Raw genomic sequence first — 288,358 nt, 5'->3', positions numbered from 1 at the left:
TATAAACCCCAAAACCAAAGTCTCAAGTTGCTGCACTTTTCTGTCTCCAACTCTTTTTGTTAGATGTCACTTCATGGTGCTGTCAGTTTGCCTTCCCCTCAAAGACTTGCTCCTAATTTGCTGCCTCAGATCTTCTGTTTGATTGATTCTGATTGATTGATTTTGCGAGTTTGAATAAAACAGCTAAGTTCTTATGAATTTTTTGTAAAGTAGGAGCAAATAATTCTGAGTAAGAACTGAAAGGTTTTGGGGTTTTTAAAAATAAAGTACATGAATATATGTACTTTGTTACATGTATTTTAACTCGGTTCTTAGTGGTGGTTTGCACAGTGAGATTGTTAGGTGAGATGTTACTGTTATTATGAAATATTTACATTTTGAAATAGATTTGGCTTGATAAAATATAGAATCATAGAATGTTAGGACAGGAAGAGGCCTAAGTCCATATAACAATCAATCAATCAATCTCTCTTTCTCTCTCTCTCTCTCTCTTGTCTCTCTGTCTCTCTCTTCCCCTCTTCTTACATTTCTTTCTCAACTGATGATTTTTTAAATATTGCTGTTACTCCCCAATGACTCCATACCCCACTCCCCACCCCCTGAAACCTTCCCTTGTAATGAAGTATAGTATTGGCTATGTATGACAAGATATGACGTATTCCATTACTCCACCACTTCTCTGTTGAAATGAGGGAGGCACCTTCCTCAGACCTCATTCTCATTCTGATTGTGCTATTTTGATGATCTCCTAATTGGTCTCCCTGCCTCCAGTCTGTCTCTTCCAATCTGTCCTCTACACAGCTGTCAAAGTGATATTCCTAAAGCACATGTGTGTTCATGTAACTCCCAAACTCAAGAAGCTTCCAGAGGCTTCCTCTCACTTTTTGTTTGTTTGTTTGTTTGTTTTTTTGGTGAGGCAATTGGGGTTAAGTGATTTGCCCAGGGTCACACAGCTAGTAAGTGTCAAGTGTCTGAGGCTGGATTTGAACTCAGGTCCTCCTGAATCCAGGGCCAATGCTCTATCCACTGCACCACCTAGCTTCCCCACTTCCTCTCACTTTTTTTTTTTTTAGTAAGGCAATTGGGGTTAAGTGACTTGCCCAGGGTCACACAGCTAGTAAGTGTTAAGTGTCTGAGGCCGGATTTGAACTCAGGTACTCCTGAATCCAGGGCCGGTGCTCTATCCACTGCGCCATCTAGCTGCCCACTTCCTCTCACTTTTAAGGATAAACTACAAATGACTTTGTATGGCATTAAAAACCCTTCACAAAAGTTGAGAACTATCTTTACATGTAATGGAAAAAATAAAATACCTCATACATAAAAAAATAAAAACAAACAAAAAAAAACAAAAAAAAGAAATTAATGATAATAAAATAGCATGCATGTAAAAAAAACAAGAAAAAAAAAAGAAAAAAAACCCTTCACAATCTAGTTCAATCTAACTTTCTAGACTGATTGCATACTTTTCTACCTCCATGAATTCTACATACACTCAAACTGGTCTACTTTTGTGTTCCTGCCATGTAATATTTCCTTTCCTGTACCTTGCTGTCCCCTCTGCCTGAAATATTTTCTTTCCTCCACTCCACTGCTTGGAATCCTTAGCTCCCTTTAAGACTCAGCCTTTTCTTGATACCTACTTATTAGCATTCTCTTGATCCCCCAGAAATGATTTTATATTTATTTTGTACTATGGAAAAGGTAGACTGTGAGTCTGGGGAAAAAACCACTACAGATCAAAAAAATGTAGCTACAGGTTTGTATATAGAGACAGATCCTTAATCTGCATATCATTCAACAATAGAGATAAGCCCACAGATTCTATCTTGATGTAGGTCTCTACTCTCTTAGAAATCCCCAGTCCAACTAGAACATTCTGATAAGATTTACTCCAGGGAAAACATGCCCACTGGAACAAACCTGATCTTTGGCAACAACTGATATTTCAAGGTTAACAAATTCTAATTCCAAGGTTAAGACATTTTTCCCTAAATCATTGGGCTTCCTATCCCCATTAATAAATTTCACCAATAGGGAAAGGGGCTAAGCAATGTCACCTGATAGGCTCCTTTGTGTGTGTGTGTGTGGGGGGGAATGGGGGTTAAGTGACTTCCCCAGGGTCACACAGCTAGGATAGGTTCCTTTTGCCACCAGTAATGCCACCATAATGCTGTATAAAACCTTATATGTGACGGGGCAGCTAGGTGGCGCAGTGGATAGAGCACCGGCCCTGGAGTCAGGAGTACCTGAGTTCAAATCCAGCCTCAGACACTTAACACTTACTAGCTGTGTGACCCTGGGCAAGTCACTTAACCCCAATTGCCTCACTAAAAAAAAAAAACAAACACCTTATATGTGGACATATCTCCCTTTGTTCCTTGGAAGTTGATGCTAATAAACTTTTTATTTCCTAGCACTGGCTCCAGATTTATTTATGTCTGGTCAAAAGGATCAAGGTGGGAGGAATAACTTTCTGATAGAGAGAACACTGAACAAGCAATAAATAGAACTGTCATAGATAAATAGAACAGATAAATAAAACAGTAATTTTTTTTAAAGCCTCTGTTTTCAATGAGCCTCCAACTTAGTTAGGAAGATAAGACACAAGCACATAAAAAAACCTAATACCTCATGACTTCAATATAACTATGTTCTGGTGGTAAATATCACAACCCATTTCACTTGACTTTTCATTTTTCAGGGATTTGGGCAGCCATGGAATGGTGCCCATGGATCTTGAAGGACCTAGAAGAACTTTACTAAATCAGTTAGAATAAATCCTCTAGAGAAGCATATATATGCTTGGAAGGATATGAACAAAAGTAGCAAGCTGTGTAGCTCCTTCTTTCCTTCTTTCCTTTATCTTGAAAACAGATCCCTCAAGACTTTCAAAATGGTGTTGCCACTAGTACAGTTTGGTTTTGTTTTGGTTTTGTTTTTCCTGTATGTCCTGGGTTTGATCTAGTTGCTCTTCCTGACTTTATTTTCCTAAGTAATTTTACCATTTTTTCATATAGCACATCCAGGACTGAAATGTTAGACTCAAAATATGGGCATTCTATTATCAGAAATGATAAAAAAAATAACTAAAAGATCTGGTCCCTTTTTTGTCTATGTTTTGCTCTCTTCCCCGTTTGAAGTGCAGTTTTCCGGTCTTGGGATTATCTGGTTTAGTTGGTTCAGAACCAAATCTTCTCCAGACTTATTTTCCTCTTCACTACCCTTCATTGTTTAATAAGTCAGGGCTGCTTGTAATCTTTCATTTCCTGTTCTGTAATGTCTTACAAATGAGATTATATTTCAAACCAACACTGCCTTCAGCTATCATGTCTCTCTACTTGGTATTAGCTATAAATAATTAACCAATAACACGATGCAAAATGTAAAAAGTGCTGTAAGAGAGGAATGAACAAAGTACTGTGACAGTAAACTTTAGATTAAAGGAATTAGAGATGGCTACATTAAGGAGGTGGCATTTGAGCTGCTAAGATGGTAGGAAGAGCATTTTAGTCAAAGGAAATGGCACGAGGGTAGCTAGGTAGCTCAATGGATAAAGCACAGGCCCTGAATCCAGGAGGACCTGAGTTCAAATCCAGCCTCAGACACTTGACACTTACTAGCTGTGTGACCCTGGGCAAGTCACTAAACCCTCATTGCCCCCCCCCAAAAAAAGGAAAACAAAGGAAATGGCATGATCAAAGATGTGGAGGCAGGAAATTGTTGGCAGTTCTAGGGAACAATGAGTAGTCATATATTTTGGTTGGAGTATAGAATACATGGAGAATTAATGGGAAAGGGGGTTCAAAAGGTAAGTGGGAATCCTTAAATTCCAGGCCAAGGAGTTTGAACTATTTTTAGAAATAAATTTTTTTTGCAACACAATCCATTCTAAAACTGGAAACTGCTTATATTGTGATCCTATAAGCTTATTTAGGAAAACATGCATTTTGGGTGTTATAATCTGTATCCTTTAGTCAACAAGCTATCGATGGTTCATTATGTGCTCAACCCACCATTAGGCACTGTGGGGAATACAGAAGGAAAATAACATGTAGTCTTTGCCATCAAAAATGTTTACAATCAGTCCATTTCAAAGTCATCTTTCATTGAACAAACCCATACTAGGTGCCTGCTGTGTGTGCTCCAAGAAATATGTCTTTTAGATAAGACTTGCACTCATGCAAATAACATGGGGCAGAAGATACAAACACAAAAAAGTATAGTATGCAATATGGTGTAAATTCATTAGACAGTTCCTTTCCATATTTAACACAATAAAAACAATAGCCTTCTTGATTGAAATTAAATGTGGAAATAACCCAACAATAGTCAATCCATCTACTTTCATTGATATCCTCAATAGGACAGTATTTCCTAGACTCTAACTTGATAAGAGTTTTCCATCATCCTTCCTTCCTCTCTCCTCCTTCCTCAATTTAAGAATTAGGAACCTATTTCAAGACTTCCAGGTGATGTGATCAATAAGACTTCAACTCTCAAACTTTGCTAAAATAGAAATTGCATGCCAAAGATAAAGTAGCCTCTGCTGTCTCTATGAGCTAGGCCACCAGTAATCTGAAAGAAGGTTAAAAAAAACCCAAATACCGGGCAGCTAGGTGGCACAGTGGATAAAGTGCCGGCCCTGGATTCAGGAGGACCTGAGTTCAAATCCAGCCTCAGACACTTGACACTTACTAGTTGTGTGACCCTGGGCAAGTCACTTAACCCTCATTGCCCAACAACAACAAAACAAACAAACAAAAAACAAAACCCAAATACCTCTTGAACTGATGCTTACCCTGAACTCACTTAGCATCCCCTCCCCCACTGCCTATCAACCACACTACTGGAAATGAAGCTAGGCTAGCTGACCAGAGACCTCTACACACAGGCTTACAACAAAACCTAACGACACACCCTGGTACTTCCTCTCTTTTTCCAATGCCCTGAAGATCCAAGGCTACAGAATTTTACTTGGGCTGTCACCTCAGCAGTGATTCAGGCTATGGAAACTTGCTGGGTCCATTATAAACACCTTAGAAAAGGCAGCATTCTGTAGGAGAGAAGAGAAACAGAGGAGCAGGACAGGTGCAGGGTGAGGAGAGTGGAGAAAGGGGGCTGTATAGCACTCCTCTATGTTTAAACAAAAGAGCTCAGCTTCCATGTGGGGTTACTTCTGTACCCACAAAAGCCATTTGGGGAAGACACCCAGGCTGGTGAACTGTGAATTACCAATTACCTACTATGGGAGGAGGCTGAGATGTTTTGAGATAGAGAAACATCCATGAGAGGGACTGAGTAGGGAAATGAGCCATAGGGGAAAATAACTGGGTGGGGGTGGGGGGGCCTGAAATTACCAAAGATCTTGGGAAGAAGAAAACTCAAAGACCTTGAATACAAATAAATTCATTAGTAGGGACAACGTCAATAGCAGGAGGAAATATAGTTTTCAGATCAAGTAAATGTTCCAATAAATGATCTGGTAAATGATACCTCAGATCAGGCATCTATAAATAAATACTGAAAATCAAAGGAAAATGATCTGACTTGATGAGACAGAGGAACTGGCAGAATCTGAGAACATGGAATCAGAACATTCTGTTCCTGAGAATTTTATAAGAGAAATAAGAGTTATGACAGCAGAAATTATGGTTTTTACAGCAAAAATAATGGGAAGAACAGAAAAAAACTTGAATCTTTGATGACAAGCCTTGTTATGGGGAAATTGGTCGGGGGTTTGGGGTAGGGGTTCTTAAGAATTCCTCTTTAAAGAATTACACCCTTTTGCACACAAATCCAATTGGAATAAAATAATATTTTATTTAGGCACTAGGGAAAGGAAACCAAGAGAGAATTCCTTTGACTTCTCTTGGAGAGAAGGCATGGCACAGAGGCGTGGTTCTCTGAGATACCTATCTCCTCAAACTAGAGACAGACAAATACTTTTATAGAGGACCAATGATGGTCCAATAGGGTGATCATCTAACTGTGGAAAGTTCCCTTATTGGGGGAGGATCATCCCCCACTGGTGGTGGCTGAGGGAAGTTGGGTGAGAGGGGGCTCTAATCTCTCAAGCCATCTCTGTCCCCCTCATGGCACAAAGGCAGCAACCACACCCAATCTTATCTCTCTGAGGGGTGGGGGAGACTGGAGCTAACTCAGTTGAGATCTGGTGCTGCTTATCTTTTGCTGTATCTGTCCTTTGGTTTAGTTTCTCAAGGAGAAGATTCCTTGATTTCCCGCAGAAAACTTCTGAGGTACCCCAGGCCCATAACAACCCTCACCAAAGAAACAAAAGAGAGAACAATAGATTGGGAAGGAAAATATACAGATGTAACAGACAACCTGGAAAAAAGAAGAAAAAAAAGCAATAAAAAATAGGCACTATTCAAAAGAAATATACTGATCTTGAAGATAAGATATGCAGAAACAACATAAGGATCAAAGGTCTCCCAGAACATGGCAAGACAAAAAACCTGAACACCATAATGCGGGAAATAATATAAGAGAACTGCCCCAAACTTTTGGACACAGAAAAGGAAATGCCAATGGAATTAATAGATCACCTCCAGAAAAATATCAAGGCCAAGATTCTAGAACACATAACGGTTAAATTTAACAATTCATCTCAGAAATAAGCAATCAGGAGAAAGAACTTCAACTACAAAGGAAAGGAAATTTAAATAGCACAAGACTATTTTGACCCCACCAGAATATACCGGAGGGAATGGAATAATGTATTCTAAAGAACAATGGAGCTCAATATACAGCTCAGGATGATGTACACTGTAAATCTGAGCTTAATGATAAATAAAAATAGGTGGAAAAAAATGAAAAATGAAAAATGAAAAAAGGTTAATAATAAAGAGATATTTGAAATGGTTTTAGAAGGAAAACCAGACCTGAAGCTATTTGTTTCTTGAACATCCTAGACAATAGAAATGTAGGAGAGGTGAATGAATTCAGCAGTCAAGGACAGTAATGTCAAAAGAATGACAGAAGAGGAACCATTAAAAGACTTCTTTCTAAATGTACCCAAGGAGACAGCGGGGAAAGTGGAAATTCTGTTGACATAACAGTGAAGAGTTGGGCCTGGGGCCATTATGGAAAGAATCTGGAGACAACCTACTACTGATGAATCAAATTTATGTTGGGGGTGGGGGGGGGGGGTGAATACATTCGAGGAGAGTGTGATATGCTTGAATAAAATCTAGTTCTAGCAGTGAGGTGAAGGTGACTCCTGTAATCTCAGAAAGACAAGAACCTATAGGAGTGGAGGAAAATATAAACCTCTCATAACTTTAAATGAGAGTGGAATAAGCAATCCAATAAAATGGAAAAAGGAGTGACATAGGAAAAGAAGATAAAACTTTACAATCTGTTGTTTACAAGTAACATATTTTAGGGGGCAGTTAGGTGGGTGCAGTGGATAAAGCACTGGCCCTGGATTCAGGAGGACTAGAGTTCAAATCCAGCCTCAGACACTTGACACTTACTAGCTGTGTGACCTTGGGCAAGTCACTTAACCCTCATTGCCCCACAAAAAAAAAAAAAGTAACATATTTTTAAAAACAGATATACTCAAAATAAAACTGATGGGATGGAAAAAATATATTATGCATTAAGTGAATACAAAAAAGCAGATATTGAAATCGTTATCTGACAAAACAAAAACAAACATTCAAAAAATAAGGGACAAATAAGAAAACTACATTATACTGAAAGGAACCATAAACGACAAAGCAATATCAACAATAAACATATGGTCCAAATGCCTTTGCATTCAAATTCATAAAGCAAACATTATCTGAGCTACAGGAAGACATAAACAATAACACAGTAGTGACAGGAGACTTTTATATATCTCTCACACAGTTTTAGATAAGTCTAACAGAAAAATTAAAAAGGAAACTATGGAACTGAACAAATGCTAGAGAAATTAGAGTTAAAAGATTTACAGTGTTTTTTAAATGGGACTGCAAAAGAATATGATATTTCTCATATCACACAGCACTTTTACAAAAACTGACCATGTGTTAGGTCACAGAGATATTGCAAAGAAATGTAAAAAGGCAAAATAACAAATACATCCATGAGACCATAATAGAATAAAAAATAGTAACTGGTTCAGAAGCCACAAAGAAAGACACAAACCCAAACAAGAAATCTAATAATGAAATTCTAAATAATAAGTGGGTCAAAGAACAAATTGTAGAAACAGTAACTCTGTAAAAGAAGATGATAATGAAACAGCATATCAAAATTTCTGGAATATAGCTAAAGCAGTTTTCAGAGGAAAAATTATATCTCCATAAACATACATGAACAAAATAGAGAGTTAATGAAATGAATATGCATTTTTAAAAATTAGAAGGCCAACAAGTAATCAAACCTAAAATAAGAAATAAAATAAAAAACTTAAATAGCTGGAAGAATATTTAATGCTTATGGCTAGGCCTTGACAAATAAAATGACAACAGTACCAAAGATAATTTACAATTTAAATTCTACCCTGTTAAAAATATCAAGGGTGTATTTCTGCCATTTCATAGTTCCACCAACAATGTACTAGTGTGCCTATCATTCCACAATTCCTCCTACATTGACTCTATTGACATTTTTTGTCATCTTTGCCAATTTGTAGAGTAAAAGGTAAAACCTCAGGGTTGTTCTGATTTGCATTTCATTTATTATTAGTGAGTTAGCACATTTTTTCATGTGGTTGATAATACTTTGCAATTCTTTTGAAAACTTTATATCTTTTGACTACTTATCTCTTAAGGAATTGCTATTATTTATATTTATTAATTATTTAATATATCTTGACTACCAAACCCTTATCAGAGAACTATGAAATGGTATAACCATTTTGGAAAGCAATTTAGAATTATGTAAATAAGGTAACTAAGAGACTCCATTACTTATACTCTAAGGGATCCAATGATAAGAAGAAAGTCCCAAAATTTACAGCATTTTTTATAATAGCAAGGAATTGGAAACAAAATAAATGCCCTTCTATTGGGAAAGAGCTAAATAAACTGTGGTAGACAAATATAATGGGGGTATTACTATGCTGTGAGAAATTATATATGTGATGAATACAGAGAAGCATGGAATGATCTACATGAACTGATACATAGTGAAGTAAGCAGAGTCAAGAAAATATACATCATAATTATAACAATGTTAATGGGAAGAACAACCATACATTTAAAAAATCATGCTATGGGGATACAGTGGGATCCCAAGAAACCTAAAGATCTCAATCCCAAAGACCAAAGGAAAAACAGCTCTCTCTCCTACCTCAGGTATGAGGTGTGGCAGGACATGACCCCAGAATGCTTATAAGCAATATCAAGGTCTTCAAGACCTTGATGGATGGGTGCTGCATATGTTACTGATGCCACATTATTCCAAAATACTGCATTTCCATCCTAGTTCTTTGTAATGCCCTTCCCTCCCTTTGTTTTGTAAAGATACAAAAGACAGGTCTTCTTTGACTCCAGGGGCACAGTCATCAAGGTGATCTGTTCCCTGCTCATTATTCCTTTGTGGAGGTGGAAAGCCCACAGGCATGACACATTGAACCTGGTTTTGGACTTTTTCAATGTATTCATCAGTTGTATGGATTTTCCCCCCCTCTTTAAAAAACACTTTTATACGAGATGGCTGTCAAAGAGATGGAAGAGGATAGTTTAACCTAAGAAACAGAAGTTTATTAGTTTTTTTCTTAATCCTTTATCCCTTATCAATTGGTAAATGATGTAGGGTATTCCCTGTTTAATAGATGAATAGTTTTATGCATAAAAGGAATAGAACTTTAATAAAAAAAACTTAAAATCTATATAAATAAATACAGTTGTCAGTTGGAATTTGAGAGAAAAAAAATAACCTATTCCTTTACATTTACCTTTGAAAACTGATAAGCTAATGATGAAAATTATTATTATTATCATTATCATTACTACTATTAACCTCTGGGAGAAATCAAAATAAATGTAGGAACAATACAAAGTACATATCATTCTGTCTCCAAAGTGCTACTGGAATTGCCCCCTAAAATGCTATCACGGAACCCACAGAAGTCAGTTTATCCATCTGATCAATAGATTGCAGAACTTTAAGGTAGTAGTAGTAGTAGTAGTAGTAGTAGTAGTAGTAGCAGTAGTAATAGTAATAGTAGTAGTAGTGGTGGTAGTAGTGGTAGTAGTGGTAGTAGTGGTAGTAGTGGTAGCAGCAGTAATAGTAGTATATTGACTAGTTCAAGGGTAATCTTCAACTCCATTGAAAATAATACGAGAGGGGCAGCTAGGTGGTACAGTGGATAGAGCACCGGCCCTGGATACAGGAGGACCTGAGTTCAAATCCGACCTCAGAAACTTGATACTTACTAACTGTGTGACTCTGGGCAAGTCACTTAACCCTCATTGCCTTGCAAAAAAAGAAAGAAAGAAAGAAAGAAAATAATATGAGAGCATGCTGTCTTCCTTTTGGCTATAGGAGCATCCCACTTTGTGTTGAAATAGGCAAGCTCATGAAACCTGGAAAGGTGGTGCTGGTCATGGCCTGGTGGTACTTGGGGAGCAAAGTTGTCATTGTCAAGAACACTGATGATGGGACATCCTACAGGCCCTACAGCCATGTTTTGGTGGCAGGCAGGGACCGCTACCCTCAAAAGGTATATCAATTCTATTTTTTTTCCTTTTTTTTTGAGGGGCAATGAGGGTTAAGTGACTTACCCAGGGTCACACAGCTAGTGTCAAGTGTCTGAAGCTGGATTTGAACTCAGATACTCCTGAATCCAGTGCCAGTACTTTATCCACTGCGCCACCTAGCTGCCCCCTGGAAAGGTGACCACAGCAATGGGCAAAGAGAAGATTGCCAAGAAATTGAAAATCAAGTCCTTCATGAAAGTTTATAACTACAACCAACTCATGCCCACCAGATCCTCTGTGGCTATCCCATTGGATAAAACTGTTGTCAACAAGGATGTATTCAGTGACCCTGTGAGAAGGGAGGCCAAAGTAAAAACAAGTGGTTCTTCCAGAAGCTATGGTTTTAGAACTATTCTGTTGGTCAGTAAATAAAGTGTTTATTAAAAATGAAAAAAAGGGGCAGCTAGGTGGCGCAGTGGATAGAGCACTGGCCCTGGATTCAGGAATACCTGAGTTCAAATCCGGCCTCAGACACTTGACACTTACTAGCTGTGTGACCCTGGGCAAGTCACTTAACCCCAATTGCCTCACATTAAAAAAAAAAGAAAGAAAAGAAAAATGAGAGGAGGCAACTAGGTGACACAGTGGATAAAGCACCAGCCCTGGATTCAGAAGGACCTGAGTTCAAATCTGGCCTCAGACACTTGACACTTAGTGTGACCCTAGGCAAGTCACTTAACCTTCATTGCCCCACCAAAAAAAAGAAAGAAGGAAAGAAAGGAAGGAAGGAAGGAAGGAAGGAAGGAAGGAAGGAAGGAAGGAAGGAAGGAAGGAAGGAAGGAAGGAAGGAAGGAAGGAAGGAAGGAAGGGAGAGAGAGAGAGAGAAAGAAAGAAAGAAAGAAAGAAAGAAAGAAAGAAAGAAAGAAAGAAAGAAAGAAAGAAAGAAAGAAAGAAAGAAAGAAAATAATATGAGAATGCGAGCATAATGATAAAATAGTATTTGGAATAGCATTCAAAGGTTTGCAAAATGCTTAAACACTCACAACAACCCTTTGAAGTTGGTTCTATTATCTCCTTTTTACAGATAAGGAAACTGGGGCACAGAGATGTTGTGATTTGACCAGAGTTACACAGGTAATAAACATTAGAGATAGAGAGGATTGAAACCCAGTTCTTCCTCACTTAAGTTTGGTACTCTCTAAGCTTTGTAGAAAGTGTCTAGGAAAATAGATAATTTCCTTATATATTTATGTTGTTTTATGATTTTTTTAAAAATAAGCACTGAAATCAGTGGTCAAAATAAAAGTGGTCTGAAGGTGGCTATGTAAGGAGGGGGCTCACAGTTTAATGTTTGGCGGAGGAATATTTAGTGAAAAAAGATGTCAGAGGACAAAGGAAAGATATGAGTCATTCTGACTGACTCTTTGGGATCAAGAATCATAGGTTTAGATTTGGAAGAGGCCGTAAGGGCTATTGAGTTTATCTCCCCTATTTTACAGTTAAAGAACTGAGGTGGGGGCAGCTAGGTGGCACAGTGGATAGAGCACTGGTCCTGGAGTCAGGAGGACCTGAGTTCAAATTTGACCTCAGACACTTGACACTTACTAGCTGTGTGACTCTGGGCAAGTCACTTAACCCTCATTGCCCCACCAAAAAAAAAAAAAAGAACTGAGGTAAAATGATATGAAGTTATTTATCAGGGTCACATGTGGAATAAACAGCAGAACTAGGGTTTAAATCCAGGCCGTCTCACTCCAAAGCCAGCCTTCTTTCCACTGTATCACTCTGCTTTCCAAATTCTAGATAATTCTCTCAACCCTATTTGGTCTATCTTCTTTCCTCATTCCCTTTTTATTACACATCTCCAGAGATTCACTCACATTTGTCCTTCCCTTTATTTGTCCTTTCCTTACTTTCCTTTGTGCCTGGCTGGAACTACAATTATAGAATGGAAAAAGTAGTTGGGAATTCATGAGGTTGGATATATCATGTGTCCTATGAGAGGCTTTCTTAAAACACTGTTTATCTGCTGTTGATTATGCTTGTACTGTGTTACGGGAAAAGCTTTGTGCTAGAAATGCAGGGCCTGGAGTCAGGAAGACCTGAGTTCAAATCTAGCCTCAGACATTTACTAGCTATGTGACCCTTGGTAAGTCACTTAACCTTGTTTGCCTCAGTTTCCTTGTCTGAGATAAAGAAGGAAATGGCAAATCACTCCAGTATTCTTGCCAAGAAAACCCTAAATGGGGTCTAAAAGAGTTGGACACAACTAAAAAATTACTAAACAACAACTGAAGGAGTCAGGAGACCGTGGGTTCTATCTACTCCTGGTTCTGCTACAGTTGGGCGAGTTATTTCATCTCCCTGTACCCCAGTTTCATCTTAAGTAAAAAAGGAGAGTGGAGACTATCTCTAAGCTCTCTTTCATCTGTAAATTTATAGAGATGGGGATAGGGACTACACCTGTGATTTTATTGATTTGAGAGACTCCCAGATGAAAAAACTCTACCCATGGAGATGAACACTTGCTCTGCAAGTTACAGTCTTAGAAAGTCTAAGACCATAAATTGAAAAGCAGATGCCAATCTGCCCTGATAGAGACTTTCTTCATCAGAATTTTTTGTGAAAATAAAATGACCCTGCTCAATAATCCTCCAGAACTCAACAGGGAAGTGTCAGAGGCTCTTTTATTTTTATGCTCGTGAGAATGGGCACTCGCAAACAAGTGCTACAGCCAGCAAGTGCAAAGCATTAGGGGTTCACAGGCTCCTTTTATCCCCAGTCCCTAGGGCGGAATGGACTCTCCTTGTTCATCATTGGCTGACTATTTAAGGGTTACAAGCTAAGCACAAAAGCTAGCTAACTGGAATGCTGTATTTTTAACCCTAATTTCCATTATTATTCTTTGAGTTCTTAACTAATAGGGAGGTGACACAGGGACATTCTTTCAATCCTCCCTTTTATGGATACAGCCCGTGAGAGAACCTAGTTGAGACCAGTTCAGGGCTACTTGAACCACATGATCTGTCTGCTGAAGGGGAGGGGCACTGAGACCCAAGTCCTCAAACATGTCCAAAGGAGTACAATTTGAACAGTACTGATGTGGCAGTTGTGTCCTACTGAAAGGAGACCATTACTCCTTTCCTTACACTTTATATCAATGAAATTATAAAGTGTAATTAAAACAAATACAAACAATAACAAAAACCTTTATAAACCCAACAATTAACAGTTACAAGCATTTATCCATTAATGTAGCTTAGCCTTATTAATTGTAAGGTGTATTTTACTGTCTAAAATGAAATATGGAATATACTGTCTACAGAGACTTACTATCGTTATAACCTGTACTTTGAGTTGTTTCCCCAGTTGTGATGATAGATTTACAGAGATACAGTCATATTCTCTTGTTGAGTACCTTTTGTAATCAAATATTCTGTGTATGATTGGTTTATGATATGGTCTGTGCCCATAGACAGAGCAAAGTTTACTAAGAAAGGGATACTGGACATTTGGAAACTACTGAGGGAACCAAAAACATCTACTCCCCCATTTGGAAAGCTTGTCCATGCTCTAGATTCTTAACTTGTGGCCCATAAATTAAAATAAATAAATAAATAAATGTATAAACAAATATATAGACAGATAGATATAGATATGTATATATATGTGTGTATGTGTATATATATATGATAACTATTTCAACATAATCGACCTTTTTAACCTATATATTTGTTTTATGCATTTAAAAATATTATTCTGAGAAGGTGTTCATAGATTTCCAAAGGGGTTCATGACACACAAAAAGTTAAGAATCCCTATGGAGTCAGCCATGATGTTTCAGAGGCTGATGGAAATATTCAACTTATGATTCCTCTCCTAGTCCCACACCATAATGGTACTACTATAATGACGATCATGGAAGGCGATTTCTAAGGACCAGAAAGGAACACTGTAGGTTCCCTAGCAATCACTGTTTATGTCTGTATATAGGACCATAGAATTTAGAGCATAAAGATACATCCTAGAATATCTAGCCTAATCATTAATTTCTAGTGAACCACAAATTTGAAGTCCCTAAACCAGGTTATCAAAGTATAAAATATAATGTTACAATGTCTCACAATTTACCGAAACCTTATAAATTTTTGCACAATCTTTTTATTTCCATATGACAATAACTTGCTTCGTATTATAAGGTGATAATTAAAAATAATATTGTATCCAAATGGTGCTATGAACATTAGGGTAATTCCCCACCAGTGCCAGCAAATACTTACTCCACATAAAAACTCTTTTCTGAAAGAACTGTTATGTCCTCTAGAGCACTGCTTTCTCCTTGTTACAGGGTTTGTTCTTTTCCCCACCACAGGCCCATTATTGACCCTTAACATAGCTAGCTTTTCTAGTAGACTTGCCCACCATGTGGGTGGTATTCCCTAAAAAGCATCACAAGTGACATTTTACAGTGAGACATTGATTACCTTTCATCTGAGAATATTAGAATTGCTAATTAGCCCCTGCCCTTTTGTTCTAACACCCTTGCTTTGAGATAAGTGGCAATAATGTTTTCTCTCATTTTTCCAACTGCCTAGAGGCACTCCAATGATTTATTTCCTACTGATTATGGACTCTGATTGCTCTGCTTGCCTTCTCAGTCTCTCCCCTTCTTCATCTGCAAAATGTGAAAGTGTTAGTAGGTATTTTCTGAGGTCCCTTCCAGCTCTAAATCAAGGATTCTTTGTTGACTTGACTGAAAGGGCTGTTTGGGTTCTCACTCCTCATTTCAGGAAATAATGACAAATTAGGCTAATTATCAGTAATCTTTGCATCTAGTTCCATCGGGAAGCCCAAATGAAAATTCCAGGGGCTGACAACCATCACAATTGAATAGGGGGTGGGAAAGGAAAGGAAGAACTGGGTAATTACATTATCATTCCTATCTACTATGTTGCCCATACCACCTGTTCAATTTCTTTTTGTTGTTTTTTTTGTTTGTTTTTTTCAGTGCAACAAACATTTATTTTATTTCATCCAGTTACATGTAAGGATAGTTTTGAACATTCATTTTCATAAGAGTTCCAAATTTTTTTCCCTCCCTCCCTTTCCTCCCCGCTCCACATCAACCAATCTGATATAGGTTATATATGTACAATCCACAAGTGCTCTTTTTATCAGTTCTTTCTATGTGAGTGGGTAGTATACTTCATCATTAGTCCCTTGGAATTGTCTTGGATCATTGTATTGCTGAGAGTAAAGTCATTCACAATTGCTGATAGAACAATACTGCTGTCACAATGCACAATATCCTCCCAGTGCTGCTCACTTCACTATACATCTGTTCATATGAGTCTTTTCAGGTTTTTCTGGGATCATCCTGTTTGTCATTTCCTATAGCACAAAACCATTCCACTATAATCATTTACCACCACAGCTTCTTCAGTCATTCCTCAACTAATGGACATTCTCTCTTTTTTTTTTTTTTTTTTTTTTTTTAGTGAGGCAATTGGGGTTAAGTGACTTGCCTAGGGTCACACAGCTAGTAAGTATTAAGTGTCTGAGGCCGGATTTGAACTCAGGTACTCCTGACTCCAGGGCCGGTGCCCTATCCACTGCGCCATCTAGCTGCCCCATGGACATTCTCTTGATTCCCGATTCTTAGCCACCACAAAGAGTTGCTATAAATATTTTTTGTACAATTTTCCCCCTTTTCTCTTTTTCATGATTATGATTGTTAACTGTTTCCCACCATCCTATTCCCTTCCCCATGATATTTACTCTATTATCTATCTTCTTTCATCCTATCCCTCTTCAAAAGGGATTTGCTTCTGTCTGTCCCCTCCCCCAGTCTCTGCCCTCCCTTCTTTTGCCCCTCTCTCTTTATCCCCTTCCCCTCCTATTTTCCTGCAGGATTAGATAGATTACTCCACCCAATTGAATGTGTATGTTATTTCCTCCTTGAGCCAATTCTGATGAGATTGAGGTCTTTGAGCCAATTCTGATGGGTGTTAGGTTCATTTACTGCCCAGATTAAATAGATTACTCCACCCAATTGTGTGTATATTAATCCCTCCTTCAGGCAACTAGGATGAGATTAAGATCTTTGAGCCTATTCTGATGAGTGTAAAGTTCATTTACTGCCCTGCTCCTCCCCCATCTCTTCCCCCACTCTATAAACCCTTTCCTGTTTCTTTCATGTGGGATTTTACCCCATGCTACCACTGCCCTTCCCCCTCCCCCAGTGCATTCCTCTCACCCCTCAATTTTACCCTAAAGATGTCATCATGAGGCAGTTAGGTGACACAGTGGACAAAGCATCACCCCTGGATCCAGGGGGATCCCAGCCAAAACCTGGCTTCAGACACAAGACAGTCACCCACTGCACGACCCCAGGTATGTCCCCTAACTCCAATTTTTTTATGGTTCTCTAGGGTCTTGTATCTGAAAGTCAAATTTGCCATTCAGTTCAAGTCCCTTTATCATGAATAACTGAAAGTCCTCTTTTTCATTGAAGTCCCATTTTTTCCTCTGAAAGATTATAAACAGTTTTGCTGGATACGTGATTCTTGGTTGTAATCCCAATTCCTTTGCCCTCTGAAATATCATATTCCATGCCCTCCGGTCCTTTAATGTAGAAGCTGCTAGATCTTGTGCTATCCTGACTTGGGCTCCACAGTACTTGAATACTTTCTTTTTGACAGCCTGCAATATTTCCTCCTTGACCTGAGAGCTCTGGAATTTGGCTATAATATTCCTAGGAGTTTTCCTTTTGGGATCTCTTTCAGGAGGTGATTGGTGGATTCTTTCAATTTCTATTTTTTTTTCCAATTTCTATTTTACCTTCTGCTTCTAGAATATCAGGGCAATTTTCTCTGCAGATATGTTGGAAGATGATGTCTAAGCTCTTTCCTTGATCATGGTTTTCAGGTAGACCAATAATTTTCAAATTATCTCTCCTGGACCTATTTTCCATGTCAGCAGTTTTTCCAAGAAGATGTTTCACATTGCTCTCTATTTTTTTATTCATTTGGATTTGCTTCATTGTGTCTTGGTTTCTCACAAAGTCACTAGCTTCCATTTGTTCAATCCTAATTCTTAGGCAATTATTTTCATCAGAGAGCTTTTCCATTTGGCTTTTCAAGCTGTTGACTCTTTTCTCATGTCTTTCCTGCATCACTCTCATTTCTCTTTCCATTTTTTCCTCTACCTCTCTAATTTCATCTTCAAAGTCCTTTTTGAGCACCTCTATGACCTGAAACCAATTTGTATTTTTCTTGGAAGCTTTAGATATAGGGGCCCTGATGTTGACATCTTCCTCTTAGGGTGCACCTTGTTCTTCCTTGTCACTAAAGAAACTTTATATGGTCCTCACCTTTCTCTGTCTGCTCATCTTGCCTTTCTTTTACTTGACTTTTAGCTCCTTAAAGTGGGGCACTATTTCCAGGCTGCACTATCCCAAGCTTCAGGAGGTCCCAGGTGGCTTTTATTTAAGGAAGAGAAGGTTCTTCACTCACCTGGCCTTTTCCCTGGTCTGTAGATGACCCCAGACCAACTTGCTAATCAACCAGATTTGTGTGTTGTGGTTGTCAGGTCTGACGAGCCTGTGCCCCTTCCCTACCTGGGCCACTGCTACTCAAGCCTACTTCCTGGTTCCCAGCAGGGGTGAAAAACCCAAGTTCTGCCTCAGCACCAGCATAGACCCCTGTAGTCTCCCCCCTGCCCAGGGCTCAGCCCTCTCACCACACTGTGAGCTTAGTTCCAGACGACACTGGAGCTTCAGCTAATTCAGAAGCTCTGGGGGGGGGTCTCTTTCTCTGGTGAGGCCTTCCCGGGACTGGATCTGTGTCAGGATGACTGTGGAGTTGGGCTCCACTGCTGTCTCAGCACAGCAGCTCCCTCCTTCTGACCTTCCAAGCTATCCTTGGTTTGAAGATGATTTCAGCACATTCTTCTGTGGATTGCTGCTCCAGAATTATCCTATGGCATTATTTGGATGTTTTTTTGGAGCAATCATGGCATGAGTTTGAGAGCTCACTGCCTTTTCTCCACCATCTTGGCTCTGCCCCAGAAGTCCCCTCCCACCTGTTCAATTTCAAAGGACATTTCTATCCACCTCTGTCTTATGAAGCAGCTTCCTTCACTTGGATTATATGTGCACATGATATGTGAAGGGGGAACACTTAAGAACACAATTTGGGAAGCTTTTGCAATAAGCAAATAAAAAAGTCCTGTGAAAATTAGTTCTTGCTCTATTCCTCTGCAAAGATAATGTCTGGAAATTCCCATTTACAGAATGATAAAGCTTGGAGTGATCCTAGAAATCCAGTCGGCAGTCTTACAGATGAGGAAACCGACTGGTTTTTTTATTCAACCTTTCCTTCTCACACTCCTGAGTCAGTGAAGCCCAGCTCCTCCCTGTTCCTCCTCCATGGCACATTCCTGACCACCTTACCATTATTGGATGTACTTTTTCTCAAATCTGTTCCTCCACAGACAGAGCTGGTGGAAGAAATTCAACTCTAAGCAACCTTTCTTTGAGGTTCACTTTATATCGATCTATCTCACTCTATCTACATTTTGTTGTCAATGATCTATCAGCCCTTGTGTCATTTTCTCTTCTTTCTCACAGTCTTTCTCTTCACCCCAAACCCTTCCCTTACACTTGGGAACTTCAACATACATATTCACACACTCAGGGATGTTCATATCTTTGATCTCATCAGCCCCAAACCTTCCCATCAATCAATCAATGAACAAGCAATGATTAAGCATTTACTATGTGTTAGGCATTGTGCCAAGAATTGTAGTTACAAAGAAAAAGAAAAAATGGTCCTTGCCCTTAAGGAATTTACATTCTAATACAGGAAGGAGTTCTTAACCTCTTTTTTGTGTCTTGGACCCCTTTGTTAATCTAGTAAAGTGGATAGGCCTTTTCTCAGAATAATGTTTTGAAATACATAAAGTAGGTAGGATTACAAAGGATTCTAATTGTATTGAAATATACAAATACTGGGGGCAGCTAGATGGCGCAGTGGATAGAGCACCGGCCCTGGAGTCAGGAGGACCTGAGTTCAAATCTGGCCTCAGACACTTAAACACTTACTAGCTGTGTGACCCTGGGCAAGTCACTTAACCCCAATTGCCTCACTAAAAATTAAAAAAAAAAAGAAATATACAAATACATATATGTATATATGTATTTTTTTCATGGACCTTAGGTTAAGAATGCCTATTCAAATGGGATTATAATTTCATCATTTTACCTCTATGATCCAGAAATATGAAATTCCTTTGACCATAACCTCTTGTCCTTCCATCTCTCTCAATACCTCTCTGCTCCTAAATCTATTCATCTTCACTTAAAGTCCTAGTCACTTCCTACCTCCCTGGTTATCTAGGCCATTAATCTTTCTCTTACTTTATTTTCTTTCTTCCGAATCTTGACAAGTCAACTTTACATTATCTTTTGCCCCTTGAGTCCCTTATCTTCCTGATCATTCCTTTCCAAGCCTCACTTCTGGATTAACACCAAATATGAACTGCATTTCTCAGCAAAAGATACATTTTACCGAACAGATTGAGTCCATTCGTAGAATACTGAGTTCTATACAATAAATAACATTAACACTCTCCCCCCTCTTCCCCATTCTCTCCTTTGTGACAATCTTTTTTTGTTTGTTTTTTTTGTGGGGCAATGGGGGTTAAGTGACTTGCCCAGGGTCACACAGCTAGTAAGTGTCAAGTGTCTGAGGCCAGATTTGAACTCAGGTATTCCTGAATCCAGGGCCAGTGCTCTATCCACTGCACCACCTAGCTGCCCCTTTGTGACAATCTTTAAGGAAGACATGGTCCTTCTATTTACCAAGGGCAGCCTCTCTACTTGTGCCTTTGATCCTCCCCCCTTTAATTTTCTCTAAGATTCTGCCGCTTGTAATCATCTTTCCTCTAATTTTCAGTGCCTCTTTATCTACTGAGTCTTCCTCTGTTGCCTACAAACATGCCAAGATCTCCCTGAGCATTAAAAAAAAGTTATCAGTTGATGCAGCCACCTCCTAAAATTCTATTCCTATATCCCTATTTCCTTTTGCAGCTAACTCCTAGAAAAAATAAGTCTACACTGGTTCCCTCCACACCTTCCCTTCCCACTCCTCAACCATTTGTAGACTGACTTCCATCTATACCACTTGACTGAAATTGCTTTCTCTCAAGTCATCAAACATCTCTTAAACAATAAGTCCAGTCCTTATCTTTCTTGACTTCTGTAGTTGTCAACACCATGACCACCTCTACCTCAAGAATTTTTTCTTTTCCCTGTTTTTTAGAGGTATTTCTCTCTCTCAGTTTTCTGTTTTGAATGACTGTCTTTTCTATGCCTAGGTATTCCAAGGGCTCTAGCTTGGGAAGTAATAAGCATTGATTAAGCATTTACCTTGAGTCAAGGACTATGCCAAGCATTAAGGATACAAATACAAGCTAAAAGAAGGACAATCTCTGGCCTCAAGGAACTTACATTCTAATAGGGAAAGGCAACACACAGAAGGGAGTTAAAAACCTGGGGGGTAGGGGCAGCTAGGTGGCACAGTGGATAAAGCGCCAGCCTTGGATTCAGGAGGACCTGAGTTCAAATCTGGCCTCGGACACTTGACATTTACTAGCTGTGTGACCTTGGGCAAGTCACTTAATCCTCATTGCCCCACCAAAAACAAACAAACAAAAAAAAACCAAAAAAAAAAAAAACCTGGGGGGTAAGGAAGGGAGGGAGTGTCAGTGTCAAAGGTATTGATGTAGGAGGCCACAAGGGGTTAACAGAAAAACCTAAGACCCAATCTCTAATTCAGATATGAGCTCTAAGAGGTATTCGGACCCCAGTTAATGGATAACTTACAAGTCAGGATGCTAGGTTCTCTTACCCACATAAATCAGTACCCATAACAGGAATTTAGGGAGCTAGGCCATGAAGACCTCAGACTATAACAATGATACATTGACAGGCTATAGAAACTCAAACTAGGAATAAATGAAAAATGAAGATGGGGGTTTTTTTTGTTTTTTTTTTTAGTGAGGCAATTGGGGTTAAGTGACTTGCCCAGGGTCACACAGCTAGTAAGTGTTAAGTGTCTGAGGCTGGATTTGAACTCAGGTACTCCTGACTCCAGGGCCAGTGCTCTATCCACTGCGCCATCTAGCTGCCCCAATGAAGATGTTTTGAAACTAGCCATGGGAACCAGAAAGAGACATGCACAGAAAAGGCCAGATTTGTCCCCAGATTCACTTTATGACGAGTAAACCCCCAAAACACACCTCCACAGAAAAAGGTACCCACCTCGGGGGTTGGCTTAGGATCCCAGGAACTCTAAATTAGAATAGGCCCTCCTCTGTACCTCCCTAAAGTGGAGATTATTATAATGAGGACAGGCCCTCCCCTGTATCTCCCTAAGGTGGAGATTATTATAATAAGACTGATAATCAATATATCCATACTATAAATATAACTTTCTATCTTTCTTTATTTGAGAAATCCCTTTCCATTATTCTGGTTCTCTCCCTGTGTTCACTCACAGTATTGCAATAAAATTTGGGAAACTGAGTCACTGAGTTTTGTAATTCTTTTGGGATGACTCATGATCAATTTGACCCCTAATTCCATCCCACATCAGTATCAGGTGGAGGGGGACCTGAAAATAGGCCCAGGAGAGGAAGCAAAACAAGCTAACATTAGCCCTTTACAAAAAGGCAGGCTCTAGGAGGAACTAGAATTGTGTATTTTAAAATTCTAAATGTGGGTTCTAATCTGTACGCCCAGTTTTGGGGGGAAACTGGCTAAAATCACTGATAAATGAGTTTAGGTTTTTTAAGGGTTTATTAAAAGATATAAGATTTCTCATAGCATGGAAATCCTAGCCTTCCTAAACCTCCCACTTGAAGTCCTGCCACCATGATGATGTCTCGAACCCAAAGAGGAAGAAGTTCCCTGCCAGAGTCAACTTCCTCCTTCATGTTCTCCTCCCAGAAATGGGAGGTTCTTCAAGCTGATTGGTTAGCGTCATTCAAATACATTGGTTCACTGGACCCAAAGGTGGTCTTGAGTTAAGTTCAAAGTTTTTAGCTTCTGAGAACAAATACCCTTTTAACGGCCAGCCAGATGTGCTTTCAATCTAGTTAACTGGAAGTAGGCTAATCAGGAGTCAATCACTTTCACTTAATTCAATCAGTTTAGATTAATCTCCAGGTGGGCCTTTGAGTATCTGCTCAGTCCCCTTATCTACCACATTCCATTATCTTGACACAGAAGAGAGGAAAATTTTATGGTGAGAAGGCCATAGACATAGACACAAAGGCCAGAAGACAACACAGAAAAAGTTTGGAAACTCATAAATTTATAAAATATAGGTATAGTATTGTATAATATCAACATGTATCATTTAATACCATAATAATTCAAACTTCTCTGAAGGAGGACCAAAAAATTTTACATAGATTTTTTAGATCATGGGGGCACTGTGCCCCTAAGCCCCTGAAATGTGGATAACTGTACTACCTATTTCATAGGGTTGTTGTAAGTAAAATGCTTTCTAAAACTTAAAAACAATAAATTAATATAAGTCAATGTTGTTATTGAGATGACAGTGTAAGGAATTAATTGTGATTTGGGGTTTCCATGACCACATCATCACAATTAATTCCTTACAGCAGCCAAAAAATGAATGGGAAGGTGAGAAAATGGATGAGTTTTGAAGATATGCAGCCCTTTATGAAATTGTCTGAAGTCCTATATGGGGCTATCATTCAATTTTCAATCTGAATTTTGTTGAGGTTGGTATAATCAGCCACTAGTTTATTTTCTTGTGAATATTAGTTCTTCTAGTTAGAAATATCAAGCCTCTTCTTCAGATGTATAGAATGTTTTGTTTTGTTTTTCTGGGAGTTCAGCAGAAAGGCTGGGTGCTTTCTCTACTTAGATCAAGTCTGACAATTTTTCTAGACCTTGCCATATGTGACAACTAATGGAATCACTCACCAACCATTCCCACTGTATGATCCTGACAATGAGCACTGAAAGTTCAAGAAGTATAGTAGACATGTTGTAGCAGGGAAAACAAAACTTTAACTGATGCGATGCTTTCCATATTATCTGACTGTAGCTCCGTACCATTTTTTATTATAAGCTTAAGTAAATGGTCTTGCTTCTTGGAGATTTTGTAGCTGCAAGTGCTATCTTTCCCCTCTCCAAGTAATGTAAATGAATCAATATTGCTTGCTACTAAACATACCATGGATAAATCATTTATACAGTTAAATTAATAAATAAAGTCTCATTAGCATCTTCATGTATTGAAAGTTTATTCCTCCTCTGCTATGGAATTTGAGCTAGAATTTTATATAAAGAATGCCAAGGGAAAAGAAATCATCCAAGCATCTTAGTAGATTCCTGGGGGGGGGGGGGGAATAAAAGATTAGCATCCTTGCATTTGCCATGTTGATTATGGTGCATTTTGTACTGATTATCCCTTGATTTTTTTTCTTCCAACCCTAAAACCAATCAAGAAGTTCTCTGAATACTGGAATTATTATCTATCCAAAGACCTCTATCCTTCCCCATCCACCATGATGCCATTGTGTCTTTTCCTCCAAGTGAATTTGTCTTTAAAAGATGATTTGGGGGGTAGCTAGGTGGCGCAGTGGATAGAGCACTGGCCCTGGAGTCAGGAATACCTGAGTTCAAAGCTGGCCTCAGACACTTAACACTTACTAGCTGTGTGACCCTGGGCAAGTCACTTAACCCCAATTGCCTCACTAAAAAAAAAAAAAAAGGTGATTTGAAGGTAAATTCCATGCTGCTTGCTTCAGGCACACGTTATGAAGGTTATCCTATGTGCTGATATTGACGGTATATGCTTATACCATATTTTCATTAGAGGCAAGAACCCAAGTCAGATCTGGGTTAGAAACCCATCGCTGACACTTAAGCTACATGGCCACAAATAAGTAAAAACTTCTCTGAACCTCAGATTCCTCATCTCTAAAAAATAATAATAACACACACAGAATTTGAGAGTTGGAATGAACCTTGGTGGCCATCCAGGCCAAACCCAAAGGAATTCCCATTATAACATACCCAAGAAGTGGCCATTCAGCCCCGCTAGAAAATTGCCCAAACTCTCTGGAGGCCACCCACTCCACTTTTGGACAGTTCTAACTGTGAGGGAGTTTTTCCTAGCATCGAGCTTAAACTGGCCTTTTCCCAGTTTCTACCCATCACTATTGATCTTTCCTTCCAACCAGTCCTCATATGACATGAACTACTCTGGCTTGCCTTCCACCTGATGCTCTCTGGTTTTTCAATGTCCTTCCGATATTCTGCTACACATCACACAGAAAAGGGCATGGGATAGAACTGGAGTTCGAAACCTTTGTCTATGTGTCACAGAACCCTTTGGCAATGTGGTAAAGCCTATGGATTCCTCAGAATAATAGGCTTTTTAAAAAATTACAATAAAAGGAAATGTGAAATTTCACTTGGAGGTTAGTGAGAATAAAGATGCAATTTTTCCCCCATACAAGTTCAAGGACCTCCCTCCCCACCTCTAAAACCAAACTACAGATTGAATGGGGATTGATGGACCTCCTCGGTTATACCTCCTGGTATAGAGGGACAACCACTTCCTTCTTCCTTGGCAGCTGGTGATGCATTGGAAAGAGCACCAGGCCTAGAGTCAGGAAGACCTGAGTTCAAATTAGGCCTGAGATAATTATTACTTGATTGACTCTGGGGCAAGTCACTTAACCTCTTTTACCTCAGTTTCCTCAAGTATAAAATAGAGATAATAATGCCTACCTCCAAGGGTTCTTGTGAGGATCAAATCAAATACTCTTTGTAATGCCTTTAGCATAGTGCCTGACATATAGTATGTGCTCTATAAATGCTTCCCCTTTCCTAACCTAAAGTTCTGCTTCTCTCAGTGTAGCCCAAGGTCGAATTGGCTTTTATTGGCTGCCATACCATACAACTGATTCATATGGAGCTTTCAGTCCACTACAAATCCCAGGTCTTTTTAGAACTGTTGACTAACCAGGCTTCCCCAATCCTGTACATATGAAGCCAATTTTTAACCCAAGTCTAAGACTTCACATTTATCCCTATTGAATTTCATCTCCTTAGATTCAGTCCAAATCCTTTAACCTGTCAAGATCTTTTGGGATCCTGACCCTGTCATCCATTGCATTAGCTATCCTTTCTAGTTTAATGAGCATTCCATCTATGCTTTTGTCCAAGTCATAGATTAAAAAAAACAATATCTTACACAGTACAAAGTTAAAGCAGAGGTTTCTGGGACACTCCACTAGAGACCTCCTTCCACAGTGATACTGAACCAGTACTTACAGTGGTGGGGGAGGGTGGTTAGGAGAACCAAAAGAAATAATGTATGTAAAGCATTTTGCAAACAAGTGTCAACTATTATCATAATGTGTGTTTTTTTAAATAGTTTCTTTTGGACTATAATAATCTACAAGTGTGAGAAAATAATGATTAATAATGGATTTCTTGGGTGGATCCAGTTTTAGTTCAGGTTTCTCTTCAGCCCCACTTGAAAGTGTAGTTCTTAGAAACTTTAGCTAATCTCTTTTGGCACCAGCCCAGGAGCCCAAGGGTGGATCTATAGAAATAGAGATTGATGGGATTAGCCACACCTGGACTTCACCTGTCTTGCCCTTCAGAGATGGTCTTTTTGCACCCTTCCCCATTAGGTCATTACATCATTAGGTCATAGGTAAAACTCATTTTAATATGGATCACCCTCAGTTCATGTTAACAAATGGAATTGAATGATGCTAGCCAATTAGCTTTGATCAGTGTGTAAGAGCCACCTCTATTGGAAGAGGAAAAAGACCACGAGGCAAATGCCATTCTGGGCTCGCACTGTAGTGGAGGAAGGCTGTTGGTTGATGAGGCTCTCTCCTCATTAGGTAATGTAGGGCTTGGGACCATGTACTCTGTCTCTCTTAGAAATATGGCACTGGGGTGTTTTCAGTTTGTGTTTGGTCAATACTTTACTAATATTTAATATACTTCAATAATAAATGCTTACTACCTAAATTGGTGCAGTGACCATTAATTTATAAGTAGCAATATTTTTAAAAGCCAGTCTGGCCCCCCAACAATTTAGTTAGAAACAGCTAGCTAATAATTTAATAAATACACAAGGCTTTCTAGTGAACTAGGTTCCTTCAACAAAGAGCAGTTAAAAACATCTAAGTTACCATGAGGTCTTTCAAAAATGAGTGTTAAGTATTCGGAAAGGCTTCTAGGTCCCATTTATGTTAGAAAGAAAAATAAATTCTAGTGATAATTAAATTGTCATCAGTGGAATTAGGCAGAAGACTTCCCCACACCCACACCCTTTTCTAAATCCTAACAGATTTATGTCCAGGGCAAGGGAAATTTATCTTACACATGTGTATAGAATTCTTACATCATCCATTTTCCCAAAGGTTTTCTTTTTCTGATGTCTTTGGTATGGTTTTGCTGCTGCATAGTTTTCCATTTTTGTTATGGGATTCAGAGAGTTTAAATAAGACGAATTTAATCTAAATTCTACATATCCCTAAATCAGCGCTTTAAAAAGTGAACCATACACAAATATATATATATATATATATATATATACACATATATACATATCCCTTCTCCCTGTGTGAAGAATTAAGTATCTATATCAATTGATTTTAATGTACAAAGTAATTTTATACTTCCTGCTATGTCAGGACCTGGAATCAAGCTGATTCCAAGGGCTTTGTTGAGAATATTGGTTACCCCAGTTAACTTCTTGATGAGCCAAGGAAATATAGCCTTGGAATGGCTTACTTGAAATGCAGTTTATGCTTTTATCTCAGTCTGAGCAAGTTATTTGTCCTGCTAGGGCCCTCTCACCACCATGAGAAACAAAAGATTTCAAGGATTATTACTCTTGGCATGCACCAGAGAAGGCTGCACTGACAAAGGAAGGTTAGATAACAACTGGTGCCTTTACTGAGGTGCTGATATATTGAAGAACACAGTGAAGCTATCCACAAGCACATCTGGCTAGGAATTGAAACAACAAAACTCTAACCTATATAATTGCATGTTGGGAAGGAAAGAGCCTTGTCAAGCATTTTTTCCCCCTCTCTTTTAGAAGGATGAATCAGGGATTATTTAAGAATAACAAAGGACTTTAACCTGTTGTGTATTAGATTTTAATTTGATGTGTTAAATAGGTAGGACATTTATTAAGTGCTTACTATGTGCCAGGTACTATGCTAAATGCTATTTTATATATATAAATTTATTTATTTAGAATTTTTCCCAAGTTACATGTAAAAACAAATTTTCACATCAATTTTTAAAAACTTTGTGTTCCAAATTCTCTTCCTCCCTCACTCCCCACCCCTCCTTAAGAACACAAGCAATTCAATATGTTATACATGTGCAGTCATGTAAAACATTTCCACATTAGAACTAACAAAAAATTATACTTCAATCTGTATTCAGATACCATCAGTTCTTTCTCTGTACATGGACTGCATTTTTCATAAGTCTTTTTGATAGTGATGTGATGTGGGATGGAATTAGGGTCAAACTGATAGTGAGTTGATCGAAAGAATTATAAGATTCAAGTGGCTCAGTTTCCTAAGTTTTATTGCAATACTGTGGGTGACCACAGGGAGAGAACCAGAATAGTGGAAAGGTATCTCTCAAATTGTGAAAGAAAATAGTTATATTTATAGTATGGATAAATTGATTATCAGTCTCATTATAATAATCTCCACCTTTGGATGGTACACGGGAGGGCCTGTCCTTCTCATTATAATAATCTCCACCTTAGGGAGATACAAGGGAGGGCTTATCCTAATTTGGAGTTCCTGGGGTCCTAAGCCAACCCCCAAAGTGGGTACCTTTTTCTGTAGAGGTATGTTTTGGGGGTTTACTCATCATAAGGTAAATCTGGGGACAAATTTGACCTTTTCTGTGCATGTCTCTTTCTGGTTCCCATGCTCAGTTTTCAAAATATCTTCATTTTTCATTTATTTCTAGTCAATGTATTTCATTTATTTCTGTCAATGTATCATTATTATAGTATAAGGTCTTCATGGCCTAGCTCCCTATGTTCCCGTTATGTATACTGATTTATGTGGGTAAGAGAACCTAGCATCCTGACTTGTAAGTTATCCATTAATTAGGGCTCATATCTGAAATAGAGTTTGGGTCTTAGGTTTTTCTGTTAACCCCTTTTTTGCCTCCTACATCATTCCCCCTTTTCATATACCCTGGGAAAAAAGACAACAATCATATCTTCTGTATCTGCTTCCTGCTGAGTGGGGGTGACGTAGGGGCCCATAGGGGGTTATGAATTGAGGGAGATATAGGAACCAGAGTTACAAATGCAAGGACCACAACACAAAACACAAATAATTAGCAAACAGACCAAGGGACAACAGGGACCCTAATACAGAATAAATCTAAGAGTTCCATGAAAAAAATCTGGATGAAGCAAACAGTTGTGAACAGTTTCAGCCATCCAGGTAACCTCTGTACTGGAACTCAATCTTCAGGAGGTGTTCTGAACCATATAGACTCCATCTCAGCTCAGGACCACATTTGCCAGAGAGTTTGAGCCCTCTTCTAATTCTTGTAACCCTAATGCAATGGAATTAGAAACTTATTCTATTACCAAAGTTAAATTTGTCAACGTTCAAGTTACCCAACAAAAGGAATAGTGAGGGCAGCAGTTTTCCAAACCCACCAAAGAAAATTATCCCAGATTTCTCTTCTGACTCTAGTATGAGAAAAGGCAGTAGCATTCTTACTCTGAGAATCCAAATAGCCCAAAGTAACATATGGGCTTAAGCAGTTGGTAGTTAACACTAAAGACTTAAAATCTCCTCCTTGGTATAGGAAGGGGAGATACCTTGGGGCACAATAGAGTGCAAGGGGACCAGGACTAGAGTTGACCGGTGAATGGATTTAGCAACTAATCTAGCAGCAAGGTCTGCCCTGTGATTCCCTTGTGCTATGGAGTTGATAGCTTGGTGTCCTTGGCAGTACCTAACAGAGATCTGACTGGGCAGATTCTGCATCAATAGCATCCTGCTCATCATTTCTTACAGCACAATAGTGTTAGTGCTATTTAAAAATATATATATATAACCTGGGGGCGGCTGGGTGGTGCAGTGGATAAAGCACCGGCCCTGGATTCAGGAGTACCTGAGTTCAAATCCAGCCTCAGACACTTGACACTTGCTGGCTGTGTGACCCCGGGCAAGTCACTTAACCCCCATTGCCCTGCAAAAAAAACCAAAAACAACAAAAAACCAAAAAAATATATATATAACCCTATTTAATTCTCACTAATACCTGATGAGGTAGGTGCTATTGCCATCCCCATTTATATATTGTTGAGGAACCTGGGACAGTGGTTAAATGACTTGCCCAGGATCATATAGCTAGTTTGGTGTCTGAAATCACTTTTGAACTCAAGTCTTTCTGATCTTTGGCCCAGTGTTCTATCTATTGCACCACCAGCTGCTTCTGTACTGAGCTGAGTCTCAAAGGCCAAAGTAGGATTAAATGTTGACTGGCAGTTATTAGTTTTGTGATGCTGGGCAAATCATTGAACATCCCTCTGTTGAAGTTGCTTTATCTGCATAAGGAAGAAGCTGGTGTAGATGGCTTCTGAGGTAACTTCCCACTTTAGATCTAGGATCTCAGGAATGTATATGTACCTCATTCAATCAATCAAAAAACATTAATTAAGTGCCTATTATGTACTAGGCACTGACAAAGACAAAAAACAAAGTAGTTCCTACCCTCAAGGAGGTTACAGTGTTTATGGCAACCCTCCCCTGAGACAAAGATGGGGAATTCCCCACACTGATGATATCACAGATCTAGATTTGCCTATGTATATGAAGGGATCCTACAGGAGTATCTGAGGAGTGGCTTTTTTTTTTAACCCCACTTTTGTGGTGGAGGAAACTGAAGTAGAATGTAGTTTGCTCAACTATGAGGAGCTAAGTGGGAAGGAAACATCCAAGGACATATTAGGCTATTCTCCTGCATAACTCTCAGAAATGGATAATCAGCTTCAAAACCTCAATCAAAGAAGGGGCAGCTAGGTGGTAAAGTGGATAGAGCACCAGCCCTGGATTCAGGAGGACCTGAGTTCAAATCCAGCCTCAGACACTTGACACTTACTAGCTGTGTGACCTTGGGCAAGTCACTTAACCCCAATTGCCTCACTAAAAGAAAAAAAAATCTCAATCAAAGAGGCCCTGATTCTTCCGGAATCCATTTTGGAAGGAGGGTGGGGGGAGGGCCTAGCAAGCTCTGATAAAGGGAGCTGATGTCAGCACTCAGGACTCAACTTGCAAATCATTTAAGAAAAGGGAGGCATCAATGTATTTACATTCACAAAGGTGGATATTGTTCCTATACTTAGAGTTTAATGATGTCTCTAGGTGTTGGGATTATAGTTCCCAATGACCACTTTGATACTTCTTGGCAACCCTAGGAAAATAAAACAGCCTATTTATAAAGCCATATTGTTCTTTATGTGAAAGATCATCATTCTATCATCATGATGGTGTATTTATTTTAATTGTATCTTTGAATTCAGCTTAATTATAGAAGAGGAGTTCAGCAACAATGATTCTTACCTTGGTGTTAAATGACTAAGGACAGGTTTTATTTCATCCAGTTATCGTGGCTCTGAATGTTTAAGAAGAGTCTGAAAAAAAACATTAGATCTGGGGTACCAGAAAAGTATTACTCATTGAATGAAAGCTTGGTCTAGCTGATTCTTCTCTGGTGTGGGAATTCAAGTGGAAAAAGTCACCATGGTACTATGGAATGCTCACCAAAGACGACTTGTGAAGCAGAGCAAAAGGATACATGATTAGAAGAACTTCAATCTCAGTCACACAGTAACCTTGCTTCCCAAAAATTCCCATCTCTAGGATTAGGATACTTGATAACAAGAAAGCCCAGAACTGCTTGGAACAGGAATCAGAGGGAGGCAAACTACCTAGCCTAGAGTGTCACAAGCCTTTGGACAGTGTGATAAACTATTCCCTCCACAAAAGTCCTATTTCAAGTCTTTTGACTAGATTTTGATACCAGGATTCAGTTGCAGTATCACCCTGGAATTTCCTCTGGCCCCTAGGGCCTTCTCTTTTTTTTGTTTTGTTTTTGTTTTGCAGGGCAATGAGGGTTAAGTGACTTGCCCAGGGTCACACAGCTATTAAGTGTCAAGGACCTGAGGCCGGATTTGAACTCAGGTCCTCCTGAATCCAGGGCCAGTGCTTTATCCACTGTGCCACCTAGCTCCCCCCCCCCCCCCCGGGCCTTCTCACCTGGAACATCCCTCAGCCATGCTAGCCCCCTTCTCAGAAGCAAATAATCAACTTCAAAACTTCCCCTTCTAGAGAGTTTCTCTAAGGGGTTTCCATTTTGGGGAAGGGTCCAAGCTGACCATCCTTCATTCCTCCCAGCTCTATTTCTTTCTTTCTTTCTTTTTTTTTTTGCAGGCAATGGTGGTTAAGTGACTTGCCCAGGGTCACACAGCCAGCTCTATTTCTGACTCTTTTCCCCCTCCCCTAGCTTTCCAGCTACTTTTTGTTCGTGGTCTTCTCACATTACAATGTAAACTCCTTTGAAGGCAGGGGTTGTTTCTTTTACTTGTACTTGACTCTAGTGCTGAGCACTGGGCTTGGAATATAGTAAGCACTTAATAAATTCGAGTTGTCCTGCTTTGCCTTTAGATGTGTCATGGAGCATGGAAGTCATCCTGGTGATATGGGGAAACCGATAGGAGAAAGCACGTGGGTCCTTAGGATTCCTCTGTAAAGAATTACACTCTCGCACAAGACCTAATCAGGAATAAGAGAACAGGTTTATTGGGGTACAAGAGAAACCGGCCGGGAGGAAGGTTTTGCCAGAACAAAATACTTTCCCCCCCAACTGACTTGTGGGGTGCCATTTTATAGGGTTTAGATGGGGGGTGGGTAAGAGTCTCTTATTGGGTGAGGGGCTGGTGGTCTTCCCGCGTTGCGCTGTGGTTGGAAGAATCCCTCGTGAGAGATCTGGTGGTGGGTGTCAACATTGTCCTGATGGGTCTAAGCAGTCTGCTGATGGGTGGTTCCAGGTGGTCTTCTCCTGGATTACCTCATCCAGATGCTTAGGAGGACTGGAATGTGGGGTGATGGTCCTGGAGCATGCTCAGTTCAATCTGTGCCGCTTATCTCTGTTAGGTGGGTGTGTGTGTCCTTGATTGTGTTCAAGGAGAGGCCTACTTGATTTCAAGGGAAAACCCCTGAGGTTTCAAGGAAAAGGTTCCTTGAACACCCCAGAGAATTGTTGGGGTGACCAGGGCCCATAATCCTCCCATGACACTGGGTTCTTGGAGATTATGAGAGCAAAATACAGATTCTAGTCATATCTCTCATTCTGGAAAGGGTTTCAGTGAGGTCCCACTGTCAGAATGTGTCTGCTGTCCAAGGACCAGCCTTGCTAAGGATCAGATCATCAATAGTAATCTAGCCAGTCTCTCGGTGATTAATTCTTTGGTTACAACGACCGACGAAACAAAGAAAAAGTACTAAAAGGCCCTTAGCCTATGTACTCATCTTCTAATTCTGTAGTGAAAGGATCTGAGAGGTAAAAAAAAGGTGCTAAGAATCACAGTTTTTAGACTATCTATAAATAATGATTTAACTAGTGATACTATAAATATGAGCTCATCATCAATCAACAAACATTTATTAAGCATCTGATATATGCTAGGAACTATGCTAAGCATTTGGGATACACAAAGAATAAAAAACCAGTCCCTGCCTTCAAGGAGTTTATAATCTAATAGGAAAGATAGGGGGCAGCTAGGTGGTGCGGTAGATAAAGCACCAGCCCTGAATTCAGGAGGACCTGAGTTCAAATCCAGCCTCAGACACTCCACACTTACTAGCTGTGTGACCCTGGGCAAGTCACTTAACCCTCATTGCCCCACTGGAAAAAAAAAAAAGAAAGATGATATGCAAAAAAATACATTGAAAACAAGATACATACAGGATAAATAATCAATACAAGGAAGGCACAAGAATTAAGAGGCATTGGAGAAAGCTTCTTGAAGATAAGATTTAAGTTGGGATTTAAAGAAAATCAAGGACGTCAAATAATCTGAGTGGAGTAGAGAGAACATTCTGGGCATGGGGGATAGCCAGTGAGAATGTCCCCAGTCAAGATGAGTTGATATATTACTGGAGTAGTGAACCATATTAACAATGACAGAATAATTTTCAGCTAAACCTGCAAGATAGAAGGATGCAGGCAGGAAAGCACACACACTCCACGTGTAACAAGCAAGTAGAGGCCTGGCCACGCTCAGTAACGTGTCACCTTTCAGCCTGATACTTGACCCAATCTCTAGTTTACTTTTATCTTCCTTATCTCTGGAGTGATTCAGAGGTCTGTCCGAACAATTTCCATCTCATTAATAACAATACAGTTTCTTTCTAATTAATTAGTGAGCTCCAGTCCCCCTCCAGTTCATTAAATACTAATTATTTCATAAACTTTAGCAACCACCTTCCCCAAAGCAATTATTTGTGCCTGTCTATAATTAAATAAATATTAAAATTACTGTGTATATACACATAAGCTATTAACAAATCAGAGCTATTATGAGGCAAATTAACATATTTACAATTTTTAGTCATATGAACATTCAAAGCCCGAGTCATCTCAAACTCATAACAAAATAACGATGTAACTTGCCTGGAAACTATTCCACATTATTCACTTCACTCTGGATAACAATTAAAGAATTTTCCTCATATTTCTTCTCAAAATGAGGTAAATTCCATCTCACAGGAAATAAATTTGTTTAGTTGGGGGTTTTTGCCTTTTCTTTAGTAATCAGAGCAAACCGTTTGTCCAGGACACATTGTACTTACCCATACCCAACATATTTTTTATAGTGTAGCCCATATAAAGCTATAGCCCAGCTTTATCCCAATTCCTAATCTCACAGACAAGCTGGCTATATCTCCTCCTCAAGGTTCTATGGGTATCTTTCCAAGGGGAGAAAGGTGATTCTCTAATACCCTTGGTTTGAGTCCCTCACAAATCCCCAAGATTATCAACTGAAAATCAATTTAGTTAGCCAGCTAGGTAGCAAAATGGATAGAGCATCAAGCCTGGAGTAAGGAAGACCTGAGTTCAAATCTAGCCTCAAATATGTACTAGCTGTGTGACCCTGGATAAGTTACTTAACCCTGTTTGCCTCAGTTTCCTCCTACATAAAATGAGCTGGAGAAGGAAATGGCAAACCACTCCAGTATCTTTGCCAAGAAAACCCTAAATGGGATCACAAAGAGCCAGACAGGATTAAAAAAAACCCTGAACATGAAGTAGCTACTAGAAAGAGGTATTTATTAAGGTGAAACATTAAGAATAGCTGATACAAAACAAAACATTCCCTCCAAAAGTCTGTAACATAACCTCTCTGGAGTACAAAGTCCAGGGGAAAGCACACTCAAGCTTAGAGAATGCTTGTGGCAAAGAGGTAATTCACAGCTCTTAGTTTCTTAGTCCTTTTCTCCCATTCTTTGGATACTAAAGAAGTTTCTCTGAGTCATGCTGTGGTCTTTTTGTTGAACCCTATATGGAGCTGTGAGGCCAGTCTGTCCTTGGCATCCAATGATGTAGGAACTCTCACCAGGTGACCCTGTATTCCATTTAGGTCACCAGTGAGAAGATAGGAGCTGCTTTTGGCCCTAGAGGGTGGGAGAAGGTACAATGCTAGGACAGCAATGGGAAAATGGAATGATAAACATCTGAACCTTTCAAAGCTGGAAGATCCTGTTGTGGTCAAAGGGTAGAGAAGACTTGTTTGAAGCCAAAGGTTCTCCTTGCTCCTCCCCAGCCAAGCAATTGCTCTGCAGTAGTGTATTAGAAACTCACATGCTCTATTTTCTAGAAGAACTTTACCTTTTCAACTTGCTAATTTATAGACAATCCATTCTATTAGAACAGATCTACTATCTAGCATAATTTCACTTCATCTAATGGCTTTCAAAGATGTTTCATACTTAGTCTAAAATCTTTTGATTAGTTGATTGTTAAGGAATCAGTTAAAATGGGATCAAGTGGTTTCAATCTTGCCCTTACAATAAAATTTTCTTTATAACACCCTAATTATAACATTTCTGATAAGGAATATTTCTCTCTCCCTCCATAGTAACAACTCCAGTAATAATATTAATAAGAACTATCATTTACATAGTGCATCAAGGTTTGGAACATGCTCTACAGATATTATTTGATTTTATCCTCACAACAATAGGTGATATTATTATTATTACAGATGAGGAAATAGGCAGAAAGAAGTTACGTGACTTTCCCAGGATCATACAGTTATTCTATTTAGTATCTGAGGCCATATTAGAACTAAGATCTTCCTGACTACAGGTCTGACACACTATTTTTTGGACCACCTAGCTGCCTCTGATATCTATCACCTCTGTGAAATATACATTCAAACCAGGGGTTACACAAATGAAGGACTTTGCAAGAAATCCCACTTCATGGGATACCTGGTTGGTCATCTAATATTATAGGTCTCTTGAAAAACACAAGCAATAAGACCACCATGAAGATATGACTGGCTTATGTATCACGATCTATTTCAGAGGACCTAGAGAAATCCTATAAAGAACCTGATAATATCCTCCAAATCAAGTCAAAACATAAATTTGATACTTGGTGACTTCACTGTGCAGGTGGACATAGGAGAAGAGAGTGAAAAAATATGTTAGAAAAATATGGAATCCAAATGAAACTTGGATTTTCTATGGTTAGATTCTCTGTATACTCCTGCTTACAGAGGAAATTAGGATGATTGCATTAAGCCAAGCCCCAGAATACTATAGAACATGCTTATCAAAATTCATGATCACTCTAAAGAGACTGGCTTAACAATCCACATGGGAAAAGCCAAATGGATGAAAAAATGACTGTTGCTTAAACTGTCACTTGCAGTGACATGAGTAATCCATTTAGCAAATCCCTTTTTACATGGTCATACAAATAGACAATACGGGCCCAAAACTGAATGGGAAGAAAAGAATGGACTGGAATGCATTTATAAAACTGTATAGGGTTTTCGTCAATTCTAAACTATGCCCTGATATAGAAATACATTTTTTTTTGTTTTGTTTTTGTTTTTTGTTTTTGTGGGGCAATGAGAGTTAAGTGACTTGTCCAGGGTCACACAGCTAGTAAGTGTCAAGTATCTGAGGCCAAATTTGAACTCAGGTCCTCCTGAGTCCAGGGCCAGTGAGAGGAAGCATGGCATAGAGCTGTGGCCTCTTAGGAAGACTAAGTTCAACTTCTGACCCTGATACATGCTGGCAGTATGGCTGCCCTCACCCCCCATACCAGATAGGAGTACCTTCCCCCTGCCCTCCTCTGGTTACTTTCTATCTATTCCTCAGGTATCTTGATTATGCCTATCTATGCACATCATCTCTATTAGAATGTTAAGTACCTTGGAGGCGGGATAGTTTCTGCTTTTTTGTTTCTTCCCCAGCCATTAGTACAATGCTCAGCACATAGCAAGTGCTTAATAAATGTCTACTGATGGATTGATCTTGGATAAGTCACATAACCTTGTGTTGCCCTAGGTAACACAAAACAACTGCCTATATGTATTAGGATATACCTTCCTAATACAGAGTTCCACATACCAATGAAATCACAAGGCCAGACCCCCCAAAATAGTGAACATTAAATACTCCACAACAAATTATACATACAATAAATAGCAAAAAATATACCATCCAAGAAATATATAGTTGGGAAAGAGATGGGCCAATCATGTACCAAGATTGAAAGGTAAAAGATGGACAATACTGCTACCCATAGAATGTCAAAAGACACAGGGAAGAAATTCTGTTATGTTGGGAAGAATCTCTTTGGAAGACTGATGGGAAAGATAATGGGTGAGAATTACGCATGATAAGACACGGATGAGGTGCAATCTAAATGGTTAGAATAAGTACATACATAAGTGAAATCACTGTTGCACTGAGTTATTCAAAGATAACAAATAATTTACATGGTTCAGGGTACTACATTACAGAAACTTCACAAATAGATCCTGAACATTTATTCACATATTCATTATTCTCCCAATCTACCAATTGTTGGGTTTTCTTTAAAACATGTTCTTCCCTGAAGCCTATTCCTCTTATTTTGACTTGCTTGTGCTAAGACTGTATTGAGGTAATAAGACATTACCAGAATCCTAGGTATGTGTCTAAAGTCATCTGAATCATTTCTTAGCTACTGGGCAACACCAAAGTCCTTTCTGTAAACTTGTTATTACAATTCTTATAATTTTTTGCTATAATATTTTTCTATCTGAAAAAAAATCTCATGATTTTATGGTTTCACTATTATATTTAAAGCAGCAAGGTGGAACAGTGACAGCTGTTGGGAGGACCTGAGTTCAAAACCAGCCTCAGACACCAGCTGGGTGACCCTGGGTCAGTTGCTTAACCTTGTTTGCTTTAGTTCCTCATCTATATAATGAGCAGGAGGAGAAAATGACAAACCATTCCAGTATCTTTGCCAAGAAAACCCCAAATGGGGTTATCTTCCAACCTGGCCTACTATGTGGTTATGAACACCAGGTTGCTTCTGTTTTTTCTGTTCTTGCTATGATCATTCCTTCCTAATTTTGTGAGTTCATAGAGATTCTGCCTTAGCTGCAGCAGCTGATCCAGGTGAGGAGTGATCTTCTTGATGCGGCCCAGCAGTGAATCAACTCAACAGCCCAGATACCAGTTCTGCAAGAATGGGAATGATTCACGTTTTCAGCTATGTCATCACCAGATGTGAACTTGGTGAGGAGAAGTCTTTGTAACAACCACTTTAAGTTTGAGCCCGCTTTCTCAGAGACTGAATGGGTGAATAGAGGACAGAGTGTGCCTGGGTTATTGGGGGGAGACTTCTGTATTTTCTATACTTTCTCAGTATATATCCCTTTGTAAAAGTTAATTGATGTTGTTCAATCATTTCAGCTGTGCCTGACTCTTGCTGATTCCATTTGGAGTCTTGAAGAGTTGGACAACAACAGTAGAAACTGGGAATAAATGCCAATGGAAATGATAGACAATAAAGTAAAGAGAGAAAGTGAGAGAGGAAGAGATCTGGGAGGAGAGAGCCAGACAGAGGCAGAAAGAGACAGAGGGAAAGAGAGAGACACACACAGAGAAACAGAAAGAGAAAGATACAGCTTTCTCTGATGCCTCATCATGGTGTGGAGGTGATCCTGGGCTCTAGAAATCTATGCCAGTGGAGTGAAAGTTCTGTCAAGTTCTATTGTTCTGGGAAGGCTTTGAGAACAGACTGAGAGTCCATGTCTGTTACGTGAGAACCAGCCTGGCTATGTTCAAAGAGGCTTTCCACCAGGTTGGCTGCAGGGAAATTAATTTTTCAGCCATGGTAAATTGTGAATATCAATCTCCTAAACCACATTCTGTGTTGGTGGGGAGAGTACCCATGACAACAAAATCAAAGACCTGCAAAGTATTGAAGACGTACAATTAGAGAATGTTTGTTCCAGTTGTATAGGATAATGGAAAGAGCTTCGAGCAGATGACTTGGATTTGAGTTTCACCTCTGCCAGGGCCTCGCTGTGTAACCTGGCATACTTATTATATCCCTTTACATTTCTGAGTCTCAGCTTTTCATCTGGTTCACATATTCTTTAGAGGGACCCCTTACAGCTCTGAACTATATAGATGTTTAAACTATTGCCAGATGAGACAATTCTACAAAATGGAAAATTGACCTGAGTTTCTGTAAGAAGTATAAAATCAAACAATGGAGAATTTGGGGCAAAAAGCAAATTATGAATCAGAAATGGACCCATTGATACAGCCCAGGGAAAGTGAGCTTTGGAAATGGGTGGATCACAACATCAGCCACAACAATCAAGTGGTGATAATCACGATAAAATGCCCTGGGTTAAAGGGCAAGCAGCCATATTCCACCCCCTGCCGTTATCTTCCTGCATGCATCTGCCCTGCATTTGTGGCTTGACAGGAGTGGAAGGAACTAGGGGATGGAGAATAGTTGACCCTTTGGCAAATGATATATTGCCAAAAGAACTATATGTGAAATTCTGAAGAAAAAACATGATCATATAATAGGAAGAGTCTTTCTTTCTAAGACATTTATAAATGTGCCTAATGGAATGTTTTGATATACACAGCATTTAACCTTAACACCTCTAATAAGCAACAGGGAAATCCACTAAGCCCCAAAAATTATATAGGAACCAAAGGAAATGAATACCTTCTTCCTTCTTGTTCCTCCCCAATTCCCTACTATGTTTTTTACTTCTCTCTGTAATTGCATGTATCAAGTTAATTAACCAGGGCCTGGGTAATATCCTCCCTACCCCAAGAATTATTGTATCATTACAGGCTGGCAAGAAGTCCTTGAATATGTACCTCCTTGACCTTGTTCCTAGGGAGGAAAGCACTGGATGAATATAAACTGATACTGAACATTCAAGGCCAGGGCTAGAGATTGATAAAAAACATTCTAAACTGAATAGAGAGTAGATACACTGGCATAATCTAGGTTAGCACCAGAGAGTGGGGAAGAAGAAAGAGAAAAGAGGGAGGTAGCTGAACAGTTTCGAGTATGAAATAAAAACACAAGCATCTGCGAATCTCTCTCTCTCTCTCTCTCTCTCTCTCTCTCTCTCTCTCTCTCTCTCTCTCTCTCTCTCTCTCTCTCTCTCTCTCCTCTTTGTTTTCTCTCTTTTTTCCCTTTACTGTCTGTCTGTCTCTCTCTGTTCTGTCTGCCTCTATCTGTTTGTCTCTCTGAACAAATCATCTCATGACACAGTAGAAAGTACCCTGCATTTGGATTCAGAAACTTTCAATTCAAATCCTGGCTGTGATAACGTAATATTTGTCTGATATGGAAGAGCTATTTTACCTCAAGAGGCAACCCAGAGAAGTAGAAAAAACACTTGGTTTGGATTCAGAGGGCCCAGTCTCACCCCCTGGCCCTGTACTTACTACCTATGTGACCTTGGACAAATTTATTCCACCTTTCTGGGCCTCCTGTTTTTCATCTGTCAAATGAGGAGACTGGACTCAATGATCTCTAAGGTCTCTTTCAAGGTTATTTATGACCATGAAAAGCACAACCAAAGTGGCAGAAACCAGATGCCTTCTTTTTGTACTTCTAAGAAACTTAGCACTGGGGTTTGGGGTTTTATTCATCCATATAGTCTTTGTTTGTTTGTTTGTTTGTTTGGTGAGGCAATTGGGGTTAAGTGACTTGCCCAGGGTCACACAGCTAGTAAGTGTCAAATGTCTGAGGCCGGATTTGAACTCAGGTACTCCTGACTCCAGGACTGGTGCTCTATCCACTGTGTCACCTAGCTGCCCCCATCCATATAGTCTTAGAATAACAGGGATAAAAGGAAACAGAAGTTCATCTATTGTTACCCCTGTTTTTCATAAAAGACACTGCGTCAGAAAGAATCCTACAAGACTAAGAAATGAATAAAAATAATTAGAGAGACCGGACCTGTGATTTCATTGTTGTAGGGAACTCCAAAGGAGAAAATTCCCTCTACCAATGCATATCAGTAACAGTTTCTGCAACTTATAATCTTGGAGACTTGCCTAGAGCACTGAAAAGTTAAGTCACTTTCCTAGAGTCCTACAGCTAAAATATCAGAAGTAGGACTTGAACTCACATCTTGGTGTCTCCAACAACAGCCCTTTATCCAATATGTCATGCTATAACTTGGAAATAATAAAAAATACAAATTAATGGGGAAAACTCCAACTCCTTAATTACCTTTGGGCAGGCCGTTATAAATGGATGTTTGCATATAGCGTTCTGTGTTGTGTGTGTGTGTGTGTGTGTGTGTGTGTATGTAAAATGGGAGCAGGTTATTTAAAAAGGAAGACCCAATTAATCAGATGAGTTCCCCATTCAACCTGCTGCCATTACACAGGGTATTAGCCTTTGTATTAGAGGTATGACCCATGTCACATATTAGGTAGTGATTTTGAGTGCTCTATTTTACTTAAGTTAGTTTAGTTAGCTGATCATGGAATGGGCATTTTATTTGACATTTTTTTTTATCCTCCAAACCAATAGCCCATACCTAGGAATAGTACTGTAGGTCAATGTTTCCCAAATTAGTTTGGCTACCAAAGATGTCTATACTTGAAATATATTGAAAGTGTAAAAGTATTAAGGGTTATCTGGGAAAAATGGGAGAAAAACTGAAGAAATAAAGCCTATTTTCATACACATTACATTTTGATACACAATTTCATATTTAATATTTCAGGGGGAAAATATCTTGCTAATTAACCAGGCAGCAAAACTTTGTATGCTGTGGTTGTTAGCTCCGACAAGCCTATGCCCCTCCCCAACCTGGGTCACCACCAATCAAGCCTACTTTCTGGTTCCTAGCAGGGGTGAAACACCCAAGTTTTGCCTCAGCACCAGCAGAGACCCCTATAATCTCGCTCTGGCCAACAGCTCAACCCTCTTACCATACCATAAGCTTTAGCTCCAGAAGATGCTGGCACTGAAGCTGATTCAGAGGCTCCGGGGGTCTCTTTCTCTGGCAAGGCCTGCTTGGCACTGGATCTGTGTCAGTGTGACCATGGGATTGGGCTCCACTCCTGCCCTGGCACAGAAGCCCCCTCCTTCTGACCTTCTAAGACATCTTTGGCTTGAAAATAATCTCAGCCCATTCTTTTGTGGGTTCTGCTGCTCCAGGAATTGTCTTATGGCATTATTTGGAGGTTTTTTGGAGCGATTGCGTCGTGAGTTCCAAGAGCTTACTGCCTTTTCTCCTCCATCTTCAGGAAAATATCCCTAAGAGAAATTTTCTTATGTAACTCCTATTCCCATTGCCCCAAATTCTGTGGTTCTGTAAATCATGGTTTTGGAAACCACGAATAGTTACTGAGTCTCAGAGAAGTCCACTGGAATGGGAGACAAGACTCAGGAATGCCCCATAAATCAATATGTGCTAAGCAAGAGAAGTAGACTGTTTACTTCTCATTCTATAGTTGCCAAGTCCTGTTGATTCTAATTCTAATTCTCTCATATCCATCCCTTTCTCTACCTCACACAGCAACCATATTCATTCAGGTCTTTCTTGCCTGGACAGTTGCAATAGCCTTGAAATTGATCTTCCTCCATCAAGTCTCTCCTTTCTCCAATCCATCCATAAACATAACTGCAAAGTTGATATTCATAAAGCACAGGTCTGGCCATGTCATTTCCCTGATCAAGAAGATTTTATCTCTAGGATAAAAAATAAATCTCCCTGTTTGGCATGGAAAGCTCTCCACGATCTGTTTCAAACCTATGTTTCCAAACTGGTCTCACATTATTCTCTTTCATGTACTCTCTTCTTCAGTCAAACTAGCACACTTGCTGTTCCTCACACATGATATACTATTTCCTGCTTCCATGACTGCCCAAACTGTGTTCCCCATGCCTAGAAATATCCCCCTCCTCTGTTCTACCTTGTAGAATACTTAGTTTCTTCCAAAGCACCTGTCAGGTACATGCCTCCTATAGAAAGCCTTTCTTTAACTCACTAGTTGTTTTTGCTCTCCCTCCCCAGTCCTAATTATTTCAATCACACACACATAATATAGATATTTCAATGATATAAATAGTTTACATATACATATTATTTATGAAGGGCAACATAGCACAGTGGATAAAGATCTGGTCATGGAGTCAGTAATACCTGGGTTCAAGTCTCACCTCTGACATATATTGGCTGCCTAACTCTCAGTGTCCCAGGCAATATAAGGTGCAACAATAGTTGCTGATATACATGGGTAGAGGGGTTCCCTGTTTCCAACATCAAGGAAATCACAACTAAAAGATATCTTGGATACATACTCATCTCTGCCTGCACTGTTCTCCCCCAGTATAAAGTAAGCTTCTAGAGGAGAGGGACTATTTTGTAATGTGACATAAAGGACAATCTCCATTCCCCAAACTCCAAAAGTTGGTTAGTTCAAGTCTATTCCCAGAAGTGTGGCTCTGGATTAGGGGCAGGCCTGAGGTAAATCTAGGAGGATCCCTAATGAATGAGACCCATCAGGCCAATCAACAGGCATTTATCAAGGACTTACTACTTGCTAGGCACTATGAGTCTGGGGATACAAAGACAAAAGGGCAATACATTCTGCCTCAAGTTGCTACTCCAGGGATAAACTCAATTCCATCATCCCAAAGATAGTTCAGAAACTCCTAGTCTTCTAACCTGAGAATGGTCTATAACAGGGAAACTTTCCTGTTTCTCCCTTGTTAAAAGCCATTTGCGGGGCAGCTAGATGGCGCAGTGGATGGAGCACCGGCCCTGGATTCAGGAGTACCTGAGTTCAAATCCAGCCTCAGACACTTAACACTTACTAGCTGTGTGACCCTGGGCAAGTCACTTAACCCCAATTGTCTTACTAAAAAAAAAAAAGCCATTTGCCTGGATGGTTCATAGATGAAATAGCTTCCAGTGGTTGGTTTTCAATCTGATAGTCCACCAGAAAGGTACTCCTTGATCCAAAAGGATTTTTTTTAAAAAACACTTTTTGTGTTGAGTCAGTAGGCTGGATAATGAATATGTGTAACACTAACTAATACCAGGCAGCATTCCATGGAATTGTAACTCTACACTCTTCTGGAACAGACTTTACCCTTATAGTTTTACCATTTGATCTTGTTTGCCATGACCCAAGCTATATAATTACCTTTAAAGTACATTTACCAGGTGTTTTCCTAGGAAGCTGAAATATCAGAATTGGTTCCAGCATAAACTAACTGAGACTTGGAAGTTTTTTGGATTTTTTTTTCTTTTTGAGCCCTGAGCACATTCTAAATTACTATTAGTTACTATGGTTTGGAGGCAGCTAGGTGGCACAGTGGATAGAGCACTGGGCCTAAAGTCAGGAAAACTCATCTGTTTGAGTTCAAATCTGGTCTCAGACACTCACTAGTTGTGTGACCCCTGAGCAAGTAACTTAACCCTGTTTGTCCTAATTTACTCATCTGTAAAATGAACTGGAGAAGGAAATGGCAAACCACTCTACTATTTTTGCCAAGAAAAGTCCCCAAAAGGACAACAACAACAACAGTTTGGGCTAGGTGGGTTGTAGAGAACATACAAAACTTCAAAGTCTTTTTTGTCTTCTCCACTTATCCAGAGGAATGTTAAAGCTTGCTTTGCGCCCAATCACAAAGGCATAACCCTGACCTGAAAGCTTAATAAATTTTGTCTTTTCGCATCTATCTCATTATTACTTTACCTGCAGAAAGCCTACTGCTCTCTACTCAAAATACTTTGGACTAAGGTCACTTCTTTTTTGAGTGTCTAGGAGCTATTAAGTATTCCCAGTTCAGGAGAAAAGAATGAATTGTGGCAGTGTATTCATCCTGAGACAATAGGGCATGGGCTATTGAAGCTTTAAAAAGCCCTAAGTAATAGTGGTCTTCATTGTTAGGAGGCACAGATTGCCATGCAGTTTTTGACTTTTACAGGATGCTGAGCTTAGGTACAATTACAGCTTTCATACTAACTCTCAGATGGGGCAGCTAGGTGGCACAGTGGATAGAGCACCGGCCCTGGAGTCGGGAGTACCTGAGTTCAAATCCGGCCTCAGACACTTAACATTTCCTAGCTGTGTGACCCTGGGCAAGTCACTTAACCCCAATTGCCTCATTAAAAAAAAACAAAAACAAAAAACATACTAACTCTCAGATCAAAAAGTCAATACTCTTGGAATCAGCAATTGTAAACATTTAGTACAAGACTTAGTGTACTTGATAAGCACAACTACCTAGGTCTGTTCCACCCATTTATTTCACCAGGCTGGTGTTGCTACAGTTCCTTTTCACCACCACCACCAGCAATAACACTATCCTCAAGAATTTAAAACACTTTTTTTTGGTTTTAAAACAGTGAATTATTGAGCCCTCTGAAGTACTTTCTGATATCAGGATGTAGCTATATAAATCATGCATTGTTTTCAAGAACCATCTTCCTTTTTTTTTTTTGCTGACATCAAACCAAAGACACACATCTGTGTTTTGGAAAGAGGAAAATGGAAAACAAAATCCTTTCATAATGGAAAATGGAAAAAAAGGAGCTCCTTGCTAAGTGTGTCTCAGTGGAGAGGGAGCACTTTAGGCACACAACAATCAGGCTCAGTTGGAGACTCTACTTCTGCAGGGAACCCACATCATCAATAAGAAGTTCCCTCTAGCAGGGTCTGGTTATGCAACCTATTTCTAAGTACCCCATCTATAGTCTCTCCTTCTCTCTGGCCTTTCTTTTTCTCCATCATTGCTGCTTTGCTTTTTTATTTGATTTCAGTAATTCTGCCTCCAATCTCTCTAGGATAGTGTTGAATAATAACAAAAACTGACATTTATATAGTACTTATAAGAACTATGTAAACAGTATGAAATACTAGACATAAATAGTATAAAAGAATATAAAAGCACTAAATAAGTAAAGTTCTTTACATCCATAATTTCATAATAACCTGTTGAGATAGTTATTACAGGCATAACTATTAATGTTTACAAAGGAAAAGACTGAGTTACAGTAATATTCCTATGGTTTTACAATACTAAGTTTTGGAAGGTAAGATTTGACCTGGGTCCCTCCTGACTCCATATCCTGTGTTCACTGTACTTACCTACATTTGCTCCATTAGCTTGATGAATACTTGCTTTAAAAAGCAAACTCCATTGGATTGTTTGGGTGAACCACACTTGCTTTACTTAATCATTTTTGTTCTGTCAATTTTGGGGGTGAGGGTGGGAGGGCAATGTATAAGTAAACTGGAATCAAGACAAACTATGTCCTGAAGTTTACCAACTGGCCAGATATTTTTTTGTTTTTTCATTGTATCTGTGACTAACTTCATTGACGTAGGTAAGTTTCTTAATGGTCCAAATTAGAATAAATGTCTATGTTTTCTTAAGTGGTATAATTCTTGTCCACAATCATCCTAGTTACAAGTAATGTACATTCTAATGACTCCCTATTATCTCCAAGACCATTGTCCCTCTTCTCCCATTAGAATGTACATTACTTGTAACTGGAGACTTTTTTGCAGCTCAAGTGCTTAGATATATGACTCAGCTCAGCAGAGAGAATAGGGCTGATTATATAGTTCTGAGAATCATCTGCATAGAGACAATAATTAATCTCATAGAAACTGATAAGATGACCAAGTGATAAAGAATAGAGTGAAATTAAATTAAATGGGGTCCAAGGACAGAGTTTTAAAGGAATACTTATGTTTAATAGGTATGACATAGATGAAGAACCATCAAAGAAGACTGGAAGGGGTGGTTGGAGAGATAGGAGGAAAACAAGGTGAGAATAGTGTCATGAAAACCCATCCCTAAATTAGGCCTACTCTTGTTAGAAAGAAAAATAGTTAATCAAAACCAATCGACAGAATCTGTATATGACAGTATATGAAACATTCAGTACCTTTACCCCCTCACCTTCATTTCATCAAGTGCATTGTCAAGTGCATTTCATCATATGTTCTCTGTAACCAATATTGCTTATTACAATTATTCAAAGTTCAACTTTCTTTTTCTTCACATGATTATAGTCTTTGTATATATTGTTCTACTCTTTCTGCTTACTTCACTCTACATTAGTATATACAAGTCTTTCTACATTTCTCTGAATTTCTTGTAGTTGTCATTTCTTATGGTACATTACATTTGTAACATATTGCATTGTCATCTTTCAACACCAACTGATCAAGCAGTGCAATGTTGACATATAACAATGCCAAATGTCTTGCACACTGTAGACATTTAAACATTTGTTAACTACAAAATAGATTGCATTGGAGAAGAAACTCTTTGAATGCAGAAGCTTCCTGAATCACAGAGATGACAGAATCTCATAATTGGAACTGAAGTATAACCTCCCACACAGCTTAAGAATCCCTTTCTTCACCATTCTTGACAGAAAGATGGATATTTGGGGCAGCTAGGTGGCTCAGTGGATAAAAGCACTGGCCCTGGATTCAGGAGGACCTGAGTTCAAATCTGACCTCAGACACTTGACACTTACTAGCTATGTGACCTTGGGCAAGTCACTTAATCCTCACTGCCCCACACACAAAAAAAAGATGGACATCCACCCTCTTCTTTATGTCCCATGATGAAGAATTAGTTACTTCAGGAAACATCCCATTTCATCATGGAATAGCCCTAGGTGTAAACTTTATGTGGAGAAAAAAATAAGCAGCAGAGTCAGTATTTGCATCCAAGTTTTCCAACTAGTCCACTCCAGGTGTCCCTAATCCTGAATATGGACACATGGAAGATATTGCTGATTTTTGCCATCTGTTGTATGTTTTCTTTTCCAGACGTACCACTAACAAATATGATGAGCATATCCCATTGGAGTACATTGAGTATTCATTTAAGACTTTGATAAAGATGTCTGATAAAAATGATAAAGATGTATCAAGGGCAGACCTGGTGTTACCTCTAAAACGAATCCCTCAAGAACCACTAATCAAAAGTTTGGGGATATGACTGTTTGATAAGTTGTGAACGCTACCTTGTAACCCCTCTTAGACTACATATTAGTGCCTGGATGTTTGTTATTGCATTCTGGTAGCAAAAGAACTACTGTTTGAGGAAGTCTTTTTTTACTTTCAAATTTCCATATTTCATCACATTGTTGAAAAACAAAAGCTTGTCAGAAGACATTTCACTTATTATTTCTTTGTTCAGAAATGATTTTCTTAGTGTTTAAAGAAAATCTCTTCTCTTCAGCTATTAAAACGATGTTCTGGGGACTTTTTGTATGCTTCCAAAATTCAAGAGAAGTGTTTGGAATTAAGACTTTCAAACTTGGCATAAAAGTAATTCTCAGGGGGCCAAATACACATTTCTGACTGTGGGAAAGCATTTGGCTTTGAAAGAAAATTATAAGGAATGAAAACATTTTCTTGGTTGTGCTGTGAATTATCCCTCGTTGTCAGGGAATTGGTTGCTAAGTATGATGATTTGGATATGGTTTATGGAGCAATCAACTACCAACTTTTGATTATTCTTGAGGAATTTCGTCCTTCCTGAACTCCTCTCTTTCTTATAGGATAGCAGGATTTGCAACTGGATGAGACCTTGGAAATAATTTAGTTCAACCTCTTCCATTCCCCATTTTATGAAAGGGGAAGTAAGACCAATGAGATTAAGTAACTTGACCAGGGTAACCCAAGTCCAAAGTAAAAAAGCTGGCATTTGTTTTGGGGTTTTCTTTGTTTTTGATTGTTTGTGAGGCAGTTGGGGTTAAGTGACTTGCCCAGGGTCACACAGCTAGTGTTAAGTGTCTGAGGCTGGATTTGAACTCAGGTACTCCTGACTCCAGGGCCAGTGCTTTCTCCACTGCACCACCTAGCTGCCCCAAAAGCTTGCATTTGTACCCACGTACTCTGAATACAAATCTAGAGCTCTCTTTGCCATACCATGCTACCCACAACTGATAGATTTTATAGATCTAGAATTCAAATAAAATTTTCCTCTGAAATATTGCCTTAAATACTACCTTTTTGGATGACATTTCTACAACTTTTAGAAACTTGAATATGCACCTTCTGTAAAGAAACTACATGATGATGTCCTAGTCTTTGGCCCAAACAAGAAATGAGTCACTATCAGTATAGCCATGTTCCTTTCTTCCATCCCCTCCATATCTGCTGCTAACTGGGAAAGAAGTAGGGATGGGCCTGAAGATGGAGAAATGAGAAAGTGATTGATTCTTCCTTGGCTGAAGAAACAACTCTGCCCTTCTCAGGGTACTGATGACTATTTTTTTTTTCTTAACAGCCAGAATAAATTTAATTTTGATGCAGTTATTTCAAATGTAATAATAAGTTCTACTAATTTTTTGGATAAAATCTAAGAAAAGACATGGTAAAAAAAATTTTAATCTGCTTCTTAAGATAAGAGTTAATGACTTTTGTGCATATAAATCCTACCAAAGTTTATATATACATTGAAGGCCTGTCTTGGAGTAGAATAAGTATAGAACAGAGTAATCTATATATAAAAGGTAGGAACTCCTCCTCCCCCTGCAAACACATACACATTTTCTCTTAATAGCAAATGGAAATGAACTGAATTCAGTTCAATAATCATTAAATGCCTTCTATGTATCTAACCTATGTTAGATGCAGGGGATATAAAGATAAAAATTAAAGTCACTGCTTTAAGGAGTTTACCTTTTATTGAGGTGATACCATACATATGTATGTATTTATATGTGCTTATATACACAACATATATGTACAGCATGTATATTTGTGCACACATACATGCCCCCATATATGTATATATGAGGAAGAACAATAACAACTATGGATATCAGGAAAAGCTTCTTTTAGCAAGGAGCACCAGAGCTGAGCCTTGAAGAAGTGAAAGATTTTAAGATAGAGAGGTAAGGATGGGACTGGAATGCACCAAAATATGAAGAGGAATATTTACTCTGGGGTACAGTTGGTAATCTACTTTGGTTGGACATGGTGTATTAAGGAAGATAAAATAAAAATTTGAAGTCTCTTGGGTGATTTAAAAATTTTAGATGTTGACACACTAACTGGAATAATTTCAAGATTATTTTAGATTAAGGAGAAATAATTAGATGCTAAAATGACATATGATGTTTATTCAAGAAAATCTTGTCATGTAGTCCACACTGACAAAAAAATTTTCATGTTCAGATGACTAATTTCCTTTCCAGCTTTAAAATTCCATGATTATGTGCAAGATAGTATCCTTTCAATAAATTTGCTGTGGAATTTACAGAACACAATTTTTTTGATTTCTTTTTAAGTAATAAACATTTTTATTTATAGCTTTGAGTTCCTGATTCCCTCCTTCCCTTAACCCCACCCTTAGGTGGTAAGCAATCAGATATGGGTTATACAGGTATGATTACGTAAAACATTACCATATTAGTAATTTTGTATAAGAAAACTTGAATAAAAGCAAAAAAATGAAAGTCAGTCTATGTTTCATCAATATCAGTTCTTTCTTTGGAGGTGGATAGTATGTTTCATCAATAGTCCTTTAGGATTGTCTTGGATCATTGTATTGCTGAGAATAGTGAAGTCATTCACAGTTCTTCATCAAACAATACTGCTGTCTTTGTGAACAATGTTCTCTTGGTTCTGCTCACTTCACCATACATCAGTTCATACAAGTCTTTCCAGGCCTCTCTGAAATCATCCTGCTTGTCATTTCTTATAGCACAATAATATTCCATCACTATCATATACCACAGATTTTTAGCCATTCCTCAATTGATGGGCATTCCTTTGATTTCCAATTCTTAGCCACCCCAAAAAGAGCTGCTATAAATATTTTTTGTATAAATAGGGATATAAACCTAGCAGTGGTATTGCTGAATCAAAGGGTATGCACAGTTCTATAGCCCATTGGGCATATAGGAACACTCTTTTTATAGAGATAATGCTGCTGAACTCTTAGAAGAAGTGAAAAAAATATTAAAGGAGTATTTTTCAAGTAAATCTGATTTCAGTGTTTTGTTTTTAAAATGTTTTTTGTTTTAAATTACCTATCTTTTGGTGTAGGATGAACTAATAAACTACACATTTTGGCAGTCAGAGTTTAGTTGCTATTAGTGATCATCCTTGCCACAATAATTGGACTAGAGAGGCAGCACAGCACAGTTGATAGAAAGCTGGCATGAGTCAGGAAGATTTGGATTAAAGCGGGTCCTTTAGCATATAATGACTATGGGCCACTGTGGGCAAGTCTCTTAACTTCTCAGTGCCTCAGGTAACTCTAAGACTGTAAGATACAGAAGAGTGGCTGACCTGGTTTGGGAAACTCATCGGGAGTTTCCTATTCCAATAAAATTGTGGGTCCAGTCTATAGTACAATGAAAAAATCATATTTATAGCTAGCATTTATATGGAGCTTTTAAGTTTTGTTATCTCATTTGGCCCTCACAACAATCCTGTAAGGTAGGTGCTGTTATTGACTTCATTTTACAGATGAGGAAACTGAGGCTGAGGAGATTAAGTAACTTGCCCCCTGTCACAGAGCTAATGAGTATCTGAGACAGGAGTCAAACTTCCTGACTCCAAAAAACCTCTATTCACTTGCAGAAAGTTATTATCTTGATGTTAGAGAATAACTATTTGGTTTCTATAGATGGGTCTATTTCCTAATGAGAAGATGAAATTTGCATTAAAATCATTAGGTGATAGTTAAGACAAAATGTTATTGATTATTAATATGTTTTTTAAATCATAATGATGAAAAATTCATGTTTCAAAGAATAACAAAAAGTATATTTTCATACTGGTTAATAAACACAAATACCAAAATAAATAAATAAGCATTTATGAAGCATCTAGTATATATAAAATGTCAAGGACCAGTGTAACCTCCTAACTGTGGGAAACCCCTCCTAAGCAGATCACAACTCATTTAAAACTTGTAGTCAGAGGAGACTGGTCCGAGGCTTGGAAAGGTTGAATTGAGCTTGTCCTCCTGCCTTTAAGTCCAGCACTCTATCTTGTTGTTGATGTTGTTTGTCCTTCATTCTTTTTTTTCCCTTTTTTTTGGTGAGGCAATTGGGGTTAAGTGACTTGCCCAGGGTCACACAGCTAGTAAGTGTTAAGTGTCTGAGGCCGGATTTGAACTCAGGTACTCCTGAATCCAGGGCCAGTGCTTTATCCACTGCACCATCTAGCTGCCCCCTGTCCTTCATTCTTGAAGAGGACCATGACACTGGGGTGAGGGAGGGGCTGTGCAAGGTCACCAACCTCATTCTCTCCTCCAGAGCCATCTGAGTCCAGTGACATGATATATATCAGGATTGGAGATGGCCTCAGATTTTTTTTAAGGCAATTGGTGTTAAGTGACTTGCCCAGGATAACACAGCCAGTAAGTGTCTGAGGTGAGATTTGAACTTGGGTCCTCCCAACTTCAGGGCCAGTGCTCTATCCACTATACCATCTAGCTGCCATAGCACTCTATCAATTATGCCAGTAGGATCATCTTACCTGCCTTGGAGTTAGTCACTCAGTATTAAATATATTTCATATCAAATTACAGATGTGAATATTTTGCCAGATTTCTGAACACTGTCAGAAGTATGCCTTGAGGGAAGGAGAATGGACTTAGGTTCTATCAGGTACTTAATAGCTGAACCTGCACCAAATTGCCAACTGATTCCTTATTAGTGTTCCAAGGGCCAAGACTATAAAAGAGTCTTCACACAAACACAGACACTCAAGATGTATCCTAGGGAACAAACCCTCCAGTACGTCTTTTTGGGTTGGGAGATATACCAGCAAAGGACAAGGATACAGATTGAAGCAAAGGTAGATGCAGAAAGACCACTGTGGCCGCACTGTATCATTGCAACAGGAGTCCTACTCCATTGCATCTGCATATTCTAGTAGCCCTCCTCATTCTGCATTGATTGACCTGGTTGAAAGGGAAATGCCAACAACAAACTATTGCCCCTATATTTACACTGGCTAACTGCAACCTCTATAGGATCTGCACCTGATTCCATTTCAGGAAAATAAAGTTATGATCCATTCATTCAACTAAAAATTACCAATTCTTTCTATATACTAGGCTTTATGTGCATGTTGATAATTCTGCTGGACTTCCTCTCTATAACAGGCCAAGAAATACTGTTAGAATTACCTTTCTCAGTGTAGAACACCAGGAACATAGATTATGTATAACATTTTATTTTGGTTGCAAGTCTACTTTATCTTTAATATAACACATGCTTATTATCTATGCATATAGAATATAGAAAATTGGTTAATAGAATGAAGAAAAATTATCTCTAAAGTTTTCTCCAGCTTGAAAAGTAAATGATTTCTCTAATCAAAGACATAGCTCAGTGAATAAGCAAATGCTAACACATTTATGAAAGATAATTAATAATTCCATCTTGACTCCTAGCTAACTCTATGATCATAGGAATATTCTTTAACTTTGCCATAAAAATAACAATGACCCAAATACCCAGGATGTAAAATTAATTTAATACATGTTGCTTCTCCTACTTCCTTTGGCTTGGCCCATAGGATACTATGGGAAAATCCAATGATTGCATTTTCTTAGCCTAATGCCTTTGGGATAAGTAAGAGAAAGTATTGATGAAAAGGGAGAAAGCTGATTAGACTTTTATGGCTCTAAAATAATTTAAAAGCCTTCCTCAGTATGCCTCTGTCTCCATTTCTCCATATAGGAAATTTAAGACATATTTGGGTATGACATGTGCTATGATGATAAATTCATTCCTGAAATATCTTTTAAAAAGAGTTATTTGGGGGTGGCTAGGTGGTGCAGTGGATAAAACACTGGCCCTGGATTCAGGACTTCCTGAGTTCAAATCCGGCCTCAGACACTTGACACTTACTAGCTGTGTGACCTTGGGCAAGTCACTTAAGCCCCATTGCCCTGCAAAAACAAAACAAAATAAAAAGAGTTATTTGTTGAATTTTTTTTTCCTTACCGACTTACTTCATCTCATATCAAAATGGCCATTTGGCTACAAATAGGATTGGAAAGGAGTACAGTTATATCTTTATTAGTGGAAAAACAAGCTAATTTGTTTCAATTTACTTGACACTATTTTATAATATATGATTTAAAAATAAACTATTCTATCTTAGGAGAAGGAGCAAACATTTGCTGACTTGGCTCTGAGAGCATTTGAAAAAACTTCTCAGAGTTCAGGAACAAATCATGCTTTATTAAAGTGGAATCCATGAGACTAGGTATACTTATCAAGAATGGTCAGACTGAAAATCTCTGAGGCTATGTGTAGGATTTCACATACACCTTAACTGGCAATCAAGATCAGTCAGCATATTGCCTGCCTATTTTGACATTAAAAGCTAATTGCCTTTTAAACGGCCTTTTGAATGTATGTGAGCAATATACAAATAGTTCACAGTATCCAAAGCAGTATTCCTGGTGTAAGGAAGGATTCTTGCCAACATCTCAATTGCTTCATTTACATTCTTGTAACTGTCTGGTTTCTCGTTTCTCTAGTGACCTACTTTCTTCAAAAAGTTCCTTCTTGTGAACATACAACTATAGAATTCCATCACCATTTGACTTTATTAAGTGGAACAAATTAATCAAGTTTCTTTCAAAATAATTATTTTTTAGTTCAATAGTTTTCCTAAACATCCCAAATGACTTTTCTAAATAGAAATACTTCTGGAATAACAGTAGCAACCCTATAACAGTAATTTTTAGAAATTTAAGTTTTTCTAAATTAAATAAAAATTTCTAAATTCTCTAAACATGAACACTATAAATATAATGATTGGTGTACAATGAATTTTAAATGCTTATTAATTTGTTTACATTTAAAAATTTGATAGTTCTAAGTTGGGCAAATTTTGACCCTTTTATTATTATTTTCCTTTTTTTATAATGAACATATTGTAGATTCTCAATATTCTAATAAATAGAAATGGGATGTAAAAGATGATTTCCAAGACATCCTATTATTGATGTAAGAAGGAGGAATATGGAAGTCATTGTGGGAATCATGTAGAGTTCAACATTACTCTTTTGGGATAAATTGTATCATACCATATTTTTTCAGGATAATGATGATGGTTGGGATTATAGAGAGGAGAGGAGTAGAGTTTTGCAGTTTTGCAGAGGAAAGTATCTTGATTTAAATGTTCTCTCACCCACATTGCTGCCTTCTTATTCAGGAACCAGTTGAACACCTCAGTGCCTATTGCATTTGAATTTAAATTTAAATATGGCCTGATTTTTTTTGTCATTTGCCCTACATCTAGTTCTTCACTATGAAGATCTGCTTTTCTTGTTGATGAAGAATACATACAAGTTTATATGGAATAATGTTTCAAATAAAGACTGCATTAGTTTCATTCCTGTTTTATGTCTTTCTTCAGTCAACAAATAGAAGATAAATTCCATATATTGAAAATGGCTAGAATGGGAAAAGAAAGATAATGTATAAAAAAACTGCAATAAAGTATACATGCATTGAGATTTGTATCAAGCTGCATAACAGTTAAACTTAAATAATTTACCGAATTATAGCTATATAACAATATCTCATATATAAAATATATAATGTTATATATATATATAATATATAATGTAATATATGTGGGTAAATATATATATATTATATATATATATAATACCCTTAGGTCATCACGAGATGACCTTTTATCAGTATGAACCAATGTGTAGAAGCTGGTATGTGAAACTTTGAATGATCTGATTTTTTGCTAAATTAGGTGATTCCTAAATTTAATGGCAAAGGCTTTAAAAAAAAAACATAACGTTAAGTACTGCTTTTAAAAATATTAGTGCTATGCCTAACTTTTCACTATCCAATTGGAGAAGATTCTGATGTTTCTTTTTTTGTTTAGAATATGCTTTGTATTCCTTGTTTTTACTACCCTACCCTTTCAAGCAAATAGGACCACTTTTTAAACTAAAGGAGTTTGAAGCAAGGTTGTCAAAGCTGCTATGAAGGGGAAATTTGTGTCTCCAGGTTCTTGGACATTTGGAAGAAGCTAATGGTAAAAACAAACCTCATACTTCCTAGACATCTTTTTTGTTGTTGTTAATTTTTTTTTTGGAGAAGTATCAAAGGCCTTTATTTATACATTAGCGCTCAAATGGGCCAACTCTCTAATAGAAATGGCCTCTACCTAGACATCTTAACTTTTTTTTTTTTTTTTTTTTTTTGCAGGGCAATGGGGGTTAAGTGACTTGCCCAGGGTCACATAGCTAGTAAGTGTCTGAGGCCGGATTTGAACTCAGGTACTCCTGAATCCAGGACCGGTGCTTTATCCACTGCGCCACCTAGCCGCCCCCTCATCTTAACTTTTAATAGGAGAAAGGCCTCATGTCACACCTGAAAAAATTGGAGAACTATCATCACTGTTTCTTGTCATCATCACAGAAGCTGCTTCTTCTCAGTTGCATTGAAGACATATTAGGAATTCCTTATATCCTCTCCAATTGAAACTGCATATTCATTCCCCAAGTGGTAAAAATAAAAAAGTCTAGTGGGATCCCCCTTCATCTTCTCCTAGCCAAAGCTAGTGGATGTGTGAATCCATAGTGACCTCATTAGCCCTAGACACTTACTCAAACTCACATTTTCTCTCTCTAATAAAAGACTAGTTTGGCCCTAAATTAGAATATTAACAATCTTCAGAGAGACAGTTCTACATGGAGGATATTATAATTTTCCTTTCTTTTCTCAATGATCATTAAGGAGACTGACCAATTTAGGAACATAGGCTGAAAACAGAATTTCAAAACGTAAGTAGTAAAATAGATTATTATAAATATCCAAAAGCTTAAGTAAATGAATAATCTTTCTACTATGTCCATGAGTTCCCTCACCAGCCCAAAGTCTATTTATTGAAAAATGCAATCATTTCTTCAGGGGTAGTGGTTTGGCCCTGTTGCAACCTTCCTCTGCTGGCAAACTAAATCTTCCTTCAAATTTTATATTTCTGGTCTATGTGTATTCTAAAAGCTTTCTTCATCAAACATGAATGAATCTTCTGTATAACTTCACTCTCTGTGTCTCTCTCTGTCTTTCTCCTCTAGAAACACTAAGAACCTGGAGGTCTGCCATTAAAAGGTTAGATTAAGCTTAGATTTTACTTTGGAAAAGTTTTTGGATACATCACAGATGGATGCCTGGGGCCTAATGAAAGCTTAGAATCTGGCTTCTCACAACCTTGTAGTAGGTCATGGGACATTATAGCTAGATATATTCCATAGGCTGATAGTCAAGAAAGCCTTTTCGAAGATATGGGTTGATACTTAAGTCAAAAGGTATTTTGTCAATTAAGACTGTCTCATTTAAAAATATCAACTAATTGCTGTTAACATTTTGCAATTAATTTCTTCTTTATCATAAATATCAACCTTTAGTGTTGAAAAACTTTTGATTTATGAATGTTTAAGGCTTATCTTTTTTGGCATAATCATTTTCATTTTACTAGTAAGGAAAATTTAAGGAGTTAGAGAGGATTTTGAAGATTTTGAAGAAAAACCTATTTGAAAATTATTCATTTACTCAAGCAATCAATTTTTTTGAGTTGTCACCCGATGTCTATTGAAAGACTTTTTATTAGAAAAAATGTGAGGGGCAGCTAGGTGGCAGCTAGGTGGCACAGTGGATAGAGCACCGGCCCTGGATTCAGGAGTACCTGAGTTCAAATCTGGCCTCAGACACTTGACACTTACTAGCTGTGTGACCCTGGGCAAGTCACTTAACCCCAATTGCCTCACCAAAAAAAAAAAAAGTGCCACGCCAGTAAAACTTACTATTTCTGTGCATAATATTCCATCTTCCCTCCACATATTTTCACACAAGAAGGTCGCCCTCCTCATCTCCAGCTCTTAAGATTTGTAACTTCCTGGGGCGGCTAGGTGGCACAGTGGATAGAGCACCAGCCCTGGAGTCAGGAGTACCTGAGTTCAAATCCAGCTTCAGACACTTAACACTTACTAGCTGTGTGACCCTGGGCAAGTCACTTAACCCCAATTGCCTCACTAAAAAAAAAAAAAAAAAGATTTGTAACTTCCTTTAATGCTCAGTTTAAGTGCTACAGATTAACCCTAATTCTATATGATCCCCACCTAGCGGATACATTTATCAAATTATTTTATTAACTCAGTATATATTTTCCATTTACTTTTTTGTACATTATGTACTAACAATAAAATGTAAGCCATGAGTATAAATTGGTTTATTTTTTGTCAGGAATATCATAGGACATGCAATCAATTTTAAATGGGAGCCTATATCAACTAATATATGTGATCTTATATGTTAAGGTAGAATGTTAAAATTTGAATCCAGGAAAGTGAAATTTCCTAATAACAAGATTCCATTTTAAATTTATTTCTGAAGTTCTGGTCCCCACTTAAAGTGACTTCTGCACTTACCTACATATTCTGACAATGTTTTCAGATCTGGCAGAGCAGGGTGGACCCACACAGGTGTTTGGCAGAATATGGCTGCAGGAATTTTATCTGAGCATATTATCAGGATTGCATTGTGTGACTGGTTTCATTGCTTGCTACCATGAAGAGTTTATAGTCAGGGTTGCAGTGTGGTAATGAAGTGATGGCAGATTGTCAATGGAAATTATGTTTGCAATAAAAGGAAGGAAATTAATATTTTTAAGAGATTACTACAAATTGTTTTATAAAGCCTAATTCTTAGTTCAAGTTAAGAAAAAACAACTTTATTTTTAATACATCCTACTAATAAAGTCTACTCAACTACTACATAGTTTTAATGGCCTTCAATGTTGGCTCCAATAAAGAACCCTTTGGATGTTTCCAATTATTATTGTGTGAGGCCATTCCACTCTACTTAAGAATGCTGGGGAATGAGATACATTGGTTAGCATAATATTCCAGTTAATTAAGAACTGCCATGAACATGTTATATGGGGCACCAATTTTCAATGGATTAGAATAGAATAAAATATACTTACCCCTAATTCTGTATTGAACAGAATTCAATTTTTTGTTATTAGGAATGTTAAAAATGAAAAACCAGTTCTCCTGTTTTATCTTCCAAGTAGGATGGTGCCATGAAAACAGGAAAAAGCTATTTATACATGTAGTTAACCAGGCAACTTCAAATTCCCCTTCAGATTTATTACCTCCTGATAAAGAAGGATCTGAGTATAGCTGCCTCAATCTAGAGGTTATCTGGCCTGGTACTGATGCCATTGAAAGTGTACAGTGAGCCAGATTCATTATGCAGGCTATAGGTTGTTGGTCCCTGCCTGAATCATACTCATGATTCATTCTAGGAAGCAAGTTGGCTTAAGTTGTGGCTAAAGAAATCAGGTCAAGTCTATTTTCAAGTACTTTATACTTTGAAGAAAGATTCTGAATACTAAAACTCGTAAAATAATCTTGGGCAACTTAAATAGGCAACTGAAAAGAAAAATTTCAAAGACAAGAAAATGGGAAGTAGAAATAAAATAATCATAATCATAATGAATATCACTTTGGAGTAAATCAGTTGGGAATGGCATATTTAGCATCTGTCAAACTATGTGATTCCACATCTCAGCACCAAATATAAACGAGATTAAAAATAATTAATAAATAATATATTAAGGACTTATTATGTGCTGGGCTAAGTAAAAGCAGTATTATTGTAATACTTTATTTACAATGGATTACAAAGTGCTTCTTTTTAAAAGTTAAAATTTAGTTTGACTATATACTAATATAGGGGGCAGGTGGGTGGCACAATAGATAGCATGCCAGGCCTGAAGTCAGGAAGAACCTGAATTTGAATTTGACCTCGAACACTTACTAGCTCTGTGACCCTGGGCAAATCACTTAACCCTGTTTGCCTTAGTTCCCTCATCTGTAAAATGAGCTAGAAAAGGAAATGGCAAACCACTCAAATATCACTGCCAAGAAAACCCCAAATGGGGTCATAAGGAGTCTGATACCAAAAAACAATTGACAACAACAAATACAAAAGTGATTTAACAAACATCTCAGAACTTATCTTCCATAATATCCTACCCTGATGCATTGTATGGATATGGCCTTGAGGTATGGCTCTAATGATTATGCTATATGTGCTTTCTGAGAAGCAGCCTAGGTAAGTACAAAGAGGTTCATTATTAGTATGGTTGACTGTGATGTAAGTGATGAATACTTTCTCCATGGCAACCAAAATTTATATATTCAAATGTATGTTTTCCTCTTCAACATAATCTGCTAAAGTGCTATCATTCAAAACATTTTTTGGAATTCCTTTTTTTAGAACTGTTATTAAAGTCTGAGATAAATTTTTTTGAATCTATTCCCTTTTAAGGCGTCAAATCTCCCTTCTTTGAGGATGGATCTTGGGTTTGCAAATAGCCAAAAGTTACTCTGTTTGGTAATCTACCTTAATTTTCTGTTTTTTTTAAAATAACTAATAATGAGAAATGTAATAGAATATTTGTGTCTCAAACTGGCTGTTCTATAAGAAGAGTTCCAACATTTACCTGAGCAGTGATGGCACTGTTGAAATAAGATTAGAGCTACCCAGATTACAATGAAGTATACATACATTTGTAAACACAAATTCTGGTATGTGTATATTGTATTACCTCATATGTTTGTATCAGTTGGACAAGTTTTGACCAAATTTGCTTAAGCAAATAATTTGGTATCTGGAATAAAGAAAAGAGAAAGAAGAAAATAAAGTCATAAAAAGAACTATTCAAAGTACTCCACTGAATACATAAAAACTATATTGATTCATTACAGTAGACCATCTCTTAAAATAAAAAATACTGTGTTGTAAAAGACCATTGAATGCTGCATTATTTTTTCTTTTGGGAATGGAAAATTAGTTGTGATTTTGAAATGACCATTTTGCCTTTTGTAACAAACAATTACAAATTCAAGTCTTCATTACTAGCTTTAGAATCATATCCATTGCAAACATTAGGGACTTTTTTACAAGTACTTATTTCCACACTTCAAGGAGCCATGATTTCATTAATGTGGGACACTCCCTCCACCTACAGAGATTACAACCCTTTCTCTGTTTAGCAGACAGACAGCCTTTATAAGTTGCTGTGAACAAACATTTTTATCACTTGGTAACCAGCCTCTTCAGACTAAGGTAGTCTGGTCCTCAGAAACAAGTGAGCCAGTACTGTAACCCACTCTCCCTTGGAAGAATCTGCCAAAGCTAATCCTCCACTGGATTGTGAGAATCTGAGGTTACCTCCATGACATGAAGTAGCACCAGAAGGAAATATCAGAGAAGAGTTTTTCATAGTAACTGTAAAACTGCAGTCTCTAACAAGATACAAAAACAAAAGGGATGATTTCTGGGACCTTGTTTTCTATTTCTATGTATTTCTAGTTAAAATGCTTCATAGAAACTGTCAGGGGAAAAAAGGCCATTTCTTGACTGACATTCTATCAACAAAACAATTTTCTCTGGTGCTCTAGTAGCCTATAAAGTAGGAAAAGTAGCATCAAAGAAATATGTAATGGTTTCCAATGCTTAGGACTCTGTGTTCTTCCCAGAGTGAAATTGTCATTAAAGACAACAGGAATTCTTTTCACAAGAAAAATATAGGAAGGGTGGGAGGGGAGTGGAGTAGCTTAATTACTCTGGAATCTCTTTGTAAAGCTGGTTTTAGCATTAACACTTACTTTATAGGGGAGTGGTTTAAAGTAAAAATTTTATATCAGGCTTTTTATTTAGGATTTTACCACTTGTAGTCATGATTCAGGGGACATGATTTGACCTGCAAAATATTCATATCTATGAAATACAAAGAAATGCTATAATCTGATTTGGAAATATGTTTATTTTTCTTTAACATTATATGTTAGTACTTTCAGTTCTACAGTAGCTCAGCTTTTTTCTAGGACAAATTCATTTTAATTGTCACATACTTTAGCTAATTCCTAAGAATGAGTTTACTAAAGTATAAAGTCTCAATTGTTCATAAAAATTATAAGATCCTTCAATGAGAGGTGATGTTTAATCATAAGGAATAATATTATTAAACATATTTGGGATTGCTTTAATGGGCTCTCTATAAAAACATCTCACTTTGTATAGTACAAAGAAAGTTTTGAGAAAGACTCATGGGATCAAATTTTTAAAGCAGGCTTCATAAAAGGAAGTCAGAATAAAATAAATGTCCTTGTTTTCTTTTGGTAAGGTAAGGTCCTTGTATGATGGCTCATTATTGTGATTCATATTTATAAAAGGTAAAGTCAAAAATATAATCAGAAACTTAAGGAGAAAATTCAATATTTAGATTTTTTCCCTAATACTAAAAATCATACATCTGGCATGAATAGAAAATGTCTTACATTTGTTTAGTACTATATAATTTCCAAAGTACTTTCACATCTATTACCTAACTGTGTCCTTAAAGCAAGCATAATGGAAAGAGTGTTGGCATTAATAATTAAGAGACTTGGGTTGGAATTCCACCTCCAGCACTTACTCTCTTTGCCTGTCTACCATATATAAGTCACTTACTCTAATCCTTTATTTCCTCATTTGCAAAACAGAAAATATTAATCAATAAAGGCTAGTGATACCAAGGTTTTTATGAAGTTTAAATGAGATTAATAAAGTACTTTATAAATAATGTCACCTGTTAATAATAATAAAATTAGCATGTGGATATTATTACATATTAAGTATGTACTATTACTATTTTACAAATAAACCATGGCACAGTGAGTTTGTGTGACTTTCTAAATGTCATTCTTTTATTAAATTTTTATTTTTAAAAGTATATTTCTAGAGTAATAAGGATGAAAGTACAATGACTTGCATAAATTGTTTAATAAATGCTGAATTGAAATGAAAGGGTCAGATATTTGCCCAGAAGAAAGAGAAATAGGTCTAAGTTAAGAACAATAGTAAGCTCACAGATTGTCAGCCATACAGATTTCTTAAACTTAACAAATGAGTTAAGTGACTCACCATGAAGTAAGTTTCCACAGCAGTTTCACTGATCTAGGAAGACATGGTACTAATGACCTTAACAGCCAGTAGTTTTGCCCATTAGGACTTCAATCAGGCCTTTGTTAACATATGTTATAATACTATTTGCTACAGGTTGAAATGTGATATAAAGACATTATTGGGATCCTTACATTTATATAAGGCAAAGCCAAAAATATAACCAGAAACATAAGGAGAAAAATCTAGTGTTTTGATTTTTTCTCCTATTATTAGCCATATATTCTTCTACTATTAACCTAGTAACTTAAACCTAGTCCAACATGGTTCATTTACTCAAGTACTAAGAGGACCTGAAGTACTAAGAAGGCCTGATCATGCCAATTGTCAGTAGTTTCCTACTGTTTTTTTCTTTTTTCTTTTTCTGGGCAGGGCAATGAGGGTTAAATGACTTGCCCAGGGTCACACAGCTAGTGTCAAGTGTCTGAGGCTGGATTTGAACTCAGATCCTCCTGAATCCAAGGCCAGTGCTTTATCCACTTCGCCACCTAGCTGCCCCTGTTTTTTTCTTTAATCCCTTGAAATTGGGATTCAATCTCTACCTCTCTGGTATAATAAACTATTCTGCTATAATAAACTATTCTCTCAAAGGTTACCAGTAACTTCTTAATTGACAAACTCATGTTCTTTCAATACTCATTATTCTTTTTTTTTTTTTTTTTTTTTTGGTGAGGCAATTGGGGTTAAGTGACTTGCCTAGGGTCACACAGATAGTATTAAGTGTCTGAGGCCGGATTTGAACTCAGGTCCTCCTGACTCCAGGGCCGGTGCTCTATCCACTGTGCCACCTAGCTGCCCCAATACTCATTATTCTTAAATAATAATTTTTTAAAAAGCAAAGGAAGGAGTTTTAGCAGTAATGGATCTTAAACTATATCATAAGACAGTCATTATCAAAACTATCTGGTACTGGCTAAGAAACAAAATGATGGATCAGTGGAACAAAGTGGATATACAGTACAGAGTAGTAAATGATCATAGTAACTTTGCATTTGACAAATGTAAAGATTTAAGCTTTTGGGATAAGAATTCACAATTTGGTAAAAATTGTTGGGAAAAATGGAAAGCAGTCTGGCAGAAATTGGGTATAGACCAAGATATTGATCATACACCATTTACCAAAATAAGGTCAAAATGATTACATGATCTAGACATAAAGGGAGATATCATAAGAAAATTAGAAGAACATAGAACATATTACCCACCACACTTATGGTTAGGAGGAGAATTTATGAGTAAATAAGAGATAAAAAGCACTGTGAGATGTAAAATGGATAATTCTGATTACATTAAATTAAAAAGGGGTTATACAAATAAAATCAATGTAGCCAAAATTAGTAGGAAAGCAGAAAACTGGGGAAAAAATCTTTAAAGACAGTTTCTCGGATAAAGGTCTCATATCTTTTTTTTTTTTTTTAGTGAGGCAATTGGGGTTAAGTGACTTGCCCAGGGTCACACAGCTAGTAAGTGTTAAGTGTCAGGCCAGATTTGAACTCAGGTACTCCTGACTCCAGGGCCGGTGCTCTATCCACTGCGCCACCTAGCTGCCCCAAGGTCTCATATCTTAAATATATGGAGAACTCTGTCAAATTTATAAGAATATGAGTCATTCTCCAATTGATAAATGGTAAAAGGATATGAACAGGCAGTTTTTCCATTAAGAAATTAAAGTTAAATACAGTCATATGAAAAAAAAAGCTCTAAATCATTATTGATTCAAGAAATGCAAATTAAAACAACCTTGAGGTAACTATCTTATATCTGTTAAATTGGCTAAAATGATAGAAGAAAATGACAAATGTTGGACGGGATGTGGAAGAATAAGCATACTGTTATACTTTTGGTGGAACTGTGAACTGATCCAACCATTTTGGAGAGCAATCTGGAATTATGCCCAAAGAGTTATAAAACTGTATATACCCTTTGACCTAACAAATACCACTATTAGGTCTGTTTCCCAAAGTAATCATGGAAAAAATACAAGAACCTATATGTTCTAAAATATGTATAGCAGCTTTCTTTGTGGTGGCAAGGAACTGGAAATTGAGGGCATGCCCATCAATTGGGGAATGACTGAATAAGTTGTGGTATATGATTGTGATGAAATACTACTGTGCTATAAGAAACAATGAGCTGGTTGAGTTTTAAAAGAAACACGGAAAGACTTGAATGAAATAGAGTGAAATGAACAGAACCAAGAGAACATTGTATGCGATAACAGCAATATTATTCAAAGAACAACTGAACAACCAAGTTATTCTGAGTATTATAGATAACTCAAATCAACTACAAAGGACCTATGAAAGAAGGTGCTATCCAACTCCAAAGAAAGAACTAATAAATAGAAGTATGCATAGTATGGTTTCACATATATTTAAATATCTGTATCAAATGGTGGCCTTCTCTAGTGGGAAGTGGAGAGGAAGTGAGACAGTTTCGAACTTAACATTTAACAAAAAAATTAATTAAAAATACACATTATTTTTTATTTCTCTACAACATCTAAGAATTTGAGTGACGCTTCCTTTTGTTGTTGTTGTTTTTGGTGAGGCAATTGTGGTTAAGTGACTTGCTCAGGGTCACACAACTGGTAAGTGTCAAGTGTCTGAGGCTGGATTTGAACTCAGGGCAGATGCTCTATCCATTGCTCCACCCAGCTGTCCCCAACACTTCCTTTTGAATATAATCTCCCTTGGTTTTTTGGTCAAAAGGGATGGACTATCCATATAAGGAACACAGTATACCTATGGGGCATATAGCATAAGTTAACTATGCACAAGGAGTTCCTGCAGCATTTAAACAAATCAGCATTTTCTTCACAAGCACTGCAACCAATGGATAAAGCTAGTTAGAACAAAGAAAGCTCCTCGTCCTCTGTAACCTACATGTATAAATATCAGATGGGAATGGGAGGGAATTGGGAATCCAAAGAAATTCACAATGTCCATGGCCCCTCTGGACACACTGACTCCCCCGGTTAGTTAGTCTCCTTTAAATAAATTCCATCGGGGCAGCTAGGTGGCGCAGTGGATAGAGCACCGGCCCTGGAGTCAGGAGTACCTGAGTTCAAATCCAGCCTCAGACACTTAACACTTACTAGCTGTGTGACCCTAGGCAAGTCACTTAACTCCAACTGCCTCACTAAAAAACCAAAAAACCCAAAACAAAAAAATAAATTCCATCTCTTTCACCCTGGAGCTGCCAATGACTTTCTTCAGTATCAAGTTTTCATCTGGGTACAGGGGCATTACACACCTGAGCCCCAGCCATACCCCACAAGTTGTGCCTGACTCTTCCTGACTCTGTGGACCGCAACACACCAGTGCTGTTCATTGGGTTTTCATGGCAAAGATACTGGAGTGGCTTCCTTTTTCCTTCTCCAGTGGATTAAGTCAAACAGAGGTTAAATGAGTTGCCCAGGATCACATAGCTAGTAAATGTCTGAGGCTGGATTTGAATTCTGGTCTTCCTGATTCCAGGCCTAGGGCTCCATTGAGCCACTTAGTTACCTTTATTATGTATTTATGTAAAAATACATATTTTATCCTGTATTTTCATTTAAATACATGATAATTTTTTCCCAATTACATTTTAATCTGGTTCAAGCCCTCTTGGGAATTCTGTGGATCAAATGTGGCCCTTGGCCTCCTGTTTGACACCTTTGACCTAGAGTATTGTTGTGAATTGTGTCCTTTAAGTTCTGACTAAAATCCTATGAAATTCTATAGAAAGCCATCCCTAAACCCTTCTTAATTCCAGTGCTTTCCCTCTTTCAATTATTTCCTATTTATTCAGCATATAGCTTCCTTTGCATATATTTGTCTGCATGTTGTCTCCTGTTATTAGATTGTATACTCCTCAGAGACTATCTTTTGTCTCTTTTTGTATCCCCAGTGCTTAGCACAGTGCCTAGTATAGAATAGGCACTAAATAAATGTCTACTGAATTGAATTGCACAGGGTCACAAAGGTAGAATCTATCAGAAGCTTGAATCTGGGGCTTCCTGGTCTGAAGCCAACACTATCCATTACACCAAGTTTTCTCTGATAGGTAAGTAGAGTATATCCAAAAATAAGTATAAAGAAGAGGCAGGTTTCTGTGAATTTTACAAAACTCATCCTTTCAGAAATCTCAAATCAAAGAAGAAAGAAAAATGTATTACAGAATTTTAGATATGAAAAGTCATCGGTAAAGTGAGTCAACATTTACATCTGTAAACTGAAAACTCATCTGTAAAACTGTGGCATGACTGGTTAACTGAGTTGTTGAAATGCAACTTGCTTAACCCTTGGGACAGGTTATAGGATCAAAGGATTTAGACTTGGAAGGACCTTTAAAATTAGCTATTCCAATCCTTACATTTTATTGATATGGAAATTAAGGCCCCCAAAAGGCTAAGTGATTTGCCCAGGGTAAAACAGGTAGCGGGAGAGTCAATGTGGAGAGGGAGCCAGTCTCAAAGTCAAGAAGACCTGGGTTCAAGCATTGTCTCTGACAAATACTGGGCAGCCATTCAAGTCACTTAACCTTGAAGTGTCCCAGGCAAACTCTTTTTTTAAGAAAAAAATAAACATTTTTATTTATAGTTTTGAGTTCCAAATTTTATCCCTCCTTCCCCTCCTTCCTTCCTGAGGTGGTAAGTAATCAGATATGGGTCATACATATACAATTATGTAAAACATTACTATGTTAGTCATTTTGTACAAAAAACTTGAATAAAAGGAAAAAAAAGTGAAAAATAGCATGTTTCAGTCTGTGTTCCATCAATATCAGTTCTTTCTTTGGAGGTGGATAATATGTTTTATCAGTAGTCCTTTGGGATTGTCTTGGATCATTGTATTGCTGAGAATAGCTAAGTAATTCACAATTCTTCATCAAACAATATTGTTGTCAGTGTGCAAAATGTTCTCTTGGCTCTGCTCCCTCACTTCACTCAGTTCATACAAGTCTTTCCAGGACTTTCTGAAATCATCCTGTTTGTCATTTCTTATAGCACAATAATATTCCATCATCATCATATACCACAGCTTGTTTAGCCATTCCCCAATTGATGGGCATTCCTTTGATTTCCAATTCTTAGCCACCCCCAAAAGAGCTGCTATAAATATTTTTGTACAGATAGGTCTTTTTGTTTTCTTTTTGGGGGTGTGGGATATAAACCTAGCAGTGGTATTGCTGTTTCAAAGGGTATGTACCGTTCCAAACCCAGGCAAACTCTTAAGAGAAAGTTGCACAACTTGTGCAAATCTTCTTTGGTAGAAGAGTTTCCTCATCAGTATTTCCAGATACTACTAATAAAATCAAAGGTTCCATCTCCAAACCAGGTATTAGGTAACAGAGGAATCACAGCTAGGACCTCTGACTCAAAAAGTGTTCTTTCTACCATACCACATTGCCTTTGGTATCTAGCTCCAACACTGAGTTGTTCCCCTTTCAAAACTGCATATAATTTTGACTTACAACTTCAATGTTTCCTCTTTGTTAGCATAGTAAAGCACTTATACATGAACTCTTTTTTTTAATTGAATTCTGAATTCAGAGACCATCTGGTGTTCCTAAATCTGGTGTCTTCCCATGTTATTTAACATACATTTGTTATGTGCTTGTTATATTTGAGGAACTGTGCTACACATACATTCATAAGAAGACAGTTCCTGTGATGTGGTGGTGGTGGTGGGGATTTAATTGATCAAATTGATCTTGAGGTGTGTCAAAGAATTACAAGACTCAGTTTCCCAAGCTTTATTAAAATACTGTGCTGACCACAGGGAGAAGCACCCAAAGGTGTCTCAAATAGGGAAAAGAAAATGGTTATATTTATAGTGAGAAAAAGTAAGTTATGTCCTCATTATCTTAATCTCCTTTTTGTGGGAGGTTCATGGGGGGGTCTTATCCTACTTTGGACTTCCTGGGGTCCTAAGACAACCACTGAGGTGGGTACCTTTTTCCCTGGAGGTGTGTTTTGGGGGTTTAGGTTATAAGGTGAACCTAAGGACACATTTGGCTTTCTCTGTGCAAGTTCCTAAAGATATACTTAAACTTGTCAGACCCAGAGGGTCTGTGTTTATGAATGATATCTCTACTTAAGATCTAGTTTCTAGGTGTCCTGTCATCTAGGAATATTAATGGCTATTAACGGTTAATAATCCCTAGTTACTTTCTCTGTTGATGGTGAGGGTCAATAGGGACAAACCCTCTCAGTTACTGTAAGAACACAAACCTTAGTTTCTCTGTTAACCCTTTTTAGCTACTATTGATCAAATATCAGGTTATTTGTTAATAACTTTTTAGCTATAGTTGATAGGTTATCTGTTAATCCTTTTAGCCTCCTCCATACCTGCCCACTAGAAACATGTCTGAAACATCATGTACTAGGTTTAGCTCCCACCTTGTTCCACCAAAAGATGGCTGGCCTTGAAGATGGTTTCATGTCCTTAAGATCCGAGAAAATGCCAGAGATCCTTTGGGAAGAAAGGACCCGAATAACAAGAAACTGAAAGGAAAATTAAAGTTGGGTTCCTGCACTTCTATGGCTTTTTAAATGCCCTACACTTCATCTTTTTTTAAGGGTCTCATTTTTCATAAACCTGCTCTCTTGGGCCTTAATTTCTCTTCACATTATAATTCATCTCTCTCTCTCTCTCTCTCCCCCCCCCCCCCATCTTCTCAGGCTTCATGATTTCTTCTCTGAGCCTCTTCTATTCTGGCTTCTGACTAGACTTATTACATTTCCATTAGCAATTCCTCACCCCAAATTTGGATGGCTCCGGCAACCCAAGCACTTAGCACGGTATAGCGTATAAATCATTAAGCCAGGTAACCTGGGTTTGATTGCTAGTTCTGCCACTTATTACTGGAGGTAATGGAGTGTAGTGGAACCCTGCCCCCCCCCCCCCCCCCCCCCCCCCCGCAAATGTGCTGTTGGAGAAACTGGGCTCAGGTCCTTGCTCTGATGATTAGAGACTCTGTGCCGGTCACTTGGTCTATCTGTGTTTGTTTCCTCATCAGTAAAATGAAGGGGGTTGGGTTAGATTGCCTCTGAGGTCCTCTTTAGTTCTATATCTCTATACGCATGATTCCCTAAGGACCAGATGTCCTCTGAGCTCCCTCCCAGACAATTCTGTCATTATCCTGGAGCTCAGTTTCCAACTCTGTACAACGAAGTGGGTGGGGGAGGGACGGGAGTTGAGCTCTGTGATCCCTTCTAGCTCTAAATGTTATTACCCAGGACCTTCCTTGGTTTCCAGCTCTGTACAAGGAGGGAGATGGGAGCGTGCCCAAGGCCCCAGCACCAAACCTAAATAGGGAGGGACAGGCATGGAGTCCCTTTAATAGAGTAAAAGAAAACAGAACGAATAAATGGGCACAGGAGATAAAATACACAGATGGTGTTTTGTTTTAAAGGAGGTGGGAGGGCGGGTGTTGCGGCTTAGCCTTTGGGGCACTGGGGCCACAAGTGGTGGGCAGCGGGGTTCGGTAGCGGTGGGCGGGGAGGGTGCCCCACAGGGATCGGCTTGGGGGGTTGGGGGCGGCGAGGATGCTCCGCTCGCTCGCAGACCTAGCCTGCTTCCCCCACCCCTCCGTGGCCTCAGTGAACTTGAGCAGGGGCCAGCGCTGGCCTCCTCCTTCCTCCTCCCCCCGCCCCCCAAGGCCGACTATGACTCAGCGCTTCCTCGTCGCTGCGGGCAAGCGGGCGGGCCGAGGACAGTGGCTCGGCTCCGGCCTCGGCCCGGCGGGGCTCCTCCCGGTGCTGCCACCCCCGTCCCCGCCCCCTCCTCCGCGGGGCCCTCCCCGCAGCGGCCGCGGCGGCGACTACAACCCCAGGAGTGCAGCAGCGGTCACAACGTAGCCTCTCGCCTCCGCCGCCGCCGCCGCTCCTGCAGCATCAGCCGAGGCAGCCGCCGCGCGCTCCCCCCCCACGCTCCCGACGCCGCCGCCCGTCCCGCCCCCCGGCGCCCCCAGCGCCCCCCGCGCACGCGAAGCCTCCCAGAAGCCGCCGCCGCACGAGCCGCCCGCCCCTCGCACCCGGCAGCCATGGATCCCGCGGTTCACACCCTCTACACCCAGAAGCGGGGCTACGACTTGACGCGGAACCCCCACCTCAACAAGGTACCCGAGCGCCCGCCGCCACCCGCTCCCCCCGGTTCCCGCACCCGCCCAGGTTCTGGCCCGGGGGCCCCCACGGCCGGGCTCAGGCATCGCCCCCGAAGCGCCGTCATCTTCACCCCCCGGGAGCCTCAATCATCCTCACCCCCCCCCTCCCAGGGAGGCTCAGTCATCCCCCAGCTGAGGGGGGCTCAGTCATCTCACATTTAGTCACTCTGGTGTTAGGGAGGCGGCTCCGGCCCCTTTCTGCCCACGCTTAGTCATTACTGTGCTCAGAGACTCAATCATCCTCCCGTTCAGAGGCTCATTCATAAGCTCAGTCCTACACCCACTCGAGTTCACATTCACGGGCTGAGTCATTAAAATACACAGGCTTATTTTTTATTCTTTGGCAAGCTCCAGCGCTGGTTAGCTGCCAGTCTCAGGCTCCATCATAGGCTCCCAGTCATAACAGCAGCTAGCATTTATATAGCCCTATGTGAGCCATTGTGCCAAGTGCCTTGTAACAGTCAATCATCTCATTTGATCCTCACAACAGACCTTGGAAGTAAGTTATTGTCCCCATTTTTACAGATGAGGAAACTGAGGCAAACAAGTTCATGGACTTGCTCACGGTCACACAACTTGTACATGTTTCAGGTGGGATTTGAACTCGGGTCTTTCCGAGTTCAGATAGATGAAGCAAAAGGGTGCATGGTAGGTAGAGCTGGGCCTGGAGTTAAGGAAGATTTATCTTCCTGAGTTCAAATCCAGCCTCAGACACTTACTTAGCTATGTGACCCTGGGTAAGTCACTTAACCGTGTTTGCCTCAGTTTCTTCATCTGTCAAATGAGCTGGAGAAGGAAATGGCAAACCACTCCAGGCTCTTTGCTAAGAAAATCCTAAATGGGATCATGAAGAGCTGGAGATGGAACAACAATAAATTTCTGACTCCAAGCCCTGCACTCTGTCCACCGTGCCACCCCATTGTTCTAAGTTCAGTGAGGTTCACTGGTGTTCAGCATGGATTTATGACATAGTCATCTGCCCACTTTTACCCTCACAGATAACCTGTATACTCACATGCTTGTACTCATGCACACTAATGGGCTCATTCATTTGTTCACTGTGGTGCCCAAGCTCAGTCAAATGCTTACATAATCACATGTCCAGTGGTATGTTCAATTCTGACAGCCCAACATTTGTACATTCAGTGCAAGGAGAGGGAGATCAGAGGAATGTGGATAAAAGGAATCCCTCATTTTGGGGTGACGCATTGAGGCTCTTTTATTAGTTTGGACTAAATTGGTGTGACGTGTAATAAGGCATGTGGCAGTGGACATTGGAGTGAGGGAGATGGGCATGTAGGTCTCAGAGATGCAAACAAATTCTTATTGGTTATTTATATTGTAATATGGAAGTTAAACTTTCTGGGGTAACACTGACATAATCTGGGAACTTTCTAGACAGGAAAAACCCATGAAGATTATAGGGTTATGAATATTCTCACTTTTGAAGCTGACATTATTTCCCTTTTTAAGAAAACTTTTGAATCTGACATTATTCAAGATGAAGACCTCTTTTCATTTTTGTTGATGGGGGTATTTATTGTATGCTGTCATTTGAAGAATCTTTCTGGGATTTTGGTAGTATTTTAACTGAATTAATCATCCTCCCTAGGATCTAGATGTATCCATTAGGAAGTTTTTCCAAATGAAGTTTTAAATTTATAGTTTGAATTATTGTGGCCAAGGGGTCAACCAAGGGTTAGTCACTATTATTTTCTTTGTCTATTACTTATCCAGTCATAACCCATTTACACCTCCATGAGTTCATGACTCATAAGACTAAAACAATTCATGCTCTGGACAATTCTCTTTGTCATGATCATTATTTTGGAGTTTTTTTTTTCAGATTTATTTGCCAGTATTAATGTTTGAAAAACTAAGATATATATTATATAGATATCTATTTTGGGGGGCAGGGCAATAAGAGTTAGATGACTTGCCTAGGGTCACACAGTTAATAAGCATCAGGTGTTTGAGGCTGGATTTGAACTCAAGTCCTCCTGAATCCAGGGCCAGTGCTTTATCTACTGCACCACCTAGCTGCCCTGAAAAACAATCTATTATTTTAAGTACTTAAATTGTTGTAATAGGACATTTTTAGAATTGCCTGTTTTGTGGTTTCATTGCAGTTCATAAATGTTTTCATTGTTCTCCTTTTTTCTTTTCTTTTCTTTTTTTTCTTTCTTTCTTTTTTTTTGTGTGAGGCAAGTGGGGTTAAGTGACTTGCCCAGGGTCACACAGCTAGTAAGTATTAAGTATCTAAGACCGAATTTGAACTCAGGTCCTCCTGAATCCAGGGCCGGTGCTCTATCCACTGTGCCACCTAGCTGCCCCTTCTTTTTTTTTTTTTTTAAGATAACTTATTGTTAGTTGTTTTTTGTTTGCTATTGCTATTCCACAGGTTGGGCTTGATTTTTAAAAAATACCGATATATAATTTTATATAAACTCTCAAAACAATTGTTGCTTTTTCATGTGTTAATACTCTTCTTTACCAAATTATATGTTTATCACTAGAGAAAAATCACTGTGGTATAACCTGTTTGAATACCCTCAAATTAAGAAACAGGAAGCTTTTTAGAGGGGAAGAGTTGAATAAGCAATCTGTGAACAAAGGTGAGCACACTCTTATTGTTGATAATGAGTTGTTTCAGTTGCTTCTGACTCTTTGTGATCCCATTTGGGATTTTCTTGGCAAAGATTCAGGAGTGATTTGCCATTTTCTTCTCCATATCATTTTAGAGGTGAGGAAACTGAGGCAGACAGGGTTAAGTGACTTGCCCAGAGCCACACAGCTAAATAAGTATCTGAGGTTGCATTTGAATCCAAATCTTCCTGACTTCAGGCCCAATGCTCTATCCACTGCGCCACCTAGCTGTGCTTGAGTTCACTCTTAGTACCTTTATATTAAGAATTTCTGGCATTAAAGTCCTTGTAATTCTCACCTGCCCATAAGGAGTAATAGATTACTTAAGAATAGTACTGTTGGGGGGACTTGTGACCTGGATGGGGGAGGGGCTAGCTCACTTAAAGAATTGGAGGCACATCATGAATCTTGTAAAATAAAAAGAGATTTATTAGGAAGAAGGAATATGGCCAGGAGACAGACTCACTATGGGAAATTTGTCTCACTGGAGTAAGAGAAGACCTAGTCTTTTATATTTCTTTATGAAACAAAGAAAGGGGAGGGAATCAGAATATACAGCATCCATCTATAGCCTGCATATCATCTTTTTTTTTTTTTTTTAAAGTGAGGCAATTGGGGTTAAGTGACTTGCCCAGGGTCACACAGCTAGTAAGTGTTAAGTGTCTGAGGCTGGATTTGAACTCAGGTCCTCCTGACTCCAGGGCCAGTGCTCTATCCACTGCGCCATCTAGCGCCCCCCTCCTGCATATCATCTTGTAGACTACTGATACCCCATTCTCAAAGAACCCCTCAGTTATCTGGCCCCAGTTTTTGCATTTCTTCTTGCTTTTTAATTCCCTTAAAACTTTCCCAAGGGAAAAGCACCTCAGGGATAAGGTGTGGCATGACCCTGGTACACTGATAAGCAAGTCAGTTTTAAGGATTCCTTGGGGGGGGTTGGGATCTTTAGGTTTCTTTGGGGGTCCCCGCTGCATTCCCACAACAGTACCACTATCTAGATTTTAAAGGGGAAGCAAATTACTGTGTCAGTATAATCAAGAACAAGTTTTTTAGTTTGTTCCTTATTGTTTATTATATGCTAATTATCATATTTTTAGTACATTATGTCTCCCATGTCTCTTGGCACTCAACATGTTCATTTGAGATAATGGATGCATAGTACTTAGCAAACCTTAAAGCACTATACAAATGTCCGCTATTATTTTTGTAATCTTTACTAACCTTTACTCAGTAGTAACTTCCTTGAGAGCAGAGACTAGAAAAAGTTGTCAACACATGTTACTTCTCTTTCCTCTGTTCTCACATCTCTGCCCTTTGCAATCTGGCTTCTGACCTCATTGTTCAGCTGAAACTGCTCTCTCTACAAAGTTATTGGAGAGAACTCACCTAATGTGATGGTCTTTTCTCAATCTTTATCCATCTCAACATTCTTGTAGTTTTCAACACTTTTGATCACCCTTTCCTCTTGTATATTATTTGGGTTTTTATGATACTGCCGTCTGCTTCTTTCTTAGTCTTCCTTTGCTGGCTGATTCATCATCCATATTTTGTGCTCCCTAAATTGTCGTTCTGACCTGAATCCTCTTCTCTTTACTCTCTCTTATTTCATCTTTTTGCATGAGTTTAATTAGCCTCTATGCAGATGATTCCTAGATTTATATTCAAGTCTAGTCTATGTTGAATTTCAGTAACATCTCAATCTGCCTACTTGAATATTTCAAACTTCATTCCTTTAGACTTCACAAACTTAGTATGTCAGAAATTGGAGTCATTATCTTTCTCCCCAAATCCACCTCTTTTCTAAATTTTCCTATTTCTGTCACGTGTACTAGCATTTTTCTCTGGTTCTCTCAGGTTTCCTACCATGATGTTATGTTTAACCCTTCACTCCCTCACTCTGTATATGCATTTATTTGTCACATTTCATGGTTTTACCTATACAAAGTCTCTTACTCTCTACCCCTTTCTCTTTACTCACTCAGCCATCCCCTTAGTTCAGACATCCATCTCTCCTAATTGGTGTCTTTGCCTTAAGTGTTTCTTGTCTCTAATCTGTTATCCACACAGCTGATTTTCCTAAAATGCAGCTCGTGCTCTCGAGCTCGCGCGCTCTCTCTTTCTCCATATATATAAAATTAAATATGTTTATATTATATTTAGCTCTCTACTCAGCAATCTCCAGTGGCTTTTAATTTCCTCCCAAACCTACCTTTCTAGACTTATTCGGTAATTCTTCTCACACTCTACAGTCCAGCCAAACTGACCTTCTTACTGCTCCTCAGACAACACTCCATCTCCCATCTCTGCCTCTTTCCCACGACTGTCCTCCATACTTAGAATGCACTCTTAATTCACTTTTGCCTCATAGATTTCCATCTTCAAAACTCTGATCAGATTTCACCTTCTATATGAGGTCTTTCTTTATCCTAGCCACTTTCTCACTCTCTTAATTCCCTCCCTGCCAACATTTGCCTTGTACTTGTTTTGTTTATATTTCCTACATATTTATGTTCCCTCTTGTCTTCTTCTTGTGGTCAGAGTCTATTTTTTTTGGCTTTGTACTCCTAGTACCTAGCACAGCATCTGGTGTAGTTTAGTAGGTGCTTAATAAGTGTTTATTGATTGATTTGTAGACTTATTTTTGTATTTTGTATAGCATCTAATACAGTGTCTTGCACATAGTAGATACTTAATATCAATTAATTGAAATTTAGTTTATACTTTCAGGGCCCTTAATTCAGTAGGACCTACTTCTCTTACATAGATATTATACAATAATATACTTTGGGGATAGCAAAATATTCTAACTTCAAATTTAACAGCTTATGGGACTCAATATAGCTCATTATATTTTGGCCATGTTACAGTAGAGCAAGATAGGTCTTCTAATGTTGGTTCATTAACTAGAGTTTGGCTACTTCTGTGACTATCCTGATTCACTGGATCCAGAGAAACCTTAGAAATCCTAGAATTTTAAGCAATGTCCAGCATAAGTTTCATGTCCTCCATTGAATGTTCCCTAATCAGTTTGGCCCTTGGTTATCATTCGCTTCTAGTATTCTGGAGAGTTAAATCATAAAGGGACCTTAGAGGTCACTGTAATTCAGTCCTCCCATTTTATCAAGAACAAAGACCCCCACCAATCCTACTCTAAACACCTATAACATTATATCACTCAATTGACACTTAGCATATGTATTGCTCTGATTTGAGGGGGAAAAAAAGATAAGCCCTACCTGCCCAACTATATTGTAAGCACTTTTGAATGACAGAAATCTCTTTTTTAAAAATATCCCCTGTGCCTATCATATTTACCCTCAACTAGGGGACTTCAACATACATATTGATATTCTTTCAAATTTCCTTATTTTCCAGTTCTGAGGCTCACTCATTTCCTATGACTTTCTCCTTCACTATGCCTCAGCTATGCACAGAGATAAACCATACCATTGATCTTGCTGTTAGCTGCAAATGCTCACATTCCATGTTTATAAAATCCAAAAATCCCTTATCTTAAGAATCTTGTTCTTTATCTTCACTATGACCTCCCATACCTTGACCCCTTAGTTCTTTCCCAGGCTAAAATTCCTGCCCTGGCTACACTCTCCTCCCTTCCCCATCTTAACCCCTTAGTGTACTTTAAACCAGGTCAGCCCTGCACTGCCCTCTTCTCTTGACTCTTTTGCTCTTTTTATCTTAACGTGAGTCTTATTCTGTGAAGCTGCAACTTTAAATTACTTCCACCATCTTCTACCTTTGCCCCTACTCATGTGCTGTTGAATGAAGTTGGAGAAAGTTATGAAACCATGCTGAGTCCATTACACATTTATGTAACATTACCTCAACTGAGACCTCACTGCAGTAGTGCAGTCCTTTTACACCTTCCTGACTCAGTTTTCCATTCACCACAATGGCTTCTCCAGATCTTTTCATTCTTTCTTAAACTTCTGATGGCTCGCCTACCCTCAACCCCTCAGCTGAGAAATTTGACTCATATTTCGTTGAAAAAAAATTGAGGCAGTTCACTGAGAACTTCTTTTTTTCCTCCTCTTCATCTTGTATTTCCCAGATGACTTCTGGCACTATCTCTTCCTTCACTTCTGTCTCATGTAATGAAGTAGCCTTCTTGTCAAGACTAACACTTTTGCACGTGCAAGTGATACCATTCCATCCTGTCTTCTCCAACAAATTAATTGACCCCTCTATTATTCTAACTTTCACTTTTCTTCAATCTCTTGTCTATTGGCTACTTCTACAAACATGCTGATGTCTCCCCCATCAGAAGAATCCTCACTTGATCCATCCATACCTTTTAATTTTATACCTTTTGAGGCTAAACTACTTGAGAAGGCTTTCTACAATAGGTGCCTTCACTTCTTTCCTCTCATTCTCTTAACTCTACAATATGGTTTCTGAACTTAATCAATTGAAACTGTATTCTTCAAAGTTTCTATGTGTTAAATTGCCAAATCAAATGACCTTTTCTCAGTTTATATCCTCTTTGAATTTCTAACAGCTTTTGATACTATCAATCACCTTCTTCTCCTTGATAGGATCTTCTCTCTGGGTTTTTATGACACTACTCTTCCCTGTTTCTCCCTCTCCTTATCTGACTACTCTTCATTAGTCATCTTTGCTGGATCTTCATTCAAATCACTCCCACTAAATATAGGTGTTCCCCAAGGCTTTGGTTTGTTTTTTTGTTTGTTTTTTGCGGGGCAATGAGGGTTAAGTGACTTGCCCAGGGTCACACAGCTAGTAAGTGTCATGTCTCTGAGACTGGATTTGAACTCAGGTCCTCCTGAATCCAGGGCTGGTGCTTTATCCACTGCACCACCTAGCTGTCCTCTCCCCAAGGCTTTGTACTGGAGTCTTTTCTCTCTCCCTTTCTGTCATTTTGCTTGATGGGGTTGCAAGGTGGATAGAGCACTCCACCATTGGCCTTGAAGTTGGAAGGATCTGAATTCAAATGTGACCTAAGACACTTACTAGCTGTGTGCCCCTGAGCAAGTCACTTAACCCCAATTGCCTTAAACATCTGGGGCCGTCTCCAGTTGTCCTTATAATATATCTTGCCACTGGACCCATATGGCTCCAGAGGAGAAAGTGAAGCTGGTGACTTTGCACAGACCTTCCTCACTTAAATCCAATTCATTGGAAGTCATGACATCTGTCACGGTCCTCTTTGAGAACGAAGGAACAGTAACCACAACCACAACCATTTTGCTTGATAGTCTTATCAGCTCCCATAGAATTAATTACAATAGTTATCCTTTCCACATTGTGACTTTCCTCAATTGCTTTCAATATATTGCAGATAGGCAGAAGAAATTAAATGGAATTTTGGGGGAGTTTTGTGGAAGCCACAGATGACATGTGAAGGCCTGCAGATGACACAGAAAAAGTTTAGAAACTCAAAATTCATAAAATATGTACAGTATTATATAATATCAATATATTATATCTTTTCATACTATGTAATAATTCAGGCGACTTCTCTGGTACGAAGGGAAGGCCAAAAGATTTTATATAGATTTTCTAGATTGTGGGGGTGCTACAAGAAGGGATAATTGTACTATGCAGTGATTCTTAGCTATGCTTATCCAGCTGTAACCTCTGCTGACCTCCAGTCTTATATCTCCAACTGCATTATTAGACATCTTGAATTGGAAATTCCACAAGACATCTTAAACTCAACATGCCCAAAATTAAATCCATTATCTTTCTCTTCTTCCCTATTATTGTTGAAGTTACTCCCATTCCTCCAGTCACCAAGGCTTGCAACCTAGTTGTCATTTACAACATCCCACCCTCTTACCCTCCACATCTAATCCATTACTAAGGCCTATTGACTTTACCTTCATCACTCATATATGTCCCTTCTCCCTTGTGACACTGCTGCCATCTTAGTACATCACTTCAGACCTGGACTATTGTAATAGTCTGTTGTTTGGGCTCCTGACTCAATTCTTTTTCCCTTTCAGTCCATCTTCCATTCAAATGTCAAATTGATTTTCCTAGATACCAGTTCTTTTTTTTTTTCTTTTTTTGGTGAGGCAATTGGGGTTAAGTGACTTGCCCAGGGTCACACAGCTAGTAATCATTAAGTGTCTGAGGCCGGATTTGAACTCAGATCCTCCCGAATCCAGGGCCGGTGCTCTATCCACTGCGCCACCTAGCTGCCCGATACCAGTTCTTACCATGTCATTGCCTTTTCCCTGCCTCCCCCCCTCCCATTTAATAAACTTTATTGGCTCCCTATCACCACCAAGATAAAATATGAAATCCTTTGACATTCAAAGCGCTTTGTAAACTCTCCCTTCTACTCTTCACCCCCTCTTCCCCAACCCTCCCCGTGTACTTTATGATCCAGTGATGCTGACTTTGTTGTTCCTCGAATAAGACATTCCAGTGGCTGTCTATGGGCATTTTCACTGGCTATTTCCCATGCCTGGAATACTCTTCCTCCTTATCTCTGCCTCTCAGATACTCTAGCTTTCTTCAAGTCTTAGCTAATCCCACCTTCTACAGGATGGCTCTCCCAGTCTCCCTTAATTCTAGCACTTTTTCTCTGTTGATTATCTCTAGTTTATCCTTTCCATAACTTGTTTGTACACAGCTCTGCACATGTTTGTATGTCCTATGCTTAACAGAGTGCCAGACACATAGTAGAAGTTTAATAATTTCATTAAAAAAAAAGACAATGGGGGAAAACAATAGCTGTGTACCCTGGGCAAGTCACTCAGTCCTGATTATGTTCCCCCACCCCACCCCCCAGCCCCCGAAAATAAATGTTCATTGATAGACTGACTTATTGAATAATGGGAAGCAGAATGTTGGAATAGAAAGGGTTCCTGAACTTGAAGTCAGAAGATTTGGTTTCCAATCCTGGCTCAGCCATTTACTCACTGTGTGACTCTTGGGCTTCACTTCTCTAGCCTTCAACTTCCTTATGTGTAAAATGAGGGGGTTGGAGAAGATCACTTCTAAGGTCTGTTTCATCTCTGTGATCACATAGTCTTATGTGTTAGGTATATTTGTGTCATGGGGGATGTGAAAGTACAAAACAATTTCCCCTTTATTAATTTAAAGAAAAGTATAGTTGAAAATAGCTTTCTTAAATTCTTAAGGGGGATAATTCTATGTAAAGAGCAATAAATAGCATATGGTCTCTAAATATTTGTCTACATCTATAGTGTATAGATACGCATATTTCTGGCAAAGTTTGAATTTAAATTGGCAAATTTCTACTTGGTTAATGATATTAACCTGGCTAATCTTGATGTTTATGGAAATGTGGATAAATTTCATAATGAATGTCTCTAAATAATCATTACCCATCAAATGTCAAGTTCTTGAGTACACGACTGTCATTTAATTACTAAGTATAGTAGAAAACAAACATTTAATGACCAATATTATTACCAGTTGATATTAAAACTCTATACATGATATATTTACACAAAATTTAGGAACTTGAATTTATACCAAGATATAGGATCATTGGGCATGCTAGAATACTACACCATAGAATGGAATCTTTTGTATAACTTGATTATAACAGTTCTTTGCAAATTGATATATGTACTCTACCTGTGTTTTACAGCTTCTAGATATTCATAATAATTGTACTGACAATTAAGTGGGGAATTTTTTTTAAAAAAGGCCAGTAATCACTATAAAATACCTTATAAGAAAGAAAATTTTATTTAAATGGAAAATTTATTGAGACCAGTGTTCAGCTGTCAGGGTTTAATTGCCACAGGTAATAGGTTAACCAGGTATGTACCAGGTAGTTTGGAGGTAAGCTGATCTCTGTACATTTTTAGTTGAAGCAGTGACCCATTCCTGGGAATTATGCTCAGTGGCCCAACATCATGGAAATTTGATGAACTTTCTTTGTAAAGGTAAAATAACTTGACCTTTTTGGGCAAGGAATGGTACTCTACAATTCATTTGGGGAGAGGCATTTTCCAGTTTCTATATGTTCATATAATGAAGATTATACCTTTTTCACCTAACAATCTTTTTTCACAAACCTTCCTTTTATCTTAATTTTCTTATTTTGTGTAAATGGCACCTCAAGTCTTAGCCATCCACCTCATACAACTACCCAGTTGCCTATTGATTCCTGGCATGCTGTGGTCCATGGTGTCACAAGATTTTGTTGTTGTTGGTTTTTTTTTGCAGGGCAATGGGGGTTAAGTGACTTGCCCAGGGTCACACAGCTAGTAAGTGTCAAGTGTCTGAGGCTGGATTTGAACTCAGGTACTCCTGAATCCAGGGCCGGTGCTTTATCCACTGCGCCACCTAGCTGCCCCCGGAGTCACAAGATTTTGACATACCTGAACAACAACAATGGTCTTTGAATACTTTCTTGGCAGTAAATCTATAATAAAGTACAAAACTCAAGTGTGTGGAGTAGCATAACCCAATGCATAATAAAATATAGAAAACTGCGGTTTTGTTTTAGAACTCATAGCACCCTGGGATTTGTCTTCTTTTTGAAACGTTGGACAGGTTGTTTAACTTTTATAAATTGGAAACACTAATATATGTCTCCTATAACTCAATGTCTACAAAGGAAGTTTTAACCTATTTGGAGAAAAATGACCCTTGTTCTTTTTTAGAAAAATAGTTTTTTGTGATATATGTAGCATTTTATTTTCCCCCAATTATATGTATAAACAATTATTAACATTCGTTTTTAAAACTTTTGAGTTCCAGATTCTCTCCTTCTCCACCCCCCTCATTAAGAAGGCAATCAATTTGATATAGGTTATACATGTGTAGTCATGCAAAACTTATTTCCATTTTAGTCATTTATGAAAGAAAACATAGACCAAAAACACTCCTAAAAAAATAAAGTAAAAAAAAAAGTATGGTTCAGTCTGTATTTGGATACCCTCTTTGAGCCAGTTCTGATGAGAGTAATGTTCACTCACTTCTCCCCCACTTTCGTCATCTTCCCCTCCACTGTAAAAGCTTTTTCTTGCCTCGTATGTAAGATAACTTACCTCATTCTACCTGTCCCTTTCTCCCAGCGCATTCCTCTTTCTCACCCTTCTTGTATATACCTACAAACCTATAATTCTTTATAAAAGATTCTCAATTTAAAAATTTTAATGACTTGCTTAAAAGTGTATGTTCATAGTGGGTTATTCATAAATGTTCAATATGTTAAAATTGATGCACATTTTAAAGTTGTATTTCAGATTTCTTATGTTCTAATTAGTTTTCATTCCTTTTGCAAGCATGAAAAAACCCTCCTAATTTAAGGTAAATGTTATTCCTAACTAAGCTGTGATTAGATGGTTTTCAGTCCTTAAAGATAAACGTGCCTTTTGAGAATTAGTCAACAAAGATTTATTAATTGCCTGATACTTACGAAATTCTGTTCTAAGCACTGAGAATACAAAAGGCAAGAATGAAAAAGTACTTGCCCTCAAGGAGTTCACATTTTATCTAAATAATAAATCTGGAGAAAAACTTTTCCTTAGTTTTTTATGGGTTTTCATACAGTTTATACCTATATTACTCCGAAAGGCTAGTTTTTGCCTTAATTTGCCAGGTCCCAGTCCTCCACACCAGGACTAATTAAACTTTTTCCACTCTTGACCCCCTTTCACCTGAGAAATTTTTACACGATCTCCAGTATAGAGGTATAAAAAATAGGTATACATTACCTTTTACTGTTGCCAATTTTTTTGTGGCTCCCACATTTAGTCCCATGTGGGGCCCCATATGGGTCGTGACCCACAATTTAAGAAGCTTTTCTCCATGCCACTTCTTGCAACAAGCCATAGCCTTCCCCTAACCTGCCTGTAGGTGACATCTTCCCTGTTAGATTTTTAACTCCTTGAGGGCTGAACCTATCTTACTTTGTCTCTCTGAGGCCTAGCAGCCTAGCACAATGGTTGGCACGTAGTACTTCATACATATGCTATTTCTATTTTTACTCAGATTAATTTTGAGTAACAATATGTATGAAATCTTATAATTAAAAAATAATATTCTGTGGATATAAGCTATTCACACAACTTCTTTGAATCCCTAAAGCTTTTATCTGTCATGTTTCTTCAATAGCAGCTATAAAACATCTCCAGAAGACTATTGGTAATTTTTAAAAGTAGGCTTTTGTTTTAGGAGAAATCTTGGAAGTTTAAAGAACTTTTCAGCTTTCAATTAACCTTCTGTAATCTTCTATAATTCTGGGTCCAACTCATTACACATTTGCTGTGTTAGTCCAAGATTGTCTGTCTATACTGATGGATGAGTTCTACAGGTTTCCCATGCAAATGGCTATTATAGCCTGGATAATATGACTTCTTCATCTACTTGATTTTTCTTGTTTGGGTTCCCAAGCCTAGTCCTTTTAAATGATTACGGACATCATTAGGTGGCTCTTCATGTTCTGACTCTTGATGCAACCAGTACAATATCATTTGTAAATAGTGGCATCTCAAGGACTTTACTATCTATAGGATGTCCTATCCTTCTGAAAGAATTGAAATTAAATCTTACCCAGAGATGCAGAGGAGAGGTACATAATAGTTGTGAACAAGCTATATCACATTACAAATCAATAATTAAGTAGGAGAAGTGTAAGGAAAGAAATGTGTGATTGAAAAAGAGAAAAAGCCAATCATATGAGGAGAGAATGGGATACCAATAAATAGTCCGCATACTCCTATTGATATCCTTACTATATCAAGAGAACCTGCTGACATAGTGAATTTATGGTTGAATAGGAGGAACAAAAGTTAGGTATGGATGGGTTGGGATCTACATAATTTTTTTTTTTTAAGTTTTTCTTTTATTTATTTATTTTTTTTAGTGAGGCAGTTGGGGTTAAGTGACTTGCCCAGGGTCACACAGCTAGGGATCTACATTATTAAAGAGAATACCCACATTGATGAGATCACCGATCCACTGGTACTGGATGACTTTTAATACTTATTCAGCCTGGGGCAGCTAGGTGGCCCAGTGGATAAAGCACTGGCCCTGGATTCAGGAGGACCTGAGTTCAAATTCGGCCTCAGACATTTGACACTTAAAAGCTGTGTGACCCTGGGCAAGTCACTTAACCCTCATTGCCCCGCAAAAAAAAAAAAAAAAAAAAAAGAATCCTATAGTTCCCCAGGGAACTGGGAACTGACCACATCTCCCTTCCTGATCATGGAAACTCAGTGGCCACATCATTAGGAACTTTGATTCTGGGTCTTTTTCTGTTACAAGGAAATTACACAGTTTGAAAGTAGTGTTTCTGTAACATGAGGTACTTTTTTTTGCTTCACATTTTGAGTACCCCCTAGAATTCCCATTTTCCTTCATTCTGTTCTTTTTCCTTCCTTGTCTTCACCAGAGATGTTCATTCTCTCCACCCCACTACTTAGTTCATGCACACAGCCCAAGAAAATGGCTTATCATTTTCCTGGGTACTTCTTTTATATATGTACTACCTATAAAGCCTCCTTCACTGCTTAGAGAGGCCTTGGATTTGCTGTAGACCACTCCCCTACTCACCTGCAGTCCTGTTGGCACCGCTTTTCAACCCCACCCCTTTAGGGCAAGGAAGGAGCTCATTGATTGCACCCAGCATTTTTCTTAGCGTTTTCTAGAACTGGTTTACACACCCCTTATGTGTTGGGATAGTCTTTGGTTTTGCCCTTAAGTGTTTTAGCATAGCCCCTCCCCTTCCCTGTGGCCTGTGTTGGGAGCAGAGGAGAGTGCTGAAGGTTTGTGAGCAAGGGAAGGACAAGATCAGACTTGTACTTTAGTAAGATTACTTTGGCAGCAATATGAAAGATAGTTTGGAAAGGAAAGAAACTAGAATTAGGAAGACCAGGTGAGAGGTAATGTGGACCTGAACTGAGATAATGACTGTAGCCATAGAAAGGAGGGGGTAGTTGTGAAAGATATTGCATAAGTGGGATTGATAAGAATTTAGCCACTAATTAGATATGGAAAGGTGTGAGGAAGAGGGAGGAGTCTGCATTTTTCAACATATATTGGGAAATGAGGAGGAATAGGCTTTGAAGGATATCAAAGTCTGTTGCTGGAACTAAAAGGACCTTTGCAGAAGATTTAGACAAGCCAGTCAATGCTGAAAGTAACTTAAACCTTTTATTTGACGTCTTTCAGGAAGTACTTAAAAAGGATGGCTACATGGCTTAACTAGAGACAATCAAGGGGATGGGAGGCAGGGGCAACAAGGGAAGGAAGGATACCAGGGCAGCCCATTGATCCTATTTCAGAATAAGATCATAGGTCCTTACAATGTTTCCTCCTGACCAGGACAGCCCCCTGATCCTGTCAATCCCTGAAGCTGGGAGTGAATATTTTATTTTTTTATTTTTTGGTGGGGCCATGAGGTTTAAGTGACTTGCCCAGGGTCACACAGCTAGTTATTATCAAGTGTCTGAGGCCAGATTTGAACTCAGGTCCTCCTGAATCCAGGACTGTGCCATCTAGCTGCCCCTGAGATTGAATCTTTTTTTTTTCTTTTTTTTTTGCGGGGCAATGGGGGTTAAGTGACTTGCCTAGGGTCACACAGCTAGTAAGTGTCAAGTGTCTGAGGCCGGATTTGAACTCAGGTACTCCTGAATCCAGGGCCGGTGCTTAATCCACTGCGCCACCTAGCTGCCCCCCCCTGAGATTGAATCTTAAAAATGGGATTGGGGAGGGGACAGGGAAGGTATTAGGTATGTTGCCAGGGAGCTTTGGGCATACTGATCTTCTGGCCAGAGCAAGGGAAGTCTGTAATGATCTTCACTCCATGCTTTAGGACAGTTAACTTGGCTCAGGCATAATGGCAGCTCCTATATCAGGGCAACTTAGGTATTTTATAAGAGATCGGGGTCCTGCTTAACCAGATTTGAAGGGTTTCCTATTCATGAGGCCACAAAGAGACACTAGTCACCTGAGAAACTGGAACTTTTTTGTGTTAGTTCTGTCAAGTGTTCCAGAGAAGGGGTGATGAAAATATGAATATCTACCAGGTAGAAGGAGATACTGCATGGGCAGGGGATAGAAGTTAGCCTATTTGATAAAGATTAGGATGAGAAAAGAAAAATCCAAAGTTTTCTAGACATGAGAGAAAAACAAGTTCAGTTTTGGAGATTGAGAGGTTGGCAGGTCACTTAGGTAAATAAAGGTGTCTAGCATACAGGCCAAAACATAAAGTCTGAATGTATTTGTGCTTTTAGAGGCAGGCATGTTTAAAAGATTTTTATGGCTCTTAGGGTGTTTTTTTTTTTCTTTTTTGAATTAGATTGAGAAATGGCGTGATGTAGGAGGTAGATGGCTGGGCTTACAATTAGGAAGACCAGGGTTCAAGGAATTACACTGATACTTATAGCTAGCAGTGTAACCCAGGGCAGATCACATGTCCTTTCAATATTCCAGGAAACTCTCTAAGTTTATGAATTGTAAAAACAGTTTCTGATCTTCTTTAGTGGAGGAAGCTTCCACATCAGAAGCTCTTTACCCTAGTGAAATCAGAGTTGGACCCAAACAAAATACTAATTTAGCTTATTTTATCTTTTAAAGACAGCTTCTAGTTATAAATTATCTTTAGCATTTTTATCAATTACTTAGAGATAACACATATAAAAGTTGAAGATGACAACTCTTGGCGTAATATTGAATATGTCGAATGACAAAAGTAAGATCGATAATAATCTCAAAAAGCTGGAATGGTGTCCTAAAATGTAATAGTAATATATGTAAAGTCTTACATGTAGGTAAAAAATTGAGAGATGGGGAAGTCATACATAGTTCATTAGTTTTGGGAAAAAGGGAAAGGCTTTAGAAAATTTAGTGGACATCAGGCTCAGTATGAGTTACTGTGTGATGAGCCAACCAAAAAAAAGCTAATATAATTTTTAGGCTTTTTGAAAATGGGAAGATAGTGCCCAGAAAGAAGGAGGTTATTGTATTGTTGTACTTTGCTATGGCCAGGCCATGTCTGATACTGCTCTTTGTAAGTCTGGGTTCTTCATTTTAGGCAGTGTAGAGTTAGACTCATAGCAAGGAATATAGCCTTTACCAATTTCTTTTTACCCTGCCTTCCTCTTTATAAATGTTGATATGAGCCCATGTTTTGTTGGTAGTTTGTATATCTACTTGGAAATTAGCCAAGGATAAAAAGATCTTAATTTTATTTATTTATTTATTTTGGCCAGAAACTCCCAAATTTCTTGTTATTGGTAGAAAGAGTTGGTGAAAAATGTGTAGATTGATTGTACGTTTGTTTTCTCGATAAAACCTTAAAACTAAAAACATTGAGGTTTCAAAATAGAGTTTGACTTGTATTTTTTGTTGATTATGATTTAACTTTTCTCAAGATTTTTTGTTTATGATTTTGTTTTCTACATGAAACTGAATAGTTGAGGTTCTCTTTTAGGGGAATCATTTACAGTATCACCGTTGATACCAGGGGTCCTTTGTCAACCATGGATTTAAACAATGACCCTAGTGCTTAGGATCATAAATAATTAAGATTAAAACTAATTAAAAAGCACACTAGGCCTGAAATACATTTATGTATACCAACTCCTATATTTCCTCTTTTAAGTTTTTGTATGAGTTGATTTTAAAATAGGTATTTGTATTTCTGGGAAAAGCAGTATAATTGCTGCAGGCAAATATTCATGTTTTCTGAGTCTTAGAGATATCCATTGTAACGACTGGAATGACGCCACCTGCTGGAGACTTACTGTAGAAAAGCTGCGCTATGAGGCAAAGAACATGCGTCTTTTCTTTGGTGTGAGGAGGTCACGTTTGCTAGTGGGAGGAAGAAGGAAGAGCTAGCGCTCTGTCTCACCCTCTTTCCTGGGGACGCTGGTGGAAAAGGGAGCTAGAAATGCGCTCTCCCTTTAATAGATAGATGAATGTAGGCCTTTCTTTCTCTCTTTACCAAATTCTTATTCTCCTTAATAAATGCTTAAAAGTCTAACTTTTGCTAAAGCTTATAATTTATTGGTGACCACTCATTAGATATTTTAGACAGACTAGCTAGAATTTTAGCCCTTAACACCATATAGCTGAAATCAATACAAACTTACTGGACAGACATAATTTATACAGGTCAAATGACCTTCAGAAATAACTCCAAAGCTCTAATGAGATATAGACACTGTAGCCATTGCAATCAGTGGCTAAATATCATATGTGCCTCAAAGAGTAACTAACTACTATATGGTCTGCTATCCATGTATCTGTAATTCTGAAGAATGCTATAGTCAATTTTTAGACCTCAGCCTTCCACCCCTCTAAACTAAATCAGAATATGCAGAGTAAAAGTTCATTTTGTCTGTGGAATGTCACCATCTGACTGCTAGGCACAGCAGTCACAAATGGATTATTTATATAGTCATGCCACAAGTTTGAAATATCTCAGAAGTGTTAAATGCTAAAATACACTGAAGTTCAAACTTAATAAAAATAGGACCCCTGGATGTTATTTATGATAAAGTGGAGATTTATCAAGATTGGAGATTTTTTGGTTATGATTGGGCCTTTATGTACTAATTTAGTGCAATGTCCTAGCAAATGCCTATCTGTTACTCTTTTAATAAAAACGCTGGCATCACACATTTATATGGTGCTTTAAGATTTGTAGTGCACTTACATATATCATCTATTAGATGCTCACTCTGGGGTGGTTGCTATTATTATTCTCATTTTACAGATTAGGAAAATGAGGCTGAAAGAGGTTAAGTGACTTGCCCAGGATCATATAACTAGTAGTGTCTGAGGTGGGAGTTGAACCCAGGTCTTCCTAACTTCAAGTATATCCCTCTGTCCACTCAGATATAGGCCTTGCTGTGTCTCTGTCTCTTTGTGTCTGTCTGTCATATACATACATACACACACATTTATATACATAGACACATACACACATACAGACAGACATGATTTAAGACTTAGAAAACACTTATTTCCTTCCTCCAGCTGTTTTTTTCCACCATCCTGCCTCTTCCATTTCACAGAAAGGTTAAGTGACTTGCTTATTGTCATACAGTGTCAAATGCAGAACTTTATGCATAGTCTGACTGAAAATTCAGTCCTTTTTCCATACCATGGAGAACAGATTTTTTTTCCCTGTAAAATTGATTTTAGTGCACAGATCCATGGCTTTGTTTCTGTGGTACTGGAGTCTCCCCCCCCCCTTTTTTGTATGTGGACTTTGCTACAAGTCATCACAATTTATAAAGCATACATTTTTATGATAAAAAGGTGATCAAGAAAATAAAATCACCAATCCATATCCCTACTTTCCATCTCTACAATATTTTATGAGAATAATCTATATATGTGTCAAGGACATCCTTGATTGAAGCTTTGGGAGGGGAACAGGCAAGTTTTTGCAGATGGAGTGCTGCTATAGACTGAAGGATGAAGGAAATATGAACTCACACTGTGTTTATTGTTTATTGACTATAAAAAAAGCATTTGAAGGTAGAGCAAAACTTGTCTTTAGTGAATCCCCTTTATCAAGCATATATATATATGTGTGTGTGTGTGTATATGTATTTGCATAACTTTATTCTGTATTTTTATATATATTATTTTCCCCAATTACATTTTTAAACAATTTTTATACATTTTTTAAAGTTATAATCCAAATTCTATCCCTTTCTCTCTTCTATCCCCTCTTCCCACTCCCTGAGATAGTAGGCATAGGTTATACATATGTAGTCATGTAAAACATTTCCATATTAGTCATTTTGCACAAGAAGACTCAAATGAAAAGAAAAAGAATGAATGAATGAATGAAAGTGGAAAATAGTAAGCTTCAGTCTGTATTCAAACAATAGTGGTTCTTTCTCTGAAAGCAGATAGTGTTTTTCATCAGTAGTCCTTTGGGATTGTCTTGGATCATTATATTTCTGAGAATAGCTAAGTCATTCACAGTTCTTCATCAAACAATATTGCTGCCTCTGTACTCCTGGTTCTGCTCACTTCACTTTGCATCAGTTCATGAAAGTCTTTCCAGGTTTTTTGGGAATCATCCTCCTTGTTAATTCTTGTAGTACAATAATATTCCATTTCAATCATATACCACAGCTTGTTTAGCTGTTTCCCAGTTGGTGGGCAGCCCTTTGATTTCCAATTCTTAGCCATCACAAAAAGAGCTGCTGTAAATATTTTTGCACACATAAGTACTTTTTCCTTTCTTTCAGATGTCTTTGGAATACCACCTAGAAGTGGTATTGTTGAATTAAAAGGGCATGCACATACCCTTTGACCCAGCAATACCACTTTTGGGTCTTTTTCCCAAAGAAATCATGGAAGGGGAAAGGGACCCACATGTACAAAAATATTTATAGCTGCTCTTTACGTGGTGGCAAGGAATTGGAAGTTGGGGGGTGCCCATCAATTGGGGAATGGCTGGACAAGTTGTGGTATATGAATACAATGGAATACTATTGTGCTGTAAGAAATGATGAGCAGGAGGAGTTCAGAGAAACCTGGAGGGTCTTGCGTGAGCTGATGATGAGTGAGATGAGCAGAACCAGAAGAACATTGTACACAGTATCATCAACATTGAGTGTTGATCTACTGTGATAGACTATATTCTTCTCACCAATGCAATGGTACAGAAGAGTTCCAGGGAACTCATGATGGAAGAGGATCTCCAAATCCAAGAGAAAAAAAAAAGAACTGCGGAATATAGATGCTGAATGAACCATACTATTTCTTTTGTTTTTGGTGCTGTTGTTTTTTTCTATTTTGAGGTTTTTCATTAGTGCTCTGATTTTTTCTCTTATAACATGACTAATGCAGAAATAGGATTAATGTTATTATATGTATATATGTCTATATGTATATGTGTGTGTGTATATATATATATAAAAACCTATATCATATTGCCTGCTGTCTAGGGGAGGGGGAAGGGAGGGGAGGGAGGGAGAAAAATCTGATATTGTAAAGTTTGTATAAACAAAAGATGAGAACTATCTTTACATGTAACGGAAAAAAATACTTTATTAAATTTTTTTTAAAAAGGGGCATGCACAGTTCTTTACCCCTTTGGGCACAGTTCCAAATTGCTGTCCCAAATAGTTGGATCAGTTCACAACTCCACCAACAATTCATTAGTGTCTCGGTTTTCCCACATGCCCTCCAACATTTTCCATCCATCATTTCCCTTTTTTGTCATATTAGCCAATCTGATAGGTGTGATGTGGTACCTCAGAGTTGTTTTAATATGCATTTTTCTAATCAATAGTGATTTAGAGCATTTTTATATGACTATAGATAGCTTTCATTTCTTTGCCTGAAAACTATCTATTTATATCCTTTGATCAGTTAGAGAATGACTTATATTTTTACAAATTTGACTCAGTTCTCTGTACGTTTGAGAAATGTGGCCTTTTTTAGAGATACTTGTAGCAAAATTTTCTCCCAGTTTTCTGCTTTTCTTATAATTTTTTGTCGCATTGGTTTTGTTTGTGCAAAACCTTTTAAATTTTATATAATAAAAATATCTATTTTACATTTTGTAATATTCTCTATATTTTCTTTGGTCCTAAACTCTTCCCTTATTTGTAGTATTAATTGAACTTTTAACCTGGACAGAACCAGTTTCATAGTGTCACCTGGTAAGTGTAAGTTGACTTTAGATATTATGTTATCTAATTCCAGTTGCTTTTAAAAAATCTTTGCTGGTTCAGGCGACTTCCTTGATTTTCAGTTCATGCTCATTTCTTTCTGAATGGTGACCAAGTCAAACATTCCCACCTTGGTCTCCCCTCAAAACTCCCCTCCAAATTGGTTCACAAGAGAGTGACCTGTTGTTACATGTAATCTTATATAGTGATATTGCACTTACTCATCTTTATTTGATCTTAAATTCATTTGACTTTAATATTTTCCCTTCAAAATAATTTAATTTCAGTTTATTGCCATTTTTCTACCTTACAGACATCCCATGTTATAAACTTAATTAATTTTGACAAATAACTGATTTATTGTCTTTTGTATGCCTGGAACTCCTATGATGCTATAGGGAATAGACTGTGACTTTTTGTGTTTTACAGAGCCATTGGATACTGCATTATAATTTCAGAATACTGTTTTTAAAATTTCACATGTACACTCATATTTTGCTACTAAAATTTTTTCAGTTAAATTTCTTTCTGGAAGACATGATCTTTATAACTTTCTAGGTCAGGCAGATGAAGCTTGTCATTAGAGACTTGGTAAATTCCTTCAATTTCTTTCCTCTGATGACAACCTAAAATGTTATCTGAGTAATGGCTTTATTCCTTATAGGAATAATTCTCTCTATAATTATCATCAATAACATATATGAGCATCTCTTATGTGCATGGCCCCGGGTGAGGTAGTTTGGCGAAGGAGAAAGGATGCTAGACTTGGAGTCAGGGTTCAAATCCTGCCTCTCACCAGTTGTGGTCATTGGCAAATCACTTAGCCTCTCAGGGACTCACTTTCCTTATCTGTAAAATTAGGTTAATAAAACCTGTAGTACCTATCTTATTGTGTTATTCTGAAGGTAAAGGGAGGTAATGTATATATGGTCCCTTGAAAACCTTAAAGTGCTTCATTAATGAGAGCTATTACACAGTCCCTATCTTTAAGAAAGTTTCAATTTATAGGATATAGTAGGCCTTTTCCTCTTTGCCAAGATTTGTATCTCCTTATGTTTTTTTCAGGACCTCGCCCCTTCAGTTAATCCTGTTTTCAATTTCTTCCTCTCTAATAATTTTTTTTAAAAGAAAACTTTTTAAATATTTATTTTTTTGTTATGTTTTGACTTCTGAGCTGTCTCTCTCCCTCCCTCTCCACCCCACACTAGACACCATTTGACACAGATACATAAATATGTATATAAAACCATACTGTGCATACTTCTATTTATCAGTTCTTTCTCTGGAGGTAGATAGAACCTTCCTTCATAGGTCCTTTGTATTTGATGTGAGTATAGTACTCAGAATAACTTGGTTGTTCACAGTTGTTCTTTGAACAACATTGCTGTTACTGGATACAACATTCTCTTGGTTCTGCTCATTTCACTCTCCCTTATTTCATGCAAATCCTTCCATATTTTCTTTTAAACTCAACCAGCTCATCATTTCTTACAGCACAGTAGTATTTTATCACGATCATATACCACAATTTATTCAGCCATTCCCTAATTATGGGTGTCCCCTCAATTTCCAGTTCCTTGCCATCACAAAGAGAGCTGCTATAAATATTTTAGAATATATAGATTCTTTTCCTTTTTTCCTTATCACCTTGGGAAACAGACCTCATAGTGGTATTGCTAAGTCAAAGAGTATATGCAGTTTTATAACTCTTTGGGCATAATTCCAGATTGCTCTCCAAAATGAGTGGATCAGTTCACAGTTCCACCAACAGTGAATCAAGTATCCCTATTTTCCCACATCCCCTCGAAAATATGCATTTCTCTAATCAGTAATGATTTAGAGCATTTTTTCATATGACTATATATAGTTTTGATTTCTTCCTGGAAAAACTGCCTGGTCATATCTTTGACCATTTATCAACTGAGAAATGACTCATATTCTTATAAATTTGACAAAGTTCTCCATGTATTAAAATTTTTTTTTTTTGGTAAGGCAATTGGGGTTAAGTGACTTGCCCAGGGTCACACAGCTAGTAAGTGTTAAGTGTCTGAGGCCGAATTTGAACTCAGGTCCTCCTGACTCCAGGGCCGGTGCCATTGCGCCACCTAGCTGCCTCCAGTTCTCCATGTATTTAAGATGTGAGACCTTTATCTGAGAAACTGTCTATAAAGATGTTTTTTCCCCAGTTTTCTGCTTTCTTTCTGACATTGGCTACATTGGTTTTATTTGTACAACCCCATTTTAATTTAACATAATAAAAATGATCCATTTTACATCTCACAATGCTCTCTATCTCTTGTTTATTCATAAATTTTCCTAACTATAAGTCTGCTAGGTAATATGTTCTATGTTCTTCTGATTTTCTTTTGATATCTCCCTTTATATCTAGGTCATGTATCCATTTTGACTGTATCTTGGTAAATGGTGTAAGCTATTTGTCTAAACCCAATTTCTGCCAGACTGCTTTCCATTTTTCCCAACAGTTTTTACTAAATAGTGAATTCTTATCCCAAAAGCTTAAATCTTTACATTTGTCAAACACAAGGTTACTATGATCATTTACTACTTTGTATTGTATGTCTGCTCTGTTCCACTGATCCACCATTCTGTTTCTTAGCCAGTACGAGATAGTTTTGATATTCACTGCCTTATAATATAGTTTAAAATCTAGTACTGCTAAACCTCCTTCCTTTATTTTTTAAAAAATATGTTTTAAGAAGAATGAGTAGTGAAAGAACATGAGTTTGTCAATTAGGAAGTCAAAGGTCATTCCAAATCATTCACACCTTAAACTTTCCTACCTGTTAGTTAAATGATCCCCAGATTAATAATACAAAACTTGGACCAATGGTTTTAACAGTCAAAATGACAGTAATATCACCCATTACCCATGTATGCTAAAATATTAATCACATCATTTTTTTTCCTTCTTTTTTTTTTTTTTTTGCAGGCAATAGGGGGTTAAATGACTTGCCCAGGGTCACACAGCTAGTAAGTGTCAAGTGTCTGAGGCCGGATTTGAACTCAGGTACTCCTGAATCCAGGGCCGGTGCTTTAACCACTGCGCCATCTAGCTGCCCCCCAGTCACATCATTTTTGTGGTAGCAAAAACCTGGAAGTAAAGTACATATCCATTATTTGGTGAACTGCATATGAATGTGATCGAATATTGTTATTCTATAATAACTTAAGAAAATGAGGAATCCAGAGAAAATGGGAAGCTACCTTCACAGTGAAGAAAGCAGAATCAGGAAAACAATACACATAGTGATTACAGTAATGTAAACAAAAACAATACTAACTAGCTGCTGAATTCTAAATAAAAAAGTCTCTGTTGATATCTTTTTTACATCCCTATAGTTTCCCTCAGTGTCCTTTTTCTTCTATCCTTGAGACTGCACCACATAACAAGTAGTATTTTTTTAGAGACAAAATAAAAGAGAAAAAAGAGAGGAAAAATCAGCATAACTAATCACTACATCAAGAAAATCCAAAAATATGTGTAGTGCACTACCACCTGACCTCCTATTGTACTGCCAAGGGATAGGGTAGGAATATCTTCTCATCTATTATTTTGAGTCATCTTTATCCTTTATATACAGTTGAAAAATAAAATAAAACAAAATACTATTAAGCCATTAAAAAAAGAAAGAAATGATGAATACAGAGAAGCGTGGAAAGATCTACATGAACTGATGCAGAATGAAGCAGTCAGAGCCAAGAAAACAATATATGCAATGACTACAACAGTGTAAATGGAAAGACCCACAAAAAAATCAAAAGTGAATATTGCAAAATTATAAAGGATAAAGATGACAAAGATGTTGTAATGAATATTTTAGTGTATTGATATTAGATTAATTGCAGTGATTAGCCTTGAAGTATTGGCAACAGATGATTAAACAATACTCTTCTATCCTCTTAATAAAGAGGAAAGGATTTCCCATTGCAGATGTTGCAAAAAGTATCAATTTTTGCTGGTTTTTAGGTCTTTTTGCCTAAGTTTTCCTTGTTACAAGGATGTGTGGGTTTGTGAGTGTTAGGGAAATGACTCGTGTGAAAAAAGTCATCAAATAAAATATTTTTGCTGTCTAATGACCGTTTTTAAATGTAGAAGATTTGAGCAATTCAACTTGGAAGGGCTTTTTTTTCTCTTTTGCTTTCTACTTCATTCAGATTTTTCCTTAAAGGTTACATTTTTTTTTTTAACTTTAAAATATTTTGTTTCTTCAGGTTTGGGGACTATCTTAGACTTTATTTCTATTGCAGTCATTCATTCAACATATTAATTGTTTGTTGAGTATCTACTATATCAAGGCATGGTGCTAGGTACATAGCATAATACTGGGTAAGAGTAGATAGATGCTCGAGAAACATTTGTTGACTTATTTGAAGGAATATTTCATTAGTTGTAATTCCCATTCATATTTCTGTTCCATATAATAAGTTTAACATTTATAAGTAATACATTCTAATTATGTGATTTTATTTTATTTTTTATTTGAAATTCCCAGTGTTGCATTATAAGCTCTGAGTAGACTTGGTGAAGGACTCATACTCCTCCTTAGATCTACAGTTAAGTGATCTTGATGATTTGACCCACTAAAGAGGAATATTAATTAGAGGTAGTTGATTCATTTCTAACAAAATTATATCAAAGCAATAATGCCAAGTGCTTTTTAGCATCTGTATAAGAACCAAAGGATTGAATTACAGGTGAAGCAAATATTTTATCCCAAAGAGAAGGCCCTTCAAGTCAGGAGTGAGGCACAGAAGGTTTGACAAGAGTAGGCTAACTGACAGTACTACAGGCTAAGTTGTTTCTGCTCTATAGTTAGAAGAATTTGATTATAGTTGGTTGTCAAAACATTTTCATAAGTTTTTTTATTTTGGGTTTTCTTTTTGAGGGACAATGAGGGTTAAGTGACTTGCCCAAGGTCACACAGCTAGTAAGTGTTAAGTGTCTGACATCAGATTTGAACTCAGGTCCTCCTGAATCCAGGACTGGTGCTTTATACACTGTGCCACCTAACTGCCCCCCTCACAAGTATTAAAAACCAAAAAGGATGTTTGTGATGCTCAATTTATTTTGTTGGTTAGACTTTCTGAATTAGGCAAGTGCCTGTTTATGTGTCCAGAATTTAAGAGAGATCATGCATGAGATAAAATAAATGTAATATGCTTTGCTACCACTTTCTATTTCCTGTGTTTGGATTTTATGGGATTTTTGCATTATATGAAGGAAAGAAACTGTCCTGTACTCAACAAGATCCATGTAATGATACAGGGAGCTCTAGGAAAAGTGAGAGCACAGGAATGGAAAAGAGATTCACTTGATAAATCGTCTTTTGAGGCCGAGACAAATCTGTAAAGTTAGTATTTTTATGTATGATTAATGTGTTTTAAAGTTGCTTTTAAGCCTAGAGTAAATTACTTTTTAATATCTTTCTACTTGTTAATTTCTTTTTTTTCTTTTTGGGCAGAGCAGTGAGGGTTAAGTGACTTATCCAGGGTCACACAGCTAGTAAGTGTCAAGTGTCTGAGGCCGGATTTACACTCAGGTCCTCCTGAATCCAGGGCTGGTGCTTTATCCACTGTGCCAACTAGCTGTCCCTGCCTGTTAATTTCTAATGGCAAATCTTATATAGAAAATACTGATTGTAAGAAAAATGTTAAAATTGTTGGTCAAGTTCTGGTATGTACAACAGAAAGAATTGTATTATCTAATACACTTACAAATTCAAAAGCCCTAGTAACTGTCTTTACTAATATTATGCTGTATATCTTTAACCTGGTAAGTGATTGACACATCTTTTATTATGCTATGGGTTGAAAGTAACCCAGTGCCTGACAAGCAGACTTTAATGATGAAAGGCTGGTTTTTTTTGCTACATGAGACAATCTCAGCAAATTTGAATTCATATATAGATACCTTTTCACTGTTGCTTTATCAGTATGCCAAATGAATAAATATATAAAAAAGATACATTACCATTTGCTTCTCTGCTGAACCCTAAGGATAGTTGAGCCTTTCCATTTGTCATAAAGCTGAAACCTTTTATTATAGGTGGTCTCGCCTATTAGATGTGAATTTGAGATCAGGACTGTCTTATTCATTTGTATTGTTAGCACTTAGTATAGTGCTTTGCTCAAAGCCTTCAATAAATTTTCATTCTTTCATTCCTCCTTTTCTCAACCAAACTCCTAGAAAAAGTTGCCTATACTTATTGTTTCCTTTCCCTTTTCATCCCTACATTGTAATGGGTGAGATAACATTTCCATAAATAGATATATACAAAATACACATAGAGTAGATGGAAGATACCCTTAGACTAAGAAATGACTTAAGAAGATTCAGTTGGAGTTTAGTCTTAAAGGAAGCCAGGGATTCTGAGAAGCAAGGGGAGAGTATTCTTGGAGTGGGGAATTACCAGTGCAAAGAAATGGAGACAGAAGATGGAGCTACTTGTGTGAGGAATGACAAGTAACTGACTATCATAGCACCTTAGAATGTAATGTTTAATCCAGAAGATAGCATGGGACCAGATTGTAAAGAGCTTTTATGTCAAGTAGAGAATTTTATATTTTATCCTGGAGACTTTAGAAAGTTACCAGAGTTTGTTGAGCAGGAAAGTTTCATGTTTGGGCCTACGCTTTGTGAAAATCACTTTGGCAGCTGTGTGGAAATTTTGCCTACATCAGTAGTTGGAAATGTTGAGAGAAGAAGGTAGAACTGAAATTGCTTGACTTGTTTGGATCCTATACTTTGGATGTTACTCTTCAATAATATTTTTTGGGGGCGGGGCAATGAAGGTTAAGTGACTTGCCCAGGGTTGGTCACACAGCCAGTAAGTATAAGTGTCTGAGGTCGAATTTGAACTCAGGTCCTCCTGAATCCAGGACTGGTGATTTATCCACTGCACCATATAACTGCCCCTCAATAATATTTTAATAAACTTTTAAATGGTTTGTATAATCTTTCACAATAGTATTATGAAATAGGATATTCAAATTACTATAAAATATGGTAGAAAGGACATGCCATCACTTAAAGCCTTATAATTTACAGCTTTCAAATTTGACTAATATAGCACAAAATCCAATTTAAAATTAAATATTTAAATGTAAAAATAAGATTCTGGAAATAATTAAGCTTAACAGTGCTTGTCATGCAGTAGGTCCTTAATAAATGTTTTTGGAATGAAATGAATGAATGAATGAATTTTAATTGTAAATTCTTGTTTTGGGTAAAGACTAATTTCAAAGTGCCTAATATTTACAGTGGCTTATTTTAATGTCTAAAGGATTAATAAGACACTTGAAGACATTCAATTTTAGGCACAAATTAGTTTTGAGGATTTACCTTAACTTTGAAATATCTGCTTTATTTAGCATTATGTGCTTTTGAAAATTACTGTGAACTTTAATTATCAGAAAGTTAGTAATAGAAAGGCTCATGACTTTCAGTAGATTTTTTAAATCACCTTTTCAGGGGTGTCTTCAAGTTTGAGTCTCATCAAAGAAGTATCCCAACTTCTGGTGCTGGATTTATCTTCCATGTTCAGTTTACTTTGTTTCAAAACTTATTTTGCTAGTAAATTCAGTGGCAAAATATATAACGATTTTGTAAATGAAGTCATGAAAGTGAATTCTGTAGGACTGCTTTTTAAATTTAGATCTCTTTTTGTAACTTGGATTGCCAAGAGTTGTAAACATTTTGGAAGTAACATTCATAATTCTGAAGTATGATGAAAGGAAGTTATGTTTTGAAATGCTCTTTTAACAGAACAGACTTGTTAATATTAAGTGCTGGCTCTTCTACCTCCATTTTTATTCTTTATTTTGTATTTATTTATAAACTATTACAGTGAATTTTCTGATTTATTTTTCCCCTCATCTTAATGGTCAGTCTCTTCTCAAGCTGCATTTTGTTTGTGTTCCTTAGGTATAAATTGTTCAACTGTGGCTTTGTATCATTACAATTGTATCTAGAATTTATTGTTGATTTTTATTCTTTTTCTCTTGTTCTTGAAAAGGCTCAACTACTTTGACTGTTTTTGTATTTTTCTCATTTCTTATTCTCTTAAGAATTGTATGCTTAACCTAGTTACCTCTACTTCTCAATTTTATTTCTCATAACTCAGTTTTCATTTTTAACTTAAGTACCTGTAGCATTTCTATTATTATTTGTCTGACAGTATCTGGCTAATATTCTCCAATGGTAAAATCCATGATGTGTCTTATTGATCCTCATCATAAAATTCAGTCCTTAAAGAATTAGAAAAAAATTTTAAAATATTTTTTTCTTGTAGAAACCATGTCATATGAAGATTAGTTAAAGGTAGTGACACTAGTTAGTATGGAGAAAGGGAGATTTGGGGTGGAGGATGGAAAAATATTTGTCTTCAACTATTTAAGAAGCTAATTGAAAAACAGGTGAGATTTAATTTATAATGGCCTCACAGGACAGAATTAGAAGATATTAGTTGATAGAAGGAAAAATTTAGAACATTAGGAGGTTGTCCAAAAGTGGAACACATATCACTGAGCTGTATATCTGTAGCTCTGTCTTTTAAATTTATATTGAAAGAGGATATCTAAGTGTATGTATAAATTATGATGTTTTGGTTTAGTCTGAAATTGATCAAATAATTCAGTGTAGACAATTAGGCCACTAAAGTTGACTTTAGTTTACAAAACAATCCTCCTTGCCACATCTAATTTCCTAATATATAGTCTCCTAGAATTGTTAAAGTGATGATACATTTATGCATACATTGCCTAGTAGCATACATTCTGTGAGAATTCAATAAATGTAAATTGAATAGAATGTAAGTTTAAGGAAGCAATTATTACTGGGTATTCTTGTATTCCTTATTAATGCTATTTTTCTAAGATTCAGAATTATTCATATTTTCCTTTTTCTGTCAAGAAAAGCTTAGAGTATGGGAGTGGGAAGTCAAGATAACACTGGATTTGGGAGTCAGAAGATTTGGCCTTAAATCTGGTTCTACCTTAGTGTGACTTTAGTCAAGTCATTTAATGTCCCTGAGCATCAATTTATTTTTCTGTGAAATAGGAATAGTTGTAGTTGTACCACCTAGGGTTATTATTAGGAAAGTAAGTGCTATGTAAACTCATGTGAAATTTATGAACTGAAGCAGCAAGGTAAGAATATTTCATGCAATATTTTAGAAATACTTATGTGCATAGGAATCACTCCATTTTCCAGAGCAGTATTTTCTTTTTTAAAAAATGGTGTGAGTATAAAGTAATAAGACTGTATGAAGTAGAAATAAGCAGTTGGACAATTTTTTTTGCTTTTTCTAGGCTTGAAAGTATTATGAAGATATGCAGATTTTTTTTTTAAGTGAGGCAATTGGGGTTAAGTGACTTGTCCAGGCTCACACAGCTAGTAAGTGTTAAGTGTCTGAGGTCGGATTTGAACTCAGGTACTCCTGACTCCAGGGCCAGTGCTCTATCCACTGCGCCATCTAGCTGCCCCGATATGCAGAATTTTAAAGAAAATTAGTGTACCCTCTTTTCTGAATAAGAAAATTAAAATCCTTTCCTATCTTCTTGAATCCTCTTCCAGCTCTTTCTCTCCTCACACCCCTTCTTCCCGCTTTATTTCTTGAGGATGACTGATTAATCAGGACCCATCCTGGACAAAATTGTTAAGTAGTCATACCCTTCACCTTTTTACCTACTTTTCTGCCCCATCACCACTTTCTCAGCTCTCCCCAGTATCCTTTCCTTCTTTCCTCTTATCTATCAAAACCTACTATTAGGTTATTTACACTGTTATAAATGACTGATTTATTTAAACATATTACAGTGTCTTTGCATTTTTAACAGATCAATACCTTCAACTAAAGGTTGATGAAAATTATGTCTGAAGTTTCTTTCAGAGGGGGTGGAAAAGGAAAGAGGAGGATCTTCTAGATCTTCTCTTATGTTGAACATGTTTTACAATTATAAAATATTTGCTGGTTTCCATACCTTTTGCTAAACTTTATGACAAGGAAGTAATAAGTTTAAACTCTCTTCAGAAGTTTTTTTTATCAGTACCAAATAAAAGAATCTATTTCTATACTTATATAACATCGGGGTAGAACAATGGATTTTCAGTTACATTGAAGAGTGGTTACTTGCTTTGGGAAACAAACAAAAATGTGTTTTTGCTTTTTAGTGAAATTAAAAAGATTTGTTATGGAATCTGTGATTTTTTGTGTAGATAGAAAACTTGCATCTGTCATAATGGGTAACTATAAGATGATAGCTTGCTTCTGTTTGAGTCCTCTCTGCTGGATAATCCAGGAAAAGCAGCACTGAGAACCTTTAAGTTTGTTTTCAGAAATCAAAGGAGCTCAAAAATGAGGGAAGGATGAAGTTGCATACATATTCTACAGAGCAATAAGATATTTTTCCAATAAATTAATAAAAGAAGTTTGAAGAATAATTTCCCCTTTCTAAATGCATGACCAGATATCGCACTTTGATTTATTGTGGCCACACATACTGTAGTAAGTTCATTAAGAAAGTAAAAGAACAACAACAAAAACCATGATATGAAATTCATAAATTCATAAATTAAAATTCTTGGCAAAACTAAAGAGGATATGTGTGGAATGTGACCAGTATCTTTAGACTAGTTATAATTGAGCTTTTCAGCTCTCTTAGGGATTTCAATGTTTATGGTATTTAAAAAAAATAGATTCATACTTTAAGAATTGCAGCAATGTGGAAAGTAGATGTAATGGAAAAAGTACTGTACTTGGAGTCAAAAGTCCTTATTCTACTATTACTTGTATAATCACAGGCCAGTAGTTTTTCCTCTCTGACTTTGGTTTCCGTATCCTTCCCTCTGAATACTTTCTCCTTTCTGGTTTTCACTGTTTTTACTATTCTATCATAGTTCTCTTCCTTCCTATCCAGCCAATTCTTCTTAGTCTCACGTTGCAGAGTTATCTTCCATGTGATGTACCCTATGTATACTTTGCCTTGGACTCTCCACTTCTTTCACTTCATAACATTCTCTAGGTGATCTCATCGACTTCCATGCATTCCCTTGTCATCTCTGTGCAGATGACTACCAAATCTACAGGGTCAACCTTTATTTGTCTCTTGGTCTTTAGTCCCAAATTTCTAGCTGTCTGATATCTCCAGCTGGAATTTTTGTTTCATAGGCATCTCAAACTCAGTGTGTCTAGAGCAGAACTCATCATTGTCTGTCCTCTTAGAAGGCCGTCTCTCTTCCTTTTGTCCCCTTTTCTGTCAAGAGTGCCTCCGTTTTCCTAGCTGTGTAGGTTTTCAGCCTATATGTCATCCTCTTTTTATTTTCTTTTATTCCTTTGCTCTCGTTTACCTTGAACTCACTCAATCTGTTGCCAAGTCTTTCTTGTTTTTTACCTCTGTGGCATCTCTCATAGCTTTCCCCTCCTCTCAACTTAGGGCACTATTGAGATCATAGTCCAGGCCCTTAGCTCCTCTTACCTAGACTGTTGCAGTTGCCTCCTATTTGATCTTCTTGAACCCAGTCTCTTCTCTCCCCAACCTGTCCTTCACACAGCAGCCAGATTTATATTTCTAAAGTGCAGGTCTCACCTTGTCACTTCAATGGCTCCCCTTTGCTCCATCCTATCTTTACAGTCTGAACAGTGCTTTAGTCTTCTCACTCAGGCTACGCTCCTTTTAAACTTGCCCACTTGTTACACCATACATGGCCTGTGTCCTGCCTATATGATACCCTTGTTTGGAGTGATCACTTCTGCCTCTCGGAGCCCCTGGCATCCTTTCAGACTTTGCTTAAATGATACTTCCTTCAGGAAACCTTTCTATCAATTTTTAGTGAGATCCCCTCTCCACACATAACTGTATTTTGTGTTCCCTGTACAAATCGCTATAATTATTTTATATTCCTAGTATAATGTAAGCCTCTTGAGACAGGCATTGTTTAACATATATTTGTATCTCCTGAGATCATCATTGTGCCTAGTACAATAAGCATTTGACCAGTGTTTATTGATTGGTTGAAATGAATGAACTGTATGATTCTGGGATACTATCTCTTATATTGTATAATCTGCTAGATGTCTTTCAGGCCATAAACATAAATAGCTTCAAGTGTTGCATTGATTTGTAGCATATCACAAAGCTGATGAAAAATATATGCCTTAATAGGAATTCTTAGAGTAAGATGTCTTCTGTCTTATAGAGCAGATAAGGGTAATGCCTATTTACACAAGAGTCTCAGAAACATATGATAATTGTCTTTTAAAAATTCATTTCTTTATTTTTATAAATATTTGCAATAATATCTCCCCCCCCATTCCCTCCCTTGAACAATTTTTTAAAAATAAAGCCCTCACATAACAACTGTGCAGGGTGCAGGGAAACAAATTTTACACATTGACCATATCCAAAAATGTGTCTTATTCTTTAAGTCCATCATCACTTCTCTAGCAGGAGGTGGGTAGCATGCTTCATCTTAAAAGTCCTTTGGAAACCTAGTTTTTTTGTTGTACATATTAGAGTTCTAAAGTCTTTCAGAGTTGCTTTTTCTTTATATTGTTGTTGTGTTTGTATAAACTGTGCTTCTAGTTCTGATCACTTTGCCAGTATTGAATTTTAATGTACCATTTTATGTTGAATCATTTCTGTTTATTATTCCTGTCAAAATTCTGGTAAATTGCTGTAGTTTTCTTGGAGGCATTTAAAGGAAGGAGTGCAGAATGTGTCAATGCGTTTATTCTTCCTATGCAGTAATGATATCAGATTATATAAAAAAATTATAAAGAATTGCTTAGTTTGTCTTGGTCACATTTGATAATCTTTTGATGATTGATGCTTAGTGAAAAGGTAGGTCCAGTTCTCTGCCACTTGGGATTTCATTTTCACTTCTGCTTGACAATCTATCCATTTTCCTAAGAGGGTATAATGATTAATTACTATGGTCTAGAAGAATGGCCATTCTGTTTTCTGCCTTCAGCAGTGAAACAGCATATCTTTTGCTTTGTGGATCTCTAATTTAATACTTTATTTTAAAGGAGGGATTTGAAAGGAGAGGAAGAAAAAACAGTTTGTTACCTGAAATATTAGCATGAATCACAGGTGGTCTGGAAATTTAATATTAGTGAAAGCTTTTTGTCTATTCTGCTATATTAGACTCATTACTAACCAAATTGAAAGCTAGAACCAAAAGGTATACTGTAGGTAGATAAATTATCACCTGTAGGAAGCCTCATTAGGGTAATATTAAGGTGGAAATCCTTTCAAATAGGAATTCAACAATTGTTATGAGAGAATGTTCCGGTGTTAGACTGACATTTTATCATCAAGAGATGGGACACAATATGCTTATTATTAATTCTAGAAAATGTATATCTCCATGACTATGGAAACCCAAAATATGGTGGCATAAGATAAAAACAGTTGAGAATTTGAATTATTGTTTCATTATAAGAACATTTTAAGAAACTACTCATATATATGTACCTATCATCACTCTTTTAAAAACTCAAAGACTTGTGTTTTAAATCAATACGTTTTTGTAGATTCTCAGGAATTTTGTCACTGTAAGTGGGATTTTTAATTACAGTATATAAGAGTATGAGCCCAGTTATAGTGTTTTAAACTTGCACAGATTTCTAGGTCCAAATAAAAGAGTGGAATTGGCACTTCATTATGTCTAGGAAAATTTAGTCAGCAGCATATAGGAATTTTTCTAGCTACTACACATCAAAGGATATAAAAAAGATTTCCATATGGCATCATCAGTCATTTACACTAAATAAAATATGTGAAATCTGTTAGACATAAAAATTTATTTCAGATATTTAAAAAACTTCATATTAAATGTTGTCTAACTTATAGGAACAAATGGCTATATTAAGTACCATTATTGAATAATAAATGAAGGACCATATGTTAGTACTTCGGAAAAGAAAGCTATACTCCCATATCATTGATATTTTGAAGATTATAGTCTACAGATGGAAATATCTTGATATAGTGTTTAGTTTACCATTTGTTCATAGATATTCATATTTATTTGAGACATTAACTGTAACCTAATTCTCTTCTTCATTCATTTTCCATTTCCATTGAAAGGAAAACCTATTGTATTTTATTTTCTTTCTCCCTTAAGCATACTATATTCTGTTAAAAAGCTGTATTATGATATATATTATAATGATATGTTAGAAATGGTTATTGCCAAGTATCTAAATATAACAAGTTAAAAATGCTTCATAATTATCTGCCTTTGATTAAGGAAATTCCCTTACTATTTCAAAATAATTAAATGTGCTAATCAGAATTTTTTGAGTAGCAATATTTTGTAGTAGATTTCTAGAGGTTTTGTTTTTTTTAATATTTAAGGTTGTGATTGGTGTGATGAATTCCATTTTGAGGAAACTCCCTTTACCAATGTAGACTGTCATCTGCTATGCAACTTATAGCCATAGGGAGTCAGCTGGGGCACTGAGAAAATTAGTGATTTTTCCAGGGTCACACAATGGCATTATGTCTTGGATATAGACTTGAACCCATTATGGAGGCTAGCTTTCTACCTACTATGTAACTCCACTCGAGGTACAGATGATTTTCTTGAGATACAAGTGGTATTTCTTTAATCATATATATTAAAATTGTCTTAATTTTATAAGAACTCTAGCAAAGTAACCTTTTTCATGTATTAATATATCTATTTTAATTAATGGAAAGGGAATAGTTTCAACAGTTGATACCCTCCAGGTTTATTGTAGGTTGTTGATTAAAATTCATGTTTCTGCTTTTGGTGTAATACTGTATATCTAGGAATGTAACATCATAGCTACAGCTTAGGTTTTCTGGCACTAACACAGTTCTCAAAAAGACTTGCAATAAGTAAAAAAAAATATATCACTCTCATGCAACAACTCAATGTTCTGTTCAAGCCAACTGGGGCCACTGACTATATCCCAAATAAATCAGCTATTTTTCTGTTTTTCTCATGCTTTTCCATACTTGGAATGTCTTTTCCCTAAATCAATGCATGCTGTTTGAAAGTCTTTCTATCCTTTACCAGCCAGCTGGACCAAATTTTTTACTAATACTTCTCTAATTCCTAACCCCCAATGTAAGTCACCTTCCTTTTATCTGAAGATAGCCACTTTATATAGCTTATGACTTGTTATATTATATTTAGTATTTTACCTATTTGCATACATGTTTTATTTCCCACACTATATTCTTAGATTCTTAGATTTAGTGGTTTCCAAGTTCAAGGAGCAGAGGGCTTGTAATCTGATATTTCTGAAGGCAAAAGAGCTAGGGTTACAAATCAAGAATCCCCCACCCAGCAAAACTGAGTCTAATTCTTCAGGGGGGAAATGGATATTTAATGAAATAGGGAACTTTCAAACATTCCTGATGAAAAGATCAGAGTTGAAAAAAAAATTGTAAAAAAGTAAAAGCACTCAGAGGTACCACTTCACACCTATCAGAAATGACAAAGGCTGGAGGGGGGTATGGGAAAAATAGGTACACTGTTGGTGGAGTTTGGAACTATGTCCAAAGGGCTATAAAACTGTGTATATATCCTTTGGCCCAGCAATATCACTACTAGGTCTCTATCCCTAATATATATATGTGTGTGTGTGTGTGTGTGTGTGTGTGTGTGTGTATACACACACACATACACATATATATGTATATATATATATTTTTAAATTAAATTAAATTTTTTTTGGGGGGGGCAATTAGGGTTAAGTGACTTGCCCAGGGTTACACAGCTAGTAAGTGTCAAGTGTCTGAGGCTGGATTCGAACTTGGGTTATCCCTAATATTTTAATAATTATGTAGTTATTTTACCAAAGTGATTTTTTCATTGCATAAATTAACCCGTTTACTGTTGGACTATGGGCTACAGATATTTGATGGGGAGAAGATTTTACTGGTCTTTCAATTTCTTCAGTCTTCTGATGGTGGATTTGACTGTGACCACAGAGGTGGTATTGTAGGTCCATGCACCACCAGGTACTGTTTTCATACAGGATTCACAATGCCAGATACCCATACCCCGTCTCTTCATTTTGGTCCTGCCACAGAAGGAGCAGGTATACTTGCCATGCCAACTAATTTCAATTTTCTTCACTATTTTTCTGAGGGATGCACCATAACGTGTTCCATATTTATCAACAATTCCAACCTTCTTGGTATGTTTAGCCATGTTGGCAGAGCTTAGAGAGGTCTGTAGTTATTTTCTCTTTGTATCTCTTCCTGCAAGGTTTTGTCAGTGATCAGCAGAAATTCTGGTAATTTAAGAGGGCTTATTTTTTTATCCTTCAGTTTTGCTGAAATTGTTGCTCTTTCAATTAGTTTATAGTTGATTTTCTAGGGTTCCTTAAGTAAACCACCATATCATCTGCAAAAAGTCATAAATTTTATTTTCTCTTTGCCTGTGCTTATTTTTTCAGTTTTTCTTTATTATAGTTAGCATTTCTAGAACTGGATCAAATAGTGATAGTTAAAATTGACATCCTTGCTATCTCCTGATCTTTTTTGAGAAGACTCTAGTTTGTCACCACTACATATAATGCTGACTTTTGTTTTTGTTAGTTTTTTCTTCATCTGTTAAGATAGTCAAATTTGTTGTTGTTATTGATATGGTCAATTATGTTTACAATTTTCCTAATATTGAACTAATCTATTCCTCATGTAAATCTGACTCGGTCATAGTATATAATCTTTGTAAAATACTGATATAGTTTCTTTGATGACATTTTATTTAAAATTTTTGCATCAATATTAACTAGAGAGATTGGTCTGGGGTGTTCTTTCTCCGTTTTAATTCTTCCTTGTTTCAGTATCTAAACAGTATCTGTATCATAGAAGGAATTTTGTAGGATCCTTTCTTTTCCTATTTTAAAGATAATATTGAGGGGGCAGCTAGGTATCTCAGGGGATACAGCACTGGCCCTGGATTCAGGAGGACTTGAGTTCAAATCTGGCCTCAGACACTTGACACTTACTAGCTGTGTGACCCTGGGCAAGTCACTCAACCCTCATTGCCCCACAAAAAAAAGAAATTATTATTAGTTTTCAGTTCATTTGTAATTGCTTCTTCAATAGCTCTTTATTCGTTATAATTTTGTTGCATTGTGGCCTGTAAAAGATTTGCTTAATGTTTCTGCTTCTCAACATTTGTGAGACTTCTATGACATATTAAATGATTAGTTTTTGTAAAGGTGCTGCACATAGTTGATAACATGTATACTGCTTTTTGTTTCCATTTAGTAATCACTGGAGGGCTGTTTTATTTAACTCTAATTCTGGTTAGGTCCTTAATTTATTTCTTGTTGTTGTTGTAGATTTATCAGTCTGAAAGGGAAACATTGTGACCCTCCCTCCACCCCACCATTTATATTTTCATGTAACTTATTTAACTTTTCCTTTAAGTGTTTGAATGCTATATCATTTGGTACACATATATTTAGTATTGTCATTTATTTATTGTCTATGGTACGTTTTTGCAAAATGTAATTTCCCCATTTATCTCTTTTAATTAAGCATGTTTTTGTCGTCATCTTTTCTGAGAGAATGATTGCTATCCCTGCCTTTTTTTTTTTCACTTGACACATAATAATTTTTACTCTAGCTCCTTTTCTTTTTAACTTTATTTGAAGCTTTATGTTTCAAGTAAACAACATATTGTTGGATTCTGCTTTCTAATCCATTCTATTCTTTTCCTTTTTTTGGGTGAGTTCATCCCAGTCCCATTCACAATTAATGACAATTAATTATATATTTTTATAATGCTATTCATTTATGGTTTTCCATCCTTGTTTCCTGTCCTTTTTTTTTTTTTTTTTTAGTGAGGCAATTGGGATTAAGTGACTTGCCCAGGATCACACAGCTAGTAAGTGTTAAGTGTCTGAGGCCAGATTTGAACTCAAGTACTTCTGGCTCCAGGGCCGGTGCTATATCTGCTGTACCACCTAGCTGCCCCCTCCTGTCCCTTTTTTAAATAAAAAATAAGGTAGTGGGCATGGAGGAGTGTGCTCAGTACCCATACTCTCTAGGTTTAATATAACCTACTTCTGCCACACTCCCAGTCCCATTCGCAATTATGACAATTAATTACATATTTTTATAATCCTATTCATTTATGGTTTTCCATCCTTGTTTCCTGTCCCTTTTTTATAAAAAATAAGGTGGTGGGCATGGAGGACTGTGCTCAGCACCCATACTCTAGGTTTAATATAATCTACTTCTGCCACGCTGCCTTTTTTCTCTTTCTCTCATCCAGATTCTACTCACAAGTTCTTTTTTTTTTTTCTTTTTAAGCCTCTTCATGATCTACAATCTGTGGTTAAATTTTATTCTGATTAGGACTATTCCTTACCTTAATCTATCATTCCTCTTTTTCCTTCTTTCCCCCTTTAGCTTTTTCCTTCCATTTTCCTGTTGAGTGAAATGTATTTTTGCATGCAACTTTGTGTTTGACCTTCCTTTGACAAGTTCAGATAAAATTAAGGTTCAATATGATTGCATATTGTAACCTATGTCAGATTGCTTATCTTAGGGAGGGAGAGGGAGAGGAAGAGGGAGAAGGAGAGGGAAGGAGAAAATTTTGGAACTCAGGTCCTCCTGAGTCCAGGGCCAGTGCTTGATCTACTGCACCACCTAGCTGCCCCATTGTATTGGTGAGAAGAATCTAGTCTATCACAACAAGCATTCTTTTCTGGCCTGGAACTGTGACAAGGGCCTCTGCTCCACTGTGGCCACAAGTTTTGGCATACTAGTGCTCTTCCTCACCCTGGGACTTCCACGCAGACTGTGACCTAAATCCAAGTATGGGCAAAGCAACAGAGTCCTTCTCCTAGAGCCACAAAAAGACCCCTGTAATCTCCTTCTGATCAGTTGTTTGACTCTCATTGTCCAGAGGCTGAGTGCTTTGTTGCTGCAGATTCATTGGCTCTCAAGGCCTGCTCCTGGTTTGCTGCGGCCAGGTCTGTCCTGGTGTGGCCTGTCTGTACCATGTTCCACTCTTACCTGGGTGTGGCAGGCCTTTCCTGCCAACCCTCTAAGTTGTCTTTGGCTAGAAAATTATTTCATCCCATCCTTTTGTGGGTTCTGCTGCTCCAGTATTTGTTTTATGGCATTTTTAAAGGTATTCAGAGGGTTTTGGGGGGGACCTCAGGTGAGTCACTGTCTCTTTTTTGCCATCTTGGCTTTTCCTTTCCCCCTATTTATTTGTTTTTGTGGGGCAGTGAGGGTTAAGTGACTTGCCCAGGGTCACACAGCTAGTAAGTGTCAAGTGTCTGAGGCCAGATTTGAACTCAGGTCCTCCTGAATCCAGGGCTGGTGCTTTATCCACTTCACCACCTAGTTGCCCCAACCCCACCCCATTTCTTTAAAGGCTTATTTTTCTCCTGTAAGATTTTGCTCAGTTTTGCTAGGTTAGTTTTTCCTGGTTGTAAGCCATACCTTTTGCCTTTTGGGATATAGTAGCCTTTTGGGATATAGTATTCTAAGATCTTCACTCTTTAAAAGCAGTAGCCACCAAATCTTGTGTGGGCTTGACTGTAGTTCCTCAGTGTTCAAACCTTTTTTTTTTTTTCCTGGATGCTTGCAATATATGTTTTTTCCTTGGCTTGCAAGCTCTGGATTTAGGCTATGCTTTTTGTGGGAACTATCATTTTGTTTCACTTTGTTTTGTTTTCCAGGAGAAGACTTGAAGATTCTTTTCTTTCCTCTTCTATTTTAATCTTTCCTTCTCATCCTAAGATATTTGGACAGTTTTTTTTCTTCATGATTTCTTGAAATGTGTCTAGGCTCTTTTTGTGGGTGGAGGGTGACATGGTTTTCATGTAGTCTAATGACTTTATTTTTCTTTGACTGTTTTCTATAATGTTTCTTTTTTCATATGAGACACTTTCCATTTTCTTCTATTTTTTCAGTCTTTGATTTTTAAGAGAATATTTATTGTCTCATGGAGTCATTAATTTCTATTTAATCCATTCTACTTTTCAAGGAATCTGTAGCTTGGGTAATATTACCTCTTATACCAAAATATTAATTTTCTTTCCAATTCTTTATTTTTAACTCATTTATTTTCCAGTTATTTCCTCTAATACTCTTGTTACTTTTCAGATTCTTTTCTCTCATTTCATTTATGAAATAATGTAAAACTCATTTTTTAAACTCTTTATTCTTTAGGAATTCCCAGTTGAACTTGTACCAAAACTTTGAGACCTTGATTATAGATGTTTTGGAGTAATTTTCTTCTTTTTGGTTTGTGTCTTGATCATTTCTGTTGCTATATTTTTTTTATGGTGGAATTTTAAAAAATCATTCATTCCTTTAGTCTTGCTTCCTGATTTTGGTCTTAATTCTCTGAAAGAACATAATATTTAGTGCAGGTTGCCTATGTTTAACATTTCATTTTTCATTTTTACAAGGGTTCACAATGGGTAAAGTGTTGGTATACCATGGGGAAAAACAAAAATAATTCATAGTTCTCCCTTAAGGAATTTATATTATAGGTCAGGGGATGTAACACATACATTTATAATAATATGCAATAAATATTTAGAAACTAATGTTAGATAAAGTATAGTAGGAGCAAAGGTGATATACAAGGCTATTGTACCATATAAAGCTAGAGAAAGAAAAGCTTATTTCTGACTCTGGGAATAAGTGGGAACTTCATGTAACATTTTGTACTAGAACTTGAAGGATGAGTAAAATTTCAAATGGCAAGGTTGGGAGGTGGGAAAGTATTAATGTGTCTAGTAACGAATTCAGTATGATTGGAATGTAATGATTCCTCCTTATATTTGTATGGTGCTGCAAAGTTTTCAAAACAGTTTCATTTCTATCAGTTATATATTTCATCTTCATAAAACTCCCCAAGGTAGGTATGGCCTGAACCTGAGGCTTGCTTACTAAGGTTAAGAACTTGTAGTCATACATTATCGGTGCTCTCTCAATCTGGTATTCTTGAAGTAAATCATTCTGCCTTTCATTTCATTGTTGAAAATCAAGACACCATTCTCTTGTTTTTATTGTCCTTTGTGCTTTTTCTGGGATTTATGTTATATTCATTTGTCCATAGGGTATGGCTTTCACTTTGGAAGAGAGACAACAGTTGAATATACATGGATTACTGCCACCTTGTTTTCTTGGTCAAGACATCCAGGTCTTGCGAGTTGTTAAGAATTTTGAACGGCTTAACTCAGATTTTGACAGGTAAATCACTTTTAAATATATTTATTATATGTTTAGTAGTATCTGTCTGATTTTTCTGTGGTATTTAATGGGGAAGTTCAGAGGAAAAAATAATTTTATAATTTTTAAAAATTAATGTACTTAAGTACTTAAATGGCTCTGATTTCATTAATGTGAATAATTCTTCTAGTGGGCCAGATAATAACCTCTTTACATATTCACCCATAGCAGTTCTTGTCCATGTTTTCCTATAAATCCTTCACAGAGGGTTTAGCCAATGTGCCTGTACCTGTCTTTAGCTAGTGTTTACATAGCACTTTTATGTTTACAAAACACCTTATGTAAGTTTATCTCATTTGATCCTTAAATCCTATTACCTTGAAAGAAATCTGGTATGCTGCTTCTTGCTTAGCAGTCATGTTTGGAAATGTGCTATAGAATATTTGTACCCACCATTTGCCTCTCCATTTTCCTTTTGGTAATGCACAATTTTGATTCTTTGGAGATATGATTTGTATCCTTATAGGACCTCTAGGACAATATTGGTATGAAAAAGTAACACAGTGTTCATGCAGTGGTAGATGCAGTAAAATGGGGAGTTGAACTTATCCCCCAGAGAATCCAGCTCTCATATATCTACAGGGGCCCTAGATAATAGCTCGTGGGGAAGGTTGTTGGTTGTCAGAGGGAGGAAGAGCACATCAAAGCCTGTTTGCCTTATGCTGATTAAGGCTCTTCCATCCTATCTTGTTGCCTCCCTAATTGAAATGTGGAAATTAAAAATTATTCAGGAAGAGCATTCAAATTAATGAGTTGACAGGATATCTAAGATCTAAGATAAAAAAATTTAAGAACTTTGATTTTAAAAGGTGTTTGTCTCATTAATTTTTAAAAAATTTTTTATCATAAAAGTATTTTATTATTTTCCAGTTATATGTAAAGATAATTTTCAATACTTGTTTTTATAACATTATGAGTTCCAAATTTTTCTCCATCTCTTCCCAGCCCCCTCCCCAAGACAGAAAGCAATCTGATATAGGATATATATATGTATATATATCCTATATATACATATACATATATATATACATATACATATATATACATATATATATATATGGTCACATTAAACATATTTCTGCATTAGTCATGTTGTGAAAGAAGAATCAGAACACAAGGGAAAAACCTCAAAAAGGAAAAAAAAAGGTAGAAACAGGAGGGTTCAATCTTCCTTCAGAATCCACAGTTCTTTTTTCTGTATGTGGAAAACATTTTCTATCATGAGTCCTTTGGAATTGTCATGGATTGCTGTAATTGCTGAGAAGAGCTAAGGCTATCACAGTTGATCATCACACAATGTTGCTGTTACTGTGTACAATGTTCTCCTGGTTCGGCTCATTTCACTCAGCATCAATTCACTTAAGTCTTTCCAGGTTTTTCTGAAATCTGCCTGCTCATCGTTTCTTATAGCACAATAGTATCCCAGTTACATTCATATACCACAACTTGTTCATCTTGACGGGCATACCCTTGATTTCCAATTGTTTGCCACCACAAAGAGAAAGCTAGAAATATTTTTGTACATGTGGATATTTTTCCCTTTTTTATGTTCTCTTTGGGATACAGAACTAGTAGTGGTATTACTGGGTCAAAGGATATTCACAGCCCCATAGCCCTTTGGGCATATTTCCAAATTGCTCTTCAGAATGGTTCACAACTCCATGAACAAACCATCAGTGTTCCAATTTTTGCACAGCTTCTCAAACATTTATTATTTTTCTTTTTTGTCATATTAGCCAATCTGATAGGTGTGAGATGGTATCTCAGAGTTGTTTTAATTTGCATTTCTCTAATCAATAGTGATTTAGAGCATTTTTCTATGAAAATAGTTTTAATTTAATTTAATTTCATCTGAAAACTACCTGTTCATATCCTTTGACCATTTCTCAATTGGGGTATGACTAGCATTCTTATAAATTTGATTTAGTTCCCTATATATTTTAGAAATGAGGCCTTTATCAGAAAAACTGGCTGTAAAAATTGTTTCCCAGCTTTCTATTTCCCTTCTAATTTTGGCTGCATTACTTATGTTTGTAAAAAACCTTTTTAATTTAATGTAATCAAAATCATCCATTTTACATTTCATAATATTCTCTATCTTATGTTTGGTCCTAAATTCTTCTCTCCATAGATAGATCTGAGAGGTAAACTATTCCTTCCTCTCCTAATTAACCTATGGTATCACCCTTTATGTCTAAATCATGTACCCACTTTGACTTTAATTTTGGCGTAGTGTAAGATGTTGGTCTATGCATAGTTTCTGCCATACTATCTTCCAGTTTTCCTAGCAGTTTTTGTCAAATACTGAGTTCTTATCCCAGAAGCTGTAATCTTTGGGTTTATCCAATAGTAGATTACTATAGTCATTTACTACTCTGTCTCCTATCTTTATTCCATTGATCCACCACTCTATTTCTTAGCCAGTACCAAATAATTTTGATGACTGTTGCTTTATAGTATAGTTTCAGATTTGGTACAACTAGCCCACCTTCCTGTGCATTTTTTTCATTAGTTCCCTTGATATTCTTGACCTTTTGTTCTTCCATATGAATTTTGTTATTATTTTTCTAGCTCTATAAAATTATTTTTAGGTAGTCTGATTGGTATGGCACTGAATAAGTAAATTAATTTAGGTAGAGTTGTCATTTTTACTATATTAGCTCTGCCTATCCATGAGCAATTGATATTTTTCCAGTTATTTAGATCTGATTTTGTTTGTGTGAAAAGTGTTTTGTAATTGTGTTTATAGAGTTAATAGGGTTTGTCTTGGCAGGTAGATTCCCAAATATTTTATATTGTCTACAGTTACTTTATTTTATTTTTTTTGCAGGGCAATGAGGGTTAAGTGTCTTACCCAGGGTCACACAGCTAGTTAAGTGTCAAGTGTCTGAGGCTGGATTTGAACTCAGGTCCTCCTGAATCTAGGGCCAGTGCTTTATCCACTCTGCCACCTAGCTGCCCCATCTGCCCCAGTGGATTCTTTTAATTTCTATTTTACCTTCTGCTTCTAGAGTATCAGGGCAATTTTCCCTGACAGTTTCTTGGAAGATGATGTCTAAACTCTTTCCTTGATCATGGTTTTCAGGTAGACCAATAATTTTCAAATTATCTCTCCTGGGCGCAGCTAGATGGCACAGTGGATAGAGCACTGGCCCTGGAGTCAGTGACTGTGAACTTAGTTCCAGATGACCCTGGTGCTTCAGCTGATTCAGAGGCTCTGGGGGTGTCTTTCTCTGGTGAGGCCTTCCTGGGACTGGATCTGTGTCAGGGGGACTGTGGGGTTGGGCCCGACTCCTGTATCAGCACAGCAGCTCCCTCCTTCTGACCTTCCAAGCTGTCCTTGGTTGGAAGATGATTACAGCACATTCTTCTGTGAGTTTTACTGCTCCAGGAATTGTCCTGTGGCATTATTTGGATGTTTTTTGGAGCGATCATGTCATGAGTTCAAGAGCTCACTCTATTCAATCTTTTTTTTTTGGTGAGGCAATTGGGGTTAAGTGACTTGCCCAGGGTCACATAGCTAGTAAGTGCCAAGTGTCTGAGGCTGGATTTGAACTCAGGGCCTCCTGAATCCAGGGCCAGTTGCTCAATCCACTGCACCACCTACCTGCCCTCACTCCATTTAATCTTAATAGAATCCCCTCTAGCAGGGGCCTCTGGGCATCCCCAAACCCATTATTTTCTCACATTAGATTTGATAAGTTGTATAGAACCTAGACTGAGAGAGGGGAGGAGCTTGAGAAAGGGAGACCAATTAGGAGGCTATTGCAGTAGTCCAGATGAGATGTGTTAAGGTCCTGAACTTGCATAGTTAGTGCCTGTGGAAGTTGAAAGAAGGGCACAGAGGTGAGAGGTATTGTGAAGGTGGAAACAAAATTTGGCAATTGGATATGTGGAGTGATATAGAGTTGGGGAAGAGGGATAGCTCTGAGGTTTTGAATGTGATGGGAAGGATCATGCCCTCTGCAGAAATAAAGGGATCCACAGTGACACCTACTGATTATGCTAGCATTTCTAGAAATTGGTCAAATAATCCTTGCTCTACCATTGTATTAACTGAGAAGGCTTCTAGTGTTTCCCATTGCAAATAATGCAAGCTTTTGGTTTTAAGGATGTATTTTCTTTGTATCATATTTTAAAAAGGTCCTTACATAGACATAGAATATACTTCATAGTGTCCTTCCCTAGTGGACTACTGGTTAAAGGTTATAAACACATAGTTCTCAAAGGAAGAATTGGTGGAACTGTGAATTGAACCAACTCTTCTAGAAAGCACAATAGAACAATGTTTACATCCTTTGGCTCAGCTCTCCCTGCCAGGCAATAAATATATCCCAAATAGATCATTGAGAAAATAGGAGGATATTATTATTTACACTAAAATATTTGTTGTAGCACTTTTTCTTAGTAGCAGATAACTAGCAACAATGTAATTTCATTGATTACTTAAGTAAATTTTGGTAAATTAATTAAATGGAATATTATTGCACTGTAGGAAATGTTGACTATGAAGGTTTGAAATGGCCCAAAATTTCCTTTTTAAAGTTCTGTGTTTGGGATCTTTTAATAGTATGATAAAATATTGGATTTCTGGCTCCTAAATTCTGCCCCTAGTTAAAAGAGAGGTAGTAATGAAAGGGGAATAACAATTCTAAACCATTTGATATTGGTTAACAGATAGAAAAGTAGATTAGTGGAATAGACTAGACAAGGGAGAACTAGAGCAATGGAACTCAGTAACCCAGGGTTCAGTAAATCAGGAAACATACATTACTTAGGAAAGAACTCCATATTTAATAAAAACTGCCAGAAAAAAACTGGGAAGTAGTCCCATAGAAGTTAGGCTGAGACCAATATCTTATGCTATATTCCACAACAAATTCAAAATACACATATAACTTGAATATCAAAGATTATACCAAAGAAATCTAGGAGAAACAAATCATACACCTTTCACAGGTATGGGTAAGAGATATATTTTAACTACAAGGGATAGAACAATTACAAAAGATAATTTTGATTACATTAAATTTAAAACTTTCACTGCAAATAAATTGAAAGCATCTGGGTTAAAGAAAAAAGGAAACAGTTGAATGGGGAAAAATCTTAGTATCCAATTTCTCAGATGAGGATTTGTTATCTTAGATTTATAGATAACTACTCTATATATATGACCAAAAACCATTTCCTAATAGATAAGTAATCAGAGGATATGAACAATTTTCCAAAGAACAGTTACAAACTATTAACAACTATATTAAAGAATGCCCCAAATCACCAGTAAGAAGAGAAATGCAAATCAAAAGAATCTTGAGGTTTTACCCTATAATCTGCAAATTGAAAAAGACAAAAAGATAGGTATATCATTGAAGGGGTTGTTTGAAGATAGGCACACTAATTCATTTTGGTGGATCTATGAGCAAGTACAGCTATTTCATGAAGCAATATGGAATTATGCAGATGAAGTAACTAAAGTGTATACCTTTTGATTCAGAGATTCCACTATTAGGCACATACACAAAGAAGGTCTTTGATAAAAAGAAAGTCCCCATATCCTCCAAAATATTATAACAGGACTTTTTGTGGGTTGTTTTTTTTTTTTTTGGTGATCCAAACAAAATAAAACAAACAAAAAAGCCGGAAACACAAAATAGATTCCCACAGACTGGAAAATGGCTAAACAAATTGTGGCACATGAATGTAAATTGAATATTACTTTGCTTTAAGAAGCAATGAATATGGGGGCAGCTAGGTGGCGCAGTGGATAAAGTACCGGCCTTGGATTTAGGAGGACCTGAGTTCAAATCCGGCTTCAGACACTTGACTAGCTGTGTGACCCTGGGCAAATCATTTAACCCTTATTGCCCCACAAAAACAAAACAAAACAAAACAAAAAAGAAGAAGAAAAAGCAATGAATATAATGAATTCAAAGATGTTTTACATGAATTTGTACAGAATGAAGTGGGTGGAGCCAAGAAAACAGTATATATACAATGACCAGAATAGTGTAAATGCAGATAACAACCACGAAACAATTAAAAGTTAATATTTAAAATTTCAAAAAACAAGCATTGCCCCAAAGAAGAAATATGAGATGATAATTCCCACCTCCTTCCTTTTTAGACATATCAGGACTATGGATGTGGAATGCTGCATATATTTCAAACTTTTTCAATATTGATCAGTTTCGCTCATTTTTTCTTCTTTTTTTCTTTGAAAATAATATTTGTTATATGGGATTATTTTCTGAGAGGGAAAAGGGATATTGAGAGAAATTTTGATGGTGTATGTAAAAACAGAAACTATTAATAGGACTTTATTTTTTAAAAGCATTTATTAAGTGTTTATAATATGTTCCAAATGCTGTGCTAAGACCTAGGAACACAAATAGAAAAGACTAAATATATAGTCTCTGTTCTCAATAATCTCACACTTAAATTGGTACGTAAAAGAAAGTTATACTATATAACGCATGGAAAATACCAGATATCCTAGGGGTTCAAGCATATGGCAAGGTCTAGGTGAGGCTTATGGCAAGGCCCAGGATTTATACCAGTAGGGTAAACCTAAAGGTTAGATAAGAATGCTGACAGTCTGAAGTTGTGGAAGAAATGATAAATCCTAGAGGACCTTAGAAGACAGTGGAAGGAAAGATGGTAAAGGATAGTGATCTTCCATCTTACTGAAAGGAAACAGTAATCGCCATCTCATCCAAGCCATGGGAGCATTCAAGCAGCTCAAATGGGTTTCTGAGTTACCTTAGTGAGACACTAGGGAAGAAGGCAAAGGTGTCAAGGTTACTTGGACTGGTAGAAGGAAAGAAATCAGATTGATTTAATTCCTTTAAATTCTCTGCAGTGTGTTTCCTTGCTTGGAGCTGCAATGACAAGTCTTAATATCTTCCTGGCATTTCTTATTCTTTTCTTTCCACTCTGTTGTCTGGAAAGGGAAATCTCCTCTATTATCCCCTATTAAGGCTGGTCTCTTTCTCCCTCAAGCTACATGCCCAGATGACTGGCTAGACCCCTTCCTTCCACTGTGAGTTCCACATTTCCTATGCCTGGCTTGTCTCTGTCCTCTCTGTCCAGTCATTCTATGTCTGTGAAGGCCTACATTTTCCAGGGGGCCGTCCGTTTAATGGAGACTGGTTCTGTGTATGGAGAGTCTACCATGTGTTAACTTTTTTTATGTTACTTTTTCCACACAGGAATTACTGGAATATTTATATTTTTGTATCTCCTATACCTTATACAGTTCCTTACACATAATACACCAATTTCTGAAACACCAAAGAATTGAGGCAGGCTGACCCAAAAACAGAAATAATACTGCTAAAGTGCCTTTAATATTAAAGCTCATACATCACTTTGGCAATAGTTTTAAGTTGTCTGATATCTAGCTCAGTTTTATAATCCTTAGGTTGGCCCGTATTTTGTTAGATTACTGGCGAGTATTCAAACATAATACACTTTAAATTTAAGAAAGCATGCATATTTGCTTAAGGAAAATTTTAATTAGATTTCTGGGCAGCTGCTTTATGATTAACATGTAGGCATATTAGGACCTAAACCTATTTATGTTTCGTTCTCCACAGATACCTTCTTTTAATGGGTCTTCAGGATGAAAATGAAAAGCTTTTCTATAGAGTGCTGACTTCTGATGTTGAGAGATTCATGCCTATTGTTTATACTCCCACGGTGGGACTGGCTTGCCAGCAATATGGCCTAGCATTTCGGAGGCCAAGGTATGTAAATTATGTATGTAATTTATACTTTAAATCAAACAATTATTCTCTTTTTTTCCTTTGTGAAGGCTTTAAAAAAAGCAGTTGACTAACATCCAAGATTGTAATAATTAGAATGATTGAAACTCCATTCCGAGGAGCAACAATTGTGACTTACTTGACAATGTCGAAATATAGGAACATGGATGAATTTTGTTATTTCACTAAAACAAGTTGTCTTACTTTACAATATAATTAATCTTAGTTAAAGTTGATTTTGAAGGACTCAACAATATGGTCTTATCAGCTTTCATAAAAGACAGTTATCCTGGAAATAGAAAGACTATACTTTATCTTCGCATGTCAGAAATGACTATTAAATTTCTTTCAAAGACGAATTTCTTAATAAAGAAGATATTATAGATGATATTCCACAGACTTTTCTTATTTGTAGATTTACATATCATTTCCAGATATATCCTTACAAATTTTTGTGGTATAATGGAAAAGGCACAGGTTTTAGATTCAAAGCACCAGGACTCAAATCCTGAATCATATTCTTATCTATGTTATCTTGGACAAGTTATTTATTCTTCTGCAGAATCAGGAAACTGGACTAGATAATTTATGGTCATATCCACCTTTAATTTCTGTGTTGCTATCTAGGATTCCTAGAATGGCAGACTTAGAAGGAACTACAGACTATAGAAATTATAGAAACTTTAAGTCCAAGAGATAATAAAATCACCACTAAGCAGTGGGATAGTACTGATGTGAATTTACACACATAAATCACTCAATCCAAAAGTCGGAAGAAAAGGAAAATATTGAAGATAGCTTCATTTTAGACAGAAAGAAGCTTAGATATATTGTAAGTTTTTGCCGACCATTTTGTCCATCAAAATAAGCACAAGGGCAGAAACTTAAGCTGCCTCTATAATATCCCCAGTGTTTTTTTGTTTGTTTGTTTGTTTGAAGCTGCTAGTATTGCTATGAATTATTTGCTTTAAAATTTTGTTACCTATTTAAAGATGTTCTTTAAAAACTCAGGATCTAATATTTAGAAAAGGGTCTGATAAATGAGGTGTTAAACTGTTTATAAAAATGCAGTCATCATCCTTTTGTAAGGTGTGACCAAATCCCTTAAATGAATTTAAAGAGTAACAGAAATTGGGACAGCTAGGTGGTGCAGTGGATAAAGCACTGGCCCTGGATTCAGGAGGACCTGGGTTCAAATTCAGCCTCAGACACTTGACACTTACTAGCTGTGTAACCCTGGGCAAGTCACTTAACCCTCATTACCCCACCCCCTCCCCACAAAAAACCACCAACAAAAAAACCCCCAGAGAAATAGCAGGGGTAAGTCTAACTCTGAGGTCTACCAGAGTTCCTTTTGGGAAGGGCGAAGAAAGAGAGGGAAGGAGGGAGATGAGGAGGGGCAGGGGGAGGGTGGAAAGGAGGGAGGGAGGGAAAGAATTATAGATCATTTTATACAAATAACCCAAATAGAGGATCACTTATAACAAAAAATTCATCTAAGCAATGATTGGGGGGGCCGGGCAAAAAGAGTGGTTGAACTACTTTTCCAATTATTCTACCCCACTACCACTACATTGTTATTAGTTTAAAAAATAATACACATACCTACTCTTTGTTAAGTTTGGTAACATATGTTTTGCATTATTCATAAGGTCATTAGACTCAGAATCATAGATTTAGAGCTATTAGGGTCCTTAGATTTCCTTGTACCCTGAACATTTCCAGATTTTCATGCTCTTATACACTTTTCATTTCAAAATAATATATTTAAAGTATTGCTTGTTAGGTTCCATAGAATATTTTATAGATTAAGAACCTGACTCTGAGGTATATTATTCACTAGTTCTTGACTAAGTTACCCAGAAAATTGGTTTTAGTCAGACTTTAAGGCTTAATGATTATTGTGTCATGTGTATAACTTTCTTGTAATTAATGTCACAAAGCTCCACTATTTTATTCACCCTTTATATTACCATATTTATGGTTACTTCAAGTCTTAGATTTAAGTTAATATGAAAATTTGGGGTTCTTATATTTTACTTCAGGTGATAGATTATCAAAAATTGATGGCAGAAGGCAGGTAAAATTTTTGGAGCTTTGTTCTACAACTCTTCAAAATTGGAAAACATGTTTGATAATAGCAGTTCAAATTATGAAACACTAAACTAATTCTATAGTTTTTATAAATAGTATAGGATAATTTTAGTTAAAATTTACCTCATATTTATATGATATAGAATATGATGCTGTATCAGTATATTTGTAATGCTTTTCGTATAAAATTAATATTTGTATGAGAGGCAACATAGCATAGAATACCAGACTCAGAGGCAGAAAGACTCAGGTTCAAGTTCTTCCTCCAACCCATACTGCCTGAGTGATCCTGGGCAAATCACTTAATCCTTTAGTATTCTTGGAAACTCTCTAAGACTCTCAATACAGAGAAAGTGTTGACCTTCATTTGTAGAAGGAGTTTCCTCATCTACAAGTTCCCAACATCAAGGGGCAGTTAGGTGGCCCAGTGGATAGAGCACTGGCCCTGAAGTTGGGAGGACTTGAGTTCAAATCTCACCCTAAGACACTTACTAGCTGTGTGACCCTGGGCAAGTCACTTAACCCCAATTGCCTTAAAACATCCAAGGCCATTTCCAGTCATCCTGTATATCTTGCCACTGGACCCAGAGGTTCCAGAGGAGAGAATGAGATTGGTGACTTTGCATAGCCCTTCCTCACTTAAATCCAATTCACTGCTAGTTATGATAGCACCCTGATGTCCTGGTCCTCTTCAAGAACAAACAACAACAACAACAACAGTGAAATCACAACCCATGTCCCTGTTTCCTATCTCCTTTCCCCTAATAGTTGATTATAAAACAACAGTAAATCACATTTATGGATCTTCAAAGTTTATGATATGTTTTCCTAAAAATATTCCTGGGCAAAAGTACAAATATTTTATGCCCATTTTATTGATAAAAAAATTGAACTTGTGAAAAAATTGTCAAATTTATTTTTAATCCAGTGTGAAGGATCAACTTCTATTTTACCTTTCTTAAGAAGGGTTACCATCCAAAATATGAATGACTAATAGTCCAACCCTGTATCAAAGCTCAAAACAGAATTTCTATGGTTGAAATATCCAACTGAAAGATCTTATTGTTATGGGTTTTTGTGCCAGCATTAGTATGCAAGAATGTTGGAATGCTGTTCTTTTGCTCTGCCAATTGGAAAGTTTGCCAAGATACAAGCTTGGTAGTAATTAGTGTCATGTCTGGCAATGGTAATTCAGTAAGACCATTCAGGTTAAAGATATTTATACTGGTAAAGTATCTGATCGTATTTTTTTTTTTAAATTACATCGTTCAGCTATTTCAGCAGGACACAAAAAGCAATTACCAATGAGGGATAAAAAGAATTGCTTGATCCAAGTTGCATCATGATCCCAGTATTGTGTGAATAATGTAGTATGCATTGTTTTAGAATAACAAACCTGATTTTTTTTAACCAGATAAATGAAACCAAATTATAGTACTGTTAAGGTTGCCTTGCTTTCCTTTTTAATAGTACTTATTATTTCATACGAAGAATCAGAATATCATCCAATTCAGAGAGATCTTAGATATTTTAATTCCCTCATGTTACAAGGTAAAGAAAGTAAGACCCTCAAATTATGGGTGTTCCCTAAGTACATGTGGTGAAGAAATGGTAAAACTGAGATTGGATCCCAGGTTCCTGATTCTAGATCTAATACTTTGCCTACTATGTCACTTTTCCTTTGAAGAAAAAAATTATTTCATCAATTATTTTCTTATTTGTGATCATTTAGAGCTCTAATGTGACTTCAGATACCCCATTTTTCTTTTTAAAATTTCTTTGGGTAAAGATAATTTTACTTATTAGATTTTATTCTTCCCTTAAAGAATATAACTGATTTTTAATGCATATCTCTATTAATCTTTCTTCAGGAATAAGCTTCTTTTGTGTCACCAATTTATCATGATTGTTTTCTAAGAGTCTGCTTTTTCCATCCCTGGTAGAAACACCCAGGAAATAAGGGATCAGTCTAATTTCAACTTGTCACATCACCTTCTAATTACTTTTGCTAGACTTTACCCAATCAGTAGACCATAGCACTTCCAACAAGCATTTTCCCTCACTAGAAAACCCAAATTTGCTTCTTTCTGAATTCTATTATAATTTCATTTCCCATCTGGGAAAAAAGCAAAACTAGTTCCCCAATATATAGTAAAAATCACCTTGAGGGAACCTAGACACTTCCTTTAGATAGGGAAGTAGATAAGTACCTCTTTTATAAAACCCAACTCAGCCATTAATAAAGGATTTGTTGTCGTCGTTTCAGTTTTTAGTCATGTCCAGTTGTGTCTGACTCTTCATGATCCCTTTTGGGGTTTTCTTATCAAAGACACTGGAGTATTTTGCCATTTCCTTCCCCAGCTCATTTTATAGATGAGGAACTGGGGCAAACAGGGTTAAGTGACTTGCCCAGGGTCATACACCTAGTAAGTGTCTGATGCCAGATTTCAACTCATGAAGAGTAGTCTTTCTGACTCCAGGTCCACCACTCAACTACAGTGCTACCTAAACCTGCCTGTTAACAAAGGATAATTTATGGTATTAATAAATAGACAGTTGAATGAATGGTGATAAATATATAAAGTGATCCATAACATATAGGTGTAGGGGGTTGTTCAGTTGATCAGTTTCCTGATCAAATTGATGAAATTAGAGAGTAGTGAGCTTTTATTTGGCATTGTTTGGATTAGCTTTTTGACAGCTTTATTGAGTGACTTGGGGTACATCTACTATAGCATGCTCAACAATACCTCATTGAGGATGAGGCTGTCTTCTTGGTCTCATCTCTATGGAATGAAGTTATTGTCTTGGGCTGGTATGAATTTACTGAGTATTAGTTGATTGACTTAGACTATTGTGGGTAGGCGCTACCCCTTTGTGCTAAGTTTATTGCAGTATCAGATCTTTTCCTTTTCCTTTTTTTTTTTTTTTTGATGAGAACCTGAGAGAACTAAGAACAGGTCAGTGGAATGGTTTGTCATTTCCTTCTCCAGTGGATTAAGGTAAACAGACGTTAAGTGACTTTACTGGAGATAATTCATGTCAATGTAGTACCCCAAATAGGACTACTTCCTTAACTGGGCACTTCAGCTTTCATTGGCAGGCCAGGTATGTAGAGGGTAGCTTAATTTTACTCTTAAATTTCTGTCATGTTTCCTTTAAGGGTTAGGGTTTTTAGGACTGTCATTCAGGAGTCCCCATCTGTGTGCTTCACATTATCATTTAAATCTTGCCTTACCTTGCCTTTATTAGCATTTTAAAATAGTTAGCATTTATATATCTCTTTAAAATTTACAAAGCACTTTACATATATGATCTCATTTTTTCTTTACAATAACCCTGTGAGGCAAGTGGTATTATTACTACCATTTTACAGATACAGAAACTGATCCTGACAGCAGTTAAGCAGCTTGCTTAGGGTCATACAGCTATAATGTGTCAGAGGCAGGATTTCCCCTCAGGTTTTCTTGAGTCCTAGACCAGCACTGCCACCTACTTGCCTCTAGAAAAGGGATTTGCTAAGAAGATATAACAAAAAATATTACCTCCAAACCAGAGGCGCCATCATTTCTTTTACACATTCAAAATTCTTGGGGAGAGTGGTTCAATAGTAATAGCAAATTTATGTAACACTTTAAGATTTGCAGAGCACTTTACAAATATTATCTCCTTTTATCCTCATAATAATCCTGGGAGGGAGGTGCTATTATTATACCAATTTTACAGATGATGAAACTGAAGCAAATGGAGATTAAGTATTAAGTGACATGTCCAGGATCCCATGAATAGGGAGTATCTGAGGGTAGATTTGGTCTTCCTGATTCCAGATTCAGGGCTCTATCCACTGTACCACCTACCTGTTCAACTACTGCATTGTACTGTAAATACTGTATTCCTCTATTAAATATAATGATAAATGTAGTGCTCTATTAAATACACTGTAAAATACAGTGGTCATGGGGCCCATGTGTAGAGGAAACATTTGGACTAAGAGTACCTCCTCATTCTTGGCCCTAGAAGTCCTTTTCTCCCTTCATGGAGACCCCATTATATTTGACTTAGGCATAGCTCCCTGCTGGACAGGTTATTCCCTTCTGAGTCAAGTCAGCCAGGTCACCAGCTGCTGAGATGGCTCCTCAGTAGGCTCAGCTGGTGCTGTGCTAGACTGGGCATGTTGCCTGACTGTTAGCTTGGTTCCTCACAGGCTTTGGCTACAGAGAACCAGACCCCTCTGCTGCTGCCCTGACATCGCTCCAAACATTGAAACACCCATAATGAGATTGTCTTGGCACATCCGTATCAAGGTTGCTGCTAAGTTACCTGTTGACACCCATTACTACTGCTACTGACTCCAGAGGTTTGGGGGCCCTTTCCTGCTGGATCTCCTAAATTTACAGGGTCTCCTGAGTAATCCCACCTCGTAATGTTCATTTGCTTAAAATCAGGAAAGAACAAATATGAGAGACAGAGGAGCCATGTGCTCATGGATACCTAGGGACAGAGTTGAAGATAGGGCAGTTACTCTTTTTTCTATCCAGCATCTTTAAACAGTTGTTATAGTCACCAAGGAAGAGATTGAAGAATGGTGGGGGGTGAGTGGGAAAGGGCTATTATCTCTTTTCTATCTATCCACATTCCATTTTCTCTCAGCACCTCCTGAATCATCATTTCTTTTAGCTTTGTAGCCTGTTAGAATACACCATCATCACATAGTACTAGTCCTTTAATCATGCATGGCTAAAACACAGGTTTCCAAAGTTCCACATGTTGGATTAGAATTAGGCGGGGGCACATCTGAGAGTGTTCTGTATATCCACCAGAAAGTACAAATCACAGCATTATCTTAGTAATGGATTGTCATTAGCCAGTTTCCCTGTTACATCAAAATTCTTTCCAATTTCTTATACTTGTCTTCTGGATTATTGGTATCTGTAGATTTTTTAATAGGGCCATGGGATTTTTTCTTTTCTTTTTTTTCTTTTAAGTTGAATGCTATCAATCCTAACCTATTTAATATTACCTTTGTCTCATTCTAATTCAGAATCACTGTTTCCTAAAGTTTATACCTATGATAAACTTTTAGAGTAGATCTACTTTCAACCACATACATTTTATTTCTTCCCAAAGCCTCACATCCTACTGATTGCTAAGTAAAGTTTGTTATTAGATCTGATATTTTTTGAATTTCAAAGGCAAAAAATTAGAAAATGCTCTTTTTCTCATAAGAGAGTGCTTTGAAACTATTCTAAATCTTTGTTTAAAACCTTGTTGACTTTTTTGGGTCTGAAAGTTAGTCTGTGGTGAAAGATGCCATATCTTATTGAAAAATTTGTACCAAGTAGTTTTCAAATGCTTTACATTTTTAGAGTCTGCCTTAAAGAAATGCAGTTATATTTTAAGTTTCTAATACTTCCAAACTAGCAATAAGAAAACTTGTTTGGAATAGGGCTATTTCTCCCTGTAGGGAAAAAAAATGCTATCCTACTGACAAAAAGCAAAACAGGAAAGCATACCTGAAAACACAAGAATTTGTTTTCAAAGTGTGGGGTTATTTTGTATCTTTTCTGTTGAGGTATTAAGCAAATGAAGAAGAAAACAGAATGCTATAAACATAGAGAGAAGATGCATCTTTCTTTTTCTCTGTCATCAATCCAGCAGTTTCTTCTTTGTTTTATTTAAAAGGGAAAGAACTTGAGAAAATATATTAAAAAAAGAAAGCCTATGGCAATCAGAAAAATCTCACTAAAAAAATCTATAGTCAATTATTGTCTTTTGGTGCCAGTCCATTTTGGAGTGTTGGAGCCAAGAACAAAAACCCTGAAAAATGATTTTTTAAAAAAGAGAGCTAGGTGGTGCAGTGGATAAAGCACTAGCCCTGGAGTCAGGAGGACCTGAGTTCAAATCTGGTCCCAGACACATGACATGTACTAACTGTGTGACCCTGTAACTTAAGTAACTGCAAGTAACTTAACCCCAATTGCCTCACCAACAAAAAAAAAAAGAAGAAGAAAGAAAGAAAGAAAGAAAAAAGAAAAAGAGAGTTGGTTAGAAATAGTATGATTAGTTCTGAGACTAGATAGTTAAGGAATAATGAAAAAAGTGCCTAAGTATATGTTAAAGCTTCTTTGTTATAAAGATTTCCTCTATATTACTTAACAGTACTTGATGAATATAAGCTATGTAATTGGATGGGCAACTCATAGTTTGTCTATTATTACATGTATTTTGTTCAGACAACCTAAGAAGCTAGTGAACTGAGCCTAGAATTTAAAGGAGAATAGCAGGATGGATTGCTTTTGGAAAATTGTACAGTGATTTTAATGACCCCAAGCTTTTCCTTAGCCAAAAGCCCATTTTTTCAACAACCATATTCTTCCCATAATGACATATGGTTTTGAATCATGGTATATCACAGTATCTGAAAAGTTGTCATTTTGGTTCACCCAGTGGGTATGGGAGAGGTGTGTGGTGGATGCGAGTAGGCTCCAACACATTATCAGTGAAGCATTGTTCAGGATTACCAGGATAAAGAATATCAAGTCAACAATTATTCATTAAACTCCTTCTGTGTGCCAGGCACTATGCTAAGTGCTAAGGATACAAATAAAGCAAGCAACTCATAGTCTAATGGTGAAGACAACTATGTGCTCATAAAGTATATACTGGAGAAATTGGGGGTAATCCCAAAACAAAGGGGAAAGTTTCTCAAAGGCAAATTGGGAAGGGCCTTGTGCAAAAGGTATGACTTTTGTTGACATTTGAAAGAAGCTAGGGAAACCAAGAAGCAGAGAATGGAGTGAGTTCTAAGCATGAAGAGAGACATTCAGCCAGAAAAGATGATCCAGTCATGCCAAGGAAACCGAGGGGTAACTGATACATACCCTGACTGCTTCCTTGGTTTGCATGTAATGTCAGGGGATCTAGCTTAGGATCTTTTCACCTCACTGAGTAGATTTTCCTTTAAAAACCTTAAAGGAGGATGTGGGTATGAGTCACAGAGGATGAGATCTTTTGGATCCTTCCATTGATGAGATCCTAGTGTGATGTTTAAAATCTAATGTGGGTTCTAACATGCTCCCCCCCGACTGTTTTGGGGGGAAGCTGGCTAAAATTACTGATAAATTCAGAAAGAGTTTAGGCTTTTAAGTATTTATTAAAGTGCATTAGAAATTAGTGGAGAGAGAGGTTGAGGACAGATCCTTTATAGAATGGAAAACCCTAGCTTAGATCTATTCAGTCTAGCCAGAGAGAAATCCTTCCTTTCCTAGCAGCCCATGTGAAGTTCTGCCTCCAAGCTGAAGTCCTGGACAAAAAAGAGGAAGATCCATCAAGTGACCCTCACCTTCCTACTTCATCTCCCTCCCCAATAGGGGAGGTCCTTCAAGCTGATTGGTTGAGGGTGGTCTCCTGTTGATGTCATAGTCCACAGTCTCTGGAACAACACCCCACTTAGGGCCAGCCAGGTGTGGTCTCAATTTAATCATCCTTAAGTAGGTTCTCAGTCTGTCTCACCCAATTCAATCAATTCCAAATGAATCTTCAGGTGGGGCCCCTTGGGGTCTGCTAAATCCCATTATTTTATCACCCTAGATCAAATAAATAGATAGTGTGGTATAGTAGAAAGAGTACATTTGGGATGAGAAGACCTATGATCAAATTCTTGCTCAGTTATTTAGTATGTTTTTGACTTTGGGAAAGTGAGTTGAGCTCTCTTTGTCCCAGTTTCCTCATTTGGAAAAAAAAATGAAGGAATTGAGCTACAGGGCATCAGATGTCCATTCTAGAGCTAAATCAACAATTCTTTGATTCTTCAAATGTGGAAGAGCAGGTTGAGGGCAGGATAGACAGTGAATTTTTTCTGAGTTTTAGTTTGAAGCAATGACAGGCCATGTAAGTAGAAATGTCCAGCATTCTGGAGATATTATTTTGGGAATCATTCTCATAAAGGTGGTAGTTGAAACCATTGAAGGAGATAAGATCACCAGGGGAGATAGTGTAAAGAAGGAAGATCTAGGGACCAAAGATACTTTTGTATGTATTGGAAGGAAGGCATAAAAGGAAACAGAAGAGGATGTAAAAAGCCAATGTTATAATACAATTCAATTCAATAAACATTTATTAACAGCATATACAAGATATTGTCCTATCTGTTGGGAGATGCAAAGAATAAAGATGAGAGACTGTTCCTGCCTTCAAAGTGCTAACAATATAGAAGCAGAAATAACACATTTATACAGATAACTACAGATTACAATCTGCTAAATCAGTAGAAGTCAAAGAGAGGCATAAGAAATAATGACAGAGAATTCATGAAGAAATTAATAGTTGAGTCCAGGCTTTAAAGAAAGATTTTAACAGGTGAACATCTCGTGGTGTTCTTTTTCAGAGATGGAAAATGTTAGGAAGATGATAGGAGGTAGGAAAAGAGAAAATGGTTTGGAATAGTGGGAAGCCTATGGAATTCACTCTAGATTGCTTCTGTCATCTTCCTAAAGAATGGCAGAGTTCACTTCAAGTGCCAGGTGTATGAAAAGGGTTGGGAACAGCCACTGTGAAGAATGTGATGAAAATTGAATGAGAGAGGAGTAAATTATTGCAATGCAGAAGTTAGGGATGAGGTTATTAACTAATATAAATTTGAATTGGCCTGAATAAACATGGTGGTTTGGTTTGGTTTGGTTCTTTTACTTTTTCTAACAACTTTTAGTTGAGAGCTATCCTTGGGGATTACCAAAAATTAGAGTTTAGCAGAGTGGGAATACCAAGGTAAAATGTCAAGGTTATTATTGATATCAAAGTACATTGTCAAGATGGCTGGCCATTATTAGGAACTTACTGGATAGGAAGACGATTGAAGCCAGAACAGAGGTGATAAACTGGGCAAAGAAGGTAAGGTCTAGGGACTTAAAGGAAAGAGAAAAAAAGAACAAAAGAAGGTTGTTGCTAGAAAAGCACGGATTTTAGTCTTCTTTTAGCTCTCTTTCCATTACTTTCTACATGACTCCAAGTGTGTTTGCTTCTGAAAATTTAGACAGTTTTGGTCTATTCTTTTCTTAAGCAAAAAAAAAAAAGTATTTTAATAAGCAAAAAAATCCTTTTGTAAGCCTATAACAAAGATATTATACTTTTTACAAATAGGTATTTACAAAATATGTACTTTGTCATTGTTATCTATAGAAGGCATGAAAACACTAGCAGATTTATCAGCTCAGTGCTGCATAGTTTACTGTCATAAATATTTATAAAATGAAGGACAACAGAGTCTAAACTTTGGGATATATAATAGGGTACAGTTTGAAGCATAATGTAAAAAATTTTGTGAGCAAAGAATTGATCTATTTTCCATAATATTTAATAATATAGTCCTGGTTCCATTATATTTGCCTTGCTGTTATTATGTTAACTGACTGATGCATGTCAGAATTTAGGGGGGGAAATCATATTTTATAAACATAGTTGATTCTTTATGAAATAAAATTTTCACTGTGCTATGAAGTAACTTATTTGTAAAGCAGAAAAAGTTTAAGAATATTATTTTCCAAATGGAAGAAGTTAATTTTTATTGATGGTGTGCCAGACAAATTCCAGATGCATGATGATTTCAATGTTACCTTAGGATTCCCTCCAATATTATTTCTGAACTTTCTATGAAAGTTCTTTTGACTTCTATTAGATCAACTGTTTATTGATTTATTCTTAATTAGACAATGTGCTTTTGCTATTTTAAAAAAATACATGGAACTGATTTCATCAGGAACTGATCGTATCAGAGTAAATATATTTCTTTTTTTCCCCCACTAAATTGATAGATGAACAGATTTTTGTAGATAAAATTTACATAGATTTTGGCAAAGCTTTTAATAGTCTAATATGTTCTTGTGGAAAAATGAAATTAAGTAAACTGCATAATCATATAATTAGATGAACTTGAACTGGTGGAATGATCAGACCCAATGAAATAATTTTGACGATTAAAAATATGAGAGACATAGTTTCTGGGTAATACAGTAATTTTATTAATAAGACTAGGGAGTTATTAATAAAAGGAGCTCCATGGCCATCTCTCTCATACCAAAGACACCTCATGGCGGTGAATCTCAGTTCATATTCCCTTTCCACTGAAAGAAGGTCATCATATAACAATCAAATCTAATTAGTTAACATCATTAAAATCTGATTGGTTGACATGAATGAAGTAATAACCCCACCTCAGCCTCACTCCCAACTTCACCCCCAACCCCCACTTGCCCTTAGCACTCAAGCTGATCAGGGAAAAATTCTTTCTATCTGGGTATGGTTTAATCTTTTTTTTTTTTTTTTGCGGGGCAATGGGGGTTAAGTGACTTGCCCAGGGTCACACAGCTAGTAAGTGTCAAGTGTCTGAGGCCGGATTTGAACTCAGGTACTCCTGAATCCAGGGCCGGTGCTTTATTCACTGCGCCACCTAGCCGCCCCCGGTATGGTTTAATCTTATGAATAATAGAAGATCCCTGGGCTATGTCTTCACCTAAGATTTTTTGTAACCTTGCGGTTGGGTTGGATTTGACCCAAATGAGGAGATTTGATGAAATCTCCTATGGTCCTCTTCGAGAATGAAGGACAAACAACAGTGGTGATACTGGTTGGACTATACTTTGTAACATTTTACCAATGAATTTGTATACTAAAATGATATTTCTCTTGGCTATTATGTCTCTCCATTTGGCAAAGAGCTAAGTTGTTGATTAAGGTGGTTTCTGAGTCTCTTGGTCCCCTTTCTACATGAGTTGTTTTGCTCTGTTTAACCTTCCCAAACAAATGGCAATAAGAATCTGTCCTTACTTTATCCACATCCTTTGTTTTAAAATCTATGATTTCTTTAAATGGTTAGGTTTGCACTTTGTAACTTTGATGATTTCAGCAGCTACGCAAGGGCAGCTAATTCCAAAATGATTTTGACATTGGTAAATAGGCTTTTCCTGTCTATCAAGATATAGTCAGAGTTTTTTTGTTGTTGTTTTGTTTTTTAATTTTTATGGGATTGTTTAGTGCTCACAGAGTGTAGGGCCTTCCAGTACTTCTTTAAGTGTTAAGGAAGTATTATATGATCTATTAAATGTCCTGTAAATGACAATTATGTATTTTTTAAAAATCACTTTTAAATGTTATTTGTTTCTGCAGCAATCTAAATGTGAAAATCAATCACAACTTTCTCATTTTCCCTGGAGTAATTCATATTCTACCATATAAATTGTTTTTCGGACTTGGCCTATTTCTTTTTCATTCTTTCTGCTTCTTGATTTTTCTTCATTTCATTTAATTCCTAATTATTAGTTCCTACATTCTCTTAACCACCTCAAATTCAAGTATATGCCATTAATTATAGTCCTTCTGAAATGCATTTCTTCTTTTATTGTTCAAGTGAGTTCTTTGACCTCTGGCTGTCAAGTTTTCTTTATCTTCAAATCTTTCAGAGGCATTTCTTCTAAAATATATCTTACTGTAACGTGGGGATTTCAGAATCTATACAGTTAATGATATACTTTTAACTAATTGTCTTTTGTTCTGTCTTTTCTTTAATTATTTTAGAACTAAAAAATGGAAAGTTCTATGTGAGTTATTTCACAAAACAGTAAATGAAGTACTTATTTTTACCCTGCAGATAATTCCCCCAGAAATTATTTTAAAACTTTGGGTAAAGGAAAGAAGACAGAAATCAATTTCAGTTGTAAGAATGAAAAAACACTAACATCTACAATTGAAATTTGATGAATTTTATCAATGTAGGAACAATAATGAAACAGCTAAATTCCTTTGACTCTTTAAAAATAAAAGTTGTTGAATTGTAGGTAATTTCCCCATGTAAAAGTTTCTAGTTTAATTTAATGGATATTTTATAGTGTTATTAGAACACATGACTTAATGGAAGTAAATTGGCTTAAAGTGATGGAAATCTGATTGAGCTCAGCTAAATTTCATTACCATGTGTTGAATTTTTTTTTTCTCAGCTTACAAAGGAATGTTCTATCTTTGTTGGATGGAAAAGGAAAGTGATGGTAGTTGTCAGTTGTCTTCATATGATACTTTTCATTTAAAACTCTGCATTGAGTGCCAATGATGACCTAACATTTCATTTTTAAATGAAATAACATACTGCATTATGACTGGATTTTCAATTAATATTATTTTAAAGAGATACTTTAAACAAATTTTGGGTTAAAATTTAGAAAATATATGTGCAAGATTTATATTGGTTCAATCATCAGTGCTTGTGGACTATGGGAGATACTGATAGTTGGCACTACTTTTTGCTGCTATTTCTTTTCATGCTTTTAAATTACCATCAGACACAATTATTTTGGCTTCTACTTTGCAATTCCCTGGTTCAAAACTATGTTGTATCTCTTGCTTAATGAGAGGCAGCATAGTATGGGAGAGGCCTTGGATTCATATACTTACCCTGGGCACATTACTTAGCTTCCCAGTGCCCCAGGCAGCTCTCTAAAACTATAAATTGCAGATGAATTTCAGTCTTCATTAGAATAATAATAAATAACATTTATATAGAACTTTATATATATTTATATAGAAGTTGGGAAGAAGGTGGTATTAGTATCCCCATTTTACAGTTGAGGATTTTGAGGCATAGAGAGATTAAATGACTTGCTCATTGTCTTGAACTCAGGACTTCTGACTCCAAATCCACCATTCTGTCCACTGTACCACCTAGCAGTCTGTAGGAACTTCTTTACCGAGAGTTCCCTATACCAATGAAATCATGAGTCTGGTCCAAAAAAAAAAAAAAAAAGATGAAGTTTTTCCCTATGCTTTTGCTTAATTTAGTGAAATTATCAATATTTAGCTTTGCTTAGTAGTTAATACAAATATGAAGACCAAAAGTCTTAAAAAAAAAAAGAGCCAGATAGTTTAGATTTCCTATTTAGGTGATGGCATAAAATAGAAAATTATGTTAATATGATGCTGTTAAAAAGAACAATTGATAATGGAAAATGGTGTTGTAATAAGGAGTCAATGTGGTGTAGGGGAACAAATGCTGGATTTGGAATTACAAAACTTGGATTTAAATCCTGGATCTGCCATTTACTCGCTTTCTTACCTTGGGGAAGTCACTAAATCTCTCTGAGCCTTAATTTTTTTTTTTTAATGTATGAGGTATTTTATTTTTTCCGTTACATGTAAAGATAGTTCTCAACTTTTGTTTATACATGCTTTACAATTTCAGATTTTTCTCCCTCCCTCCCCTCCCTCCCCCCTCCCCTAGACAGCAGGTAATCTGATATAGGTTATATCTATATATCTCTATACATATACATATAGATATATATATATATATATACACACACATATATATACACATAATAACATTAATCCTATTTCTGCATTAATCCTGTTATAAGAGAAAGAATCAGAGCAGTGATGCAAAACCTCAAAATAGAAAAAAAAAAAACAACAGCACCCAAAACAAAAGAAATAATATGGTTCAATCAGCATCTATACTCCACAGTTCTTTCTTTCTTTTTTTTTTCTTGGATTTGGAGATCCTCTTCTATCATGAGTTCCCTGGAACTCTTCTGTACCATTGCATTGGTGAGAAGAATATAGTCCATCACAGTAGGTCAACACTCAATGTTGATGATACTGTGTACAATGTTCTTCTGGTTCTGCTCATCTCACTCATCATCAGCTCACATAAGACCCTCCAGGTTTCTCTGAACTCTTCCTGCTCATCATTTCTTACAGCACAATAGTATTCCATTGTATTCATATACCACAACTTGTCCAGCCATTCCCCAATTGATGGGCACCCCCTCAACTTCCAATTCCTTGCTACCACGTAAAGAGCAGCTATAAATATTTTTGTACATGTGGGTCCCTTTCCCCCTTCCATGATTTCTTTGGGCAAAAGACCTAAAAGTGGTATTGCTGGGTCACAGGGTATGCACAGCTTTATCGCCCTTTGGGCATAATTCCAAATTGCTCTCCAGAATGGTTGGATCAGCTCACAGCTCCACCAACTGAGCCTTAATTTTTAATCTGTGAAATGAGGACTTTGGACTAGATGATCCCTAAGGCCTCTTTCAGTTGTTAAGTAGATGGTACCCTTTTGCCATCCTACTTAAGGCTACAGAAATAAATTAACAAGCTTATTCTACATTAAGAAAGTACACCTGTGTCCTTCAGTTTCTTCTAAATAGTAGAAATTAAATAGCCTTTATAGTCTGCATGCGTGTGTGTGTGTGTGTGTGTAAGTAAGTAAGTAAGTAAGTAAGTAAAACAGTGTACCCCTTTCAGGTTGTAAGGGACTAGAACAGAGGCCATGGAATGTAAGGGTAATGCTATTTTAGGTGTAAGTCAATATAGACCTTGTTGGGTATCTGAGGTTTTCTTTGAATAGCTCATTTGCCTCTGAAAAGACCAACAACTACAATGAATTTGAGTTAGATAAATGTCTAGGAAATGTGTTGAAAGGTCTCCATAAGTTAGGGTGAAATCTCTCACTGAGAAGGCTCAGCCATGAACCAGGAAGAGTGGTCAAAAGAAGCAGAAAAGAACTGAAGAGTCTTCTTCCAATCCTAGGCTGTTACCTCCCCCTTTTCTGAAAGAGCTCAACAGTACCTTGGCTGAGGGTTGTAGCTGAGCTTAAAGCTGTGAGCAACAGAGACCACAGCTGCATAAGATTGACTCATCCCTTACTGATGCTACACCTCACACCCACATCATCATGAGGACTCTCTAGAGAGGGATAGGACATTGAGGTCCTACAGTTCTGCAGTTATAAGTTGCCTTGGATACCTGTCCTTCCCACACATGTGCTTCATAGATATCAGCAAGAGATATATTCTTAACCACCAGAGATAGAGGCAATTGGAAAAGATAGACAATTTTGATTACATGAAATTGAAAAGCTCCTGTATAAATAAAATGAATGCATTTAGTTTAAAAAGGGAAGCAATCAAATGGGAAGCAAAATCGTTTTATCAAATTTTGTAAATCAGTGCCCAATAGATAAATGGTCAAAGGATATGAACAAATTGTTCTCAGAAGAATTGTATGCTGTTAATAACTATTTGAAAGAATGTTTCAAATCACTAATAGTAAAATGTAAACCAAAAGAATCCCAAGGCAAAAATGACAATCTGGGAATAGTCAGTGTTGAAAGGATTGTTTGAAGATGGCACACTAGTGCATTGTTGATGGAGCTTTGAATTTGAACAACCATTTTGCAAAGCAACATGGAATTCTACATTCTTTTAAAAATATTATTATATAGGATAGATCTCTGAGGGGGAAGAGATTAGGGAAATTGTAGTCAATGTAATAATAAAAGATAGGGGGAGGGAGAAAAATTTGAAATTGGAAATCTTATATAAACAAATGCTGAAAACTAAAAAAAATAATAAAAGATAAAATGTATTTAAAAAAAGAAAAATAATATTTCATACCCATAATACTCTACCTCCAGAGGGTAGTTCTCTTGCTTTCTGAAATATCATACTCCTGGTTCTTCTTCTGTTCTAATTGCTCTTTTTGGCCACCTTACCTTGATTCCTCAGCCTCTTATTGACCCCCAAAGGGTGAAAATTCCCCAAAGTTCTGTCCTTAGTCCTTTTTTCTTCTCCATACCATTTTCTTGGGAATCTTTCACTTTCATAGCAACAACTGTTACTTTTGTGCAGATGATTTCCAAAAATCTATCTCTAAATCTGAACTCCAGACCTTCATATCTATTTATTTGTCTTAAGAAACATTTCTCCCTTACTGTCCCACTTTTATACCTCATGCTTAATGTGTTAAAATTGTGTTAATTTTAATCCCCAAAGATTTGATTCTCCTTCCAATTTCTCTATTTATGGGAAGGACACTTAATTCCCTTGTTTTCAGTCTTGGTGTGATCTTTGATGCTTTTTTCTCCAGACCTCTCTTTTCAGATCAGTTACCAAATCTTATTGATACTTTCATAATTATTATCACCATCTTAGACTGTAATTACCACCTACCTGAAATACTGCAAGTATCTTCTAACAAGGCTTTTCACTTCCATTCTTTCTTTACTCCAATCTATCCTTCATATTTTCACCAAATTAGTCTTTTTTATATGTAGATATGTTCATGTCATTCCTATAACCCTTCATTGATTACTTGTTGCCTCCTAGATAAAGTTTAGACTCCTTAGATTGTCTTCCAAGATCCTCCATAGTCTCATGCCACCTGATCTTTTCAGGTATGAAAAAGCTCCTCTCATACTGTTCTCCTATTACTACTCTAATTTCAAGGCAAACTGTAGTACTCTCCAGGCCCATTCAATGCTCTTTGTTTTTTCATCTCTGCCTTTGTTCATGTAGTTAGTTCTCTGTGCCTCGAATGCTTTTCTGCTCCCTCCCCTTATGAATTCTTTCCCATCCTTCATAGTCCAATTCAAATTCCCATTTTCTCTGTGAAACCATTCCTAATTATTCCTGTGCTTCTCTTTTTCAGAAGTGTCCTTACTCTGTATTATAGTAGTTTGTATTGTATATGCCAACTGTCCTATTAGACTACAATCCCCATGAGATCAGGGACCATTTCTTATCAAAATTTTATATCCTATTGTCTAGCGCTATCTACTGAAGACATCATGGGCTCATTAACTGATGTTTGTTTTCATTTAGTTCAATTACTGTTTAGCTTCATATTTTTTAGTATGTTAGTTCATCATAATGGCAACTGTATACATTTATCAAAATCCGGTTGCAGCTATGAAAAAACAATATGATGATTAATGGTGGCCTATCAGAAAAGTACTGAATTGTTGGGAAATTAATATTTTACTGGTAGTATAGTGTGAGGTAAACCAACGGTGACCTTGGCCAAGTTACTTTTTCTTTTATCTTTAATTTTGCCTTTTTACAACATAGAGGTAATATAGTTCTTTTATCCATTTTTAAAAGAGTGTTGTAAATTGTTGAATTGTGAAACAGTAAAGTTTTAAGTTTTTACCAAAGATCCTATATAAGTACAGGATAGCAGAGGTTTTCCTGAGGAGTTTCTTTTATTGAGTCTGATTATATCTTCCTTTTGTGGACAAGACTTCTAGTGACTTACTCATCTTGTTTCCAACCAAAAATTATTCTTCCCTTGGGGGCGGCTGGTGGCGCAGTGGATAAAGCACCAGCCCTGGATTCAGGAGGACCTGAGTTCAAATCCAGCCCCAGCCACTTGACACTTACTAGCTGTGTGACCCTGGGCAAGTCACTTAACCCTCATTGCCCCCCCCCCAATTATTCTTCCCACCAGAGTCACTGGGAGTTTTCCCTGAATAAACACTACAGAAATGGGTGCCCTATGAACTTTTAGAACAGTTTATGGGCTTGTCGAATTTTGTTTCCATACCTGTCCTTCTATGAAAAAACAAAAAAACCAGATCAGAGAACTGTTGTGGAAACAGGAGACCTCTTCCAAAGAAGGAGCTGGAAGACTCCCTCTTTATGAGGGTATAGAAGGTTTCTTTGCTCACTGATTACAGGATGTTATCAGTTTCATTAGCATGATACAAATCAACCTAAAAGCAAATACTATAACAAGAATAGACAATGGATATAATGCAAATAATTTAAACAATTTCAACTATAACAAAAATGCAGGAAATACTCATCACTTTGATAGTTTGACTTAATGGAAACATTATGATAAGATTATGTGATTCCCAAAGAATGGGGTTTGGCAAGAAAGAAGATGCCCGGATGTTTTTATAAGATAGGAACTTACTATTCTGGGGAAAGAAGTCAGCAGATAGGGACTTATCTGCTTCCTATCTGGGTTCAGTTTGAAGTTCAGTTGGAGGGCATTTTGCTCCTATTAATCTAGGGCTTCATAAAATCCTTTTGGACAATAAGGCCGCACCATCAAATCCAAGTGGTTTTGTCACTTAAGTCACTTAACCCCAATTGCCTCACCAAAAAGAAAAATAAAAAATAAATAAATTGTGTCCTTAAATATATCACTAATACAATGTGCTTAATTTGCTCAACTTAAAATGTTCTTTAGTTTAGTTATTAGCTATATTTGATTCTCCAGAACAATGATGAAGGAAAACAGGTATTCCTTTCCAAGCTTTTGGCATTTATTTGCTAGAAATGTCTTCTAACCTGGAAGGCAGCAAATATGTGGCCAAGTCACATTTTTATCTGAGGATATACCTGTAGTCACTATGACATTCCTCTTTTTCTCTAGGTTTGTGCCCTGGACATCTCTGGATCACTAAAATAATTATCATCAGTGTGTTCTTTTGTTGATTCATTTTTAGACTTAGTTCCTGAATCAATACTTTGTATTTTTCCAACTTGCTGCACTTTTATATATAATGGTGGACACCTCTTTGGATCACTATTATTTGGCTGTTACTTCCACTGGTACGTGTGCACATAGTGCTGACCCGGCTTAGACTTTCCTCGAATTCTTCAGGTACTGAGCACTGAGTTCTTTAAGTCCATTATGGGAACCTCTGGCCAGCTGGCCACAAACTTTTAGAACCCCTAGAGGGTGTGAACTGATTAATGCTTTTTAAGTGGGAGCTTTCCTTACCAAGCTCCATGGTAGGTTTGGATATGGAGTTCGCCCATCCTGGGACGTCCTAGTTATTGTGTTCCAGTCTTTTATTCTTGCCCCCAGTCGGAGGATGGATTGGGGCCTTGGAGTTTCATGGGTGTCCTGAACACCTTGGGGATTTCCTCATCGGAGCACTTTGGTTTTTCTCTTCATGTCCCTGAGTCAGGGCATGATGGGGGAAGGTTCAGATCTCCATGTGTGTCTGATTGCTCTCTGGGGTTTCCTCAGTGTATCATTCTAGTCTTCCTGCTCCCTGGAATTTCATTCATTGTCTTTGGATCACCTTGAGTCTGAGCTGTGAGATATCTGGGTACTGGACTAGCCCTGGCTTCTCTAGCTATATCCTTTCCCTAATGCCTGAAGGCTTCTAGATGTCTCCTTATGCAAATCTGGGATAAAAGAAGGTACTTAATGTAGCTTTATTATTATTATTATTATTTCTTAATCATTAAAAATGTAGTATTCCTTTTTGGTCTTTACTAGAAGCACATATGTGATATTTGAGCTACTCTACGCCCATTTATTCCACTCCCTTGACAAGAAATCACCTAGTAAGAATATTGGGTGTCAAATATGGAAGAACAGGTTTTAAATCATACCCCTGATACTTACTTCCTGTGTGACCTAGGATAAGTTACATAGGCTTGATGTGTCCTAGTGATTACTAACTTTGATATCTATATCTTTTGGACTAATTTGAGATTTAGACGTTTGGAAGATAGAATCTTTTTGATTTATTGTATGCCTTCTGTGAGGGCCAAAATTTGAAAGGAATTTAGGGTTTTCCCGTAAGTAACTTGCCAAACCTGAAAGTTTACAGTTGCTGACCAGAGACAGCAGTTGCCTAAGACAGAGCACAAACACCTGCAGAGCACCACCACCATAAGGGCCCAAGCAGAAAGGCTGAGTTGTGGAAAAACCCTAGTCTTCCTTCCAGAAGTAGCCTGCATTCCTTCTGGGAATGTTCAATCTCCCCTCCCAAAAGGGGAGGTCCTTCAAAAGCTGCCTTTGTAACCTCAGGGTGGGCCAGGTGTGGCCCCTCCCAAATGAGTTAGCTGAAAACAGGAGTATTAATCTTTATCACAAATAATTTTGACCACACTTCAACAATTTCAAATTTTTTTAACAGGAACATTATGCTGTTACTTACCATAGGATCATCAATTTAGAGCTGAACGGAACCTTAGAGGTCATCTTGTTCAACCGCCTTATTTTATAGATAGAGAAAATGAGACGGAGAGGTTAAGTGACATTGGCACCACCACACAGGTTTTAAATGGCAGAGCTAGGAGTCTTCTAATTCCAAATCTCATAATCTTTGCACTGTACCATGATCCCCGCCACATATTTTTGTAAATTACTCCTTTTTATAGGGTATGCCCACCTGGAAAACTCCATGAACCAGGAAGGAGTTACCATTCCTCTTCCTAAAATGACATTCCTGGTAATAACTTTCCAAGACATATTTTCACATTATAGAGCTTTGTCTTATATTGTAGGTTTCATTTGTTAAGTGAATAAATCTATATTGTCATATACAGGCAGCATAGTATTGTAGATAGAGCACTGGACCTTGAGTAGGGAAGACCTAAATCCAGGTGTTGTTTCAGCCCCTTGCTAGCTTTGTGACCCTGAGCAACTCAGTTAATCTCTCTGTGCCTGTCTTCCTATCTTTAAAATGAGGGAGTGAAACTTGATGGCCTCTTAATTCTTTTCCCAGGTCTTAATCTATGATCCTATGATCATCAAGAAGAGAATTTTGTAGTTGTTGACAATGAAATTGAAAATATAAATTCTGGGGCAGCTAGGTGGTGCAGTGGATAGAGCACTGGCCCTGGAGTCAGGAGTACCTGAGTTCAAATCTGGCCTCAGACACTTAACACTTACTAGCTGTGTGACCCTGGGCAAGTCACTTAACCCCAATTGCCTCACTAAAAAAAAAATACAAATTCTTATTTTCACAGCAGTAATATTTGGAGGGGCAGGGCAATGAGAGTTAAGTGACTTGCCCAGGGTCACACAGCTAGCAAGTGTCAAACATCTGAGGTCGGATTTGAACTCAGGTCCTCCTAAATCTAGGGCCAGTGCTTTATCCACTGTGTCACCTAGCTGCCCCCTCAGCAGTAATATTTTTAAAATTAAAAGACATAGCCTTCTACAATTTATATCAGAGGTGTCATACTTAGGTCACAAGCAGCAAGCAAAATTTAGGAGTAAAGCCTGAAACAGATTAAAATGTAATGGGGGGGGGGGGCAGCTAGGTGGCACAATGGATAGAGCACCGGCCCTGGATTCAGGAGGACCTGAGTTCAAATCCAGCCTCAGATACTTGACACTTACTAGCTGTGTGACCCTGGGCAAGTCACTTAACCCTCATTGCCCCACCAAAAAAATATGTGATTGGGAAACTTTAAAAAATATATAATACAATATCTATTTCTCTTTGAGTTTGACACCACTGATTTATATATTTTATCTTAAACTCAGTAAGAGTTTTATTTCTTGGATTTCACATTATTGTCAAGCTTTTATTGTGTTGTTAATTAAGTTCAGTTAATGTATTGAATGCTTCCTATTTATGGCAGAGTTTAAGATTTTTTTAATGTTTCACTTAATTTTTCAGCCACTTGCAATAGCATTTCATATCAAAGAAAGAATGACTTGACAAATGAACTTTTGCATCACTTTGAAACAGGAAAGTTGAATGTTTCATCAATCAACTCTAGGAAAAAATCAGACATAATTGTTTCTCCAAATTTAAGACCACTTCCAAGAAACATCTGTGTCATGAATGAACTATATCATATTAAGAAAGCAGAAAACAAAAAATAGAACTCAAATGAAATGAGGGAACAGTGAAAAAATAACTGACAAAATTGCTTTTTTAAAAAGTGAGGTCTCTATCCTCTGAACATCAACATTGTGATTTTAAAATATTCATTGTTTCTGGCTCTTTGTTGGCAGAGTTATTGTAGAAGTAAAAACATTGATCATGTTACTATTTATCTGATATAGTTCTTGAGATGAACTTTAAAAAATACTGATGAGAAACTTTTAGGAATGTGCTCAAATGTGTGTGCAAGATTCGATGAAACTTAGGAAAATAAAGACAGTTTGTTTTTTTTAATTGGTGTAGTCTGAACTTTGCACTTTCCCAGGGAAAAAGGGAGCAGCTTTGGAAAACTCATCTTAATGGTGGTATCTTCCTGAAAGAATTTGCTTAGACTCCTCTTTTGGCAAGAGACCAAGTCTCTCCATGTGTCTTTTTGTTCTTCTGCTAATTTGTGAAGAGGAAAAATTATTAGCTTTGGAGGGCAACTGATGTAAATTGTAGCTTTTCCTTTTAGGGTAAAATATTCTTTTTTTTTTCTTTCTTTCTTTTTTTTTTTTTTTTGGTAAGGCAATTGGGGTTAAGTGACTTGCCCAGGGTCACACAGCTAGTAAGTGTGTAAAGTGTCTGAGGTCACATTTGAACTCAGGTCCTCCTGAATCCAGGGCCGGTGCTCTATCCACTGCGCCACCTAGCTGCCCAGGGTAAAATATTCTTATACCTGCGATTCTGAGCAAATACATTTGGCTATCTGGGGTTTTTCTGCAACTTGAGAAGGAATATAAGACTATGAGACTATATAATTATTTGGTTGATGTTTAATCATTTAGTTTTAGAAGAGATTACTGTCAGAATACAGAATAAGTTTGTGTTATAAACAGTAGGAAGAATAATTAAAATGAAAGGTTCTGTTACTCTGCTCTATTATTTTCCCTCTGATTACCACTCAGTTGCCTTCTATGGTTTTCTTCTTCCTACTCCTCTCTGTGGTGCAAATATTTGGGCTCCAAGGCTTTCCTCTCACTTCCCTTCTCTCTCTGCATTGTGACCCTTGACAGTCTTTCCCACTCACAGTAACTTTAATTAGCAGTTCTATACCGATGATTCTAAAATTTAGATACTCATGCCCAACTGTGCCCCAGAACTCCAGTCTCAAATTTCCAAGGTCAGCTGGACACCTCCACCAGAACCTACAGATAAAACTCAGCATATCTAAAACCAAACTCATTAGCTTCCTCCCAAACCTTTTTCTCCTTTTAACTTGATTGCCCTGCCATTCTTCTAGTCATTCAGGGTTATCCAGTCAATTCATCCATCAGTCATTTAAAAGAATTTATGAAGCACTTATTATGTGATAATACATCAAGTGTTGGGGATGCACATATGATAAAATATTTGCTCTTAGGGAGCTTACACTCATGGAGAAGAGAACAAGTACTACATACATATGTACGTACATATACATACTTATGAGGACACATTTAAATAATATGATATCGTTATGTATAAGGTGGTTTGGAAGGGAGGTTCATCTCAAAAGAAGAGAAGGATTCTTTTTGTTTGTTTATTTTATTTGCAGGGCAATGAGGGTTAAGTGACTTGCCCAGGGTCACACAGCTAGTAAGCGTCAAGTGTCTGAGGCTGGATTTGAACTCAGGTCCTCCTGAATCCAGGGCCGGTGCTTTATCCACTGCGCCACCTAGCTGCCCCCATAGAAGAGAAGGATTCTGTGAGACTGAGGTGAGGAATACTTGAGGAGCAGCAAGAAGGGCACTTTGGTTGGATTACAGATTGTAGGAAGGAGAGGTGCAAAGATTCATTAGGGTAAAGTTGCAAAAGACTTTAAAAGCTAAATGGAGGGGGCAGCTAGGTGGCACAGTGGATAGAGCACCAGCCCTGGATTCAGGAGTACCTGAGTTCAAATCCAGCCTCAGATAACTGACTAGCTGTGTGACCCTGGGCAAGTCACTTAACCCCAATTGCCTCACCCCCCCCCCAAAAAAAAAAGCTAAATGGAGGAGTTTACATTTTATCTAAAAGATTAGAGAGCCAATGGAGTTGATTGAGTAAGAGAGAGAGTGATATGGTCAGAATGGTGCTTAAAATAATTAATTTGGTACTACTATGGAGGAGTGGTGAGAGACTTGCTAAGAAGTCTGATCAGGAGGCTGTTGCAATAATACAGGCACTTGGGTCTGAACTAAAGTAGTAGGTATGTGAACAGAGATAAAGGTTTGGACTTGAGACATTTTGGACGTGGAAACTGATTGACTATGTGAGGTGAGGAAGAGTGAGTAGTCCAGGATAATAATGATTACAAAACTGGGATCCTGGAATGATAATAATGCCTTCAACAGAAATAGGAAAGTTTGAAAGAGAGGAGGATTTGGGGGAAAAGGTAACGAATTCCATTTTGGAGGAGTTGAGTATGAAATGTTCCTGAGACATCCAGTTTGCAATATATAATAGTAAGTAACACTGGTTTGGAGCTCATGGGAAACACTAGGTAAATAGAGAGGGAGGGAGGAAGGGAGTCTACTAGAGCAGAGCTTTCTAAACTTGTTCCAGGGGGACGGCTAGGTGGCGCAGTGGATAAAGCACCGGCCCTGGATTCAGGAGTACCTGAGTTCAAAATCCGGCCTCAGTCACTTGACACTTACTAGCTATGTGACCCTTGGCAAATCACTTAACCCCCATTGCCCTGCCCCCCCCCAAATAAATAAATAAATAAACTTGTTCCACTCATGACCCCTTTTCATCCAAGAAATTTTTTATACAACCCTGGGTATATAGGTATACATAAACTTTTACTGTTGCCAGATTTTTCATGACCTCCACATTCAGTTATATGACCCCATATGGGGTTGCAACCCCCAATTTAAGAAGCTAGGTACTAGAGAAGACCAGAGGGATAAGGAATAAAAGTATTTTAATTTTGAGAAGTTGGCCTTGAGAAGAAGGCTATTTGTCATCCATTCAGTGACCAAACCTGATAGATTCTTATATTTCTGTTCTTCAATGTATCTGTGATCTCATTAGTGTAAGTGTTCTCTCTGCCAGTTTAGATCACAGCTTGAACTTGAGATCACAAACAACTTCAGGGAATATAAGGTAGAGCTAGAGAGGAGTAGACTTAAGGGAAACTGAGTATCTTCAAGTATTGGAAGGGCTGACATTAATAAAGCAAGATCAGAGGGCCGAACTAAAAATAATTGGTAGATTTAGACTTTGTGGAGGAAAAGCTTCCTAACAATTAGAGGGTCCAAAGGTGCCTTGGGAAGTATAGTATTCTTTCCCCCTAAGAATCTTCAGGTAAAGGCTGTCTTCAAGTATAGTGTATGTTGTAAAGGGAATTCTTATTCAGGTAGAGGTTGAACTTCATGACTTTCGACATTCATCCCAGTGCAGACTCTTTGAACTTTTGTTGCAGGATGCTAAAAATTGATATGCTTGCGTGTGTGTGTGTGTGTGTGTGTGTGTGTGTGTGTGTGTGTGTGTGTGTGTGTAAGTAACCTTAGGAGTCCTTCAATCTGTAATTTATATGTAGGAAGGAATACTATCATAACTCATGTGTTACTTAAATAAGAGGACATTGAAATTACATGTTATGAAATAACTAAAACAGTATTCTATATGTAAAATATGCCATTTTCTCATCTAGAGCACTTATTCAGATTCATTGCATGCAGTGTGGTAGAACATTTTCTTTTTATAATTTTTGTTTTATTCAGTAATGTAGTGATCATTGTCCAGTATTTTAAGTTCAGTGGGCCTTGTCAGTATACTTAAGGTACTTTGCAAAAAGTTCATTTATTTTGCTGAGAAATATCTCAAAAATTATACTTAGTAATTGTGACATACTTAATTTAGCCAGAAAATAGAGGGACTGTAAATAATCAAATAGGTAAATAATCAAAAAGGTATATTATCTCCAGTTAGGAAAGGGATTTTTATAATGATGGCATGCTTTCTTTTCATTTAATTTAGTAATAAGAATATTCTCTTGCCAAAATGATCATGCATTAACTTCAGGGGGAAAAAACTTGCTGATGGCAATCCCTTAAATAGAAGTTTTTGCTTTATCTTGAAATATAGTGGATATCCATCATTATCTTTTATATATGCTGTTAACAGAATTGACCAGGTGCTCTAATAGCATTTTATTTGAACCAGAAATAATTTTTCTTCAAACATAATACTTAAAGCATTCTGAGCAAAAAGATTGATTGGTCATAGATGGTAGCATTGTTTTTTATTTAGAACAAAATCATCCTTTGTCCTTGCATGTGATTGTAACTATTCATCATCACTGCCACTACCATCTTCAACAACAGTGACAAAAAGTGTTTCCTGAGTGCTCACTTTATCCCAGGTGCTGTGCAAACCGCTAATGATACAAAAAAGGGCAAAAACATAATGGTATTTTCCTTTGCTTTATCTTTGTGTCAGCATTGGTAAAATCAGCATAATATTCTTTACAATGCAGAAATTACACAAACCTCACACTTCGCCATTTTGGGCTTCACTTTTATGTAGCAGTATGCTCAACAATAAATGTTTTGCAGCAAATTGGTTTGGAGAGTGATAATTTGTGGCTTCCTATATATTCTTTTTTTTTTTTTTTAGTGAGGCAATTGGGGTTAAATGACTTGCCCAGGGTCACACAGCTAGTAAGTGTTAAGTGTCTGAGGCTGGATTTGAACTCAGGTACTCCTGACTCCAGGGCTGGTGCTTTATCCACTGTGCCACCTAGCTGCCCCTGGCTTCCTAGTAGTTTTCTTTTTGGGATCTCTTTCTGGAGGTGATTGGTGGATTCTTTCAATTTCTATTTTAGCTGCTTCTTCTAGAATTTCAGGGCAATTTTCCCTGAGAATATCTTGGAAGATGGTGTCTAAGCTCTTTCCTTGATCATGGTTTTCAGGTAGACCAATAATTTTCAGATTATCTCTCCTGGACCTATTTTCCAGGTTGGCAGTTTTTCCCAGAAGATATTTCACATTGCCCTCTATTTTTTTATTCATTTGGATTTGCTTTATTGTGTCTTGGTTTCTCATAAAGTCACTGGCTTCCATTTGTTCAATCCTAATTCTTAGGCAATTATTTTCATCAGAGAGCTTTTCTACCTCCTTTTTCCATTTGACTTTTCAAGATGTTGACTTTTTTCTCATGTCTTTCCTGCATCACCGTCATTTCTCTTTCTATTTTTTCCTCTACCTCTCTAATTTTATCTTCAAAGTCCTTTTTGAGTGCCTCTATGGCCTGAGACCAATTCATATTTTTCTTGGAAGCTTTAGATATAGGGGCCCTGACATTGACAGCTTCCTCTGAGGGTGCACCTTGTTCTTTCTTGTCACCAAAGAAACTTTCTATGGTCCTCACCTTTCTCTGTATGCTCATCTTGCCTTTCTTTTACTTGGCTTTTATCTCCTTAAAGTGGGGCACTGTTTCAGGCTGCAGTATCCCAAGCTTAAGAAGTCCCAGGTGGTATGATTTAAGGAGGATCAGGTTCTTCCCTTGCTCGACCTGTTCCCTGGTCCTAGATGACCCCATACCAACTTGCTAATTAACCAGCTTTCTGTGTTGTGGTTGTCAGCTCTGACAAGCCTGTGCCCCTCTCCCACCTGGGCTACTGCTACTCAAGCCTACCACCTGGTTCTCAGTAGGGGTGTAAAATCCAAGTTCTGCCTCAGCACCAGCATGGACCCCTGTAGTCTCTCCCCTGCCCAGGGCTCAGCCCACTCACCAGACTGTGAGCTTGGTTCCAGATGACACTGGTGCTTCAGCTGATTCAGAGGCTCTGGGGGTCTCCTTCTCTGGTGAGGACTTCCTGAGACCGAATCTGTGTCAGGGTGACTATGGGGTTGGGCCCGACTCCTGTATCAGCACAGCAGCTCCCTCCTTCTGACCTTCCAAGCCGTTCTTGGTTAGAAGATGATTTCAGCACATTCTTCTGTGAGTTTTGCTGCTCTGGGCATTTTCCTATGACCTTATTTGGATGTTTTTTGGTGTTCCCTACTTCTTAATGTTTATTTGGAGCTTTATAGTATTTTAATTTGTGAGAAGAGAAGTGATATTTATTTTTCCCATTGCTTGATCTTTTTTTTAATCATCTTTGGTCCTTTTAGTTAGCCATAGCCATAATTAGGGAGGAGTCCCTTAGCATATAGTCTAGGCTTCTGTAGCCTCATAAGAGAATCACATACAGGTATATATGGAATGGGGATGGGGCTGTCCTCAGGATAAATCCCATCCAACTTCAACAACTGCTTTGCTTTGTCTGGTGCAACCCTAAAGGCAAACCTCCTTTTGGAAAGTGCATCCCTCTTCAGTCATGTCCAACTTTGTGATTCCATTTGGGGTTTCCTTGGCAAAGATTGTGGAGTGGTTTGCCATTTCCTTCTTCAACTCATTTTACAGATGAAGAAATGGAGACAAACAAGGTTAAGTGACTTGCCCAGGGTCACACTGCTACTAGTAAGTGTCTGAGGCCAGATTTGAACTCGAGAAGATGTCTGACTTTCCTGACTCCAAGCCTAGCACTCTATCCACTGGCCGCTTAGATGTCCTAGACTCGCAGCACTTTCAAACTAAAAATAGCACATCAAACTTTATTTCCCTAAAGGGAATTTTAGAATTAAGGACAATTACTATGAACTTCTACTTTTCCCTTTCTGTTCATCTCCAAATTTCTTCACAATATCATACCTCTTGCCTTCTTTCCTCTAGTCTTTGATAATGAGGCATCCAATCTCCTCAATACAGCCAAAGCCTCTGTACTCTTGATACCATCTCCTTGTATCTTTAGTAGATTCTGCCATCAGTTATCTACTTATCTGATAGTCTTACTTTCCCATCTTGTATCTCCAGCACTTAGCACAGTGCTTTGCATATGATAAGCACTTAATAATTCTTCATTCTCTCTAATATTCAGTTTCTTACCTATCTGCTGGTCCTTTCCTTACTACTTTCATATGTGCTTAGGTATCTTTGAAAACTTTTATTATACCCCACTATCTTCTCAAGCTATTTTCCTATATTTCTTCCCTTTCTCAAGCTCTTAAAAAAAGCTGTCTATACTAATTGCTTCCACTTTTAGCACTTTGCAGCCTGTCTTCCTACCCATTATCAACTGAAACTGCTCTCCAAAGTTTTATCAGTGTTCCCCTCATTGCTAGATTCAATAGACTTTTGTCAGCCCTCATCCTTCTTGCCTTCTCTGCTGACTGTGACCCTGTTAACCACTGGTTCTTCCCTGAAACTCTCTTCTTTATAGGTTTTGAGACACTGCTGTTATGTGGTTGTGCTCCTAACCAGTTGACCATTCCTCAGTCTTTCTTTTTCTTTCTTTCTTCTTCTTCCTCTTCTTCCTCCTCCTCTTCTTCTTCTTCCTCTTCGTCTTCTTTCTTCTTTTTTGGTGAGGCAATTGGGGTTAAGTGTGACTTGCCTAGGGTCACACAGCTAGTAAGTGTTAAGTGTCTGAGGCCAGATTTGAACTCAGGTCCTCCTGACTCCAGGGCCAGGGCTTGGTTATCATCTCAATGCAGATGATTCATAGATCTATGTATTTATTCCCAGGCTTTCTCTGAGCTCCAATCCTGCATCACCTACTATTGGACAGTTAAAATTGGATATCCTAGAGACAGCTCGAATTCTATCTATCTGTCTGTCTATCTATCTATCACAAAACTCATCATCTTTTCCACCAAAGCTTTCCTTCTTTCCAACTTTCCTATTACTCTACAGTGTATCTATATCCGCTAAGTCATCTAGGCTCACAACCTTGGCATCATCCTAGATTCCTTACCTTTATTAATCCCATATATCCAGTTTGCTCTCAGCTCTTGTTTTCTGTTTTCACATCTTTTATATAGGTCCCATTCCCTTCCCAACCACCACCCTAATATATAGGTCCTCATCATTTCCTAGACTATTGTGATGGTCTCCCTGCCTCGAGTCTCTCTCTACATTGATTCATCTATCACTCAGCCTACAAAGATGATTGTCCTAAAGAGTCCCCAAGTCTTGGTGTTTCTACCTTCACAACATCTATTGTATATGTCCCCTTCTCTTTGTTCCCACAAAGACAAAACTTATGGTAATTTGAAACTAAAGGACTCTGTAGAAATACTCAGTTAGATAATTGCAGTAACCTTCTGGTCAAGTATTTCCCCATTCCACCCTCCACTTAGATTTTTCTAAAGCATAGATTTTACCAGGTTACTTCAATATTTAGTAAACTGAAGTGATACCCCAATACCTTTGAACAGAACATTTTCTATTTGGCATGTAAAGCCTTTTACAATCTGGTCTTTTTGTACCTTTCAGATTTTTCACATGTACTCTCCTCCAAATATTCTTTGATCCAGCAACATTGGCCAAGTTACTGTTCCTCATATGTAACACTATATCTCCCAGTTCTGTACCTTTGTTCTAGCTATCTCCCATGCTTGGAATACTCTCCACCTCTTTTCTGTGTTCTGCTTTCCCTGCTGTCCTTCAAGACATCTAAAAATCTACTTTCTGTAGAAAGTTTTTCCACTGCCAGTACCTTCACTCTGTGTCCAATATGTGCATAGTTTATTGACTCCCCATTAGAATGTGAGATCTTTGAGTCCAGGGACAGTTTCCCCCCTTTTCTTTATATCCCTAGTGCTTAGCAAACAAATAGAACTGTCCAGAAGTAGAATGTGCTTCCTGGAGAAGTGGTGTGTTCATACTCCTTGGAGGTTTTCAAGCAGAGAGATGCTGGATGACCATATCTGGATATATAATAGATCAGCTTTTATGTATACTTAAGTAGACAACATTCTTGAGTCGTAGCGGCTAAAAAGATAATTTTCAAATGTGCTAGGCAGAACATCAGGTAATAGATAGACAATTCATTGGTACTTACATGTTTCAGTCCTGTCCAGCTTGCATGATACTGGCATCAACTTTGAAAATCCAGGGATGCTTTTATGCCAGAAGGAGGGGGACTTGAATTCAAGAAGATTGTAGATATGCTCTATTACTTTTCTCTTAATATAACAAATAATTCTTATTAAGAAATTCAAATTTGAAAAATGAAGTCTCAAAAAGTTATCTAAAGCTTCCTTTTCCCTCCAAATAGTATTACATCCAAACTATGCTAGACAGAAAAGAATCTCTTCTCTTGACACCTAAAATTTGCATGTTAAAAATTATTTATATTGAGGGTTATATGCAGTATAGAGAAGTAAAATATTATCTCTTATTTTATTTAATTTTGAGAACATATACACAGAGGAAATTTCAACCATAGTTTTAAAGAAAATGAACATTTTTAAATAGTCTCACTCAATTTGATAAGTGCATAGAATAAGGGTTTTTTTTTTGGCATGACTTGCTTTTATTATCAACTGAAAATTTCAGAAATAAACAAAAACCATGTTCATAAATGGTCATTGGAATCACATTCATTTAAGAATGTCTTTAATAAATAACTTCCCTGCTTAAATTTTCCATGTTGTGACAAGATATACATTTATGTCTGAGAATTAATGTCTCATAACCAGTTCAATGCCAGAAAGTGTTAGTCATTCTTGTGCTGAGACACTTTTGCATATTTCATTGGGTTTTGAGTTTTGGTGTCTTTCCAGAAATAGCTACAAATAACTCTTGAGATAAATCTTGGCCTTGGTGGAACATGTAGGCCTTAGTCTCAGAAACACTGTCACAAAATAAGCATTTTTACCACAAATGACTCCAGGCCTAGAGGAATAGAATGTATATAGTCAAATGATTCTACCATTGGCATTCATTCTTTTTTGGGGGGGAAAGGGGGATGGGAGAAAACAAAACAAAATTTTAAAACCTTACTATTGATTTTATCAAGACTTAATTTTATTGGCTGCACTCTTATTAATTCTATTTACTGTGGTGCTTATTCATTGTGTTTAGTAATCCAATTCTTTAAAGGTTCAACAATTCAATTTAATTAAATTAATCACTAATTCAACAATATTATAGAGCATCTTCTGTCTATGCAGTACTATTTGAGGTGACATGGAAATTTTTTTTTAAAGAGGTATACAACAAAGCCTCTACTTTTAAGAAGTTTACACTCTTAGAAAAGTTAAGACTAACACTTATAAAAGAATGAACCAACAATACCAGACAGGATCTTCAGTTTAGTTACCTAAGGACTTACTTTGTGTAGGAGGCCCTGCAAGGCCCTGGGTATACAGAGGTGAAAAAACTCAGGCTTCTCACCCCAAGAAATTATAATCTTGTTTGCAGATTTAAAAATAATAAAAGTTTAAATGTTAAGTGCAATAAGGAGGATTTAGCAGAGAGGAATTAGCTCTTTTGATAAGAAATAGGGATCACTTCTGATTGAGGCTATTCAGGAAAGATTCATAAAGGCTATAACTGTGCTGGGACTTTGAATAAAAGAAATATTTTAACAAATGGAGTTGTAGAAAGTGTACATTTCAAACATATAGCATGGCCTTCATGCATGCATGTAGGTAGGAGAAAGCTGGACAGAAATGGGGGATAATCTAGACCATATACTGAATGATTAGATAATGGAGAGGCTGGGTTCTTCTGGGTCTTGTGAACAATAAGATGAAGGCCTAGGCATTTTATCAGATGCTTATGACCTCTCAGATAGCTCCAAATTAGAAATTGTCCAGCCATAGATCAATTTCAGATGTCTCCATACTTTAGGACACTAAGAACCCAGACAAGGTCAAAATTCCATGGGCTAATGTTTAACCATAAACTCTCCATATTGTTGGTGGTAAGGCTGTACAAGGTGACCTGTCAGCTTGCAACAGATTTCAGTTCTATACCCAACTCCTCTCCTGCCTCTTCCCAGTGAGAATTTGTTCAGGCCCAGATAATTCAATGACAGAATTCTGTGCTGCAACAGAGCTCTGCCTATGTGGAGGATCAGAGGGAGCAGACAGGATACATGTCCAGACTTGTAATAGAGATCAGCTCTACATACTAACAATCACCTACTCCCATGTACACCCATTGCCACAAGTAGGCCTAAACTCCAAAGGGCAGCTGCTCTTTTTGTAGTGGCAAAGAATTGGAAATTGAGGAGGTGTCCATCAGTTAGGGAATGGCTGAACAAGATGTAGTATATGAATGTCATGCAATGTAAGAAATAATGAGCAGGCAGATTTCAGAAAAACGTGGAAAGACTTAAGTGGACTGATGCTGAGTGAAATGAGCAGAACCAAGAGAACATTGTACAGAGTAAAAACAACATTGTGTGATGATCAACTTTGATCGATTTAGCTCTTCTCAACAATACAGTGATCCAAGACAATGCCAAAAGACTCATGATGGAAAATACTTTCCACATGCAGAAAAAGAACTATGTAGTCTGTATGCAGATTGAACCATACTCTTTTCAGTTTTTTCAATTTTTGTGGGTTTTTTTGGTTTTGTTTTTGTTGTTTCTTTTTTCTTGTGGGCTTTTTCCTTTTGTTCTGATTCTTCTCTCACAACATGACTGATGTGGAAATAGGTTTAATGTGGTTGTAATGTTTGTTGGCTTTGGAAGGAGAAAAATTTGGAACTCAAAATTTTACAAAAATCATTGTTGAAAACTCTCTTTACATGTAATTGGAAAAAAATTTTAAAATATGATGATTAAAAAATATCTCTACACTAATGACTCAGAGATGTGGAGATACCCTTCAGTCCTTAAAAAAGAAGCTACGTTTGTGGAGTTTAAACTCTTGTATTTCCAACCATTGAAGCATAAGATATGTCTGCTTTCTTAGTTCCCAAATAGCTTAGTTCATAGAAGTTTGGGTACTAGGTTATGATTTTTTCCCCTTTGTTTATAGCAGTCCATATAAGTAGAGGGGAATATTTACATAAATGGTTTAATGAATGCTTGAAGTATAGTAGAAGTATATAATGCTTCACTGAAATGTAGTGTTCTCATTTTTTCAAATTATGTGAAAGCTGCCTACTTTTTTTTAAACAGAGGTCTCTTTATCAGTATCCATGACCGAGGTCACATTGCTACATTGCTTAAGTCATGGCCTGAAGATGTTGTCAAGGTAGGATATTATCTTTCCTTTGGTAAATGCTGTTTTTTGTTTTCTTTGTAAGATTTCCTGAAACATATTGACTGTATTAACATATTCCATTCCAGTGAGAGCAAGTAATACTTTTCAAATTTATATTTATTTCCTTTATGAATTTTGCATGGAAATCTAATTTTGTCCAAGGAAACTGTTAATAAGCTGCTATATTGCTACTGAGCCTTCCTATTATTTGTAGCTAATTTCTTGGTGTTTATTTTTTCCTTTTAAGTGATGTTAAGTGTTGAAATCATTACATACTGTTCTTTGGATTTATATATTACATCTTTTTTTAATAACCTATGTATAATCATCCATTGTCAAGAACGAAGCCAAAAAATGTAAAACATAGTGGGCTTAAATAAGCATCTTTACCCTAGGGAACCCAAACAGTTACAGAAACATTTTCAGGAATTAGTTATATTGAAACCAGGATTTGGGCCTTTGACTCTCAGGCTTATTCTCTGTCTACTACATCTGCTTTACATATGAATGATTGCCTCTATGGTATTATTTAGGGGTGCAAGAAAAATCCGTCTTTCTTCAAGGCAAGTTTTGATAATAGAGTACTCCATATTACTTCACTTTATTGTTTAAATCTCTTCACAGTATGGCACCATTCTATTATTATAGTCTTATTTCACATTACTCACCTTCATACACCATGTTCTAGACAAACAGATGATTTTGTTCTTCTCCAGATTCTATTTCTAGGGGGCAGCTGGGTGACACAGTGGATAAAGCCCTGGATTCAGGAGGACCTGAGTTCAAATGTGGCCTCAGACACTTGACACTTACTAGCTGTGTGACTCTGGGCAAGTCACTTAACCCTCATTAGCCTGCAAAAACAAACCAACCCAAACAATTACATCAATGGAAATGGAAAGAATAAAACCAATTCTATATTCTACCTTTCACCTCTCTGCATTTGCACAACCTATGCCCCATGTTTCGGATACACTCACCCACACCTTACCTTAGAATCCCTACCTTCATTCAGTGGTCAACTCATATGCCACCTCCTGGGGGAATCCTGTCTTGCTCCTTCATACTTGTTAGTGTTCTCTCCCTCAAGGTATGTCATACTTAATCTGTGCATATGTCCTATTTGCCTAGTAGAATGTAAACTCATTGAGGGCAGGAGCTATTTTTCATTTTGACTTTTTAGTCTTCGCATCTATCATAGTCCGTCCCTTGTTATAGTTAGATGCTTAAGGAAAGCTTATTGACTTGAATTGTTGGAGGGAAGAGAAATTATACATCAAAAGCATTAAATGAAAAGGGGATTTTGAGAAGATGTCTAGCAAGTGGAGGCTTTGGGGCAGGGACAATCCTCTCTGAGATTATCTGTCTCCTGGATCTAGCCAGGTAGTAGCACAAGTGGTTAACATTTGACTTCCTGTTATCTTATCTGGTAGAGTATCATTTTTCTCAGGAGGAGCTTCCCAGGCCCTGCTGCATCTCTGATTTTGTTTTTCATAGGAAAAAATCCCTTCTGATTGATTTTAGGCCCATGTCAGCGTCACTTAAAATGGTTGAGGCTAGCCTAAGTTAGTTTTTGTTTACAGGATGAGCAGAGCTAAAAATTCCAGGGTTGAGCCCAGTCTAACCTAGTTGAGAGTAAAGTACCTTAAGAACTGGAATGTGGTGACATTCCTAGGATTTTTCTAGAGGGATGGGCTTCTCTTACTTTCCAGATAGCCTTTTGACAGAGAAACTGATATTACATTTGATATTAATAATATTAATATTGATTTTCTGTCAGTAGTTTATAGCATACAAACACTTTGAAATGTAAAGACTGACAGAATTAAGTGAGGGGCTTGGAAGAAGCAGTTATGCCTTAGATGAATCAAAAAATCAAAGTAGGAAGAGGAGAGCAAGCATGATTTCAAACAAGGCTATATAAAAATAGTGGGGTTTTGGTTAAAAAAAAAAGGTATGGTTGAAATAGATGGTACCATGGTTAAAGATGATTGAACTTGATCCAATGGCAGTAAACCCCTCATAGTTCCCTGGAACTTTGAAATGTGTAAGGCTTGATTCTTAGAGAATGGGATCAGAGCATTTGTTTTACACTATGATTCTAAGATAAAACCAAATTATTGCTATTTGTAGAAGATATGATTCATTTAGAGATCCCTAGAGATTCAACTGCATATTAATTAAAATCATAACTTCAGTAAAAGAGAAAGATATAAGCCCACAAAATCATCAGGTTTTTTGTCTATTACTAAGAAAACCTAGTAGGAACATATGAAAAATTAAAATATCTATAAATTTTTGTGTTCATTTACCAGACATACTCAAGAATTATATTAATATAACAAAATAATTATATAAAAATGAACATTTAAATAATTGAAGATATGTTCATTGTTTATTGTTGAACCATGCCAATATGTATTATATTGTATAGATTATTATACAGATTTTTTTTTTAGTACCATACCAATCAAACTACCAAGGGGTAGTACAGATATAGATACAGGTAGAGATAAAGATAAAACAGGTACAAATATTGATAAAATAATAACAGAGTTTGTCTGGAGAAACAAAAAGTTGAGAATCTCAAGGTAAATAATGGAAAAAAAATAGGAGCAAAAGAGACCAAGCTATAGTAGATATCAAACTATATTATAAAGTACCACTTGCCAAAACTATTTAGTAATGGTCAAAAAATAAAAAAGTTAATCAGTTGAAAAGATAAGGTAAAAACCTTAGTCAGATTATTGAGCCACTAATTGTTAAACTTGAGTGCCAATATTTTGGGAAGTCTTTGGAGAACTACAGATGTTTTCTTTTCTTTTTTTTTTTTTTTTGTGAGGCAATTGGGATTAAGTGACTTGCCCAGAGTCACACAGCTAGTAAGTGTTAAGTGTCTGAGGTCACATTTGAACTCAGGTCCTCCTGAATTCAGGGCTGGTGCTGTACCCACTGCGACACCTAGCTGCCCCCACAGATGTCTTCTTGCTACCCCTGAAATCACATAACTTTATAAGAAAGTCTTGAATTTTATTTTTAGTTCCTAATTTGAGTATCCTACTTTTTCACAACTGTTCCCTACTCATCCCTCCCCTTTCCCTTTCTCCTTCTCTATTTTCATGTCTTAGAAGTTGATCCACCATTCTTGGAGCTCTTCACACACATTCTCTATTCTTTTTTAATTATCATAATCAGGATTATTATTTTAAAGGTCTTTCTAGTTATCAGAGGTCTCCTATATGTATGTTCACTAAGATGGGTATTAGGCTTTCCAAGTAGTTATTTATAGCAATAGGTCGCTTTCTCTCTAGGCTGTTGTGGTGACTGATGGAGAAAGGATCCTTGGCTTGGGTGATCTTGGCTGCAATGGAATGGGCATTCCTGTTGGCAAACTGGCATTGTATACCGTCTGTGGAGGGATGAATCCTCGAGAGTGTCTGCCTGTCACCCTCGATGTGGGAACTGAGAATAAGGTAAAAGATTTATTTTTTTTTTTTTTTGGTAAAAAAATTTCTTAAGGCCCAATGTGTTTAAACAGTTAGACTGATTCATATTTTTAATTCCTTTCCCCATACCTGGATAATTATTCTTTTCTTTGTTTTCCATGTTTTCTTAGGTTTTATTTGCCTTCTGATAAATGTTTTGTACTCTCTTAATAAGTAGATTTTGCTCTATGACAACATATATTAGTTAGAAATATTTCTTTATACAAATATATAGATCATCCCTATAGCTATGTTACTGTTAAGGGCTTTGCTAAATATGAATTATTCCTGTCGTTAACATGTTTTTCACGTGACTCTGAGTGTGATATTTTGTGATCCTGAATCAGTTTTAGGATCTTAAAGTAACAAAGCAGGTTATCTACCTTGCCACTCGTTTTTTCCAGGTGATAGCGAGATAATGAGTGGCAACATAAAACATGAAAATTAAAGGGAAAAATCTTCACGATGGATATGAGAAATAATAGTCAAATAGGAGGAAAATCCTAAGACATTTGTGTTATAATTGAAAGCTAAATACAACATGAGCAGTCATCAAATAAGGTCTTACTTTCAAGTTGAGATGGTTAAGTGTTTATAGTTATCCTACCTTCTTCAAGAAGCCTTTTCTTACCCAACCCTCCCTTAGTTTCTGCCCTGCCCCCCACCCAAGCCCAGCCTTTTTTTCCTATTGTTGCTTAGTGCCTGCAGTCTGAGCTTATTTTCCATTTGTTCTGTCTAAATCTCCTATGTATGGTTATTTGCTTACTGACTTCCTCTGTTAGAATGTAGGCTCTTTGAAGGTAGTAAGGACCATGTATTGGTCTTTCTTTGTATCCCTAGCCCTTAGAACAGTGACTGGCACATAGTAAGCTGCTTAATAAATGCTTGTTGACTGGCTGACTGACTGGTGATGAGAGGAAGTCATCATCCCAAAATCTGGGCCTGGAATCGGGAAGACCTGAGTTCAAATCTAGCCTCAGACACTAACTTGCTCTTTGACCTTGGGAAGTCATTTAACTCTGTTTGCCTCAGTTTCCTTATCTGTAAAATTAACTGGAGAAGGAAATGGCAAACCACTCCAGTATCTTTGCCAAGAAAACCCCGAGAGGGGTTCCAGTCACACATGACTGGAAAATGACAATAACAATAACAACAACAACAGTAATAGTTCCACGTTATTGGACTTTGTCCCTTTCCTCCCCTTCTCACTTTGTTTTGTTCCCTTAGGGCTATATTTAGAAAGAAATCTAAATAACTAAATCAAACAGGTTCTTTTCTTTTTCTCAGTACTGTTTATTTTTTCCCCAATTACATGTAAAGATAGTTTTCAACATTCATTTTTATAAGCTTTTGAGTTCCAAATTTCTCTGTCTCCCCTTCCCTCTTTGTAAGAAATTAAGCAATCTAACATAGATTTATACATATACAATCAAAACAAAGGTTATTTTAATATTAATGTTACCTCAAAAGTTTTTGCTCTTTAATAGGAGGCTCCAAAAAGCAACGTGCCTTAATCAGAGGGACTTTCAAATGATAAAATATTAAACTCTGTTATTGGCTTATGAGAGAGATATTTGTTAAGCAGTAATTTTCTGGCACTCCTCGAATTATGCCATATAAATGACCACTTTCTCCACCTGCAAAATATTGACACTGGCATTCACAAACAAAAAGGGAAAAACGTTAAATGAATGAACCTCTCCTCAGATCATTACATACAAATAAACTAATATTTGCTTACAGTGTGTAGCTCTGTTCACTCTTCATTAAAATAAATGAATGAGTGAAAGAAAAACTCATGCTTTCAAGGAGCTTATATTCTACCATCTGGTTTTACCACACGTTTATGATGGAAGGAAAACCTTTAACTCTATTTCTTTTCAAATGTATTTTTTAGAGAAGAGTTTCCCCTTGGTGCACTATATTTTACTTTGTTGACAGTTGTAACAGATGTAGAGTAAGTATACTACTGTGTAAATGGGTCAAAAAATCATATATTTATCCATTACATGATTATTTATTAATGGTTTTAAATCAGTAATTGTGGAATAAATAAATGTTGCTTCACTCTTTCAAGTATTTGCTGTAGAAGAGAAGAAATAGTATGATGCAGTGGGAAAAGTTCCGAATTGGGAATCTGAGGACCAAAGATCAAAAGTGCCAAATCTAACTCTTATGTCTTGGGCAAAATACCCTTTTTGGTCTTGAGTTTCCTTATCTTCCAGTTCTAAATCTGAGTTCCTGAATTGTGATTAGTACTTTTGATCGCTCTGATCTGGAAATATCTGTCCATCGTTAGGCTAAACAAATTCCTAGAGACTAAAGGCTTTCAGAGACATGGGAGGGGGGGCACCTCTGTAACCATTTACTTGTCATTCCACCTTTTTATAAGGGAATCAGGCTTCCTGCATTATTTCTTCCTCTCCCATGTCTCTTGGAATTAGAAAATATCCCAATTTCTTAGGGGTACCCTTGGACCCCGATGGGGACATGTATCCTTGTTTTGGGGCTGAGACTTGTCTGTGGGATTGGAAGCTGGGATAAGGCTCCTCAGAGCTAATATCTGGGCTATACTAAACTGTAAGAGAGTATGAATGAGTTTACATTTAAAGCTATTCATTACTTGTGCCTTTCCTTTCTTTCCTGTCTTATACTTTACTTCAATTTACTTATGTAAATATACAGCTACACTGGTCTATTTTGTATTCCTCAAACATGACACTCTATCTCCTACACAAGCTGTCTTCCATGCCTTAAACATGTCTCTACCTCTTAGTTTCCCTAGCTTGCTTCAAGATTCATTTCAAATCTCATCTTTCTCAGGCCTAGGCCTTTCCTTCTCACATTATCTCCTATCTACGCTGTATCTGTATTATATGTATATAACTATTTACATGATCTCTCCCCTCTTATAAATTAAGCTAGATTAAAAATTTGCATGAAACTACTGTATTAATCTAGGTTATAAAATGATTTGAAAAAGTGTCCACATTGTATATGCTTTTGGCCACTAACTGAGATAAGTAGAATCTGATTTCGAAATGTGAATTTGAGTTGTATCAAAATGATTTGTTGTAGTAGTAGTAGTAGTAATAAAAATAATAGTAATTAACAATTATGTAACACTGTCTGCCAGGCACTGTGCTAATTTACAATTATTATTTCATTTGATCCTCACAAACGCTTTGAAAGGTAGATGCTACTATTCTACCTACTTTACAGATGAGGAAACTGAGGCAAATAGAGGTTAAATGATTTGCTCAGGGTCACAGCAAGTAATTGTCTGAGGTCAGGTTTGAACTTGAGTCTTCATGATTCTAGGTCCTGCAGTCCATTTTGTTATATGTCCTTTATACCCTCTCTCAAGTGAAATATTTAATTTAGGGAACTTAAAAACCAAAATGCACATGATGAAGGAAACAAAAACAGAATATTAAGACTAAGGCTATTTATTAAACCTTGAGCTATTTATTAAAACTTGGCCAGAACTATTTGTTAAAACTTGAAGGGAGTACCAGTCCAAATTTAACTTCAGATGTACAAGTGAAAACACACTAGTGTCAGGACTATTGACATATATAGAGAAAAAATATGTAACGTTCTTGTAGGTGGGAAAGTAGAATTTTATAATTTAGCTGTAGGCCTGGGAGCTGACCAGAGTTTGAATCCTACTTTTAAATCTGAAGATAACAACATCTGTATCTAGTTTTAAGGAAATTATTTGGTACTTTACCTTTAATTTCCTTATATTTAAATCAAGAATATTTAAGGCAGATTTTTTTGACATCATGAACCCCTTTTGCTATTTGGTGAATACTATAAACCCCTTCTCAGAATCTTTTTAAATACATAAAATAAAATGTGTAGAATTACAAATGAAGCCAATTATACTGAAATAAATTCAATTAAATTGAAATCTAAAGATATTTTTTTAAGAAGTTCTTTATGGACCCCAGGTTAAGAAACCCTGTTTTAAGCACTGATGGTGTGAAGAATAATTTATTTTGATAAAATAATCTAAAGAATTATAGCAGTCCTTAGCATATCTATTGTCATTATAAAAATCATCAAAATATTCTCATGACATAATTTCTTGATTAATCATATATTGCATTTTCCTTGTATTTCTTGATTTCTTTGTAATAATTAGAGTATTCACCCTAATTTTTTTTAATTATAGCAATTCTAGCCTAGAGTAGCCTAAAGATATCTCACACTAGAATGTGTCAGAAGTACAAAATGAACCTAGGCCTTCTTGCCTTTCCATTCATATCTCTATCCACTATAAAACACTGCCTCTAATTTATAGAAGCTAATATTTTATTAGAAAAAAGTTCAAGGTATAGACAGGAACTCAGGAAAGAGGTTACGGCTGGATTAGTAGATCTGAGAATTATCTCATGGTGTTCACCCATTATGAAAAGCAATTTGGAACTGTTGAGAAGTCTCTGAAGCAAATAGGACAGAGGCTCATAACCTCTATTGAGGTGATGCAGGATCAAAAATAATGATTAAAGCAAGCCTTCCTTTTTCTCTCTTAATTTTGTATAAGAAAAAAATAAGCATTTAAAATCAAAGCTCATAACTTGAGTTTGGGATTTTCATTAATGTAGCCATATCTTTATGACCTAGTTACATTATAATATCCCTCTATTTTTTAACTTTTTCCCCCCTTAAGTAGCATGTGATTACCCCAGAAGAATATTTAGTACAAAAAGAAGGAAATTAAGTTTCCAAAAGAACAAAATATAATGAAACCCTACAACAGCTGTGGTTCAAGTATTTTTTTTTGTCAGTTGAGGGAAAACTCTAGTCACAACTATGTCCACCTGACATATTTTGCTACTTTTATAGGATTTATTTTTCTCAGTGATTGTTTTTGAAAGCATAAAACAGTCAGTAAATATCTTAGTCTCTCAAGATATGCAAAAAGCTTTCACTTTGTGTTCTGAATAACAGAATAATGCTTGACTAACCTATTTATTCTTTAGTGCTTTTCTTGAAAAAAAAAAAACTAGCTCAGTGGTTCGCCACTGATAGCTTAAAATGACCATTGTTCTTTTCGGCTATTGAGCGTTTTCTTCTTTTGTCTGATATTTGGGTTTACCATACATTACTTTAAACAACACTATAAAAGAACTTTTTGGTTGTTCTTGCTGAATTGCATCACTTTTGTGAAATCACATCCACTGAGCTGGAAAAGAATTTCTAGGCTTCAGTGAATTTGTGCTTTGAATGGTGTTGAATTATACATTGTTGAGCTAATTATGTCTTTTTTATAACTGCCCAGTGTTCAGTCAATAAAAAAACCTCATGACTATTGAGTTGATTACATTTTCATGGGAAACTTATTGCCATTTTGTATTGAATCCATTTACTACTCTACCATTCAATATTGTGGTCATCTTTAAATTAGAGTTATTTGCGTAGCTTCCTTAATTTGTCAGATAGTGAATAGCAAACAAACATGACTTGTACAGGACCTAATATTATGTAATACATCTTTTCCACTGTCATTGTGTATGTTTTTGTGTGGTCTATAGCCAATTTTAAAGGAATATTTTTCTTCTAATGTTACATGTAGAAAACAAAAAGGTTGACAGTATCTTCTTGGCACTTTATGACTTGAAGCCTCACTTCTTTCAGTACTTCAAAGATCCATGCTTTTACTAATAAGGGCCCTCCCTTCAGGAAATTTTCCAGTTCTTAATAGAGTTGCCAAATTTTCAATTAAAAACTGTGTTGCTTTCCTGCTATATTAAAAATTTCTGCCCTTGTGAATAGATTTTTGAGTTATTTATGCTTTGGAACATAAATGTTTACAGTAATTCTATGTTCATTAGAATGAAAATTAAATTTCACACTTTTCCCATTTGTTTCTCTGTATAAATCTACCAAATGCTTTTTTCAGCCTTCTGTTACATTTTATGTTCTTGTTTATTTTTCTCTTTGATTAATCACATTCTGTTAGGTTTGTTATATAATTCGTTTTGTAATTCCATTAATATTGCTTTTAAAATATGTTTTTTATGCTTATATATATATAAACTTAATATTATTCTGTTTTTTTCTATTGTATCTTCAACATAATTCCCATGTTTCTTAATACTTTCTAATTTAAATTAACCCATTATCAAGACTGCAGTTCCTGATTTTCTGGAGTTAATTAAAACATAAATGTTATTCCAGCTCCTCATTTTATTGTTTTTTGTTTTTGGTTTGGTTTGGTTTTTTGGTGGGGCAATGAGGGTTAAGTGACTTGCCCAGGGTCACACAGCTAGTAAGTGTGAAGTGTCTGAAGTCGGATTTGAACGCAGGTCCTTCTGAATCCAGGGCCGGTGCTCTATCTACTGCACCACCTAGCTGCCCCCCAGCTCCTCATTTTAGATATCTTTTATCTTAGAAGTTTTTCCTTTAGACAACATATTGTTCAGTTTTTTTTAATCCACTATTACATTACATTTATTATACTATATAATAGGCATACAGTACTTTTATGTTCAATGTCGAAATCGTCAAATTTAGTTTTTCCTCTACCATAAGTGATTGTAGTATTTGTTTTATCAATAAGGAACATAATCTACCTTACTTTTATTAATACTAATCCAGTACCATTTTTTTGACATATAGACAAACCCACCCATACTCACATTTCTAACACTGAACAGAATTACTGTTTGTACTATTACGTCTCACATTTTAAAAATTTCAATTTCCTCATATGTCCACTATCTTAGATAGAAGTGTTACAGTGGCATTACCCATGTCCTTTCCCTCCTCTCCTCCCTTATTTTTATGTTATTTCCATAATAAATGTATTCCTCACTTTTCTCCTCTAATTTTTCCTTAAAATATTAAAATTTCAAGTGTTTTTTATTTGTTCCACTTCTTCAGTTCCCTTTGTGTGTTATTAACAGAAATAGAATTACAGAATTTTAGAGTTGCAAAGTACCTCAGCAGTCACCTGATTCCAAAATGAATTCTACTACAGAGTTGATCATTATTTCTTCCTTTTCTGTAAAGCTATTTTCTCTGGAAATTTCTTGATTTTTTTTTTTTTGGTGGGGGGAGCTTGGCATATAAATTGCTTTATTTGTTGGCAGATGCTAGTTTCTCCTACAACTTCTCTCTCTGACATCTTTCTGAAAACCCCTGTATTTTAACTATGTTTAATTCAGATTCAGTTCAGTCTAACAAAATATTAAATATTTAGAGACTTCAGTTTTGTGGATTATTGTCCTAGTAAGTTATACCTTTGAAAAAACTGAAATGACATGTAAGTTTTAACTTTCTATAATGCTAGAAATCTTGTAGGTTTCTTGACTGAAAGTTTTGCTTCTAAAAATAACATAGCTTTTTAGATATGAAATGTGCTCTGTATTATCTTATATATTCAGTCTTAGAAAAAGAAATTATCAGAAACCATTTAGATTTTGTTTTGAGAATAAACAAGACCTTTTCTTTTATATACACTAATTGGTCTACTAAACATATAAGCTATGTATTATGAGCCTAGTATGTAAAAACTTGACATAAGGAAAATGAAAAAATTAGATACAGGTTAAGTATTATCCTTCTGTAAAGATTATACTAGAGTTACCTAGGTGGAACAGTGGATAGAGCACTGGGCCTGAAGTCAGAAAGACCTGAGTTCAAATCCTGCCTCAGATACTTAGTAGCTGTGTGACTCTAGGCAATTCATGTAATCTTTCTCCCTCGATTGCCTCAACTGTAATATTATCATGATAATAATAGCACCTACCTCCCAGAGTTCTTGTGAGGATCAAATGGAAGTATTTGTAATGCACTTAGCATAATAACTGGCATACAGTAGGTGCTTAATAAATATGTATTTCCTTCCTTCCTCTATGATTATAGTTTCCTTTTCTTTCAGTAACAAGACTTTTCCTGTTTGTGGAATATGAATTTATAATTAATTTTTATTCCCTTTAATACCAAATAATAGTGATGATTGTTTTCATTTCTTATAATAGAAAGGGAAGGAAAGAGAAGGCGGTAAACATTTACATAATTTCTACAATGTACCAAGCACTGTGCTAATTGCCTTATAGATATTATCTAGGATAGTTCTTTACTTTTTAAAAAATGTAACAAACATTTTTATTTATAGTTTTGGGTTCCAATTTTTATTCCTCCTTTCCTCCCTCAGATGGCAAGCAATCAGATATACATGTATGATTATGTAAAACATTGCCATGTTTGTCATTTTATACAAGAAAACTTAAGAGGCGGAGCCAAGATCGCGGAGGAAAGGCAGTGACTTGCCTGAGCTCTCCCTAAGACCCCTCCAAATACCTTCAAAAAATGCCATAAAACAATTCCTGGAGCATCAGAACTGACAAAAAGACAGGGTGAAATAATTTTCCAGTCAAAGACAATTTAGAATGTTGGCAGGAAAGGTCTGTTGTACCAGGGTGAAAGTGGAGTGCAGCCCAGCGAAGCTGACTCAACCCCAGCAAACCAGGAGCAGGTCTAGGGAGCCTTTGAATCAGCAGGAGCAGCAACTGCTTCTGGAACTCAGCCCACAGATGGTAAGGGGGTCGAACAATTGGCCAGAAGGAGATTACAGGGATATCTTTGCTAGCACTAATGCAAGACTCTGTTGTTTTGTCCATACTCAGATCCAGGTCACGGTTTTGGGTGGCAGTCCCCGGCCAGGAAGAAGCATAAACACATTGGAGCTTATAGCCACAGTGAAGCAGAGTTCTGTTCATAATTCCAAGGCAGAAAAGCATGCCTGTGGTGGCACGCAGACCAGAGCACAAGCCAGGAGAGTGGTGAACATACCTCTCCTTAAATCATATCACCTTGGAAGAACTAAGGCCTTAGAAATCCCTAGAAGTAGCTCTGAAAACAGCTGCCCAAACCTCCTGAAGCTTGGGACACCCAGGAAGCAGTGCCCCACTTTAACAAAGAGTTAATTAAAAGTTAAGAAATTGGCTAGGAAAATGAGCAAACAGAAAAAAAAATTTACCTCAGCTTCCTTATCTGTAAAATGAAATAAGAATAAGAATGTTTACCCATTCTTTTTTTTTCTCTCCCTCTCTCTTAATAGGAGTTACTAAAAGATCCTTTATATATTGGATTGAGGCAGAAAAGAGTGAGAGGACCTGAATATGATGACTTTTTGGATGAATTCATGGAGGCAGTTACTTCCAGGTACATATGCAGTTCTTATTTTACATCTTTCATCAGTGTGTACTTAGGAAAAATATTTGAAGATGAAAATAAAAACAAAAAAATTTTCTGAAATGTGAAAGTTAAAAAACCTAAAAATTCCAGTGGATTAAAGAGATAGAATTTCAAGTGATTCTATTAGGAGCAGCTGGGTGGTGCAGTGGATGGAGCACCAGCCCTGGAATCAGGAGGACCTGAGTTCAAATGTGGTCTCAGACGCTTGACACTTACTAGCTGTGTGACCCTGGGCAAGTCACTTAACCCCAATTGCCTCACTAAAAATAAATAAATAAATGAAGTTGTTATATTATATTTGAATATCCTATACATTCTTGAATTAGTTACATGTCATTCATGATATATAAATTGTATGACATTAAGCATCCATCCTCCAACTGACTTTTTTGACTAGCAGAGATAATATGATGTTTGCCTCAAAAAAGGAAACATCCTATTGTCTGTACTTTCTTTCCCTGAACTTCCTCTTTCTTTCAAGGTTCACTGAGAGTATTCTACATCTCTGATTGAATAGAAATGGGTTGTAGAACCTGATGACTATGAAGTAGTAGGGATTTGGTAATTATGAATATATTTAGAAGCTAAATTGCCTAATACTTAATTAGTTACCAATAGTACTGAACAGGACTGGATACAGATACCTTCTCTTTGTAGCCTCAGAGAGTAGTTGCAGAGGCAGGGATAGATAGATCCTGAGCATGATTTTGCATATAGCCCATGAACTGGAAAAAATTCAGTGCCTGACAGTTGATGGGCTATACTTGACAAAAAGATTCAGCTAGTAGAATTTGCATTGGTGACTCAGCCAAACTAGGAGTATTCTAGGAGCAAATTACTTAAGCTTTTGTATTCTAGAAGTGCGATTCAGAGAAGGAAGATTCCATTTTTGCCATGAGTTTAGCAGAAGGGTATTCTCCAAAGTTTGCAGCTTGAGGTAGAGATATCCCATGAATGATCAAGCAGGGCACATGGTACTGGAGAAGATTTGACTAAAGCCCAGACTTATGTACTCCATAATGAAGAGCTAATTAAATTGATTCTCTGCTCTATCTTATCTGCAATCACTAAGGATATTCACTTAGATTATAATTAGCATATGGAAAAAGAATCCTTCAACCCTGGTTCCCCTCAAAAATTTTCACTGTGTTTGGAGTAATACATTTAAGAGAAATTCTCTTGGTCTAAAGTCATACCATGTGTTATAAAGCTTGTTGATGGTATTTTGATGTGGCACTTTTCTCACTGACTCAGTCCGGAGCTAGTGCCTTGGCAGAGGGCCATGGGCAGCTCAGACTCTTCAGATGAACAGTTAAGTTGTTTGTGATCTCATATCAGATTTCAAAGGGGTAATAAGTAACCCTCTTGAGTTCACAGTCAGCTAAATTAAATTCTCCTTTACATATATTCATTCCATCCCTTTACAATATGGAGTAGGAATATAAACTTATATCCCTAGATAAATCTCATTTGGGGTTATTGTTAAGGACATAGATGGGGGTCTGACCTCTATGCCCACCCTCCAGGAAAGGGTTAACCACTGTCCCATCATCTTTTTATCACTCAGTTCTATAGCTGAGAATGGCATTGCTATAATTTGCTTTGTCACATTCTCTCAAACATTACACTTGCTCCAGTCATTGTTTTGGTTACCATTTCTTGGGGAGATAGACCACTGACTCTAAAATAATCCAGTCCTAAAATGGGGAGTAGGGCAATAATTGGGGCCAGCAGGTTCCCAGAGAGAATGTACCAAGCAAATTGTCCTACTACTTGAATATAATCCCTTAGTGTAGAAAGGCAGAATGGTGTGGTGAATAAGGTACTAGACTTGTACTCAGAAAAACTTTGGTTGAAATCCTGCCTCAGAGCACTAGACCTGGATTCAGGAAGACCTGAGTTCAAATTTGGCCTCCAAAACTTACAAGTTTTGTGATCCTGGGCAAGTCCCTTAATATCCCTCTGTCTCAGTTCCCTCATTTGTAACATTAGGGGGCTGGACTTTATGGCTTCTAATGTTCTTTACAGATCTAAATCTGTGTTCCCGAGGCTAGAGTAGATTATAGATTTGGCAGATTAGTTTTCAGGTTAGATTTCATCATTGCAGAAGTCACTGGTGTTCTACAATTACCTTCACTTCCAGTCTTTTGGATATGCCTATCCTTCATGATATCCCATTTCTCTGGAGGTATTTGGATAAGATTTAGGCAGTGTGTTCCCCTACACCTTGCTCAAATTGACTTTTTAATACAGTTTTAATAGGTATTTTTCAAAGGGCTACTGTATTTATTAAATTATTGTGGGGGCTAACTGTTTCTAACTATATTATTGGGGGCCAGACTGGGTTTTTCTAAAATATTGCTACTTGTAAAATAATGGCTATTGTACCAGTTTAGGTATTAAGCATTTGTTATTAAGTCATATTAAATGTTAGTAAAGAGTTGACCACGTGACATTTAGCCCAAGCTGAAAACCCTCTAGTGCCATATGTCTGAGAGAGAGAGAGAGAGAGAGAGAGAGAGAGAGAGAGAGAGAAGGAGAGAAAACACATGGCCTCAAGCCCTACTTTACCTAATGAGGAGAGTGCTCACCAACCAACTGCGGGTCCAGACTGAAAGTGAATTTCAAGATGGCTCCTGATTTTTATCCTCTTTTGATAGAGGCGTGTTGTTATACACTAATCAAAACTAATTGGTTTTCATAATAACTGTGTGGCAGGTTGTATATTAAAATAATACTACAAATTCACCAAAAATTAAGCCATAATTTTAATCTGTATTTTCTGTTAATAGTGATGAGGAAGGAAATAGGAATTTTTAAAGTACCTGCTATGTTCCAGGCACTGTGCTAAGCACTTTATAATTATTATTCTCATTTGATCTTCACAAGATCTGGTAGATTGGTGCTATTATTATCACAATTTTATAGTTAAGGAAACTGAGACACAGATTAAGTGATTTGCTCAGAGTCTCACAGCAAGTGTCCTGAGGCAGGATTTGGATTTAGGTCTTCCAACTCCAGGCTCAGTGCTTTATCCAATGTGTCACCTAGCTGACTATAGATAAATTTATGCTTATCTAATATTCTTTTTTCAAGAGTTTTTAGTGATCAAGAACATACATTTTCCCAGACAGTTAAGTGAGGTTCATTTTAATTTTTGGTAATAGTTACATATATTAATATTTATAAATCAGATTTCATATTGAATATATATATTTCCTTCCTCTGTATTCCTATAGCACTTTAATAGTATCATTCATATGACACTTGTCAGATATTCCCTGGTACTGTAGTTATTTCGGTGCATGTTTTATGCCCTTCATTACATAATAAATTCATTGAGGACAAGGGCTGTCACTGATTTTTGCCTGTCCAGTACCTAGTATGATACTTTCATATTATATTAAGCTTTAAATTTTTAATGAATAAATCTCAAGGTGGTGACTGATCATAAATTTCAAAACTATCATTTATGCTTAGTACACATTTATACAGTTCTTATTGACATTATATAAGTATCTGCATTTTTGGGAAGCAGTGTGATGGCTTAGGTTCATGTCTGGACTCCCATTTTCTACCTGTGACCTTTGGCAAGTCACTTCACTTCTAAGGGACTTAGCACCCTTGTGTAGGGGTTGGACTACATGACCTAAATCTGTCATCTAATTTTCTTATAGAAAAGGAATCTAAGAAGGTTTTGCACAAACAAAACTAATGTAACCAAAATTATAAGGGAAGCAGAAAACTGGGAAAGAATGTTTTAAACAAGTATCTCTAATAAAGGCTTCATTTCTCAAATATATAGATAACTGAGTCAAATTTATGAAAATACAAGTCATTCTCCAATTGATAAATGGTCAAAGGATATGAACAGGCAGTTTTCAGATAAATAAATCAAAGTTAGCTATGGTCATGTGAGAAAATGCTCTAGATCACTATTGATCAGAGAAATGCAAATTAAATTAATTTCCCTTAAAGTATAGAAATAAATTTAAAGGAAAAATTAATGATGCGTTCAAGTTGTTGTTGAATAATTTTCAGTCGTGCTCAACTCATTGTGACTCCACATTTGGGGTTTTCTTGGTAAAGATACTGAAGTGGTTTGTCATCTCATTCTCCAGCTCATTTTACCAATGAGGAAACTGAGGTAGACAAGGTTAATTAATTGACTTGCCAAAGGTTACACAACTAGTAAGTGTCTGAGGCCAGATTTGAATTCAGGAAGATGAGTCTTCCTGACTTCAGGTCTGACAATGTCCACTGAGCCATCTAGCTGTCCATGTATTTAAATATAGTAATTTAAATTGTGTCTGGTTTTTTTTCTTTACAAGTAGAAACTAATTGAGAGCTAACATGTTACCTTTTAACATTAAATTTCATGGATTTGTTCACTGAAATGGCAGGTAATGCTACTTTTCATAAATAAAAAATTGACATAAATATTAATGTTAATGTCAGATTTTTGACATTCATTTGATTATTTTCTGACTCACCAGAGCTTGGTATGTCTAAAAATTTATATTAAAATTCCATGGAATGACTTTAATCACAAGGCATTGCTATCTAAATCTTCACGTGGCCCTAAAAAAGTTTCAAAGTATTTCTTAAGCTAGAGTGTTTTATGTTTAAAGACTTTGACACCTGGCCCTGTCACCTTTTAACATAACAGCTGCAAGAGCTCTCCCTGGCACATTGTTGAATATTTCTGTAAAATAGATTTTAGAAATTTAAGACAGTACAAATAACCTGTTTTTACTCCAGTGAGACAGTCTCTAACCCAAATTGTTCTAAGCTGCCGAGAGAAGTAGGATTTGGTGTTAGAAGACCCTGGCCTCATAGCCTAACTCTGTTGTTTACTACCTGAGCAACCTTGGGAAAGTCCTTTACCTATCTGGGCCTCCAATTCTTGTCTCAAAGTTAGGAGATAGTACAAGATGACTTCTAAGGTCCTAACTCCCATATTCTGTGACCATATACAATATGTTATCATATAGACATGATATATATGGAGGTATAGAGGGGTGGTCTGTACTGATTGACAACCTGTTGTAATGAAACCATAGTTACAGTCATAATAATATACATAGAATTTATTCAGATTTATTACTATTAGAGTGCAATTATTTCTTGCAGTGGAACATTTATATACATATAGAAGTGTGTGTATCCTTCATACAATAATACTAGTTTGAAAAAAGAATTCAGTTGGAAACAAAACCAGATGGTTATCTGCTTAAGGATTTATGTACTGGAGATAATTCTAGAAATCTCACTTGGCTGCTTCGTTGGCAATTCTTTGGAAAGTTTCTTAAGTATAGTACAACTTCCAAGTTAAATATCAATACATAGTTTTACTTTGTAACTACCTATGGATACTTTTGAAAAGAAATTAGTGATTTCATTTAGGAATGTTAAAAACTACCTTTAGGAGTACTGAATTCCACAGGTTCGCCAACCTAAGATATATGATAGAAGTTAATCAAAAACAGCTCTAGAACACTCATAGAGTGTGCTCATTGTTATCCCCCTTGGAAATCTTTCACCATTCAGTTCTGTCTTTGAATGTGCAGCAGAAGCAGTTTTAGTTGCAGTAGACTGTGACTACTGGTCTGCCTTGACTGCTTTCATGTCAGCAGCACACACTCCTGCAGGCTTATACTGTTACTAAAAAGTGTTCTCATTTTGATTGAGTGAAATTTAATTCAGTTGAACATACCATTGAATAACTATTTACTCTTTTTTTTAAAAAAAAGCATTCTGAGGCCATCAAAGGGATGCCCAATCAATTGGGGAATGGGTAAACAAACTGGTATATGATGATGATTGCATATTATTGTGCTATAAGAAATGACAAGCAGGATGACTTCAGAAAGGCCTGGAAAGACATGTATGAAATGATGTATAGTGAAGTGAGCAGAACCAAGAGAACATTGAACACAGAGACAGCAATATTGTTTAATGAAGAACTGTGAATGACTTGACTATTCTTGATCCATGACAGTCCCAAAGGACTATTGATGAAATATACTATCCACCTCCCAAGAAAGAACTGATATTGATGGAACAGACTGAAGCATGCTATTTTTTACTTTCTTTCATTATTTTTTCTTTTAATCAAGTTTTCTTATATAAAACGACAAATATGGTAATGTTTTATGTAATCATACATGTATAACCCATATCAGATTGCTTGCCGCCTAAGGGAAGGGGAAGGGAAGGGAGGAAAGGAAGGGTAAACATTGGAACGCAAAATTATAAATAAAAATTGTCATTAGATCCCCAAAATAAATAGACAAACAGAAAAATAATGAAATATAACCCCAAATGCATAGCAACAAAACAAACAACAAAAAAAAGAACATTCTGCTCCATACTGGTAAAGATATAAGGACCAAATAAGACAATGTAGTATACCTCCTCTTCTGGAGCTTACAATCTAGTGTGAATTATTTAAGTGACAGAAATTTTCAACCAAACATTCCTGAGCACTAGTGTGTATGAAAAAAAATAAGAAATGCTGTGAAATAGTGTTTGGATTTCTCCCTTGTTTCTTTTTGTTTGTTTGTTTTGTTGTTTTGTTTTGGTTTTTTGTGGGGCAATGAGGGTTAAGTGACTTGCCCAGGGTCGCACAGCTAGTAAGTGTCAAGTGTCTGAGGTCGGATTTGAACTCAGGTCCTCCTGAATCCAGGGCCGGTGCCTGATCCACTGTGCCACCTAGCTACCCCTCTCCCTTGTTTGTTGAAGTATGTCTGACCACAATTATATTCTACTGGATCATAACATGTTGAGGACTTGAATCTTATCTTCTTTATCTTTGTTTCTCTTAGCTTGATATATATAGATAGTGAAGGATGTATGAAAGCCTGTCATATGAGAGATGCCTGAGGGAATGGGGGGCATAGAATGGGGGACAGTGATTAGCCTGGAGAAGATTTGGGGAAGTGATTATGCTAGTACAGAGTTTTCAGTAGGTATCATATGGAAGGCAGAATATGGTTATCCTTTATAGCTCAAGGGGAATAATAGAAATAGTGGGTAGAATTTACAAAAAGGTAGACTTCAGTTCAGTATTAAGGAAGAATCTAATTATAGAGTTTCCCAAATGTGGAATGGACTGCTTTGTAAAGTTGTGAGTCCTTTGTTACTAGAAATTCTCAAGTAGAGCTGATATTTGTCCAAAGATGTTGTTGATGGCATTTCTGCATGTGTGAATCTCTAAGTCCCTTTCTGACACTAATATTCTTTGATTTCATGAAACAGGTACATAGCAGTTAGGAGTTGCTTTAGTTCACAAAAGTAGGACTAGTACCCAAGCCTCTTGATTCTCTCCTGAACCCTTCTAGAACTAATCCATTCAACCTTTACCTTGTCTGAATTCTGTATACCTTTTTGGTCAGTTTACACCTAAGTCATAAAGTACCTTGAGATCAAAGACCGTACAAAATCCTGTTCTTAATTAAATAATTCTCTCTCCTAGTATTGTTTCTGTGATGTTTTGATGCTCACACCTATCAATAAGAACAAGAAGAAGCTTTTTTATTAAGCTTTATAATGATTATTGCCTTGGAAATTAAATACTTTTTATATTGCTGAATATACTAAGAGGAAACACTGAATACCAGATTTCCTTATTGAGAATTTCTTTCAAGGAAAATACTTTTGACATGTGAATAATATTTTTCCATTGGAAATTTCTAAAATGCTGTTGCCAACTATTCCTTCTTTGTTTCTTAAAACTGGAGAGAGAAAATCCCTCATAACATTCTATGACAACTCAGAGATTATTCTCTTATGTTTCTTTGGTTTTGTTAGCATTTTATTCCATTCTTTCCTGAATCTACGAATTTTGATGGTGAAAGGCAGTTACTGTCTTCCATATTGATGCACAATTGACTCTTAAATATAACAGAGTCCGGTTTATTTAATACCAATTTATATGGTGTTCTTCATTATTAATGTTGTGTTTGAAAATCCTTATTAAACTTGCTGATGCCACTTTTGTTGTTGACTTAGCATTTTATGATTTGAGTCCAAACAGACTTCTTTGTTTTTGATAGTTTGCCAGATGACCACAGAAGCTATAATTATGTATGGAAAATATTTTTAAGCAGTATTTTTCAGGCTAACAACACTAAGTACAGCTGGTTTGGTATATTTTCCAAATAAGATTCCAAAATGTAAACCAGCTGCTTACATGTTGCTTTTTAGTTTAAGTTCCAGCTCTGCAAGAAACTCTGAAATGACCATTTCTTGAAAGACTATTAAAAAAAGAAAGAAAGAAAGAAAGAAAGAAAGAAAGACTATAGAGGGTTAGTCATTATTAATGTCTTATCTAGCATTAAGTTAAACTAACCTGTCTATGATGCAGAATGTGTGCCTACTAAATTTAGGCTAAAAATCAATTTGTAAAAAATTTTTAAATAAAATATAAGGTTTAGGAAAGGAAAATTCATACCTCATTTTGGAAATTCTAAGAGTATCATTTTTTTAAAAAAGTAATTGCCTACAGGCTATAATAATAATAATAATAATTATTATTATTATTATAAATATTAAGTGCCTGCTTTGTGCCAGGCACTGTGCTAAGCACCGGACTAATAAAACTAATTTTGTGGTATATCAACAATAAAAGTCACCAAAGCTTTTGGGGGCCCTTCTCTCTATCAAAGCAAACCCTTCTACATCAATCAGTAAACATTTATTAAACACCTACTATGTTCCAGACACAGTGTTAAGTACTGGGGATACAAAAAGGGGCAGAAGGCAGTCCCTGCCTTCAAGGAGCTTGCAATCTAATGGGGGATACAACTTGCAAAGAAATATATACAAAGCAGGCTATATACAGGAATAAACAGGAAATAATTAACAGAAGGAAGGTACTGCAATTAAAAGGGGTTGGGGGAAGCCAACCCATAAAAGATGAAATATTTAATGGGACTTAAAGAAAACCTGTAGGTGGCACTTAGGAGGGAGCACATTCAGGGCAAGGGGGACAGCCAGAGAAAATGCACAGAGATGAGAGGGGAGTGTCTAGTTTGTGGAACAGCCAGGAGAGCCAGTGTCACTGGATCAAAGAGTACTGGTGTAAAAAGACTGGAAAGTGGGGGCAGCTAGGTGGCACAGTGGATAAAACACCGGCCCTGGATTCAGGAGTACCTGAGTTCAAATCCAGCCTCAGACACTTGACACTTATTAGCTGTGTGACCTGGGCAAGTTGCTTAACCCCCATTGCCCTGGGGAAAAAAAAAAGACTGGAAAGTGGGGGAGGAATGGAGGAAGAACCGGTTGTGAAAGGCTTCAAATGCCAGAGTATTTTGTTTTTGGTGCTGGAGACAATAGGGATCTGCTGGAGTTTATTGAGTAGGGAGAAGGAGGGTGATATGATCACACCTGCACTTAAGGAAAATCACTTTAAGTGGAGAGAGGATAGATTGAAGTGTGGAAAGACTTGAGGGAGGCTGACCCACTAGCACCCTACTACAGTAGTCTAGGTATAAGGTAATGAGGCCCTGCACTAGAGTGGTGGCAATGTCAGAGGAGAGAAGGAGGTGTATTTGAGAGATATTGCACAGGTAGAATCTACAGACTTTGGCAACAGATTAGATATTGGGGATGAGAGATAGTGAGGGGAGTCCAGGATGACTCAGGTTGTAAACCTGAGTACTGGGAGGATGGCTTTGCCCTCTACAGTAATAGGGAAAGTAGGTAGGGAGAGGGTTTGGAGGAAAGATAATGAATTCAGTTTTTGGACATATTGAATTTAAGATGTCTAGTAGACATGCCACTCAAGCTGTCTGAAAGGCAGTTGGGCATGCAAGATTGGAGGTATTATGATGAACAGGATGCTATCAGAAAAACCTGGAAAGACCGACATGAACTGAAGCAGAAAGAAATGTACTGTATACAAAATAACAGCATTAGTCTTGAGATGATCTGCTGGGAAGCACGTGGTTATATTCAACAAGGCAATGATCCAATATAACTGAAGAACTTTTGAAAATTGCAGTCCATCTACAGAGAAAGAGCTGATGGTATCACTGAAACACGTTTTTTTTTTTAAACAATTCTTTAATCTGAAGTTTTGTTTTTATCTGTTTTCTCTCACAACCTAGATAATGTAGAATTGTCTTCCGTGACTACTCATGTATTTTTAAAAAGTTTTTAAAAAGATGGGAGGTGGGGCAGCTAGGTGGCACAGTGGATAGAGCACCAGCCCTGGAGTCAGGAGTACCTGAGTTCAAATCTGGCCTCAGACACTTAACACTTACTTACTAGCTGTGTGACCCTGGGCAGGTCACTTAACCCCAATTGCCTCACTGAAAAAAAAAAAGATGGGAGGTAAGAGGAAAATTTTGGGGTGGCATAGGCAGATTTGAGAATCATCAGTAAGGAGATAGTAATTAAATACATGGAAGGTGATGCTTGATCCCATCCCATTCTTTCTTCTCCAGAATATTGACCCTTCCATGATCCCTACTCTTTCTCTACTCTTTAATCGCACCCCATCCACTGACTCCTTCCCTGGTACTTACAAAAATGCCCATGTCTCCTCCTTCTTTAAAAAAACCCTCACTTGATCCAACCACCTCTGCTAACTATTGTCCTATATCTCTTCTCCCCTTCTTGGTTCACCTTAAGAAAGCCAGCTCTTTCTTAGGTGCCTCCTCTTCCTCTCTTCTTACTGAATTCAAAATCTTCTACAATCTGGCCTCAGACCCTATCATTATACTGAAATTGGTTTCTCCAAAGTAACTAGTGACCCTCTTAATTAGCAAACTTAATTTCCTTTCCTCATTCTTTATCTTTGTTCTCTCTGCAACCCTTGACACTATTGATTACCCTCTTCCTCTTTGTTTCATGATACTGCTTTCTCTTTTTCTCTTCTTACCTGTTCAAATACTCTTGTCTTCTTTTTCTTAGTTTGTTTCTTCTTGGATTTCATGACACTCTTTTCTTGCCTGTGTAAACTCTCCATAGTCTTCTTTGGGAGGATCTTTGTATAGGTCATACTCATGTATGTATCTCACAGGTCACTGTCCTGAGTTCTCTTCTCATTATGTCCTATCTTACTTAATGACCTTATGAGCTTTCACATATTCAATTATCATTCCTGTGCAGATGATTCACAGATCTCTATATCCAGCCCTATTCTCTCTCCTGAGCTCCAATTTTGAATTAATTTTTTAAAATTAATAATTTTCAAACAAAATACATTGAAAACAGAACTCATTATATTTTCCCCAAAACCTTTCCCTCTTATCAGCTTCTGTTACTGTTAAGTAGACCATCATCATCCCAGTCACCCAGGTCCACAACTTCAGTATTGTCATCTATTTCTCCCTTGCATTAACTCCATGTCTTATTGTCTATATATTCACAACAGCCCTCGAATTTGTTCCCTTCTCTCCACTCACAGGTACCACCCTGGTATAGCCTCTCATCACCCCAAGCCTGGACTATTACAATTGCACTCTGGTTGTTCTTTTGCCTCTTGAATTTTTTACATCGTTGCCATTATGTCAATAGACTAACAAGTTGGATTACCTCCAAAAAGTAGGTTTAGCAAATTTTTGTAATGCCAGACCACTACACAGACATTCCAGAGAGGTAGCAGAGCATTACTGTTCCCTTTCCCACACCTGTAAAAGCATGAAAATCCAAATTTATTGGCCACTTTTCTCTGGTTATATGATCAATTGCCATCAACACTGTTGTTTGTATAACAATTTTGCCCAAATTAATCATGACTTTAATTAATACAACATTGGGAAATTATGTCGAGTGGTGTAATTTGTGAAGAAAAGTGTATTTTATGCTAATCTTCTTTCATTTTGTTATTGTAATAATGATGATCTAGCATGTCTGGTAATATACAACCTATTATCTAGTTAAGAAGGTCTCAACTGTTTCTTATAAATGTTTATCACTACTCCATTCCTTTACTCCACATCCTTTCTTTTCCTCTCCACATCTTGTCCATCCCTCAGCTCCTTTACACAATAAATCCTCCAAGAAACTGGCAAGAACCTTTATTGAAAAATAGTCTCAGGGCAGCTAGGTGACACAGTGGATAGAGCACCGGCCCTGAAGTCAGGAGTACCTGAGTTCAAATCTGGCCTCAGACACTTAACACTTACTAGCTGTGTGACCCTGGGCAAGTCACTTAACCCCAATTGCCTCACTTAAAAAAAAAAAAGAAAAATAGTCTCCCTGTTTTATACTTCACTTTATATTGATACTCAGAGCATCATTGAATAAAATTATCTCTGCCAGTTTCATCTATCAAGCAAATTCACATGATCTTAACATATGTTAAGTGGCTCCTTTAGTATTATATTTTGCTATACTTATTCAAATGCTTTTTTGTAATCAATATACAATAGCCAGAGCATGTTCTTTTATTACCTACAACTGTCTTAGACAGGAGAAGATTCTAAATGAATCAATTAACATGATTAGTGTTAATAGTAATATGCTGGGGGCAGCTAGATGGCCCAGTGGATAAAGCACCGGCCCTGGATTCAGGAGATCCTGAGTTCAAATCCGGCCTCAGACACTTGACACTTACTAGCTGTGTGACTCTGGGCAAGTCACTTAACCCTCATTGACCCACCCCCAAAAAACCCAAAACAAAAAAAAAATATAGTAATACACTAAGAGGGAGAGGGGGAAGATATCAAAAGAAGTTAACAAATTTTCAAATAAATTCAAGAAAGGTATATAAAGCCTTCTTTCTTATGGTGTATATCCTATTTCAAGGTACTCTCCTGCGGGTCCCTTTGAGTGCTATGGTTCTCTCATTCTAAAGTTGGGGTTTTTTTATGGTCATTAGGTCTTGCTACCTCAGCAAGATATTGTCCTATCTTGTTTGCGTTACAGCCAAATTTCTCAAAACAGTAATTTATATTCACTATTTCCCTTTCCTCACTACCTCTGACACTCTTCATCTCTTTGAAATCTGTCTTTCTCCCAACACCAGTCTTCTTAGAAATTTCCACTGATCTTTTACATGCCAAATCCAATAGTATTTTCTCGGCTTTTATACGTTTTGGCCTCTCCAATAGCTGTCTTTCTAAAGTTCTCATATTCCTTGTCCTCATTGATACTGAACTTTATTTAGTTCTTCCCCTCTATTTGGATGACTTTTATAACTCCGTTAGTGTTTCTTCCTTCTTTTAGTGTTGGTATTCCCCGTGTTTCTCTTCTCTCCACTCTTCTATTTTCTATTCTCTCCTTCGGTAAGTTCATTTACTCCTTCAGTTTCAGTTATCATGTATGTGTAGATGATTCCCAGGTCCATATCTGTAGCTATGACCTCCCTTCAGAACACCAAATCCTTATTTCCAATTGTCTGCTGAATATTTCAATATAATTCTCTCTTTTGTACTTTACATATAATATCTCCTAAACCAAACTAAAATGGTAGATCAGAGTAGTATTATAGAAACTATACATACCTGAATTTCAGCAAAGCATTTGGAAAAAGTTTCACAATATCTTCATATTAATAGAGATTTACGTAGAGTCTTAACTAGTTCAGTAAATGAATCTTAGTGTTGATTAATGTAAGGAGGGAGTGGTCTCTAGTGGTGTGATATAGCATCTTGTCCTCAGTTCTGGCCTTGTCACTGTTTGATTAATAACTTAGATAAAGGGATAGATAGCATATATGTCCAGTTTATGAATGTGAACTCAGGGATAGATACCATATTTGTCTAGTTTATGAATGACGTGAACTCAGGTGAAAGAGACAGCTAATATGATAGGAGATTAGGAATCCAAAAGATTTTCACAAGCTGGTCCTAATCACTTGAATTTAATTGAAATACACATAGAGTCCTTGAATTGAGTTCTTTAAAAAATCATTTGCTCAAAAGTATGATGAAGGGGACATCCTAGATCTTGATCATGTGAAAATTATCTGGGGGACAAAACTATAGGAGTTATTCCTTGCCTTCAAGGAGCATACATTCTAGTTTAATAGATAAATCATCAGTCATAAAATAAAAAGCAATAAGGTATAGTCTGTTATTAAATGCTAAATTATGTAGTATATGAATATAAAGACTAAAGAATTTCTGAAAAGAAAGGTCAGTATGGATTCAAGAAAATAAGGAAAGCTTTTCATTAGTCATGTAGAACATACTTGGCTTCAAATGAAAGGTTGAGAGAAAAACTTTCTAATACAAAGACTGTTGAATTTATTTTTCTAGTTGTTACAAGAATATTTTACTTTTTGGTTAAGAACAGGTTCATAAAATTAGGAAATATGAAGAATTGAAGAAGTAAAAATAAAGGAAATTTTGTATTTGCTTGGAGGCCAAATACAGTGTCAAACTTGTCTTACCTAATAGGCCATTAAACTAGTTTGTAGACTACATTAACAAGAAGAATTATGTCTATTTGACTCATGTCTAGACATGGCTTGTTTTATCCAATATATGACTGGCATTGACTGACAACTGTGAGACTGGTAAGACTACTTCATTCCTTTTCACATTTCAGCCTAGAGTGTGAGAGAAGGGAGAAGTAAGTTGACTGTCTTTGCCATTCTGAACAAATTAATATAAGTGTTTACTATGTCTTAGTTAAATATAGCACTCATGAATAATAGTGTGATCTTGATCTCTCAGCAAGTTTCTATTGCTTAATATTTATTTTTTTTCTTTAATATTTTAAACAAGCTTCATATTTGGGGACAGTTCAAATACTTAAAAATTGAAAAAGATTAAGAATATGGCCCCATTCATAAAGGCTCTCTGATAAGTGTGTGTGTGTGTGTGTGTGTGTGTGTGTATAGATATATAGACATATATATCTATACACACACACACACACACACACACACTTTAAAGCTTCTGTTGGCATCCATATTTTTAAAAATTCAAATTCTGTGTTATTCCTAATATGTAGAATGACCAATCATCATACCCTTCTTTAAGCTTTTTTCAGTGTATATGATTTTAGAAAAAGAAATTTTTCCTCATTTTGTCTCCTTATGTCATGAAGTAAGAGTTTAGTTTGCATTTCCTAACCTTTCACATTTTTCCCCTGGATTCTAAAATGTCATTAGGTCAGAAATAAGCGGAAAGCCAAAATCAACCCTGTAAAATCTTATTATTCAGTACAATGGTGGTTATTTTTTTTTTAGATAACTGTTTTCTTCTTGCTACACATATTTACCACGTGCTTTATCTAGAATAATACTAGCATGAAAAAAGTAAGTGTGATGATGAGAAAGTGATGTCCTTAGAATAAATATGCAATGTTCAAATCCAACAGTGCACCATTGTTTTTATAGTACATTTTTTCCTTAAACATTCACTCACCATAGAATAGCAGCACATAAATCAACCAGCGGAATATCCTGAACTAATTTTAACTTTTGCTGTAGTATGGTCATTATCCCTATTCCCTACTCTCACTTTCTGTCCTACCTGACCCTGACACAGTTTTACTTATATCTATTATAAACAAGTTGTACAATTCAAACCAGCTTAATTAAAAAGTTTAAAGTTTTGTTGTTGTTGTTACAAAAGCAGTTTCAGGAAGAAATGAAATTGATTAACATTAGTTAGTGGTTTGGTGAAGTAATTTTGATGAAGATTTAAAGTAAGTTCAAATAATAATAGCCAACATCTATATACCATTTTAAGGTTTGTAAAACACTTTACATATATTTAGATAAGTAAAATAGAACCTGATGCTAGGTGGATGGAAACCATATTCTTCAATAATAAGATGTCACACAAAAAAGTAAAAGTGGTTCTTAGAAGAATCCCCTCTGGAGCTTCTTTCTCAAATCCCTTTCAGGGTTCTAAAGTTAACTGCTGAAGGGATCTCCTTCACAGCTCCTATTGATTATCAGCTGGCGATGACTGGTTTTTAAAAAATTCTCTTTACTAAGCAGCATAACCAGAACATTTGTTATAGAAATATCCCCCCAAACCAGATGCATGCTCTCCTTTTGAGGTCCCTGGAGAAAATGGGCTCAAACCCAGAGAACAAATGTGGCTAAAAAGTAAATTCCTAGCTCCTGATTAGAGGAAGTCTTTCTTTCCTTTAGATGTACCTCTCTACTGGACTGTAAGGATATGTGCCCTTATAGATGCTTGAAGATGCTTTTCCTCTGCATGTCTCTTTTGTCCTTAATTTTTTTTTTCATTTCAGTTTTGTTTTTTTTCTTCTCCCTGTGAAGATGCTACAATCATCCATTCTGCTCTAGGGACTTAGCTATTGACACCTTTCCCCTTCGCCTCCCTACTCTCCAAAGTCAGCAGTAGGACCTCAGATGGATCCTCCAAATTTACATGGTTTCTTGGGATGGGTGGAGAGGGGGGAAAGTATCTTTCCCTTCTCCCTCAAAAAGTTCTCTTTCGGGTGGCTGGCTAGAAGGATTTCACCACTAGATTGGCCTCCTGGAATACACTATTCAAACTAGATTGTTGTGTTATACACATAAGCCCAAAGGTGTGTCTGATTCTTTCAGCTAAAACCAAAATATTTCCTCTGTTATGTGTTAAGGGCTAAAATTCTAGCTAGACTGTCTAAAATATCTAATAAGTGGTCGCCAGTAAATTATAAGCTTTAGCAAGAGTTAGGCTTTTAAGCATTTATTAAGGAAAATAAGAATTTGGTAAAGAGAGAGAAAGGCCTACATTCATCTATCTATTAAAGGAAGAGCACGTTTCTAGCTCCGCTCTCCAGCAGAGTCCCCAGGAAAGAGCCCCAGTCAGAGTGCCAGTCTCCCCACTTCTTCCTCTCACAAGCAGACGCCACTTCCTGACGCCAAAGAAAAGATTCCTGGTCTTGCCCTCAAAGACCTTCACTTTCATGGCGGAGCTTTTCTACAGTAAGTCTCCAGCAGGTGGCATCATTCCAATTGTTACATATGCCATTTGTCTTCATCCAATAATCAAAACACTTCAGACCTCTCAAATTGATTATAGATTTATTCACATCTCATTTACACCTTTGATTATTTCATTCAATCCAGACATCTGAGCTTCCTGTGATTACATTAATTGAGGTAGGGTTAGAAACCCCATATCTTAAAGTAGCAATTAGGGGTGAGAGTACACAGTTGGTGACAAGAGTACACATTATTTAGAAATAATTTTGAAGTATTGTAAACTTCTCATTTTTAAACAAGTTATATTAAATCATATTCTATTCTTTAGTAGAATAAAAAGTCCTTTTGAACAGGGACTGGGTGATTTGGGTTTGGGTGGTTTTTTGTTTGTTTGTCATTATTTCCCCAGTACTTAGCACATAGCAGGCATTTACTAAATACTTGTGGAATTTAATTTCATGTCAAGCTACACACACACACACACACACACACACACACACACACACACACACACACACACACACACTTTCATATACAACTAAAATTAAATAACCTTTTAATTGCCATAAAGGGGTTAACATATATAACCATATAGCTGTAAGGTTATTGGAACTCAAATATTTATATAGTTGAAATGACTGGGCAGAACAAGATTTAACCAGCATAACAGAAATGTTATCAAATAACTGTTTAAAACATTTTCATGACGGGACATGAAGTAGATTCTTGACTATAGGCATAGAATCTACTTTAAATAGAAGTACGGTGTTTTTAAAAATTATTATAATTGATTCTAGATGGTAAAAACAGTTTTAATTGTTAGCATCATGAAATATGTATCTGTGTATGGGGGGAGGGAGGGGGGAGGGGGGAAGTGTTTAGGATCAGCCTGTTGTGGTTTTTTTAAGAGGAAAAACACTTCATTAAAGAAGGAAATCATGAAATTTTGATGTATTTTCATGAGCTGTGAGTTATGATTTTACTTGTAGAAAATATTTGTTTTGAGTTGGAATGCATGAGTGTGTTTTATAATATAGCTACATATACTCTGACTAAATTGAGAACAGGGCAAAACTTGGAAAGCATTGTTTAAACATAGATTTGTTTGAATTATAAAAAAATTGGAATCATTGATAATATTTTTAGCTCTTCTCTTTGTTTAAAATTGCTTTTTGCAGCAGATATGCTTATAATAATTTTTTAAACCCTTTATTATCTTTCTGTTAATGATTATAGGGAATAACATATAGCTGACCTTTCTCCAAGGCTTTAAGATGTCATTAATTTGTGGGTCAATCTAATCCAGTACCTCAACTTATAACTATATGTAATTTGTTCTATTAAAATATTTTTATGTCCCCTACTCAATTTAATTACTATTTATTCAGTTCATTGTTATTTAATGGATATCAATGATTGTATTCGTAGGTTTAGTAGAATAGAATTATGTGATTTTTGTTGATACTGTAAGAATAAGAGTCACGTAGGTCATAATTCATTAACTGACCAAATAATGGTGATAATATTACTTGTATTTGATTTATAGGATAGATTTATACTTTATCCTTAACATGTATTGGGAATTTGTTGTATTAGCACTATTTTACCACCACTACCACTACCACTCTTAAGTGAACTATGCTTGAAAAAACACAGCTTCCTTGTCCTTTTGTTATAATGTTCTTAAACCCAGAATACTGCTGACCAAACCCTAGTGGGTGATGGCCTGTGGAAAGCTCCTACTGAGATGACCTTTGGAAGGCCCAAGAATGCTGTTGACAAAGTAGTAGTGGTTGACGGATATCTCTCTTTGGCCAATCATAGGAATTCCTTAGCTTCTGAAAATGACTAATCATGAGTTATAATGCCTCATTCTCTTTTTCTTGACTTCCCAAGGCATATAAAAGAGCCCAATACCCTGAGCAGAGGGATCCTTGACCATGAGGAAGGTCTTGGTTCCAAATACTTAAGGACCACCAGTTTCCCTAATGAATTGAGCATGCTCAGAGCTCTGCTTTAGTTTCCTTTTGTAACAGATTGAATTTTTGTGGCTCAGATTTGGCAAACCAGCTAATAGGTTGAGCTGCAGATCCTAATTCCCTTTGGCCACTCTCCCCAAGCAACCCAAAAAGGAGCATGCCTTAGACAAATCTTTTCACTACTGGCTCCTGGGAGAAGGGTGGCCTTGGGAGATTGGACTCCCCTCTACCTTTATACCCAAATTCTCTGAATTATAGGTGAGCCTCTTCAAAAATATAGGTGCTGAGCCCGCCTTTACTTCTAAATTAATAGTTTCTTGACTTTCACTTTGAGGGGGCTCCCCATGGGGCAGCTAGGTGGCACAGTGGCCCTGTAGTTGGGAGGACCTGAGTTCAAATCTCACCGCAGACATTTACTAGCTATGTGACCTTGGGCAAGTCACTTAACTCTAGTTGCCTTAAACATCTGGGGCCATTTCCAATGGTCCTGATATATCTTGCCACTGGACCCAGATGACACTGGAGGAGAGAGTGAGGTTAGTGACCTTGTATAGTTCTCCCTCACTTAAATCCCAGGCGACTCTGGAGCAGAGAGTGAGGTTAGTGACCTTGCATAGCCCTCTCTCACGTAAATCCAATTCAGTGCAAGTCATGGCATCAACCAATGTTATGGTCCTCTTTGATAATGAAGATTAAACAATATGACAGGGATCCCTAATTGGGCTAGAAATATTATGATTTCCAATTTAAATTAGGTGTTTTTGAGTTACATATTTGAGTTAGGTTCTAGAGCAGTTAGGTAAATTTTAAATTTAAGAAAAATTAAAGTGTGCAACCAATTGATTCTTTTTTTTTCTTTTTATCTTCCCTCTTTGAAAAGGAGCATCAAAAACTAATCATGCGACTGACTTTACAGTGTTAGTGATACTTCCCCTTTCTACTAGCTGAGCATGCTGTCATCGACTGTAAGGTCTGGGAAGCCAGCCAATTTTTTTAGAACTTCCTTTTTTCCCTTACTACTTTTTCTTTCCAATTTTTGAGCATAAAACAGGGTTTGGGGCATTCATTTAATGCCCAATTTAATTTAAATTGCCAATTATTGATTATCAAAACCTGTCTTTTCTTTTGGAATCAGTCTCTGGGTCTTTCTATGTATAAAACACTACATTATAGCTCTTAGCCATAAACTGGCCACCAGATCTAGGACTTAACCTGCTGCCCCCCTGAAAAGGGGGGCAAGTATGGGAAACCTGTATTTCCTTAGGAGACTCCCTAGCTGTGAACTTATGTGTTCAGGTGCAAAGGTTGCCAACTGGAACACCTTGAGCCATCAGGAGGTATCATCTTTAATGTTAAGGCCACCTGGGGTCTCCTTTAGATCTGTGAAGCAAGCAATCAGTGACTAGACTTATCAGAGTATCTTTGAACCTGAAGGGGGTAAACTAGTCTGGCCATGAAGGGATTGTGGTTACTACATCCATTGGGTAATAAGTAAGACTAGTCTGAAGGGGCAGAGACCAAATAAAATTGAATCATATATTGTATATATATAGCCTATATTGGATTGCTTTCTGTCTTGGGGACGGGGGAGGGAAGGGAGAGAGGGAGAAAACTTTGGAACTAAAAATTTTATGAAAACAAACGTTGAAAACTATCTTTATACATAACTGGAAAATAATAAAATACTTTTATAATTAAAAAATATTGAATCATATAACTTTTGGGACAAGGATTCCTAACTCCTGGAAACCTAGCTACCATTAGGAGGGAGGTTTGGGTTTTCATTGAGAGTTCCCAGAAACCATCAAATTAAAACCCCCCAAAGGAGTTCTCATGACTTAGAATGAGAGAGCCTATTTATTGACTGAGAATAATTGGAAAATTACATCAAAACAAATATCTGGATAATTGAGCATTTTTTTACTTTTGAGACAGAGCAGAGAATATCCCAGTAGGAAAGGACCTACATTGAAGACTCTTTGCATGTTTTAGGAACATCTTCATTGGAACTGCTCAGAAGCAAACTAGAGATGTAAGGAATTTCTAGTTGGAGGCATCCTCAAAAATTCTCTTAAGAGAGAGAGGACAACTCTTTTCTGGGAATACCTAGAAAGAGATATGGGATGAAAGTGTATGCATTTTGACAGGAGTCTGCTTCTGTAAACTTCTTTCATCAAAGGATAAGGGCAAACTCCCCATCCAGGTAGGGATGACAAAGAAAAGAGCTAGTAGGCTATGCAAAGTATAGTCCAAGAATGCTAAGGATTCAGGTGATTTCTTTTTTATAATATTCGGAAATTTTGGTTACACTTAGAAAGTTAAGGTTTTGTCTTGAATGATCTTACTCAAAACAAAAGGGCCTGCTCACATGTCTTTTTTGTGCTATCTTATCTGTGCCTTATACTACTCCATGATGGCAGGTGTTCCCAAGCATTTTTGTTTTCTCGATAACTCAATCTAGCTTCTTGTCTTGGTCTGATTAGTTAGGAAAAAAAGACTGGAAAAAATAAAACTTTCAGAAGTCTATCTTTTTTCCTGTATTTCTTCTTTCTTTAAAAAGACTGGAAAAAATAAAATTTTCAAAAGTCTATCTTTTTTCCTGTATTTCTTTCTTTCTTTCTTTTGGTGAGGCAATTGGGGTTAAGTGATTTGCCCAGGGTCACACAGCTAGTAAGTGTTAAGTGTCTGAGGCCAGATTTGAACTCAGGTCCTCCTGACTCCAGGGCCGTGGTCTATCCACCACGCCACCTAGCTGCCCCTTTTCCTGTATTTCTAACACAGGCTGTGGTGAAGATTTCCAAGAAGAAAAACAAAAACTAACTGGAGAATCAATCTGTAAAACATAAAAGTAATTAATTTCTCTGATGGAAATTTCTAAATTTTCATTTGAATGTTTTCAAGAGTGTTTTGATGAGTTTTGGGGGGTACTAGAAAACTTTGTAAAGCTTGATAAAAACAAAAATTGATTGATTAATTGGGTTATTTCACAAAAAGGAGGAATTTGGTGATGACTTGAGATTGCTTTTAAAATTGGTTTGAGTTTTAATAACTGTTCCATTATTCATTAAATCTATGAGAAGTGTTAAGATAAGAAGAACTAAGGAAAATAGTATAAGAGAAATTAGAGTAGAACTCCTATGAGTTTGAATAATTCCACAACTCAGAACTTAAAATGAAATAAGTTTGCTATTTAACATCAAAGTAATATGTTGGAGAATTAAGGATTGAGTTTAGGTCTTTAATTGTTCAAATCTTAGCACTCAGTAAAAGCAGTCACTTCTACTTTTTGATCAACAGAATACTTCCAAAGCAGTTTCACTTTGTTAGTCTTAGAGTCTGAAGTTTTGGGGTGCTATTTTGTGGAATTATAATTGTAGAATATAAAATTCTTTAAAAGATATACTTCAAGGGGGCAGCTAGGTGGTGCAGTGGATAAAGCACTAGTCCTGGATTTAGGAGGACCTGAGTTCAAATCCAGCCTCAGATACTTGACACTTACTAACCGTGTGACCTGGGCAAGTCACTTAACCCTCATTGCCCCCTTCAAAAAAGATATACTTCAAAACTGCATTTAAAGAGAATGACAAATTATTACAGAATGGAAATGTTATTTTTTTCTTATTAAAAAACAGAACAGGAAAATTTTTAAATCACCGTCTGTCTCCAAAGGAATAAAAGTAAATAAAGCTGGTATTTATTTGTCCTGCTATTGTTTATTGCTTTTGAACAATCAACCTGAAAACACCAAACAAGTCCTGTTATCAGCCCTATTTTAGGACTCCCAATTTAAAGATGAATCCTGAAGTGCTCCCTGAGACAGAAAAGTTTGTTTTTAAAATCAGGAAGCAACAGAAAAGTAAGATAAATTGTGTGTGTCTATGTATGTATCTATGTGTGACTGAGAATTAGATTAAGTTAGGGTAAGAACGCAGGAGAAATGGACTCAGCGTTTTTGTCTGTTTCCTTTAAAATTAAGATACACCTGGGGGCAGCTAGGTGGCACAGTGGATAAAGCACCAGCCCTGAATTCAGAAGGACTTGAGTTCAAATTTGGCCTCAGACACTTTACATTTACTAGCTGTGAGACCCTGGGCAAGTCATTTAACCCTCATTGCCCAGCGCAAATAAATAATTAAGTTACACCTTAAGCCCTTTAAAAAAATTGTAATCTCTATCAGACACTGTTTTTGTCAGTACAATTCCAGTTAGCTAGAATAAATATTTGTTAGTTTTTTTATAAAAGCAGAAACTTTAAATTAAGAAATTATTATGATGCAATGATTTCTGTACCACATCATATCATATTTGTATTATATTATGATACAATGATTATGTTACAAATCAAATTCTATTTCTAATGTAAGTCATTGTTAACCATTTAACAATGAGGCAAATTTTATTATATATCACAAGATGAATAATATCTTTTACTAAATTAAAGAGCTACTGAAATGGATTTGTCTTTTTTTAAATTAAAGAATTTTGGGGGCAGCCAGGTGGTGCAGTGGATAAAGCACTGGCCCTGGATTCAGGAGGACCTGAAATCTTTGACTCTCTATAATGAGGAACTAGGAAAGATCTTAAACTTTGCAGTTGTATGAAGTGAATTGTGTTCGGGTTTATTTGACTGGAGATCATTATGGTGTTGTAGTTTTATCAGTTATAAGTTCTGTGAAATTGTAACCAAATCTAAATGCCCAAAAGGCCTTAAAGAAGTTGGCATAAACTGCATTTCTGAGCCTTGAACAACAACAACAATAAGGGACAGTATTGCAATTAATTGGTTTTATGTAATAAAGACTTGCGCTGAAGTATAAAGAAAAAATCACTAGAATTATAAGTAATGACTAGAGGAATTTAACAAGTAGAAGAAAGTAAAAGGGTTTTGAACCCTCTGAAATTAAAAAATACACATATTTGAGGAATATTTAGAGAAATGCCTTGCTGACAGGTATTGCATAGACATGCCCTTCCATAATCAGTATGAGATCACAAAGGAAATTTTGTAAGACTTTTAAGAGTTAAGGGCAGCTAGGTGGCACAGTGGATAAACCACCAGCCCTGGATTCAGGAGGACCTGAGTTCTAGTCCGGCCTCAGACACTTGATACTTAACTAGCTGTGTGACCCTGGGCAAGTCACTTAACCCTCATCTCCCTGCCCCCCCCCAAAAAAAAAGACTTTTAAGAGTTAAGTGGAAGTTTAACAAAAACAGGTTAACGTATTAATAGTTATTACTCTGCTCTGGTTTAAATAGTTATGTTAAAGACCTTTGTAAAAAATTAATAAGCAGCTTTTCCTGCCTTGGTTCCAACCAAAAAGCTTCAGTGCAAGAAGAGATGTGCCCTTTATCTACCATCTTAAGGTACACTAGTAGGATTAAATTAGGAAAATAAAAATAATTTTGGGGGGTCTTTGGGTTCTTTAAATAAGTAAACAGGGGAAACTGGGAGTGCCGCCATGAATTTTTCTAAACATGAGCTAACTGAAAACAGTGGACCTTGGGGGAAAATGAGATTTAAATATTTTCATTAGTAATTATAAATCAAGAATTGATGTGGTTGAAAATATAATTGAAATTATACCAAATTGGCTAATATGTCAGAAAAAGAAAAGGATACATGTTGGAGAAGATGTGGGAAAATTGGTAGAGTTGTGAACTGTTCCAACTGTTTGGAAGTATGCCCAAAGGGCTATAAAACTGGTCACTTAACCCCAATTGCCTCACTAAAAAAAAAAAGAAAGAAATACAGTGCCTTTCTTGTGCAGGGGATGAGCACTTATAATCAGACTTTATGGGAATTCAATTGGACAAATTGCTCTACCACTTATGAAGGTACTTTTACAAATTAGGATTGACTCTCCACATCCAGAAAAAAAACTATGGAGTCTGAATGCAGATCAGAGTATACTATTTGCACTTTATTTGTTGTTTTAAATTTTTTTCATAATTGTGGTTTTTCCTTTTTGTTCTGATTCATCTTTTATAACATGACTAATATGGAAATATGTATAATATGATTGTGTATGTATATGTGTGTGTGTATACACACACACACTCACATATATGATTGCTGCCATCTTGGGGAGGGATGGGAGGAAGGAAGAAAAATTTAGAATCAAAATCTTACAAAAATGAATGTCGAAAACAAAGGGAAAGTTGACAAATTTGCTGATACATTTCAGAAATTCAAAGTACAACTAAAAAACCAAAAACTAAAAATTAAAGTATTACAGAACACATGGCTCAAAAATTCTTTAAATTAAGCTGTACAAACTAAGAAAAAGCCAGGCATGTGATAAGCACTATATAAATTATTGTTCCACATGATTACTGCATATAATATTAAGGTGTGACTGTTATAAAGATGAAATACATTTGACTGAATTAATATCACCTGATTGATAAGTTTTTAGTACATGGCATTGTGTATGTTATTTAATTCTATTATTTTTATATTATGAAATTTGAGAAACCATCATATTAGAAATGCTCTTACAAAGGTAACTTCCCCTTTTATCTGGATGCTGTTAGGAATCAAACTCTTAAAAGAATGTGATAAAAGTGTTTGTAAACTATTTATTATTCAATGGGTTATATTTTATTTTAAATTAGAAAATAATAATGACTCACTGTTGGGAGAAAAAAGTTGCAAAACTATCTTAGGAGATCTTTATCTGAGAGGTTTCTTATAGCCTGGGTCATAAGATCTTTCCATCTCTCCTGGCAGTGTCTTGTGAAACTCTGCAGTGAAACTCTGCAGTAGTTTGAAATAGAACCTCTTCCAGCCAGCGTAGAGAAATTTAGAAATTAACGTTTAAATAATAAATGAGTTTCATTTCTGAAATCATGAAATTATATTTGGTATTAAGTAGCACATAGTCAAGCAGTGTTTTTGAACCAACTATTCACTAAATGTATGAACCAGTGTTCACTGTAAATGAAAGTCAAGAATATAGTTATTCTTACATAAAAGATCAACAGAATGTCCTGGTACTTATTAGGATATGAGAATAATAACAGAATCCAGGCCTAAGTTATGATTAGTGAAACTTGACGTTTAAGGTTAAATCTTTTGGGACTGTAATTGATATTATTCTGTCTGATTCCTGGCATAATCATCAAGATATACTATTGAGCTGATGATCTGTAATGCCAGCAGCAACATGGGAATGACATCTGTGAACTATTTCAGGTGGAGTTATGTCTCAGGGAAAAGTAGGCAGAGTGACTTTTGGCATGGGCTAAGGTGTGACATTTCCTCATGGACATTTAGTTTTCCCGCTTGGCTGTGACAGTCTGTCAATACAACTGGCTGCCTATATGACTCTTGCCTGGAATTTACATCAAATTAGGGGAGCATTTTTCCTTTACTATATAGTATGTCCCTCTTGTTTTATATAATTTGGAATTATTAGCCTTGTCTATTAACTAATCCCATCCCAGGTCTTTTGTTGTAGTTAGAGTAAAATAAGGATCTCTCTGGTAAATTCATTTGTGTGGCCATTGAATTTAGGCATAGAAGTCATCTACTTTTTTTTTTTTAAGTGAGACAGTTGGGGTTAAGTGACTTGCCCAGGGTCACACAGCTAGTATTAAGTGTCTGAGGCCAGATTTGAACTCAGGTCCTCCTGACTCCAGGGCCGGTGTTCTATCCACTGTGCCACCTAGCTGCCCTGAAGTCATCTACTTATAAAGAATGTTGTTAGTTATATGCTCATTTATAAGATTAGATCCTTAGCAGTGTCTCATCCTCCTTAGAGGGGAAAGAGTAGCTAAAGTGAAAATTGAGTAAATAATTGGACTAATTTGATAGAATAGATATTTTTTGAGAAATTAACAAGATCATATATATACACATATATGTCAAATATGAATGTTTTTAATGGGATACAAAGGCTTCAAGCATCTTCTAATAACAAGTTTTAAGAACTGGGTTCAGAATTAAAATCATGGGGGGCAGCTAGGTGGTGCAGTGGATAGAGCACTGGCTCTGGAATCAAGAGTACCTGAGTTCAAATCCGGCCTCAGACACTTAAAACTTACTAGCTGTGTGACCCTGGGCAAGTCACTTAACCCCAATTGCTCCGCTTAAAAAAAAAATTTAATTTATGCCTAAATATGTCAACATAACAATTTGCTAATAAAACAAGTTTCTTTTCTTTTTGGGGCTTGTATCTGAGGTGAATAATGAAATAAATGAATACCAAACTAAGGAAATTAAATGATGATGGAGCCAATGACAATTTACAAGGCACTCAACCTTAGCTGACTGTGAGATTTAAAATTGGATATATGAGCATTAAACTCCCCCTTTACCTTTTCCCTTATATATCTCTCAGACCACTAAGAAAAAGAAGCCTCTGAGCTTTAATCAGTGAGGGATTAGCTTTTATTGTTTGGGAATTAATTAGACAACAAAAAGGTGATACTGATTAGGGAAATAGGAAAGTAGAAATACAAATGAATAATCTTAGGTCTAAGTTTAGTCTATATTCCATTATAAAACTCACCGAATCCCAAAACTGCCTGCCAGGCTGAGAACCAGAGCCAAACACCAAAATGTGTGTGCCGCCAGGCTAAGCTGCAAAGCCAGAGAGAGACCCCCCACTTCCGTTCCTTCTCTGTTTTTAAATTGCTGTCCTGGAAGTTGGTGCCCTTGTGGCGTGCTTGGCCAGCTCTCCAGGCAGCAGCAGGCACACCGCCCTTCGTCGCGGTCTCCTCAAAAGGGCCATCCTTCAGAAGCTGCTTCAGTAGCATGCGCTCAACTCTGAAATGATTAAGCTAAAACTTCCGGGTTTTACCACATGATAGAACTATATTAGTACATATCAAGGTGGTTTTTTTTTATTAGAAGGGCTAGTTCTACAAGTCAGATCTTCATAGATTTTGTTATTTTCTCTCTTTACAAAAGATTTTAACAGGGATCTGTACAAGTGACCTGAACTGGAGAAGCAGATCTGCTAGAAGAAGCTGCTCTGAGAACTAGTCTATTCCAAAATACCTAAGAGGAGAGGTTTCCAGAAGACCAGACAATGGCTGATATTCTTGGAAACCAGACAACTGTGTGAAACTTCTAAGCCCTAAGATATGATGAACTAATGAAATGGACAGTGGGAATGAGTTATTAAGAAACTGAATGTTTACCATTCCTTCTCACTCTTTCCCCATGGGCCATTTTTCTTTGTAAAGTCTGCTTACTGAAAGGGACTGCCCCCAACAGGTTTTGTCAGTGAGCCTTAATAGGGAACTGCTCCCTCTGGAATTTTGTCTCCCTTATTGGTTGCCTTTCTTTGTGTCCTTAGGTCTTAGCCATCAATCAAAGATAGGACTTTAAGGATCAAAGGGAGAATTGTGAAAATAATTTGGATACCCTTACTCATTTTAATTAGTATTTACTGAGTTTGTTATTATTTAATGCATATCAGTGATTACATTAGTAGGTTAAGTATAATAAAATGAAGTTTGATTTTTAATGATATAAAAATAAGAGTCATGTAGGTTATAATTAATTAACCCACCAAATAGTGGTGATAATATTACTTGTATTTGATTTGTAGACTTATACTTTATTACTTAGGCGTGTTATAAGAACTTATATATCAACTTGTGTTAGGAATTTGCTATATTAACAGAATTCCCTTCCTTCTCCCCCACTACAACTACCATTCCTAAGTGAACTATGCTTGAAAAACCACAGCTTTCTTGTCTTCTTGTTATAATGTTCTTAAGCCCCAGCATATTGCTGACCAAACACTGATTGTTGATGGCCTGTGGAAAGCCCCTGCTGATATGGCCTGTCCAAGAATACTGCTGACAAAGTAGTAGTGATTGATGGACATCTCCTTTGGCCAATCATAGGAGTTCCCTGGCTTCTGAAAATGACCAGTCCTGAGTTGTAATGCCTCATTCTCTTTTGAGTTACCTCCCAAGGTGTATAAAAGAGCCCAGCCCCATGTGGAGAAGGGATCCTTAACCATGAGGAAGGTCTTGGATCCAATTGCTTAAGGATCACCAGTCTCCCTAATAAATGGAGCATGCTCAGAACTCTGCCTCAATTTCCTTTTATAGCAGGTTGGATTTCTGTAGCCCACAGTTCCAAATTGTAAAGAATTGAGAGCAGCTGTTCTTTTACCACCTCTGAAAGGAGGTAGTAGAAAACTAAATCTTCCTATAGACTTAGATATGGGACTATGAATATTTGGAATTATAAAAAGTGCTTGCCACACTCTCCTTCCTAATTCCTAATATTCTTCTTTTTTTAGGTTATTTAGAGATCTCATATATGTATTAGCTTATCTACATATGAAGAATACTGAATTTGTATATAATTTAGGTGCCACATATTATTGTTTTTAAATATACTTTAATTTGGGGCTTTGTTAAATTCAACATGAAACAATATGCAAGCTAAGATTTCAAATAGTATCTTAGAATCTAGGATTCCAAGCAAAAAATTTAGAAAGATCTATCCAATGGACACTCCCCAGCCCATTTACAATCCTACCATTCCACTATAGGGGAAAGCTTACTTGGAAAATATTTATGTCTATGGTTCCAACATAACTTTTAAAATATGATGGCTTTACCTAGAACTGGATGCCATAGGGAATCAGGATAAGCTGAAAGTGCTGGAAAAAAGGATAGTTATCAGTTTACTACAGAAATACTTTAACTATTATAGTCACCTTTTAAATGTCTTAATGATCCCTTATGTGAAGATAGTAGATAATAACCAGCAGTGGTAACTTGTGAGCTTGAAATTCTTCACTTAAATTTATATTTTCTTATGTTCAGTGTCATCCCTTCTTACTTTTTCATAGTATGCAAGAAACTTGGAATGTTAGACTCTTAATGTTTTAACTTACAACCACAACCTCACTGAATCTTTGTTCAGATTTTATTATTCAGTTTTTCATTCTTTACAGGGAATATAAAAATGTCAACTTACCCTTTCTTACTGGATATCAAATATTCGGCAGAATGTTATCTTTTTTAGCTTATGGGAGAGAGAACAAAGTGACTAATGCAGCACATGTGAGAAGAAAGAGGAGACAGGACTTCTTTCCACTACATCTGCTTGTGATTTAAACCTTGCAAACTTCCAACAAATCATTTGTAGGTTTATTCTGACTCACAGTTGTAACCATGTATTTTCTGTCCCACGCTGTTCCTTCTGCCCCACACGGAAACATTATCATTAATGTTTCAATCTTTATCCAAAATCTCTTGTTCTTTGTATTTTCATAAAAGATCAGTGAAATTTTCTATAGAAACCCTTATAAAGAGCCCATCTCTTGATTTATAGTACAGCCGTATTAGTGAATAATTATTTCATCTAGCTGCCCTATAAGGAATTGTGGGTGGTTTCAGAAAGCCGAATCTAAACCTAGATATTATTTTGATGCTCAGAAAGTATTTCAAGCAATGCTTTCCAAAGATGAGTCTTCCTATTCCCATAAAACTGCCATATGAATCTTGTCTTCTGTGATGTCAACCTTCTCCAACTCTGAGGAATATATTTAGGAAAGAAGAACTTGCTATATTTATTTATATGAAATCCAGTGTATAGAGAGTAATCTAGTTTGATATATCCATTATATATCTGTATCTTTTGAGCTTGCTAGCCCATAATTTTCTTCTAACTTAAACATCTCTTTCAAGTGATACCATATATAGAGCTTGAACTATGTCTATGAACTGCCAAAGCAACCTCAAGAATTAGAGGGAGATACAGAAAAGTTAATAGGTTCCTCTTCGGTCATGATCATGACAAAATGGGTGTCCTTTTTGAAATCTTGTAGTGGGAATCTAGAATTGAAACTTAAAGCAACCAGAAAGATGTGAGCACACGTTCTCTTTGACTTTTAAAAACTCCAGTTACCAACTTCGTAACATCTTTGTTTGAAATTATTTATTTGTTCTACTTTTATATGGACTCTTTAGGGATTTACTTTGACTTTGGTTGTTTTGGATCAAACTGACATCTAGTATTAAAATGAATCTTTTCTAGTATTAAGCAGTGATGATTGAATCTTCCACATTTTTAGTCTGTGTCTCTGAAATGCATTTACTTGTAAGCAACTCAGACCAGTTTTATCTTATTAGGATCTAATGTTTTTTTTTTTTTAGAATTTTTATTTTCCCAAATTACATGTAAAAGCAAATTTTCACATCAGTTTTTTAAAACTTTGTGTTCCAAATTCTCTTCTTCCCCTCTCCAAGAACTCAGGCAATTCAATATAAGTTATACAAGAGTAGTCATGCAAAACATTTCCACATTAGCCAGATTGTGAAGGAAAACAGACAAAAACAAAATTTTAGATAAAGGAACTAACAAAAAAAAGTTACGCTTCAATCTGTATTCAGATACCTTCAGTTCTTTCTCTGTATATGGATTGCATTTTTCATAAGTCCTTCAGGTTGTCTGTAACATTGCATGGCTGAAAATAACCAACTCATTCACAGCAGATCATCTTACAATATTACTATTATTTTGTATATAGTACATTTCACTTTTTAACAGCTCATGTAGGTCTTTCCAGATTTTTCTGATAGCATCCTGCTCATCATTTTTTTATAGTAAACTACATTTATATAGTACTTTAAAGAGATATTTCCTTACAATAAACCAATGAGGTTGATTATTGCAACAACAATACTAGATAACATTTATATAGTACCTTATACCTGACAAAGAATTTTCTTCACAGTAGCCCAGCAACGTAAGTACCATACATTTTATCATCATCAATTCTCATCAGTCCTCATTTTCATCCAGTTATCATCAATCCATCCATCAGTCGTCGTCATCATCATCATCTTACATTGTCTTGCCTCTGCTTCAGAATTTTTTCACTGATTCCCTCCATTGTATTCCCTCCCCATTATATTTACTCTTTTTTCTATCTTCTTTCACCCTATTCCTCCTCAAAAGTGGTTTGCTTCTGACTGTCCCCTTTCCCAATCTGCCCTCCCTTCCTTCACCCCTCCCCTCTTATCCAGTTCCCCTCATACTTTCCTGCAGGGTTAAATAGATTACTCTACCCAATTGAGTGTGTATGTTATTCCCTCTTTGAGCCAGTTCTGATGAGAGTAAAGCTCACCCATTCCGCCCCCCCACACTTCCCCCATCTTCCCCTCCACTCCATAAGCTTTTTCTGGCTTCTTTTATGTGAGATACTTTGCCCCATTCCACCTCTCCCTTTCCCTTCCTCCCAGTGCATTCCTCTCTCCCCCTTAATTTTAATTTTTTAAGATAGCATTCCTTCATACTCAACTCACACCTGTGTCCTTTGTGTAAATATACTCCATCCACTTGCCCTAATAATGAAAAAGGTTCTTATGAGTTACAAGTATCATCTTCTCATGTAGGAATGTAAACAGTTTAATCTTTTAATATCCCTTATGATTTCTTTTTCCTGTTTACCTTTTTATGCTTCTCTAGGATTTTGTATTTAAAAGTCAATTTTTCTATTCAGCTCAGGTCTTTTCATCACAAATGCCTGAAAGTCCTCTCTTTCATTTGGATTCCCATTTTTTCCCCTGAAAGACTATAATCAGTTTTTCTGGGTAAGTGATTCTTGTTTGTAATCCCAGTTTATTTTGCCTTCCAGAATATCATATTCCAAGACTTCTGATCCTTAAATGTAGAAACTGCTAGATCTTGTTATCCTAACTGTGACTCCACCATACTTGAATTGTTTCTTTCTGGCTGCTTGCAGTATTTTCTCCTTGACCTGGGACTTCTGGAATTTGGCTGTAATATTCCTGGAGGTTTTCATTTTGGGATCTCTTTCAGGAGGTGATTGGTGGATTCTTTCAAATTCTATTTTATCTTCTGCTTCTGGAATATCAGGGCAATTTTCCCTGACAATTTCTTGGAATATGATGTCTAAGCCCCCTTTTTTAATTATGGCTTTCAGGTAGTCCAGTCATTTTCAAATTACCTCTCCTGGATCTATTTTCCAGGTTAGCTGTTTTTCCAAGGAGATATTTCACACTGCCCTGTTTTTTTTCCCCCCATTCTTTTGGTTTTGCTTTATTGTGCCTTGATTTCTCATAAAGTCATTAGCTTCCATTTGCTCAATCCTAATTCTCAAGCAGTTATTTTCTTTAGAGAGCTTTTGTATCTCCTTTTCCATTTGTCTTTTCAAGCTGTTGACTTTTTTTTCATGACTTTCCTGCATCACTCTCATTTTTCTTTCCATTTTTTCCTCTACATCTCTTACCTTATCTTGAAAGTCTTTTTTGAGTGCTTCCATGGCCTGAGACCAATTCAAATTTTTTTGAAAGCTTTGGATGTAGGAGCTTTGACTTTGTTGTCTTTCTCTTAGGGTGTATTTTGATCTTCCTTGTCACCAAAGAAACCTTTTAAGGGCCACATTTTTTTCTCTCTGCCCATTTTCCCAGCCTATTTCTTGACTTTTAACTCCTGCTTAAAGTGGGGCACTGCTTCCCAAGCTTCATGGGGTCCCAGGTGGTATGATTTAAGGAGAGGCACGTTCTATACTCCCCTGATCTGTGCTCTGGTCTGTAAGTAACCACAGGACTGCTTGCTCTTTAACCCAGGAACAGAATTCTGTTTCAGTGTAGTTGCAAGCTCTGGCATGCCTGCACCCCTCCCCCACCTGGGCCACCAGTCAAGACTGCTCCCTGGTTCTGAGCATGGGCAACACAACAGAATTCTGCCTCAGTGCCAGCAGAGACCCCTGCAATCTACCCCCTCACCCGTCCATGAGCTGAGTTCCAGAAGTGGCCACTGCCTCATCTGATTCCAGGGCTCTGGAGACCTAATTTTCTCTGGGGTTGGGCCTGGGTCTGCTTTACAAAATCAAATGTTTTCAAGTAAACAAGGGATCTTACCTCTCTGTTGTAAAGTTGTGTTCTATTATAGCAACTTGTTTATGAAAACCTGTCTCTTTTCCTTTTATGTTTTCATCGAGGATCTCCTTAATCACTGCTTATATTTGTCCCAACTTGGTTCTGATTTTTTTTCTTTTAGGTCCTCAGATTTTTAGAGCTTTTCTTTTCTTTCTTTTTTTTCTTTTTTGTATTGTTTTGTTTGTTTGTGCAGGGCAGTGAGGGTTCAGTGACTTGCCCAGGGTCACACAGCTAGTAAATGTCAAGCATCTGAGGGCAAATTTGAACTCAGGTCCTCCTGAATCCAGGGCTGGTGCTTTATCCACTGTGCCACCTAGCTGCCCCAAAATCAATCAATCAATCAATCAATCTCTCTCTCTCTCTCTCTCTCTCTCTCTCTCTCTCTCTCTCTCTCTCTCTCTCTCTCTCTCTCTCTCTCCCCCCCCCCTCCTGGGAGGGCAGTGAGGGTTAAGTGACTTGCCCAGGGTCACACAGCTAGTAAGTGTCAAGTGTCTGAGGTCAGATTTGAACGCAGGTCCTCTTGAATCCAGGGCCGGTGCTGTATCCCCTGCACCAGCTAGCTGCCCTTTAGAGCTTGTCATTCCACGTATTTTGAAAGTTACACATATTCAGTATGGCAATGTCTGTTAAAGATGTTATTCTTTTTTTTTTTTTTTTTGGCTCAATACTATGTACAAGTAACAGAGTGATATTGTGTGTAACACTTTTGTCTGTTGTAACGCTGTAGTTCTAGTATAATTTATATATTGAATTCTCAAGAATATATTTATAGTAGAGGGATTATTATTTCATTTTATGAGACATAATGAACTTCTTTCTGATGTATAATTCTGGGCACTTAATTATGTCTTTCTAGTTATTGGTGAGTGATTGGTGAGTGTATATATGATAGAAGATCATGTAATGTACCTTATCTAGTACTTTTAAGCACTCAGGTATGGAGAATATTAAGGAAATATTAGAGCAGTGATTTAAAAATAGGTTAATGATTTTTCATATTTTTTGGTCTAGACATGTGATTTTGTGTTATTTTTAAATTTTGAGTTCCAAATTCTGTCCTTCCCTCTTTGCACTCTCCTCTCTCTGAGATGGCAGGCAGTTGGATCTAGATTATACATGTGTAGTCATGCAAAGCATATTTCCATATTGTAGAGGTAAATGATTCTATGCTTCTCTAATTTGCTTATGGGATCCCCCTTTATGTCTCATTTGTATATCTATTTTGACTTGATCTTAGAATATGATGTGAGATGTTGGTCTGTACCTAGTTTCTGAGAAACTGCTTTCTAGTTTTCTCAGCAGATTTTTATCATATGATGAATTCTTATTCCAAAAGCTTGGTATTTCATTGTTTTTAAGTGAATATTGTCATTTTAAAAATAAGCATTGTCCCATTGGATGGGAAAATAATCATTGTCCTGTTGGATAGGAAAATATTTTTGGTACACTAAAAACTACTTTCAGAAACTTACTTTACAGCTTTTTGAATAATTTCAGTGCTGCCAATTTTTTATCCTTTTAGAACCAAATTTACATGACAAATATATCATTCTCAACTTTGAATCTTTTATTAACATAAAAATTTTTTTTTCTGATCCATATTTTGATTAAATTCAACAGGTATTTATTGAACATACCCAGCAATGATCTAGACTCTGTAGAGGATAAAAGGGATTTTAAAGTAAGATATTACGGGGCAACTAGGTGGCACAGTGGATAAAGCACTGGCCTTAGATTCAGGAGGGCCTGAGTTCAAATCCAGCCTCAGACACTTGACACTTACTAGCTGTGTGACCCTGGGCAAGTCACTTAACCCTCATTGCCCTGCAAAAAAAAAAAAAAGATATTACAAGGCACTTGTAAGTACCCACAAGGTGTTTGTAATCCAGATGGAAACATAACATGCAAACTAATAGAAGAAAGTTTATGATTAAGTACATTAAGTAGCATTGATAGGGAAGTGTATCATGACAGAAAAAAAAAAAAACAAGGCAAACCTCTCTTAATGGAATTTAGATCTCTCATTCCCCAAAGGCTAAGACTGGAGAATGCAAAGGCTAGTTCTCCTGAGAATGCAAAGTTCAGTTCTTGGGATTTAAATCCCATTCTTCCTAAAAGAGAAGGAAACCAGAGAAAGACAATGCTTGTAAAATTAAAGAAAGGTTTTTATTAAGCACAGAAGAAAAGAAAATTTTAACAAGCTACATGGGTACTATCCAGCCTCTGCTGAATAGGAAACCAGGTAGTGGATTTTGTGGGTTTATATACATTTTTAACAAAGGCAATTAAAGAATTTTGGAGGGAAAAGTGGGCTTAGTCACTGGGTTCCGTTCTCAAGGGGAGGGGAGGGAGGCATTCCAAGGGTCAAGGAGGTGGCCTTTGATACACAAATTAGAAAACATCCTTAGTGATAAGAAGTTCACAGTTCAGGGCTTGATTCGGAGATATCTTGATAAGGAGATCTTTCAAAAAAGGCATAATTTTGAGAGTCCCATAGCCAGAGTTGGGGGAGAGCTGGAAACAGTTAAGACCCACAAATGGGATATGTTCATAGTCTCATAACTTACAATCAGGTAAGATAGGAGTGTATAAACCACCATCACAAAATAGTTCAGGATCTGCTTCAGTGCTGGGATGAGCTTAATGGGCTTCACAGTCACTAATTTTCCAGTGAGGTTGACTTTGGTCACTGCAAAGGATTGTTGCTGTTTTGGCCAACACAGCCAGTTCTCATAAGTTGTTCTGATTACCTGAATAAGTGGGGCACTAAAGCAAATCCAGGTATCCATTTTTATAAACATCATCCAAAGAACTTTTATCCTAAAAGAACATTTTCTTTATCTTTCCAAAAATAATAATTAAATATTTTTCAGGGTAGTGGGAGAAATAATTTTCCCCAAGATATTTTACTACTTTTTTAGAACTTCTTATCTCTACTTTGCAACATGTTTAATACAGATTTGGGACTCATTTCTTTAGATAAGCCAAATGAACTCATTTGAATCAATGAAATTCCCTGAGGACATAGTGCAGAGAGAGAGGCTTTAAGGTTGAACCTTAGAGATCAGACTTGTGTGAAGGAGCGGGAAGCAAAAGTGATCATTTTTTTTAAGTATTAGAGAGTTATATGCAAAGCCAACATAGTCTAGCCTTGCAAAAACCCACCTAAACTTGAGTCAGGTAGAGGCTAAACTAAATCCAATTCTAAGATTATATATTTAGGTCAGGAATGGCATTATGAAAAGGCAAAGGTAGTTAACTATTAGGGAAAAGTCCAGAGGTATTAGAACTGAGAAAAGGCCACCTGATTTAGAAAAAGAGATCACTTATGTTTAAAAGTATAATTTTAATAGATTATAAGAATAAAAGACAAGTGGTTAAGATCAAATGGGGTGGGGGCAGCTAGGTGGTGCAGTGGATAGAGCACTGGCCCTGGATTCAGGAGGACCTGAGTTCAAATTTGGCTTCAGACACTTAACACTTACTAGCTGTGTGACCCATTGCCTCACAAACAAAAAAGAAAAGAAAAGATCAAATGGGGTGATGAAGAAATAAAGCAAAATCATTACTGTAGAAAAGCTCTGCTATGAGGAGAAGGCCTCTGAGGGCAGGACCATGTGGCTTTCTTTGCTGTTAGGAAGTGACATTGGCTTGTGGGAGGAGGAAGGGGGAGACTGGCGCGCTGGCTCTCTCTCTTTCCTGAGGATTCTGGTGGAGAAGGGAGCGAGAAATGTGCTCTCCCTTTAATAGATAGATGAATCTAGGCCTTTCTCTTTCTCTTCACCAAATTCTTATTCTCCATAATAAATGCTTAAAAGTCTAACTCTTGCTAAATCTTATAATTTATTGGCAACCACTCATTGGATATTTTAGACAGTATAGCTAGAATTTTATCCTTTACAAGATAGAAGTTGAAGATGCCAGAAAGAGGGAGATGTCAAGAATAGGAGCAAGTATTCTCAGGAGTTGGGAAAGGAATAGAAACAAGACCAGAAGTGGTCTCCTCCTTCGAAAGGGGGTAGGGGGAATGAAAGAATGTGAAGATGGATAAATTGAGCCCAAAACAAGGAAAACAGGAGATAACATTGAGTGGCTTTGATTTTCTTTAGATGATATTATATTATCAAGTCTTTTATGTAAAATTTTAGTTTCAAAGAAAGAAAGAGAAGAGAATCTGGAAACTCTGTGCCAATAAGCTTGACTTTGATTCCTGGTAAAAATAAAAGAACATTTGGTTCAATTCAGTAAACATTCATTAAGTTTCTACTGTGTGACAGGCACTATGCTAGGTGTTCAGAATACAAACTGTTTTAATTTTTTAAATATAAGCACCTTATGTTGATCAAGGGGTTAAATTAGTATATTGATGTAGACCTAGACAAAAATCTGATTTGGTCTGGTGTCTGTTGATGTGCATGGTAGTTAAAGAGATAGGGAAGGCTTTTCTTCCATACCTCCCTAATCTTTACTTGGGAGGAGATGAGGCTGAGTTCTAAGGACTGGTGACTAACTCTCTGGGAAACATATTAGGCTAGAAAAAGGAGGAATGTTAAAAAATAATAATTAAGAAGAATTATAGCGGCTAACCAAGAGATAAAGGGCAGCAGTATATAGAAGTGAACCCAAAGGGTAGGCACTAGGCTGTTACTTGTTTCCTTAGATATTTATAACTGTATAATGATAGCAAAAAGCATAAAACTAAGGCAGTACATCTAGAGCTAAAAAATAATTCAGTGACAAAGAGGAGGACAGCAATAACTTTTAAGTCAAAGGAATGGTAAGAGAATGGAACAAGGTTTAATGACCATAATATCCTATGTATACAGATGTTAAGTTGGAATCAGGCTGTGCTAATACTATAAGCTAATCAGTCTCTATAGTTTTTTCCAGAGCTAAGTATAATTAGTAACTATACAGATGTGTTCAGTGTTTTTATATTACTTTAAGACTGCTCCTATACACCAGTTTTGTCAAACTCTAATAGAAACAGAACCATTAAACTATGTAGGAATCTCTGCAGGCTGCACATTTACATAGAAAACTACATATTACTATTATTAGTTCTATTGTATTTTTATTTCTTTTGTTAAATATTTCCTAATTACATTTTAATCTGGTTTAAAACCATGCTCAGAAGTGTTGCACTCATGTATGTGACACCTCTGCTTTATAGCAATGATTTCAAAGAGGGAGCCACGTGGAATGAGCCTAAGAAAGATATGATTTGATACCAAAGAACATGTGATTAACTTAGCTTTTCTAAAAACTAGGTTATTGGACTAGTAGAAGAGAAATGGTGTGGGGTACAATATATCTAGATAGCAACAAAATATTTGACAGTCTGTCATACTGTCTTTATGGAAGACAATGTAGGCTAGGTGTTATCTGATAATATAAATTCAAAACTGATAGAGTGATCATATTGTTAAGGGTTAAAATTCTAGCTAAACTGTCTAAAATATCTAATGAGTGGTCGCCAATAAATTATAAGCTTTAGCAAGAGTTAGACTTTTAAGCATTTATTAAGGAGAATAAGAATTTGGTAAAGAGAGAGAAAAAGGCCTAGATTCCTATCTATTAAAGGGAGAGCACATTTCTAGCTCCGCTCTCCACCAGAGTCCAGAGGAAAGAGCGTGAGACCGAGCGCCCGTCTCTTCCTTCCTCCTCCCACTAGTCCGCGTCACTTCCTGAAGCCTGGTCTTGCCCTCAAAGACCTTTGCTTCATGGGCAGAACTCTTCTACAGTAAGTATCCAGCAGGTGGCGTCATTCCAATCGTTACAGTCCCCCCTGTTGTTCCTCAAGAAACAAAATGTTTCCTTGACGGAACAGTAAAAACAATACAATAACTATTGCTAACTAATAATATGTGAACAACAATATAGAAAAGGAAGAGAGGAAAGTTTTGTCCAGAGGGGCGATTTTTTTTTTTTTTGTCCTCATGAACCGACGCTTTGACATTGGTCTTGCAAAGGGAGGGCCTCTGCAGAGAATACATGTTACAGATGGTGTATATTATAACAGAAAGAGAAAAAAAAACAACAAAAACAAATCAAAACTGTTCATTTAAAGTCTCTGAAAGTCTTTTCTCAGATGTCCTCTAGGTGTAGTCGTGGAATGGAAGTCTTTTCAGGGGTTGAGGTATGGATGCTGGTAATCAGCCAGGAAATTTCCTACAAAATTGAGCTTAACACAACTTTAAAATAGCTTTGTCAATAATAAAATCAAACAATGAAAGTTCTCAAAAACATGTCTAAGGGAATACAGAATCTTAGTTGTTACACATGAAACATATAATAAAACAAAAATTAAAACATTCTTTAAAATTATAATATTACTATAGTCCCCCCTTATGGAGGGTAATTGAGAAAACAATTGCTGCAATATTAATTAATAAAAATAATTTTTATCTTTGTTTTATCACTTTTTGCATCATCTGCCTAATTATCCTCATGCCATTATGAGAAATTAAAAAATCTAATATAATTGGTAACAGGTGTCAAGGCCAAATTCAACACTGTATTTATCATGACACCTGAGATAATTATGGGGGTTACCATAAAAGAACAGAGAAATGATGGGATATGAGCATTCCCACACTTGAGCAATATATACTGCCCATGCAGTATGCCAGGTCTAAAATAGGTGGATGGAATATATGTCCATGCCACCGAACATATTGGAGGAAACTGAGTCAGACTTAATCAGATGCATGGGATTGAGATGGTCCATGGCATCAGGCATATAGGAGGGAGCATAGAAGCCAGGTGTAGAAGTGAGATGGGTGGGCCAGCCATCTGTACAATATTGTGGGGAAAAAAAATAAAATATTAAACCAAGAGAATCCAACCTCAACATTTGTCAAAAGCCGTTCCCTTGGCCATACCTTGACTTCATGCATGTCTCCCCTCATGTGACAGTTCAGTGTCTGCTCTTGCATGTATTCCTCTTGTGATTGGATGGCATCTTGGCCAACTGGCATCTGATAACTCAGAATAAAGGCAATTAATGTCTTAAATGATAAGTTCCCATAATCCAAGTCTCATATGGATTTAAAAATTGAGGATAATAAATGATTGCAAAAAATGTGAATACATCTTGACTCAGAATATAATATATAATTATGCAACAATTTCAAATAATACCTTTTTTTTACTTAGCATACAATTACTTTTTTGAAAAATCTGAACATATTTAAATACAAGTTAAAGCACAACACAATCTCAAAGACAACTTTTACAAATGTTCCCCTCTTTTTTTTTTTTTGAATATGCTTATCAAAAATAATACTTCTAGAATCAATTTACACTTGCCATGGCAAACAATTTGCTAGGGAAATGCTTTAAAGAGTTTGATCAAATAATCAGTTGAGAAAAAATAACAAAAACAAACAACTCAGAATATGGGAGCACAATACTCCTAGAATTAACATTGTATTATGAAATCAAAACCATCTTGCAATGTTTCAAAATTAGAGATGAATAGAAAAAAATACACATGGAACAATAAAAGACAATGAAATTCAAACTAAGGAAATCTAAATGAGCATGAACTTAATATTAACGAGTATTACAAAATATAAACTTGATCGCATGACTATAAAAAGCTTTTACAAATATTCTCCTTGTTTTAGAAACTAAGTATAAGACACAATCTCAAAAGCATTAAAATCTCTATGAAAATAAACCCATACCATTAATTTCAAAATGTAGATGTAATAGCATAGAAATCCTATGTAACCTCTGAACTGACATTAATAATCTGAGTGAAGTTAGAACACTTTTGATTCCGATATCTAAAATCCCCAATACTCATATCAATACCTTGCTGCTTACTTCTACATTTCTGTAAAATATATACCCTTCCATGGCAAAAGAAGCGGAGTCTTGAACTATGGTGATGATTGTCATTCTTATTCAGCTTAAGTTTTTCTTCTTTAACCACTCTATATTGTCTGTCAGTCTTTTCACCATACAAATGCTTTATAATATTACTAATTAAAGACAAAAGCAGGTTAGCAAAATTACGAACAAAACGGGCATATGTGGAACTTAAAGGGCTTTCTAAGGTTGTCTCAGAAGCACAGCCAGGCTGGGGAAGGGCTGAGCCTGAAGCTGCAAATGTAGTTAGAGAAAGTTGCGCATGAGCATTAGATTTCTGGACTTCCCAGGCCAGGGAAGCAATGGGCTTGGCCATGGGAGGAGTAGAGGGTGGGGTCTGGAGAGGAGGGGAGGGACCAGAGCAATTTGAATCAGACTTGATTTTGAACTCAGGCCTGGATTCCTCTTCCCCCACTTTGCCTCCAGGTGCTAGGGGATTAAAAGCTTCTAGAGGGTGGGTCATTGCCTCCAGGCATGCAAAATTAGAGCAACAATTAGTGTTAGAACTGGGAAAAGCTGCAGGAATCTCTTCAGGTTTCTCTGAAAAAGCATGGTTGGGAGAGGGAGAGATATTTCCTTGTGTGAGTAAATTGCTGGCTCTTTTAACAAAAATAAAAAAAAAAATAGAAAATCCACAAAAACAAAGCATTAACATGATCTTATCTCCCATTTGTCTGGTTAAACAGACTAAAATCAAAAATAGGATAATTAGGGAGTTTAAAAGGTCCATTCGAAAAAATTTAAAGGAAAACACAGCCAGTACACCAGTACTTAGCAGTTAAAGGGAGAGGGAGGGGAAATTTCTTACCCAACCAGCAGATCAGAAGAAGACTGAGGGTTAGCTTTCCTCTTCGTGGTCAGCCATCTGTTAAGGGTTAAAATTCTAGCTAAACTGTCTAAAATATCTAATGAGTGGTCGCCAATAAATTATAAGCTTTAGCAAGAGTTAGACTTTTAAGCATTTATTAAGGAGAATAAGAATTTGGTAAAGAGAGAGAAAAAGGCCTAGATTCCTATCTATTAAAGGGAGAGCACATTTCTAGCTCCGCTCTCCACCAGAGTCCAGAGGAAAGAGCGTGAGACCGAGCGCCCGTCTCTTCCTTCCTCCTCCCACTAGTCCGCGTCACTTCCTGAAGCCTGGTCTTGCCCTCAAAGACCTTTGCTTCATGGGCAGAACTCTTCTACAGTAAGTATCCAGCAGGTGGCGTCATTCCAATCGTTACAATATCCAAAGAGTAGTTATGCATTGATTACTATCAACTTGGAGGAAGGTTTCTTCCTAGGAATCTGTCCTTGGCCATATGCTGTATAAAAATATTATTAATTTCAACAAAGGAATAGATGGGATACTTATCCAGTTTGCAGATGACATGACACTAGGAGGGAATGAAATTTCATTACCTTACTTTCTCTACTTCCACTATACAAGATGGATATAAAAGATTTTCAGGGTGTCTTTCTTTATTCTTTTAAGTTTCTAGCAAAAGGAAACCATTAGATGGGAGAGAATTAAAAAGAAAAATAGCTCTGTCTTCTCCACAAGGATCTCTAAAATAAAGTATTATAAATGAAAGCACATTACATGCACCATTTAGCACCTATATATGTCTCCAGATCTCACTAAGAAAACATTATAAATTTACAACTAAACCACATTGTGTCCTAAACACTGAAAGCAAACCATCCTGTGGGAATTTCATCCCAACCAGAAAGAGATTATGACAGGCCTAAAGCCACATAGCCAAGTAATTAGTAGATACTGAAATATAATTTAGAAGGCCCTGATTGTGCTTCACATGCTGAAACCACAAAGACTTGCTTCCTCTGAACTTAATCACATGTCTTTTAGCACTGTTAAACTAATAATATATAACACAGAGGGAGTAAGCAGTATGAAAGCAATTCCTAAAAATATTTTTTAAATCTTTTTTTTTTTTTTAATCTACTTGGAAACAAAAAAGAAGAGGAAGGATGCCGGACAAGTACACTTGTATATGCAAGGTTCTTAGTTGTTATCACATATTAATCCATCTGGCACTTCAGCATTTTAGGACATTTTAAAATAGATCTAACTAAAGAGTCTTCATGGATGATAGAGCAGTTTCACATTAAAAAAAGGAGTAGAAAATTTCTGTTTTGATCATCCATACTTTCTTCCTTTAGTTTCTTTGTCCTTCCTCTATGCCCCTTTTTTGTTACTGCAACAACAGTACGGGAAGGTTCAGTTTGGAGGAGAAATAGAAAATGAGTGTCATGTGAAAGCATCAGTATTATTATCTTGATTTTTAGACCTAAGAGAAACCTTGAGGATTTTATTCTATCATAGGCAGGCAACCCACTGACAATGAGAGCATTTGAGACAATTTCTGGCAACATGCTATCATTCTGTGCCAGGAGTACCCCTTTCTTCTATCATTCCCTTTCTCCTTTTCCCCTGTAATTTACTCTTGTTCTTCTACTTCTCTCGTGTCTTTTCCCCCCAATACAGTGGCACCTGAAGGCTTTGTTAAACCTGTTTATGACATGTGGAGATAATGAAGTACTTTACCCTTGATATTAATTAATTGTCTTTTCTTCAGGTGCAACCCCCCCCAGAGTCACTGACCCAGTGGGTAGCTGAACATTGGTCTGGCAGTCAGTGGAATTAATCTAACCTTATTGCACTTCTTTGATAGTGAAATAGAGAGAAACAGTGAGCTGCTGTGGCAGAAAACTTGGTATAGAGGCCAGTCTCATGAGTATTTCTCTAGCTAGCATTGTGGGGATAAACCTGATCACTCATAATTATCTTTAACAGAAGTGATCTTTGTAATTTGTTGTTTCTTTCACTGTTGAAAATTCATATATATTATCTGAGAAATTCTACTAGAAGAAATCTTAATTTTTACAAACTATTCTCTTAAATAAACTTGTAAAGTATTTGTTATAAAATAAATGCCATATATGACGAGTCATTTTAGCACCACTAAAATGCATTGGTGTTCTCACCATTCCCCACCCTGTCCCCAATTAAATATTTCATTGCTTCCTAGGTATTTATTTTTAAGAATAAGGCAACATTCCTTCATAAGCCTGAATAGTTGTTGTTGTTGGTGGTGGTGGTGGTACAACTTGAAGTATAATTCCTTAAAGCCTATAAATCGTATGCAGGTTTAGCAGTAATAACAAATAAAATGTTTAGTTTGACCCATCCTATATGTTTGCTTTCTCTTTGAATTTTTTTCAATATTTCTTTTTTGGTTTTTGGTTTTGTTTGTTTGTTTTGGTGAGGCAGTTGGGGTTAAATGACTTGCCCAGGGCCACACAGCTAGTAAGTGTTAAGTGTCTGAGGCCGGATTTGAACTCAGGTCCTCCTGAATCCAGGGCCAGTGCTCTATTCACTGGGACACCTAGCTGCCCCTCTTTGAATTTTTTGAAAGGTACATTGGCTCACAAGCTTAAGTGAGATCTTTTAAATTTTTATAAAATTCATACAATTAATTGCCCTTTCTGCCTGTATAAAGGGTGATAGAAATGGGGGAAAAACCATAAAGTTCAAATTTATAAATTATTTTTTAATGTTTAATATAGTAGTAATGCTTTTGTTATTTTTCAAATCAAATTACATAAGAAAAATGAATTTTACTTCTCACTCTTTTTTTCTTACATTTAATGGCAAATTAAAGAAATATACATTTGCCTGAATATTCTTCCTTTCTTTCTGCATTCCTATGATGAAAAATTTAAATGCAGTATAAATCATCTTCTAAAAATCATCTTCCTTCTTCCAAAAAAGTAAAACATACTTTTTTTTACTTTATAGTTCATAAAACATTTGTAAATTATTGACAAAAACTTTCAGTATTTGTAGAACTAAGATAATTATTTTTTTAGTGCGTGTGTGTGTGTGTATGTGTGTGTGTGTGGTGTGTGTGTGTTGCTGGGTCTAAATCCTCTTGGTTTTCTAACAGCATAGCTGTATATTTTATTGTTGTCAAGAATAATCAAATTAGTATTTCGCATGAAGCAATTATATAATAGGTATATTTACTTTAAGAACTGCATCAGAAGTTGTCTCTGCCTACTGCTTATTTACTGCTAATTTCCCATTGACCAGACAGTCCCCCTTAAGTAATTTTACTTCTGCATGGAAATTATAAGGAAATACTTGAGACTTTTAGTTGTGAGGGATTTCACAGAAAAGATAAGACAAAGAGGACCGAAGAGTGGGTAAGTCAAAGGCTTTAAGAAATAAGAGATGAAGAAGTAGGAATATATGAAAAGAATAAATATATGTAAATATGTATATTGATTTAATATAATCATCCCTTTAATTAATAGTCTTTATTATGCAAACTATTGATTTTATTTCAGTAAAAATAATTATAACATTTGTATCATTGGCAATGACCAAGAAAGTAGTTTGTTTAAATCATGATCCAGTCATCAAGTTCTGAATCCTGAAACAAAATTTGTGCAAAAGGGCTATAAAGCACAGACAAATATTGGTGATTAAAGGTACTCCCATTTTTTAAAATGAAGAGAAGAGAAATTCCTTTCTGTTAACCTACACAGAAATTTCCCACTCACCATTGTTGATTTGAACTCACCATGTTTACAATTACTTGAAACACCTAGGTGGAGCTGCACTATTAAATACTAGTAATGTCTACCTCAAGAAAGAATAATGTGATTCCTTTGCATATAATATTTACTTTGAAATGCCTTTGGAATCTGAATGAAGTATATTTTTTAGAAAGCTTCTTTTTGAATAGAGATGATGAAATCATAGAGGTACAATTGGAGACCTTAAAGGTCATCTAATCTAGTTGGGGGGGGGGTTGTTGTTTTTTTGTTTTTTTCCATTTTACAGGTGAGAAAATTGAGGTCAGAAAGGTTGTGATTTGCCTAAGGTCACATAGAAAGTGGTAGAGTTTTGATTCCTGGTCCACTGACTCCCAAACCAGTATTCCTTTCCACTGGGTATGTTAGTTTAGCAAATAGGTAATTACTTTGAAGACGACATTTTAAAAACTCAAATTCCAGCAGAATATTAATTTTTTCTACATGAAAAGAGAGTAGAGATGATATATAAATCCATTCTTCCTGTTTATTTGAAACCATTGGGTTTTAGCATTACTAAACAATTGTGCTTTTTTTCCAACTGTTTAGCTTTCTTTCGGTAAAGGTGTATATAATAAATGGTTTTGCAGCCAGACAGCAAGCAGTTCATTGCATAACATTACTATAGAGCTCCATGTCAACATGATACATCAAAGATTAGTAGGGAATATCTGGAAAAGTACTTAAGAATGATGCAGTATTTCAGTGAGAAATTTTAACAGTTTCAAAAAAATTCAACGAGAATTGTGATTTATACTTAATCTTGTCTAAGGAGCTAAAAAATGTATAATTTGTTGTTATTTATTATTAATTATAAGTGATTCTTATGCTCATTGCCAACACAGATTGACTTAACCCTCAACCTTTTTTTGTAATGCTTATAATATATTTCTTATATTGGCCCCAGTCTAGGAATTAAATGCTTTTAGTCATAGTAATCATTTCAGAATAATTATAGAATGACTTACCCAAACTATTTTAAAATATATTTCAGTCAGTCTTTAAGTTTCATTTCTATCAAAGTCCAGAACAACATCTGGACTTTGATAGAAGTAATTAAAATTTTATTTCCAACAAATCATATAGCTAATTGTTGACAGTGTATCGTCTTGATTATTCTTTGACAAAATCTCTGGAACAAGGGTTCTTTACTTAGAATCTGTGAACTTAAAAAAATTATAGCTATTTTACTATAATTGGTTTCCTTTATAATCCCATATATTTTATCTCATGTGTTTAAAAACGTTATTCTGAAAAGGGAGTCTATATAGGCTTTACCAGGCTGCCGGAGGAGTCCGTGACACAAGAACTCCTCCTTCAAAACCAATTAAAATTCTCAGAAATTTAAATGAAATCACAAAACAATATGTTTTACTGGATGTAGTTGCTATTTTGACCTAATTTTAATTCAGAATTTGAGAGAGGTTGTCATGAAAGTTAAGTAATCTGCAAATTTAGTACTATTTTGGGATAAAAATAACCCTATAAAAATTTCCTTTGCCAACATTCTCCTTTACATGTGCAGTAAATTATTAGGCCTTAGACTTCTTTTCAACAGTCAAGGTGAAAGCCATCAGTACTTGAAGTTAGGATATTTCCATCTGTTCTTCATACAGTAAAACTTGTTAGAAAATACAGATGTACGTTGCCATAAGCCATGCTGTAATGACCTTTCCAATTATGCTACTTTTGTATAACAGGCTTGCTTCAAACATACATAGCATGCTCAAAATGGTAATGAATATAAAAATAAATAAATCAAGATTTCAATTTTTAAATTACATATACTATTTGGTCATTTTAGGGCCAAGTAAAAAATAATTTTAAAAGTTCACTGTAGGGGCAGCTAGGTAGCGCAGTGGTTAAAGCACCGGCCCTGGATTCAGGAGGACCTGAGTTCAAGTCTGGCCTCAGACACTTGACACTAGCTGTGTGACCCTGAGCAAGTCACTTAACCCCCATTGCCCCAGAAAAAAAAAAGACAAAAAAAAAGTTCACTGTACAGAAGCAATTTATATTTTATAACAAAAAGGGGTAGGGTTTGTTGTTTTTTAAAGGTGGTAGAATTCCCAGTAAGGAAACTCCTTCCTGTGTATCTGGGTGCGAGGTCAACAACTTGACATCTTAGAAAATTCCCTGGAGCACTGACAGATTATATAACTAGACCAAGGATGAGGATGCATAACCAGTCTATATGAGGCAAGACTTGAATGAAAGTCCTTCTGACTCAGGGGTCACCTTTCTGTTCTCCACAATATATCATTTTTAAAAAGCCCAATAACTTCAAATACAGTATTTTAACTCTTCTCAATCCAGGTAACTCTCAAGTTGTAACCATCACCTCAAGTTGTAACCATCACGACATATTATTTAAACAGAAACAAACAGCAGCTTCTCAATTCAGATAGCCCTTAAGTTGTAATTGCATCCATTAGCTTTTCTGTAATGGATGCCAGTGTTCAGATTCTAATTGTGGAGACAGGCTTTTAATCTTAGGACCATAAATGCTTAGAAACATTACAAATTCATTTTACAGTGTTAGATTTTAAAGTTATTGCCTTTAGTATGTTTCTTTTTCTTAGTAACAACTCCAATATGCTGAGGAAGTTGGGTATTTTGGTTAAATTAATTTTGTGTTCAGTTATTAACCAAAATTTTTCTAAAATATCTAAGTATATTTTATTGCCTCCATAATTAAAGTATACATAAGAGAAATCAGCTTTTCTTTGATTATTAGAGATATTATTGTAGCTGAAGGGATTTTTGTGCTGTGGATGTAAAAGTAAAAGATTGTTTTGAAACTATACATCCTTGCTAACTTTTTAACCTTGGACAGGCCTCTGTAAGGCCTCTGTTTCCTCATGTGTAAGGTTGATGGGGTAGACTATTTACTTTCTGGGATCCCTCTCAGTTTTAAATACCATAATCCATTTATTTCCTAATTCTGTCTACATCATGTCCAAAATTGGACCCTTCAATCACTTGAAATCACTGCACTAAAAAAAAATTATACAGATTTTTGCTTAGGATTTTCCTGTGCTCAATGTGAGAAAGTTACTACTAAAGACTCAGTTGTGCTTTGTTTAAATGGTTTTTTTAATGTAGGTTAAGAAAAAGCATGTCCCCTTGTTGAATTCTGTTTCTAATTTGTGCTGCTGTCTTCTTCCATTTTTAGATGACTTCATCCCATTTACTTCCATGGTTATGACTGAATTGTATATTTTCCTCCATCCCATTTTGTAATTTTTCCTATCTTTATCTCTCCTTTCCCTTCTTTTCAAAAAAAGATGGTTATGGAGGAGTTTAACACTAGGGGTATAAAATTAAAGTCTTCCCTTTACTTGTGAAAATTGCAACCCATCTACAGAGAAGGAACTGATAATATCTGAAAACAGATGGAAACACATTTTTAAATTTTTTTTTCCTCTTTGACAATTCCTTAATCTGAAGTTTTTGGGTTTTTTTACTGTTTTCTCTCACAACCTAGCTAATGTGGGAATATTTTCCATGACTACTCATGTATAACTTATTTTAAATTGCTTGAGTTCTTGTGGGTGGGGGGTGGACATGGAGGGAGGAAGAGAAGTTGGAACACAAAGTTTTTTTTAATTGATGTTAAAATTTGTTTTTACATATATTTTGGAAAATAAAATTCTATTCAATACCAAAAAAAAGCTACTGGAACAATCCTCAAGGGTTCATTGGCAGGTGGGGGGGGGGGGCAGAGAGTAAGGTTCTTATTAATCTGGCTTCCTGGCGGCCTAAATAGATTGCATACAAGGAGTTCATAGCTCCTCCATTAGGATTTTGTCCATCACTCTAGTAAGGCCAGTGCATAGGTAGGGAAGTTATGTCCAACTGAACACTGTAACCTTGCCAAAAATCCTTATCAAACTAAAACTAAGAGAACTTTTGTTTCTGGTTAAATACTACATGTCATTTTGTTCCATTTCCAAAGCTGAACCATTAGACTAGCCTGAATGTAAGATTTGATAGATCACAAAATAAAATGACCGGTTGTCTTAAAAAAAATCTTCCCTTTGCCCCACTTTGATCACAGATTTTTAATCTTTCTTTAAAATCCTGCATGTTCCATCCTTCAGTGTTCAGGTTTGCTTTTGATTATGACTGCCTTCCTTTAGAAAGTTTACTCTCCCTGTCCCTACCCTGTTTAATTTAAGGCATTTTTACACCAAACTTGTGTGTGTGTGTGAGAGAGAGAGAGGCAGGGGGAGGGAGAGAGAGAATTAAATGAGTGTCCAATTCAGATGAAAATGAGTTCATGGGATTCCCATTATCTCTACTCTCTACTATGTCCCCTCTGGAGATTCTTAATCTCATGCACTGAAATGAGATAGGAAGTTCCCTTTCCTCCTCAGTATATTCCCTTTTTCCTCTATTCCTTTTTTCACAAAAACCATTAAGAGCATAACAAAACCACCTTTAAGTACCCTCTCATTTAACTTAACCAATGACCCTTGAACACAGGGATCTCTAAGGACCCTTCTTCCCCATTTAGATTGTAAATAATTTGTAAGCATATAGTCCTTTCCATATGATCAAATACATTTACTTTTCAATGTTTATTTTGATTCCTGCATTTACATTTCAGTTTTTACTTAGCTGTCTTTTTCTCAGAAATTCTTAAAGTCCTCTTTCATTAAAGATCCACTTTTTTCTTCTGTAGGATTATACTCAGTTTTGCCAAATAGGTTGTAAACCCTTATCTTGTTTCTTTGGGAGTATTGCAGGGGATGACAAACTACAGCTTGTGAGCCAAATACATCCCACTCTGTTCTTATACAGCACAAACTAAGAATGGTTTTATATTTTAACTTTGTTAAAAAAAAATTATACCTCATTTAAGTAAAGTAGTTTATCACCCCCTTGAATATCATATTGCGGTCTTCTCTCCTTTGTAGTGGTAGCTTTTGAATCCTGTGGAGTCATGACTGTGGCTCCATGGTTCTCTAACTCTTTTAAGTGGCCTGCAGTATTTTTTCTTTGACTAGGAAGCTCTGGATTTTGAGTCTACAATTTCACATTTTGCCTTCTGCCTAACCTAGATTGTCTCTTCATAGAGCTTCCATGGGATTCTGGGAAGCTTGTAGAGTAAATGGAACCCCTAGCATGGAGTCAGGAAGAAAAGAGTTCAAATATGGCCTCAGACATTTACTAGCTGTGTAAAAGCCACTTAATCCCTCTTTGCCTCAGTTTCTCCGCTGTAAAATGGGGACAATATAGTCACTCTTTCCTAGGGTTGTTGTGATGATCAAATGAGATATTAATTGTAAAGTGCCTGTTATATATGTTGATGTTATTATTGTTCAGTCATTTCAGTCATGTCCCATTCTTTGTGACCTCCATTTGGGGTTTTCTTGGCAAAGATACTGGAATGGTTTGCCATATGCTTCTCTGGCTCAATTTACAGATGAGAAAATTGAGGCAAACAGGGTTAAGTGACTTGCCCAGAGTCACACTGCTACTAAGTGTTTGAGGTCACATTTGAATTCAGGTCTTACTGACTCCAGGGCTGGTGCTCTTTCCCGTGGGCCCCCTAACAGCCTGTTACATAGTAAGCACTAAATAAATGTTAGCTATTATTATTGTAATGTATAATAACAGTAATAACAGTATTAGATTGAATGGAGGAGGTTATAGCAGTTTCTTTTTTATTTTCTTTTTCATTCTTCCTTCTCTTACATTTTTAATGCTCTACTAGGGTGTTTTGGGGACATCCAGGCTTCTTTAGGTCCTAAGATGCCACTCTATTGCCATAAGTCAGGGTATTTTCACCAATCTACTATGTTGTTGAATAATTCAGCAGAGATAATTCCTAAAAATGTTTTTTAATAGCAATTGGAAAAATCCAGAAATGTATTCTAGCAGTGTTGCAAGCTATTTTCCAAATTCTCAGGTCATGTCTATACTAACCAAAATATGAACTGTTATAAAAAATAAATATTCCATAGTGTTTAAGTTTACTGTATAGAATTTTGCTACTGATACTATTAAAAAAAAACAACTTTGGGGCAGCTAGGTGGCACAGTGGATAGAGCACTGGCCCTGGATTCAGGAGGACCTGAGTTCAAATCCAGCCTCAGACACTTGACACTTACTAGCTGTGTGACTCTGGGCAAGTCACTTAACCCCAATTGCCTCACCAAAAAAAACAAAAACAAAAAAAACTTTAAGCATTTTTCAAGTGATTTCAATACCAGTATGAAAACATAGTACTTAGTTTTGGCTATCATGCATGGTGGTGTTAGCAGCCTTTTATTAAAATGTTATAGTTGTATCAGTTCTACTTTATTGGGTTTTTCATTTAACTTTAGTCTGATTTGCTCAGACTTATGAATTATAATAGATACCCTGCCTAGTATATTGGAGGGTGCAAGGTTAATTGTTCATGGGTTGTTAAGAATTGAAGGGAGAATTCAAGTGAAAAGTATTAAGAAAGGTAGTAAAATTAAATAGAGGATATAAAACAAAAACAATTTGCTAAGGAAAGAATGAAATATTCCATTTCATGTTAGACCTGAGGATTAAGCTAACTAGCTTAGATACCTTCTTAACTTTCATTAGTTCCCAAAAATGTTAGTATTAAGCAAATTTACACTGTTTTAATACTTATTAACTCTCATCTATTCTAGGGCTTACTGGAATTTCTCAGATAATAAATTATAAACTTGTAAGTTTGGATATAACTATGGCTTGATTGCATAAATAATTGGCATAATTCTTGGGGGGGGGGGCAGGGCAATGAGGGTTAAGTTACTTGCCCAGGGTCACATAGCTAGCTGGTAAGTGTCACATGTCTGAGGCCAGATTTGAACTCAGGTACTCCTGAATTCAGGGCTGGTGCTTTATCCACTGTACCACCTAACTGCCCCAATAATTCTTATAAGTACATCTACAATTTAAAATTTATCTGTCACCAATAACATGTCACGCATAAGGAAGGAAGGAAATAAGCATTTACTGAAAACCTACTGTGTGCCAGGCACTGTGCTTAATGCTTTTTACAAATATTATCTCATTTAATCCTCCCAACAATCTTGAGATGTAGACACTGTTAAGGTTGATGAAACTAAGACAGGCAGAGGTTAAAGTGACTTCCTTAAGCTTATACATCTAATAAATGTCAGACCAAATGTGAATTCAGGACTTTCTGACTCCAGGACCAGCACCCTGTCCATTATGCCTGTGCATAATTACATCAGAGTTTATAATTTCTACAGTGACAAAAAAATCACAGTAATAAGAAATGTCAAGATATAAATGCACATATGTGAGTATCTGTGTTTGTGATAAAGATATACATACATGCATCTATGTATATATATGTATGTGTCATATGATAGGTTTTTGTTTATCATGTCACTTGTGTATAAAGCCAAAGTCTTCCCAAATGATATTCATTTTCATTATAATTTTTGTGTCTTGTTATTAAAAACCTTTGTCCAGTTAGAAATTAACTCATCATCATCTTTACTTTGGTGATAGAAGAAACATACTACTATAAGGAAGGCATAGAAAACAAATGTAGGATTATTCTTATTTTAAGATATGTGGGAAATATTGTTTAAGCCAATTGCCAAAGGCCAGAAAGCATATACTTCAAGGACCCTTCATATAGATTATTTTTAGTAATCACACAGACTCCTAAAACAGCAAATTAGTGGCTCCCCTTCACCTTGACTTTTTTCCAGAATACTTCCAAATCAAAAGTGTGTCTCCTGGACAGGGTGTTGTCATCTAATACATGAGTATCCTCTGTTTTATTTATATGAAATGATGTGCCAATATTACTACAGATGGAAAAAAGTAGTTACTACTACATTGAAAAAGATAATTTTTATCTTCAAATTCTTCTTTAGACTAGGGTTTCTTAAACTTTTCCCACTTGTGACACCTTTTCACCTGAGAAATTTTTACACAACCCTGGGTATATGGATATATCAAATAGGTATACATAACCTTTTATTGTTGCCAAATTTTTTATGACCTCCACATTCAGTTATGCGACCCTATATGATGGGGTGATGACCTACAGTTTAAGAATCTTTGCGGGGGCAACTAGGTGGCACAGTGGATAGAGCACTGGCCCTGGATTCAGGAGGACCTGAGTTCAAATTCGGCCTCAGACGCTTAACACTTACTAGCTGTGTGACCCTGGGTAAGTCACTTAACTCCACTTGCCTCACTAAAAAAAAAAAGAATCTTTGCATTAGACTCCCAACTCATTTTATGAAATCAAGTTTAAATGTATCTTTTTCATTTAATTTTTTTTTGCTATATTTATCATGATCTCATTCATGTACGTACTTGTCTTATTCTCTGAGTTTTTTTAAATCTTTATTCATTTGATAGGGGTATTCCCTCCAAAAAATGCAAATCATAGCCCATACATGCTGACTTAGTCTCTTAGTCTTTGTTTGCCTCAGTTTCCTCAAATGTAAAATGGAGATTGTAATAACACCTCCCTCACAGGATTGTTGTGAGGAGCAAATTAGCTAATGTTTGTGAAAAGCATTAAGCATAGTAGATGCTATATAAATGCTTCTTCCCTTCTCTCTATCTTTATCACTCTTGTCCATGTCCTCCTGTAAGATTACCATCAGGCTTGGCAACCTTCCTCATTTTCTCCTCATGTCACAGGGATGTCAGTTAAGTATACTAGTTATCACTCACTTTTGCCACATGACCATCCTATTTTTTTTTAGTCATACATTTCTTTGATGATATCTTTAAATCTAGCTTTCCTCTATAATTCCTTGTTTGTAATGTGTTATAAGCCTGCTCACATCTACCACCTTATATCTTTTGTTTTGGGTGGTTTTTTTCTGTGTTTGTTGTTGTTGTTTTGTTTTTTGCAGGGCAGTGAGGGTTAAGTGACTTGCCCAGGGTCACACAGCTAATAAGTATCAAGTGTCTGAGGTCACATTTGAACTCAGGTCCTCCTGAAGCCAGGGCCGGTGCTTTATCCACCGTGCCACCTAACTGGCCCCTCACCTTATATCTTTTTATTGTCTTCTAAATGGCATTCATTTTCAGTTCTTAAGAGATTTTAACATTTTGTAACTTGCAACTATAGTGATTACTGATAATAGAGAGATCAGCCTTTCTTCATTTAAAGGTCTGCCTACTTTCTCTCCTGGTTCATTTCTGAGCCCCATTGTCCACTTAAATGGTCCAAAATGCACATATACACATGTAGGTATTTATGCATGAGATAATATTTGTATCTATATACATATATGTATGCAGATGAGAGAATGATAAATGAGCTCATGTAATGGTTTAGAAAATAGACATTCTTCATATACTTATTTTTTCCTGTGTGGATAGTTGTCAAAATTTTTAGAACGGTTAAAGACTTAATCCAGGGGGCAGCTAGGTGGCACAGTGGTGTAACGATTGGAATGACGCCTCCTGCTGGAGACTTACTGTAGAAGAGTTCCGCCCATGAAACGAAGGTCTTTGAGGGCAAGACCAGGAGTCTTTTCTTTGGCCTCAGGAAGTGACGCGGACTAGTGGGAGGAGGAAGGAAGAGACTGGCGCTTGCTCTCGCTCTCTTTCCTGAGGACGCTGGTGGAGAGCGGGGCTAGAAATGTGCTCTCCCTTTAATAGATAGATGAATGTAGGCCTTTCTCTCTCTTTACCAAATTCTTATTCTCCTTAATAAATGCTTAAAAGTCTAACTCTTGCTAAAGCTTATAATTTATTGGCGACCACTCATTAAATAGTTTAGACAGTTTAGCTAGAATTTTAGCCCTTAACAGTGGATAAAGCACCGGCCCTGGATTCAGGAGGACCTGAGTTCAAATTCAGCCTCAGACACTTGACACTAGCTGTGTGACCCTGAGCAAGTCACTTAACCCTCATTGCCCTGCCCCCCCCCCAAAAGAAGACTTAATCCAGGAGACTCTACCATGCAAGCAGCACAATGCCATTCATAAACAGAAGCATCTAGAGAACCTTAACATATCCAGGAAATCCCTCTGCAATTTGAACACTAGGCTATATCTCTTCCATGTCCATGTCAGAAAAAAAAAAAACAAATGAAGAGCCCGTGTCTCCATATTTTATATTGGTCCTAGTATTAGTGCTCAGAGAATTATTGAACAACATCACCTCTATTAAATAGTTCCAGGAACTTTGTGTAATTTTGATATGTACATGAGAGTTACTTAAAAATACAACAGCTTTTAATGAAGCATTTTGTTCTGCTAAACCATACGCCATTTTAGAATCAACAAACAATAAACAGTGCAATGCTATGTTTTCTATAAGCTGTGATATGATTGTAATGGAATGTTGTTATGCTATAAGAAATGATAAGCAGGATGATTTCAGAAAAACCTGGAATGACTTGTATGAACTGAGGAATAGTTAAGTGAACAGAACCAGGAAAACATTGTACACAATAACAGGATTATTATTCAGTAAAGAACTGTGAATGACTTAGTTATTCTCAGCAATACAATGATCCAAGATAATCCCAAAGGACTAATGAAGAAGTACACTATGCACCTCCAGAGAAAGAACTGATATTGTTTGAATACAGACTATTTTTCATGAAAAATATGCTATTTTTCACTTTTTTCTTTCCTTCATTTTTTCTTCTATTCAAGTGTTCTTGTACAAAATTACTAACATGGAAATGTTTTACATCCTTGCATATGTATAATCTGTATCTGATTGTTTACTATCTTAGGGAAGGGAAAGGAGAGTGAAGCAAGGAGGGAGGACTAGAATTTGGAACTCAAAACTTTAAATAAAAATGTTTAAAAGTTGGAAAAAATCTTCATGTTGAAGATAGTACTTAAGGTGAGTCGTGAAGGATTCTAAAAGGCAGAAGTGAAAAGAGAGAGCATGGCAGACAGGGATGGAAGATCCTTGGTGCAGAACAGCAAGTAGGCAATAGGATTAGATTGCATAGTATGTAAGAAAGTTGGAAAGGTAAAAAGAACCAGGTAATTAAGATATTTAAATGTCAAACAGTTTATATATGATCCACTGGGGTTTCTGAATAAGGGAGTGACACCATCAGACTTGTGCATTACAAAAGTCATTTTGTCATCTGTGTGAAGGATGGATTTGAAATAGTGAGAGCCTTGAGGTTATGGGACCTACTGTTGTCCAGGCAAGGCATAGATAGGTAAGGTAATAGTAGAGTAAATGAAGAGGAAGGAATGTATATAAAAAACGGGATAAAAATGACAGGAACTAGTAACTGACTTAGTCATGTTGGGTAGGAAAGTCAGTGAAGAATTGGGAATGATCCCAAGGTTTTGAGCATAGGTGCTTGGAAAGATGGTGGATAAGGAAGCCCAGAAGAGAGGTGAGTTTGGGAGGGAAAATGATAAATTCTGTCATAGGCATGTTGTATTTGAAATGCCTACAGAACATCGTCACAGTGAACAATAGACAGTTTGATTGTTTAGGATTAGAAGGAAGAGAGACAGTAGGGAGGAATATATAGATCTGGGAGTCATATGCATAAAGATAGAGAATAGAACCTCCTCTCAACCAATAGTCAGGAGAGAGTGAAGGGGAAATGCTGCATATATTGTTATTTGGTGTAACTACTCTTGTTGATATTGCTTGACTCTGTTACAAAAGAGGGTTCATTTCAGCAGAGGGTGAGTGTAGTACAATATATCTAGAAAAGAAATTTTTAAAGGCACTAATCAAACTTTTAAAAGAGATTATTTATGAAACCTTATTGTCATATTTGCAACAAGTGATTTCAATACATAACAAGTCTTTTCTATAGTTTTATAGCAAAGAGAAGACATGATTTGATAGTTACCGATACCTCTTTTCTTATCTTTTATGCTAAGATCTTTTCCATTCTTTTTTAATTGGGTTTTTGTTTTTTTGGTGTGAGATACATTGAAATTTATCTCTTGAAGATTGTATCACTTCTAGCAGAAATTTCTTCTGTGTTAGTTCCAGGGTCTCTTTACAGATTCTGTTTGCTACTTCTACAAGTAGCGCACTGGTTACTGGAGTGATGAGTCCAAATTCAGTTGTTCCACGGTGTTATGACAAAATAATTTCTTAGTTTAAAATGAATTTTTTTTATTCTACAGATTTATTTGGAAGGTTTATTTTAAGAGTTGGCTTATCTTTTATAAATTAATTTTTTATCTCTATAGGTATGGAATGAATTGTCTTATTCAGTTTGAGGATTTTGCCAATGCAAATGCATTCCGTCTTTTAGAGAAGTACCGGAACAAATATTGCACATTCAATGACGACATTCAAGGTAATAAAATATTCTTTTTCCATTGAATTAAAGGCAATAACAATGTGCTTCAATTAGCTTATTATATTCATTTTATGCAGACTGATGTACCCAAAAATATTTTGTGATAAGATAATGCACCAACATTCCATATTTGGGAAATGAATAATCAGATTTTGAGCATTATAGATTTAGAGCTAGAATGAACTTCAGAGGCCTTCTAGTTCAAACCCTAATACCATTTTTTCTACTGTCTCTAATTATTCAGACAAAGAAAAAGAGCATAGAATCATAGACTTAAAATTAGGACTAGAAAAGATTTTAAAGATCATGTAATCCATCTCTTCATTTCAGTTAGAAAACTGACACCCAAAGTCCTTGAAGGACAAAAAATTCAGCATATGAAAACCTGGCCTTAAACATGTTTCAGAATTTTTTTGCAGTTTCTACACTGTATTCCAACCACAGTTCTATTTCAGGGCTCTGTACCACATTTCCCCTCTTCTCCTAGCCCGACTATCCACAGCAAACTTGTGTCTCTCATCACTGCCCTAGAAAGAGGCACCCTTCCTGCATGTCCACCACTTCCTCCTATCACTTCCTATCCTGAATCTGATCTCCCCTGCCTAACCAACAGTGTTCCCACACTTTCAATTAATTTAAACACAACAAGCATTAATCACTTAGTGTGTGCAAGATACTGTGATAATCACTGAAAATACTAAGGCAAAAAGGAAATTATTCCTTTCTTTAAGGAATTTACATTTCAATTCTAGCATTTTTGTTTCTGTCTAACTCCTTCTAAACTGGGTAGTGACAGCAGTGTTCCTAAAGACCTGCAGTTCTACTATTCTTGGCAGGTTAGAATTTGATGGGTGGGGGCAGCTAGGTGGCGCAGTGCATAGAGCACCGGCCCTGGAGTCAGGAGGACCTGAATTCAAATCCGGCCTCAGACACTTAACACTTACTAGGTGTGTGACCCTGGGCAAGTCACTTAACCCCAATTGCCTCACTAAAAAAACAAAACAAAACACTTACTAGCTGTGTGACCCTAGACAAGTCACTTAACCCCAATTGCCTCACCCCCCCCCAAAAAAAACCCTACTGTGTGCAAAGTACTGTGTGGTTACCAAGGCAGCCTTAGGGATTATGGTAAAATGGTAGAGTTCTAGGATGCCTAGATATTACTCTTTCAAAGCTTAGAAATGTATCCTTTAACTAGGCAATGCAATAAGTCATCTCTACACTCCTTCACCTAATCCAGGGGTCTAAAGAGAGCCCCTCCAAGTCCTCAAACCATTCCTAATCTATCAGAAAGAACAGCCTCAGAATGTTCCAGTCATGGTCCGGCTGGGCACCAGTGGCCCCCGCCAAACTTCAGGAGAAAAACCCTAGGCAAAATCCAGGAGTCCTTGAAGCCCATGTTGTGACCCTAACTCAAAAGTTACCCCTGAGTCCAACACCAGGAGGAAGGAGCCCAGGCAAAGAGCCTATTGTAGGGAGAGGCCCTAGAACTAGGGAGGAGCCTAGTGCTGGGCCACTGTACTCAGGACCTGGTATGCCCACATTGTTAAGTTACAGAGTTTGACCTAAACGCAGCTCTCCCTCAACACCCCCATCAGCAATCCAAGGGAAATTCTGACCATCATGAGGAAATATCTTGGTTTAAATCATACCCAGGGTATAAGTCCCAAAGACGGTAGCAAACCCCACAATAAATTCAAGAAGAACCTCAAGCCAAAAATGACCTGGTGACAGAGGGTACACACCAGGAATACCTGGAGGAAATAAACTAAGACATACAGAGTGAAACAACTGGGGGCAGCTAGGTGGCACAGTGGATAAAGCACCAGCCCTGGATTCAGGAGGACCTGAGTTCAAATCTGGCCTCAAACACTTGACACTTACTAACTGTGTAACCCTGGGCAAGTCACTTAACCCTCATTGCCCTGCAAAAAACAAACAAAAAAGAGACTTGCAGTAATTCAAATATGTAGAACAAGGGGCACCTAGGTGGTGCAGTGGATAGAGCACCGGCCCTGGAGTCAGGAGGACCTGAGTTCAAATGTGGCCTCAGACACTTGACACTTACTAGCTGTGTGACCCTGGGCAAGTCACTTAACCCCCATTGCCCAGCCAAAAAAAAAAAAAGAATAAAAACCTAGTATCAGAAGTTGGATATAGAGAAGAGCTACAACAAACTGGCCTTTTCACTTAGAATATTGCAAGTGTCAAGCAAGTTTCCTCTCTTGTCACCTTTTTTCTCATTTGTAGAGAAGGAATGAGAGTAAAGATGGGAAAAAAGTAAAAAGACAGGATGGAGGGAAATACACAGTCATAATTGTGAATGTAAATGGGATGAACTCATTCATAAAACTGAAGAAGATATTAATTAGCAAGCAAAATCTGATAATTTGATGCTTGTGAGAAACATATTTGAAACATAAAAATTCACAGAGTTAAAATGAGGGGCTAGAGTACACTAAAACTAAAGGGTTGCATCTTAAGCAGTTCTGGGAGGGAATCTCTCTGTAAATGGTTTTACCAACAAGAGGAAAAGGAGTTGGGGGAATGGTGTTTCTGTCTCTTGAGAAGCCAAGCTTATTTATAATTGCACAGTATGATTTTAGATCATTTTGTTCTTTCCATCTACATTGTAGTCATTTTTAGTTGATTTTCTGGTTCTACTTACTGTTTCTTAAATGTTTTAATTTAATTTTTTCAGTTAACAAAAATCTATTTTCTTTATTTGTCTTTACAAAGTTATTATTGTCTAAATTGTTGTCCTTACTCTAATCACTTCACTTGGCATCAGTTCACACAAGTCTTACCAATTTCTCTTGTCAACTAGGTAGAACTGGCCTCTAACCTGTAAGTGCCCAGAGCCAGAGGCAGCAAGCTAGAGAAAAGTGAGTCAGGAATTAAAGAGTTTTATTGACAGAGTGAGGGAAATGGCTTGCAGGCAAGGACATATATGCCAGGGGCCCACCCCTAGTGGGGAATTATGAGGTGGTGTGGGGACCTCTCAATACTTATACTAGTGGCTACCCAATGAGCTGTAGCCCTGACAGTGAGGGGTAACAGCAAGAATGTGACAAGTTTGATTCATTGCTGGCCTTCTGAGTTTGTCCAGTGCTTGTCCAACTCAAAAAACACCTGGTGAATTATGTGATTTTGCCACAGGGTGAGATCATCCAGATGGTGGGTGCAAAGGATTGTTGTTTTTCCAAGTTGCTTGCTGGGCCTTAGCTCTGGAAAACAAAGGGTCTCCTAATATTTTGTCATTCTGAAACTGACCTTTATTATTTCTTATAGCAAAGTAGGATTCTATTATATTTATCTAACATAATTTGTTGAACCTTTTCCAATTAATGGACACCCCTTTTACTTTCTACTTCTTTGCTACCACAAAAAGAGCTACTATAAATATTTTTATGTGTATGATTTATTTCCTTCTTCTTACGATCTTTTTTGGGTATAGATCCAGTAGTGGTACTGCTGGGTCAAATGATATGAACAGTTTAGGAATTTTGGGGCATAATTCCAAATTGCTTTCCCAAATGGCTGATTCAATTCACAGCTCCCTCCATACAAAAATTTGCCTGTTTTTTTCTACAGCTTCTCCCCTCCAGAATTGGACATTTTCTTTTTTTTTATCAGATTTCAAATCTTATGGTTATAGAGTAGAACCTCAGAATTACTTTTTTTTATTTTTAGTGAGGCAGTTGGGGTTAAGTGACTTGCCCAGGATCACACAGCTAGTTAGTGTTAAGTGTCTGAGGCCGGATTTGAACTCAGGTACTCCTGACTCCAGGGCCGGTGCTCTATCTGCTGCGCCACCCAGCTGCCCCTCAGAATTACTTTTAATTTACATTTCTGTATTGGTGATTTTGACACATTTTTCATATGCTACAAATAGGTTAATAAGTTGCTCTGAAAACTACTTCTTCATCTCCTTTAATTGTTTATCAATTTGGAGAATGACTTATTTTACATTCGTGTGTGTGTGTGTGTGTGTGTGTGTGTGTGTGTGTGTGTGTGAGACAATTGGGGTTAAGTGACTTGCCCAGGGTCACATAGCTAGCAAGCGTCAAGTGTTTAAGACTGGATTTGAACTCGGGTCCTCCTGACTCCAGGGCTGGTGCTCTATCTGCTGCACCACCTAGCTGCTCCTGACTTCATATATATATTTTAAATGAGACTTTGACCAGAGAAATTTGGTGCAAGTATTTTCCCCCATTACTTATTTCCCTTCTAATTCTAGCTGTATTAGTTTTGTTTATGCAAAAACTTGATCATCTCTATCCTTTGTTTGGACATAAACTCTTTCTGGAGATCTGAAAGATATTTTCTTCCTCAGTCCTCTAATAACAGACCCTTTTGGAGTTTATCTTGGTATACGTTGTGAAATGTTGGTCTTTGCTCAATTTCTGTGATACTGCTTTATATTTTTCTCAATTGTGGAATACTGAATTATTTACCTAATATTTGGGACATTTGGGATAATCCATCACAAGGCTACCATTCAAATTACTTTAAAAGAACTTAATAGGAAAGAGATACCTTGACTCGTTATTTGTGGCAGTGAAATTACTAGTTGGGCAGCTAGGTGGTGGTCAGGCAAATATAAGTTCAAATGTGGTCTCAAACACTTACTAGCTGTGTGACCCTGGGCAAGTCACTTAACCCCTATTTGCCTCAGTTCTTCATCTGTAAAATGGGGATATACTGGAAAAGAAAATGGCAAACCACTCCAGTATCTTTGCCAAGAAAAACAATGGGGTCATGAAGAGATGGACATAACTTAACACGGCTGAACAACAAAAATTTACTGAATATTTGCTGCATTTTAGTTGTGTAGATTTTTCATCAAAAATTTTTTAAATCAAAGTTGGGATTTTTCCCTATGCACATTCCTTTTCTTAGTTAAAGCCTGAGCCTTAAGGTCTGCTTATAGCACTCCCATCTTTCATCCTCCCCACTTTCTACAAAATCTCTTTTTTGGATACTTTTCTTTTTTTTGCGGGGCAATTGGGGTTAAGTGACTTGCCCAGGATCACACAGCTAGTAAGTGTTAAGTGTCTGAGGTCAGACCTGAACTCAGGTACTCCTGAATCCAGGGCCGGTGCTTCATCCACTGCGCCATCTAGCTGCCCCTCTTTTTTGGATACTTTTGATGGTTAAAAAACTCATCATACAAATATACATCATCTGACAGGACTCTTTCATCACAGTCCCCAGAATATTCGGAAAGCTCCTTGGAGAGTGCACTAGGATCTAGATCATGACTGAGTCTCAGTGGCTAACTGACAGCTCTTAGGGTTACCCAATTCCGTGAGCTATCTTTATCACTCTCTTCATTCTTTCTAACTAAAGCTTCATTCTTGAGTCAAATTCACTACACCTGTATTCCTCCACAGAGTGCCAGAGAAGGATATTTGAATATACCTTCAGCCTTCCTGCTGTCATAATCTCTTTGCTCCCACATACCCATATCGCTTTAATCATACTATCTCATTATAGATTCTTTCCACTCTTAAACCTATCGCTAATTTTCTTATATTCATTAGCTCTTAACACATGGTCATAAGCCTACTCACTGATCACTATGATTAGAAGAATGTCTTAGAAGGTAATTAGCACTCAAGAGTAGTTGTATTCTATTTCCCCTCCCCCTACCTTCCCCAGTCAAATGAAGAGCCATTTCCCTATCAGAGACAATCAGTGCATAGAAGTAGCAATTTTGAAGGTATGACTCACTAAAAAGTAGATCCTTTTTATTAAAGTGTCTCATAATTTCATGTGCTTTTTGTTTGGGGGGCGGAGTAATCCATGATAGTATAATTCACAAAGACCATTATAATCTGTGTTTTCCTGAGAAACAAAATAAAATAGTCCCGTATAAAAACTAGACTTGGCCCAGATCCATAGCTCAGTGATCTAGAAATTATTTTATTTTAAGAGTAACGTACCAACTGAAATATAAAAGACAGCAACAGAAGTTGCTAGATTTTATTTCAGGCAAAAACCAAAAAGACATGAAACCATGTAATTATGTTCAAAGTAGTGGAACCAATCTGTGATCTGTTAAAGTTAACATGCTAAAATAATGTAAGTGTAAATGGCCACATGTTCAGTGAGCCAGAATTTCTTTAGAACAGTGAAGAAAACAATTCGTTTTTACCCCAGATCAATTTCGTATTAATTTGCTCCAATTTCAAGAGATCTGGCTAAGACTTTCATAGGCTGAATACCCATTAAAGAAGCTACATTATTCATCGTGGCTTATTTTTTCATAAGACGCAGAGGGATATTGCTCGACTGGTCCCCTCCTTCCAGATTCACATCTCACCTCTTTCTTGACAACCCAGTTAGATTCTCTTTTCCCTTGCCTCCGCCTATCCTTCCTTTTATCTCAGGGAGCTAAAGCTTATTCTCACTGTGCCTTTTTTCTCCATTTTGCCAGCCCCTAGGCCCAAATCTCTTCAATCTGACTACAGTGAAATTATTGTACTGTTCTCTTCTGAGGAAAGCTATCCAGAGCCTCATGGCTGTTTTTGCTACTCATGTAACCCAGGATGGGTTTCAAAAGGGAACAGTTGGTTCAAAAATCCTTAGGGTAAGAAGTAGGATATGAAAATACAAGGATTCTCACCCATAGAATGGGGATAGATGAGCATTTCAAGTGAAGAATGACTTCAACTTTTGTGAATCAGTGTCAGGACCTGTGTTTTGGAGGGAAGGGAAGAAAGGATGCTGTATGATTAGACTTTAGATAGCATCAAGGAAAACTAGCAACATCGATCCTCATGAAATCAGAAAAGAAAAAATAGGAACTGTATAAAATAATACTAATTATAATCAGCCACATTCATTTCTTAATTACTACTATATATAAGAATATTACTACTGTAATATAATAAAGTTTATGTGTCATTGTATCAAATTGTACATTTTCTTGGATTACTATAATAAAGTCTTATATGTTCGCTTTTCAAAGTTTATATAGCATGCATGCAAGGACAAATAAACTTTTTTAAATTGATGGGAACATTGTTCACAATGATAATCCATAGTTGAACACCATTTTACAGGTATAATTCTCTCCAAGATCATTAGTGAACTTCTTGTTCTAAATCCCATATGTGGGTTTTTTTATTAGTTCTGGGTATTTTTGCAGTCAATGAGAGTTAAGTGACTTGCCCAGGGTCGCACAGCTACTAAGTGTCAAGTGTCTGAGGCCGGATTTGAAATCTGGTCCTCTTGAATCCAGGACCGATGCTTTATCCACTATGCCACATAGCTGCTCCCTCTATGTGTTTTTTCTATCCTCATATTCTTACTTCTCTTCATTTCATTTACACTAGAAAACGACCTTCTTCTTGAGATCCTCTCCTGTGTAGGCTTCTGTGAAACTTCTTAACTTCAATTATCACCTCTGAGCAGATCAATTCCAAGTCTATGTTCTCCACTCCCAACCTCTCCCTAGAGAGTTCTAGGCTCATATTTCAAATGGTGTTCTATCTTAGTCTGAATAGCCATGATATTTTGTAGTAAACATACCTAAAAATAAACTCATTATCTTTCCCCATAACATACCCCCCCCATCTCTATTTCTCTTAATATACAACTATCCATAGGCCACCCAGGTTTTTAACCTTAGGACCTTTTGTCTTTTGTTCTTTTTCACCCTCTCATCTAATCATTTGCCAAATTCTATTGTTTCTGCTTCCACAATAGCTCTCTAATCTGACTCTCTCTCCATTCCCATTACAAATCATGATAATTCAGGCCCTCCTCTCTCTCTCTCTCTCTCTCTCTCTCTCTCTCTCTCTCTCTCTCTCTCTCTCTCTCATCTATCTAAACTTTCCTGTTCAGCCTATCATAGTATTTTCCTTAACTCACTCTATCTTCCTGCCACTCTGGATTATTCTCTTTCTCCTCCTTTCATCCTTGAATAGATATCTTTTTTGTAATTGTATCGCCAGTGTCTAATGTATTACCTGGAACATAACAGATGCTTAATAAATGTTTGTTGATTAATTGATTGATTGATTGATTGACCCCTCTAATTTCCATTTTTTGACTACTTTTCTCTTGTGTCCAGAATTAATTCTTTCCCCCTTTTCCTCTGTTAATGTCTTCCTCTCCTGTGAAGATCAGATTCTGACATGACCTCTTTTGTGAAACTTTGTCTGATTTCTCAGGTTAAAGTGTTTCTGTACCTCCTCAAGTTTCTTATAGCATTTTTCCTGAACTGCTTTACATTTACCTCACTCATTTTCCCTCATTATTTGTATATTCATTCCTCTACTACATTAATCATTTTACTAGTTAGTATGCTTACTTCAAGCTGAAAAGAATACCAAGAACATCTCATATTGCATATTTGTGCATGAAATGTAGTTGTGAAAAAAAAATCTTCTAGGTAGGAATGTCTTTATGTTGAAATTCTCTGTATTTTTAGTGCCTAAATGGTCAGTGAATTAAATTGAGTTAAATTGGATTTTTATATTACACAATAAGGGAGTAAGGAATTATTTATTTTAAACCAGCCATTAACACTTAGACACACACACATACCCCTCTTACACACCAATAAAAATTAGTCGTCATTGAAAATTACTTCTTAGGTCTCACCTAGTACAAATATTACCTTACTACCTGCTCCACAGTCAACACAGCTGAATTCAGTAAATAGCCATTAATTCCGACCATTGTTAATTTTCTTTTTTCTAAAAATCTCCGTGGTAAGAATGAACCCATCAAAGACAAAGATACTAAACCTTCTGATCTTTCACATACAAAGAATGTTGATGTCACAGGTAGAAAAGGAATACGTAGGAAGGATTTCATTTTATAGTTGGTATGCTTACTTCAAGCTGAAAAGAATACCAAGAACATTACATAGTGCGTATTTGTGCATGAAATGTAGTTATGAAAAAAAATATTTAAACAAATTCAGACATCCCAGGTTAAGAACCTCTGCCCTATAATCTATAACCTTTTAGGAATGATGGCTAGGGAACCCATTATCAAGTTGACTATATATTGGGGAATATGTTTCAAACCTTGAAGCATTCCATTCTATTTATTATATTGTTTATCTACTTTAAAAGTTTGTTTTATCTTTTTAAAGTATTTCAAAAGTAATTTTAGACCACCATTTGAAAATATTGATTGAGAAAGGTTGGAACCCAGAAACTTTTAGGGCACTCCCAGTTCTAGACCTCTCATTTCTTTATTCTAAATAACAAAGAATGGCAGCTTAGTAACTATCTAATTACTGTTTATTATTCAAAGGAAATAATTATCTATTGCAGGAACAGCATCTGTTGCAGTTGCGGGTCTCCTTGCAGCTCTGCGAATTACTCAGAACAAGCTGTCTGATCACACAATTCTATTCCAAGGAGCTGGAGAGGTACTTCAGCATAGTTTTATATAGTCTTAATTATTGATAATATGTCTGAGGTATTTTGACAGATTTATAGTAAATTTTGCTATGTCCTTCCTCAAGGACCCCCAAGGTAAGTGATGTCCCTACTTATTTTCAAAGGAAAAACATCATTGTTCCATTTAAATTTCATTCACACATTGATGAAAAAAATGGTCCCTTCCCTGAATATTTATAAATATAAAATATTTATAAAGAAACATGTAGTTAAAATATTAAATCATCCAATAAGCACAGTTTTCTCAAAGTAACTTTAAAATTCTAAGGAAAAAGAGGAATGTAGAGTTTCCCAGTGTGTTCTCAATGTTCATATGCAAAACATCCTAAATTGTTGGCAGAACCTGGCCATTAAGTCAGTTATTCATTGTTTTCTTATCTTTTTTATGTAATTTGATCAACCAAGACAGGAAAAACTAGCCTCCAGTAATAGCAGTCCATCCCTAGACACAGAACTAAAATGTCAACTGAATTTGAACTTCTTGTAGGCAAGTTGCCCAGATATGTTTAGGATTATCAAATATAAAACAAGTATGGGAATGGAGAAAGGTTTTGTGGCTTGTGTTTTTTTTTAAGCTTGTAATTTCAAATCTAATACGATTTTGAGTGAAAAAATTGATTCTGTTGGATGGAGAAGTGAATGTGCTATGTGGCTATTTAAAGCTGTTTTTGCCTCTGTGGAGCTCTTTATGAAGACTATCATTTTTTTTAAATAAACCCTTCTTGTGTTTTTAATAGATGCTTGAAGCTAGAATTTTTAATGGAAAATATTAATAACTGACATACGAAATGCAAAAACTCAGATACATATTGGTTTACTTTAGGGAAGTCATCACTTTATTGCATATTAATTTTGAAACACAAGAAAAGGCGAAGCTGAAATGACTATTCACTGAGGTTTAAAACCTTTACCACATCTTGGATGAATGTTTATATACAGCATTTCAATTTGGTAATTCTATTCTCTGAGTTTCTAAAGGGCTCTGGTAAATGGGAAAGGTCAACTTGGGATAGTCATAAACCAACAAAGAATAGTTCATGGTTGAAAGGTTTTAAAAAGAGGGCTACTCTTTAATTTTGAGATATTTTGCAATTTCACAAGTTTTATGAGATTTCATAGAATTTACTAAATAGATATGGTTGTTTCTTGTTTTATTAAAAATATCCTAAACTTTGAGGAACACAGAACTTTTATCGGTGAGTGTTTCTCATATGTCTACCTAATTTTGTTGGTTTGCAATAAAGTGGACATAATCCACTTCTATTTTTGTCCCAAAACCTTAATATTTAGGCCATGTTAATTTCATAGTCCTGATAATACTGTGTAATATTTTATTAGCTTTAGTTGAACATTTTCTTTCAGTCCAGTGTTGATTAAATTTTCAGAAGCACTAAGCTCAGTAAAAGTAGTGATCACTATTACATTTTGTTTTGTAGGGCTAAAAGACTGTTAGAAAATACAATATTGGGGGCGGCTAGGTGGCGCAGTGGATAAAGCACGAGCCCTGGAGTCAGGAGTACCTGAGTTCAAATCTGGCCTCAGACACTTAACACTTACTAGCTGTATGATTCTGAGCAAGTCACTTAACCCCAATTACCTCACTTAAAAAACAAACAAACAAACAAACAAAAAAAACCCACAATATTAACTGTGTAAAGAGGAGGCCCAAATACTGCTTTTTTTTAAAATTCAATGTAGAAAAATGACTTTTCACCTAGCATGTGTAGGAATAAAAGCATAGTAGCTTAACAGTTGAAACCTTTTCTGTACATTTTAAATTAAAAGAATAATATAAATTATAACTTTCAATAAAATTCTATAAGATAAAAGCTTTTAAAATCTTTTGTTTTTATAGCCTCTGTTTATTATGCCTCTTTCTTAGGCTGCCTTAGGGATCGCAAACCTTATTATTATGGCCATGGAAAAAGAAGGGATATCCAAGGAGAAAGCCATTAAAAGGATATGGTTGGTTGACTCAAAAGGATTAATAGTTAAGGTAAGTCTTCCCTTCTATTAAGCACAATAAAAATTCATTAAACAAATTGGTTGATCTTTTAAAAAACAAGAATTTTTTTCTTTCCAGTTATGCAAAACATATTTCTTTATTAGTCATTATGTGAAAGAAAACACAGATCAAAAAAAAGAAAAGTTCTTTCTCTGGAAAAAGATAGCATTTTTTCATCATAACTCCTTCAGAGTTGTCTTGAATCATTGTATTGCTGAAAATAGCTAAGTCATTCACAATTGATCATTGTACAGTATTGCTATTGCCAGTTGATAGGCAGCCCCTCAATTTCCATTTCTTTGCCACCAGTAAAAGAGCTACTATAAATATTTTTGTCCTTTTCCTTTTTGTTTTTTCTCTCTATGAGGTACAGACCTAGTAGTGGTACTGCTAGATCAAATTAATAAAATAACCCAGAATAGAAAAAAAGCTCAATTAGGGGAGTCTAGAATTGAATTTGGGAAATTATACAATTCTTTCATCAATTCCAAATTTATCCCTGACCCCAAAACTCATCATTTTAATATCAGGTTTCTTGTTATGAGGCAGTATATTGTAGTGGATAGAGGGCTGTCCTGGAGTGAGGAACACACAATACACACATGCATGTACATGCATATAAATATATACACATGTATATGTGTGTGTGTGTTATATACATATATGTGTGTGTGCATATATGCATACATATACGTGTGTGTGTGTGTGTGTACTGTGTCAAACTGTAGGAAAGTTATTTAATACCACAGTGTCCCAAGTAACTCCTAAAACTACAAATTGTAAATCAGTGGCTGCCAATTTTTATCTGTGGAAGCAGTTTTCCTGAACCAATGAAAAAGACCTAGGGAAGTAAAAGAGCATTGGATCTGGAGTCAGAGTACCAGGGTTCTCATCCCACGTCTGACGCTTAATACCTGTGTGACTATAAGCAAATCACTTAACCCTCCTGGGACTCAGTTTCTTTATCTGTAATATAAAGAAATTGGATTAGATGACTTCATAGGTCCCTTCTAGCACTATATCTACGATCATATGATCTCTCCAGTTCATTGGATTGCTCTTTTGTATAAATTTATGAAAAAGAATGGGAAAGAATTACCATAAGAAGGTATGGATATGTTGCATTCTATACCACTGGATGTGGTGCCAACATTGATGAACTCATGGACTCACTGTAGTTTTTATAGATTGAAGAAAGGAGCTCATATTATTTTCCATGCTTACCTTAAAAATATTGTATTGTATTCAGTTAAACTCAATAAACATTTATTAAGTACTTACTGGGCAGGTTTCAGGTACTCTGCTAAGTCCTGGGAATACAAAGACAAAAATGAAAAGAACCTGTCTTCTCAAGTAGCTAACATTCTTTTGGAGAGAAACAACATATGTACATATAATAAATATTTGTAAAATCCATCTAAAGTAAATATAAAGTAATTTTGGAATATGATTGAGGAGCATCAGGTTAAAAGGAACAGGGAAGGCCTCTGGTAAGAGATAGTACCTAAATGGAACATAGAAAGAAGTTGGATATTCCAAGAGGCAGATGGGGAAGAAAAAAATGTGGTAAACATGGAGGACAGCATGAGCAGAGGCATGGAGGTGGAAGGTGGAATGCTGGATAGAAGCAGCAAGGGGGACAATTGAGCTGGTACAAAAGATGGATAATAGGAAGTCATGGGAAATAAGTCGTGAAAGAGAAGTTGGAACCAGACTCTGAAGGGCTTTCAGTGCCAAACAATTATTTATATTTATATCCTAGTGAAAGGAGGGAGCCTCTGAAACTGTATGAATAAGGAAGTTAGCCTATATTTTAGGAATATCAATTTCAGGGAAGAGGTAAAAAGAGCCTGGTGGTCATGTGAGTAAAAAGAAGAGGCCACAAAAGGTATTATGGAGGTAAGAATTAACAAAATGTAGTCATTTATTGGAGAAGAAAGGAAGAATATAAAGTGGATGACTCCTGTGCTATGAATTGTGCTCTCAGCTCAAATAAAAGAGGTTAGGAAGAGAAGTTTTGGGGAGAAGGTAGTGAGGAGTGTAAAATATCTGAGGACTAAAGAAGGAGGTTATTTTAGCTTTCCTTTGAGTGTGTGTGTGTGTGTGTGTGTGTTTTGAATTCAGCTATATTACAAAAGTAAACATTTAATATTTCAGTCAGTTTTTGTATATGCTGACTTAATGAACCCATGTCCTAAATTCCTTGGTTCTACAGTGGTGGTAATAACCATGAAACTGCTGGTAAAACTCACCAGTTACTCTTACCTCATTTCTTTAACTTGCCAAAATAAAGAAATGTATATGTTCCATGTGCCAAGATAAAGTTATATTTATTTTAAGCGTGGTTATAGGTCTAATAGTTTGTGAGCTACTTTATATAAAAGAAACATGAGAACTGAATTAATTTTACTTTTTCACTTTAATTTAATTAGAGTTCATATTGAAGGGTTAACAAATCTTGATTAAACTAATGGTCTGTTTTTCTTTTGGAATTTGAATTATTTTATAGTTTTTCTGATATTGTTTAAATACGAGTGCATTTATATATATTTCCTGAGGTATGTTAATAATTGTTTTCCTTGTAATGGAACTTTAATTATGTTTTTGAATATGACTCACAAAAATATATATCCAGCTCTAACTTTTCCACTAGAATTCAAGCCTTATCCATCTGCTGAGCATCTCTACATCTGTTTATCATCAGTACCTCCAATCTGACTTGTCCATGACAAAATTCATTATCTTTACTGCTGCTAAATCCATCTATTCTCCGAATTTCTCTATTTCTGTTGAGAATACCATCATCCAAGGGCAGCTAGGTGGCGCAGTGGATAGAGCACTGGCCATGAAACCAGGAGTACCTGAGTTCAAATCCGGCCTCAGACACTTGACACTTAATAACTGTGTGACCCTGGGCAAGTCACTTAACCCCAATTGCCTCACCCAAAAAAAAAAGAGAGAGAGAGAGAATACCATCATCCTTTAGGTTTATGACTTCAGAATCATCTTTGCCTCTTCTCTCTTTCACCATACACACTCAATTAATCGTCAAATACTTTTATTCTACCTCTATGACATCTCTTATATTTGTCTCTTTAAATACCTACTACCCCAGTTCTTTTCTGGACTATTTTCAAAGCCTCATAATTATTATCCCTTCTTTCTCTAATGCCTCCTCCACACAGATGCCAAATTAATACTCCTAAAACACAGTTCTGATCATGTAACTTCCTAGTCCAACAACAGAATCACAGAATTTGAGAGGTCTAAGGGACCTCAGTGGCCATCTGGTTTAACCAATATCCATGAGTTAGAGGAGTTCATTCTATTTGGGGGATTACTCGACTTGATAAGAAGTTTTTCCTCATATCAAGTTTAAAATTGCCTCTTTGTATCATTCACCCATTGTTGCTAGTTCTGCCTTCTGGGGTCAGAGAAAATAAGTCAAATCTGCCATCTAGTTGTCAGCTGTCATTTTTATTCTCACATGAGAGTCTTTTTTATCCTGATTGAATATACCCAATTCCCTTAACTGTTCCTCCAATTGTATGAACTGAAGGCTTTTCAGCATCCTCTTTGCCCTGGCCTTGGATGCTGGGCATTTCCAGCTTATCAACATTCTTTCTAAATCTGGTACACAGAATGAACAGACGTGATCTTAATCAGTGATCAGAGTATAATGGAAGTATCACCTCTTTATTGTTGGAAAATATACCTCTCTTAATACAGTGTGAAAAGAGTTGAAATTTTGGCTAATAATTATTAACCCCCAGTTCTATTCCAAACTATTCTGACCATAACCTTTCTATGTTATATTTGTAAAATCAATGTTTAGGGCAGCTAGGTGGCGCAGTGGATAGAACACTGGCCCTGGAGTCAGGAGGACCTGAATTCAAATCTGGCCTCAGACACTTAACACTTACTAGCTGTGTAACCCTGGGCAAGTCACTTAACCCTAATTGCCTCACTTAAAAAAAAAAAAAAGACAACAATAAAATTAGTGTTTAACGTTGTATACCACTATTCCTATTCAGTCCAGTTCAATGAAGTTCAGTGTCAAGCTCTTTTTAGATCCTGTCAGTTATCCAAATTTGATAAGGATAACCATCTATTCCTTTGTCCAAGTCATTTATTTAAAATGTTGGTACACAAGAAAAAAACAGGTCATTTATTTTTACCTTTACATGATTCTGCTCTTCAAAGCAAAATAATAATAATAATAATAATAATAATAATAATGCAGTCAAAGACATTATGAATTTAAGATAGAAATTTGTGGAGGAGGGCTTCTTGTCCTTTTATAAAGAAATATATTTATTTGGAGTGAATTGGAAATTATTTGTACTTCTTATGAACCTCTAAACATCCCAACACATTTCGAACAGCATTTATACTTGCCACCAAAACTCTTATTTTTTGAGAGATAAGCAAATAAATCATTCCACCTAATTATAACCTCTGCCTAAAACTAAGACACAATGAAAATCCAGAATATGAAGAAAGGAAAATTCTTTTTTTTTTTTTTTTGCAGGGCTATGAGGGTTAAGTGACTTGCCCAGGGTCACACAGCTAGTAAGTGCCAAGTGTCTGAGGCCGGATTTGAACTCAGGTACTCCTGAATCCAGGGCCGGTGCTTTATCCACTGCGCCACCTAGCTGCCCCCAAGAAAGGAAAATTAAGTAATCGTTAATAATAACAAAAGCTAGCGTTTCTGTAGTGCTTTAAGGTTTGTAAAACACTATATATATATATATATATATATATATATATATATATATATATATATATATATATATATATATATATATATACACACACACGTACGTGTGTGTGTGTGTGTGTGTGTGTGTGTATGTGTGTGTTATCATATTTGATCCTTGGCAACAACTCTGTGAGGTAGATGCTTTTGTTTATCCCCATTTTTACAGATAAGGAAACTAAGGATGACAGGTAAAATGACTTAGCCAATAAATATCTGAAGCAGAAATAAATGAGATTCTAATATACTTAGAATTTTAGATATCTAAGATGGAAGATATCTTCAAATAATCTATAACAAAAGAATTCAAGTAAAATCTTAAGAACAAAATTTTCAAGATGAAAATAGGAAATGAAGGGGGGGAGGAAAAACTGTCCATAATCAATAAAAAAACTTCTAGGTTCCAGATAAAATTATGAAAAGCCAAAATGAGTCTTAAATGTAGAAAGAATTCATACTTTTTAAAAAAAATTGAACAAAACAAAACAAAAAAAACAAAACAAAAAAAAAAAGGGGGCAGCTAGATGGCGCAGTGGTTAAAGCGCTGGCCCTGGATTCAGGAGTACCCGAGTTCAAATCCAGCCTCAGACACTTAACACTTACTAGCTGTGTGACCCTGGGCAAGTCACTTAACCCCCATTGCCCCGCAAAAAAAACAAACAAACAAAACAAAACAAAACAAAAAAATTGCACAACCTGTAGAGTCCAAAATTAGAGATGATCCTGCCATGACAGACTTTATAAATAAGACTATCAAACTGATCAAATCACAACTTTAGAACACACGCCTGAGAATGACTTGGAGAAAAGATACAGAAAACATTTGTGGAAAATGGATTATCTTCTCTCTGTGCTCTAGTTATTGGCAAATAGAACTATTCAGTGAATGCTTATATCATCATTCTATGATTACTAGCCCTTTTTTTCAACATTCTTTTGGCTTTTTAAAGTCATCACTTAGATTCAAACATTTGGGGATGAGTCTGTGGGTGATTTATATATCTTACTAGATGTGAAGCCTGCTGGCCAAGTTTTTGGCTTTTTATAAATTTCAGGATTCAAGAAATGACAGCAGTGATACTGTGATTAAGAGAGTGAATTGTTCATGAAAAATACTCTTTTTCCTGATGTATTCTTTCAACACACAAGCTTGTCTTCTTTTACTTTGTTTCTTTTACACTATGGCTTGGCTGTTCAACAAATGATCATTTCTCAGAGATTACTAGTTAATTTTTAAATTAATTTTCTGATCTGTATCTCATTGCATGTATGTAAGAAGAGGAAACACAAATGTGTTAGTAGTATTTAAAGCACATAATTTGCCTGCCATCATATCTTCTGTAGTCAGAAGAAAACAGAACAGTTTGAGAGAACTCAGTCTGTTTGGATTATCATATAACTGTTACCATCTTAAGAACAGAGTTCAGACATTAATCATTTAGTGTTTGTTGAATTAAATTGAAAAGTACCTGTGAAATTAGTCTTTCCACATGGATTCTCTCTTGATTGTTTTAATAATTGTTTTCCATTGCCCTAGATGGATTGGCAGATTATCCCAAATTTGTGGCATATCTTATAAACTTGTAAAGAAACCCAATACTGACCTGTGAGTATGATGAACCCATGTTTCTTGTGGGTGTAACACAGTGGAGATTATTATTCCCATGTTGGCTTCCTTTTGCCCCCACTTGGGATACTATTGAAGTTCTTCCTTTTTTTGTTGATTAGTTTGTGTTCAGACAGCAAAAATTAATTTCAATAGTAGCCTATGCAAAGTATAAAAGATACAATATGGATAAAAAGTGGGGAGAAGGGGAATGGCAGCACTGACTAGTTTATATGACACAGAATATTTTGCACATATACTCAGTCCTTGTCAGAGATACACCATAGCTCAAATAAGGAAAATCTTCATAGTTCAGGGAAATGTCTGGGTCATTAAAGTGTTAATGGATGGTGTTTATGCAGCTGACTTTGAGAGTTTAACATAGAAACTCTCACAGCTTCAGAAGCAAGAATATGTAGATGGCTAATGCAAGCTCATCATCATTCACTATTCGAAAAATAATTTGGAATGTTCACTCTACTAAGAATGGATCAGGAGCATCTTCATATACAACAACAACACATTTAGTTAAGGCAGAATTTGAGTACTCATAGCTCTGTATAGGGCTATGAATGATTTCAAACCCCAGCCATTTTCTATCATATACACCCACGATGGAGAATATGAATTTTTGGGAAAGGATAACAAGCCAAAACTGTCATCATTTCATTTCAAATTGCCAGGGACTGAAAATCATTACTTTCATAGCTGCTTCATGGTTCCCACAGGGAGATGTCCATTTCATCAAACCACAAACTCATTTGGCATTTCCAGAAGTTTAGACCTTATGGGAGGACAGTGATGGAGAGCCAGAGAGTGATCATGAATTGCAAATTCCATACTTCTCTAGAAATGGCCCAGAATCACTTCTGTATAAATCATCTTTAGAGAAATTATATTCTAGTGAATAGGTCAAATAACTCAGGACTGGAACTGGCATATGGCCCATGTCTTCAGTGCTTTCCTTCCTAAAGTTTGTTCTTAGCTCTTTTGCAAAACTGCTAAGGTAACATTAGAGCCATGATAAGTATCAGATAAAATATAACGTCATGATGTTCATAAAAATCATTTTAGGAAAAAGAAAATAGAAACCAAAGGTAAAAGTAATTTTCAAATGGGAGATAAATCAACCATATTGGGCTCCCTTCTTGATTCTGTAACTGACAGGACAACTTTTGAGTCTCACAGTTTCTCATTCATAAATCTGTCATCTATAAATAAGACTTTACCCAATACTTCAGTCCCAGATAATTTGAGTCATTTATGTCGGTGGGTAAAAGAGATTCCATAATTGCACATATTTTTTCCTTCTTTTCTTCCTGTTGATTTTCAGGGCAGTGTATTAGTTTATAATGTTGTGTGATGAGTCAAAATTTTTGAAAAGCATTATATAATTGCTGCAGATTAATGTTTCTAGAAACTGGCGAGCCATCCTCTAGAATTGTTTGAAGCGTTTGTCTCCAAAGTTTGATTTAGAATGACTCGAAACCACATCTTTAGGGTAAGAGTATGGGTGGTGCTCGAGTACACAGATAACATTATGCCATTTCAGGCTAAGATATTGATTGATGTACAAATTGGCGAAAGTACTCAATCTTCCATAAGACTGGAAGATTTAAATCTGTTACAAATGCCATATTCATTTTCTAGAATAAATGCAATACCAATACCTAAGAGCCATGCTTAACATCAAATAGCAAGGTAAGATTTTTTAAAATTAGTTCCTAGAAAGATATGATCTCTCCCTCCTCAGAATTTCCATAATACTTGGGTTTTTTTTTTCTTTTTAGAATTTTATTTTCCAAATTACATGTAGAAATAAATTGTTTTTAAAAACTTTTTGTTCCAACTTCTCTTCTTCCCTCTCTTCCCACCCCCCACCCCCAAGAACTCAAGCAATTCAATATAAGTTATACATGAGTAGTCATGGAAAACATCTCCACATTAGCTAGGTTGTAAGAGAAAACAGATAAAAACAAAACTTCAGGTTAAGGAATTGTCCAAAAAAATGTGTTTCAAATACTTGTTTATGTTATTGCCCCCATCTTCCATTATGAAAGCTATAAAATGGCATTTTTTAAATGAACACCATGCTTTGACATTTATTGTTGTTAATGTTTCCCCACATTTTGTATCGGAATATTTTTTGTCACTAAATAGTCATGGTACGTTACTTCGGAAAAGGGAGGAAAAACTTGAGTGATAATTATAATGCGTTAAAAGTCAATTATAGGGGCAACTAGGTGGCACAGTGGATAGAGCACTGGCCCTGGATTCAGGAGGACCTGAGTTCAAATCCGGCTTCAGACTCTTAACACTTACTAGCTGTGTGACTCTGGGCAAGTCACTTAACCCCAATTGCCTCACCAAAAAAAAAAGTCAATTATAGGGCAACTAGGTGGCACAGTGGATAGAGCACTGGCCCTGGATTCAGGAGGACCTGAGTTCAAATCTGGCCTCAGACACTTAATAATTACTAGCTGTGTGACCCTGGGCCAAGTCACTTAACCCCAATTGCTTCACCAAAAACAAAACAAACAAACAAAAAAAGTCAATTATAGGACAGCTAGGTGGCACAGTGGATAAAGCACTGGCCCTGGATTCAGGAGGACCTGAGTTCAAATCTGGCCTCAGACACTTGACACTAGCTGTGTAAGTCACATAACCCCCATCGCCCCATCAAAAAAAAAAAAAAGTTAATGACAAACCAAATAATTGAACCCTAAAGAATCAGTGGGTCAAAGAACAAATCACAAAAACAATCAATAATTTCACTAAAGAGAATGACAACAGATGACAATTAGACATCCCACAAGTTGTGGAATGCAACCAGAGCATTATTTAGAGGAAATTGTATATCTCTAAATGCATATATCAATAAAAGGAAGAAAAAAAAGAACAATGAATTGGGCCTGCAACTAAAAAAAAAAAAAACTAGAACAACAAATTATATATCCCTAACTAAATACCAAAATGGAAATCTGAAAATCAAAGGAGAGATTAATAAGATAGAAAGTTAAAGGGGCAGCTAGGGGGCACAGTGGATAGAGCACCGGCCCTGGATTCAGGAGGATCTGAGTTCAAATATGACCTCAAACACTTGACACTTACTAGCTGGGTGACCCTGGGCAAGTCACTTAACCCCAGTTGCCTCACCACGCCCCCCAAATTAAATAAATAAATGAATGAATGAGTGAATACATATATAAATAAATAAATAGAGAGTTGAAAACAAAAAGAAGCATAGGAATCAATGGAGCCTTTCTTAAAATAAGTGGTATCTGTTTAAAACCAAGAGCAATCATTATCAGTAATTGAAATGTTAGTAGCCATCCCAGTAAGATCAGAGATGAAGCCAGAATATCCATTCTCACCACTGTTATTCAGTGTTGTATTGGAGATGCTAGCTATAAGCAGTAAGACAAGAAAAATTAAAACAATGAGGAAATAAAATTCACTCTTTTCAGATGATATGCTATATTTAGAGAATCCTAGAAAGTCAGCTAAAAAACTAGTTGAACCAATTAACAACTTTATCAACTTTGTAGGATACAAAATAAATCCAATAAATAATCATCATTTTCATATACTATGGGAGGGGGGAAGAACCAGCAGGAATTAATAGAAAAAATACATTTAAAATAACTACAGACAATATAAAATAATTGGGAGTCTGTCTGCTGAGACAAACCCAAGGACTGCATGAACACAATTACAAAGTACTTTATATAAATAAACAGATTTAAATGATTGAAGAAATATTAATTGCTCATGGGTAGACCAAGCCATATAATAGAAATGAAAATTCTGCCTAAAGTAATTTACTTATTTGGTGCCATCCCAATCAGACTGCCATGCAATTTATACCTCTGGGAAAAAAATTAAAATTCATCTGGAAGAACAAAAGATCAAGAATATCAAGGGGGAAAATATGAAGGAAGGTGGCCTAGAAGTACCAGGTTTCAAACTATATTACAAAATGGCCATCATGAGAACAGTCTATTACTGGCTAAGAAATAGAGCTGTGGATTGGTGGAATAGATAAGACACACAGTATTAAATAACCATAGTAATCTAGTGTTTGATAAGCCCAAAGTTCCAAGCTTTGGGAGCAAGAACTCACTATGTGACAAAAATTGCTAAGAAAACTGGAAAGAAGTTTGGCAAAACTTAGGCATAGATAATTTTGATTACATTAAGTTAAAAATATTTTACACAAACAAAACCAATGCAGCCAAAATTAGAAGGAAAGCAGAAAATTGGGAAGAACATTTTTACAAAAAGGTTTCTCTGATAAGGACCTTATTTCTCAAATATACAGGGAATTGAGCCACATTTTATAAAAATAAGAGCCATTACCCAATTGATAAATGTTCAAAAAATATGAACAGTTTTCAGAAAAAGAAATCAAAGCTATCAGTGGTCACATGAAACAGTGCTCTAAATGACTACTGATGAGAGAACTGCAGTTAAAACAACTCTGAGGTACCACTGCACATCTATCAGATTTACTAATGTGGCAGAAAAGAAAAATGACGTACTTGAAGGGTTGTGGAAAAATTGGGACATTAAAACACTGTTGGTGCAGTTGTGAACTGATCCAACCATTCTGGAGAAAAATTTGGAACAAGCCCAAAGGGCTGGCAAACTGGGTGTACCCTTTGACCGAGCAATACCACTATTTTATATTCCAAAGATATCAAAGGAAAGAGAATAGGGCCTATTTGCACAAAAAATAGTTATAGCAGCTCTTTTTGTGGTGGCAAAGAACTTGAAATCAAGAAGATATCCATCATTTGGGGAATGGCTAAACAAGCTGTTTGTGATAGTTGTGATGAAATACTATTGTGCTATAAGAAATGACATGGGGAGGTCGTTTCAGAAAAGCCTGGGAAGACATAAACTGCTGCAAAGTGAAATGAGCAGAATCAAGAGAAAATTGTGCATGATAACAGCAATATTACAATGATGATTAACTGTGAAAGACTTAGTTACTCTGATCAAGACAGTGATCCATAGGGCAGCTGGGTGGCGCAGTAGATAAAGCACCAGCCCTGGGTTCAAGGAGTACCTGAGTTCAAATCCGGCCTCAGACACTTGACATTTACTAGCTGTGTGACCCTGGGCAAGTCACTTAACCCTCATTGCCCCGAAGGGGGAAAAGAAAAAGACAGTGATCCATTACAATTCCAAAGGACTCATGATGAAAAGTGCTATCCACCTCCAGAGAGAGAACTGATGAACTGAATACAAACCAAAGCATACTTTTTTTCACTTTATGTTTCTTGTTATTTATTGTTTTGTTTTGCAACATGGTCAATATGGAAATATGTTTTGCAGGATTTCACATGTGTAATTGATATTGTATTGTCTTTTCAGTGAGGAGGAAGAAAATTTGCAACTCAGTTTTTTTTTTGAAAAAATGAATGTTGGAGCAGCTAGGTGGTGCATTGGATAGAGCACCAGCCCTGGAGTGAGGAGGACCTGAGTTCAAATTTGGCCTCCAATTGCCTCCTACTCCCTCTAACCCCCCCTTCCCCCCCCTCCCGCCGCCCCACAAATGTTTAAAATAAATTTAAAATTTAAGGAGTAGTGAAGAAAAATAAGTCAAGTTGTAAGCCTTAGTTATGAATTGTGTAGATTAGAATGATGTTACTTTAATTCATGTACATTTTTGTAGATTCATCATTTCTTTTCATTTACTTTATTTAGGGACGTGCCTCTTTAACACATGAAAAAGAAAAATTTGTCCATGAACATCGTGAAATGGATAAGCTTGAAGAGATTGTCCGAGAAATAAAGCCAACTGCCCTCATAGGTAACACCACTTTTTTTTTTACACATTTGATTTTTTAATTTCAAATTATACTGTCTACTGTTCTTATAGTTTATTAGAGAAACATTTGTTTAACCCCAGCTCAACAGAAATCTACTTAACAGAACTCTGAACTTAGAGAATTTTTTAAAAATTAAGTTACAAATTCATTCTAGGGAACAGCATCTTAAGAAATTACCAAATTCGGTGCTCAGATACTACTGTCTTATTCCTGCAAATACCAGATGTTTCAGATAATTTTAGCTGCCTATTAGTATGATAATTCACTTAGAATGTAAGCTCTTTAATGCAAGGAATTGTAACTTTTACTTTAGCTAGTTAGTGTTAGAACCTGAACTGAAACCTAGGTCTTATTATTCCTTAATCTCTTTAAACTAAACTACATTTTATCTCAGTGTCTTCCATAACACAACCACAAGTAAGAAGGAGGTGTATTGTTGTTGTCTCAGTCCTACTAGGACAAATAGCATAAAGCTTTAAAATGCCCATTGCTAAAACAGGCATGATATTGCTTTCTGGTATATGGTATTTCCTTTGTTCAAAACTTTGTATGTATAAAGAACCAAAAATAAGATAACAGACTTCAGATTATATGGCCTTAATGAGTAGAGAGAAATACAAAGAGAAAAAAAGTGAAAGCTTTATGTACACATGTATTCTAGCTAATGTTCACTTTACGGAAGAACAATTCATAAATTTTCCTTCTATTTAGATGACCTCAAAAGATAATTATTTTTAGTCTTTATGTCATGATCCCAAATATTTGTTTTTCAGTGGTGCTGATGAAGAGTACCTGAGACACAATAGAATATATGTGAAATGCAGTTTTATTAATGGTGATTAATAGCTTGTAATTAAGACAAATTATGTGCTTGTTTCTTTCAAGTAGAAATTGTGTCATGAATTTGCTTAGTAGTATAGTAGTCTTTACAGATAATAATACTTGTAATTAACTAATTTTGCATATAATTGGTTAACTTGCATGTAATTGTCTTATCTCAATAAGGTAGATCATATATCTTAAAAGGGTCAAAATCATCTCTTCCTTCTGTAGCCGTTCACCTTTTAATTTCTCATCTTAAGAACTCTAACTGCTCACTACTAGTGTCATCAGTATAATATAAATAATTCTTTGAAAAATATTTTATATGTTGTTTATGTTGAAAAAAATGTTGAAGCATTAAATACTTTAATTTTTTCATTTTATGTCTTCCTTGTTCTTTTGAATTACTTTTTCATGCTAACAGGCTTCTAATAATAAAATTATAGTGAGGTCCTAAATGAACTTCATAACTCTTGTATCTATTACTACCTTTTTTGAAAACTAATGAAGTTGGTGAATTTCACTTTTGAGTAGAGTGCCAGACGTAGCATCAGGAGTTCAAACTCAAACACTTAATAGCTGTGGCCTGGGCAGGCCACTTAACTTCGCTGAACTTTATTCTTCTCCTCTGGAAAAGGAGAAGGTTATACTAGATGGTATCCAAACCTCTTTCATCTCTAAATCCTTCTTTTCTCAGTCCACATGCTTTTTCTTAAGCAGTCACCTCCACTGCCAGAGTTTCAGATCCTCTCTCTTAGTAGCTGACTCTCCAGTCTCTAGAGTAGACCTCTTTCCTACCAGTCTTCTGTTTGTGTTCACTCGCATTTCCAAAACTAAACTTAGCACCTTTCCCAAAAAACTCGTTTGTGGTGTCACTACCTCCTTTAATGCTATGACTATTCTTCAGGTTCAAAACCTCAGTCATCATGACTCTTTCCTCTCTCCCTTGTCCCCAATCATTTACTATGTCCTGTTGCTACTTCCACAGTTCTCTCTTCTCTCCCTTTCTCCATTTTCACTACTACTAGCCTAATTCAGGTCATTCATTGCATCTCACTGGCATAAAAGCATGTTAACTGGTTTCCCTGCCTTCAGTTTCCAGCTTGCTCCTCCAGTCAGTGCTAAGCAAGCACTGGCCCTAGATTCAGAAGGACCTAAGTTCAAATCCAGCCTCAGACACTTGACATTTACCAGCTAAATGACCCTAGGCAAGTCACTTAAGCCTCATTGCCCCACAAAAATATATATATATATATTTTTTTTTTTAAAGCATTCCAATAAGTGCTAAGCACGGGGGATACAAAGAAATGTGAAAAATAGTTCCTGTTCTCAAGGATGATATAATGGGGGAGACAATATGCAAATACTAACATATAATCTACATACATAATAAATGTGAAATAATCAATGGAAGGAAGGCATTAGAATTAATAGTAATTGGAAAAGGTTTCCTGTAAGAGGTGGGATTTTAGGTAGGACTTGAAGGAACCCAGGAGCCAGAGATGAGGAGGGAGAACATTCTAGGCATGGGCGAAATTCTCAGAAACAGGAGATGGGATGCCTTGCTTGAAGGAGAGCCAGCAGGTCAGTGTCACTGATTTACAGAGTTGGAGTGAGAGATGTGATTTGTAAGATGTAAGAAGACCTACTATCTTTTAAAGCTGTTACTTTAGAATCGTGTCGTATCCCTGTAAGAACATTCTTCCAAAAATCAGATATTTCCAGGTAATCTTTGTTTGTCAACTCCATCCGTGATCCTGGCACAAGATGAGCTCCCAACAGGTCAAAGTAGTTGTTGTAACTCCCCCCATTCCCAGAGTGCCCTAATACCACTGTTAGGTTTATCTTCCCAAAATACTCTTTTCCTAGAGGAATGATGATGAAGCCTCCATTGGGGATATCCTCATACTCAAATCGCATATTAAGTCATATTTTTTCAACATAGCCAGTGTGGGAATTTGTTTTGCTTTGATTATGAATATGTGTTATAGTTCCTTTTTTTCCATTGGAGGGGTAAGTAGTGAGAACAGAGAAGAAAGCTAAGGACAAGAGTGTACTCTGTGTACCTTGATCCCCTCCCCCCAAAGAAAAGAATAGAAAAAGAAAGGAGTCATTGTTGTTTTTTAAATGGTCAGGTGAAAACAGATGTCCAGAAGCAAAGATAAGCAAGACAGCTTTTTAAATTAGATGTTGAATTATATACTTCAGTTACATATTGCATTATATACTTAGAGAAAAGTAAGCCGTTCGCAATAAAGATTTGTAGTTTAATATACAAGCCACTCTTTTCTACTACATATATAGAAGTGTTCATTTTAATTGATGGCTGTTAAACTCAAAATTAGGAAACAAAGGGAAGGTGAGATGAGAACCAGGATAATATAACATCATGAAAGTCAAGAGAAGAAATTAATTTTAATGAGGGATTGCTCAATAGTGTCAGATGTGAAAGAGAAATCCAGAAAAGGACAATAGATTTGTTGTAACCCATTTGGTTACTTTCTTAGGGTACAGTTTTAGTAGAGTAGAGAGGTTAAAGAGAAAATTGGTAGTCACATCAACCATGATTCCAGAGGACTAATGATGAAGCAAGCTAGCCACCTTTGATAGAAAAGTGATGGACTCAAGATACAGAATAAGACATAGATTCTTTGATATGGTCAGTGTGGGAATTTGTTTTGCTTAACTTTACTTTCTATAAGATGTCATAATTGGATTTTTAAAAATTATTATTTGTTCTTATTGTTACAAAATATTTTTGTCACAATTGTCAGATTTTAAAATTTATTCTTCCTCACTCTTTTTTCTTCCCTTTTAGATTTCCTCTGAGAGAATTATGCCTTAGAGTTGAAATATGCTAGATGATATTTTTTGATGATCAGAAATTTTTTAAAAACATTTTAATTTTTTAGCAGGGCTCCCACCCTACTAAATTGCATCCATAGAATTGTTTTCAGACAGAAAACCCATGTTGTTCATATTTTCATCTTCTATTAATGTCTAAAAATACAAATTTAGGTTCCTATTAAATCCAATAACTTATCAATTATATGTTAACTTCATACATTTTAGTGGCACTTTAGAATTTCTCTCTTCCTTTTTATCACTGTAGTTTAAAACAAGAGACTCATATTTTAGCTAAGCCAGCTCTAGAAAATTACAACGAAAACACCCATTGCTTTTCTAGGTATTCCTATGGGTTCTTAAATGGATGAAATAATAATGTTCCTTATCGCTGTGTCTTGTTCAGGAGTTGCTGCAGTTGGTGGTGCTTTCACAGAACGGATTCTCAAGGATATGGCTTCCTTCAATAAGAGACCCATCATTTTTGCTCTAAGTAACCCAACGAGCAAAGCAGAGTGTTCTGCAGAGCAGTGCTACCGAATGACAGAGGTAAAGAAAGGGGGATACTGGGATTTTGAAAAATAAATTTGGTCTGTTCCAGGACTCTTAGGATAGTAAAGAAATCCTGGGGGAAAGATAACAAGAGAAGAGCAAAAGATACCTTACTTTTCTAAGTGTCGAAGAAAAATTGACAGGCTAACATGGCATTAGAACTCTGCTTTTCTAATCTATTGCTTGGAGCGATAAGATATTTAATCTGATATTTTGAAGAATTTTCAAAAAAATTAGTGATATTTGATTTTTCTAATTTCATTTCACTGACTCTAATGTGATAAACTCAAAAATCTGGAATTTCAAGTCAGGGGGAAAAAAAGAGCCTATTCCCACTTGCTTATGGAAGTATTTTGGTGCCTTTTACCAGCTGTTCCCAAACACTGAAGTATACAATACAAAACCATAGTTTTATTTTTGGTCTGCTAAAAGATCTCCTCCCAGGTTCAGATTTTGATGCCAAGGGTGGAACTTTGGACAGCTAGTCTTCCATTTAGCCATCCTGTATACATGAGCTTCTAAATCCTTGAGTGCTTCACTGCTTCATAGAATAAAGTAACATTCATTGCAAGCAACACTTGATCTTTTTTTTTCTTCAGCATCCTCAAATAGAAACAACTGGGAAATGTATTATTAAAGAGTAGGAAATCTTTTTAAATAGTCTATGGTATGGGGGCAGCTAGGTGGCTTGGTGGATAAAGCACTGGCCCTGGATTCAGGAGGACCTGAGTTCAAAAAATCTGGCCTCAGACACTTGACACTTACTAGCTGTGTGACCCTGGGCAAGTCACTCAACCCCCATTGCCCCGCAAAAAAAAAAAATAGTCTATAGTAGAAATGAATACATTTTTGTGTTTTTATATTTTATAACCAATCATATTTTGAGGCCAGAAGAGCCAGGCTGTGCTTCAAAGGATGGTGCCAGAATGGGGGTGGAATTGGGGATTGAAGAGACTGCTGTTCTCAGCCTAACCCTTAGTCTCTGTTGCTGTTGGTGTAAGTCACACATGACACTCCATCTCCAAACCCTTTGCTTTTTCATTGGCTTTCCCTCATCCCTGGAATGCTATCCCTTATCTCTGTCTGCTCATCTTCTCTGGCTTCCTTCAAGACTCGGCTCAAATGCATCCTAGTTTTTCTCCTACCCCTTAGTGCCTTCTCTCTGAGATTACGTTCTGTCTACTCTGTAAATATCTTGTCTGTACATAATTGCTTGCGTATTGTCTCCTAATTACAATATGAGCTCCTTGAGGGTAGAAACTATGCTTTTGCTTTTCTGTGTCTCCTCAGCACTTAGCACAGTTTGTGGCATGTAGCACCTAATAAATAAATGCTCATTGACTGACTGAAAAATAGTGTATAAGTAAATTAATAAAATCATAGAGATTTAAATAAATAAAACCAAAAAAATAGTTTGAGGGAAAGTCCTCTTTTCTTCCATTTTAACAGTGCATATAGTGGGGACAGGGTTGGGGGGGGGTCACAGGGGGATGGGTAACCAAATGAAGAATGTTTCATGGTCCTTCTGACTCTCAGGTTTCCTTTGAAGCCACTGTTCTTCCTGAATATTGGTGGTTCCAAATCTTTACATAAAGTGATGTTTCAGAAGTCTTTTCTAAAATGTAATTTTTAGTGAACTGCAATTCAATTTATTTATAGCAGTAAATTTTTTACAATTGGTAGTTTTATGCAGTAACCAAAGCTAAAGATATCCAATCTGTCACCAAACTTGCCTTGATAACATACTACCAAATGAAACAAAATACTACCTTATTTAGGCTCACTTGGAAATATAACTCCTCAACTTTGCAACTTTTTATTCCTTGAAATAAGTTTGAATTGTTAGGTTCTACAGCTGGCAGGGGGGGCAGATGGCCAGAAAGCACATTGCAAAAACTGATACTTAGAGGAAGAATATTCTGAAACATCTCTTGGTCTCACTATTACAGCCTGCTTAGGACACACAGAATCTTTGGTCTAAAGACTATCACTTCATTGGAGCTTTTGAACTTGATATATTGGCTTTGTCAAATAGTCTTCTTGAATGATAGAAACCTATTTGTGGAGAGCTTCCTGCTTTTAAAAAACAATCAATCAACCGTATTACTCTTTTTTGGGGGGGGGGTGAGGCAATTGTAGTTAAGTGACTTGCCCAGGGTCACACATCTGAGGTCAGATTTGAACTCAGGTCCTCCTGAATCCAGGGCTGGTGCTCTATCCACTGCGCCACCTAGCTGCTCCTAACTTTATTACTCTTAACTACATCTGCACTGGCAACAAGCACAGATTGACACAGTCCCCAAAATCTTTTCCTCGTGTCAAATGCTGCACACCTGTCATAGCTATACCTACCCCCACCTCCAGCTCAAAGCAGGTGCAATAGGATGCTGCTCCAATATGAATGGTCTATTATAAAAATATGGTAATGGCTGCGCTGAAAAATGGTAGAGAATAATATTTATCTTCCTCACTTCTGGCTATGGCAAAAAATAAAACATAAATAGGACTGCAGATATTAAATATCATTTGTAAACTGGCTATACTGATTCTTTTCTAAATCATATTTTCCCTAAACAGAATGTAAATATAAATCTAGTATATCCCTCAGAAATTTCTTTAGAAGTAATGTGGCAACCTCAAATTATTCCATTTCAAATAATTCTGTTATCAAATTTCTTAACTATAGTTATTGTTGGGTCATTTGATTTGTATCTTCGTGACCCCATTTGGGGTTTTCTTGGCAAAGATACTGGAGTGGTTTGCCATTTCTTTCTCTAAATCATTTCAGAGTTGAGGAAACTGAGACAAAGAGGGGTAAGTGACCTGTCCAAAGTCAAACAAGTAGTGTCTCAGGCCAGATTTGAACTCAGGAAGAGGAGTCTTCCTGACTCCAGGCCCAGCACTGTATCCACTGTGCTACCTAGCTGCCCAATATGTAACTGAGAGGAGAGTTGTTCAGCCATTTCAGTTGTATCTGACTCATTGTGTCCCCATTTTCTTGGCAAGGATGCTGTAGTGTCCAAAGTCAAATTTGAACTCAGGTCTTTCTGACTCTAGGTCCAGTGCCCTATCCACACTGTGCCACCTAGCTGTCTATTTTAACTATGGTAGTCATTTTCAAAAGTCTACAGTTGAATATCACTATTGAAATGTTAGATGGTAAATGTGGATTATCTGTTCTGAAGGACAGGGTAACAACACCTATAGTATAAGTTAGACTTTGGGTGCATTTTCTGGGGATGAAGAATAAGACTATGAGAACAACAGGGCCTCTGAACCCTGGAATTTAGTACTCTGACATTATGGAATTCTGCCCAACCTTCTTTGTGAAGGTAATTAAGAAAAAACTAAACATTCCCTGCCAAAATACCAATTATAATCAAGCACCAGCTCTGGATTCAGGAGGACCTGAGTTCAAATCCAGCCTCAGACACTTGGTACTTACTAGTTTTATGATCCTGGGCAAGTCACTTAGCCCTCATTGCCCTTCCAGAAAAAAAAAAAATACTGATTATGCCTTTAAATATGCCTTCTATTATGCTTTGCTTTAAAAACATACACTGTCTCTTTTGAAATTGACTTGTTTTTTCTATTGCAGGGACGTGGCATTTTTGCCAGTGGCAGTCCATTTGATCCTGTCACTCTTCCAGATGGTCGGACCTTCTATCCTGGCCAAGGCAACAATTCCTATGTATTTCCTGGAGTAGCACTTGGTGTTGTAGCATGTGGATTGAAGCACATCATTGATAAAATCTTTCTCACTACTGCTGAGGTATGACTATGAAGTGTACTATATGACTAGCTTAGCCTATGAAACATGTTTGTCCTATGTCTGTTACATAACACTTCCTTCACTTAGCCCCTGCTCCATGAGTATTCCATCAGCTCTAAAACCTTTAATCCAGAAGCAACATTGTATTACAGAAGAGCAGAAATGGTAGAAAGAACAGTGGTTTAGAGGCAGAGACCTACGCTAAAATCCTATTTCTGCCTCTCATAAGCCCTGTGAAATCAACCTTTCTCAGCCTAGATTTCTTCTTCTGTAAAACGGTTTCTTCCATTTGCCTACCTAACAGTTTTAAGTGAAAGTGATAAACATTGCCTATAGCCTTTGGGTTCTAAATGATTGAGAATTTTTAAAAGTTAAGAAATACTTTAAGTTTTTGAGGCAACTGTTAACATTTTGTGCCAGTGCTTGAGAAAGTTGTGAGGAAGACAATACATTTGAAGAGTAACTGGGGTTGGGAGGCCTAGTTTTGAATCAGTCTCCCTCCTCCCGCCACCCCATTCCTGGGGAACATTACTTAACCTCTCTCTCAAAGCCTCACTTTCCTCTAGTAAAATAAAGGGTATTGGACTATATGACTGCTAAAGACTCTTCCAGCTCTAAAATTATATATTTTATTAAATTCTAATTTTTAATAGAAATGTTTTCTTTCCCTCCAATTTCCACCCCATTTAAAAAAAAAAGTATTCCATGTAACAAAATGCATAGTCAAGCCAATACATTTCTTCTTTGGCCATGTTCGAAAAAAATGTCTCATTCTACACCCTAAACGCATGCCTCTTTGCCATAGATAGACTTTGTCATTGATTCTCCGGAATCATGAATGATCATTTTATTGACGGTAGTTCTTACGGTGCTTTACTTTTACAGTGTTGTTACTGTTGTATAAATGGTTTCTCCTGGTTCTGATTTCACTCTCTTCATTTATAAGTCATCGAAATTCTTCACTTATATAATATTGATGTAATATATATATATATATATATGTTTTTCCAGTTTTGCTTATTCTACCTTTCAGTTCATTCATCTTTCCATGTCTCTTTGAAGCCATCTATTTCTTCATTTCTTACAGAACAACAGTATTCCATTACATCAATTTTACACAATTTGGTAAGCTCTTCCCCAACTGACTGGACATCCCCTTGGCTTCCATTTTTTTGCCAACAAAGAAAAAACTGCTAAAAATATTTTTGCGCATATAGGATCCTTTCCTCTTTGTCTAATAATATTTTATTTTAGGTTGTATAACTGCATGTCAGAAATACTATTTTCTTGCTTTGTATCTCTGGTTAATTATAATAATGTAGTGATTCCTAAAAATGGCCAGTTCACTTTTTTCACATGTGTATTTTCTTGAATACAGTGTTATGTAACTTTGATCTGAAGTTATAAATCATAACTAAGAACTCCTAAGGGCAAGTCTCTTGGAATCTTATATTATAACCATTATGCAGGAAGAGTTTTTATATAGGCAACAATTAAAAAATACTTGCTCTCAAAGAACTAATGTTCTACTAGAGTTAAAGATTTATTATGTGTTATTATTATTAATCTTTGCAAAAAAGAATAACATTATATATTATTTCATTTAAAATATAATCCTGCTTGTTTTGGTGAAAGTGGAGCAGCATACTTATAGTGATTTTAGGGTTTTACACAGCACTTTCCTCACCAATAGCCCTATGAATTACAAGTCTTCTTTTTATACATGAGGAAAAGAATCTCAGAGAGGTTGTGGCAAACCTTGGTCACACAGCTAGTAAATGTAAGAACCAGTGTTCTAACCCAGGTATTGCAACTCCAAGTCCAAAACACTTTTTTTTTTTAATAGTAATAAACTTTTTTTTTTTTGATGAGGCAATTGGGGTTAAGTGACTTGCCCAGGGTCACACAGCTAGTAAGTGTTAAGTGTCTGAGGTCGGATTTGAACTCAGGTCCTCCTGAATCCAGGGCCGGTGCTCTATCCACTGTGCCAACTAGCTGCCCCAGTAATAAACATTTTTAAAGTTTTGAGTGCCAAATTCTTTACCCCCACCCTTCCTCCTTCCCTCCTCCCTGAGGCAGTAATCAATCAGATGTAGGTTATACATATGCAGTTATATAAAACATTACCATATTAGTAATTTTGTATAAGAAAACTTGTATTAAAAAAAGAGTGAAAAATAGCATGCAGCGATCTATGTTCAATCAATATCAGTTCTTTTCTTTGGAGGTAGACAGTATGCAGCATCACTAGGCCTTTGGGATTGTCTTGGATCATTGTATTGCTGAAAATAGTTAAGTCATTCATAGTTCTTCATCAAACAATATTGCTGTCTCTATGCACAGTGTTCTCTTGGTTCTGCTCACTTCACTCTTCGTCAGTTCATATAAGTCTTTCCAGGCCTTTCTGAAATCATCCTACTTGTCATTTCTTATAACACAACCATATTCCATCACCATTACATACCACAGCTTATTTAGCCATTCCCCAATTGATGGGCATTCCTTTGATTTCTAATTCTTAGTCACCACAAAAAGAACTGTTATACATATTTTTGTACAAATACATCTTTTTCTCTTTTTTGGGATGTGTCTGGGATACAAACCTAGCAGTACTGAGTTCAAATCCAGCCTCAGACACTTGACACTTACTAGCTGTGTGACCCTGGGCAAGTCACTTAACCCTCATTACCCTGCAAAAAAGATAATAATAAATCTAGCAATGGTGTGGCTTGATCAAGTGGTATGCACAGTTCTATAGCCCTTTGGACATAATTCTAAATTGCTCAGATGTGCCAAAACACTTTCCATTGTACTACACAGCATATCTTTATAGAATGATGAGTTTTTGATAACCAAAATCTTCATTGATTTCATGTTCTCATGCTTTAACATTTCACAAACCAGAAACATGAGGAAGTAACTTATTATCTTAAGATTGCCCTACAACTACAAATCATAATTAAACTGAATTAACTCAAAATTAATAAGCATTTCTTATCATGTAAAATGCTATTATGAATAGAAATTATATTTTTATAAGTCATTCTGTATTCAGTAGCCTGCCTTTCCCAGAGCAGAATAGTTGCAGTTACTGAAATTACCTGCGCCAGTAGATGTTTGGAAGAAAGAGTGTTCTACACCTGGCTCTTCCTGTACTGCACTGGGAGTATAGTATCTGATGTCTTGAAGTTGCTTTAGCCCAGAAAAATGTATTAAATATAAGCAAACGTTAAAATGCAAAATAATCTTTTCCATGATGTTCTTACGTTAAGGAAAATAGAATCATTGTTTATAACAATTCTATCACCGGAAAACAATTTTTTGTTTTGTTTTTGAGTTCCATAATCAGGTTTTTTTTTTAATCCTAAATCACTCTGTCTCCCTCTAGTGATTGCTTGAATCCTCAAATTTGATGTCTCTAAAAAGAGGCAGTAACGATTAATACCAAAAAGTACTAAGTTAAAATAAACCAGTATGTGGATCTAATTCGATCCCTAATGTCCTACTTTGTTCTATATAGTCTTATCTTTTCACCTCTATTCCTCTCTTGTTTTCCATAATGCAATACAATCCTAGATTTGACCCTATTTTCTGACCACTGTGGGTTCCTTTTCCTTTTCCCACCCTTTAACTGTGGGTATTGTACAAGACTGAATCCTGGACCCTTTAATGAAATCTCATCCATTGTCATGACTTCATCTATTACTCTCATAATGGGTGATGATATCTCTATATAGTCATATCTTTTCATGTGTCTTCCTGTCTCATAATTTTAGCTGCCTAAAAATCAGAAAGCCAAGAGAAGCTCACATGGCCACCTGTCCAGGTTTTTTATCCCTTTTGAGAGAAGTGGGTCATTATACATTAAATAAATCTAATTGGTTAGCATCGTTCAGTTGCATTGGTTGACATGACTTGAAGGTTGTCTACATTAAAATGAACTCTATGGATGTCATCAGGGAAAAGAATGCAAAAGAACCTCATTCAAGTTGCTTAAGGCTAAGTCCATTATCTAGGTGTGGTTTAATCTCATCAGTTCTTCACCCATCTAGACAAAAGAATCTACTATTCCCTGCTTCAAAATCTTCAATGTTTTCCCATTGTCTATAAAATTAAGTTTAGATATTTTAGCAAAGAATTTAAGGGGGCAGCTAGGTGGCACAGTGGATAAAGCACCAGCCCTGGATTCAGGAAGACCTGAGTTCAAATCTGGCCTCAGACACTTGACACTTACTAACTGTGTGACCCTGGGCAAGTCACTTAACCCTCATTGCCCCACAAAAACAAAAAGAAAAAAAAAAGAATTTAAAACCATCCTTATCCAGCTCAGTCTACTTTTCTAACCTTATCTCCTACTTTTCCCCTGGACAAAGTCTAAACTCTAACCAAAATAGATTTACTTGCCCAACTATAACTTTGTCACCTCCATGTGGAGTATACTTTCACCCATCTCTTCCTGTCTAAATCCTGCATAACCATTAAAGTCTAGCTCAAAGGACACTCCCTTTGTGAATCTTCCCCTGACTCCCATCCCCAGTGTAAGATAAATCCTTATACTTCTCATAGTGTAGTGGGACACAGGACCCCAAGAACACTTAGAGACCCTAATCTCTTCATCCTTAAACTTTAGACATTAAAACCAAAGAATCCAGAAATGAAAAACAGCTCCATCTCCCACCTCAGAAATGTGGTATAACCAGAGTACATAGACTGGAACATTCAGAAATAGTTCTATACATAAATAAGCATACTAAGGACTGCAAGGAACAAAGATGATATGCAAGTTCCATACATCTAAGATATGGATTCCTTGCACATCAGGATGTATGCTGTATATATTACTGATAGCCCATTACTCAATCTTCAGGCAATCCCTCCCAAGTAGTTTTGTAATTCCCTTACTCAGCACTTAGCTTTCTTTGTCTGTAAATGTATTTAAGATAAACTCTTGCCTCACTTGGGGAGGCAGTCTCCACCTTAACTCTGCCTCCCTGCCATGTATTCCTCTCTCCTAATAAATCTCTCTGTTTTACAAGATTTGCTGTGAGCCTCCAATTCTTTGGGTGAGTTAGCCCTCCTGAACCAGGTCAGAGTTCCTCCCATAACATTGTGTTCCTCCCACAACAATAGTATTTATCACATCCTTGTTGTTGTTCAGTTTTTCAGTTGTGTCCAACACTTTGTGATCCTGTTGACCATAGCCACCAATACTATCTATGGAATTTTCTTGGCAGAGATATTTGAGTGGTTTGTCATTTCCTTCTCCAGTGGATAAAGGCAAACATAGGATAAGTGACTTGCCCAGGGTCACACAGCTAGTGAGTGTCTGAGGTCAGATTTGAACTTAGGTCTTCTTTACTGCAGGTCCAGTGCTCTATCCACTGAGCCCTCCAGCTACATCCTTATCATATCCTACCTTGTATTAAAGTTTTGTTTATTTCGCTTATCACCTTACTCTTTCATATGCCCCTTGAGGGTGTAAGGAATTAATTGTGATTTGGAGTTTTTATAACCCCATCTTTGCTTCATCATGGTCAGACTGAAAAGATGCAACCTTTAAAAGCCTAAGAGAAGATGGGTGTGTATTTTAAGAGATTATGGAACAAACAACACAAAGAACATTTATTGAGTCAGAGTATCAAAACTATAGTACCTAAGCCCCATCTGGAGTTCCGCTACCCACATGGGCCTGGCCAAATTATAATGGGGGCAGCCTAGGGGGTATGTTAAACCAATTGGAAACTCAGCCTGGCTATAGGACCTCCCTTCCTGTGAGAGAGGCAGGAAGGGAGAGGGGGTGGACTCTCAGAGAGGGACAGAGGAGGAAGGTTGAGAGAGAGAGGAGCTGGTGGGTGTTTGATCTTCAGACATAACCAGGAGACACTGCAAAACTGATTCTTCTTAGAACTGCAGAGTCCAGGGGGTGGTGAGTGTGTTCCTTCCAATGAGGCTGGCTCATTAAGCCAGCTGAGCTAGAAACAAGTTCAGTATTTGAGTTAGTTTTTGCCAGACCTAAGTTGTTCTGAGTACTTGCAGAGCTTATTCGAGGTACCTGGGGGCCTTTTTACCCTTAGAGACTTAGATTCTAACTATCTCTATGCCCTTTCTCATTGTACATGGATTTATTAACTCCACTTGTATTGTAAATTATTGTTCTCATTAATAAAACCTGATTTGTTTGTGGAAAAGAGGCTGTTACTCTCCTTTCTTATTATTCTGGAAGACATAACTGAAAAAGAGGCAGTTTGGAGAAGGGGAAACTCTGGACCTAGAGGTCCCCCGTTATTTTCTGAACCCCAGTATTACAGCGAGCCATCCAATTAACTCCCCATACTAAATTTGTCATGGACAAGGGTAAGGATTATGCCTTAATCATTGTGTTCAATTTGCATCAGTTCATACAAGTCTTCCGAAGTTTCTCTGAAACTTCATTTCATTATTTCTTGTGTTCTTTTTTGTCTGTTTGTTGTTAGATTAATGTTTGGATATTTAAAAAGATGCTAAATTGTACCAAAAATTTGGTTTAGTCAGTATTATTCATGTGAAGTAAGTTTCTCCTCCCAAGCTCCCCACCACCACCACCACCATACTATTGTAATAAAGGCCTAGGTTATGAGCTGAAATGTTAGGGAGTATCATCATTCACTAATATTGATATTATTCCTACCACCAAGTCTTCAAGTCTTTGACACATGGCAAGCACTTAGCAAGTATTTGTTGACTTTTACAGGATTCCTGTTATGAATTATAAATTGCATTGGATGGTTTAAAGTTCAACTTTTTTTCCATTTTATTTCTAGGTTATAGCTCAGGAAGTGTCACCTCAACACTTGAAAGAGGGTCGTCTATATCCTCCTTTGAATACCATTCGAGATGTTTCCTTCAAAATTGCAGTGAAGGTAAAACCTGTTTTTGTATCCCCCTTCTTAAATTTAAATCTGGTTATATAAAGTAAATAAATACACACACACATATTCTGAATTACTGCAAATTGACCCTTTACTCTCCCTCACCCCCATATCTCATCAGTTCCCAAACCTGTCCATTCTTCTTCCAACACCTCTCATTTTTATCCCTTTCTCTCCACTCACAGCCCAAAAATGAGGAGGAAGAGAGGATAAGTGAAGGTTGGAAGATGTGAGAACTCTCTTACAGATGTCCTCAATTTTCTTCATATAATAAGAAATATAGTTTCCTTCTAAAAGTACAGTAGAGGTGGGATTGGAAATTCCTTTAGTGACCTACTATATTCTGGCTGATTTGAATTTAGAAAATAGTTACTAACCTTACATAGTTTTTCTGGGCCTAGTGTCTTTTAATACTTAGGTAAAGTTTGATTCCAGAACTGCTCATTGATACAGTATGACTACATAATGAGTATAATACTAAGTCCAATAGTTATTGCTCCTTCTACTGTACCATACAACTAGCTACTCCTTTAAATTCAGTATGTTTATTGAAATATAAATGTATGCTTTATTATATTTCCAGATTGTGGAAGAATCATATCTTGATAATTCAGCTACTGTCTACCCTGAGCCCCAAGATAAGGAAGCATTCGTCCGTTCTATGGTTTACAGCACTGATTATGACCAGATTCTCCCTGACTGTTACCCTTGGCCTAAGGAGTCAATGAAAATCCAAAATATTCATCAGTTCTAGAAACACAGTAAAGCAGCAAATATTTGTGGCTCTGTTGGTGGCATTTTGAAGTTTTTTCCTTTGTCCAAGATGAACACTTTTTGTAATGATTGAAAAAGCTCTCAAATTAAGATAATTTTTATATATTAACTTTATAGTTTAACTATCTCTTGATTGATTGACAGTCATTAATCCAGGTTAGAATAAACAGCCCTTTGGATCATAGTCCAGTATTTGCATTCTGTTTGTTCATATTTTCAACACGAATCTTTCTGCCCCAAGTTCTTTTTAAAGGTTGTACCTACTGAAAATCTCATTATTTTTACATAGTACACTGAATATTAACATTAAAACTAGCAATAAATCAATACAAGCAACTTTAAGATATGTGATCCTTTTGTTAACCATTTTGTTAAGCTGTACTTTTATAAGAATAATAAGTTTTGGGAACAGAGCCTTTATACTTACAACAGAAACTACAATGTCAATATCTTTGCAGTTTCTAAAGAAAGTGACTTCTCAGGTTTTCATCAGTAGCCCTTGATTATGTTGGTTCAATTTTTTCAACTGATTAAAATTTTTTTTGAGAAGGCTCAATCAATACTGTTTACAATGCTTTGTATAACTCCTTGTTTATTTCCTTTCCATCATTCACCTTATTCAGTAATACTCTACTTTATCCACTGCATTCCCTGCAAAGAACTTCACCACCTCCTGAGACACACCTTCCCACTCTGCAGCTATCATGCCATAGCTTTGGGGAAAGGGACCACGCCCCTGTTTTCAACGGAGGCCCATTCCCATTCTCTGTGGTATAGCAGCTGGGAGATAAAGAAGGCAAAGTGAGGTTAAGAATGTTCCTTTTAGCAAGACCCCCCTGGGTCTGAGACTTAGTCTCTGTAACAAGTTGTCTTTCTGTATGGCTTAGTGCCATAACTCCAAACCAGCTGACTGGGTTGTTCCTTCTTTTCCATTAATACTTATCCATTGTTAACTCAGGTAATTGAGAGTTACCTGTATTGCACTAAAATAATCTACCTCTGCAGTTCAGAGGGAAATTATAAATGAAAAATTTATAGAACACTATTCCCAATAAGTCACCTGTATCTTGTTTTTAGTTCTGTTCTATAGGAAATAGTCTTGCATCAACTATAAGCCATCATTTTACAATTACCGTGATAGTTATAGAAGAACATTTCTTGGGATACTGAAGAGTTTTACTTTAACAGTCAGCAGTTGAGCCAATGACATAATTCGAAAGCTCAGGTTTAACAATCATTTATTATTTATCTATAGAATTATTTTATTAAGACTTTTTCTTCCTTTTGAGGTCATTCTTTTGATGATATACTTCGAGGTAAAATGCACTAGAAAAATATTTTCTACAGTCAAAGACTATACCAAATTTTGTTTTTAAGGACTAAGAAAAATGGAGTGGTAGAGGTGGGAGTAGGAGTTTTAAGGGTAAAAGTCAACAGAGTTGTCTAATTGTTTTGAGAAAGTAGCTGAATGAATGTCATCACTCTTCCCTGTTTCTACGTTTTCTTGAAGCTCTAGTAAAACCTATTTAGCTATGCAAAAAGATTGTAATGAACTATTAAAAATATAAATGCTTAACCTAAAGAGTGATTTAATAAAATAATAAAAGATGCTTATGACCTTTCTTTTTTTTTTTTTAAGTAATTCCTATCAGTACCTCACAAATCGATAATGTGTTATGGCCTTATATTACTTGATATCATGGGTTTTAAAGAAACTTTAAATTTTACCATGAACTGGCAGAAAATTCAGTTTTTTATTGTAAGATTATCATGTACCTCTTCCTCAATCAGCCACATAGATTATCAAGGGACCATAGGTCCAAAATTCACAAGAAAAATTTAGAACATGGCAATATTAAAATAAAGCAGAACATTGTGTGATTATGATAACTAATCTTGGCCCTGGAGAAAAGATGAGGAAATCTACCTTCTCCCGTTCCTCTGAGAGGACTATGGCTGCTCAATATCTCATATGTTATCAGATTTGGAGGCTGTGTTGGTTTTACTTAACTGTTCTTCTTTGTTACCAGGGAATAACGCACTAGGGGTTAAATATATATTTGGAAATAATTATAATGTAGAAAAAAATCAGTAGATCTCAATTTTAAAAGAAGGATAAGAAAAATAGATGATAAATAATACATGTAAAGTAATAGTTTTCAGTTAGTAATACAGGATTTTTTTGTACCTCACACAAGCACCACAAAGGCCACTTGGGCAGAAGTTTTGGAAGGAATGGGAGGACAGACCATTCCTTGGGAAGATGAAGACCCCAGAACACCACAAGGCTACAGTAACAACAATTTATTTTTATATATATATAATTTAAATGGTCTTTCTAGGCATGTATTACTCACTTTCCACCCTCTAGGAAGCAGGCCATCTGGTAGCTTACTGTTTTAACTAATCTTGATAACTAGGTGTTAAGGTATTAAGTTTCTTCACGTTTGACATCTCAGCTGGTGATAGGAGTATAATGGTAACCCCTACAGCAGAGAGAGAGATGCATCGAGGGCATAGGCTAAAAGATGACTTATAATAACCACTCCTTTCCCCAAACCTTCAGAATCTCGTATTAGAACTGGAAATTATTTTCAGGATGTAATCCAACTCTTTCATTTTATGGTAAAGAAAACTGAGACCCCACTGTGGGGAAGGGTTATTTAAACCCATACTGAAATTGAGGCTGAGCCGAGATAAAGAAAAAGACCTCCTTATGTCATTGACTATTCGAGCTGGAAGAGACTGTGGAGATACCTTCATTTCATTTCAGCCCTCTCATTTAGCAGAGGAAGAAACATCCAGATTTCATCAGAACAGAGGTCCCAAGATCAGAACACTTGCAACTAGATTGTTTAAATCCACTCCACAGTCCTTAGCAGAGCAGGAGCTTCTGGCTTTATGAATGACTCAGAAGGGGCTATTCAAGGAGGGAGGGTTCCACAAGGTCTTAGCTCTCCTACCACCCCCATACCCCAAGAATCTCTTCCTCTCTCTTTCCACCCAGAACAAAAGTATTGAAAAGAGGCCGAGAATTGGGTCTGGCGGCACTCGTGTGCTTTCCCTCCCCCACTCAGTACCTGCTAGCTCACCAAGCAGTCCAATGCACTCCTTTCCTCCTTTCTCCTTGACCAGAGGTAGAAGCCTAGATCTATCATCTTGATGTACCTTCCCTCCCTTTCTTATCACCCAGTCTGTCCCTGCACTTCCCATCCACCAACCACCCCCCCCCCCCCGACCCCTGCTCCTTTACCAGGAAAGGAACATGGCCTCTCTCTCCACCCCTCCAAACCCCAGAAACACAGACTAACTGTGGGGAACTGGCCAGGAAGACCGGCCATCCATAAGACTCTTCCTTGCCCCCACCTCCTTCAAGAAGCAAGTGCTTTTGGTGTCAAAATTGCTGGCCCCTGGGCAAAGGCCAAGAAACCTGGCTTACGGTTCTACTGAGCCATTCTATTGAGTCCTGGATCCATGGGAACTTAGTGATTGGTTGGGCTGGTCCATGCTTCCTCACTTGAAATGGACCTCTGGTATTCTCACTGCACCATACCCTGGAATGCTCAAAGACACAGGGCTAAGGGAGGATCAGCCATTTAAAGCTGCCGCATGTGCTTTTAACCTTAAGGGCTCTCTTCCAGTATTTGTTGTCCTGAGAAAGTTCAGCTCAACCCTTGACAGATAGTTATGCTTTATTTCTCTAATTCATTACTGTTTACTCATCGTTCTAAGAAACGTGTACACTCCCTTCTTGAACTTCCAAAGCACATTATCAGTGTTTTCACTAGATATCATCTTGAATTCCAGACTCTAACATCAGCAATGCCTATATTATATCCTAAGATCTCCTTTTGTTTATAGTTGAAGCTGCAAGATCTTGTGTGATCTTGACTGGTGCTTCTTGGTTCTTGAACTTCTTTCTTCCTGGATGTTACAGTATTATTTCTTTGATGTGAGAGCTTTGGAGTGTGAGAGAGATTTTTCCCTACCCCTTAAATACATGTGATTTAACTCTAGTATTAATCAGTTTATGGTCTACAAATTAAGAGTTGTTATATTTAGATATTCTTTAGTAGCTTAAGAGTTGTTATATTTAGATATTCTTTAGTGGCTTAAGAATAAGATAGATATTGAAAGGAGCTAAGACAAATGCTAACTTACTTGTCTACTCTACAAGCTTAACCAAAGATTCGACTATTTGACTTCTAATTGTGGTTAGATCTAGCCACCAGTCAGCTTAAAGGTCAGTAACCTAAAATAGTAACTTCTGAGCTATAAGGGACCGATCAGAGCGGGAGAGAAGTTGGAGAGCAAAGCTTAACCAATATAGTGGAAAGTCTTCATAGCTGAGAAACAACTCAGAGAAAGATAGGCCAGAGAGGCTACATCCAAGATGGCAAAGATGCAGTCCGGTAGATGGCTTCTTATGTAATGAGCCTGTTACTTAGTAAGAGGACTATTTTAAGTAGGATATATAGAATGGCAAGTGGTTGTACTAGTATATGGCTGATGGTTTCTTTCTTCCTATTCCATACTTATTGTATTTGTACACCTGCGATTATGTTAATTTGTGGGAGGAGTCATGGCATATAAGTATCCGTGGATCCTGAGGCTCAGGATCTTTGGGTCCTAGACATGAGACCAGCTTTATTGTGAGACAGGGTCCCTCTCTTAATAACCCTATTTTCTTTTCTTTTTCTTTTTTTTAGTGAGGCAATTGGGGTTAAGTGACTTGCCCAGGGTCACACAGCTAGTAAGTGTTAAGTGTCTGAGGCCGGATTTGAACCCAGGTACTCCTGACTCCAGGGCCGGTGCTCTATCCACTGCGCCACCTAGCTACCCCAATAACCCTATTTTCTTTTGGCTTGGAGACTTTGGTTTTTTGAGTTTGGCTTTGGCGTTCCTGCTGCTTTTCCTTTTGGAGTTTTTCAGTAGGTGATCAGTGGATTGTTTTTAATCTTCATTTTGCCCTTTGGTTCTAATATATCGTGTATTACTTCTTAAAATATAGTGTCTAGGATTTTTTTAAAAAATAATTTTAGGGGCAGCTGGGTGGCGCAGTGGATAGAGCACCTGCCCTGGAGTCAGGAGTACCTGAGTTCAAATCCGGCCTCAGACACTTAACACTTACTAGCTGTGTGACCCTGGGCAAGTCACTTAACCCCAATTGCCTCACTACAAAAAAAAAATAATAATAATAATAATTTTAACTGGGGCAGCTAGGTGGCACAGTAGATAAAGCACCAGCCCTGGATTCAGGAGGACCTGAGTTCAGATCCAGGCTCAGACACTTGACACTTACTAGCTGTGTGACTCTGGGCATGTCACTTAATCCTGATTGCCTCACAAAGAAAATAATTATAACTATAATTATTTTTATAATTATTAATCCCAAAGGACTAAGGATAAAACCTACTATCCACCTCCAGAGAAAGAACTGATAATGTCTGAATACAGACTGTAGCATGCTATTTTCACTTTCTTTAATTCTTTATTTTTAACTCAACCTTTCTTCTACAAAATGACTAATAAGGAAATGTTTTACATGATTGGACATGTACAATCTGTATCTGATTGCTTACTGTCTAAAGAATGGGTAGAATTTGGAACTGAAAACTAAAAAAAAACAACCACCAAATGTTAAAAAAAATTGTTTTAACATGTAATTGGGAAAAGTTGGTTTTTGAGGGGTTTGGGAGCAGGGCAATAAGGGTTAAGTGACTTGTCCAGGGTCACACAGCTAGTGTCAAGTGTCTGAGGTCAAATTTGAACTCAGGTCCTTGTGAATCCAGGGCCAGTGATTTATCCACTGTGCCACCTAGATGCCCCCAAAATAAAATTATATTAACCAAAAAAATAGGGAAAATAATAATTGTTATTTTTAGCGAATCCCAATTACCCCTAAATCATCTTTCCTTGACTTATTTTTCAGGTTAGTTGTTTTTTATATCAACTATCCTACATTTTCTTATATATTTTCAACTTTTTAATCTAATGTTTCTTGTCTTATGGAATCACTGATTTCTGTTCTCTTCTTGTTTTTAGGGAGTTCATTATTGGATAAGGTTTGACATTTTGTCTTTTAAGCCATTTATTATCTTTCAAATTATTTCCTTTAGAACTTTTATTTGACTTTTCTTAGCTCTTTCTTCATTTTTTCTAGATATCCATGTAGTCCTTGTGAAAAATTCATCTTTTTCCTTTGAGAATCTAGTTATAGCTATTACATAGTTTCTCATTGCTTTGGGGATGTCTATAGATTTGCAATAATTTTTTTTCTTTGATTTATTCTTTTTTTTAAAAATCCAGTTTTAGTTCCTGAATTGAGGCTTAATGGCAAGGTTCCCTGTGCTCCCTAGGTTCTGTAAGGAATTAATTGTGATTTGGAGTTTTCATAACCCCATCTTTGCTTCATCATGGTCAGACAGAAAAGATTCAACCTTTAAAAGCCCAAGAGAAGATGGGTGTGTATTTTAAGAGATTATGGAACAAAGGACACAAAGAACATTTATTGGGTCAAAGTATCAAACCTAAGTACCTAGCCCCACTCAGGAGTTTTGGTGTTAAAATTATAATGGGGATAGCCCAGGGGGTATGTTAAACCAATTGGAGACTCAGCATTGCTATAGAACCACCCTTCCTGTAAGAGAGGCAGGAAGGGGGAGAGAGACTCTCAGGGAGAGAGAGAGGAGCTGGTGTGTTTTTTTTTCATCTTCAGACCTAACCAGGAGATACTGCAAAGCTGATTCTCTTTAGAATTGTAGACTCCAGGTGGTGATAAGTTTGTGTTCCTTCCAGCGAGGCTGGCTGACTCATTAAGCCAGCTGAGCTGGAAGCAAGTTTAGTGTTTGAGCTAGTTTTTGCCAGATCCAAGCTGTTCTGAGTAGAAGGGGAAATAGAGCTTACTTGAGGTACCTGGGGCCTTTTTACCCTAGAGATTAGATTCTAACTTTCTCTATCCCCTTTCTCATTGTCCCTAACTTTATTAACTCCACTTGTGTTGTAAATTTTGTTACCATTAATAAAACCTGATTTGTTTGTGAAAAAGAGGCTGTTAATCTCCTTTCTTATTAGTCTGGGAGGCATAACTGGAAAAGAGGCAATTTGGAGAAGGGGAAACTGGACCTAGAGGTCCCCCATTATTTTCTGAACCCCAATATTATGGCAAGCTGCCCAATTAACTCCCCATACTGAATTTTGCCCTTACAGTTCCTATGTTGATCACCTCCTCCCATGGTTAGGGTGCCCTTGATCTTTGGTGTTCAGAGTGTAATGAATACTCTTTGACCTCATTTTGTTAGCATGAGGCCCAATACATTTTCCCCCAGGGACTAGAGTTACACTGATCACTTTTCCCCTCAGTTTGAGCCTTCACTAGTTGTGTTCCCCTTACTATTAGATGCCAGTGAGTTGCACTCCAGTTTTATTCAACCACTTAATATCAAATAATAGCTTTTTCAAAGGGATGTTTACATCAAAGACATGCGGCAACAAGTGTACAAACAGCCATTCTTCCTGTAAACCAAGAGGACACACTATCCCCTAAATCCACCTTGGTCTCTGGGGAAAGTGAGTTCAAACTTACTTCAGTTACTACATAATATTAATTTCAATAAAATCATATCCAGATGTGGTATGACTGCCAAATGAGTCATTATGTCATCTACTCTTGGACTATCCCAAAAGTCAATCCTTGCTCTTTGGGGCATCATTACTGGGCTAGCTTTAAAACCCCCAAACTACCCAAGGCTGGTTTATCTGACCTTTTGAAACTCACAAGGTCCCAGCCTCCAGAGTTATCATCTTCACCTAAGACAAAAAAAAAGGATAAACACTGAGGCAAGCAAAGAATGAGGCCAGTAAGTGATCAGGGGGCCAAATGGTATTTGGGAAGTAGATACAAACAGCAAAGGGGTCAAACCAAGAACAAAGAAGGTGAAGAGAATGACCAAGGCCAATTAAGGCCTTTTGAAGGCTCTTTCAGTTCTGGCTAAACAGTCAAAAGAAGTTTCTCATAATGTGGTTAGCAGACCAGAGCCAGTTAAAGAAAGTCTGCATATGGCTCCATTGTCTTGCTTTGTCCTCACAGATCTCCAGCTTCTTCCCAATAGGGAGGTGCTATTACAGATGTTTTGCACATGTGTGCATGCCCATTACAATAATAGTGGATCTTGGGATCCTCTAATACATCTCTGGACAGAACACTGGACATCCTAGAGACCTAGAGCTTGAGATTTCTTGGTCTTTGTGCTAGAGACCCCTACTGGTCATTCTCTGGGGGTTCCAAGGTCCCCAACCCGGGCCTTTTCTCAAGCCACCTTCTGTTCTTGCCTCTGAACACAAACCCTTTGAAGCTAAATTTGTCTTTAGTCATACTGGATGGCTACCCTTCACTGGAACTGGCTTTGTTGCTGGGCCCCCTTTTTCTGTTTCAAGTGGGCTTCTTTCTCAGCTTTTGTGTAGTTCCAGGCTAGATGAAGTTAGGGGCATGGTGCCCCTGAAATCTGGAACATCTGCATAAAAATTTTGGCCCTCCCTTTGTACCATAGAAGAGATCTGAATTTTTTTAATTTTTCTTTTATGAGGTGTTTATGGTACCTCACTATACATTTTGGGTTGGCATTATGCAATGCTATACATGTATTTTATGCGTTTTTGAGTTTCTAAACTTTTTCTGTGTCACCTGCAGCTTCCACAAAACTCCCCCAAATTTCCCATTTAATTTCTAATGCCAATCCATGACATATCAAAACCATGATAGGGAAAGTCTCAATGTGGAAGGGATAACTATATTTTTAAAGAAACTATGCCTCATGTCCTTGGATTGTCAGTGCCCGACAGGACAAGCACAGGGCACGCCATGAGGGGCTTGTTGGTGTCCCACTCCCAGACCTTCATCTGAACCTTCAGCTCCAGTAGCAGAAACTCCGTGAATAAAATAGCAGAAAAACAAAAAATCTTCCAGAAAAACAATGACCTCCCAATCCACCTGAAGGGTAAGAGGCACAGACAACCTCCTGTACAAATTTACAATGTTAACATGCTTGGGAGGTACTTGGTACTGTTTCTACTGCCTCAGCTGGGCCTCATCCCCCACTAGAAGGGAGACTGAATACCAGGAGCGGACAGGAAGGGACAGGCCTGGAGCAAGGGTTAGGGTTGGACAGAAATAAATGCCCTAGCTGGGAGAAAGCTAAAGAAAAAAAAAAAAACTATGGGGGGTAGCTAGGTGGCTCAGTGGATAAAGCACCAGGCCCGGATTCAGGAGGACCTAAGTTCAAAAAGAAACTATGTTCCATATAAATTATTATTATTATTGTTATTGTTATTTTTTGCGGGGCAATGAGGGTTAAGTGACTTGCCCAGGGTCATACAGCTAGTAAATGTCAAGTGTCTGAGGACTGATTGGAACTCAGATCCTCCTGAATCCAGGGCCAGTGCTTTATCTTAAATTTTTTAATGTTTTAAATTTTTTTTCAAGTAACAAGTGTTTTTACTCTATCCCTTCCATCACCCCTATTGAGAAAAATTTCTAAATCCCTCCATACATATTTACATAGTCCAGAAAAACATACTCCCACATTAGCCACTTCCAAAAATGTGTATCTCTTTCTGAATTTTAAGTTCATTAACTGTCAAGGAGGTTACTGGTGGATTTCATCTTCATTCTTTGGGAATCGTGATTTGTCATCAAGCTGAATAGAATTCTAAAGTCTTTCAAAGTTATTTTTCTCTAAAATGTTATTTTTGTGCTGCTCCTTTCACTCTTTGTGTGTGTGTGTGTGTGTGTGTGTGTGTGTGTGTGTGTGTGTGTGTGTGTGTAAGGAAATTGGGGTTAAGTGACCTGCCCACAGTCATACTGCTAGTAAATGTCAAATGTCTGAGGCCAGATCTGAACTCTAGGGCTGGTGTTCTATCCACTGCACCACCCAGCTCCTCCCACCCTTCACTTTTTTATCGGTTCATAAATGCCTTCCCAGTTGCTTCTGAAATTGTCTATTAATTTATTATGGCACAATACTATTCCATTACATTCTGTAGGAGCCAAATTTAATATGGGGAGAGTTAATTGGGTGGCTCGCCAAACTATTGGGGTTCAGAAAATAATGAGGGACCTCTAGATCCAAAGCTTCCTCCCCTCTAGACTGCCTTTTTTAGTTATTTCTCCCAGGCCAATAAGAAAGGAGCTTAACAGCCTCTTTTCCACAAAGAAATCAGGTTTTATTTAATGGGAATAAAATACACAGCAAAGGTGAAATTAATAAACTCAAGGACAAGGGAATAGGGAAAAAAGGAAAATGGATAATTTCCCTGGCTCTAGCAAGGGCTGTCTCTAACCCAAACTCGCTTTCATCTCAGCTATTTCAAAGGGCTGGATTTAACTCGCAACCAGGGGTCTGTAATTTCTATGGGAGTCAGCTGTTCAGCCTGTAGTCCATTCCAAATGCTCTTCCAAGGCCAGAGAGAGACCAAGAGTGTGCCACTTCCTGTTGGGGTCCCTTTTTCTACCTTTTTCTCCCTCCTGTAAAGGGGAGGTCCTTCAAGTAGTGTGGCTGAAACTGGTTCCCTGTTGATAACGCAGTCCACAGCCTCTGAGGACACTCCTTCTCAGGGTTGGCCAAATTTAAACTAGGTATCTAACAGGGGAGGCCAGGTGTGGCTAAAATCTAATCACCTTTAAGTGGGTACTTAGTAGTTTCTCATTCACACGCAATTCAAACAGTACTAAGTCAATCAAGTCAAATGGCCTGGGCGCCTGCCAAATTCCATTATTTTACCACAATTCAGTAGTTGTCCTTTGTTCTTGAAAAGGACCAAAATGACATCACTAGGTTAGAGTCAAGTTACAGTGTGTCCAATTGTGGCTGATCAGACCAATAGGAGCTCAGAATGCTCTACCACAGGTTGGGCACAAATAATCCATGTGAACATTTAGGTTGGATTGCACATCTCATGTATCTTTTGAGCTATTTCAATTCTGCTTTGCTCATAGAGCACAACACCTTCTCCGATGAGGGCATACCATGCTGGGCAGTTCTGCACCAATGTCTCCGCTGTCATGCAATCAATTCCAAAGTTCTTAAGAGAGACCTTGAGAATGTCTTTATATTGCTTTTTTCTGCCTGGCATGTGAGCACTTGCCTTCTGTGAGCTCTCCATAAAATAGTCTTTTAGGAAAGTGTAGTGTTTTGGTGTTTGAACAATGTGGCCACCCATCAGAGTTGTACTCTTGGCAGTAGAATTTGAATGCTTGGAAGGTTAGCTTGAGAGAGGACCTCAGTGTCTAGTATCTTGTGCTGCCAGGTGATCTTCAGAATCTTCCTAGGCAATTAAAATGGAAGTGATTACGTTTCCTGGCATGGCAGTGGTATACTGTCCAGGTTTCACAGACATAACAATGACATCAGCACAACAGTTCTGTAGACCTTCAGTTTTGTAGTCAGTCAAATACCTCTTCTCTCTCCACACTTTCCTTCTGAGCCTCCCAAATGCTGAGCTAGCTCTGGCAATGCAGGCATCAACCTCATTATCAGTGTGTACATCTCTGGAAAGTATACTGCCAAGGTAAATAAATTTCAAAGCTCCACTTGCTGTAACTGATGGTTCCACATATGGATGGTGTGGTACTGACTGATTGAGTACCTGTTTTCTTGCTATTAATCATTAGGCCCAAATTATCACAAGCAGCAGAGAATTGGTCTGTACTTTGTTGTTTATCAGCTTCAGAGACTGCATTATGTGCACAATCATCTACAAACAGAAAATCATGTACAAACACTCCCTCCACTTTAGTCTTGGCTTGTAGCCTTTTCAAGCTGAAGTGCAGTAGCGGACCTTGATGTCACGTTTATCCTCATTGAAGGCATTTGACAATGTGGCTGAAAACATGATGCTAAAAAAAAAGCATGGGAGCAAGCACACAGCCTTGTTTCACTCCATTGGTGACTGGGAAAGCATGAGATCATCATCCATCATCTAGAACCCAGACAAGCGTGCTGTCATGAAATTGACGTACAATACTGACGAACTTAACAGGGAACCAAATTTAGATATAATTTTCCATAAGCCCCCATGACTGACAGTATCAGAGGCCTTGGTCAGGTCTACAGATGTTGTGTAAAGACCTCTGTTCTGCTCCTGGCATTTCTCCTGGAGTAGTCAGGCAGCCAACACCATATCAACCATTCCTTGACCCTTTCTGAAGCCACATTGACCATGATTTGTTTAACCCTTACCCAATAAGAGAAGAGTTCCTTCATTTCCAATTTTTTTAGTAATCATGAAAAGAGCTGCTATATTTTTGCACAAATGCCTTTCCTCTTTCTTTGGTTTGTTTGTAAAGTATAGCTTTCTGTGCATAGTTCCTAATTTCTTGTCATAATGGCTGGAAAAACTCCAGCAGCTCCACCAACAGTGGACCTGTTTTCACACAGCCAAACCAGAATTTGTTATCTTTGCCAGTCTGATGAATGTGAGGTAGAGTCTCGATATTGTTTTAATTTTCATTTCTCTAACTATTAGTAATTTAGAGTGTTTTTATATGATTGTTGAGAGCTTGTATTTCTTTGAAAACTTCCTGTTTGTAGCTTTTGACCATTTATTTGCTGGGGAAAGTGGCTCTTAGTCTTATAAATTTGAAACAGTTCCTTATAGAGGGGTGTATTCCAAAAGTCTCGGTACAGACTTAAGCCTTAGTATCTTCAGAAGTATAAATGCCAAGAACTTACAAAAAACAGCATTTGAATGATGTTATTTAAATTTTTTAAATATCAGTGTTTCATATTAAAATCCAGCCTCACCTCCATTTCGAACTGTACTTCATTCTAGTCAATTTTAAACAGATCTCTAACCTCACATAGTAAATTTCTTATAGCATTTGAACAATTGTAATCTTCTAAGCATGCTTAAGGGATTACACTATTAGAATTCTGTGCATTATTGTTTTTGCAATGTTCAGTTCAACAGATGCACAGAACACTGATTTGGGGGGATTCTATTCAAATGCTATCTTATTTTACTCCTTGTCTCTTAGGTTGCTCTATTTCCTCCAAATATAAGCATCTTGTGGGCAGAGCTTGTGACCTGGGTTCAGGGGCTAACTCATCCAAAGAACTGGAGGCTCATCACAAATCTTGTAAAATAGTGAGTTGGATTAGGAGAGAAGGATATATGGCCAAGAGACAGAATCACTATGGAGACTGTCCTACTGAATGGAAGATTTCACCTTTTATATAGTTTTGGAAAAAGAAGGCTTTATGCCAGGAGGAATGAGTTTGCTAAACAACCAAGAAGGGGGTTCAGGGGTCTGATGATGTGCACGTCTTGCTGACCTGCAAAAAATTCCATATCTCAAATGTATGGAACTTGCATAAGATCTATGTTCCTTGCAGACCTTGGTACGGCTTATCAGTGTTTACGCCATATATGGAACTCTCAATATTCTGAGGTCTGTGTACTTTTGCTTGTTCTGTGTGTGTATTCTAGCAACATCACATTCTTGAGGTGGAAAACAAAGTTATTTTTCACATTAGGAATCTTGGGTTTCAGTGTCTAAAGGGTTATTAAGGTTTATTAGGAGTTGGGATCTTTGAGTTTCTTGGGGTCTTGTGTCTCACCACAGGCACATCATAAATTGAGTCTGTTTCCTTCAATTTTTTCATTCACTCGATAATTAAGTTTCAGTGGGGACCTTCCTTCTTATAATATTTCTGTAGGGAGCCTCCTGATATAAGCAAGTTCTACTTGGTGGTTCTGTGGTTCTAAAAACTGGTTCCACAATTTTAACCATTTTTTGTTTGTTTCTTTTATTGCTATTTCTGTTTTGTACATCATTAAAGTTATTCTGAGTATCCTTTCTGCTCACAGAGAGCCATCCATATAACAAATAGTATTTTTTTTTTTTGCTGGGTAATGGGGGTTAAGTGACTTGCCCAGGGTCACACAGCTAGTAAGTCAAGTGTCTGAGGCTGGATTTGAACTCGGGTACTCCTGAATCCAAGGCCGGTGCTTTATCCACTGCTCCACCTAGCCGCCCCACAAATAGTATTTTTTAGAGAGGACAACGGATCGATACATAGAAAAAACTCCAAAAGCATGTATAATGTGTAATACCTGTGGACCTCCCACCTCCATAAAGGGTAGTTTGGGGCCTTCTCATATTGCGTCATTCAAGACCTGCTTGATCATTATAATTTTGTTATATTTACTTTTAAATTTTAAGAATGTCATTGTTCTTTCCACTTGCATTGCTGTAGTTATTGTTTATATTGTTTTATTAGCTCTGTTTGTTTCACTCTGCATTAGTTCATAAAAACCTTTCCATTCCTCTTTGTATTCATCACAAGTATAATTTCTTACAGCATAGTAATATTCCTTTACATTAATGTATCACAATTTGTTTGGCCATTACTCAATTGATGGACATCTACTTTGCTTCCAATTCTTAACTCACAAAAAGTGCTGCTATAAATATTTTGGAGTATATGCTTCCTTGAGGCATAAGCCCAGTAATGGAATCTCTGGTTCAAAGTTTATGGGCAATTTAGTCACTTTATTTGTATAACTCCAAATTATGTTTTCCAAATGCATGTACCATTTCACAATTCTACCAACAATGTATTAGGGTGACTATTAGTCTACAACCCCTCCAACATTGACTATTGCTCTTTTTTGCTCTTTTTTCCACTTTTCAGTTTGAGGTGAAACCTCAGGGTTTTTTTGATTTGCATTTCTCTTATTATTAGTGATTTGGAATCTTCTTCTATCTGGTTGTGAATACTTTGCAGTTCTTTTGCAAATCATTTATTCTTGGGGGCAGCTAGGTATCTCAGTGGATAAAGCACCAGCCCTGGATTCAGGAGTACCTGAGTTCAAATCTGGCCTCAGACACTTGACACTCACTAGATGTGTGACCCTGAGCAAGTCACTTAACCCCCATTGCCCCACAAAAAAGAAAGAAAGAAAATCATTTGTTCTTTTCTTTTGACTGCCTGTCTTTTTGGGAGAATGGCTATTAGTCTTATATATGTTTATTCATTGTTGATAAATTAGCTTGGGGCAGCTAGGAAAGAGCTAGGATAGAGGAATGGACTGAGCATTGGGCCTGGAGTCAGAAAGACCTGAGTTCAAATGTGACCTCAGATACTTAGCAGATGTGTGACCCTGGGCAAATAAGTTATTTAACTCTGTTTACATCAGTTTCCACATATGTAAAATGAGCTGGAGAAGGAAATGGCAAGCCACTCCAGTATCTTTACCAGGAAACCCATAAATGGGGTCATGAAGAGTTGGACATAACTAAACAACAACAATAACAATCTTGGATACCAAACCCATATCACAGAAATTTGATACAAAGATTTTTTTTCTGTGTTCAACCACTTACCTTCTTATCCTAGGTGTATTGTGTCTGTGTAAAGGCTTTTCACTTTCAAGTAAAGAGTTATCTATTTTATCTTTTGTCTTTTATCCTTTTTATCTTTTTTTAATCTTTTTGTATTTTGCCTCTGTCTTTTGTTTGATTAAGAACACATCTCCCCATAGCTATGAGAGGTATGTTTCTCTTCTAATTGTTTTATAGTATGACCTTTAATATTAAGGTTGTATATCCATTTAAAATATATTGTGGAATTTGTTGTAATATATTGGTCTAAGCCTAATTTCTACCAGACTGCTTTTCAGTTTTCCCAGCAGTTTTATCAAATAAGGATTTTACAGTTTATCAAACACTATGTTGTTGATTTCAGTTGTTTCTGATTCTCCCTTATCCTAATCTTTTCTATCTGATCTATTTTTTTTAAACCAATACCAGATGGTTTTGATGACTGCTGCTTTATAATATAGTTTAAGGTTTGGAAATTCTGTTCTCCATTTGTCCCAACTTATTTTCATCATTTCCTTTGATATTGTAGAGCTTTTGTTTTTCCAAATGAATTTTGTTTATTTTCTCAAATTCTACAAGTATCCCCTGGGCAATTTGATTAAAAGTGTAAATTAGTTTTGATAGCATTGTGCTATCAAATTAGTTCTACCTAGCCACAAGCACTGAATGTTCCTCTAGATATTTAAGTTTGTGAACTCTCATGTACAATTTTCTACCCTGCCTAAACTCGGGTTATTTTAGGCACCTTTTTCTCTCCTGAAGCATACAAGAAATGTGGGTGAGGGCAGTGAGATTGGTCCAATCCTAATCACAGAAACATTCTTCTCCATTATATACACCTCATTGAGGTTATAATCAGCAGCTTTTATGGAGTAAGAATCATTCCAATAGTCTTTTTTGGTGATTGTCATATAATATAAAGGAAAGGAGGATAAAACCCATTAAGTTCAGGAGGGTCAGGATGGGCTTCAAGGAGTTGGAAGTTTGGTCAAAATTGACAGGCTGTGGAATTGTCTCATTCTCGACTATGGAGACATGAGTCAGGAATTCTCTGATGTACATGGTGACATACCCAGCATCCATGGGGTTCAATGATGTCATGATTATGTAAAACATATCCTAATTCACTGTGCAGTTTCCATTCTGATAAAGGAAATTGAAGGGCAAGGGGGAAGGTGAGAGGCAACATTATAAGAACTAGAAAAATAGGATACGGGTGATGAAAAGACCCTCCAATGGTCTGTCTTTAAAAATATAATGGAAAAAATCATAAGGTTCATGACAAAAGGCATAAAAATAGAATATTCCCATATGAGAGCTAAGCACTTTCCACATGCCTCAGAGGAATTGGCTGGGGAGGCATGGGCTATTGGATTAAAATAAGGCATTATTTTGATAATAATTGTATTATACAATAAGTATAAGTAAGTATACATGTGAAGACTAAATTAAGAGGTACAATAAAGAGGAACCAGTTAAAAGCTTCTGCTAAATTCTTTGGGTTACTGGTATTATTTAGTTTCCACAGTGTGCTTCTGGAAGAAATGCAGAAACATCTCTAGAAGATCCTACTGTGGATAATAATAGGGTCAAACCAAACAAAACGATCATAATGAATGACACAACTTATAATAGAGAATTTTGAGAAGTCCAGCTAAAACAAGTACAAGGAGTCTGAATTTTAAAAATGCAACTAGGAGAGGCCAGATGAAGCATGCTCCTTATTCTATTCATTATTTCAGAGAAGAGGCTGATTTTACATGGAAACAGTATATCCAAGAGTCCTTTCCTAGATCTTGATTGCTTTTGGAGTGATCAGGAGTCCCAGGAATGGTCCTTCCTAAACAGGCTGAGTTCCAGTGATGCATTGGAAGTTCTTGACATAGTCTTTGTCGCTAGAATGGAAGTTGTGTAGTGAAAAGTCTAAAGGTCCAGTCTATGCTGCTGTTTCTGCATCTTGGTGTTTGCACAGTCTGATTTGTCCATCCTGTATATAGCAACAGAGGTTATCCACCCTCAGGAAGGATGTATATAAGGGGGAAAGGGTCTTGCTTGGATGGAGGAAGGGGCCCTAAAAAGCATCTCAAAAGGGAATACATGTAATTCTGCCCTTGGTCAGCTTAGAGCAAAGCCAAAGAAAGAGCATCAGGCCATTTTAGTTGGGTCTTAGTACATGTTTTGCTAATCATGTTTTTAAGCTCTTTATTCATATGTTTAACCTGGAATGAACTTTGGGGTTGGTGAGGTGTGTGAAATTCTGAAACAACCCCTAGACAAGAGTATATCTGGAACAGGATAGAATTGGTAAAGTGAGTGCCTTTGTTAGCCACTGAATGCCGTGGGGACAAAGAGGGGAACATTTTCTCTCAGAAGCACCTTTGCAACAAATCCAGCTGTGACTTGAGCCTCTACCCACCAGGTAAGTTGGACTATTATAACAAGGCCAACCTTATAGTGGCCGTACTTAGGCTAAAGGGCGGCCAACATAGGCAAGGGTATGAAAGGAGGCACATCCACAGACAGCTACAGGGCTGAATTTACCCAAGCCCTTCTTTGTTTTGTTTTATTTTCCAGGGCAATGGGAGTTAAGTGACTTGCCCAGGTTCACACAGCTAGTAAGAATCAAGTGTCTGAGGCCGGATTTGAACTCAGGTACTCTTGAATCCAGGGCCAGTGCTTTTCCACTGTGCCACCTAGCTGCCCCCTACCCAAGCCCTTCTAATCAAATCCACAATTTCCTGAGTGCCAAAATGGCGCCCTACCCCCTGAACAGACAGACATACCTGGTGATAGCAACTCCAGGGAAGGAGTGGCTTGCTCTCCACACACCCAGACCCCAGCAACCTGTTTTGCCTTAAACTCTCATTTCCACTTTCTGGCTTCAGGGCCATCATAGGAAAGTGAGTTATTGTCATCACCAAAAGGAGAGATTAAAAATATGTGCAGGGCCTTCGCAAGTGGCATGTTTAGCAGCAGCAGCACAGTTGTTCCCTTTTGAAACAGAATCAATTCCACCGGAGGGGGCCAGATAGCTGACACCAGCCAGGGCAGCGGAAGTCTCAAAATACATGAGAAATCTGCATTAGCAATGACCTTGCCAGCAGATATCAAACCCCCCACGGCCCCCGCCCCTGGCCCACAGCCCCCCCCCCCCCCGCCCAGTAGCCAGAGTTCCCCTGCAGCATGACTGACACCAAAAACATCATACCATAAGTTACTATGATAATCATGGAGCTTTTTCCCTTGGCTAGGTGAATAGCCTGGGCAAGGGCCATAAGTTCAGTAGGTTGGGTACTGAGTCTAGAGGGCAGTGAAGCCGCCCAGATGTCATGGTCAGAAACCACAGCACACCAGTGTAGGGAGCATCATCCCTCCTAAAAGAGGACCTGGGGGCAGCTAGGTGGCACAGTGGATAAAGCACCAGCCCTGGATTCAGGAGTACCTGAGTTCAAATCCGGCCTCAAACACTTGACACTTACTAGCTGTGTGACCCTGGGCAAGTCACTTAACCCCCATTGCCCCGGAAAAAAAAAAAAAGAGGACCTGTCAGTATACAAAACATAATCAGGATTTAGCAAAGAGGTGTCAAAAAAGTCATCGTGGGGGTTTTCAGCCATATTTGTTGTGAGGCAGCTCCCCAGAGACTGGCAGATCAGGGAGCAATGTGGCAGGATTGAGAAGGGAACAGCATTGGAGAGCAATGTTTTCTTAAACGAGTAAGGCCACTTCATATTTGGTAAGTCTCTGATCCAAAAAAAAAAAGCCTGTGTTCAGTGGCAAAATAAAAGTAAGAGGACCTCAACTTCATGGGGACGCTGCACTATTAAGGGAGATCCCAAACTAAATCACAGGCCTTCTCTTCCAAAAGGGCAGTAGCAGTCACATTGTATAGGCAAGGTGGCACTCCAGCAGCCACAGCAACAAACTAAGCAGAATGATAAGTTATTGGGCACTGCATGGGCCCAAATATTTGGTGTAAGACACTGAAGGCCACCTCCTTTTGCTCTTTTATAAAAAGTGAGAGGGACTAAGTGTAATCTGAGAATCCCAGTGCAGGTGTCTTCACAGGGCTCACTTAAGGTTCGCAAGGGCGGAAAGATGTTGCAAAGGTTCTGGAATAGAGTCTTTAGTCAGAGAAACAAGGAGTTTGGTAATCTCAGCAAATGAAGGAATCCGCTGTCTGTTCCAAAGATTTCTCAGCTGCCACTTAGTGTTGGGTTCAGAGAGCTGCTGGATAGCTTGACTGCATTTAGGAAAGACAGAATGAGTCCCAGCCACCAAAATAAACCCGGGGAGGGGGCGGTCAGCTAGGTGGCACAGTAGATAAAGCATCAGCCCTGGATTCAGGAGGACCTGAGTTCAAATCTGGCCTTATTCACTTGACCCTTACTAGCTGTGTGACCCTGGGCAAGTCACTTAACCCTCATTGTCCCACCCAAAAAAACCCCCAAAAACCCAAACTTCCACCTGTGGAAGGCACCACAGACTAATGACTTAAGAGACTTTATGGCCTTTATGGTGAAACTCCAGTAATAACAACCATCTTCCTGATATACCTCAGCATCTAGAGCAGCTAGAAGTAGATCACCCACATATTGGACATATATGGCACCTTAAAAAGTAGTAGAAGGGGGCAGCTAGATAGTGCAGTGGATAAAGCACTGGCCCTGGATTCAGGAGAACCTGAGTTCAAAACCGGCCTCAGACACTTGACACTAGCTGTGGGACCCTTGGCAAGTCACTTTACCCTCATTGCCCAGCAAAAAAAAAAAAAAGTAGTAGAAGGGGGACAGCTAGGTGGCACAGTGGATAGAGTACCTGCCCTGGAGTCAGGAGTACCTGAGTTCAAATCTGTCCTCAGACACTTAACATTTACTAGCTGTGTAACCCTAGGCAAGTCACTTAACCCCAATTGCCTCACTTAAAAAAAAAAAAAAGTAGTGGAAGCTAAATCCTGTTGCAAAATTTGAGAGAATAAATTGGGACTTTCTACATATCCTGGAGGTAAGTGGTTCCGTGTCCATTGCGGGTTCTTCTGGGTGAAGGGAACAAGTACTAAGGATCTGGGTGCATTTGGATACAAAAAACAAACAAATC

At 36.9% G+C, this 288,358-nt stretch overlaps 2 protein-coding genes across 2 annotated transcripts; one reads left to right on the top strand and one right to left on the bottom strand.

Annotated features, from left to right (window-relative positions):
- The first annotated feature begins 71,033 nt into the window (after positions 1 to 71,033).
- ME1 (malic enzyme 1) lies at positions 71,034 to 269,493 on the top strand. The gene is given in 18 exon segments (XM_043999505.1): positions 71,034 to 71,066; positions 71,068 to 71,100; positions 71,102 to 71,203; positions 71,206 to 71,331; positions 71,333 to 71,485; positions 113,900 to 114,033; positions 121,668 to 121,817; positions 157,316 to 157,391; positions 160,712 to 160,873; positions 169,962 to 170,065; positions 228,460 to 228,569; positions 237,872 to 237,969; positions 239,883 to 239,996; positions 252,083 to 252,188; positions 256,280 to 256,422; positions 260,024 to 260,197; positions 266,998 to 267,096; positions 267,689 to 269,493. Coding segments are annotated over 18 exon segments (2,088 nt in total). The 3' UTR covers positions 267,860 to 269,493.
- Positions 108,731 to 109,009, bottom strand: LOC122752634 (60S ribosomal protein L37a-like). Its single transcript, XM_043999506.1, has one exon. The coding sequence runs from the start codon at positions 109,007 to 109,009 to the stop codon at positions 108,731 to 108,733; it is 279 nt and encodes a 92-aa protein (XP_043855441.1).
- Positions 269,494 to 288,358: the final 18,865 nt, after the last annotated feature.

This window comes from Dromiciops gliroides, chromosome 4, assembly GCF_019393635.1.
Source record: "Dromiciops gliroides isolate mDroGli1 chromosome 4, mDroGli1.pri, whole genome shotgun sequence".
In the NCBI taxonomy this organism is placed as follows: Eukaryota; Metazoa; Chordata; class Mammalia; order Microbiotheria; family Microbiotheriidae; genus Dromiciops; species Dromiciops gliroides.
The sequence above is the reverse complement of the archived record's forward strand: the minus strand, read 5'-3'. Positions and strand labels throughout refer to the sequence as shown.

Excerpts from the sequence above, each read along its gene's own strand:
- LOC122752634 (XM_043999506.1), bottom strand. The coding sequence starts at position 109,009 with ATGGCTAAACATACCAAGAAGGTTGGAATTGTTGATAAATATGGAACA.